At 42.0% G+C, this 288,358-nt stretch overlaps 1 protein-coding gene and 1 long non-coding RNA gene across 2 annotated transcripts; both read left to right on the top strand.

Annotated features, from left to right (window-relative positions):
• Positions 1 to 65,107: 65,107 nt before the first annotated feature.
• Positions 65,108 to 169,729, top strand: LOC126212787 (uncharacterized). Its single transcript, XM_049940190.1, has 12 exons — positions 65,108 to 65,307; positions 67,961 to 68,130; positions 74,503 to 74,809; positions 83,085 to 83,399; positions 90,762 to 90,931; positions 102,926 to 103,244; positions 117,632 to 117,928; positions 118,980 to 119,149; positions 122,213 to 122,432; positions 140,663 to 140,995; positions 148,073 to 148,251; positions 169,425 to 169,729. The coding sequence occupies exons 1-12, from the start codon at positions 65,108 to 65,110 to the stop codon at positions 169,727 to 169,729; spliced, it is 2,985 nt and encodes a 994-aa protein (XP_049796147.1).
• Positions 169,730 to 172,814: 3,085 nt separating this feature from the next.
• LOC126212917 (uncharacterized) lies at positions 172,815 to 210,432 on the top strand. Its single transcript, XR_007540998.1, has 3 exons — positions 172,815 to 172,940; positions 204,108 to 204,167; positions 210,363 to 210,432. It is a non-coding gene; the product is annotated as an uncharacterized LOC126212917 (long non-coding RNA).
• Positions 210,433 to 288,358: the final 77,926 nt, after the last annotated feature.

Raw genomic sequence — 288,358 nt, forward strand, 5'->3', positions numbered from 1 at the left:
AAAGACACCACTGCAAAATATATAGTTGCCAATGCACTAAATAACGAAACCAAATTCATATGTAACATCCCACAGTCTATTGACTTTCACACAGTCAAGTCCTTAAAACAGAAATTACGACACCAAGGTATCGTTGCCACAAAATCTGATAAAGGCAACGGTATTGTGCTTTTGAACAAATGTGATTATGTGGATAAAGTTAATGATTTCCTGAATACCACAGGCTTCCAAATCCTTCCTAAAGACCCTACTAAATTGTTCAAAGAGGATGTTAGATATGCAGTCACTTCAAGCAAAAGCATAGTCTCTGAATTTGAAGCAAAACTGTTAACTAATATGAACCCAGTGCCTCCTAGAATGTATGGGCTTCCTAAACTGCATAAGCAAGATGTTCCTATTCGTCCAGTTGTATCATCATTCACTCCTCCATCTTACAAACTAGCCAGTAAACTGGATGTCCTAATTAAGAGCAAGACTAAATTCAAACCAAAGCGTGGTATTTCAAACTCTGTGGACCTAGTAAGCAAGTTGAAAGGTATATCTGTCTCGCACAGTGATAAATTAGTATCCTTTGATGTCAGCAGTTTGTTTTCTAACATACCAGTAGTAGAATGCACTGATATTCCGACAGAGCTGATGCGCAAGTCTAATGTCGATCCTGTGGAATTGAATGACTTGAGACTGGCCACACAGACATGCCTCGCACAGAACTATTTCCAGTTCCGAGGGACTCTTTATAAACAACTAGATGGCCTAGCTGTGGGTTCCCCTCTTAGTCCACTGTTGGCTGAAATACTTATGGACCATTTTGAACAAAATTTTCTAAAAACAGAACCTTGGTTTAGATATGTAGATGATGATGTCCTGTGTATGTGGACTGGTAGTACAAGACAACTCAACACATTCTTGAAAAACCTAAACAGTCAACATAAAAATATCCAGTTCACTATGGAGATTGGCAACAAATCCGTAAACTTCTTAGATCTCACTGTTGACATCGGTACACACACACACACACACACACACACACATTGTTTCAAAATTTACAGAAAAACAACTACTACAGACACAGTAATACCTTCTTGCTCACAACACCCCTTAGCTCACAAACATGCAGTTTTCCACTCAGTGGTACACCATCTCATATCCATCCCCATGTACAGAGATGGTTTTTGAAAGCAGAGTTAGATACACTAAAATTTATTGCCACAGCCAATGGCTACAATCCAGTTCTTATTGACCGCATCTTGCACAGGAAACAAAAGCGGAAAATTATACTCCTTCTCTATGCCCCACCTGCTTCCCCATCCACTGTCTGCAAGAAATGGTGTACACTACCATTTCTAGGTCAGGTATCACAGATTGTAGCCAAAGCACTGAAATCCTGCTAGTATAGGCTTATCAACTAGGCTGACTGAACATAACACAGCTGGACGTTGCAGAATTCAGACTCTGCATTTGCTGAGCATGTGCTGAGTGAGGGTCTCAACTACCAGCCAGTGTCCCGTGTACGTCACTTAGCAAACAAAGGCCATAAACTCAACCTGCTGGAAGTCCTGGGAATTAACAAACATCTTGCTCACAGTCCAGACCTCATCCTAAATGACCAGACACAGCTCAACACTTCCCCTCTCCTAAACTTCATATAATCATCTTTGTTGTTCATTACTTCCCACACTCTCTCTTCCTACGTATTCCCATTTTCCTGTATTCATTAAGTTGTTTTGTTTGTTGAAGTTGTCTTTGTATTCCACATAGACAGTAGTTTCAATAGTTAAGGCTTTCTTTTAACTGGTACTTGTATTACTGTACATGTTTAACACCCCTTGTAGTTGTCTCATCAAATACTGTTCATATTTTACTTTGTTCATTTATTTAATGAAAACTGGTACACAGCCACTGCTTTGATTATAATGTTAATGTTAAAATGCATACCACCACACTCTCAAACTGTGGGTTCCCTCAAACACCTCCATTTTCCTACATTTATTTATTTCTATTTATCTTATTGATATTGCTTAAGTTCCTTATGTATTCTGTATTTACATTGGTAACTGTCTCGTCTTTTAATTGATTGTGTATCACTCTCCATGTTTCATACCTCCTGATGCAGCTTTGTCTAGTACTAATTCTATTTTGTTTTATTAGTTTTGTTTATTAGTAGAAACTGTTATGTAGGCATGCTATTCCTATTTTGTCCTAAAGGTTTTCCTGTCTACTCCATTGTTATTTATGTACTGTTCAGTTTTTACTTTTTCATTGCAGAGATGTTACTTACTGTATGTTTCTACTTAAGTCTAGATGTGTTACTTCTCTTCCAATGTTGTCTGCTAACATTTAACTTCTTTGGTGATAATGCTCAGTAAATGTCTGAAGATGGCCTTGTAAGCCGAAAACCGGTTAACAATAAAAGTAATATTGTACAACAAAAACAAACTGGTGCTTTTCATTTATTTCCTGGGATAGTTTATGTCTATCTTCAAGAATTTTTCAGTTCAGTTCAGTTCCTTCAGTATCTCTGTGAGACACTCCCACGGATTAAACAAACTTGTGACCATTTGTGCTGCTCTTCTCTTTATACGTTCAATATCCCCCGTTAGTCGTGTCTGGTATGGGTCCCACACACTTCAGCAATATTCTAGAACTGGTCTCACGAGTGATTTGTAAGCAATCTCCTGTGTAGACTGATTGCACTTCCCCAGTATTTTACCAATAAACCAACGAGTACCACTTGTTTTACCCACAACTGAGCTAATGTGATCATTCCATTTCATATCCCTATAAAGTGCTACACCCAGGTATTTATATTAGTCAGCTGATTCCAACAGTGACTCATCGATATTATAGGATACAATGTTTTTTCATGTTGGGAAGTGCAGAATTGCACATTTTTTGAACATTTATAGCCAGTCGCCAGTCTTTGCACCACTTTTAAATCTTACGAAGATCTCGTCAATTGGAACTGCCGGGCTGAGAGGCCGTGGTCGACGTATAAAATTTCCATCTAACGTTTCGTCTCCATCTTCAGGAGACATCTTATGAGGTCGTCCGGCTACTGCCACTGAGGCTCCAGGTACTCTCGCATTTATAGAGTGCGCAGAGGGCACCACCATTCGTCATGTGGCAGTAGCTGGACGACCTCAGAAGATGTCTCCTGAAGATGGAGACGAAACGTTAGATGGAAATTTTATACGTCGACCACGGCCTCTCAGACCAGAAGTTTCAACTGAAGACAACACCGGCCGTGAAAGCCTACATTGTATGACTTATCAAGATCTGTCTGAATATTTATGCAGCTTCTTTCAGACATTACTTCATCATAGATAACTACACTATCTGCAAAAAGGCTTCTGTCTGCAAGGTCATGATCAGCAAGGGTCCCAACACATTTCCCTGGGGCACACGTGAAGTTATATCTACATCAAACCTCGACTCTCCAACCGAGATAACATGCTGCATCCTTCCTACCAAAAAGTCTTCAATCCAATCACAAATTTCACTTGATACTCCATACGATAGTAAGTGTGACAATAAGCATATGTATGGTACTGAGTCATATGCTTTTTGTAAATCAAGAAATACTGCATCTACCTGACTGCCTCAATCCAAAGCTTTCAGTATGCCGTGTGAGAAAAGAGTGAGTTGGGTTTCAGAGATGGTTCTGAAATGCATGCTGGTTGGTACCGAGGAGTTCATTCCATTCGAGGTACCTCACATGAGCTCAGAATACGTTCTAAGGTTCTACAACAAATTGATGTCAAGGAGACTGGACAGTAGTTTTGTGGATCCCTTCTACTACGCTTCGTGAAGACAGGTGTAACCAGTGCTTTTTTTCCAAGAACTGGGCATGGTTTTTTACCCGAGGAATCTACAATAGGTTATACTTAAAAGAGGGACTAACTCAATAACAAATTCAGTATGGAATCTATAGGGCTTCCATCGGGCCCTGGAGTTGTCTTCAGTTTTAACGATTTCAATTGTTTCTCAACACCACTGACACTAATACTTATTTCATTCATATTTTCGGTGGTACGAGGGCGAAATTGTGGTAATTCTCCGTAGGCTTTTCTTTGAAAACAGAGTTAAGCATTTCATTTTTGCTTTGCTACCCTCAATTTCAGTTCTTCCCTCATTCGCTAGCGACTGGACACTAATTTTGGTGCCACTAACAGCGTTTACATAAGATCAGTATGATAATATTCTGCTATAGTAGTCATTAAAAGTATCGTGCATTGCTGTCTTGACAGCCAAATGCATTTCATTCAGTGTCTCCCTGTTTGTAGCTCTACTCTGTGGTTTATAGCTACTGTCCAGTAATCTCTGTTTCCTTAGAAGTTTTTTGCTGTGACTGTATACCGTGGAGGTTCCGTCCCATTATCTGTCCATTGAATGGTCGGTTCTTTTAAACTTGAGCCATAGTTCCTGACTGAGATATTACACTGCAGAATTTTTAACTAGTTCACTGAACATGTACTCACCATATGTATTTTAAATTCGTTCTCACAAACATGATCGCCTTAATTACTACTCAAAATAGTCTAAACCTCTGAGATATATATATATATATATATATATATATATATATATATATATATATATGTGTGTGTGTGTGTGTGTGTGTGTGTGTGTGTGTGTGTGTGTGTGTGTGTGTGTGTGTGTGTGTGTGTGTGTAACTCACAAGCCGTATATCAAAGCTTCATCATTTTACATCAGAAAGTGATTAATTTTTTTTTTGTTCCCATTGATATTGTCAGTGACCCTCCTACTCCAAGCTCGGACTGTCAAAGCATATCTATTTCCTTGTGCAGCGAGTGAGTGGTGCTCAACACTGACAGACACATTATTCATTAAAGTATCATCACGAGTCAACACCCCCCCCCCTCCCCCCACCATCCCGCCCCCACCCGCCCCCCCTAATGAACCATGGCCTTGCCGTTGGTGGGGAGGCTTGCGTGCCTCAGCGATAGAGATAGCCGTACTGTAGGTGCGACTACAACGGAGGGGTATCTGTTGAGAGGCCAGACAAACGTGTGGTTCCTGAAGAGGGGCAGCACCCTTTTCAGTAGTTGCAGGGGCAACAGTCTGGAAAATTTACTGATCTGGCCTTGTAACACTAACCAAAATGGCCTTGCTGTTCTGGTACTGCAAACGTCTGAAAGCAAGGGGAAACTACAGCCGTAATTTTTCCCGAGGGCATGCAGCTTTACTGTACGATTAAATGATGATGGCATCCTCTTGGGTAAAATATTCTGGAGGTAAAATAGTCCCCCATTCGGATCTCCGGGCGGGGACTACTCAGGACGACGTTGTTATCAGGAGAAAGAAAACTGGCATTCTACGGATCGGAGCGTGGAATGTCAGATCCCTTAATCGGCCTGGTAGGTTAGAAAATTTAAAAAGGGAAATGGATAGGTTAAAGTTAGATATAGTGGGAATTAGTCAAGTTCAGTGGCAGGAGGAAGAAGACTTTTGGTCAGGTGAATACAGGGTTATAAATACAAAATCAAATAGGGGTAATGCAGGAGCAGGTTTAATAATGAATAAAAAAATAGGAACGCGGGTTAGCTACTACAAACAGCATAGTGAACGCATTATTGTGGCCAAGATAGACACGAAGCCCACGCCTACCACAGTAGTACAAGTTTATATGCCAACTAGCTCTGCAGATGACGAAGAAATTGATGAAATGTATGATGAGATAAAAGAAGTTATTCAGGTAGTGAAGGGAGACGAAAATTTACTAGTCATGGGTGACTGGAATTTGAGAGTAGGAAAAGGGAGAGAAGGAAACATAGTAGGTGAATATGGATTGGGGCTAAGAAATGAAAGAGGAAGCCGTCTGGTAGAATTTTGCCCAGAGCATAACTTAATCATAGCTAACACTTGGTTCAAGAATCATAAAAGAAGGTTGTATACATGGAAGAATCCTGGAGATACTAAAAGGTATCAGATTATATAATGGTAAGGCAGAGATTTAGGAACCAGGTTTTAAATTGTAAGACATTTCCAGGGGCAGATGTGGACTCTGACCACAACCTATTGGTTATGACCTGTAGATTAAAACTGAAGAAACTGCAAAAAGGTGGAAATTTAAGGAGATGGTACCTGGATAAACTGACTAAACCAGAGTTTGTACAGAGTTTCAGGGAGAGCATAAGGGAACAATTGTCAGGAATGGGGGAAAGAAACACAGTAGAAGAAGAATGGGTAGCTTTGAGGGATGAAATAGTGAAGGCAGCAGAGGATCAAGTAGGTAAAAAGACAAGGGCTAGTAGAAACCCTTGGGTAACAGAAGAAATATTGAATTTAATTGATGAAAGGAGAAAATATAAAAATGCAGTAAATTAAGCAGGCAAAAAGGAATACAAATGTCTCAAAAATGATATCGACAGGAAGTGCAAAATGGCTAAGCAGGGATGGCTACAGGACAAATGTAAGGATGTAGATGCTTATCTCACTAGTGGTATGGTAGATACTGCCTACAGGAAAATTAGAGAGACCTTTGGAGAGAAGAGAACCACTTGTATGAATATCAAGAGCTCCGATGGAAACCCAGTTCTAAGCAAAGAAGGGAAAGCAGAAAGGTTGAAGGAGTATATAGAGGGTCTATACAAGGGCGAAGTACTTGAGGACAATATTATGGAAATGGAAGAGGATGTAGATGAAGATGAAATGGGAGATACGATACTGCGTGAAGAGTTTGACAGAGCACTGAAAGACCTGAGTCGAAACAAGGCCCCGGGAGTAGACAACATTCAATTAGAACTACTGACAGCCTTGGGAGAGCCAGTCCTGACAAAACTCTACCATCTGGTGAGCAAGGTGTATGAGACAGGCGAAATACCCTCAGACTTCAAGAAGAATATAATAATCCCAATCCCAAAGAAAGCAGGTGTTGACAGATGTGAAAATTACCGAACTATCAGTTTAATAAGCCACAGCTGCATAATACTAATGTGAATTCTTTACAGACGAATGAAAAACTGGTAGTAGCCGACCTTGGGGAAGATGAGTTTGGATTCCGTAGAAATGTTGGAACACGTGAGGCAATACTGACAGCGTTGTAGCCTCTCCCCGATGTTTTTCAATCTGTATATTGAGCAAGCAGTGAAGGAAACAAAAGAAAAATTCGGAGTAGGTATTAAAATCCACGGAGAAGAAATAAAAACTTTGAGGTTTGCCGATGATATTGTAATTCTGTCAGAGACAGCAAAGGACTTGGAAGAGCAGTTGACTGGAATGGACAGTGTCTTGAAAGGAGGATATAAGATGAACATCAACAAAAGCAAAACGAGGATAATGGAATGTAGTCGAATTAAGTCGGGTGATGCTGAGGGAATTAGATTAGGAAATAAGACAGTTAAAGTAGTAAAGGAGTTTTGCTATTTGGGGAGCAAAATAATTGATGATGGTCGAAGTAGAGAGGATATAAAATGTAGACTGGCAATGGCAAGGAAAGCGTTTCTGAAGAAGAGAAATTTGTTAACATCGAGTATAGATTTAAATGTCAGGAAGTCATTTCTGAAATTATTTGTATGGAGTGTAGCCATGTATGGAAGTGAAACGTGGACGATAAATAGCTTAGTCAAGAAGAGAATAGAAGCTTTCGAAATGTGGTGCTACAGAAGAATGCTGAAGATTAGATGGGTAGATCACATAACTAATGAAGAGAATTGGGGAGAAGAGGAGTTTGTGGCACAACTTGACTAGAAGAAGGGATCGGTTGGTAGGACATGTTCTGAGGCATCAAGGGATCACCAATTTAGTATTAGAGGACAGCGTGGAGGGTAAAAATTGTAGAGAGAGACCAAGAGATGAATACACTAAGCAGATTCGGAAGGATGTAGGCTGCAGTAAGTACTGGGAGATGAAGAAGCTTCTCTTGGTAGATAGGTAGGTATAATTTGTTTTCATTTAAGAGATCGACTTTCTTTAACTTAAGCAATTCTTACATCTTTGCATATATATTCTCTTATCCATACTTTCATTACAATTGCCAGTGTCAGAGGAATCATAGGTCCCCACACACTGTTAATTAGCAAAATTATCTATCTTAACTAGCAAGATCAATTGTTACTACAATCTGTTAAATCATTTCATTGCATAACTGCTGATACCCTCCCATGGGTAGATACTATATATACCTTTGATCATCTGGAAGTGCCTCATATAAATTACCTACTAGTATATGATTCAGGGCATTTCTTTCTCAAATGTACCTGGCCAACGGCATAGATCAGTCTCTCTCATGATTCTGTTAATATGACCTTTTATTTCTATCTTCTCCTAACATGACGACACTTCCCTTTTTGTTTTAAACCAAGCATCTCCCCAGTTCTTCTCCTATTTTCCTCCTTACATTGGTTTGAATAGATTCCTCCACTTGACTGTGTCCTGTATTGTTCATTCTTTTATTCCAAGCAAATCAATGTACTTTTAATATTTTATTCAGTTGTTCTCCATCTTACCGATTTAATTAAAGCTCAGAGCTTTATACCTATGTTCATATTACCTGCCGTGGCTCATGCTTTTCATTATTTAACTTAATTAATGACATTATTTGTTAGTAAGTGTGAGACATTGTTACTTTGTGTTCATAACTAGCATATGTTCTTTGTCAGCACATCTGCTGTTCAAAGAAATGGTGCTTCAGTGACCATGTGTTTAACGCATCACCTTCTGTTCAGATTCTGTTTTGCGCCTGCAAATTCCCCCCAAAATTTTTATGTGCGCAAACCTAATGGTGTTTAAATTACTTGTCATAGTTGTCAATGTCTTGTGTCACACAGAAGGAGATCAATTTCGACAATCCTCTGAAAACAGGTTGAAGGTAAAGAGAAATGAGGAGGATTCCACAGTTGAGACTATTGCTTATGGAAAGAGAGAAAATAAAATTGGACCTCCTAAAGAAGAAGAAAGAAAGGAAAAAGAATAATGGATGAATTCCAAGAAGAAAAGAACACAGACCCAAAAGACAGATTCCCATCCCACTCCTACTCCAAGAAGGACCCCACCAGAATAAGTTCTTTACCAAAACACGTGAAGACAAAGAGTGTTAATGTGCCCTACAGAATGACTTGTTTCTTCTTCACTGTACAGGCCCTGAAAATTTACTTTAACAAACATGTATTATATGACTGGAGAGAGTGATCTAACACCGTCCATGTTTTTCTACCATATGCATACATTTTTTCTTCCAAAATAACCTCTTCCACGTAATTCGTCTGCAATGTATTGATTCATGTGACAGTTGTTATCTACATCTACATCTATACTCTGCAAACCACTGTGAGGTGCATGGCAGGGGGTATGTCCCATTGTACAAGTTATTAGGGTTTCTTTCCATTCTATTAAAGTATGGAGTGTGGGAAGAATGATTGTTCGGATACTTCTGTACACACAGTAATTATTCTGATCTAAGCGTCATGATCCCTTTGGGAGTGATATGTTGGGGGTTGTAGTACATAACTATAGTCTTTAAAGCCTGTTCTTGAATCTTTGTTAATAGACTTTCTCGGTAGTTTACGTCTGTCTTCAAGAGAGTTCCCTGTCACACTCTCCCACGGATTAAACAAACCCGTGACGATTTGTGCTGCCCTTCTCTGTAAACGTTCATACCCCGCTGTTAGTCCTATCTGGTATGGATCCCACACTCTTGAGCAGTATTCCAGAACCAGTCTCACGAATGATTTGTAAGCAATCTCCTTTGTAGACAGACTGCACTTCCCTAGTATTCTACTAATAAACTGAGTCTACCACGTACTTTACCCACAACTGAACGTAAGTGATCATTCTATTTCACATCCCTATAAATGTGTTACACCCAGGTATTTGTATGAGATGGCCAATTCCAAGAGTGACTCATTGAAATTATAGTCATAGGATACTAAGTTTTTGTTGCGAAGTGCAAAATTTTACATTCCTGAACATTTAGAGCAAGCTGCCAATCTCTGCACCACTATGAAAGCTTATCAAGATCTGACTGAATATTTATGCAGCTTCTTCATCTGCATCATCTGCAAAAAACCTGATTTTACTGTTTATATTGTTAGCAAGGTCACTAATATACAACATGAACAGCAAGGGTCCAAACACACTTCACTGGGGCACACCCAAAGTTACTTCTATATCTGAAAATGACTCTCCATCCGAGATAAGGTGCTATGTCCTTCCTATCAAAAAGTTCTCTGTCCAGTCACAAATTTCACTATATATCCCATATGATCATACCTTTAACAAGTACTGGTGTGGTACTGAGTCAAATGCTTTTTGGAAGTCAAGAAACAGTGTGCGTGTGAGAAAAGTGAGAGTTGGGTTTCACACGATCGATGTTTTCGAAATCCGTGCTGGTTGACATCGAGGAGGTCAGTGTGTTTGAGATCCCTCATTATGTTTGAGCTCATGTTATGTTGTCTAATGGAATGAAAACTGTTCATTAGATTAACTGTATCTTTGTGATTGCTTAAAGCTGAAGTAGCTCAATGTCAGCAGTATTCTACCTTACGTGCTTTCAAAAGCTGACCAATAACAATTAATACTTTTTTATGGGTTGTTTATTATATTTCATTACAGAAATAATTTTTGAGTGTGTTGTCTGTTTATTTTACTTTTAGTACAGTAATGGTTTATAAATCTTAAGCATATCTACATTCTCTAGTACTTTTTATTGACCATTATTGGTGTTGACTAATAAAACACTTTGGTTTGGTATACTTGATATTTCATGTGGTCAGCTGTAATGAGGAAAAATTTGTGTGTGTTCTACTTTTTTTCTGTTGTACTTCAATGCAGTTATATGGTACGTGCCTTCCCAAGCTAAGAATTCATTAAAATTATGACTTATAAATTTCGTACCATTATTAGTTAGGACTCATTTCAGTTTCCCAGCACCTGCGAAGTAATTGCACATACAGTCAATCACTGCATCCGTGTTCACATGCTTAATAGGACATAGTGTAACATATTTTGACCAACATTCTAAAACTACGTAAATGTATGTTACACCTCCCCTGTTGTTGTTGTCTCCAGTTCAAAGACTGGTTTACTGCAGCTCTCCATGCTACTCTGTTCTCCGAGTAACTGCTGCAACCCGCATTCTCCTAAATTTGCTTACTGTGTTAATCTCTTTGTCTCCCTCTATGTCCCCCCCCCCCCCCCCCCTCATGCCATGCTTCCCTCCATTACTAAATTGGTGATTCCATGATGCCTCAGATGTTTCCTACCAACCGATCCTTTCTTTTAGTCAGGTTGTACCACAAATTTCTCTTCTCCCCATTTCTGTTCAGTACGTTCTCATTAGTTACATGATCTACCCATCTAATATTCAGCATTCTGCTGTAGCACCACATTTCAAAAGTTTCTATTCTCTTTTTGTCTCAGTTGTTTATTGTCCATGTTTCGCTTCCATACGTGGCTACACTCTTGTGTCCTGACCATATGTATAATATAGGGTGCCTAGGAAACCTGCTTGCTCGGATCGCTAGACAACAATTGAAGCAAATCGTATTAATGAATTTTTATTGCAGTAAGATAAATGACAATACTTAACTTTGAGAATTTACAACGGTGTGTCGCAAGCAATGGGCGAGAGACAAAATAAGCAATCTCATCATTATAGACAATGCCTAATGCAAGTGAAATGCTGTTGTACAGCTCATAGAACGGCAGCCAGGTGGCACAGTGCTTGTGTTCTCTTCACCTAGGGGCCACTGCTGTCTCGGTGTCGTCCTAGAGAGGGGTCGGTTATCGTACTATCAGCTGACGTCTTCTTCACAGCTCTATCTACTCTACTTTTCCTGACCTTCGTGCTGGTGCTTGACTTTTATGCCGGAACACACTCCATAAAATACTTTCGGAAAGGACTTCCTGACACTTAAATCTGTTCTCAATGTTAACAAATTCCTCTTCTTCAGAAATGCTTTTCTTGCCATTGCCAATCTACATCCTCCCTACTGCCCAGTCTCCAGTAATCAGTCTTTCCTTTTCATCCCGTTCTGTAAGTCTTCACTCACCTGCGGTTCTGGGTGACTTTACTGAATTGTACCCCTTTCTCTAAACCTCTCCAGTTCTCTTCCTTCACCCCTCTTCCTTCACCCCTCTTCCTTCACCCCTCTTCCTTCACCCCTCTTCCTTCACCCCTCTTCCTTCACCCCTCTTCCTTCACCCCTCTTCCTTCACCCCTCTTCCTTCACCCCTCTTCCTTCACCCCTCTTCCTTCACCCCTCTTCCTTCACCCCTCTTCCTTCACCCCTCTTCCTTCACCCCTCTTCCTTCACCCCTCTTCCTTCACCCCTCTTCCTTCACCCCTCTTCCTTCACCCCTCTTCCTTCACCCCTCTTCCTTCACCCCTCTTCCTTCACCCCTCTTCCTTCACCCCTCTTCCTTCACCCCTCTTCCTTCACCCCTCTTCCTTCACCCCTCTTCCTTCACCCCTCTTCCTTCACCCCTCTTCCTTCCCCTTCAACTACTCTGCCAGAAGAAGGAGCCACTAGCTCCGAAAGCTTGTAAAAGTTAAATCCTTTTGTGTGTGTTTTCCCCTGCTGCTGCTTGGTGAACAGATTTTTTATCTATCCATTTATATATGACTTACCAAACAAGAAAGCACTGGTGCATAGACACAACAAAAAACACACAAACACTCGCACAAATTTCAAGCTTTCGCAACCCAAGGTTGCTTTATCAGGAAAGAGGGAAGGAGAGGGAAAGACTAAAGGATGTGGGTTTTAAGGGAGAGGGCAAGGAGTCATTCCAATCCTTCGACCATAGATACTAGTAGACTGGCCTTGCTGTGCAGAAGCTGTAGGGCTGGCGTGGCTCCAACATAAACCACGTGACTGTTGGCAAAACGTGGCGGGATTTCAAATCAGCGGTCTGCCATCCTATGTTTGTATCGTATTTTACCCACATTTCTCAATTGACTGCCAAACGCTTCCAACAAAAATTAGTTTTTTATTTGTGAAAATTACGCCAGAACTACATTTCACCTGGATTTGTTCACAGTACCATTTATAAAATCTAACAAATACATCGGACGCCACTCTGGTGGGCAGCGGGACGAAATTACTGTAAACTATCAATTAAAGTAAAATGTCGTTAAAATTCGTGTAAACAGCAAGCTTGGGCTCGTGTCAAAACTTTAAATACTGGATTCGCCGCGTTTTGAGCTCTAGTCACTTAAAAAAGAAAATGGGATATGGGAATTATGTCAACTATAGGTGTCAAAATTGTTGACTTTAGGAGCAGGTCCATTTTAGAGTGTCAATTTTAGGTGCACTTCAAAGGTTCAGTTCCCACTATTTTTACAAAAGTTTAAACTATCAGTTTAAAAAAAAAAATGATATTTTAGATGAAAGGTGAGACTTTGAAGTTTCAGAAAAATTTTGGAGCCTAGGTTTAAAAATGACAGACACTGTAAATACAAATTATAGATATACATTGTAAATAATAACTAACCTATCAAAACACTTCTCCGCGAAGTGCTTCGAGCAAAGGCGTGTATGTGCAGATGGCTTAAAGTTTTTCCGTTTCAGGGCCTGTATCCAAAGCTGCCTTCGGTTTCCATCCTTAGGGAGCCTATAAGTAGGAACGAGAAGCGATTATACTTACTTCTGTAACCGAATTACCACAGATACTTTCCAAAATGTAATATAAGTCTGACTGTACAGGCATCACGTTCAATACTTTAATTTACGTGATACTCTATTTCAATTGTAAAAAACATATAAAAGTCACTTCATCAGATTTCAATAAACGCATCTGCACTATCATAGAAACACACGTGAAATGTAATGCCATTTCCCCCGACAAAATGCTGAGTTCAGCCATAAGCGCAACACGAAACAACCATGTTTTGCCAACATTCACGTGAGATGTTGGAGCCACGAAAATGACGGGGAAAAAAGGACAGTTATACACTACGGCGCCCGCCAGCGCACACGCACGCACGCACGCATACCCATCCGCACGTATACAGACACAAGCAGACATTTGTAAATGCAAAGAGGTTGGGCAGAGATGTCAGTCGAGGTGGAAGTACAGATTCAAAGATGTTGTCGAATGACAGGTGATGTACGAGGGGCGGCAACTTGAAATTAGCGGAGGTTGAGGCCTGGCGGGTAACGGGAAGAGAGGATATATTGAAGAGCAAGTTCCCATCTCCGGAGTTCTGACAGGTCGGTGTCAGTGGGAAGTATCCAGATAACCCGGACGGTGTAACACTGTGCCGAGATGTGCTGGCCTTGCACTGAGGCACATTTAGCCACAGGGTGATCCTCATTACCGACAAACACTGTCTGCCTGTGTCCGTTCGTGCGAATGGACAGTTTGTTGCTGGTCATTCCCACATAGAAGGCTTCACAGTGTAGGCATGTCAGTTGGTAAATCTCTCCACCAGCATGTGTGACTGACTGCAGATTGATTGTACTGCGAGTGATATACATAGCACTTAAGGATGATGAAGACAAGACGAGAGAAATTGTGGTCCATATGGAGACACAGAGGCAGTTGTTTTAAGTAGCAGTGGCGCAAGTTCAGTCTGCCGTCTTCAGACTGTGTTCGCAGGTGTAAATGTAGACATGAAAGCTGACATAAACGTGGTCCCGGCATCCAGAATGTTTTGCAATTGCTTAGAAACACTCGGACTGGATGTGATTGCCTGTGGTAGCTGTGACCACAATGCTCTTCAAAGGCAGATGGTAACTATATTTGATGCATTAACCACATAGATTTTTCTTCCAAACGTGGGCATGTATGAAATAGCTATGTTCATCAACAATTCTTAAAGATTCACAGAGAATGTCTTGAAGATTTTGGAGACATCAATTGATACAGAAGTGGTTAATGTGTCAAATAGAAACATACAAAAATATTTAATTTCCTGTCGTACAAAATTATATTGTCGACTTAATATCTTCAGACTACACGGGTTGCAAAAGGCATTGATGTTTGTATTTGATCTTGTTTTCCTCCACATCATTTAATCTCGAATAGTTTTCATTTCCGGATGACTGATGGACAAGCACACGGACATTTGTCGAGTGAAATATTTTTGGATGTTTAAAATTCCTGTGCTGTACTTTTACGATTAAGGGTATGGTGGCGTGTCTAACCACAGGTATCCGTACCTATAATTTTGTCTTGTCAAATTGTGCCAAAGGAATGTGTTTGCCTTCCAAATTTTTTACGGACTGTCCCACGAAACAACATATTTGCATTGTTTGTTGCCGTTTCGAAGACTGACAAATTTCACTTTCTACTTTGATTAAACTTTGTTCCAATGTGGCATCAATTTTTTCCTGTCTTTTTATGTTTGTGACATAGAGAATATTATTGCATAATTTTTGTTCACATTTTGTCATAATTTCCAGAATCTGACAGGACTTAATGTGTTTCTTCTTCGTGTCATGATATTTCTGTAGTGAGATAACAGAATATTCCACTCCGTGTGCACATTCTTTCATGTTTCATGTGACAATGTCTTAAGAGAATTACAAAGATTTTAGTCAAAGGAACTGGCTGCTCCCCAATGAAGATGCAGAATTTTCCTATGTAATGATATTTTAGTAATACAGGAAATACACTTTTATTTTCCGCTCCCACTTCTGATAAAATGAGAGCAACTTTTTCTCTCCTGTCTGTTAAAATGAGAGCCTAATACTATATGGGACTTGGACTTATAGCTTCAGTTAACAGTAATTATTTACCTTGTTCCAGGTTCATGAAGATCTGTTACCAGCGTCAGAGTGCAATGGATTCATTAAAGAGGAGCCAGACTTATATGTAGGAGTGGATTCAAGTGAGAATGAGGTAAGTTTTCACATCTGTGTCAGAATTCCAGTATAATCCCAGTTGCGGGAGGTGTTTATTATGTGCATAGCTTTTGCTTATATGTAATGTAACTGGATAGATAAAAAATCTACTCACAAAGTAGTGGCACGAGAAAACACGTATAACAAAATGTTTTACATATGCCGGCTTTCAGAGCCAGTCGCTCCTTCATCTGGCAGAAGAGTTGAAGGGGAAGGAACAGGAGTGAAGGAAAAGGGCTGGAGAGGTTCAGAAAGAGGGGTAGAGTTTGGAACAGTCTCCGAAAACCCCAGGTCAGGGGAGACTTACCGGATGGGGTGAGACGTCATCCTGTCCATTAAGTCTCCGCTGACACGGGTTTCTGGGTGACTTTTTCGAGCTTTACCCCTTTCCGTAAACCTCTCCAGTCGTTTTCTTCCACCCCTCTTCCTTCCCTTTCAACACTTCTGCCAGATGAAGGAGCCACTGGCTCTGAAAGCTTGCAAACTATAATACCTTTTAAATGTATGTTCCCCTGTCACTGCTTGGTGAGTAGATTTTTTATCTATGTGATTACATTATATTGTCAAAAATTGATTATTTTCATTGTTACAGTATTTGATAAGCTACACATGTCTCCTGGGTAGTTTCAAATGGCAAGCATGTCATGTTCCGAAGCTGTGGACCGATGAGAGTCTCTAGTCCTCCATAACCGTAAGCTTTGGGCATGCTTTGGCATCAACTGTGCGAAGCTGTGGAACACTGTGTAACTGAAAAGTGGGAATTTTTTTATTATTCTGCAAAATGGTTCATACTGGGACCTGCAACCTCAACATGATGATAGGCTCAGTGGCTGTCAAGACAAAAAAGTGGTTTTTGGGCAACCTCTGTGGCACCTGCCACACGAAGCTCGCACAGGTATTAGGGCAGAGCCTGAGTTAATTTGTGCTTCCATAGCAGGTCATTAGTAGATGATGATGATCATCATCTGTAAATCCCTAACATTCCTGATTGGATAGGTGTGTTGTCAGAGAGCACCGAGCAAAAAAAAAAAACCCTTTTGATAGCCAACCAAAACCGTCTGCCCAAAAGAAACCAGTTCATAACTGCAAAACTTATTACTAGTCCTTGGAATATCTTTTTCATTATTACAAGAGAAGAGGGAACACTTGAGAAAGTGTCATTGTTTTACATAAAGCCCTGCCCTGAATTGCAGGAATTCCTGTTAAAACAATTGATGAATGTGGTGCTTTTTGTGGAGATAGATACTTTCCATCAGAACCTGTAATGCTGAACTACTTGGAGAATCATCAATAAAATAGAAATAAACACCACCCTCGGTGGTTTCTTGCAATTATTTAATGACCATTGCCCTAAAAGTCAATAAGAAACGTAAGTGGAAGGAGTAACAGATATGAAGAATGTTGTGAAAAGAATAGATAGTGGTCTTGATGAGACTGCAAGGTTCATGTTATTGACTTCATTCATTTTGTCATTGTTTCAACATAGTAAGGTTTGTTAACTTTAGATTAAAGCCATACATAGTTAACCTGATGCATTCTTTCAAATGTTGACACTAAAGGGATATATAACAGCTTGCAAGATGCACACAGTGTGCTCAGAATGGACCAACTGGCACCCGGATCTTGAACAAATAATGTTAAACATAACAATTTGGCATGAACAGTGTGGGCTCTCGCATATTAACCCTGTACTGAGCCACATTTATAATTTTTCCATTAAGAATGGTCACTTTCCTGAACGATTAAAGTACTCAATAGTACTCAGTAGCCACTTTATAAAGAGGGTAAAGTTATTGAATAGGCTGTGTATCTAAGGTTAATTGACCATTTTCTTTCACATATATTGCTATCAAATTTACAATTTGGTTTTAGAAGTGGTTTAACAACTAAAAATGCTATATTCTCTCTTCTCTGTGAGGTACTTGAGGAGTTAAACAAAAGGTTTTGAATGCTAGGCATAACATTGGGACTGTTTCAAATACTGCAGTTCATGATGTAGGTTCATGGCTTCTGGAAAATAAACTAATGCTAAATCACAGTAAGACTCAGTTTTTACAGTTTGTAGTGCACAATTCAACAAAACCCGACATTTTAATTTCACAGAATGGGCATGTGATAGAGAAACTGAACAGTTCAAATTTCTAGATGTTCAGACAGATAATAAACTGTTGTGCAAAGTCCACATTCACGATCTTGTTGAAAGACTTAATGCTGCCATTTTTACTATTCAAACAATATCTGAAGTAAATTATAGTTCGACTGGAGAAGAAGTCTACTTTTCTTATTTTCATTCACTTATGACATGTGGTATCATACTTCGGGGTAACTCTTCCTGTTCTCAAAGGATATTTTTGGCTCAGAAACAGGCAGTTCGAGCAATAAGTGGTGTAAGTTCGCAGACCTCTTGTCGACTCCTGTTCACTAGTCTAGGTATTCTGACATTGGCGTCTCAATACATGTATTTCTTACTGTCATTTCTTGTTAACAGTATCAGCTTATTCCCAGGAATTAGCAGCTTTCAATCAGTCAATACTAGGCAGAAATCCAATCTGCATTTGAATCGCACTTCCTTGACTTTTGTGCAGAAAGGTGTGCAGTATACTGCTGCATCCATTTTCAATAAGCTACCGCAAGAATTCAAAAATCTTAGCAGTAATCCGCGCGCTTTAAAATTGAAACAGGAGTTTCCTAATGGGTCACACCTTCTATTCTGTCGAGGGGTTCCTTGAAAAATTCCTGTGGTATATTGTTGATTGCATTTACGTAAGATTATGGCTGGTCTTTTTTTGGGTTCATAAACATTTTATTTTGTTTGTTATTAGTTTTACGTTGTAATTTCATGTACTGACACGTTCTGTGACCTTGGAGATTTTCTCCTCAATTTGGTCCTATAGAACTAGACATGTAAAATAAAATAAATAAAATATTTGGCAGTTGAGAAAATGTAATTTTCTTAGAAGAAAAGAAGATCCCGGGTCCAGTACTACTACACGATTATGGCACTGTGGCACAAAGTAGTTGTCTGTTGCCCAGAAACAACCTGTGTTGGTCTCATTGTTTGCGTCAGTGGCTGTATCGGTATCCCTGAAAATGGTCTCCTCTAAGCAAACCTGAGATGCTGAAGCCATCTGCACCTGGTGATGCTGAAGGCACATAGTGCACTAAGGACCATATGTAATTGGAGCAGTGACTGATGGAGAATCATTCTGGTGACAATATGGGCCACAGATGTGGACATTAACATTCGTAAGCAACTTTAGTAAACTTGGAATGTGCATGTCAGAAATCAAGAAGTCATTCAGTTGTTAAAGTGCCACAGTGGTCCGCATCGATGGGAATTAGTTGAAAGAATGGTGAAACCGTGAGAATGAGTAGGCGACAAGTTGTTGGATGTCCACACTTCATCACAGAATGTGGATGTCGGAGACTTACCCTCTTTGTTAAGCAGAATAGGTGGTGATGTGTGGCAGATGTGAAGATAGAATGCAGTCCTGATATAGATGCATGTGTTTCAGAGCACATTGTTTAGCTCACATAGTTGAAAGTGAGGGTCCAGCTGACAATCACTATGTGTTCCCATTTTAGTCCAATGGCGCCACCCATTACATTTTCAGTGGGCACAGGATCATCATGATCCTGGATCAGTGGAAATTTGTTACCATGTTACACGACTCACATTTCATTTTACTTCAGGTCGTATCCAGATATGCCATTGTCCAAGTGAGTGGCTGCTCGAAACGAGCACCTTTCCTGTCAATAGGGAAGCTTTTTACAGGTTACGGTGACCACCTACTGTGTTTCTATGCTGCAGCTGTGGAAAAGATTGTGGCATTGGTGGGACATACACAATACAAAAATCACAAGGGGTATGTCTGGTGATCATGGTAGCCGTCTGCAACACATTGTCATCAGCACTTGCATGGCCAAGCCATGGTCCGGGCAGTGTGTGTGTTTACTTGTTTCCATACAGCCAAGTGGAATTGAGGAGGTGCACCATATTGTTGTAAGATGAGGATGTCAGATTCTTCTTGCAGTTGAGGCAGGAGCTGCAAACTTAATTTTTCAAAGTACGAGAGTAATCCCAAAAGTAAGGTCTCCAATTTTTTTATAAGTATGTAGACATGTTTATTTCTACAGTGGTTTACATCAGTTTACAGCTTGAACATTAAGCTGTTTTTCAACATAATCACCATTTCTGTCAATGCATTTCTGTAGACGCTGTGGAAGTTTTTGTATGCCCATGTCATACCAAGTTGCCGCCATGCTGTTCAGAAAGTTATAAACCTCTTCTTTCACCTCGTGGTCGGAGCTGAATCGCTTTCCAACCAAATGTTCTTTTAACCTAGGGAACTGGGTGCCAAGTCAGTACTATAAGGTGTGTGTGTGATTATGTTCAACTGAAACTGTTGCAGGAGAGCAACAGTTTGCCCAGCCATGTGTGGGCGAGCGTTGTCACGGAGAATGTGTATGCCCTTGCTCAACACTCCTCTTCTCCAGTTCTGAATTGTCCGTTTGAGTTTTTTCAGTCTCACAGTACCTGTCTGCATTTATTGTGGTCCCAGCGATTCAGCTCTGATTATGTCGAAAAAAACTAAATTTCAAGCTGTAAACTGATGTAAACCATTTAGAAATAAACAGGTCTGTGTACTTATAAAAAAATAGGAGACCTTACTTTCGGGATTACCTTCGTAGCAAATGCCTGTGATGGTTTCCTCCACAAAAAAGAAAGGATTGTAAATCTTCTCCCTCAGCATTGCACAGAACACAGTGACCTGTGGCAAATCTCATTCATGTTTAGTGGAGAAATGCGGGTTTTCTGTTCCCCAGAAATGAACGTATGCCAGATTTCATCATTAGAGTGAAAGTTGCTTCGTCACTAAACATTAACCTCTGACATTTCATTATTATCCATCCTTGCCAACATTTCGGTGTAGAAGTCAGATTCTGGTGCTTAATCTCCTGGAGTGAGTGCTTCGACTAGCTGCAGCCTTTAGAGTTTCATCCGTATTCGTTTATGCTGGATTCAGGAAATGTATGTTTGTGGGACCTGAAGTTAACGATTCACTCGATGTGTCAATTTCTGTGGGCTTAGCTAGAATACTACTCGAATGCGTTCAACATTCGTCTCTGACACTGGAGGCTGACCAGGACTTTTGCCTGTTCAAATGCTGTCCTTCTCTTCAGACTGTATGCACCAGTCGTAAATGGAAACTCTGCTGGACAGCTCTCGGTGAGAAATTGTGCGAAATGCTTGCGAACAACAGTTACTGATTCACTTTCTGGTAACAGAAGGATACAAAAGCTCTTCTGTTGTAGTGTAGTTGCCGTTTTTTACACCAGCACTCTGTGGCAGCAGCCTGCAACAAGAGAATGGCAGCCGTATGTTAAGAAATCTTCCAGAAGTATGGTATAACATTTTAAGATTTGAAGCAAACAATATGTACTGTTTCATTTGTATGAGTTTTTCAAAGTGTAAAGATTTTTTTCTGCTCACCCTGTATATTGCACAGAAGGTTATCCCATCAGGCAGGTTGAGAATAATCTGTGTGTCTATCTCAACTAGTGGAGTCACCACAGTTTTCTTTGAAAAAGAAGCTGGTGATAAGACAAAACTGTAGAAGGAAAGGTTGCAAATTTCTGTTACCGTGCTGCTTTGGTCCCAAGAGGCAAATCAGTAACAGCATATGGACAGATGTCACAATTATTGAAGTCTGTCCAAGGAAATCAGAAAGCCTCATTATGACTTCCAAAACATTGCAGCAGTGACTCTTTGTTGCAAGAAATAGACGAGAAATTGAACAAAAACTCTCCGCTAAGAAGGTATCTATTTTTAAAGAGAACAAAAATGGGTTCAGACTGTGTGTGGAACATCACCTTTGTGCTTTTGTTTACAAAAACCCACAGAGAGAGAGAGAGAGAGAGAGAGAGAGAGAGAGAGAGAGAGAGTGTGTGTGTGTGTGTGTGTGTGTGTGTGTGTGCGTGCGTGCACGTGTGTGTGTGTGCGTGTGTGTGTGTGTGTGGGCGCGCGTGCGCGCACAAGTGTGAAGGCGCGTGTGCGTGCAAGTTGTGAGGGATAGGGGAAGAAACATGCTCTTACTTTCCATGTGTGTTGGAATTCTACCATGAGTGAAACTACCAATAGATGGGGTGGTTTGATCGCCACAAAATGAATTGAAAACACCGAATGAATTTATAATGAAATGAAATAATATGTTTCTAACAGGAAGTTTTTACCAGCGGCCAAATAGCTGTTGTTACTGTTAGTAGTAGTAGTAGTAGTAGTAGTAGTAGTAGTCAAACGCTTTGGACGACTTAAAGTGGTGAAGTATGTTTGTAAACTCCCACTTGTTTAACGATATGACTTACTTCAGCTTGCTGCTGCAACCTCCTTTTCTCTCCTTGTCCAAAGTATATTTGCTGGGAACATGAATTTCTCAATACTCCTTCTACTTATAAAAATAAGCAGATGTACGCAGTTTCTTTTTCTTCACTTAACGATGTATATTTAAACATCAAACTCTTACAAATCTCGTTCTCAACATAAACAAACACTGTCAAGTAAGTCTCCTCACGTATCCAATGGTTAGAAACAAAGTTCGTTTACACGTAAGACAAAGTTGACTTAAAACCCAAGTCCATTCTCATCCTGAATCTGAATACATGTCTTATCCCCTCCAAGTCCAAGATGAGTATTAATTAACAATATTTCAACTGTTCTTCTTTTTGTTCATTACAATAGTCAGAGTTATAAAACAGCACAGAATAACACAGAAGTTCCTCGAGTCTGCCGTATTCTTTCATTAAACTTCCACGGCACGACCGGCAAACACTTGTCGGTGCCGTTCGACCACCGTGTCTACTGTCTTCTTACTACACACTTCGGATCTGCACACACAGACGGGCGACGCACAATAGATAGGCTCTCTCACACTTGCATTTAAAATATCGTGTGTTCGAGACGGTAGAAGGCCGAGTGGTTTTAGAATTTACGCGGAAATTCTTGAAACACTACAGTATTCATACATTAAGTAAAATTGAGAGAGAGAGAGAGAGAGAGAGAGAGAGAGAGAGAGTAAAAAGATCCATGAAATCAATTAATATAAATTACAAGTGATGTGTTACATTCTGTGTGGTTTACGTAATTTCCACACTGTATGATATACAGGGTGGCAGTTATTGAACTATATGAAATAAAATCGTCATAACTTCTAAACGATTTGCGTTAGGATGTTCAAAATACACGGTTGGCTGCAGGGCACAATGGGAATTAGTATGCACAGGCACGGTTTGGTTTAGACGAAGTCCACATTTATTTGGATGGGTTCATCAATAAGCAAAATTGGCACATTTTGCAATCGAGAAATCTCTTCACCCTCAACAGGTGACTGTGTGGTGAGCAATGCCCAGTCGGGGAATAATTGGTGCGATATTCCTCGATGGCACGTGACTACCGAATGATACGTGAAGGTTTTGGAAGATGATTTCATCCCCATTATTCAAAGTGACCCTAATTTCGACGAGATGTGGTTCGTGCAAGACGGAGCTCGATCCCATCGAAGCAGGAGTGTGTTTGATGTCCTGAAGGAGCTCTTTGGGGACGCCATTCTGGCTCTGGGGTATCTAGAGGCCACTGGCACGGGCCTCGATTGGCTGCCATATTCTCGGATCTGAACACATGTGACTCTTCTGTGGGACGACATTAAAGACGAGGTGTACAGCAATAATCCCGAAACCATTGCTGAGCTGGAAACAGCCATTGAGGAAAACATAGACAGCATCGATGTTCCGACACTTTAGTGGGTCGTGCAGAATTTCGCCACATCGTTGCCAATGATGCCAGGCGTATCGAACATGTTATAACTTAAATCTGAATAACTGTAGTGATGTTTACATGTTGAATAAAGTGGTTGCCCTCCATAGTTTGCAACTAATTGACCTTTTTTTCATCTAGTTCAATAGTTGTCACTCTGTGCCTGCGTTGCTACTTTTGATGCATACTGTCAGAAATAATGAGACATAATCAATTATCTGCAACTGTTAGTGTATTTTCCTGTATTTACTGTAAAGTCTCACTGAATTTGTGATCTGAAACCGTCTTTATCTGTTCCAGGAGGCATCCACGAGAGAAGACGCCTCAGATATTACACGGTAAAAGCTTAATCATTTTATTGACACATAAGTTTTACTAGGCGAGGTTGGTGCCTCTGTGCTTTCCTTCACACCCATCCAGATTGTACATAAGAAATCCACACCCTGTGGTGGCACTGTTCACTCTTCAAACTTGTCCTTCTTCGCTAATGACGTTATTGACAGGTTGTAGAGTGCTAATCTTCCCTCTGTTGATTACTGTATTTACTATTTATTACTTGCTTCACAAATAACTTTCATTGTGCATGGAAAATAAATAGTAATGTTAAAGTTCTGGACATGACCATTAATTTTCTGTTAGGAGAGCGTAACTTTGCCATCTCTCTCTCTTCTGATCTATTGCTTTCTTCTCCAGTTCACGGTGTTTGTGAGCTTTCTACCAATTTACAACTGCATCTATACTCTGCAAACCACCGTGAGGTTTGCAGAGTCTGCCACTTGCTTTACCAGTCATCTACGACCCGAAACTTTGCCTACCTCCTTTTCCCTTCTCTGTCACATGCCCATAAATAATGGTGTTTATGGTCTCATTTCCATTTCAGGTATGTCCAATCCAATTTTTCTCTCTAATTTTAATCACTGCTAGTAATTAGATCAATTCTTAGGGCCTCTTTAAAATGTCACCATGTGCAACATTCAGCATTTTTCATTGAATCAGTTCCTTATTTAGACTACTTCTGGTTTATTTCATTCTTGAAGGCACCTGTTTAATATTAAACCATGCACACAGCATCAGATTTCTGACTGGAAATCATAGTTTGTACCCACACCCCTCCATAAAAGTTCTTAAATATTCAACTTGAAGATTGCTTGGACAAAAAGAAACACTCTTGATTTTGTTGTAATAACAAACAACTGCATTTATTCACGAAGAGTGTGAGACACACAGATGTTATCCTCATGACAACATGTGAGCAGCTGCAAAATTAAATTCAATTGAAAGATACGAACCCAGTTAATCACTATTACCGTATTTACTCGAATATAAGCAGCACTCGAATCTAAGCCGCAACTGAAAAATGAGACTCGAAATCAAGGGGGGGAAAAAAATTTCCTTAATCTAAGCTGCACCTGAAATTTGAGACTCAAAATTCAAGGGGAGGGTCTATTGTAATAAGAGACACAATTTAGGTTGAATGAATGACGATACAGCTACAGTAGTTAGGTTTGAGTCGTAAGCTTAGCAGTTAAGCTTTACCAGGTAGCCATTGCTATGCATCAGGCACTCCGTCCGTATTTATACGGATACCCTTCCTTTTTCACGTGCTTCGTCTGGTTTGAATCAGTTGCTTATTTTGCTTTGATCTGGTAAGTGCCGTTCTCTTTGTTATAGGTGTTTACATCACTCTAAGCTGAATATGAATTATTGTACTGTGTCGTGCATTGTTTGTTGCATTCTGATAGTGAGTGTTTACGGCCTGTCGCCGTTCACGGCATGGCTTGCTTTTGTACCGTCGCGTACAATAAAAAAAAAAGAGAGAGGAATTGTGTCATTAGAAAAACAATGGCAAGAGACTGCTATTTGTTGTTACTTACACTGCTGCTTTCTTTGATAATGATCAACAAGAACCAAATAATAGACTGCGTATGATAGATGTTCTGAACGAGAGTTTAGCAAAAATTTTTCTCCGTTTGAAAATCTTTGCAGACGCCTCTTTTGTACATTACATTCTGCACAGAAATTAGAGTCATCTTAGATATAAAAGTGTCGTCAACTGGCGTGCTTCATTTCTGATTGTATCACTATTAGGCATAAGAATAATACGAATATAAACATGACACGATATGTATATTCTTCCGCGTTTGCTGTTGTCTCACTCAAGTTTTGTGGTTTATTAGGCGGACAGGATTTAAATGAGATAGCAGCAAACACGAAAGAATACACGGCAAAATGTTTATATTCGTATTTCCTTATGGTGAAGAGAATACTGCATGTGATTCACAATTCATAAAAGTTTCTATTACCAACAATCTCTTCTCACAGGTAGGAAAAAATTCAGAACGTAGAGTTGGCCACATTGACAAACATCCCAAACAGTCTTGCCAGTCGGATTTTGTAGTACATTGAAATGCTGCTACATTCGAAGATGAACAATACGGAATTTGTATTTACTTCGTTGGATAATGTATGAAAATGAAAATGCAGTGGTCGAAACTCGGGGCGGAGAAAAAAAGCTCGTCTTCCAACTTTTTTTACTGACGCAGAGGTTTTGGCGCCAGTATTTGTCTTTGTGCCTGCAAAACATGCCTGTGTAGCGCTACATATATTCGACGGCAGATGTTAGTTGTGGCGGCACCTACAAACATTTTTCAGAACTTCTGCTTACTTTGCACTCGATTCTGGATTACAAAAACCAGAAAAATAGTGCGGCTTAGATTCGAGTAAATACGGTAGATTTGTAGCATAGACTACATCTATGATGTTTCTGAGATATTATTTGTAGTGCCCCCCCTGCTCAAGCACAGTGATGGGCAGTCCTGTTCCAGTGGCTTGTCAACTTCTTTCACCACAGGAAGCCTCTCCCAAATGAAAGTTTGACAGGAGCAACTTTCTACACTGACAAATCATGAAATGGTTTATATCATTAATGAAGGTATTATTAGAGGGTCTGCATTCTCACTTTGCATCGTATTTCATCTTTCCCATCTTCCCTGTAACATACAACAACATACTTCATTGATAGTTCCTTGATGCTGAAATCGGTATTGCTGCCAAATATCATATTATTATATGTAAATGCAGGTTTGCTGTTGATATTGTGTTTCTATTTCTGCTGCGTGTTTCCATTCTAATTACTGTATTTTTGTGTTGTTGAATTTATACTAGTTTACATCACTTTCATAAAAACATTGAAACCGTGCCCTGAGGACTGTGATGTTTACAATTTTATTAAAGTTGTTTGCTAAGATGATGATATTGTGTGCAGATATCTAAGCCTCATTCTTGCTGATTATGAAACTTTCTGTTGAATCCTCTGCTGACAGACTCGTCATATTCCTTTACCTGATTACATCTACATTGTTACTCTAAAATTTACAGGCAGTTCATAGAACCACTTTCAAAATATTTTTTAATTGTTCAACTCTCATATAGCATGCATCTTTCTGTGTGTTCTCTGATTTTTCTTATGTTCTTACGAGGGTAGTTTGGTGAGAGTCAACAAAATATTGTGACAATCAGAGGAAAAAGTTTAAGACTGAAATTTTGCGTAAAAGTCTCGTGGTATCAGAAAGTGCATTTATTTTAATAATATTTGGAAAAGAATAGTTGCTAGTCACCATATAGCAGAGGTGCTGGGTCGCAGATATAGTTTGTCGGCAAACTGAAGAGCGAGCGAGCCAGTCGCCACTCTGCCTACCCGGCTACGCCACAGTGGGCTACTGCACACTGTTTCACATTGTAGTACCGGCCCTGCCACAGCGTGCAGTGGCGAGCCGTGTACAGATACGTTCCAGATGTGTATTTTTTTAGACAACTGCATTAAGACCGTAAAGAATACAAAAAAACGATAGCTTCTTTCCAAACACAACATTATAAAATAAGTAATATTAATATAAGAACGGATATCAGGATTCTATGTACTAACAAGGAACTGAATGAATCGCTGTTCATGTGAATGTATGTTCCTCTAGTGCTATTCGTAAAACGAACCCCATATAATGGAATCTATCTGTACAATTTAAGGCTTGTTCTTACTTTGTGTTTCTACCAAAAGGTATAAGTTTTCTTGGAACTTAACAATTCTTGCAACACAAAGAGTGTTTAAAAAATAATTAGAAATATATAATTTTGTGTGTTGTATTAGTCCGATTTCCAGGTTACGTGTGTTTTGGTAGCATCAATGATTATTTGTTTTGTACAAAAATAGATTAGATAATCTGTACTAAATTTTGTTATAAGAATTGAATACCGTATTTACTCGAATCTAAGCCGCACTTTTTTCCGGTTTTTGTAATCCAAAAAACCGCCTGCGGTTTAGAATCGTAGAATCGAGCGCAAAGCAAGCGGGAGTTCTGAAAAATGTTGGTGGGTGCCACCACAACTAACTTCTGCCGTCGAATATATGTAGCGCTACACAGGCATGCTTTGTAGGCACAAAGATAAATACTGGCACCAAAATCTCTGCGTCAGTAAATAAATTAAAAAAAAAAAAAAAACGTGGAAGACGAGCCTTTTTCCTCCGCCCAGAGTTTCGACCACTGAATTTTGGTACATTATCCAACGAAGTAAATACAAATTCTGTATTGTTGATCTTCGAATGTAGCAGCATTTCAATGTACTACGAAAATCCGACTTGCAAGACTGTTTGGGATGTATGTCAATATGGCCAACTCTATGTTATGAATTTTTTTTCCTACCTGTGAGAAGAGATGGTTGCTAATAGGAGCTTTTATGTATTGTGAATCACATGTAGTATTCTCTTCGCCATAAGATTAATACGAATATAAACGTTTTGCCATGTATTGCTTCGTGTTTGCTACTATCTCATTTAAATCCTGTTTGCCTAATAAACTACGAAACTAGAGTGAGACAACAGCAACCGCAGAAGAATATACATATCATGTCATGTTTATATTCGTATTATTCTTATGCCTGATAGTGATACAGTCAGAAATGAAGCACGGCAACTGACTAGATTTTTAAATCTAAGATGACTCTAATTTCTGTGCAGAATGTAATGAACTAAAGAGGTGCCTGCAAAGATTTTCAAACGGAGAAAAATTTTCGCTAAACTCTCGTTCAGAACATCATCTATCATACGCAGTCTATTATTAGGTTCTTGTTGATCATTATCAAAGAAAGCAGTAGTGTAAGTAACAACAAATGTTTCGCTAATGAAACGATTCCTCTCTATTTTTTATTTGTAAGCGGCGGTAGCGCGCACAAAAGCAAGCCACGCCGCGAGCGGCGACAGGCCGTAAACACGCACCTATCAGAATGCGACAAACAATGCATGACAGTACAGTAATGCATTTTCAGCTTAGAGTGACGTAAACACCTATAACAAAGAGAACGGCACATCAGATCAAAGAAAAATAAGCCATCAATTCAAACCAGACGAAGCACGTGAAAAAGGAAGGATATCCGTATAAATACGGACGGAGCGCGTGACGCGTAGCAATGGCTACCTGGTAAAGCTTAACTGCTAAGCTTAAGACTCGAACCAAACTACTGCAGCTGTATCGTCATTCATTCGACCTAAATTGTGTCTCATATTACAATTAGACAAACTTTGTTTCGATTTGGAGGTGCGACCTAAAACTTTTCTCTCCCCTTGAATTTCGAGTCTCAAATTTCAGGTGCGGCTTAGATTCGGGAAAATTTTTTTTCCTTGATTTCGAGTCTCATTTTTCAGGTGCGGCTTAGATTCGAGTGCGGCTTAGATTCGAGTAAATACGGTAAAGTGTGTCAAATTTTTAGAGATGTTAACTAATGCTTTTGGTGAGTCCATTATGAGTAAATCAAGGGCATAAAAGAGGTATAAACGTTTCAAAGCAGGCCTTATAAGACAGCGGTTTTGTAAGTATGGATGAGATTAAAAATGCACAGTTAAGAGACCTATAAACTATCCTGAGGAAACAGTTCCTAAAGTGTTTTGGGAATTGGAAAAAAGCACTGGTATAAGTGTATAGTATGTAATCGAGAATATTTTGAAGAGGATAACATTGCTGTAGATTAACGAATAAAGTTCTTACCAAAAAATAAAAATTAATATGTGAATGCACCTTGTATGTCAAGCTCTTCACAAACAAATCCAGAATCGGTGTACATGTTTCAAAGGAAATTTCAGCAGTGTTTAGAATAGCTATTGTGCACATGTTTTAAGCAGTACGTCTTAGAACCAGATGAATAGTAACCACGATAGATATTTAGTGACAGAATACATGCAAATGCTGCTGTCCCATAAGCATCAAAGGTTTTATGTGATTGAATCACATTCTACTAGTGACAAGTTAATTAATTTTATCTGAAGTTCTTAAATTAGTACTGATTTTGTACAACTAGTGATAAAGGTATTTATTGGTTTGGACCACATTTGACTGTCAAATCTTGGAAAACTGTTCAACACTTTTACTGCCATGTAGCACATTCCTACCAAAAGAAACGTTATAGTGTATGAGCAGAGTCAGGCTTGAAAGGACACACAGCATATTTTTTAAGAGATTATTCATTGCCTGTTTACATGCATCGTATTTTAGAGGTCATCATCAACAGTGTCACTGTCATTGTTGTAGTTATTGTCACTTTCTAAATTAATAACTGTGATGTCTAGTATGTCTTCAATAACCTATCCTTAACCCAGTATTCTCTTTCAAGTTTCTCCACGTGGAGGCAGTATGCACTCCAGTCATCTTGAGTTATCGTTTCAAAACCTGTAACAAATGGGACATGTGTTTGTATATGCTTTTTTTCGGTTACTGCAAAATTTAGTTTGGAATAAAAAATGTAAACTTAGAAAATGGGTACATACATTCGTGAAATCTTCTCGGGTGATCAGCCGAGTAAAGGCGTCGTCTTCTCGCAACGTTTCGAAGGGTTTCGTACCCATCATCTTCAAGCGAAGTGTCGAGATGCTGTGTTGCGCGGTCCTATAAAGGCTCCTGGACCAGTGACTGATTCCGGGCGCCGACCGATCAGGTACCTGCGGAATCGGCCGCCGCGCCAGTGGTGGGGGGTTCGCGGCGCGGACCGGGCGTCAAGTCCCTGCCGGTTCCTAATACGTCTGTGGCCGCTACCGTCTTCGTGCCGGAGCGTTCTCTTCTAATTTTAGTTATTGCGGGATTCCAAGCTGTACTGAGTTGGAAACCAGTGTCTCGATTGATCAGGTTGCTGTTCAACCGAATTTCTACAGCCTCTTTGAAAACTGAATTCCAAAATCCTTTAGCGTCACACAGCTTCTTCGTACCCTCAAAGAGGAAGGTGTGTCCTTCGTTAAGGCTATGTTCCGCTACCGCCGATTTTTCTGTCTGGCCAAGGCGTACATTTCTAATGTGTTCCGAGCGCCTCTGCGTGATGCAGCGCTGCGTTTGTCCGATGTATTTCGTACCACATTCACATTCAATACTGTATACGCCCGGAGTCTGCAGTCCTAGGTGGTCTTTGACTGAGCCAAGTATGTCCTTAATTTTACTTGGGGCACGAAAAATTGTCTCGATGTTGTGTTTCTCCAGAATGCGGGCAATCTTGGCTGTTGGCGGTCCCGCGTATGGTAGAAATGCCAAGCATCTGGTCTCATCTTCTTCTTCTGGTGTGTCTACCTTCCTGCTCTTGTGTAGGGCGCGCGAGATTTGCGTCTCATTATAACCGTTGCTGCGGAAGGTCTTCCTTAGGTGTTGTAACTCTGCAGGTAGGCTGTCATCATCACAGATAGACTTGGCCCTGTGCACAAGTGTGTTAAGCACTGAGTTGCGTTGTGCTGGGTGGTGGCAACTCTGTGCATGAAGGTATAAATCCGTATGTGTCTTCTTCCTATACACAGCGTGACCCAAGGTGCCATCAGGGTGCCTCTTGATTAGAATGTCAAGGAAGGGCAAGCTTCTGTTTTCTTCCACCTCCATGGTGAATTGTATGTTGCTGTGTATGCTGTTGAGATGTCGCAGGAAGTCTTGTAGGTTCTCTCTTCCATGTGGCCACACGACAAAAGTGTCATCCACATATCTGTAAAAGGCTTTAGGTTTCAATGGGGCGGTGTCCAGGGCTATGTCTTCAAAGTGCTCCATGTAAAGATTAGCGATGCCTGGAGCTAAGGGGGACCCCATGGCTACACCATCCACTTGTTCATAAAATTTGCCTCCACACTTGAAGTAGGTGTTTGTTAACACATGCCGGAACAGCTTTATTGTGTCCTCACTAAAGCGTGTTCCGAGCAGCGCTAGGGAGTCTTCCAGCGGTACTCGTGTGAAGAGTGAGGTGATGTCAAAGCTGACAAGAAGATCTTCTTTATCCAGGCGAAAGCCTTGTAGTACCTTCACAAACTCCGCCGAGTTCTTGACATGGTGCTCACAGTGACCCACGATCGGTTTGAGCAGTTGTGCTAGGTACTTGGCTAAACCATATGTCGGTGAGTTGATGGTGCTCACTATGGGTCGCAATGGAACTCCGTCTTTGTGGATCTTAGGGAGCCCATATAGCCGTGGTGGTGCCGGTGCTCTGGGGTACAGCTTCCTGATGACGTCCTTTTCCAGTCCAGAGTCATTGAGCAAGGCGATGGTCTTGCGAGTCACGGAAGCTGTCGTGTCCTTGTCCAGTTGCTTGTAGGCAGTATCTTGTAGCAGTGAGTTTATCTTCTGCCAATAATCTTCTTTCCTCAGTATCACCGTGGCATTGCCTTTGTCAGCAGCTAGAACGACAGTGTCCTCATCCTCACGTAGGGCCTTAAGAGCCTTCCATTCAGCAGACGTTATGTTGTTCTTGGGCATTTTTGCCTTCTCCAGGACCCTGCACGTCTCTCTCCTCACTTCCTCAGCTGCCTCCGTAGGGAGGCCGCGCGCGGCTTGCTCGATGCTGCTGATAATGTCTCGCTTAGGTAGTGTCCTGGGTACTGGAGCAAAGTTAAGTCCTCTCGACAGCACTGATATTGTGGTCTCGTCCAGTTCTTTGCCTGCCAGATTGATGACAGTCTTGGCATTGGTTGTGTGCTCTTTCACCAACTGCAGCAACTTTGTCATGCAAATATCTCCAAGAATATTTCATCTTGTGACAAAATTTTTGAGTTTTGCCCATGCCATTTCAGTTAGATTTAAGTCATAGCTGTATGGTGGAAGTCACAGCACTGTGTGTCCGAGAGCTTCAAGTATTTTATTAATTTCACATACTTTGTCTTCCGGCTGCTTCATTAAATCAAATAATTTTGTTTTTCTCATTGGCAAATTAGCTTCCACCTTATTTTTTAATAACCATTCAATCATTTCCCTTTTATTCAAGGACCTAGCAGAAGCTTTGTTATGCTCTTTGTTGTGATATGAAGCTTGTCCATAACAATAACATAGTTCGGTGGCAGGTTCGGAATTACTTTAGTCGATATCCAATTTGAAAAATTTTCGTAGTTCATTTGCCGATGGTGGTCTCATGTTGCACATCGCACTTTATAAATCAACTGTGCATTGGGTAAGAACCCATCTTTTGATCCAATATTGACCACTATAATTCCATTACTTCCGCTAACGTTGTCCATAATGCCATCAATGCCAGAGTTCTGCCAACATTTTCTGTAAACAAGTTTCAGCAATGTAAAAGAATTTTCTGCCTTGCTCCCTTAATTTCCTCTCTTGAATCAGGTACTTACATCACCAGTCAATTATATCCGTTCTCTCAACCAGAATCTTTCGTTTACTTACAGATCTTTTCCAGGTAAACCCCATTTCACGCAGTGTCTTGTGTAAAACATTCTTCAGCCAAGGAATTTTTTGTTTCAAGGCTGTAAGTAATTTCCGTAATGTTGGCGCCATTTTTTGGTTTATGTAAAAATCTTCCATCATTTGTCAAATGACCGGTTTTGTGAAACTGTCTATAATGATGACTTTCCTCCCAAAATTATTAGTTTTACTTTGTGGCAATTCTAGTAAACCGTGCGGCTCATTTTGGTGTTCATTCCTGACACGTCCTATTTTGGCGAGGCTGATGTTTGCATAAATTGTAGCCCTTTAATTGGGCCTGGTAATTTTAGCCGACAATTCTTTTTGCGTTGCCTCCTTAACACACGCTGTAATAACATTAGAGACGATCGAATGCCCGTTACTCTGCAAATACCTCCTCTTCTTCGTATTCTGCACATTTTCTTGCAATGCAGGGTGATTATCCATCACTTCCGGATACCGAAATATGTCAGTGAGTATACAAAGTTAACTGACTGACACTGGCAGCTAAGATCCCACAAACAGAAATGGCGTACATCACTTCACACCGATCCACACCGCTAGACAGGTAGTGGGCAACTGATTTTGGGCGCCCCTGTAGGCCAGTGGCAGCGTTCTTCTGGGAAAAGGCCAATTCCCCAACCAAAAGTGCTGCTCGCTCTCGAGTTTACAGACAGACTATAGCATAACGAAAAGACTGTCAGAAAGTGAGCTTTCGGCCAACAAGGCCTTCGTCGAAAATATACACACACACACACACACACACACACACACACACACACACACACACACACACACACTTTTATTATGAAAACATTTTAAAGCTAAATCTATGAAAATTTAAATTGGGCTCCTCGGTTGGGGGGGGGGGGGGGTGTTGTTTCGCTGTTTTGGGGAATTCGACCCCTACGTGGGTGAAACGGAGATGAAAGTTTTTATGCTGCTAAGGGGTGAAATAGTGTCACTCATTCACTGATGCATCATCGCCCAGCCCAAACTGCTAAGGATAGAAAACTTGAAGTTTGGAGAGGGTGTGGAACTTATACTGAGGGCATGCTGTAAGAAAGGATTGTCCGAAATTCATCTCCTAAAGGGAATGAAGGCTTTTTGAAACGATGTCACTACTAAGAGAATTTTGAAGTTAGAACTATGGAAATTTGTGTTCGATTTCTCTGTCAGAAAATAAAAAATATGTTTTCAGCATTTTTGGAAATTCAACCACTAACGGGGTAAAATAGTGCGTGAAAGTATTTTTGAAAAAATTAATTACTAAAGAACCACTAAAGCATTTTTAGGGCTACATTCATGACAATTGGTATTTGACTTCTCGGTTAAAAATAATAAAAAAAAGAAGTGTTTCAGTGTTTCTGGAAATTTAACCACTAAGGGAGTGCAACAGGGGCTGAAAACTTTTAAGACAGTATTTCATTATGTTAAAAAAATTTTAAAGCTAAATTAATGAAAATTGGTATTTCACTTTTTGGTTAGATATAAAGAAATATTTGTTAGGGGATGAAAGTTGTTACGGAAATATCTCAAGAAAAAGAAAGAAAGGCATGATTAACAAAAACTTTGGACTCCGGCTACCAGAATTACTTTTTGATCAGAAGTACATTTGGAAAAGAGCATGCTTATGTGGCCTTAATTACTGTGTAGAGCTTAGTAGGTGTTGCAATTTGTGAACAACATAAAAATTTGACTAAATAAAAACAAAACAAAAATCTCTGCAGGCTATACAATCTACGCGAGCGAAGCAGTGGGCACTAAGCTAGTCCTGAATAAAGTTTCACTTTATTCACAGACTTTTTTTCGGGCTTTTTCAAGACAAATTTCTTCCATGTTACTTTTTTATTAAAATTTGTGACTAAAACACCCATTTTTCAAACCTTTGTATTGAGGCTTCACTCAACATATGGACACCCCCCCCTCGCCCCAATTCTTTGATTTCAGTTTGCTTTTGTTTGTTCGATAATCATTCGTCCTGTTCTTTTGCACCTTCCTTGGCCTTATGCTTGATATTGTCTTTTAACAAAGAATGTGCAATGAGAAAACAGTGTATTAGACTTTTGTCAATGTTGAAATTGATTCCATTTGCATCCTGGACTGTCACAGGTTTCTTTGAGCAACAAGGCTTTTTTCCTGTTTGATTTTTAATATAATTTCAGAGTTTACAGAAAAGCCTCGCTCAAATGAAGCATTTCCATGTGAGATTATTAAATTTATTTGCACAAAATCTGGAAATTTGGGCATGACTTTGAAGATAATTTGGTTATTACTCCAGAATTTATCAAGACGGTTTTCACTTCTCTTGTAACATTTCATCTCGTCTTCAATAGTTTTTTCTCTGCAGATCTCAACGAATTCAAGTTTTACATGATCTGCCTTTGAACCCGACATTCCTCTGTTGGATACAAAAATTTCGAGACATACTGTCAGTCTTCTTTGAACTACTTAGACATACCGTCAACCTTCTTTGAGCTGCTTTCTGGTTTAATGCAATTTCTGGGTTCAAGCAGGAAATAGCTCACCTTAAGTTACATTTGAGTGGTGACCTTTCCCAGAATTTAATTACTATGCCAATAATGCATGTTCACATGTTTTCCTTTAGCAACAGTGTTTCATCTGTGGATTCATACGTAAATTTTATCAGCGGAATTTGTGCAGCAAAATCCAGATTGTACTGTCTTGCTGTAATAAGGTTCTTTATGTCAATTTTCACTGAAGATGAGTTTTTGCTGTTTAAGACATCTAGTTTCAGAACTCAGCTGCATCAAAATGTTCGTAAAATTGTGTAGAACATCATACAGAAAATGGAGCCATTGGGTCATCACTCTGAAAATAAAGTAAAAATGGTTCCAACAAGCATGCTCTTGAACTGATGAATGGCAGTTTTGGAGGTAGCAATTCGTCATTTACAGCTTCAGAAACAACTCTGAAAGTTGATCACTGAGGAACACTTTTCAATTTATTTATCTCAGTAAAGTAAGTTCAAATATGTTCAGGAATTTCCACAGCTTGTTCAGCTGCATTGGCATTTTCAACAGATCTTGTTCCACAAAATGACTTTTTGGGGGGGGGGGGGGGGGATGAAGATCCGGGTATCTCAATGTATTGTGAACTTTGTGCAGGTGAATCATGAAATAAATAATAAAGCACTCTCAGAAATGACAAGATTTCCCAATTGGTTTTGGATATACCTATTTTGAAAGTGCCATGTAATACGTGCAAACTACAGGTACCAATTTGTAGCAGTTATAAGACAATCAAAGGATTCTTTTAGTTCCTTGTTAAAGTCATTCAAAAAGTTTTAAGTTCAATTTGGTCCATCCATTGATAACTGCAATTCTTTGTTTTAGGTTTCCCAAATCCAATGATCTTTTTACACATGCCAGCAAATCATTTGCCATTGTACATTTCAGAACAACAGAATCGGAGTAACATGTTGTTATTAATGATTTATCATGGTCCCAGAATTGTATATATAAATCCACCTTGGTGTTTCACGAAACCGTGTTCGTACTTTTATCAAATATGAGTAGGACCGTTTCACATTTGTCGTTGAGGTCAACAAGTTTGTCTCACATATGGTGCCAATCTGTATACAGTGGTGCAACAAAGTGATCCGAGCAACGTGATCCAAGAGTGTGTGGTATTGCAGTAAGCAGCCATTATGCTGTGAACAGTCACTTGTTTCAGCTCGATCTGTGCGGGTGTGTGAGCGAACAAATGAATGACGAAGCTACTCCTGGCCCATCTACATCTGTGATGCCAGTGAAACTGGGTGTAACAGGAAAAAATTTTATAAACATTGTGCAGTGTTGTGAATGGAAGAAAATGCAAACAGGGGAGTACATTTAAGCGAAAAAAGTGTTAATGATTAGTAAATACTGATAATTGTATAAATACTGCAAAATGAGACATAGTTATAAATGTCTAAAATGTCTCCAGAATGAGATTTTCACTCTGCAGCGGAGTGTGCGCGGATATGAAACTTCCTGGCAGATTAAAACTGTGTGCCCGACCGAGACTCGAACTCGGGACCTTTGCCTTTCGCGGGCAAGTGCTCTACCACTGAGCTACCGAAGCACGACTCACGACCGGTACTCACAGCTTTACTTCTGCCAGTACCTCGTCTCCTACCTTCCAAACTTTACAGAAGCTCTCCTGCGAACCTTGCAGAACTAGCACTCCTGAAAGAAAGGATATTGCGGAGACATGGCTTAGCCACAGCCTGGGGGATGTTTCCAGAATGAGATTTTCACTCTGCAGCGGAGTGTGCGCTGATATGAAACTTCCTGGCAGATTAAAACTGTGTGCCCGACCGAGACTCGAACTCGGGACCTTTGCCTTTCGCGGGCAAGTGCTCTACCACTGAGCTACCGAAGCACGACTCACGACCGGTACTCACAGCTTTACTTCTGCCAGTACCTCGTCTCCTACCTTCCAAACTTTACAGAAGCTCTCCTGCGAACCTTGCAGAACTAGCACTCCTGAAAGAAAGGATATTGCGGAGACATGGCTTAGCCACAGCCTGGGGGATGTTTCCAGAATGAGATTTTCACTCTGCAGCGGAGTGTGCGCTGATATGAAACTTCCTGGCAGATTAAAACTGTGTGCCCGACCGAGACTCGAACTCGGGACCTTTGCCTTTCGCGGGCATGTCTCGCTGCAGGAGAGCTTCTGTAAAGTTTGGAAGGTAGGAGACGAGGTACTGGCAGAAGTAAAGCTGTGAGTACCGGTCGTGAGTCGTGCTTCGGTAGCTCAGTGGTAGAGCACTTGCCCGCGAAAGGCAAAGGTCCCGAGTTCGAGTCTCGGTCGGGCACACAGTTTTAATCTGCCAGGAAGTTTCATATCAGCGCACACTCCGCTGCAGAGTGAAAATCTCATTCTGGAAACATCCCCCAGGCTGTGGCTAAGTCATGTCTCCGCAATATCCTTTCTTTCAGGAGTGCTAGTTCTGCAAGATTCGCAGGAGAGCTTCTGTAAAGTTTGGAAGGTAGGAGACGAGGTACTGGCAGAAGTAAAGCTGTGAGTACCGGTCGTGAGTCGTGCTTCGGTAGCTCAGTGGTAGAGCACTTGCCCGCGAAAGGCAAAGGTCCCGAGTTCGAGTCTCGGTCGGGCACACAGTTTTAATCTGCCAGGAAGTTTCATGTCTAAAATGTCATTCATCTCCTCCTGTTTGAACAACTGTGTTAAAACAGTCTCGATTTAACTTTATGACTACTTAAGGTTTTTGCCTCTCTGCTCGATGAAATGTCCAAACAAGTATTCACAGACTACAGATATATCGACACAATATTGCAGGTTACCCTACGGTAAAACCGATGGTTTCTTCAGTCATAATACAGGGTGATTCAAAAAGAATACCACAACTTTAAAAATGTGTATTTAATGAAAGAAACATAATATAACCTTCTGTTAAAATCATTACAAAGAGTATTTAAAAAGGTTTTTTTTCACTCAAAAACAAGTTCAGAGATGTTCAATATGGCCCCCTCCAGACACTCGAGCAATATCAACCCGATACTCCAACTCGTTCCACACTCACTGTAGCATATCAGGCGTAACAGTTTGGATAGCTGCTGTTATTTCTCGTTTCAAATCATCAATGGTGGCTGGGAGAGGTGGCCGAAACACCATATCCTTAACATACCCCCATAAGAAAAATTTGCAGGGGGTAAGATCAGGGCTTCTTGGAGGCCAGTGATGAAGTGCTCTGTCACGGGCTGCCTGGCGGCCGATCCATCGCCTCGGGTAGACGATAAGGTTTCATAACTAACCTTTTTCGTAGGACTCTCCATACAGTCGATTGTGGAATTTGCAGCTCTCTGCTATCTCTGCGAGTCGATTTTCCTGGGCTGTGAACAAATGCTTGCTGGATGCGTGCTACATTTTCATCACTCGTTCTCGGCCGTCCAGAACTTTTCCCTTTGCACAAACACCCATTCTCTGTAAACTGTTTATACCAACGTTTAATACACCACCTATCAGGAGGTTTAACACCATACTTCGTTCGAAATGCACGCTGAACAACTGTCGTCGATTCACTTCTGCCGTACTCAATAACACAAAAAGCTTTCTGTTGAGCGGTCGCCATCTTAGCATCAACTGACGCTGACGCCTAGTCAACAGCGCCTCAAGCAAACAAATGTACAACTAAATGAAACTTTATAGCTCCCTTAATTCGCCGACAGATAGTGCTTAGCTCTGCCTTTTGTCGTTGCAGAGTTTTAAATTCCTAAAGTTGTGGTATTCTTTTTGAATCACCCTGTATTATATCAGTCTGTCTCCATCAAGCAGTTGTTCAGGCCAATAGATCGGTTCAATACATACTGGTACAAGTAACTACTCTTTGTGACTATGATATCCTGTCTTTGACTGCTGCCATCTACAATGATCTAACACTTGATGCAGTAAATGTTACAACAAGCTTAATGTTATTTCAGACATTATACTAAGCTTAATATAAATGTGTCTATAAAATGCTTTTACAAAACTTATTAATTCTGTGTATTTCTACCATAGTAGCTGATCTGTACTTTATGCCAGGCTTCGAAGCAGTGAATTCTTCCATCCCTTCCCATCTCTCACATTGTAGCACCAATCATATTCCTCCAATCCCTGCCTCATGTGACAGCTGGACTAGTATAAAACAGTTATGAATCATCGTGCAAACGTTGGATCACCAACGGGTATCATGTGTGCAACATGTAGATTTCTCTTTCAACATTTGAATGCTGTTTGAAATATCACATACAGTTTAAACTGATAATATATTAGTGTGGGTGTGGTACAGAAAAAGGGGAAAAAATCAATGTTTTTTAAATAAAATCTAAACAAATAAAATACTGATTTTGGTTCAGCTTACCAACATTTTCTGTGTGAGCATTCAAATTTAAGTTGTTTGTAATTGTAATGTATAGGTATTTAGTAGAATATATAGCTTTGCATTTGTGTTACGTATCATGTAACCAAAAGTTAATGAGATTTTAATATTTCTGTGAAAGATGTCACAGTTTCTGTTGTTTAGGGTCCATTCCCACTTTTCACACAATGTGAATATTTGATCCGAGTCATTTTGCAATTTCTTTCGATATCCTAATGACTTAACTACTGTTTAAATGACATCATCTCCTGCAAATAATTCTAAGAGTGATGATCAGATTGTCTTATAAATCAGTTATAGAGATTGAGAATAGCAGAGGCCCTATAACACTTCCTTGAGGAACCCTAGATATCATTTCAGTGTTTTTAAATTAATTCCCACAATTACTATGAACTAAACCTTTCTAACAGGAAATTGCAAATCCAGTTGCACAACTAAGATGATGCTCCGTAGACTCAAAATTGATTAGAATCCACTTCTGAGAAAGGAATTGAAGTATTCTGGGAATCTAGAAATCAACGTGACGGTCTCTGTTGATAGCGCTGATTATTTTCTGTATATGTGCTGCCATGTCACAAGCCAGCAGGCGTGGCACGACTGACTGCCGTGAGGCTCAACCGCATATTCCCGTCAGGCAGCTAGCTTATGTGAGGTCCATTCTGCCGCTAGCATGCCCAGAGGCATGCTTTTTACTGTTTGCATTTGCACATCTGCTGCACAAACTGTGGTAGATACAGAGGAGTATGATGTACCAAATTAAAGAGGAGAGGAATATGCTTTTGATAGTATGTAGATACACTTTGTAATTACTCGTAATACCTGTGGGAAGCTAAAGCACCGAGAAGATTTGTCTGGTAGAAATACAGTAAATAATTAATAACTTTTGCAATTTTTACAGTATAAAAAAGATCAAGGCACCAAATTGTAGTGCTCATTATTGTGTATTAGCAGAACTCAAATGCTTTGTAACAATATTAGTTAACCTGTGAGATGCTTTTTAATTGAGCTTCTCGATTTAAAAGTCAGTGTATCATTTAATGCAAGACACCTACACAATTAGCAAGGCAGTGTGCATTGTCGTGTGTAATTACACACGCTATCCAACATGTATTTCATAAGATTCATATGTTTTATTGTGTTTTTAAATGAATTGTTTATTAATTTGCATAGTCTCACCAGTAACTCAAAAACTATATCAATTATGGGTACAGCAATAGAATGAGCAAAAAAATACCTGTAAGAAAGTGGTGCCATATTAATATTTGTTGTAATAATTTACAGCACAGAGAACATGAACTGAATTTTAGCACTACAACAAGAATCTGTATTTGTTTAACACTTTGAGTCCGGAGCCCTTTGCAGCATGCATATGGCAGAATCCCAGACATTTTTGGCATTTTCAAGTACCTACCATTTCATTCTTATGATCTCATATTTACAAATATGAATACATTTTTTTGAAAGTAAGAAGGTTCTTTAATCTAGATACAAAGTAAGGCACATGTACTACAAAGTTAGTGTATAAATATTATTTAAATTTAAGTACAGATTTAAGTGAAATAAATTCTGCATAGATTCTTAATACTGCAATTAACAGCAATGTTTACATTTATCATACAATTCAAAATACTTTGTCATGCACAGTGGAACCAAGGCACCAACATATTATTTCCTTCCTTCAAGACTATCCAGTGGTCAGTTTTGGTTTTTCTCTGCTAAATTTGTGCACTCTTGTGGGATGCACCTTTGTTTCTGTGGAAGGAATTCTATCAGCAAAATGCTTTTGCAGAAATTTGTTGCTGTGCAGTTTTTGGGGAATAGTTGTTTGTTTATGTATACCCCATTTTTGTTGCAAACTTCTCACGTAGCTGAAGGAGAAAATTTTCCAAATAATAGCTTTTGTCCTAATTATTCCTTGGTTTTCCACACAATACGGCTTCTTGTTAGTTTCTGCCTATATGTGTGCTTTCTTATTTATTTACCAGTGTAGTGGAACTGCAACACTGGGGATAAAAGAATGTAGTTCCAAAGAGAAAATAAACTGAAAGTTAATTTTCATTTCATAACATTAGTGGTAGCTGTAAATAAAGTTATTATTATTTGATGGGTGTAATGCAGTATCTTCAGAATAATAATTAATGTCATTAACTTATCTTACTCTTTATGCTTTGCTGCAGATAATGTTTCCTGGAAGTTTGTTAAGTGAAAACAGGCTGGAGAACTGTGTGGTTCACAGAAATTGTATAAAGACAGTTGTTCAGGTGTGCAATTTATTATGCCACTGAGTACTTGTCGAAATCTTACATCATACTGGCCCTCCATCCGCAGCTCGTGGTCTAGTGGCTAGGGTTGTTACCTCTGTATCACAGGGTCCCAGGTTCGGTTCCCAGCCAGAGTGGGGATTTTCTCTGCCCAGGGACTAGGTGTCTGTGTTGCCCTCCTCATTTCATCACCATTCAGGAAAAGTGGTGAGTCTGGACTGTGTAAAGATTGGGAATTTGTATGGGCGGTGATAACCACAAAGTTGAGAGCCCCACAAACCAAATATCATAATTATCATGGCCCTCGTGCTACCCTCTTACACTCTTTATATACCTTTTATGACAATCAATACCTTGTTACATACAGCAGACTTGCCAATTACAATTACGGAAGTTGTTATCAATTACAAAAAGACTTCATCCGTTAGTTACAGATGAAATGCATAGAATGTCATTTAAAATCGACCACATGATTAAACAATGTTGATTACAGTTTTGTTAATTACACAGAAAGTACTCTGTCCCAAATCTCCCTTAGGCCGGTATTACACTGTCACATTTCTTTGTCGAAGTTGATATGTCAAATATTTATGTCAAAGAAATTTGATGGTATAATAGGACACTTTGACAAATCTTGCCTTGCATCAAAGAAATATTATCAAATTTGGGGCTTGCCATAGATTTGATCATAAAAGTTGTTCGTCTTCTGTTCACTGTTATGTGAAATGTAACTGCGTTGAGCTCTGGCATTGTTACAGCTATTTAAGATCTTTAATGTGTTCGGAAACATGGCTGCAAAGTTTAATTGGTATGTTCCTTCCATTGTTTTTAATAACCTTGCTTTGAATGTAGTGGGGGGATGAGCAGGGGCACAATGGACGCTATTAATCGTGTGCGGATGGGCAGGTGGGATATGCTGCAGGTGACTTAACATCCGCAGTCACTCCTATAGCCATTCACCTCTACATCTGGAAACAGCCAGGCAGCTTTTCAGCAAGCCAGAATAGAAGAGGAAACCCTCTAAAATAAAAATTTTTATTAGCTCTCCATTCTACTTTACCTGCCTGTGAGGTCTGGATTCCACAAGTTAAAAAGTGCTTATTCTTTTTCATACTTTTTATTAATTTCGTATTGTTGGAACACTAATTACAATAATTAAATTATTAAAAAAATAAATAGTTGTTATTGCCCATATAGTGTACTAAACATTAATTTACCATCAGATATTCCCCCTCCCGTGCTTCATAAATCGCTTCACACGTTCCTGGAATTATTTTGGTTAATGTGCACCGTGGCATTAGAGTACTGTATTGTAACATAGAGTGGCTCTCTCCTTTAGCAAAAAAGCACAGTGTTATCCTTTTGTAAGTATAATTTATATAAGACTTGATGGCCTCCACATGCAACTCTCATAACAAATTTTGCTGAATGTTTTTATCATCTCGATGAAAGACCCGTGTCTTCATCCAAGTGTGTTTCCTTTTTTTTCTGCCTCTTCTCTTCCAAATGCACACACAGTACAATTGTGGTACAAACAACTGCAGTGCATAATAACAAGTTGTTGTTGTCCACCATCTTGAACTTTGACGGGGGGGGGGGGGGGGGGGATAAACTTAAGTTCCAAAGGAAATGCGTCGTATAGAATAACAAAACAGTGCTCATACAAGCGTCTGCCAACAGCAAAGTGTGTCAAAGGCTTTAGGAAGATTATGCAATGCTTTATAACAACAAATTGCTTCCGATGAGCGTGACGTGACAACTGTTTAAATTAGATTCATTTGAGCAGTTGCGGGCGGGTTCTTGCGCATGCGCAGTTGAGTCGCGTATGAGTAGTACCTTCTCCCGCTTCTGGTTACAGAAGTGTGGCTGGGCGCCACTACTTAGTTTTGCCCCGGTTCGGAAATAAAGTAAATCGGGGGCTGATGCACAGAGCAGTCTGAGTTGTGCTGGGGAGGTGGGTCGTCTCCACGTGACCTGTGTTTACGTTCAGTGATATTGTTGTTTCCTCTTCGTTTATTGCTCTCACGTTAAATGATAACAAAACGGATTTTTGTGGCCAGGAGGTATCAAATGAATTAAAATATGTTTGCATAATTACGGCAGGTTAAAGTATGTTAATAGTTTCAGATTTTATTTCCACCTCCGACAGTCAAGCATTTAATCGCCTTACAGAACAATTAAGTTATTTTTGCCGGTTTGCTAAAGAGATTTGGCTTTTATTAATCTTTTCTACTGAGGCAGTCAATTATTTGAAACGAAGTGTTTAATTTCACACTATTGGCTAGTTTCAACTGTTCGCTGCATTTGAAGTGGCATTATGCTATGTTAAAGAACCAAACATGAGTACTGTTACTCCAAGAAAATTTATATGCGGATGTTCGTTTTAAGCCGAATTAGGCATTTTAGTATGGTTCGCGAAATCTCAACGCTCTTGAAGTATCCTTTGATGTCTTTTTTCTTTCATGACATAATGTAAGATCTTTTAATGTTTTACACGTACGAGCGTATGGGCTTCCTGTGTCATCGTAGCTGCGCAGGCGCTGTGACGCCAGTTATCTGGCGCTTTTCTTGCAACTGCTGGAACGAACCTCTTTCTAACAGGTCGCGGGAAAATATTACGAATGGTGGTTTGAAAAGAGTTACATTCAAAGCAGATTTCCTTTTACGCAATATGAACTATGTGCGAGAACGTACGATGATTTTCTTAAATCACAAAGCGTTTGACTCTCATTTAAAAATCAGCTATTTGAGGACGGCCATTTAGAAGAATTTCGAACCCAGAAGATGAGACATTTGCGTCGTTATTAAAAATTCTACTGGCAAATTTGTGTGATGTATCTTAAAGTGTAACACGCACAAAAAATATCAACATTATATGTGGAAACTTAGCTTCTCTTCCAACTTATTAATCTTAGAGACCAATATTATATGTTAATGCTATGTATATTAATTTAAGCCATTAACTTTTCTTATTTGTGTATTTGTGCTGCTTAAGAGTGATCTTGCTATTGGCTGACTACATCATGTGTCCTATCGCTGTCATCAGCTTGCGAGATCACGTGAATGAGCTATGACGCTTACAAAAGTGCATCGCAATCTCGATTTCAATGCTTCGGAAAGTGACATGCATTGTTTGGTGGAATTCAAAATTATACCTTCGTAATATGAAAATATGCAGCGTACATGTTGCTGCACATCAGAGGTCTTACCAAAACGTGTTTTTCCCCTTGAGTTTCATTTTCTAAAGTGCCGAGGAAGAGTATACTGTCGCTTAACACGGAAAAAGTGTATTTTCACCCAGGAGAAAGTGTATTTTTAACCGGGAAATCCGGGATTTTTTTTCCTTGTCCATGTATACACCCTGGCACAGTGGATCATAAAAGTTGAGGCTATCCTCGGTGACCGTGTCCGTCTCTACGTCGAGTTTGTTTTTCCTCGACACAATGGCTCTACCGGCGGGACAGTGCGTGTGTCGCACAGCCCCCAGTGTACTTGTGTGATTTGAAGAGTGCCAGGGTGGGTTTACAGGACTCCCTGGCCACCAAACCCCTGTGTATTTAAACCCAATTGGCAACCATCTTCTATTGGGCTGTTCATGCCTTGGATCCTGAGCTGTGAAACACAGTGCAGCTGGCCATGGTACTGGAATTGGTATTGCTCCACATCCCTGTTGGTGCCTTCCAGAACATCACTGACACACTTCCAGTCTTATTGCACTGCGGGAGGTTGTTATATGGGCTTCGACTGTTGGTCATGTTAATGTGATTGGATAGTATAGATTCAGATCATAGTTTAGCAATGAGAAAAAGTGGACAGAAGCTTAATATTGAGGCATGTCAACTTCACAGGGTTAACTGTCAATTTGTATTCATTTGTAGAAACTTAGAAACATTTCAAGATTTACATATTTTCAGCACAAGATCCAACTGCAAGGGAAAGCAAATTCACCATGCTGCACCTGCGCGTTCTATGAGGAAATTGTAAATAAATGTTGTAATGGTACTTTGACTTCCGCGCCTCCGCCAATACAAAGTTATATTTTATGATTGCGCACGCAGAAGAGCGCTGCGCCAGCGACCGATTTTGTAAATAATTTTGTTCTTTTTTTTTTACTTTTGCGTAGCTTTTTTTGTTTTTTAAGAACGAATGGATGTCTCTCTCTCTTGTCTTGATACGAAAGACGTGTATTTTCCCGCTGTGTTGAATGTGCTTTTGGTGAAAAATTAAAATTACATTACAAGGCGATGTTGTTTCAATAGATAATGAGAAGATAATAAAAAAAAAGGTAACACCACAATGTGCAGCAATTCAGAGTTTGAAGATACATGCACATATCTTATGGGGAGCATTACAGACTGCAGATACTGTCATACTGAATACCCTAATAAGCAGTTCAGTTGAAGAGGAAGGAGCACTGCTAAAACTGGCCGTTAGTTAGAGAAATTGGACAGACAAATATATGTACAATGAAGTTAACTACGAATAAAACCTTGGGTAATAAAGAAATGCTTCAAATGATTGAAGGAAGAGAGAAGTACAAAAATGCTGAGGAAAAGACTGGAATAAGATAGTGCCACAAAGATATGAAGTAAATATGAAATACATGGAAGCCTAGTTGTGGTATCTCAAAAAAAAAAAAAAACATGATGAAATTGAAAAAGAATGGTCAATAAAAGGACTGATTCAACATATAGAAAAATCAAGTGAAATTGAAAGCAAAGATGACAACATTAAGAGTGGAAAAGGAATTCCACTGTTAAAAGCAAGGAAAAAAAGTGGATAAGCGGAAAGAGAATATCGGATGCATCTCAGAGGGAGGGAGGGGGGGGGGGGTCGGTAAGACAGAGATTGGAGATCTAATATTAAAGTTAAAAAGAGCTTTAAAACAGTTGAAATCAAATCAAATCAAGCAGAAGGGATGGATAACATTCATTTGGAGTGAATGAAATGATTGAAGGAAGTCACAATCAAGCATCTGTTCAGGTTGGTTTGTAGACTCGGAGTCTGGAGGCATACTATCGGACTTAAACTCTGCACAGTCAGCATGACACCCCATTGCTGACAAGAACAGTACGCACAAGGATGGAAAAGAAAATTAAGGAGCTGCTAGATGACATTCGGTTTGGCTTTCAGGGCTTTCAAGGCACCAGAGTTTGATAATAGAAATAGGACTTGAAACAAATCAAAACATATTTGTAGGATTTGTCAACTTAGAAAAAATGTTCGACAATGTAATTCTGTGGTAAGCTTCAGTCAGTTTAGTTATGAGCTCTTTATTCAAAATGTGCAGTTAGTGGACAATAAAAAGTAATCGGAAATATTTTTTTCATTTTCTGTTGTTGGAGGTAGAGATCAGACCAATCCTCACTATACCCATAGCTACATCTACACCTCCACTTTGCAGGCCATGTTATGGTGTTAGGGGGAAGATACTTTCTGCATCACGATTACTTCTCATTTAATTTAGGGTCATTCATGGTACAACGGAAAAACAGTATGCTGGTAAGCCTCCTTGGGAGTTCGAATCTCACTGATTTTAGCTTCATGGTCTTTTCATGAAATGTACCAGGGGTAGAAGTATGAAACTGGAATTTCCCTATAGATGGTGCTAGCTGTCAGTGTAGGGGCCGTGAAACCATGTTTGCAGCGCCATCTGCTCCCTGTTTAATGGCTGATGACGAATGTCAGCACAAAGCAACCCAAGTTCCATCATTGGTATCTGTTTCAAACCCGTAAGCATGTTGAGTTTTGTGCCTACGAACTAAGATTTGCGGACAGCATTGGTTTTCTGTTATCATTTGAAGAAAACTGATGCAGAATCGTGTCCAATGCTTGTCAAAGCTTTCAGCGAACATCATCGTGGGAAAACAGTGTTTAGAGTGTTTTAAGAGAGAGTTGTGATTTTGACGGGAGAAACAATGAGTGTGGGGAAAGTACCGAAAAAGTTTGAAGACAATGAATTGCAGGCCTTATTGGATGAAGATGATAACTCAAACTCAACAGGAAGTTGCTGAACAGTTGAATGTACTGCAGAAAGCTGTTGGTCTTTGGTTTAAAGCTGTGGGAAAGGTGCAGAAAGTGGGAAAATGGGTTCTGCATGAACTGATGAAAGACAGCAAGAAAATCGAAAGACCAGTTGTGAAATGCTGCTCACCAAATACAAAAGAAAGACGTTTCTCCATCGAATAGTGACAGGTGATCAAAAATGGATGTATTTTTAGAATCATAAGTGTTGTAAATTATTGTTGGATCGAGGCAAACCTTCGACATCCATTGAAAGACCAAATTTCTTTGGAAAGAAGACAATCCTCTGTATTTGATGGTATCAGAAGGGTGTCATCTATTATGAGCTGCTAAGACCTGGTGAAACCATCAGCTGATCGCCACCAACAGCAAATGATCAATTTAAATCAAGCATGACATGAAACACGACCAGAATATGGAAAAACACAAAACAAAGTCGTATTGCTCCATGGTAGTGCCCCATCACACACGGCACGGCAAAATGGGTCAGGTAAACGATAGAGGCTTTCATTTGGGAAATACTAAGTCATGCAGCATATTCTCCATACTTGGCTCCGTCCGATTGTCATCTATTTGCATCACTGGGACACAGTCTCACTGACTAGTTGACTTCAAAAAAGAACTGTCTTTTGGCGTGGCATTCATAGCCTGCCGGAGAGGTGGGAGAAATGTATAAACAGCAGTGGAGATTATTTTGAATAAAATATTGTTTATCAGTTTCAAACAACAGACATGTAATTATTGCAACCAAATTCTGGTTTCATACTTCTACACCTGGTACTCAGATCTGCAGCAGTATTTTGGTTGACCTAGTAACACTCGAGCCCAGAACTTACAGTAAACTACACCACGGTGCACCTTTATATATATATAAGGTGCACCGTGGTGTAGTTTACTGTTTAAGTGTGTGTGCGCAACCAACAGTTGCTTCATCAGGATAGGGGGAAGCAGAGGGAAAGACAAAAGAATGTCGGTTTTAAGGGAGAGGGTAAGGAGTCATTCCAATCCCAGGAGCGGAAAGACTTACCTTAGGGGGAAAAAAGGACGGGTACACACACACACACACACACACACACACACACACACACACACACACACACATATCCATCCACACATATACAGACACAAGCAGACATATTGTCTTTAAATATGTCTGCTTGTGTCTGTATATGTGTGGATGGATATGTGTGTGTGTGTGTGTGTGTGTGTGTGTACCCGTCCTTTTTTCCCCCTAAGGTAAGTCTTTCCGCTCCTGGGATTGGAATGACTCCTTACCCTCTCCCTTAAAACCCACATCCTTTCGTCTTTCCCTCTCCTTCCCTCTTTCCTGATGAGGCAACAGTTTGTTGCGAAAGCTTGAATTTTGTGTGTATGTTTGTGTTCGTTTGTGTGTCTGTCGACCTGCCAGCACTTTCATTTGGTAAGTCACATCATCTTTGTTTTTAGATATATTTTTCCTACGTTGAATGTTTCCCTCTATTATAACCATATCATTAATTTGAACCCAACAATTACGTTTGTAATTGTCGCTGTTGCATTTCAAAATCTTTCCTGTCGTCTTATTTTCTCTTTCTGTTTTTACCAGTAGTCTCACTTTGTATTCACCTTCCCCTTTTTACCGTAATACAATTTTATCCCGCTTATATATACCCAATAATACGTAATCCACTTCCAAACCATAACCAAAAAAATTTTTATTTTCCACTTTCAACACTACCGCTGCTATAATATCCACCGTTTCTAGTTCAATAACAGCTGCTTTCACGTATTAAACAACCATTTCGGCTAGTTCTAATAACTTTCACTGTATTTCCACTTCCGTTTTTCGCACACCACTGATCATTTTTAGCCGCTCCCCACAGGTTTTAACGTCATTATTTCTTCGTCAGACAATTGTTAGCCCCATTTTCGTAATCTTTCACCACAACACCACTCCTTTTAATACATTTACACGTTTTTTCGAAATTTTCCCGAATTTCTCCGTCCTTTAACGTGTTTTAGCGGCAACACAACCACCTAACCTTTATGCACATTGCTGTCTACCAACCCAAGTTCACCACAGGATCAACTTAACCAACACTTTTTCGGCTTTTCTCATACCAGATCTCCAGTTGCTTTCTAGTTCACCTTTATCTCTCCCCATATATTTTTATCTTTCATTTTCATTTCAACCTCATCTTAAACTTTCCACCTTCAATACCATGTCACCCTCACAACACCCCCACAACGACCCCATTAAGTTTTATTTACATTCCCTCCGCAAACATGCCTTCACCCTAGCCAGATTACGCTCGCATATTTTATTTTCCCAGGCTTGTCTGACATTTGGCATAACCCCCAAAGGCCTCACACTTAAAGTTCCCATCTCTGGCTGCAACCCTTCTTACCATCAGTCCCTATACCAGTTCCAAACTGAACAATCCATTGCCCTCAGCCACCTAATCCTTCACCTAAAAAAGGTTTCTGTATATGTGTGGATGGATATGTGTGTGTGTGTGCGCGAGTGTATACCCGTCCTTTTTTCCCCCTAAGGTAAATCTTTCCGCTCCCGGGATTGGAATGACTCCTTACCCTCTCCCTTAAAACCCACATCCTTTCGTCTTTCCCTCTCCTTCCCTCTTTCCTGATGAGGCAACAGTTTGTTGCGAAAGCTTGAATTTTGTGTGTATGTTTGTGTGTCTATCGACCTGTCAGCACTTTCATTTGGTAAGTCACATCATCTTTGTTTTTAGATATATTTTTCCTACGTGGAATGTTTCCCTCTATTATAACTATATATATATGAATGTGTGTCGAAATGTGGTGCTCTTCTGTATCCTTTATCAATCCTAATGGATCCCAGACTGACAAGCAGTATTAAAGTACTTACATGAGGTCATTAATATATATTATGGAAAGTAATGGTCCAATAACATTCTGTTGGCATATGCTCCAAGTTAGTCTTACATTTGAAGATTTCTCTCCATTACAAATGACGTGCTTTGTTCTCTTTGCTGGAAAATCTTTGGCCTAATCACAAAGCTGGTATCATATTCCATAGACTATTACTTTTTCCATTAGATGGCAGTGCAGAATTGTATTGAATTCCTTCCACAGGTCGAGGAACATGCCTTCAACCTCGGCACTAGTATAGAACTACTTTCTGCATCTTGTGGACGAACAGAGCAAATTGGAACTTCCTGGCAGATTAAAACTGTGTGCCGGACCGAGACTCGAACTCAGGACGTTTGCCTTTCGCGGGCGAGTGCTCTACCAACTGAGCTACCCAAGCACGACTCACGCCCCATCCTCACAGCTTTACTTATGCCAGTAACTCGTCTCCTACCTTCCAAACGTAACAGAAGTTCTCTTGCGAACCTTGCAGAACTAGCACTCCTGAAAGAAAGGATATTGCGGAGAGATGGCTTAACCACAGCCTGGAGGATGTTTCCAGAATGAGATTTTCGCTCTGCAGCGTAGTGTGCACTGATACGAAACTTCTTGGCAGATTTCATATAATATTTCCAGGGCGCCACAGCTCGCCCATTACTTCACAGCTTCCACCGAGACTGTCTTTGAGTTTGGCTTGGGATTACGTCTGGGCTTTACTGCGGGCTTAGATTATGGTTCGCAGTCATTGGAAAACAGAAGGGTTATTGAAAAGATGCCCATATTGGGGCGACCACACAAGACGCTCGTCAAAGCCGGGCCCGGCAGCTAACACGTGGTGGCAAACGTTAGCCTGATGAGAGACAGGTGTCTAAAGCTAGCAAAATGGTGGATGCTCAGCTACCGGACCTACCGATAGATGGCTCTAGCGCGTGCCGGCCAAAGATCGTATCATTGAGTGTCCCTCATATCTGAATTTGTCAAAAAACGAAGTGTCAAAACACGGATGAAAATGTTTTTCGTTCTGCGCCCTCATAAGTCTTTTATATTGGATGTTCTAGATATCCTCACATCAACATAATGAAGTGTTTCTAATCTAGCGAGAAAAAACAGTGACAGTTCTGCTATGAAATTCCTAAATTCGAGTGTGTTTTGGAAGTTTGACAAGCTGACCTATAAATTGTATACTATTAATTTTATGAGTGCTTTACTTATTTGCCCATTTTAAAACACTATTTAAGATTCAGTGGAGATAAAAAAATTACATTACTTGCCAAAGCTTTTAACAACGGGTATAATTCGGAAAATCAAGTGTGGAAAACAGTGAAGACGTCTGTTGAAAAAAAGTTGACATCGTTTGTTTATGGGTATCTTTACTGACAACAGAAATTACAACTGAACCATTAAAGTATTACTTACGTATAAACGAAACAAATTGTTATTTTTCTTTATCTGAAGTGACGCATTACCGATCTGCATATATGTTGACACTGTAATTGCAACATGCACTTACGAATTTGGCTCTCTCTTTCATCAGAACTTTAAATGCCAAGACTTTATTAACGCCTGTACATGGCATGGTGTATTTTAACTGAGTGATAAGGTAGAAGCACCTGTTTTTTACAGTGCTTCAGTCTTTGATACGAGACAAGAAATACATTTAAATGAGGCCAACATTACGGCTCCTCTTAAAAGCATGACTTGTATCATTTGAAAGTTAAGTCTAGTAATAACATTATATTGGACTGATCCATGATGATCTAGGAAGTGAAGGAACTTGTTGAAAATTACATTGATCACAGCTGTTAATTTTAAGGTTTAGGTATCTTAAAACTGTAATTTTCCTGTCTGACACCCAAACAGTGACTGGTACCATGATTTTATTTTAAAATTGAATTCAAAACATGTCAGTGGGCAAAATTAATTACACTATGAATTACAACATGGAATTTTATTTCTGTGAATCTTGGTTCCAGTCTTTGACATGGTGTCAATCACTGGAATTACTGGTTGTCAGTATAGGGCCGAAGCAAAAAACAAACCTGAAAGCGAAAGCTGCAGAAGCTGGCCAGACAGGCACCCCAATGGCTGCTACAATCTGTGTGAGACAAGGGTGACGTTATATTGCAAATTTAGTGTAAAAAGTTCCATATTGTCTGAATTTGTCCTTTACTGACAGGACATTCTAGTCCAGTCGATTTTCTTATCTGAAAAAGTACACTAGCCAATACCAGTGGCACAAATGTAGTAGGGGGGATTCCATTGTCACGGGTGGCACAGTTGCACTACGTTTTCCAACAGTCCTGATATAACATAAAGCATAAATAGAAATAAAGTAAATATTGACTGGTTGCCATACAAATAATTGTTTTACCTTCCCTTTAAATCTGAATGTCAGAAGTTTACAAATTGAGCTGTTAGTCATCTTTAAAACTTAGTCACGGGTGGGACAGCAAATAGGCATAGCATTGAATAACCACTAACATTTTATAACAAATCTGTGATTTATGCACTTATTTTCTTTTGAAAAGATTGAATTCACATTAATAAAACAATTCTCTACATGACATAATATCAATAAATATTAGATTAGTAATACTTTCTTGCAATTAGACTGTCACGGGTGGGACAAGGAATGGTCACGGGTGGGAGTCATGTGAAGTACAATCTGTTTTTTTTTTAATTTAAACTGATTTTATTATGTCAGTTAGCTATGAATCAGTAGGTAACATATATTTAGAGGGCACTTCAAGTTTTAATAACTTTGTAGAACATTTTTGTTGCCTATAAATAATATAAATTTTGGTATAGTATTAGTTTACAGTTCTGAGTACTTAATTATTTCACTTGAAGAATGTACCACTTCGGAAAATTATACACTTGACCTCTCACCCACATTCGAAAATGTCTAAATTGCCGGGAAACTCATAATATAAGGTGTCCCTAACATGTTTGACATTTGGATTCGGGAGAATAGCAAGAACTTGTTTAAACTCTACGTAGGATACATCCTGCTCGTCAGCTTTGAATACCTTTGCTGAGTCCCCAACAGATCGCATACACATAATCTGTATTTCCCCATTTTCTTTTACACTTCTCTATGCAACTGCAGGATATCTATATGTAGTGGATTGCTTACTTCCTTGGTCCCAAACTACTTGCTTCCTAATTGCCATACTGTCTACAATTAGACATGAATCGCTGAACCGGTCCCTTAAAATTGGGTTCAAATCAATGTACTTAAAAAACATCTTTTAAGAAGCCAGGTTCACAGTCTACACTTTCCACCCATTTGGAAATCAATGATTTATGGGGCAGAGGCATTAATTTTTGCAGGTATTCATATGCTGCTGGTGAATAAAAGTACACACTCATCGCAAACATTTTCACATTTGTTGTTCATCTATTATCCTTTGACGAGAGAGAATTGTTCACGAAATTGTTCACGAAATTGCACACTTATTCCACTTGTGTTCCTTTCTGATGATTGAGGAAGTTATGTAACTTCTCAGGAAGATGCCCCTTTTCCTTCAATAAACTTATTATGTCATCCATGGAAAACACTTTCTTCTTTCGTCTTCGAAGATTTTCACGGACGCACTTCAGTTTACGTTTTAATTCGTGCACAATATCTGAGAAAAAATTGCAAGTTTCGGTCGACTTGTCTTCCATTTCTACTTTCGACTGTATACCACAATCAATTACTGAAGAACCAACTGCACTCTGAAATAAAGAAATAATTTCGTTATATATGATTTAAATAACTCAAGGCTTGATGAAAAAATATTATAAGAAAACTTTGGGGGTGTGAAAACATCCTTATACTAACGTTTTCGACACAATTCGCAGCTTCTGCATTGGATAAATGGGACATGCTTTCCACGGAAGAGTTCTCATTGACAACATTCTCCACGCAATCAGTAGCTTCTGCAGTGGGCAAATCGAGCACGGATTCCATGACAGAACGCTAATAACAAAAATATGGACCTGTATTACATCATTGCTTAGACCTATGTAGCCCATTTTTGTCCGTACGAAATAAATTCATAAAGTAAAAAGCACACACGTAGCAAGGAAATTAATTAGCTACCTCAAATGGAGAAGCATCGTTGTCACTCAAAATCCTAACAACATGTCGTCGTGGCTGTTTATTTGGTGGCATCAAATGTGTCGGAAAGTCAAAAACTGATGGCACTGCTTCGGGTTTGAGACGTTTCTTCCACGTTTCAGGGCTCACTAAGTAATCATCTGGTCGGAAATGGTTTCCGCAAAGGAAACTGCAAGACGTAGGATTAAAACCTTTCCGCTTCACGGAAGTAATCCACTTCTTTAGCAGCTCTGGGTGCTTTAGAGGAAACCTGTTCAAAAACATCGAATTAGCAAACGCACTGTCTGTATTTTTATCGTATTGTATCGATAGTCCTATTACCTGTGAAATGGTAAGTCACTTTCCTTACTCCATCGCTTCGTACAATTGAAAGCGGAACAAGAAATCACCATTTCGATAATCCTTAATTCCTCATACACCGTACAGACCGAGTGAAAATTCTTGCCAAATTCGAGTATGGCGGACAATACAGACGAGCGACAGTAATCAGCTGGTAGAGCCATCTATCGGTATGTCCGGTAGTGGAGCATCCCTCATTTCGCCAGCTTTAGACGGCTGTTGATGAGAAGGGGGTAGCCCCAGCGCATGGTCCAGCCGCGTGGCTGGGAATTCCGCTGTGACGAGGCCGGTGCTTTGTGTCGATGAAGGAGGCACGCCGGGAGTGCCAAAGATGGCGGACTTTGTGAAGTCTTAGTGGCAGACATTTCACAGTTCGTGTAGAAATTAATAGTGGCCAGATGAATCACGATACCTCAAAAAGAAACATGTACGTTACCATTATTTGCACGACGATTCTGACGGCGTAATCAGATTTTCAATATCTATATTAGTTTAAAGTTTAGTATCTGACGGTAAATTATACAAGTAACACCCAACAACGAATTTCCAAAATATAAACGCTTCGTCCGATTTTATCGATCGCCGTGTCTTTAGAAAGCTGTTAGTGTAAACCTAAATTGGTATAAATTACAGGCATGTAACTTGAACAGTACATGAGTTATTGGAGGTGAAAGTGGCCGATTACTATCGATCGCGTCAGGCCATAAGTACTCCACAGTTGCACGAAAAAACCGTAGCAGCATGCTTATAAATATATTGATTCATCCTTGTCTTTGTTAATATCCGATATATGCTATTCATGAAGAAACTGGTCAATTATTTACTGTGTTTTAGAAAGCACAGACATTACGCTCCTGGCCTACCTTTTGCTTCTTTTCTTTTGATACATATTTATTTAATTGTTTAGGTCTTTAATTACGTGTGTTAGAGTATGTTTATGGTCCAGCCGTAGGAATATTTATTTAATTTCAAGTATTTAAATATAAATCCAGTATTTCGAATATGTTTCATAAGGTTCGTATGAGCAGTTGCCATGCGCATGCGCAGAGCTGAATTCGCATATGAGCAGTGCATTCCTCCCGCCTCTCGCTACTTGAAGAGTGGCTGTTTGCTGTATGAGCAGTAGCAGCAAGTAATCAGAAGCTACCCGGAAAAATTTTTCTGGCGCGCCCAAGCTGCCAGATTCGCGAAGAGCATGCTGAGGGGGGGGGGGGTTCCTTCCCCACGTGACCCGTGTATTGTTCAAATGGTTCTGAGCACTATGGGACAACATCTATGGTCATCAGCCCCCTAGAACTTAGAACTACTTAAACCTAACTAACCTAAGGACATCACACACATCCATGCTCGAGGCAGGATTAGAACCTGCGACCGTAGCAGGCGCGCGGCTCCGGACTGAGCACCTAGAACCGCAAGACCACCGCGGCCTGCCGTGTATTGTCTTCGTAATATTGCTGGTCTCTTCGTTTACGGCTCCCACGTCAAATGAAATAAAAACAGATTTCTGTGGTCGGGAGCCACCAAGTGAATAAATATACATTCTCATAACTATGAAAGACCAAAATAAGTTAGTAGTTTCAATTTTCTGATTTTATATTATTTCCATGTTATTAGCAATCATCCATTAATGTCTTAATGAAGCTATTTCTGTTTGTTATATAGAGAAATTTGCTTCTATTAATTTTTTGTCCGCTGAGGCAGTTAGTTTATTTGAAACGAAGTGTTTCATTCCGCACTATTGGCTACTTTCAACCTCGTTCAATTTCAAGTGCAAATTTTCATTTTCTGGGACGAATGACATTATACCATAATAAAGAACCAAACATGAGAATACAGTACTGGACCACCAAGAAAATTGGTATCACGAGAACCACATGAAAAGCTGAATATCAGGTACTTCAGAGTACTGCTGAAGATTAGATGGGTAGATCACATAACTAATGAGGAGGTACTGAATAGAATTGGGGAGAAAATGAGTTTGTGGCACAAATTGACCAGAAGAAGGGATCGGCTGGTAGGACATGTTCTGAGCCATCAAGGGATCACCAATTTAGTATTGGAGGGCAGCGTGGAGGGTAAAAATCGTAGAGGGAGACCAAGAGATGAATACACTAAGCAGATTCAGAAGGATGTAGGTTGCAGTAGGTACTGGGAGATGAAGAAGCTTGCACATGATAGAGTAGCATGGAGAGCTGCATCAAACCAGTCTCAGGACTGAAGACCACAACAACAACAACAGAGTGCATCTGGGCATAGAAATCTGCAATTAGAGCGGAATGAAGCATTTTAGTATGGTTTATGAAATTCCGATGCTGCTGGAGTAGTCTCTGATGTCCTGTTCCTTCTATGACACTATAAGATCTATTAATGATATATACGTACGAACATATGTAAACATTGACTTGAAGCTGACTAAGCAGGCAAATTTGGTCAGTAGTTTTGAACTAAATATTTTGTATCAAATATAATGACAGCTGTAGCAGAAATTTACAAAGCTGTCTTCTGTGAAAGTGTTTTCGGATCACAAGGCACTTGTCTAGTACTTCTTCTAGGCCCGAAGTTATTTCTTAATTTGTGTTTACATCTTAAATTTATAGAATGCCATTCTATGCTAAATTGTAGACTCGCAGCATGCCGTGTTTTATCGTTTTGACTCTCCACATGGCTTCTTATTTATTCCTTTGCTTCACAGACAACCATGTCAATTTTTTACACATTTTGAAATAGCCATGAAATTTATTGTCCTTCATTCCGGTGTAAGAGCTACACAAGAGACTGTCTTTTTTTTTCTTTTGCAAGAAATGTGTATTCCATCCTACTAGCTTTTTGCAGTGCTGTGCAGATGTAAACCTGTTGGAAATGCTACATAACAATATTGCAGAGTACGAAGTAAAAAAATAAAATAAAAAGAACTGTCAGTCACCCCTTAGCAAAATTTTATGGTACTTTGAGCTGTGGAGTCTAATTTTGAAATGATATTTTGCCAAGAACTCCTTCCTTATTTGCATCCTTTATCTGTGTGGGATATGATAAAAGAATTGCTCTAAGTATAACTCTGTTTGTCCCCTCAGGAGGATGCAAGTTCACCCAACCTGGATGTGATGTGACATCATTATGAGGTATATACACTTTAGTCGATTAACACACCTATCGACTTTTACGAACGTTCGAGATTCTAAACTGTCATCAGCTAGTGGTTTGTTTTGACACGTGCGATTCTGAAAACAGCTCAGTGTGGCAGCGTATATGTATTTCGCCAAAATAAAAGAGCTGGATATTAATAGAAATATTCCTGACCGTGGCCTTGAAAACACCACGTAAAAAAGTGAAGTCTTCTTATGTCCCGACCAGATTAGATTGTGTGATTGTTGTATTGAATGCTTACGCCGAAAATCAACATTTTAGTATGGTTTCATACAATTGGTCTTGTCAGTACGTATTAGATTGTAGCAGCATACTCTTGCTGACTTTTTTTCTTAATTTATATAGCTGAAAGAGAACTCGTGCAAGTTTGTTAGCTAAGTAATTTATATGTCCATCCCAAGATAGTCTTTTATCAACCATAATTCCAAGTAATTTTACACTCGGACCGCAGAGAGGTACCTTAGTGTCCAGTAATGGCTGGTGTGTAGAATGATTGAATTTCGAACTTAAAAAGGAAAATATGAGGCATTGTTGAAGAAAAATCGTCCACCGGAGATGAAATACGAGGGGAAGTGGATTTCTCAATGTAATCTTAACCAAAGGTTAGTGTCTAGTATTGAGTGACGTATGAAATGACTGAATGCAGTGTCAAAGCATTCCACGGTGGTAAGCCTTCCTCTCATTAGTCTCTCGAGTGCTGAACACATAATTAGAGACGAGCAAACGAATAACAACGCACGGGGCACAAACACAGTACAATACACGATTTAAACGCAAGGAACGCAAAACACATTTAAACGAATGGCGCAGAGCACAGCGCTAGCCTGTCACAATCTCTCGAAAGTTCACAAAAGTCGAATAGTCGATATACGGTTTCTATCGTTTTCGATGTAGCGTGTATACGTCATAATGACGTCACATCGTACCCAAGTCCGGTGAACTTTAGCATCCTCCGTCCCCTCAACATGCCGCAGGGCTGCACATGGTCACGTGATGCCCCACCACGCTCTAGCCAATCACAGTTCTCGCGAATGGGGAGACTCGGTGGAAGCGAGTTTCCAGAGAGGACACGGGGAGTTGCGGCAGTGCTTGGAGAGTACGGTACTGGATAGCGAGTGCTGGGCGCCAGTACAGCGCGACGTACGCACAGTCGCGGGAAAGACCTGGACTGTGGAGCAGTTCGCGCCTGATCTCGAGAGGTAGAGATACAACGGAGTGCCGACTTGTGTGCTTGTGAGATTTCCGTGGCTTCTGCAGTGAAGACGAAGTACGCGTTTGGAAGTGAATATCTCGCGAGCTATGTTGTTGTTCGTAGCTAAATACGTGAATAGGAATCTATTGTTTCCCTGTTATTCAACTCATATTTTATTTAATTGCTGGACCATCGACACCAAAAAGTGTTTTGCAGAAATTACCACATTCTCAAAAGTACTTCTACTATCGTACTCATCATTTAAAGTCGTTAAGATAGTACCTGCAGATTGTATGTAATTGCAATATTTCATTTATAAATTTATATGTTACATTCATAATTCGCAGTTGCCGAGTGATAGGAACCTTCGACCATTCGATTCGTGTGTGTATTCATATTGTATACTGTAGACTCCGCACTATTTGGCCTTTATTGCGGCAGCTACGTAGCCCAGCCCCTAGGTAACGCAACCAGCCAAATTTTTTGATATTTCGCCACGGAGTCGGAGGGTGCGTAGTTATTTACGAAAGCGCGCAAAGCCCACGAGAAGTTGCAGGTGGCGACATCCTGTCAGCATTCCAGACCATAGGGCTAGTCAAGTTGATGTATCTGGGCACCTTACCTCATCTACTTAACGTTTTTTCACATTCCTGTGCGCTGTTGGAATCACTTCTAGAAAGGGTCAAGAAACCCCTGACAGACTTTTCTCAAACACTAATGATTCTTTAACTTCTATTTTTATTTTGTAAAATAAGTACTTCAACACGTACACTTCCTGGTTTGCATTTTCTTTTAATTACAAGGAGACTTCAAAAAATTTAAACATTGTTATGCAGGGCCAAGTCATCTGTGGGCGAAGTTGATGGCCTTATTCTTGATCAGCACCACCCGTGTCTGTCCATCTGTGGTCATATTGTTGGCACCATTTCACTGTGGTTATACGTGACATCGCATTTAGTCCACATTCGGCCAGAATTTCACTGTGAATCGATGTGCAATTTAGATATTTTACCATCAAGAATCTTGCTGTACTGTGTACTTGAACTTTGGAGGACGTTTCTGTTTGCTGTGCCATTTCACTCACACAAAGTGCTGCATCTGTTATCCATACCCCAGAAGAACTGTGTGTGCAGGAAACACAGAACACGTGCTCTGTATTGATGCTTGTCGCACATTGATCTTGACGTGGGATGACGTGTAACTTACTTTCTGAAAGCCTTTCATTAGTGAATGCTCCCTTTTATTACTTCTTCTGTTTCTTCTTCTTTACTAGTTTCAGTGTCACTAGCAGATACCTTGAAGCTAATCACAAAAAGTAAAAATTAATATATTGTGGACAGAAAATCCTCGAATATCTAGGTTGGACAGAAAAACTGGGGCAGAAAATATTTACCGTAAGACTGACACGGGATTGACCGTTGCTAATGAACGTCACAGCAGATATTGGAAATAGTTGCCATTGATGTCGATGCAGCACTGTTATTGGTTTATCAAATTGTACCGCAGCAGTAGCGATTTCAGTGTTATGCCTTACCTCTTCCAATGTGTGCACCTGACCCTTCCATTTCCCCACAGTTGCTACCCAAATAAATGTATATGAGAAAGCGTGCCTATGAACCTCAACATCTGAAACAGAACAACTGACAAACACATATTGAGAAAATTAACAAAGTTCAAAAATTTATTATCCCAGAGAAATCAATCCAATCAAACAACTGACCACTGAAGCAAACAGTGCCAGATCCTAGATGATGGTACGTAACCAATTGCTGATTCCAGGATCACCTGTTAGTTAAATCAAGTTGGTGCAAGTAATAACGTGTAGTTAGAAAATTTGTACACAATACGCAGAAAAATTACAGGCCAATATCATTTGGAAGATAGGAGACGAGGTACTGGCAGAAGTAAAGCTGTGAGTACTGGGCGTGAGTCGTGCTTCGGTAGCTCAGATGTTAGAGAACTTGACCGCGAAAGGCAAAGGTCCCGAGTTCGAGTCTTGGTCGGGCACACAGTTTTAATCTGCCAGGAAGTTTCATATCAGCGCACGCTCCGCTGCAGAGTGAAAATGTCATTCTGGAATCATTAATGTTGATATGCAAGAGGATTTTGGAACATGTATTTTGTCTCAACATTATGAATTAGCTCGAAGAGAAGGGTATCTTGACATGGATTTAGAAAACTGTGTCCTTGCAAAACACAAGTAGCTCTTCACTCACTCGAAGTGTTGAGTGCTATCAGCAAGGGATTTCAGATTGATTTCGTATTTATAGATTTCCAGAAGGCTTTCGGCACTGTACCTCGGAAGCAGCTTGTAATCAAATTGCGGGCTTTGCAATATCATCTCAGTTATGCGACTAGATTCTTGATTTCCTGTCAGAGTAACTGATGGAAAATCGTCGAGTAAAGCGGAAGTGATTTCTGGCATTCCCCAATATAGTGTTAAAGGCTGTAGCTGCTGTTGCTTATCTATAGAAATGTCATAGGGGATAATCTCAGCAGCAGTCTTAGGTTGCTTCCAGTTAATGCTGTCATTTACTGCCCAGTAAAGGTATCAGAAGGTCAAAACAAATTGCTAAATGATTCAGAAAAGATATCTGTATGGTGTGAAAATTGGCAATTGAACCTAATTAATGAAACGTGAGGTCATCCACATTAGCACTAAAAGGAATCCATTAACCTTTAATTAAATAATAAATCAGTGAGATCTAAAGGCCAGAAATTCAACTAAATACGTATCGATTACAATAACAAATAACTGAAATCAAAGAATGCATAGGAAATTTTATTGTGAAGGCAAACCAAAGACTGCTGTTTGTTAGCAGAACACTTAGAAGATGCAACAGATCTACTAAAGAGATTGCATACGCTACACTTTTGGAGTAAGAGCAGCATTGTTTGTGTTATTGAGAAATAGGGGGGAGAGTGTCACAGGCATGATACAGGATTTGGGGTGGACACAATTAAAACAAAAGTGTTTTTCTTTGCTGCGGCAAGATCTTTTCACAAAATTTCAATCATCGACTTTCTCCTCTGAATGCAGAAATACTTTGTTAACACCGACCTATGTAGGGACAAATGACATCGTGATAAAATAAGGGAAATTGTAGCTTAAATGGAAACATATAGATGTTTATTTTTTTCTGTGTGTTGTTTGAGAGTAGAATAAAGAGAATTATTGTGCCGGTGGTTCGATGAATCTTCTGCCAGGCAAGTAAGTGCGATTTGCAGAGTATCCGTGTAGATGCAGATGCGATGTAGAAGTCCACGGATGACAGATTCAGACACAGATATGAAGGGTTACGATGTACTTGTACAAAATATGGTGATTTTCCCACACGGTGGTTACGTGTGTTCAGGCTGAACCTCGACGGTGAGTACTCTTGCCCTCGAGTCCCCACACAGACCGACATCGGGATTTTGCCACATCCTAATAGTCGACAAATCTGGATAGTGTGTGATTCAAGCGGCTGGCCAAGTTGAGAACCACACGATGCCCCTTTCAAATTCTGTCAGGTGTCTCGGACGAATCTGCAGCATTCCCTCGATCACTCAGTATGTGACACACTAACGCCCCTTTGTATCCTACGAGGCACGGTAACAATTCTGAATACATAAAAAAAGGTAGTGCAGTCTGATGGCTGTTCTACCTGTCTCAGACAATTAAAACTAATCATTTATAAACCAGACGATGGCGTGTACTGTTCAGGGTTGACATTGACTGACCGACCGTGGCTTCTGGGTGCTTAAGGTTTGTTTTTTTGTCAGTCAGTGTGCTAATATAACTGTGGGTACTACAGGTTTTATGTGGAAAATCGTTACAGTTCTGTTCATTTATTAGGTTACACCTAAACTTTAGAAGGTTGCCTTCAGTTCTGGATGTTTCCTCAAAACTATCCCGGTCAGCACCCATTGACTGCTGGAATCCTCAGATCTAGGGTAGCAGGTTTCATCTGATTCCTTGACTCACTGTAACTCATTATAATACATATTTCTGTAATTGGACACACCAGCCTAGTGGACAATCTTGAAAACCATTTTATTTGGTGTTCGCCGGTCGTGGGTACCTTTTAGTCCATCTGTTATGATATGTTGTCTTGCTAGGATGTCAGTGTGCTCAAATGTAGTGAAGTCCACCATAACCTTCCTGTGTTCTGTGCTGCAGGGCTGTTGTAGAGGTAGAGGTGCCTGTTTGGCTGATTTCTTAGTGCAGGGTCTGCAGTGTTTGGAGAATGTTACCGTTGTGGAGAGTACAGTCTCTCAGTGTGTGCTCTGGAGTGCCTACATTGCCACAGGCGCAACTGTCATTCGTCTGTCTTCTGATTTTGGATAGATACGTAGCGTATCGGTGATCTCGAACAGCTACCGTGTACGTCAAAAAATTCAGTTTTAAGGAGACTGGAAAACATTATTATTGTGTCGATATCAAACAAATGTGAAATTATCTACATTATAATATGTTCATTAATAAAATATCGGATAAAAAAGATTGGAAAATGAATTTCAGGTCATACATTAAATAAAAATTGACATATGGTGTTGCTGTACGAACAAATTTGAATACGTGGTTGCTGTTCGGCACCATCGGTGTGGTCTCTTTCTGGTCAGGTAATGTAATCACTGTGCTTGGTGGGTGAAAAGTCTCATTTTTAATCTCTCCCTTATGGTAAGAACAACTCCAATGTTCCATTGCATGTGTTGAAGTTTCCCAGTCATTTTGCTGTTCTGTTTTTCTGTTTCATTCTTGCTTCAGTTCTAAGTGTCCTTTGTACTTCTGTTTGAATGTCTTTAACCATCGTAGAGCTCCTACATTGTTTAATCTTTGAACAGTGTCTTATGTTCTACTGAAACAGCTCTATCACCCGGACCTCGAGCAGCTCGTGATTCTCCTCTGTTGACAGCACTGGCCAGGCCGACCCCGGCTTGCCCCACCCCGGCGACAGCCGCAGTGTGGTCGACGTCCCGGCGTCGGACACGATGACGTCGACAGGTGACGCCGCTACTCTGGTGTCTGAATCCGGAGGCACCAATACCGGCAGAGGCAGCACCACAGATGCCACCTTCGGCATTGTTGCCGGCGGGGTTGACGAAGAGCAGCGCTCTGGCGGTGCCGGCACGAGGCCACCGTTCTCGTACGCGGAACTCATCGCTATGGCCATAGTGCAGTCGCCGCACAGGTTGGTAGCACTGCTGCAGAATGCTAAATCCTTTTATGAAAATACATTGCACACTCCTTAACACGTGCCACAATTGTCAGCACTTCTCTTGGTGTCTTATTCATACGGTAGATATAATGTGGTGTTGTTTTGGCCAGCAACTGTGAGTTTAGTTTGATGTATTTTCCCATTTGTTTCACTTGTCAACTGTCCATATCGTATCAGAATAACTGCTGTATCTGACATATACAGCACTAGATTCGTTTCTTGTTAACGATTTTGTGGTTGGTTTGGTGTCACCTTCACGACTTTGTCTCCTTTACCTACCTCTTCATCTCTGAGGAGCACTGTCACCCAGTGTCCTCGACTATTTGCTGGATGTATTCCAATCTCTCTTCCCCCACAGTTTTTATCCTCAACAGCTCCCTCCAGTACCATTCAAGTTATTCCGTGATGTCATAATACATGTCCTACATAATGTCATGGTTTCTTACTGTGTAACAGTATGTAAAATTCTTCTGGGTTTGGGACTGCATTGTCAACTATAAAATTCCGACGTTTTGGCGACTGTTGCGAGACGCCTTCCTCAGGGTGTATTGAGCTGTTAGTAATATTGTGTAGTGTATTGAGCTGTTAGCAATACACCCTGAGGAAGGCGTCTTGCAATAGTCGCCGAAATGTCGGAATTTTATAGTTGACAGTGCAGTCCCAAACCCAGAAGAATTTTACAGACATTGACAACGGCCGCAGAAGCCTACGTTTCCATTTCTTGTAACACTCTATTGTTCATCTTTCACTTCAGTATGGAGCAGTTCCGCAAAATCGTTCATTGCTATATGTTAGCAGCTTTATCCTTCTATGGAAAATTGACTTGCTTTACGTAATTGTTACTAGGAACTATCATGTCGGCTCAGATCATGTTAATAATTTCCATGTATATGTATTGACTTAATACTGATTCTGGAGTACCGTTCCAATTAGCAGCAAATGTCTCTGTTACCATTGATTTCCACAGTTTTTGAGACACAGTATATCAGAGAGCAATGGATACAAATTATCAGACTCACAGTTGGGCTTCAGGGAGGGAGTATGAACAAAAAATGCCATCAGAGTTAAATGGTAGGCTGGAGGGAATACAAGGCACTCCCAGAAAGTAAGAGTACTGACCCTCTGAGGCTCAAAGTTTTTTTTTTATGAAGTTGGCAACACTACAAGTAATAATAGAATGGCCGAGTTTCTGACATTCCTAAAATGGTGGGAAGGTCATTTTGAGCCTGGGGGGAGGGGGGGATCATATTTTACTTAAACAAGTGGTTTATTTTAGTTTATGTTAAACCCTTTCTATTTATGAATTATAACAATATTTATTTAACACTAAATTAACACCTTACTTTTTTATTCGAACAAAAAATCGTACCAATTTATTGTTGCCGATGCTAACATGTTTGCTAAACTGTATACTTTCAAATGCTGACCAAGTTTAGGACCTACTAATGCATTTGTTACATATGATCCATATTGTACTCATGTGTTAAACATTCAACTTTTTTGTCCTTTCTCCTAAGTTATTGAAATATGCTACACACACTTAGCACAGGTGATTTTTGTTATATGCACACAGATTTGTTACACTTAACATAGTTGGCACTGGTCTTTTTGCCTTTTCTGAGGCTGATTTGGCACTTGTTCCACTTTCTGCATCATTTTGGTTTCTTATCTTCTTCTTCTTCTTCCTCCTCCTCCTCCTCCTCCTCCTCCTCCTCCTCCTCTTTCATTTCCTTGAGTTCATTTACCACCTGGAGTATGAACTTCTTGCTTTCCATTTTCTTCTTCATTACTATTTTGTTGGCGACCCTTGTATTTTTTACTGCCAAGACCAAAGTGTAATGGGAGACATGCAGCAGCCATCTCTTACATGCAACTTTTGTAGAATGTTTGTGGGTCATGTGATGAACCACGTCCACCCCATACTTTGTAGGGGGTGGGGGTGGGGGGGGGTGGGCGGCGCCGAGTGCCTGTGCCTGTGTGTGTGTGTGTGTGTGTGTGTGTGTGTGTGTGTGTGTGTGTGTGTGTGTGTGTGTGTGTGTGTGTGTGTGTACGTGATGCATGTTTTTCCTCTTGTTCCTTGCTTTGCCAAGTGTGTGTGTGTGTGTGTGTGTGTGTGTGTGTGTGTGTGTGTGTGTGTGTGTGTGTACATGATGCATGTTTTTCCTCTTGTTCCTTGCTTTGCCAATACTATGGAGAACATCTTCATTTCTTACCTTATCAGTCCACCTTATTTTCAACATTCTTCTATTGCACCGCATCTCAGATTTCCAGTTCTCTTCTTTTCTGATTTTCTCGTAGTCCATGGTTCACAAAAGTCATGCAATTTTGTGCTCCAGATGTAAATTCTCAGAAATTTTTTTTCTCAGGTTAGTGCCAATATTTGATACTAATAGATTTCTTTTGTCCAGGAAACCCCTTTTTGACTATGCTAATCTGCTTTTTTTTTTTTTGTCTTCCTTTCTGTGTCCATCATTTATTTCTCTGCCTGTACAAAATCAGTACTGGTATGGGGCTCACTGGACGTCTGTAGTAAAGGTGTCAAAAAGTGCTCTTTTCCCCGTACGTTCAGATCGGGGTCTCCTTCGGACGATCAGTACTGTGCTGTGTGCTTCTGTCTGTGTGGTAGGAGGGCGATGCTGTCGGAGATCTACTCCTACGTCGCGAGCCGCTTCCCCTACTACGCTGCCAGGAAGAAGTTTTTGCAGAAGATGATCAGCAACAACGTGGCACGCTACAGTTGCTTCGTCAAGTTGCCACAGGAAGGCGGCAAGCTCAAACGCCACTACTGGATGCTCGGTGAGTCACACAGCCGGTGAATAGCTGGGTAGCTTGTGAAGGCATTGCTAATTATGCAAATAATTTTTTTTCGTGGTTTTCTTTCGATTTCTATTCTTTTTCTTTTGTTCATATGGGCATTTCTATTTGTGATTATATAACATTCTACTGTCCGCCCCTCGTGGTCTCGCGTTAGCGCTCTCGCTTCCCGAGCATGGGGTCCCGGGTTCGATTCCCGGCGGGGTCAGGGATTTTTCCTGCCTCGAGATGACTGGGTGTTGTTGTGTCGTCTTCATCATCATCATTCATCCCCATTACGGTGGGAGGAAGGCAACGGCAAACCACCGCCATTAGGACCTTGCCTAGTAAGGCGGTGCGGGTCTCCCGCATCGTTCCCCTACGCTCTGTAAAGAAGCATGGGACTTCATTTCCATTTTTCATTTTCAACATTCTACTGTGGTTTTTAAATGTAAAGATGTAATTGTGATTATTTCGTTTGCCAATGGATAAATATGTTTCTTGCTTTGTACCTCTGATAAAGTTTGTAAAGTTCTCTTTTGGAATATTATTAATTGTGAAAAATGCAGTCAGTAACATTTATAAAGATTATGTAATTTATGATAACGATATAACATCTCTAGACAGGGGACAGCGATAGTGATATCGAGAGTCGAAAGGTTGTTGTGTAGTAGAGGGGATGGTGGATGGTGTGTCTGTGAAGCGTGCGCGGAAAAATAGTACTGTTTTTTATGAAAAGCATATGTAACTGTATGGTCAGTGATACTGAACTATCAGATTGTTAATTATCTTTACCACTGCGGTATGTAATGCCATCACCAGCGAACTTTAAGAGCAAATAAACTGGACTGTGAAAGTGCTGCTAACATTACTTTGTTGTGGCCGACACGAACAGTGCTTTTATGCGGATGAACTTTGCTGGTATTGGTTTTGGGTGGTGGAACTGTTGTCTATCACATTCTGTCAAGCCGTGAAAGTGAAGACTTTAATTAACTGTGCAATATAAATGACTTTCAGTGATGTTGTCGAAGTTTGAAATGCGAGAACAGAGTGGACATTGTTTACGGTGTGCTTCACACACAAGAACAATTCTACAAACTGTGTAGTTGTGGCTAAGTCTATGGGAATGTGACGAACTGTGTAATTATGGACGATAGCATCACGGATAGTGCATAAAGTGTAAAAACAAGCAATGTCTACGTAATGTACTTTGAAAGAGAAGACATGTCAACAACGGTCGTATACTGGCGTCTTGTGGTTTGTTTATCACCACGGGGTTGATGATACAGCTGTGCCGGAACTTTATTTACGTTTTGCCGGAGGAGATTAACCAGCGGAACTGCCTGTATCCTGCTCTCATCATCGTAACCCGCCGACATCGTGCTGGCCAACGCAACGCTTTGTATGCAACAAAAAGTTGCCGTAGATGTGAGAGCGGCACCAAGCAGTTTCCAGCTTGTGATTTTTGTTAATTTTGTGTTCTGGCAATAAATTCTATTGGGTTATGAGTGAGGTATACTGCCAAATGCTAATCAAACACTTAAGACCTCTCTGTCTGTTTTGGAGTGTTGTAGTTGGTGCAGAGACAGCATGTGACCCCTCCACTGCTAAAGTACGTTACGGCAGTGCTTCTAACTTGTACAGAATCAGTGCAGTAAGACGAGTCGACGTGGAAACATGACATCATGACAGAAAGTAACTTTCGTGTTTGGATGTGCCATTGAACACACCCAGCTGCTACTTGCTCATAACAGTAGTTCAACTCGCACTCTGTACTCCGAACAACAAAAAATTTTCTGACTCGGCACAGTTGACACTCAATAATCAATCTGTACTTGTCTCACATACGTGGATTCGTGATGAATATTGGTGAGTAAGGGATTGTGGATCCCTTACATCTCGGAACACGAGGAGAACTGCAATTGAGGAATAGGTACCGATAATGCGTGAGTGCTAGTGAAGGGGAGCAAGATATATAGAAGGAAAGTATTACAAAGTGGTTGAAATCTCTTAAGAATGAAAGTAATTTCAGTAGCGATGATAGCTACAGGCTTCCAGCTTTGTGGCATTGCTGTCAAGAAAGTAAGTATGCAGCCACAAATACAAACAATACAGGGAAGCAATCTGCAATTTACCGAGCAAGGTGGCACAGTGGTTAGCACACTGGACTTGCATTCGGGAGGACGACGGTTCAAATCCTTGTCCGGCCATCCTGATTTAGGTTTTCCGTGATTTCCCAAAATCGCTTCACGCAAATGCTGGGATGGTTCCTTTGAAAGGGCATGGCTGAGTTCCTTCTCTATCCTTTCCTAATCTGTTGGGACCAATGACTTGTTGTTTGGTCCTCTCCCCTCAAACCAACCGACCAACCATGTGTCATATGTCAATAAAGGACAAAGATTTCCAGTGAAAGACGAGATAAAAGAAAATACACACTTTGCATGATCCAGCAAGAGGTGTACCAAGACTGCTTCCGAGCGTGGAAACAGACTATGCACAATAAGTAAAATGTAAGTGTAGAAAAATTTTGTGGACGAAGTTTCAGAATTTTTTGAACAGACCTCATATGTATAGTTTAGATTTCATTAATTGTATTTTGTTGGCAGCATCTTCCTAATACTTACTTTAATAAAATTGTTGAAGTCATTGCAGACTTATGAAACTATCTGTTATACTGCAGCTATCTAAATGTGAAGCAATCACTAACATAAATGTCTCCAGTTGCTAATAACGAGAGAGTGAATGCTAGCCTTTTTTCAGGTCACATTGATCGTCAGTAATTATTTTTCTAATTATTGCACCAGAGTTGCAGTTTAGCACACTATCTGCACACATTTCTCAGATCCATTTTGCTCACTTTGTCAAAAACCATCCATTCGTCATGCATTACTTTGTCAAAATCCGTGCAAAATAATCCTTGCTGAAAATCAAAGTTTCACATCATGGTTCTAACCGTATGGTGTTTTATCCTGTTCGCTGATTATTATTGCCAAAAAAGAGTAATGATGCAGTGTTCATAGACTATGGTTGTTATCTTGTTTTCTCTTTTGTTCCCTCTAGTGTAAAGCCTTGTTCACATGTGCCAGTAAATGGTAGTGAACACAGGCAAACTGCCTGCGACTGCTCGTTTGCTTCTGTTCTCTTTCTTTCACTTCAGTGTAATCAGGCTTGACATGGAACTGAAGAGGAATACAACATGACCTAACAATCTACACGGTGGAAATGCAGGTTTTGTCAGCAGATTTAATTGACGAATTCTTTCGTGTTTACCATCCGAGTGTTGGCATTGTGTTGTTGCAATCTCTCGGTGAATTTCCAACTTCTCATCTTCCTTCAAAGTGTCGAGTTCGTCTCCGGTGTGTTTCTTTATAGCTGAGAGACTGCAGATTCCTCTGCCAAGGCCCTAATGGATGGGCCAGTTGTGTATCGGTATTGTTTATCTGTTTTGCCTGCTGCTTCAGCCGCTAACATATCAGAGCATTCCTGACATATTTTTGCAAATGCCACATCCCGTGTGGAACTCGGTCGGATACAACTGTCCCAGTTGACAAGGCCCTTATATACTTGTAATTATACGTCCTATTCACTACCAGAGTCCCAGAATTCGCTGATGCAGCACAGTACATTTACGTGTTCATGTTTGAAGTAACAAAGCAAAGCATCTGTGAAAAATGCATATTTGTTTTGAACAGGAAAACAGTGCTGTGCTTACGGATTCCTAGATGTGGGCAGTAAAGGTGCAGTGAAAAAACAAGTATATGACAACCTCGTCAACTGGCACAGCAGTCACCAGCTGAGCTCCGCACAGCAAAAATACACCAGGAATGCTCCGACATGAAAGTGGTGGAGGCAGCGTGTGGAATAGACAGGCAGCACCAGTGCTCAAACTTCCAGACCCTCTGACCCCGCTGGGGACCTCCCATCCAACAAGTACAACATATGAATTGTAGAATTTTAGAACATAATTTTTGCTCGAGTATCATGTCGTTTTTGGAAACCCAGAATCTACTCTGTAGGAATCAACACGGATTCCGGAAACAGCGATCGTGTGAGACCCAACTCGCTTTATTTGTTCATGAGATGCAGAAAATATTAGATACAGGCTCCCAGGTAGATGCTATTTTCCTCGGCTTCCGGAAGGCGTTCGATACAGTTCCGCACTGTCGCCTGATAAACAAAGTAAGAACCTACGGAATATCAGACCGGCTGTGTGGCTGGATTGAAGAGTTTTTAGCAAACGGAACACATCATGTTGTTATCAATGGAGAGACGTTAAAGTAACCTCTGGCATGCCACAGGGGAGTGTTATGGGACCACTGCTTTTCACAGTATATATAAATCACCTAGTAGATAGTGTCGGAAGTTCCGTGCGGCTTTTCACAGATGATGCTGTAGTATACAGAGAAGTTTCAGCATTAGAAAATTGTAGCGAAATGCAGGAAGATCTGCAGCGGATAGGCACTTCGTGCAGGGAGTGGCAACTGACCCTTAACACAGACAAATGTAATGTATTGCGAATACATAGAAAGAAGGATCCTTTATTGTAGGATTATACGATAGCTTAACAAACACTGGTAGCAGTTACTTCTGTAAAATATCTGGGAGTACGCGTGTGGAACGATTTGAAGTGGAATGATCATATAAAATTAATTGTTGGTAAGGCGGGTACCAGGTTGAGATTCATTGGGAGAGTCCTCAGAAAATGTAGTCCATCAACAAAGGAGGTGGCTTACAAAACACTCGTTCGACCTATACTTGAGTACTGCTCATCAGTGTGGGATCCGTACCAGGTCGAGTTGACGGAGGAGATAGAGAAGATCCAAAGAAGAGCAGCGTGTTTCGTCACAGGGTTATTTGGTAAGCGTGATAGCGTTACGGAGATGTTTGGCAAACTCGAGTGGCGGAGTCTACAAGAGAGGCGCTCTGCATCGCGGTGTAGCTTGCTGTCCAGGTATTGAGAGGGTGCGTTTCTGGATGAGGTATCGAATATATTGCTTCCCGCTTCTTATACCTCCCGAGGAGATCACGAAAGTAAAATTAGAGAGATTCGAGCGTGCACGGAGGCTTTCAGACAGTCATTCTTCCCGCGAACCGTACGCGACTGGAACAGAAAAGGGAGGTAATGACAGGGGCATGTAAAGTGCGCTCCGCCACACACCGTTGGCTGGCTTGCGGAGTATAAATGTAGATGTAGATGTAGATGAGGTGCGACAGTAAAGTAATGAGACTGATGTGAAAAAAATGTTGCTTACCGCTTTAGTCAAGTATGGTGTTGTCTCCTTCAAAGCAGTTCCATTCTGATTGCACACACTTTTTCCAGCACTTCTGCCATTGATGGTTTCATTTCTGGAACTCATCTTCTGTAATATCCTCCAAGACCCTCTTCACAGCTTTTTGGACATCTTGTGTTGTTTGAAAACGGTGTCCCTTGACCGCCGTTTTGACTCTCGGAAATAGAAAAAAGTCGCACGGAGCGATATCTGGTGAACGAGGTGGCTGTGGTCGTACTGGAATTTGTTTTGAGGTTAAAAATTGCTGTACTGACACAGCAGTATGGGATGGTGCATTATTGTGATGCAGAATCCAATTTTGCACAAATCTTTCTCATACCGAGATCTTCAGTTATTATTAGACGAACTGAACTGTTTCTCGATTGAAGTTCAGTTCTTCTGCAGTCATTTTCACAGATAATCTTCAATGAAGTCGTACGAGTTCACGCACCCTGGTCGAATTGACATCCGTCTGTCAGGTTGACGGTCGTCCACTGCGGTCTTCATCTTCAACATTCGTTCTGCCTTCACTAAACATTTCATGCCTTGACATAACCTCCCCTCCAAAATCCTTCTGAAGCTTACCGTAAGTTGTCATTACATTTCCACCCAGTTCAACACAAAAAAAGGCATACGATTATGCAATATTACGCGGTTCCGTTTTCATGACAAGAGACACAAACACGTATTAACTTATTACAGCACAACACACGACTGAGCAGTTGCATCAATGTGCCGCTTGGACTAGAAGCAGACTACAAATCGAGGTGCCTACGAACGCGTGCAGGGTTGCCACATCTTGCAAAGAAAATCTGTCTCATTACTTTGTCGCACCTCGCATTGTCCGGAGGCGTGCATTGACAACCTGCAGAGCAGTCTGTTGTTCAGCAGCTACAGAGGAACAAGCTGGACACGAATCTGCCATTTCACTCGAACGTAACAAGTAGGAAACCTATCCGAGCACCGAGACAACACGCCGCCACGACTTTGTCGATAATCCTAGACGATTCGGTCGACGTACATTGTTTTACATACAGTGATGGCGAATTCTCGGTGTGTGTTTTGGTGAACTGCTCACCAAACAATTACTGTGTTACTGTTTCAGACCCACAATACGAACACACGTTCGAGAGTGGAAAATTTCGCCCCCGCCGGCGTGTGAAGCGGCCGTTGCACTCTGGCCCAGTTTCGGAGGGGCACGCGAACGGAGTGCATTCTCACAACGGCGAGCACCGACTCCGCGGGCACGACCCCCGTCGCCGGCAGCACCGCACTGGCATGTCGGAACACCTGCAGCTGCTGGAGAACGCCACCGAGTCGCTGCTCGGACACTCGGCGCTCCGGGCTGCCGCTGGGAGTGGACGTGTCCGAGGCGACACTCTGTCACCTCCCGCCTACCCGCACTATCCCAGGTACGAGAACGTCTCAGTAGTTTGTAAGGTACATCACGTGTCGCCTCACATTTTTGTTGCACACTCTTGAGTGCAACAGAGAACAATCGTACGACCGTGTGAAGCTGTCAGAAAAATTCTTCTTTGAGGTGCCGTTCAGTTCTCGTGTTGCATTGGCTTTTAATGTCAGTCGTGTTGTCGAAACATTTACCCCTCGTGTGAATTTCTGCACTTTGTCGCTTTACGGTAGGTTCATATTGATAACACCAGTTTTGTCACCGCGATGAAGTTCACCGGAAAAAAATTATCCACGTCTTCCATTTCATCCGAGTCGTGGAAGGCGTCCACACGTCATTGGTTCTGCTCGGGAGTGAAAGTGTGCTGTACAAACTTTGCATACACTTTGCTTGTCCTCAGAATATTCTCGAGAATGTCTAGAACACTCGATTTAGAGATGTTGCTCCATTGCGATTAGTGACACGATGTTAACACGCTGTAGTTGGATGTCTGCTATGTAACGCTGCATACTCCCAGCAGAATGCACATCTTTTGTTTACAGTTGTTAGTTCAACCTGCCACTGTAATTACTACATTGACTTTCGTTATACGTCAGGAATAAAATCAATTTCGGAATTTTTTGATGGGTGGTGTTTACCCCCGGCGTCTCATGGTGTAGCTGGAGAGTTTGAAGCTTTGTCAACCCCAACATGCAACCAAAGAAATTTCCATTAGTGATCATCATCATCATCATCATCATCATCATCATCATTTAAGACTGATTATGCCTTTCAGCATTCAGTCTGGAGCATAGCCCCCTTATAAAATTCCTCCATGATCCCCTATTCCGTGCTAAAATTGGTGCCTCTTCTGATGTTAAGCCTATTACTTCAAAATCATTCTTAACCGAATCCAGGTACCTGCTCCTTGGTCTATCCCCAGCTTCTCCTATCCTCTACTGCTGAAAGCACGAGTCTCTTGGGTAACCTTGCTTCTCCCATGCGTGTAACATGACCCCACCATCTAAGCCTGTTCGCCCTGACTGCTACATCTGTAGAGTTCATTCCCAGTTTTTCTGGGATCCTGAGTACAACATTTGTGTGAAAATTAAGTTATCGTCCAACAATGCAGTATTTTTGCACTAAAAAGAGATGTGTTTGTAGAAGTGTGTACCTTCCGAACCTAAACAGTTCTGAAGAGAATTTTTAAATTACTTATATTGGTAAATGTATCTGGACCTGGCTGGAATCGTCAACGACAGAGGATGCTGTGGTTGTTGTAATATTTCAAGTATTTTTATAAATGTAGACAGAGTTATAGAATGACTAGTAGAAGCCTGGAGTATTTTAGCTGAGACCTGGTGAAACACATAATTGTTAAATAAGAAGAAATATAAGCTTTCATGAAGGTGCCCATTAAAATTGTAATTGTCTTACGTTAACATATGTGCACACATCTGACCCTCCCATGTGCGACTCTTGATTAGCACCAAAAGAAGGCAATAATGGAGAGAAATGTTCCTACACCGATGAATCAAATGTGTTCAGTTTGTTGATGTAGCGGATGATACTCTTAAAGATACAGCAAATAAAGCTGACTACTGTGAGATATCAGTATTTTATTTACTCCTTTTTTAAAACTTATACGTAGTAGTACAAAATTCTCTTTTGCTTACAGATAAAAATCCTAGAATTTAATGAAGCTGTGGGTGCACATAAATATTTGATAAAGCATGGCAAAATTTGACGTGATGTACTGGTTTGTAGTTGTGACAGATTTTTGTAATACTGTGTATTCAAAAACTATTGGGAATCTTGATGTCAGTATAAAGCAAATTGCACGTAAGATAAATAGCACAACGGCAAGTTGAACCAGTTCCTCTGATGTATAAGTAGGGATAGGAAATAAATTGGCAGTTTTAGTAATTTTATTAAATCACCATTCTGTATGAAATGTCACAAAGTGAGTCATTTCCCCAAGACAGCAATTCTGAGTCAGTCTTATAAATATTTTCGGTGCCTGGTTTATTTTGTCTGCTTGGTATGAATAAAATAAAAATTAAATGCCTGGCCACTGCAGATGACAGTGGAGTCTTTGGCAAAGCTCTAGAATTAACTTTCACCATATAAATATTTCAGAAAATCTTCACACCTAAAACAGAATATATGACAAATATTGGGGGTACTCGCAAATCGTTGAACACAAGTTGTGGGTAAATTAAAGAAGTGGAAAAAATTAAATGTTCTGACCCAGAAGATGAAGATGGAATATCATCTCTTCGAGTAGACATAAAACAATAAATCAGTTTTCATTGTTACGAAAATTGGAGACTATGAAAAAGATATAAAAGTGCATGTATTCTATGCAACACAGTAAATTGCCATGCTTGAGTATAAGAAATAGAAAAAGGTGAAAAAAAGAAACAGGAGAATTTTTGAAAAATTCTGCAATACACTGAAGAGGAAAATGCGATTGTGATTTTTTTTTTGGGGGGGGGGGGACCTATAAAAAAAATTCCTAATTGAGAGGGCAGGTCAGTATCTTCGGACATATAAAATCGACGATAGTAGATTACTTAAAGAAATCTTAGAATGTTTCATTAACAATAAAATTCCAAAATCAACAGACCAGAGAAACTCGGGACTAGAGAGAACGTAACTGAAGAATACATTTTAAACATAAAAATTCATAAAAGAAGAACTTAATAGATCTTCAAAAAAATTTAGCCAACATGGAAGAAAATTCGCTCAACACCAAAATTAACAGCAGAATGAAATAATGAAAAACTGATGGGGAGATAGAGGAAGAAGAACCTCATTTGAAAAAGCAATTCCTCTGCGATATTGTTTTACATGGCCCACACATAGCTGGAGCCAACGCATCAAAGAAAGTTAACCTAGTTGTGGACTTTTCATTTCCAAAATGAATACTTTAACAGCTACAAACCTGCAAATAGACTTTGATGGACAATATTTATTTATTCATTTATACATTCTTCACATTCGCAACCTGTTATGTGAAAAACTTAACATAGGTCATCCGATTCACATTTTTGTGTATTATAAGAAGTGTACATAATAATCATTTAAACCTGCTACTAACAAACATTTTTAAAATATCTAGGTACTATGCGATACTGTGAAAAAACATAATACTACAACAAACAGGCAAAGAAGGTAAAAGAAAGGAAACTTCTTCCTACCACTACAAAACTACACTTAACCCTACATCTACATCTACTATTTCTTCCTTTGTTACCATTTTCTAATGCATTACTATACTCAATGTCCATCCTTCTTTCTCTTCTTTCTTCTTTCCTGTGTTCCTCTTGTCGCCTTACAAACTGCGCTATCTTCAAAATGATCACTCACACACAATCTTGTATCTCATCCTACCAACCCCCCCCCCTCCCCCCCCCACTCCTTCTCCATTCAATCCCAGTTCGCATTTATTACACCGCGTCACATTTGCCATCCCCCTGCTTCACACATCCCTCATACCTGCAACCCACAGTAAAAATATTTTTCTATTTATATATTTACTTTGATCTGATTGTGACTGTGTGAATTTTCGTCTTTGACTGTCCTTGTACTCCCTCAGATTTCATCTTGCTTCTCATTTCATCCTTTTCTTGATTTTTTTTTTCCCATGTTCTTGGGTGTATTTTTACGATTTTTTCAGACATAATTCTACATTATTTACGTATTTTTTCGCATTTTTTTCCCACCACCATGGATCCATGCTCCTTCCATCTGCACCAGTACAGAAATGTTTCCTTATCCGTAGCCAGAACCCAGCCCCACTTACTCTTCCTGCACTGTTGCTTCACTCATGGAATCCCCCCAAAATAGCCTTACCATCAGATTACACATCTCCATCTGCCACACTATCTTCCACAATGGCCTCCCTATGTTAAGATTCCGCCAATCCATAGTTCTCATCAACGTAGTCAAGCCCAAACCTCCTTCCAACACCTTCTCTCCATCCGTAAAATTCTTCTCCTATGCAATCCTAAATTCCTATAACCCATAACACATTGAAACTCTTGCCCTCCAGGAAGTAGAGCAGTGTGCACAACACCACCTCAAAAAACTCTCCACCCTGCTCACTTCCTACTTCCTACTTACCACTATCTACCACCTCTACAACAACCTCTAAACCTCCCTCACGGCCCCCCATAGTTGACAAACCCTGTCTCGCAGACCTACTTACTACATTTACCCCACAAACTCCCTCCGAAACTCCCTCCCACCACCACACAGAATCTACAACCTCAACAGGCCTGAAACACTGTCATGAAGCTCTCCTCCAAAAGCCTTAGCCCTGCAGAAATATCAGTCATTTCCAAAGGCTTCACCTTTTACCCCACTTCCAAATTCAATCATGCAAGACTTGTTAAAGACGTTCTCTCTTTCTCCTGGTCCCTAAAGTGGAAATACTTTCTCATTATAACCCTACCAATCAGGCTCTACCAAAGACCAATGTTGAATCCTACTTGACTCAGTTCACTTCTCCATCCAACTGTGATTCACCCCCACTGCCCCCAAATCGCCCCCTTTTAACTTCCCAGAATTTCTCAATTTGAATCTTGCCTCATCACCATTCCTCAAATTGCGCAGCATACAAACTAACCTTGCATCTGCAGAAAGAACTGCAGTCTGCCACCTAAAAACTGATCCTGACATTATAATCCTACTGCAGACAAAGGCTCCACCACTGTTGTTTTGAACTGCAAGGATTACCTGGCAAAAGGTCTCCGCCGACTGTCATATACGTTGACCTACAAACCTTGCCACAATGACTCCGTTCCAGAAATCCAGGAGGACCTCCAGTCACTCCTCAAATCCTTAGGCCCATCCCAGAATCTCTCCCCAGAGTCAATCTCTCTCCTCACGCCTACCACTCCTTGCACTCCTACCTTCTACGTGCTTCTGAAGTTCATAAGCCCAGCTGCCCAGGACGCCCCATTGTGGCCAGTTACCGTGCCACCGTTGAGAGGATCTCTGTTCTCTTAGACCGACATCTTCAGCCTATTACCCGGAACCTACCCTCCTATACAAAAGATACCAACCATTCCCTCTGCCAACTCTCCACAGTTCCTCTCCCTTTACCACTCGGTGCCCTGCTCGTCACTGTTGACGTCACCTCCCTTTAAATTAACTTCCCTAATGCCCGTAGCCTTACTGCTATTGAACACTGCCTTTCCCAATGCCTGACAGATCCCGAACCGACAACCTCGTTCAGAGTCACCGTGACCAACTATTTCTTCACCCACAATTCCTTTTCCTTTGAAGTCATTACCTACAAACAAATCTGAGGTATAGCTGTGGGCAGTCGCGTGGCACCGTTCTCTGCCAACCTATTCGTGGGCTATCTAGAGGAATCCTTCCTAAAAACCCAGAATCCTAAACCCCTCACCTGGTTAAGACTCATTGATGACATCTTTGCTATCTGGTTTCAGGTTGAGGGCACCTTGTGCACATTCCTCCAGAACCTCAACAATTTCTCCCCCATTTACATCATCTGGTCCTACTCAACCCAACAGGCCACCTTCCTAGATGTTTGCCTCCACCTCAGAGATGGCTACATCAGTAACTCCGTCCACATTAAACCTACTAACCACCAGCAATACCTCCACTTCGACAGCTGCCACCCGTTTCGTACCGAGAAGTCCCTTCTGTGCAGCCTAGCCATCCACGGTCATCGCATCTGCAGTGATGAACAGTCCCTCTCAAAATATACTGATGATCTCACTGAGGCTTTTACAGACTGTAATAATCCTCCCAACATTGTACAAAAACAAATCTCCAGTGCCTTATCTTCCCAGTCGCTCACCACCTCCCAAAGTCCCACCGTCTGGCCACAGAGGAGCATTCCCCTCTTAACTCGAGGCCACCCAGGACTGGAGCAACTGAACTACAAGAGTGGTTTGAGAAGTTCTCGGAACGGAATAGAAGAAAAGTACTTACATCACTGAAACGTTTTTTGTTTTTCAATGTAGTCTCCTTGTAGATTAATGCACTTGGTCCAATGATATTCCAGTGCCTTGATCCCATCTCAAAAATGAGTTTCCTGCAGGCCTGCAAAATAGTTTTAAACTCCGACTAACTCCGACTACTATTGAAGTGAATCTTTGTCCACGAAGAAAAATTTTTAGTTTTGGGAAGATATGGAAGTCTGACGGAGCCATATCAGGTGAATAAGGTGAATGTGGCAACAATTCATACCTTAGTTCGTGTAATTTTGCCATGGCGACAGCACATATGTGCTGGCGCGCATTGTCTTGATGGAAAATGACTTTCATCCTTGTTAAACCTGGCGTTTTTTCGCATATCTTTTGTTGCAATTTGTCCACGAGGATAGCATAGTATTCTCCAGTAATTGTTTGCCCAGTGGGGAGATAATCTACTAACAGAATCCCCGCCGCATCCTAGAATACTGATGCCGTGACCTTTCTCGCCGAAGGAATTGTCTTTGCTTTCTTTGGTGGCAGAGAATCAGCATGTTTCCACTGCTTTGACTGTTGTTTTGTTTCTGGGATGTAGTAGTGCACCCATTTTTGTCTGTGGTCGCAAACCGGCACAAAAAATCTTGTTCGTTTCTCCTAAAACAGGCCAAACTTTGTTCCAATGTGTCCATTCTCGTGTGTTTGTTATCCAGCGTTAAGGAGTCGCGGCACCCATCTTGCGGATAATTTTTTCACATCTAATTCTTCAGATAAAATGTGATGTACACTTTCAGATGACATCTGGCAAGGGTGAACAGTTTCACACACTTTCAAGTGGCGATCCTCTGTGACAATTTTGTGCACTTTTGCAATGATTTCTGGAGCAGTGACACATCTCGGCCAACCACTGCGCGGATCATCGTCTCAGCTCTCCCAACCAAATTTAAATTCGTTTGTCCACTTGGCAACAATTGTATCTGAAGGAGCAGTGTCCCCCACTGTATTCTGTAAATTGCACGAATGTCCTTTTGCTTTCATACCTTTCTTTACAAAGTACTTAATCAATGCTCGAATCTCGATTCCCCCCCCCCCCCTCCCGTCTTCACAAATCACTTCATGGGAACGACAACAGAACCACGTCACCCACCACCACAGCTCTCTTTCGAGAGCGCTGACGTGGCACATGTTTACAGGCAACGGTCCAACGAATATCACGTGAACGACTTGTTGCGCTAGCGCTGACCTCTTGTGGTGATTCCGAGAACTTTTCAAACTACCCTCGTACATTCTCAACTACCTCTCATCGTGCCTTGAAATGAGAAATATCCTGCCCACTCCGTCAGATACTGATAACGCTGTCTTACGTGTGTCGGCATCATCACTGTAATCACACAACGTCTGATGTGTACCCCTTACTATATATTGTACTAGACCTGGTAACACGAACAAGGCTAATGCACTCTGGTGGCCATTCTGCCTGTGCACAGGATTACAACTCTAAATCATTTACATAACCACCGATGGTGTGTACGTGTAAAAAGTTAACAATGACGTCTGTCAATGCTTAAACATTTTTGTCAGTCAGTGTTCTAGCGCCATTGAGGTTGCTACAGATTCTACGTATGAAATCGGTACAATCCATTTAGACACGAGTGTCATCCAGGTTCTAGTCGATGGTGCCTGACCACCGTGTGGGAGGGTGCACTTCAACTTTAGAAGATTCCCTTTGCTTGGGAAATTGACTACACGATTCACTGTAACTCCTTACTAGCTACATTTCTGTTAGCACTAACACGGTGGACAGTCTCGAAAGCAATTTCGTTCAGTTGTCGCAGACCTCGGTTGCCTCAGTTCGACTGTACAGCGTATGCTAGCATACAGTTGAATTCCTCATAAAGCCCTCCTCGGCCTTCCTGGATACTGTGACTGTTGTATTGTCAGATACATCGGGTCGACTCTTCCTCGGTGGTGCTTCGAGACCCGGTGCTCGCTGTACCCGGGGCTACGACCCGCTTCATATCTTTGTAGTGCACAGTCCCAGAGCATGCTCCATAGTGCCTACAGTGCCACAGGTGTGATTGTCATTCATCAGACCTCTGATTTTTTACACATACATAGTACGTGTCCCACGATCTGTCAGGTAATGTACCACTTTGCTCGATGACTGAAAAAAAATCTAGTTTGTAGTCTCTCTCGGATACTAAGTAGTTCATTTTACATCCTGTAGCAAATTATTCATTTTGGTCTCAGTTCTAGGTATGCTTCGTAGTTCTAATTGGATGTCTTTCTGTAACCAATATAGAGTTCCTCGGGTCTTTAATGACTGAATCTTGTGTTTGTCCATTTAAATAGTACCGCCACCCCGCCTGAGGTTGGCAACGGTGACCGGGCAGCCCCCAACTCGTCCCACCCTGGCAGCGGCCACACCCCGGCGTCGGACAAAACGGTGTCGACAGGCGACACGACTGTTCCGGCATCCACATCCGGTGTCACCGTCAACGGAAGCGGCAGTGGCACTGGTATCGACAGTGTGGGAACCACCGCGGGCAGTGCTGGCAGAGAGGTGGGCGAGGAGCAGCGCCTCAGCGACGCTGGTTCTGCCAGCACGAAGCCACCGTTCAGCTACACAGAGCTCATTGCTATGGCAATAGAGCATTCTCCACACAGGTTGGTAGCACTGCTATGAAGTCCCTTCATGAATATAGACTATAGTATCCTTAATACGTGTGACCATAATTTGGCACTTCCTGTGATATGTCATACGTGTCATGTATATGTGTCGGTGTTGTTTCTTGGTCATCAGCAACAAGATGATTTTACGCATTTCTTCACCTGTTCTCCTTGTCGGCTATCATCGTATCAAATAATTGCTCTATCCGACATCGAGGATAAGAACCTCCTTTTCTGTCACCAGTTTTCTGACTGGCTTGACATAACTGCAGCCACTTCATTTCCTGTTCAGCCTCTTCTCCTAAGATCCTCATGTATTAGTTTGAAATATTCTAATCTCAGTCTTCCCCTTCAGTTTTTACCTTCTACAACTGCCTCTACTACCAAGTAACTTTCTCCCTGATGTCTTAATACACGTTCCATCAGCCTGCCCATTCTTCTTGTCATTGTTTTCCACATGTTTCTCTGCTCACCAATTCTGCAGAGAAACATCTCATTTCTAGGCTCATCAGTTGGTGTAATTTCATTTTTGCTTCTGTAGAACCATCTCTCAAATACTTGTTTTCTCTTCTCCCAGAGTCCATGATTGACATCTGTGCATGCTGTACTCCAAATGTAAGTTTTCAGAAGTTTCTACCTCTAATGAAGCCCCAATTGACCAGGAGTGACCTCTTTCGCTATGATAGTTTACTTTTTATACCCTCTTTCATATCTCTCGTGTCATATTTTGTTTCCAGTGTAGCAGAATTACTTCACTTTGCCTATTTTCTGGTCCCCAACATTGATGTTAAATTTATTGATGTTTTCACATCTTCTGCTCCACATGACTTTGTTTGTCTTTCATTCAAGTATCTAGGCCTTCCCATGTACCACCAACCACGCAGGTTGCAAAAATGAGCTATGTCATAATGTGTGGTCAGCACCTTCACTTCTTTCTTTATTAGGCATTTTTTCTTGACTTTTTAGAGGACGACATAACTCCTTCCTTGATCAGAGCATCTGATCTTTAACATTCCCTGTAACAGCCTACCATTCATGTTTCACACCCATATGGAACAATTCCCTAAATTTAGCAATTTATTAGTACATTTCTGCTATGCTTAGCAGCTGTTCCTTTTGTAGAGAATCCTCTTGCTTTATATAATTCCTGCTATAAAATATCATGTTGGAACTGATTTTTAATATTTGTTTTCCCTTTGCAATTAGTGGCCACTGTCTTAGCAGTTAGTCACTTGTGGAGTTTTTGAGATTCAATATACAAGAGAGCAGTGGAACATCTCGGTGCACATAATTTGTCGTCAGAATCACAGTTTGATTTCAGTACACAAGTCAGCACAAAAAATTCAGTTTCATTGTTGTGTATTTGAGACAGTAGCACGCCATTAATGGCGCATTTAGGAGAATAGAAGGCATGACTGGAAAATGGCAGTGGCATTTCATTCTGAGCTGCCAGATATGGCAGTCGTGTGCGTGAGGTGTTCTTGCTTGCTTGTATGAAAGGGGGGGGGGGGGGGGAGTCGGCGGCGGCAGATTTGGCTGAACGCTATGTGTGTAACAATCTTTTTGTTGTGCCTGCCTGCAACTCAACTCATCTTTACAGTGAATAGGAATGTATCTTCTCCTTATATTGTTGATTTTCAAACCTGGAGTTTCCTTTGTTTGAAAAGTCAACAAAACATACAGCAAATTAGAGATCTCCAAACAACAATTTTCCATAAAAAAATTCACATTTTTATACCCACATCACCTATTGTACTCTCCTTAAGTGTCTGCAAGGGCGGTAGAGGTTTGAATCTGATTCGGATCATGTTATTGGGGGTTACTGCAGAGTTCTGTTCTGAGTACATTGCTTTTCGTGCTATAAATCAATGATCAGTCAATAAAATCTCAGGGGACTCAAAAAATTTTGTATCTGTGGATAGCATGAGCATTACTGTGCAAGACATTGGACCCGATGCAAATGATGTAGTTGATAAATCAGTCAGTCTGCATTTAATATGGCCAAGAAAGAAAGACAAACATTGAGGAAGGTGAAAAACAGTCTGGAAGACCTGCTAGAGGCCAAAGAAGGGCCATCATATGCAGCAGGACAGTTTTAATTAACTGTAAGTAACAAATTTCAAAAGTTTTTTCTTTAAAATCAATTTCCTACAAACTAAAATTTTCAGTACATATGCCCCATTATATCAGAAACTATCATAGATAAACGAACGAAATTTTTCAGATACTCTGCATAACATAAAAAGCCACCTCTGGTACTACATTCATTAATATTCCCCCATTAGGAAGTTCACAAAAAAATATTTTCTGCAGAAAAAACTTTGTTTTTTGTTAATAAATTTTAAAAAAGTATTTCTTAAAAACTATAAAATGGATAAAGTAGATTTTAGTACAGTTGACTCTATCAGCATCATGTAACATACAGTAAAAATATTAAGGTCCTGCATCAAATAGTTTTTTCAGAAATGGGTCAAATACTTGCCTAATTTAACATCGGTTAGATAGGCGGGGTGTGGTCCCCTTAAAGATTTCAGCCATTAAGGACTTCATCAACAGTACACACACACACACACACACACACACACACACACACACTTCCGCAAACACAACTCACACAAACGACTGCAGTCGTGTGGTGTTGTTGTTGATGAAGGCGTTAATGGCTGAAAGCTTTAATTGCAAGAGTCTTTCTGTTGTGCCTATCTGTGACTCAGCATTTCCGCTATATGGTGAGTAGCTACTTTCCTTCTCATAATATTGTTACATTCCATCCTGCTTTTTCCATTGTTTGATTTTTTTCCTCTGAAAACTACGTAGAACAGATAGTTAGGTACCCCACCGTGATGGAAACAATGCATCTGATGGCAACACATAGATCCGCCTCTCTGAGGTGTGACCACGACATGGTTGTGGCAGAATGATTACCAAAGTACAAAGGACAACTAAACCAAGTAGAAAGATACATATGTTCTGTAAACTAGATAAAAAATTACAAGTATCGTACCTCACTGAGGAACTTGAAACTTTCAGCACAGGGCAGGAGCTTGTAGACGACTCTTGTTCGAGTTTAAAAGAATAGTTGACCATCCACTGGATGGATATGTTCCCAGGAGAACAGTTCATAATGAGAGGGAACCTCCGTGGTATACAGTCGCTCTAAAGAAACTGCTAAAGAATAGAAATTACTGCATAATGGGCATAAAACAAAGCATACGGCAATAGGCAGATAGGTAGATGCTGAATGAAACAAGTTTGGCTGTCAGGAGAGGAATCCGTGATGCATTGAATGACTACCACATCAGAATGTTGTCGAGTGACCTTTCACAAAACCCAAAGAAATTCTGGTCACATGTAAAGTCTGTTAGTGGCTCCAAAGTTAGCGTACAGTCACTCGGTGACGAAGCAGGAACTGAAATTGAGGGTATCAAAGACAAGGCTGAAATGTTTAACTCCATTTTCAAATGTTCCATTACAAAGGAAAACCCAGGAGGACTGCCCCAGTCCAATCCTTGGACCACTGACAAACGATGAATGAAATAAGTGTTAGTGTCAGTGGCGTTCAGAAACAGCTGAATTGAATAAAATTGAACAAAGCTCCAGGGCCCAAAGGAACCCCTGTCAGATTCTATACTGAATTTGCAGCAGAGTTAGCCTCTCTTGTAACTATAATCTGTTGCATATCCCTCGAACAAAAATCAATGACCAGTTCTTGGGGAAAAGCGTGGGCCACACCTGTCTACAAGAAGGGTAGTAGAAGTGATCCACATAACTACTGTCCAATATCCTTTTCATTGATTTCTTTTAGAATCTTAGAACTTATTTCAAGCTTAAACATAATGAGGTGTTTTGAACAGAACAACCTCCTCAATGCCAACCAGCATAGATTTTGAAAACATCTATCATGTGAAACCCAACTTGCACTTTTCTCACATGACTTACTGAAAGCTTTGGGTCGTGGCAGTCAAATAGATGCAGCATTTCTTGTTTTCTGAAAATCATTTGACTCAGTACTGCACCTATGCTTATTGTCAAAAGTACAATCATATGGGGTATCAAGTGAAATTTGTGACTGGATTGAGGACTTTTTGGCAGGGAGGACACAGCATATTATCTTGGATGGAGAGTCATTGTGAGGTGTAGAAGTAACTTCAGGTGTGCCCCAGGGAAGTGTGTTGGGACCCTTGCTGTTCATGTTGTATATTAATGACTTGCACACAATATTAATAGTAAGATCAGGCTTTTTGCAGATGATGCAGTTATCTGTAATGAAGTACACACATCAAAAAAAGTTTTGCATCACCTCGGTTCCAAGAGTTCCGGAACCTGTACAGAAAATTGGAGTAGAGATCAACATAAACATCATTCCTGCCCTCTTTATTGCTCATGAAAACCACATATTGCATGTTATATCACCGTACAGCAAGACCGTCAGAGGCGGTGGTCCAGATTATTGTACACACCGGTACCTCTAATACCCAGTAGCACATCTTCTTGCATTGATGCATGCCTGTATTTGTCATGGCATACTATCCACAAGTTCATCAAGGCACTGTTGGTCCAGATTGTCCCACTCCTTAATGGCAATTTAGCGTAGATCCCTCAGAGTGGTTGGTGGGTCATGTCATCCATAAAAAGCCCTTTTCAATCTATCCCAGGCATGTTCGATAGGGTTCATGTCTGGAGAACATGTCGGCCACTCTAGTCAAGCGATGCCATTATCCTGAAGGAAGTCCTTCACAAGATGTGCACGATAGGGGGACAAATGTTGTCTGTGGAGATCAATGCCTCGCCGATATGCTTGCACTATTGGTCGGAGGATGGCATTCACGTATTGTACAGCCCTTACGGCGCCTTCCGTGACCAACAGCGGCGTACGTCGGCCCCACGTAATGCCACCCCAAAACAGCAGGGAACCTCCACCTTGCTGCACTCGCTGGACAGTGTGTCTAAGGCGGTCAGCCTGACCGGGTTGCCTCCAAACACGTCTCCGACGATTGTCTGGTTGAAGGCATATGCGACAGTCATCAGTCAAGAGAACGTGATGCCAATCCAGAGTTATCCATTGGGCATTTTGTTGGGCCCATCTGTACCGCATTGCACAGTGTCGTGGTTGCAAAGATGGGCCTCGCCGTGGACGTAGGGAATGAAATTGCACATCGTGCAGCCTATTGCGCACAGTTTGAGTCATAACACGACGTCCTGTCGCTGCACGAAATGCATTATTTGACTCAGTGGCTTTGCTGTCAGGGTTCTTCCCAGACATAATCCGTAGGTAGCGGTCATCCAATGCAGTAGTAGCTGTCGGGCTGCCTGAGCGAGGCACGTCATTGACAGTTCCCGTCTGTCTGTATCTCCTCCGTCTCCGAACAACATCGCTTTGGTTCACTCCGAGACGCCTGGACACTTCCCTTGTTGAGAGCCCTTCCTGGCACAAAGTAACAATGCGGGTGCGATCGAACTGCGGTATTGACCGTCTAGGCACGGTTGAACTACAGACAACACGAGCATGTACCTCCTTCCTGGTGGAATGACTTGAACTGATCGGCTGTCGGACCCCCCTCCATCTGATAGGCGCTGCTTGTGCATGGTTGTTTACATGTTTGTTGTGACATCTCTGAACAGTCAAAGGGACTGTGTCTGTGATACAATATCCACAGTCAATGTCGATTTCCTGTTCTGGGGAATGGGGTGACGCAAAACTTCTTTTGATGTGTGTTTTATCTGAGAGAAGCTGCATAAATATTGCAACATGGTGCAGAGATTGGCAGCTTACTGTAAATGTTCAGAAATGTAAAATAGTGCACATTGCAGAACGCAAAGTGTAGTACCATATGACTATAATATCAGTGAGTCACTGTCGGGATTGACCGATCGGTGTTACACTTGGCAGGGATATGAAATGGAGTGATCACATAGGTTCAGTTGTGGGTAAAGCATCTGGTAGACTTCCATTTATTGGCAGAATACTGGGAAAGTGCAGTCAATCAACAAAGGAGATTGCTTGCAAATCATCTACATGTACATCCATACTCTGCAAGCCACGTGACGGTGTGTGGCTGGGGGTACCTTGAGTACCTCTATCGGTTCTCCCTTCTATTCCAGTCTCGTATTGTTCGTGGAAAGAAAGATTGTCGGTATGCCTCTGTGTGGGCTCTAATCTCTCTGTGTGACCGGTTCTAGAATATTTCTCGAGTGTGTGGGACCCGTACCAGATAGGACTGAGGGATAATGAACATATACAGAGAGGGGCAGCATGAATGGTCACTGGTTTGCCTAATGACGGAGAGTGTCACAGAGACACTGAAGGAACTGAAATGGGAGACTCTTGAAGATAGACGTAAACTATCCTGAGAATGTCTAGTAACAGAGTTTCAAGAACGGGTTAAGTGATTACTCTAGGAATGTGCTACAACCCGTCACGTAGGGATTGTTAGGATAAGATTAGAATAATTAGTGCATACACAGAGGCATTCAAACAAGTCATTCTTCCTGTGCTCCATACATGAATGGCACTGGAAGAAACCCTAATAACTAGCACAGTGGGACATTCCCCCTACAACATGCCTCACAGTGGTTCGCAGAGTATAGATGTAGATGTAGAGGACGTTGCTATTGATTGACTACATCGTGTGTCCTATACTCTGAATACTTGCTGTCATTCACTGGCGAGCTTTTGTGATGTGAGCTGTGATTGGCTGACAAAAGTGCTTGTGAACCTCTATTTCAGTGCTTTGGAAACTACTTTGCGTATTTGGTTGAATTCATGTTTATACTTCTGTAATAAGAAAAAGTGCATTGTACATGTTACTGTGCATCAAAGATATTTCCAAAACACTTTTTTTTCCTGGGTTTCATTTCCTAAAGTGCCAGGAAGCTCTATGATGGTGCATAAAGCCATCACCATTCTAAGGATTGATAAGTTTTACAGCTCCGAGGTATATTATCACCTAACTCGGAAAAAAAAAGTACTTACACCAGGTGTATAGTATATTTTCACCCAAGAGGGAAAAGTGTTTAACTGAGAAATCAAGGAAAAGTGATGTGGTTTACACACACACACACACACACACACACACACACACACACACACACACCCTATAGCAGAATGTCACATATTCATGGTCCACAAAGTTATAATCAAATAAAATCAGACAGAGCACAATATTGACAACAGTGCTTCTCATCAAATCTTCAAAACAACCATTTATTTTTCCAACCGTACAAAGTGAAGAGAGGTATGTGAGCACTTGACAGACACGCTTAGTGAAGATAAGAAAGTGTGCTGTCTGCCTCTAGTTTTGACTCGGGGTATGCTGTAGGTGGTTTGAATTGTGATGTTTGCTTTCGTCTGTCTGGCAGGAGGGCATTACTGCCACAGATCCACGCCTACATCGCGAGCCACTTTCCGTACTACGGGCCCGACCAGAAGGGCTGGCAGATGGCGATCAAGAACAGACTGTCGAGCAGCAAGTGCTTCGTCAAAGTGCCGCAGGAAGTCGACAAGCGCAAGGGGAACTACTGGACGGTCGGTAAGTCTTACGGCCGGTGGCAGAGTGGCTGGCTGGACGTCGCCTCACCTCCTCCTCTTTTTTTTTTATGCCTCCGGGTACATCAGGTGGTTGAGAAGACACGAGCTTTTGACTGAGCACTCCGTGGCCATTGTCGAGTGGAATGACTGCCGACGGCCTGCAGCTGTTGTGCCCTTACGTACTCAGGCTGCCGGCCAGGTTATCACTCGTGTCCACACTAGTGCCGTATACCGACACACATCGATTCCACATTTGATGCACCCACTTCAGCCTCGCTGACTGGCTGTTGCTTTATGGCTGTAGGTTCACAGTGAAGTGCTTTTGATCTACAGTTATCAGGAAATTTTTGCTTGAATCAACATCTCAAAAGTTGCTCTGGCCTTATTATATACACTGACACAAATTGTTACACCATGAAAATCTGCAACAGATGCTATCAGGGTGACACTCCAGTATTTCTTGGCATGTGCTATATGTTGCTTAAATTTTCATCTGTATCCTTCCTTATTTCCAGTACTGAAAAGGTCAGTTGTTACAGATGAAGAATAGCATAAGCAGCTGGTGGTCATTGGACATGTGTAGTGTTACTGGAACTTTTCTGGTGAAGCTGACAACACAGCACGTCCAGAGGTGGTACACGTACAGCGTATCACCGTCTTTCAGAATTGGAGAAAAAGTGAATCACTGGCACGACGGACACGGGAGCATCGTACCGATAGTTTTCACAGACAGCTGGTTGTAGTGAAATGACTGCAGAGTGAGTGGTGTCGAGATGGACTCAGTGGTGATGTCGAGTTGGACTCAGATTGACACTGTAACAGGAAGAGCAGGCACAGATTTTTCCAGAACGACTACACCGCAAGAAGTCTTAGGATTGTCTAATTGCCTCTGATGAACAAATGGAAGACAGCATCTGAAATCTGGGTAGAGGGTCCAGGCAGAGGGTCACCATGAATGCTGAGGAACAGTTTACTGCAAGCTGGGTTGAGATCACAATTTGCCACACGTCGTGAACAACTAATGCCAGATCGTGGGCAACAGAGAGTTGCACAGTGTAGAGCCAGACTGAACTGGCATACTGAGTGTTACTTTGTTGTGGTGTTGAGCGATGAGTGTTTTTTTTTTTTTTTTTTTTTTTGTGTGTGGTGGTCAGATTGACACCAGTGTAGTGATAGACTGCCTGGTGAAAGGTCACAGGATGCATTGCTTCTCTAGACCCACACCTCTCCAACTGTTGGAATCGTGGTGTGGGGACTTACTGTATAGAACAGGGTCATTTGTTGTAGAAGGGAAGCTGATGGTTGCAGTATGTGGCAAGAATGGTAAACTCTGTTGTAATATCCTTCCTGACCTACATAACAAATGACATTGTCTAGCAAAATAATGCAAGATCTCTCACTGCAGTTCTTACACCGGATGCCTTGAAGAATGTACAGATCACTGAGGATAGCCCCCCAGGGGGCTCGCCGCTCTTCGCCAGGTTTGTGGGGCCCCAGCCTTTGCAGCATCTTTTCCCTCGTGTGCTGCACGTCTATCCTCTTGCTGTTCTTTTTCCCCCTCTTGGGGAACATTCTGAGATGTTTTTGGAAATGTGTTCCGCATATTCGGTAGCTGATGTCAGAACAGTCTCTCCACTCTTTTTTGTTCCTTTTTTTCTTTTTCTTTCTTTGTTCCCCTTCTCCTGTCCGTCCTCCACTCTGGCATTTGGGGTTTCTGTTTGTCTTCTTCCTCCCTGTGCGTTCCTGAAGGCGAGCCTGTGCTTCTGATGTGTAAGAGGTGACTGGGTAACGTGTAGTACCCAGCCCCAGGTAGGGTTCGCACATACGGATGGTACAGGACGGGCCCATTGAGGAGTGATAGCCGGAGCTGCTGCCTTCCCAAATTGGTGATTGGTCCCTGTGTTTGGTAGTTGTGACCCGAGGTGTGAACAATCACCTAAGGCAGGTGCACCACATTCTGAGGGCTCCCCCCCCCCCCCCCCCCCCCACATCCTTCTGAATCTGCATACTGTGTTCTTCTCTTGGTCTCCGTCTACGATTTTTACCCTCCACACTTCACTCCAATGCTAAATTTGTGATCCCTTAATGCCTCAGAACGTGTCCTGCCAACCAATTCCTTCTTCTAGTCATGTTGCCCTTCAAATTCCTCTTCTCCCCAATTCTACTCAGTACCTCTTCATTCATCATCCATCTTTCACTTCCATGCATGGCTACACTCCATTCAAATACTTTCAAAAAAGACTTCCTTACACTTAACTCTATACTCGATGTTAACAAATTTCTCTTCTTCAGAAATGCTTTTCTTGCCATTGCTAGTCTACATTTTATATCTTCTCTAATTTGACGACCATCAGTTATTTTGCTCCCCAAATAGACAAACTTGTCTACTACTATAAGTGTCTCAATTCCTAATCTAATTCCCTCAGCGTCACCTCATTTAAATTGACTACATTCCATTACCCTAATTTTGCTTTTGTTGATGTTCATTGTATATCCTCCTTTCAAGACACTGTCCATTCTTTTCAACTGCTCCTCCAGCTCCTTTGCTGTCTCTGCCAGAATTAGAATGTCATTGGCAAACCTCAAAGTTTTTATTTCTTCTCCATGGATTTTAATTCCTACTCCAAATTTTTCTTTTGTTTCCTTTGCTGCTTCCTCAATATACAGATTGAATAACATCGAGGATACGCCAAAACTCTGTCTCACTCCCTTCCCAACCACTGCTTCCCTTTCATGCACCTCCACTCTTAAAACTGCCATCTTGCTTCTGCATAAATTGCAAATAGCATTTTGCTCCCTGTATTTTACTCCTGATTCAGAATTTTAAAGAGAATGTTCCAGTCAACAGTGCCAAAATCTTTCTGTAAGTCCGCAAATGGTACAAACGTAGGTTTGCCTTTCCTTAGTCTATCTTCTACGAGAAGTTGTAGGGTCAGTATTCCCTTGCGTGTTCCTACATTTCTCCGGAATCCAAACTGATCTTCCTTGGGATCAGCTTCTGCCAGTTCTTCCTTCTGTGAGGAATTCATGTTAGTATTTTGCAGGCTTGACTTATTAAATTAATGGTCCAGTAATATTCACACCTTCCAGCACCAGCTTTCTTTGGAATGGGATTACATTCTTCAAGTCTGAGGGTATTTCACGTGTCTCGTACATCTAGCACACAAGATGGAAGAGTTTTATCATGGCTGGCTCTCCCAAGCCTGTCAGTAGTTCTGTCACCTATGCCTGAAGCCTTGTTTTGACTCAGGTTTCTCAGTGTTCTGTTAAATTCTTCTCACAATATATCTCCCATCTCATCTTCATCTGTGTCCTCTTCCCATTATGTAATATTGATTTCAAGTTCATCCCTCGATGTAGTCCTTCCAGCTTTCTGCTCTCCATACTTTGCATAGGATTGGCTTTCCATTTGAGCTCTTGATATTCATACAGACGGTTCTCTTTCCTCCAAAGGCCTCTCTAATTTTCCTGTAGGCAGCATCTATCTTACCTCCAGTGATATAAGCTTCCGTATCTTACATTTGTCCTCTAGCCGTTCTTGCTTAGCCCTCATTCCCTTTCCTCGTTATGACTCTCCTCCGATGGAACGTTCGCAGCCTTCGATACCACAAAGAGGACTTATGGCCGATCATGGAATCGTAGTGTCTTCTTGTTCTCTGCCTCGAGGAAAGAAAATTGCGTCCTAACAACCACTTTGAGCTCTCACATTTCTTCCTGGTCCACTTTGACTGTACCCTCTCCTCCCCCTCCTCTGAGGACAGCATCCCATCTCGTGGGGGAGTCATGATGCACATACCTTACGGTGTTCACAGTCAACCCATCTCCCTGACTGCCCAGCTTCAAACTGTTGCAGTCCGCATTTTCCTTCCCCACTTGACCATTTCTCTTTGTACCATTTACATCCCCCTGTCATTCCATGTCACCAGGGCAGACTTTCTCCAGCTTATTGGGCAACTACCTCACCCATTTCTGCTGCTCGGTGACTTTAAAGCTCACCATCTCCTTTCGGGTATGGCAAAAACCTGTCAGAGAGGGGCACTCTCTTGGCTGACCTTCTGAATCACTTAACCTCATCTGCCTTAACTCGTAAGCACCCACGTTCCTTTCCAACTCCACTCACACCTGTTCCCATTTGGACCTGTCTATTTGCACTGCCCACCTTGCCCTCGATCTCGAGTGGTCCGTTCTCTCTGACACGTACTCGAGAACCATTTCCTGTGTGTGCTTTGTGATTGCTGAATCCTACCCCCAACTACATGCACACCCAAATGACAGTTTTATAAGGCCGACTGGGGGCTTTGCTCCTCCTTGGCGAGCTTTGACGAATAACATTCCCCAGTTGCAATAACTAGTTAGAATATTTTACAAACATTATCCTTACCACCGCAGAACGTTCCATTCCTGGCACTTCCTCTTTATTGCACCGGGTCCTGCTCCCTCGGTGGACTGAGGCGATCTGCGACGTAATTGATGCGTGGGTACGTGCTCTCTGCATTTTCACCATCGTCCTACGATGGTCTACTGTATTTGTTACAAACAGTTGCGTGCACAGTGTCGTTGCGTTGTTTGGTATAGTAGAAAAGCTAGTCTGATTTCCTTTACTGTTCCATACCACCTTCTGTCACGTGGACCAGCCTCCGACTGGTATCCATTCCCCAGTTTCTGGCCTGGCAGTAGCAGATGATATCATAGTGGAGCCTACTGCTTGGGCTGCTATTTTGCAGAGATTTTGAGCTCCACCCACTACCACTCTGCCTTCCTCCATCAGAAACCAGTGGAGGAGTCTCAGGCGATACCCTTGTCTTCTCAGAATTGCGAGCGCTACAGTGCCACCTTCTCTATGACGGAGCTAGATCGTGCTCTCACTTCAGTTCGATATTCCCCCTCGAGGCCAGACGTTGTTCGTGTTCAGATGTTACAAACCTTTCTCTAGTGGGCAAGCACTTTTTCCTTCGTACGTACTATCACGTTTGGGGATAGGGCACGTTTCCCAGTCACTGGCGTGAAACTACTGTCGTACCCAAACCTGAGCCCGGCAAGGGCAAACACCTTTGCCTCGTACCGTTTGTATTAATTTTTGGTGCCACAGTTGGTTTCATCCACTGTGTTTACATCTCGGGCCTTCTGCACTTCCATTTGTTGAAACTACGAAATTCCTGGGGCCCATGCTCGATAGGAAACTTTTTTGGCCCTCCCACATTTCTTACCTGGCCACCCGCTGTAAGTGATCCCTGTGTACCTGTGTATCCTACGTTTCCTTAGCGGTATTTCCTGGGGAGCAGATTGGGCCACTGTCCTCCATTTGCAGTGGCACCTTTTACACTAGCTCGGTTGAGAGTCTGTATGCCGAAGCAGCCGAACTACTGAAGTGGTAGCTCCGTGACTTTCTTCTCGGTAGATAAGCATCCTGCAAGTATGCCGTGCCTGGCCATCTGTCCTGTAGCCTCCTTCGTCGATGACTCCTTTGATCGCAGTAGGAGGCGCGTCCCTCTTCTCTGTTACGGCCCGGAGTTTGCTTTTGGCCCTCGCTTCAGCAGCTTAACTTCGTGCTATCTGCCACTTTTCCAACGGGTGTGAACTCGTCACCACCTCGGGTTCGTGCAGCGGCCTGTGTTCACCTTACCCTTCATTTGCTTCCTAAAGACACTACTCCAGCCTCGCTCTGTCGCCGTAAGTTTCACGACCTTCACACGGAACTTCCCGATAGTACCTTTGCGTACACTGATGGCTCTCAGACTGACAGTGGTGCAGATGTGCGTTCGTCATCGGCACCGACGTTTTTCGGTATCGGCTTCCGGAACACTGCTCGGCATTTACAGCGGAGCTCATTGCGCTGTACCGGGCTGCACGGTACGTGCGGTGACACGGGCTTTTCAGTTGCGTCTTCTGCTCACACTCTTTGTGCCCTTTGGTGCCTACGTGTGCTGTACACCGTCCGTCCCTTAGTGCAACAGGTACAGGAAAGCTGTCACTTGCTGACTATTGATGGAACCACTGTGATGTTTATCTGGGTTCGCGGTCGTGTCGGTCGGACGGGAACGAGTCTGCTGACGTTACTGCCAAAGCAAGAGTCCTCGTACCTCGGCCCACTAGTTGTTACATTCCCTCAGACGATCTCTGTATTGCCGTCTGTCAGCAGGTGGTGTCACCTTGGCATCGTGACTGGTTCTCCCTTCGTGGAAAGAAGCTCTGGGGAATTGGGTCTCTCCCATCAGCTTGGAAGATCTCCTTTCAGCCTGAGGAAATCATAAGGTGCGTATTAGGCGCTGTCTTTTTAGTCATCGCCATTGGTTAAGTGGTGCTCCCCCACCACTATGTGCTCACTGCCCCCAACCTATGACGGTTCGCCATTTCGTGATGTTCTCATTAATGTTTGCCATCCGAATTATTGTCCGTTTTAGCAAACAATGCCCAGGATATTGACCGCATTTTACTTTTTATCTGTCATAGCAGTAATGTAATGGACATTTAATATTTAGTTCAGGACCTCCATTTCTCTGTGGCATATTTAATGGTCCCTTCTCCAAGTCCCTGTTTTTAGCTGTCTTCCCTTCCATCGGTTGGGCTTAATGAGTAGTTGTTTTTAGTTCCTTTTTTTTCTTAATGTTCTATGGTTCTGACTGGGGCTTGTATGACCCTGGTTGTTTGTGTGCCCTAAAACAAAACAATGGCTACGTGAATACATTATAGATTTGATGATCATTGATGCACCTTGTCATACCTCGACTGGCCAACCAAATCAGCCAAATCGTCTTTCTGACAGCTTGGGTGAAATCTTGTAACCAACATCCCTGCAGCTTGATGAGTGGCTTCAGCTGGATAAGGCATACCGGAAGAAACTTGTGGATATTCTTCCTCACTGAAATGAGGCCATTATCACGGCTGGAGCTGATAGTACTCGGTAATGGTGTGATGTCTCTGGGGTGACTTAATTTTTTTTCTATTTGGGTATTGTGTTACGATTTGCCAGTGAATATGTAATTCTGCAGGCTTTTTGGGTTGTTGATGTCGAGGGTAAGATATTGTTAATTTTATCGCTGTGTCAGCTTCCTCTTCAGTTTTTTCTTACACAATTGTTGTTTTGACACCTCTGATTGTATCATCTTCAGAATTTTCTCATTTTCGCAGTTACTAGGACACTGTCAAATCCGTGTCATATTCGCTTGTAAAAGGGAATTTTACTGATGTTGCTCTGAATGTCAAGAGTTATGGTGGTATGCTGACCACAGTTTTCATTCAGTGCAAAATAAAGAATTTTTCCGGCAGTAAATGGAAGCACCTGATAATCTCAAACCGTGGGAGTGATTGTGGCTAAGTGTGTATAAACAAAACTGAGATGATGGTAAGAGAATGGATTAATGAGGACAAACATTTCATGCAGTTAAAACAAAATGAAAATATGTGGTAGAAATACGTGTGGTAATGATGTAGATACCAACAACATGGGGGTGCTAGCCAAGGAGTGCAACATTAATAGAACAGAAGCCCAAGAAATGGCTGAGATCTCTTTAGAACACAAGTAATTTCAGTAGACATGACAGCTATAGGCTCCCAGTTTTGTGGCTTCACCACCATCAAATAAGTAAACACTTACGGTGCATGAAGAATACAAACAACTAGAGGAAGCCACTCCGGCAGAAAGAGAATAATATTTTGCTAAATGTTCTCCCACTCTTTCTCATTTTGTTATCACTAGTTATCCAATGACAATGCCTCACCTACAGTAACCAGAAAAATTTCTCCCAGTAACTCCATTTCTTCAGAATAAGCTCTGGAAAACTTCCTTTCAGAAGTGAATGTGACAGTAGTCTCCGTCAATGTTCAGCCAACGGGGGACGCAAGAAGACCGTGAAGAAGATTGCTGTAGAGAGGTAGAAACATAAATCGTGTAAACCGTGGTTTACCAGAGTGAGCAGAAGCAAATGCAGATCAGTGAAAGAGAATTCTCTCTGGCATAAATGGTAGGAAAGTGTGAGTAAACCATATTCAGCTGTACTTTGTTCACATTTGCTATTGCTTGTTCCAATTTTGCTGGTTGTCAATTTTTAGTGAACATCAAAGAAGTTCACATCCTCTCTGCTTTGGTACTAGCAAGACAGAAAGTTTTTGTCTATTATCTTGTCCATTTCTGTTGTTGACACGAGTTGCGTGAGTACTGAAATGATCAGAAGAGAGCGCAATGTTACTGATAAAAGAATATAGATTCATAGGTGTTTCTGGGTTCTAAGAGATCCACATGTCAGACGTCGAAGGAAAATAAATATGGTTGCCGAAGCACTCAGTTGTTCAGCTGGGGACGTGAGGAGATAATAAATTCATTACAGGCTTGCATTAGCATGAAGTAGAGTGAATAAGCTTTATATATCATTATATTAATAAGGAAAATCGCAATAAATTTCCTTGGAAGTAAACAAGTGAATATGGAGGTATTATGCTAGTTAAAATTAAAAAATTCAATTCCTGATTGTTCTCATTGCTTATGCTCGTGGTATCTGTAATTCTGTGGTTGATGTGTTATTGTTACATTATCGATTTTTAACGATAAATGAGACTGAGTTACCCAGCACCACACTGTGTGTGTGTGAACAAACTGTGTAGCTGATTTATCAAGTAGCTTGTGCAGCAGGTTATATGTATAACTCTATAACTCAGATTACATTCTGATATTTCATCGGCATTTTCTTTCTTATGTGTACTTAAAAAAATTCTTTAAGTTCTTCACACATGGCATAGCAGACATCAGGAACTATCTTATGGATAGCAGCTATTGGAATGAGAAACAACCACTATCGTAAATGTCTCTAGTTGCTAATAAGGAGTGTGCAAATGCTAACCTTTTTCAGGTTTTATTGGATGCTGGTAATCAATATTCTGCTTTTAAATTTCCTTGTAAATTGTAATGTGCAACCTATGCAGTGCTGGATGTCATGTATGGAAAGTTTTGGAATTACGCTAAGAAAAGCTGAAGCTGTAATTCACAGTTAAGTACATTACTTCCATGTGCATCATGCTTATGAACAAATTAAGACATTAAATTCGTCTCGTCCTAAGCCTTTTTGCTTACACTCTGAAAAACGGTGCATTTACCATGCAAAATAAAAGTTGTCCTTTGTGTCTGTAATTGTATATTGCTGTGTCCTGGGTGGCATTAACACAGTTTTCTTAGCCTATGCTGCTTATCTTGTGTTCTCTTCCTTTCCCTCCTGCATAAACACATGCTCACAGATAGAAGCAAATAGTAGTGATCACCGGCAAATTACCTGAAATTCTTATTTGTTTGTGTTTGCTTTCATTAACTCTGGTGTAAACCAAACTTAAGAGAAAACTGAAGACGTAGATAATGTGGCCTAGCAAACTACAAGATGAGGATGCAAGCTTTGACAAACTGCCGCGGCAGAGCACGCACTGAGTGAGACCGACCACGTAATAAAATTTGCCGACACGGAAGTTCTGGCTGTAGAGAAGCACTATCACATGCGCTTGTTCAGAGAAGCTGTAGAAATAAAAAACACGCTAATAGCTTCAACAAGAAAGAGGAAAGCCTTAAGGTAAACGGATCCTGACTTCTCGTACTGCAGCGTACGACTGTCACAGGTAGCGAGAGGAGAAGCCCTCGGACATTGGTGCGCCAGGTACGTATAGTCTGTGGCTGCGAGCTCGGCTCCAGTTCACCACCGGCAAGGAGGGTGAAGCTTTGACAATGCCAGCCACTCGTGCCGACGAAGCGTCAGTATAATCGTCAGACGAACGTCAGCCGAAGAACCCGAGACAGAAGCCAGGCAGTTTGTCAGCAAGTGGCCACAAAAGCCTTAACAATTTTGTAATGCAAGCTTTGCCAGCAAATTTCTTTTGACAGAATTATCCCTTGTTATCGGCAAAGTCATGGCGTCGTGTACTGGCAGCCTTTTGACTAGTTCCCTACTCGTCACCTTCAGGTGAACCATCTGGTTTAAGTCCAGTTTGTTCCTCTATAGCCGCTACACCACGATTTCGAGTACCCAGTGGGTGGGCCATTCGTGTGCCTGAGGAAGAGATGCCGCAGTCATTGGGGAGAGGGGGGTAGGAGGGAATGGAGATGGTGGTTGGAGGGAAGGGGGAGTTTGTGGTGGAGGGGTCGAGGTGCCAAACACTGCTTCTGCCTAGCTGTACCTCAACCCCGCCCCCCGTCCCCTGTCTCCGCAGCTTTGTCATCAGTGTGTTCCTGACTCATTTTTGCTAACTCCACATCCCATGCTGATCTCAGTTGCACACAACTGTCCTTGTTGACAAGTTCATCATGTAATTGTATTTCCACGATCTCTTTGATGACTGAAAGTCACTCTTTGATGACTGAAAGTCAAAACCCTTTCACTGTTCACATCTACAGTGGCAGAACACAGCCTCATTGCAGGCTTTTTGAACAGAAAAAAAAAATGCTGTGCTTACTGGTATGTGGCCATCAAAGATCCAGTGGAAATACAGACTGACATGCTGAAGGTGGAAAGTTTTGAACTGCATAGCATTGACAGTCTGATGGTGGGAGAGGTTTGTGATGAGGGTAGTTCTTCTCCACAGCAGAGGTGATTTCTGTCAGTGGAGTGGTGGAACTTGCAACATCGTTTGATTGTCAACGACAGTTTCATTAGAAGTGGTGAGTCTGTTACAACTACACAACGAATACTTTTGCGAACAATTCAATCTCGGACGACTTGGAGTTTAAGCACTGAAGCTCATTTTCATTTAAATGGAACCATTAGTAAATAAAACCAGCATAACAAGGCTCATGAGCATTCCCACATTATTAGTGAACATCCATTAGACTCTGAAAAAGTCACAGTCTAGAGTGCTCTTAGCTCTTTCAATATTATTGGACCTTTTTGTTTTTTAAGGGAAATGCTGCCAGTAATTTGGCTCAATACATACGTTCATATGTTTAAAACGTTCTTGAAATCGAAACTGAGAAGACGAAAAATCCCTGTAAGAAATATTTGCTTCCACACAACAGCACTACATCGTGTATCGCAAATGTTTCAATAGCAGTTCTTTGACAAATTTCCTGGACAGATCATCTCATGTTTTGAGAATGTTCCTTGGCCTCCCAGATTTTCAGACTTACCAGTTTGTGGATTCTCTCTCTCTCTCTCTCTCTCTCTCTCTCTCTCTCTCTCTCTCTCTCTCTCTCTCCCCCTCCCTCTCTCCCTCCCCTTCTTCTTTCTTTCTATTTTTTTAAGGATACATCAAGTGTGTCTATAACCACAAACTTTCCACCAGTAGAAGAATTCAGTCATTCAAGAAATTGCTGCCATCCCTGCAGAGACAGTGGTCTGGGTGATGGGGGATTTGGAAAATAGACTGGAATCGTATATTTGAAATTATGGACATCACCTCAACGACATTATTTTCACAGATTAGTGTATCCCTCACTAAACAGCAAGTAATGAGCCTCGATTCAACGTAAATAAACATACATTAATTTGAAAATTGACTGCGTATTCTTTACTTAAAAACTGCCCATCTCCCACATTTCACCTCGTACGAGTCCACGGCGATCGTGTCAGTTGGGTCGTCAGTTTCTAACTGAGGTCTGCACGGGATGTGTCGTTAGCAAACATATGTCGAGAGTATCAAAACGGAGGATGCAGCAGGTCGGATACACAGGCAGCAGCAGGGCTCGGATGTCCGAAGCCCCCTCCACCCCGCCGGGGGCCTACTCGCCACCGGCCACAAATTCTCTTCCACAGTTATGCGATTGTTGTATCCACTGTGCCTTCTGCAGGGATCCTATGGTCCAGTGATTGTAAAGGAACGACTTGGCTACGAACCTGACACATTGCCTGAAGACAACCTGTAGGAAGCCTCTTTGAAACATAGTGAACAATTTGTGACACAATGACTTAGCTGATAACCTGAGAACATTTCATAAGCCTACACGACTTTACGTTAAATGACAGGGAATGTCCTGGCGTGTCTTTGGATGACCAGCCCACCAAATAATTGTTGTGTTTACCGGTTGCAGACCCACAATATGAGGACTTGTTGAAAAAGGGCGCCTTCCGCCTGCACCGGTCCGTGGGACTGGTGACCACCCCCGACGTGGCGCACGGACCTGACTCCACGTACCAGTCGTACCTTGCACGCTGCCCGCAACACCACAATGCCGGCCCGTCAGTACGACCTCAGCCGGTCGATGTTGCTGACGGGTCACCGTCTGAGCCTTCGGCCCTCCGAGCTGCTGTCGACGCTGGGGACGGGAGCATCGGGGACGAAGACGAAGGTGTCGGAGGTGGCTCTTTGCTACCTTCGACCTACACTACCTTTCCCGGCTGTGACTACGGGTCAGTATATTGCAGAGACATCGTATCCTCGGAAGCTTCAGCTGTCGTGTCGCATTTATATTAATATAAGACTCATTAAAATTCCGTATACGTTGTCAGTCCAAAAAAGTTTTGAGACTAGATTAATAACAATAAGGATAATAGTTAAGATGGTGATTTTAATGATGTAAATGTATCAAATGGTGTCCTCCACTTCAGTACCATGGACGGATTGTTCGTACGCCCGTGTGAAACCGTTAGAAAAGTCCTCCTGTGGTATGTTGTGGAATTAATTCGTCACGTTGGTTATGTCACCAAAACATTGACCCTTCGTCTGAATTTCTGCACTTCGTTGTTTATTATAGATTTGTGATGGTAACACAGCCTCGTCACATGCGATCATCTTTTCTGGAAAAGAAATGTCCTCCTTTTTGCTTTGCAGTCAAGCAATGGCTGGCTTCCACTCGCCATTATTTTTGTTTTGTGACTCGAGGTGCACAGGATAAACATTACACACACTTTTGTCTTCATCATCTTGTGGTGCAGTTCTTCTTGCTGCCTCCGTGCTTGCTAAGAAAATGGGATGAGAAGTTCCGCCTTATGCAAGACACCTTTTTTCTTTTTGTTTCACCCATACATGTTTCAGCACTTTTGTGCTATCGTCAGTGCATTCTATTTTTATTTTTAACTGTAAATTTGTTGTTAACATATTAAGATTTGCGTCGTTTACAAAATTATGTAAAAGTTGCATTTATAACTTAATTGGCGAAAAGTAACATACCTTACATGATGTTATTGTCCTCTTGTTTTGGTAGCTGTTTTGCTACACAATATACAACTTGTCATCTGCAAACAGCAAAACGTAATTTATTTTCTGTTTGTTATGCATTTACGAACGGAAATAAGACTGTATCACGTTTCCTTTCTGTAAGTTACAGTTTTGAAGTTGTGGTACGTTTTCCTGTGTTGTTGGCGAAGTAAATAGGCTTACTTCTTTGCCTGTGTTCGCGTGGCAATGCAGTTTTTCGATTACTCAAAACATAGGCGGAGTTTTCGCTGCCATTACGTGTTGTTGTGTCTGTGTGGCGTTCATTTGTTTCGTAGCGTGTTCTGCTGGGTGAGGCGCACGAGTTTGAATTGTATTTGGTGTTAGTGGTGTGTGGTTTATGTGGGTTTGCGTGTGCGTGATGAGTGCTGGGGCAGAAAGAGAGAGACTGAAAGAAAGAAAGAAAACTTTTGTCTTCTTCAAAATATTCTGGAGAATGTCTTGAACATTGCTCCGTTGTTATGTGTGACACTACTACATTGACACACTGTGGTCACAAGTACACTACTTATACTGTCCATGAACAACTGACTGCAACAAGGAAGATTGTATGACTAATTAGGTTGGTAAATAAATTTTCTCCTTGCCACGCAAACTTTAAAAAATGGGAAATTTAACAAAACACTTACTGCTGCAATTGCAGTAGGTTAGTGGAATGCTCGCTCATTGATAATAGTTCAGTTTCATCAGTAAAAATCCTCTTCTGTTCTAAAATGCTTCATTGGGCCTGACTTAAATTGTCTGATGTAATGCAGCTTCTGCAGAGGGTGTAGATCTTCTTCTTCTTCTTCTTCTTCTTCTTTTTTTTTTTTCAAAACAAATTTAAAATTCCACTAATTTTGTCTGGGGGCTCAAATCGACAAGCGTATAGGATAATAGGTGGCATTTTTACGTACAGAAATAACACTGTCGACACATCATCGGTTTAGAAGGTTTCAGAATCTTCATGAAATAAATTTATGCGCAATGTATGTCACAAAACATGGACAAGAGCTGTCCACCAACTGTAGTAAACTCAGCTAGCATGGTCTCGCACTCCTCACATTTGTGGTATCACAATATTGACATACATAATGTTTTATTGTTAACAAAGTATTGTTGCTTATATTATAATTAAAATTTCATTAATTTGTTGAAATTATTTGTGTCATAAATTACAGGGCTACCTAATAAAAGTTTTTAGCTAATAATCTCATGAATTGTACAAATAAATTGTGTGACATTATATGGAGATATCCCAGACAATAAAACTTTTAACTAATTTTCAGATTGCTGCTAATTAATAGTTTACAATGAAATACTAAAATTAATTTGGAATGTTGATGGAAGATATATGTCACAGGATAAGTGACTTTTACATACTACTGAAATAACCGAAAGAAATTGTTGTTGTTGTTGTTGTTGTAGTCTTCAGTCCTGAGACTGGTTTGATGCAGCTCTCCATGCTACTCTATCCTGTGCAAGCTTCTTCATCTCCCAGTACCTACTGCAACCTACATCCTTCTGAATCTGCTTAGTGTATTCATCTCTTGGTCTCCCTCTACTATTTTTACCCTCCACGCTGCCCTCCAGTACTAAATTTGTGATCCCTTGAGGTCTCAGAACATGTCCTACCAACCGATCCCTTCTTCTAGTAAAGTTGTGCCACAAACTCCTCTTCTCCCCAATTCTAATCAATACCTCATCATTAGTTATGTGATTTACCCATCTAATCTTCAGCATTCTTCTGTAACACCACATTTCGAAAGCTTCTATTCTGTTCTTGTCTAAACTATTTATCGTCCATGTTTCACTTCCATACATGGTTACACTCCATACAAATACTTTCAGAAACGACTTCCTGACACTTAGATCTATACTCGATGTTAACAAATTTCTCTCCTTCAGAAACGCTTTCCTTGCCATTGCCAGTCTACATTTTATATCCTCTCTACTTCGACCATCATCAGTTATTTTAATCCCCATATAGCAAAACTCCTTTACTACTTTAAGTGTCTCATTTCCTAATCTAATTCCCTCAGCATCACCAGACTTAATTCGACTACATTCCATTATCCTCGTTTTGCTTTTGTTGATGTTCATCTTATATCCTGCCTTCAAGACACCATCCATTCCGTTCAACTGCTCTTCCAAGTCCTTTGCTGTCTCTGACAGAATTACAATGTCATCGGCGAACCTCAAAGTTTTTATTTCTTCTCCATGGATTTTAATGACTACTCCGAATTTTTCTTTTGTTTCCTTTACTGCTTGCTCAATATACAGATTGAATAACATCGGGGATAGGCTTACAACCCTGTCTCACTCTCTTCCTAACCACTGCTTCCCTCTCGTGCCCCTCGACTCTTATAACTGCCATCTGGTTTCTGTACAAATAGTAAATAGCCTTTCGCTCTCTGAATTTTACCCCTGACACCTTCAGAATTTGAAAGAGAGTATTCCAGTCAACATTGCCAAAAGCTTTCTCTAAGTCTACAAATGCTGGAAACGTAGGTTTGCCTTTCCTTAATCTTTCTTCCAAGATAAGTCGTAAGGTCAGTATTGCTTCACGTGTTCCAATATTTCTACAGAATCGAAACTGATCTTCCCCAAGGATGGCGTCTACTAGTTTTTCCATTTGTCTGTAAAGAATTCACATGTTCCAACATTTCTAGGGAATCCAAACCAATCTTCCCCGAGGTCAGCTTCTAGCAGTTTTTCCATTCACCTGTAAAGAATTCATGTTAGTATTTTGCCACCATGACTTATTAAACTGGTACTTCGGTAATTTTCACATCTGTCAACACCTGCTTTCTTTGGTATTGGAATTATTATATTCTTCTTGAAGTCTGAGGGTATTTCGCCTGTCTCATACATCTTGCTCAGCAGATGGTAGAGTTTTGTCAGGACTAGCTCTCCCAAGGTTTGTCAGTAGTTCTAATGGAATGTTGTCTACTCCCGGGGCTTTGTTTCGACTCAGGTCTTTCAGTGCTCTGTCAAACTCTTCACGCAGTATCGTATCTCCCATTTCGTCTTCACCTACATTCTCTTCCATTTCCACAATATTGTCCTCAAGTACGTCACCCTTGTTTAGACCCTCTATATACTCCTTCCACCTTTCTGCTTTCCCTTCTTTGCTTAGAACTGGGTTTCTATCTGAGCTCTTGATATTCATACAAGTGGCTCTCTTTTCTCCAAAGGTCTCTCCAATTTTCCTGTAGGCAGTATCTATCTTACCCCTAGTGAGGTAAGCCTCTACATCCTTACATTTGTCCTCTAGCCATCCCTGCTTAGCCATTTTGCACTTCCTGTCGATCTCATTTTTGAGACGTTTGTATTCCTTTTTGCCTGCTTCATTTACTTCATTTTTATATTTTCTCCTTTCATCAATTAAATTCAATATTTCTTCTGTTACCCAAGGATTTCTAGCAGCCCTCATCTTTTTACCTACATGATCCTCTGCTGCCTTCACTACTTCATCCCTCAAAGCTACCTATTCTTCTTCTACTGTATTTCTTTCCCCCATTCCTGTCAATTGTTCCCTTATGCTCTCCCTGAAACTCTGTACAACCTCTGGTTCTTTCAGTTTATCCAGGTCCCATCTCCTTAAATTCCCAGCTTTTTGCAGAAATTATAACAATAATTAATGTTGCGACATTTTAACTATGTACGTCGAAAATACTCCCAACACCACATTGCATACAATGTATTTTCCAAAAATTGCACTTCAGAAACCATCTTTATTACACGTGGATTAATGTACTATGAAAGTTTGTTTAACAAAAGTTTTCAAGTTGCAAAATTAATGAATATTGGGGGGTATTTCGCAGATTTTAAATTTTTACAAAATCTGATGTAATTGTATAGATAAAAATTTTCTGACCAAGCGACAACAGGGGAACACACACATGAGGTATTGAAATTTCCAAACTTTCAAAGTCTGTGGCTCCTCCTTGTGGCGGAAGGGTTGAAAGGGAAGAAATGGGGGTGAAGGAAAAGGACTCTTCCTTCCCCTTCAACCCTTCTGCCAAAAGGAGGCACTGGCTCTGAAAGTTTGCAAGTTTCAGTACTTAGGTGTTTTCTCCTGCCATTGTTTGGTGAGTAGATTCCCCCCCCCCCTACCGAATTACATTTTATTTTCAAAAATTGATTACTTTGTTGATAGTTGTAAAAAAAACATTATTTGTGTAATTTTCAAGGTTGTTAATTGCATTTCAAGTTTTGTATGAAACACGTCATTTATATTTCATGGTTTCTAAGCTATCTCGTGTAAACCTAAATGTGCCAAATTACCTTTCAGGGTGTGATTTGTACCTTAAAAATGAAATTGGGCTGAAGTATCAAATATGTATTGCATTATTTTGACCCCTCAACATACCTGCCACGTTTCATCGAGATCATTTATTTACACCTGGAAATGTATGTTTGTAAGTGTTAGAGAAAAGAACAATGATAGAAATTTGTGTGTATGAACTACTATAGTTGCCATAATAAGACGATCAGTAACAGTTACAGCAGGCCAGGCACGGCAGCTTCACAGGCTTATGTCAACCGGTAACGTAACGCGATTTTGTAAACGTCCTTAGCAACATATCAGTGTTGTCACAGCTGTGTAGACGGCTACCGTTTTCACCAATAGCCGCAGTTGAAAGCTGGCAACGCTGTTGCGAGCTGTTGCCATGAATCTTCTTATTCCGTCTGGACTTTAGGGGAGACATGTCATATATTACTCATGATGCCCTGGAAGCAATTCAAGAACATACCAATTGTATTGCTGTTCGTAGCATTAAGACCTCCATACTTTCTGTAGCTCTTTCACGATTCACTCCAGTGGGTTCTGTTTTAACTCTGAATACAGTAAGAAATGTGGTTACGGAAAACAGACAATCTTTATTTGAGTCACAGTGTGATGTGCATAACATAATCGGAACATTACGGTGTGGTAGCACATTTGAGAACGGCCAGCTGGAGCAGGTGCGAGACAGTATAAAAGGTATTCGCCTGCTAGGGGCCGCCGCCTTGCTGCCGCAGGTGACCGAGGCGCCGTCCACAGCCTGCGGCCTCAGGCGGAAGTACCCGGAGGTGCCGAACGATAACGCTGATCGAATGTACTGCAGCTGTAGTGTAGAGGTGTAGTAACTTGTGGGTTACTATTGATTGGATGCTTGGTGATACTGAGCGTAAATACAGGTTTTGTCCACTGACATTGGAGGAGAGTTCGCCACAGCTGTGACTACTGTTGCTATGTGTCAAATCCTCAGTCCGTCCTACTTCCCTTACAAAATGACCCGTGAACCCGACAAAGACACTTTTCGCTGCCTCACAATGCAACAGGGTGAAATAAACATGGAGGTGAGCTCCACACCTGCAGAGAAATGATGGGAACTGTTGTGTGGTTTGGTGGTGCTGCAAACAGATCCAGTTCTGTCCCCACACTATTAATTGGGAACGAGAGTACCTTATGTGAGATAACAGATGGCTTCTCCTTCTGACACACCCTGCAGATACAGTACAGTCTCGATAGTTCGAGGTGAATGGGACCGGAACCGTGTAACATTAAGAGTCAAGATAGCTGTAATGGAACTTGAATAGCGTAAAGTTATCGTTAAAAATGCACGCCGCATGATTTGTTACGATTTGGTCGGTCATAATAATAGTAGTAACATGCTTTTGAATACAATTAAAATATAACGGCGATACCTGTTTAGTGTTATTGGAAATACTATGTAGTAAATTAATGAGTAAGGTAGCCGATCCTATAAGAAGAGAGAAAATTGGGCATATTGAGGTGTTTTGCTTTATATCGACGAAGCCGACGATACGGCGTCATTTTTTCCGTTTACTCTTAGAAGGTAAAAAAAAAAAGTAACGAAGTGCTAATTGTGCATTGTGAAAAATATAGGGGCGAATTTTAAATAGCTACAGTGTATAATCATACTAACAAATGGACATTCAGTTATGAGAAATAGCGGATAGCGAAGTGTGGTCATTAAATTGAGTACACCTACAGGGCGGTCAATTCCGGGATAAGTCTATTCGCATCCCACAAGGGACGCGGTATTGAGACCCTTTTTTTTTTAATTAATTATATCGTGGAGAGCGGGCTTCAATTTATAAAAAGGAGAAAAACTGTATCATTATCATTGACTGTTGGTGTCAAGCAACCAAAACTGTTCATCAAAGGGTTTCGGTGAATGAGTGGTGAATGCGAAATGAAACTGTGAACGAAGTTATGTTAAATAAAGCAGAAGAGACAAGACAGTTTGGTCGTATCTGTTATTATTCCATAAACTGTAACATTTCTTATCGTTTTACGAAGCCTTTATAGACGATCGTTATGACAATTTGCTTCGAAGGGATCTCGTTACGAGTTAAGTTTTGGGGACCTGGTCAAGAGGGGGTAGTTCGTAGATCCTAACTACTGCAGCTATTCTGGAATCAGGTGCTACCGTGACCGTTGTGTGTTGTCAAGGGCTTAAGGTCATCATATCTCATGCTCTAAGATAGACGCGCCTTTCCTCTCGGTATAACGGTGCCTCACGGTAACAACGACAATGCCAACGGCGAAGGAAGATACGGTAGAACCACCTCGAACTTTCGAAAACTCGGACTGTCGAAATTTAAATGGGAAAAAGAAATATTGTGATATTTTAAGTAATACAGGTCAAAATATGAACTTTATTAAAATAAAAGTATTTACACATGCATTTGCATTGGCAGAATAACAATAATTATTTATTTAGACAAGTAATAGTAAAGTGTCTTTTGTTCGGTGAAGCTGCAACGTTTCCTCGCAGCAATCTCACCCCGCCGTCTTAGGAGCAGTATGTCAGTTGGTGTCGCCTCAGGCTGTTGTTCCACGTAGCATATGGCGGACTCGAGAGTAGCGTAGCCGTCGGCGTGACTCGTCACCGGAGCAGCCTCTGCCTCGTCATCCTCGTCACTCTCACACTGTGATGGAATGTTAACGGTGTCAATTATAGAAGAGTCTGTCACTTCCAACTGTCCGTCCGAATTTAACCACTCACCTACTTCCACCTCTTCTGCCTCTTCACACCCTGGCAATCTTCTGATTAAATTACACAATGGTGGATCGTCTTCATCTGCTAAATCTTCAGTTTCTGTGTCTGGCATACTTTCCTATAGAATTTTCCTCGATGACCTAGAAATTGTGTCGGACTTTATTTCGCTCCGAGATTCGCTAATCTAGTACACGACGTCCTTCAAAGTCACTTTCTTCAGAGCTCCTACAATGTTTTCTTTGTCTTTGGAATGCAGTATTGTCTGTAGCAATCGTTGTTGATACTTTTTTTTAGACATTCCAGAACGCCCTGATCCGTGGGCTGAATGAGACGGGTAATGTTTGGTGGGAAAAACGAGGTGCGGATACCGTCGCATTGCAGTTCTCCTGCACTTGGATGTGAGGACGCATTATCCGTGAGCAAAGTTGCTTTGCATGGCAGTCCCTTTTCTTTTAAAAAATTCTTGCAGTCAAGCACAAATGAGTTAAAAAACCAGTTCTTCAAGATTTCCTGATTAATCCAGGCATTATTCTGATGTGTGTAGACAACCGGAAGAGTTGAGATGGATACATTCTTGAATGCTCTTGGCTTGACACACTTCCGAATCACAACTAGTTGTAGTTTGTGGTTTCCAGTTGCATTTGAAGCTACAATAAGTGTGAGCCGCTCTTTGCTTTTTTTTTCCCCAGGAGAACTTTTTTCTTCACAAGAAGCAAGTGTTCTTGCTGGTAACATTTTAAAATTTAGCCCAGTTTCGTCACAGTTATATATTTGTTCATTAGACAAATTTTCGTCAGTTATGATGTTTTTGAACTTGACGATAAATTTTGAAACGACCTGAGCGTCACCAGAGAGTTTATCTCCACATACGTCTAGTTGACGCACTCCATACCTCTTCTTCCACTTGTCGAGCCAGCCCACGCTAGCGGCGAAATTGTCATCTCCTTCCTGCAGCTGGTTTCTGAAAAACAATGCTTTCTCTTGCAAAATTGGGCTAGAAATCGGAGCACCCTTCTGTCTCTGTTCGGTAAACCACATGAACAATGCCTCACTCGTTTCTTCGAAGTCTGACTTCTTTATACTTCTTCGACTGAGAGATTCTTGTGAGCATTTCTGTGAAGAAAACTGTTCCAATTTAAGTCGGTTTCTTCGCCAGTCACCAACAGTAACTTCACCGACACCATATTAGAGAGCAAGTTTTTTTACTGTTTCTCCTTTGTCATGTCGTCTTAGTGCTTCTAATTTTAGATGCAAACGCACAAATTTCCTCTGTTTTGTTACAGTACTCATCTTTGTAAGGCCTACAATGGAACACACAGTCAACAAACAAAATGACACACAACACTGTACAGTCCAGGTTCTGGGAACTACAGCAGCGTATGAACTCCCCAGTTTTGATCGGTAGCAGCCGGCAGCAGTCGGGGTATTTCGTGCCGTACTGACAACAGATGTTCGTGCAGCAGGGCAGCGAGCTAATCGTCGGTGTTGATTGCATTGTTGTCTGCTTTGTCACTGTGCTGTACTCTCCCTATCTATCTTTTGTAATGATGTTTTCATTATTTATCCTGTCAGTAAAAAAAAGTAGTAGATCGTTGCAACGTCTCCCCGTGTTATTACACTGAAGAGCCAGAGAAACTGGTACATCCGCCTAATATTGTGTAGGTCCCCCGCAAGAACGCAGAAGTGCCGCAGCACGACATGGCGTAGACTAGACTAATGTCTGAAGTAGTGCTGGTTGGAATTGACAACCGTGAATCGTGCAGGGTGTCCCTAAATCTGCAAGAGTACGAGGGCGTGGAGATCTCTTCTGAACGGCAAGTTGCGAGGCACCCCAGCTGTGCTCAATAATGTTCATGTCTGGGGAGTTTGGTGACAAGCAAAAGTGTTTAAACTCAGAAGAGTGTTCCTGGAGTCACTCTGTTGCAATTCTGGATGTGTGGGGTGTCGCATTGTCCCGCTGGAATTGTCCAAGTCCACTGGAGTGCACAATGGACGTGAATGGGTGCAGGAGATAAGACTGGATGCTTACATACATGTCAGCTGTCAGGATCGTATCTAGACGTATCGGGGGTCCCGTATTACTCCAACTGCACACGCCCCACACCATTACAGGGCCTTCGACAGCTTGAACAGTCCCCTGCTGACACGCAGAGTCCACGGATTCGTGAGGTTGTCTCCATACCCGTACACGTCCATCCGCTCGATACAATTTGAAGCGAGACTCGTCCGACCGGGCAACATGTTTCCAATCGTCAACACGTTTCCAGTCCAGTTGATGGGTTAAGGCGAGGCGTAAAGATTTGTGTGATGCAGTGGGCCTTCCATTCCGAAAGCCCATATCGATGATGTTTCATTGAATGGTTCACACAGTGACACTTGTTGATGGCCCAGCATTAAAATCTGCAGCAATTTGTAGAAGGGCTGCACTTCTGTCCGTTGAACAATTCCTTTCAGTCGTTATTGGTCCCATTCTTGCAGGATCTTTTTCCGGCCGCAGCAATGCAGAGATTTGATGTTTCACCAGATTCCTGATATTCTTGATACTCTCGTGAAATGGCCGTACGCTAAAATCATCACTACCTCGGAGATGCTGTGTCCCGTTGCTCGTACACTGACTGTAACACCGTGTTCGACCTCCGTTAAGTCTTCATAATGTGCCATTGTAGCAGCAGTAACGGATCTAACAACTGTGCCAGACACTGGTCTTATGTAGGCATTGCCGACTGCAGTGCCGCGTTCTGTGTTTACGTATCTCTGCACTTGAATACGCATGCCTGTACCGCTTTCTTTGGTGCTTCAGTGTAATTCAAACAGACCATCTCTCTCAGTTATGCAGAACATATTCACGGCTCGAAATGAGCATAATGTAACTTTTTGTCATCAGAAATTGTAAAGCTTTGTGATCAAAATACACTTTACTTGCGTGACAGAAAAGAAAATGTCTAAATTTGGGGAAGCCCCAGACAATGATTAGCACTTCCAAATCTGTGACAAAGTAATTTTCTATACTTGTATGTATGTATGTATGTATGTATGTATTAAACCAGGGACCTAGAAACAATGGAGGGGCTTCATCCCGTTGTAGCCCTCAGTGGTTCCCAAACCCACAACAGACCACAGCAGTCCACTCACCCCACCGCTGCCCCACACCGAACCCACGGTTATTGTACGGTTCGGCCCCCAATGGATCCCCCAAGGAACGTCTCACACCGGACGAGTGTAACCCCAAATGTTTGTGTGGTAGAGTCATTATGGTGTATGCGCACGTGGAAACGGTGTTTGCACAACAGTCGCCTACACGGGCTGAGACGGAATAAGGGCAACCAGTCCACGTTTACCGAGGTAGATGGAAGACTGCCTTAAAAACCGTCCACCAGCTGGCTGGCACACAGGACCTCGACATAAATCCGCTGGGTGGATACGTGCCGGGGACTGGAACGCCTTTCTGCTCGGGGAGCAGTGCATTAGACCACACGGCTAGCCAGGCAGGCACGTAATTTTTCTCCATTTTGTTGAGGATTCTAGTTCTTATGTGATTTTTTCTCATCTTGATCAGATTCTTGAAAAAGCTCAAATTTTTGAAAAAGACACAAACACTAACATGATTGGGACACTCCAGTGAGAAACAGAATACTCTTTCAGATCAAGGTCAGTTAGTATTGGAGCTAGCACATCATAAAAATATAGTACAACTTGTTTATGAATTTACTTTGTGAATGAACACCGACGAAGTTACATTCAATGCAAATGAGAACTTTCTATACCGAAAAACAGAAAAGTTTCCACAGCACAGAAAGACAGCATTATGCCAGTATAAAACTAAACTAAACTCTGCCGATCAGGCTACGAAGGCCCAACGGTACTGACTGGTCGCCGTGTCATCCTCAGAATACGTGCACCACTGGATGTGGGTACGGAGGAGTATTTGGTCAGCACACCCTCTCCTGGCCATGTGTCAGCTTACGAGACCGGAGCCGCTACTTCTCAGTAAAGTAGAGTCAAGTAGCTCCTCAGTTTGCCTCACGAGGGCTGAGTGAACCCCGCTCGCCGACAGCGCTCGGCAGACCGGACGGTCACCCATCCGAGTGCTAGCCCAACTCGACAGTGCTTAACTTTGGTGATCCTATGGGAACTGATGTTACCACTGCAGCAAGGCCATAGGTTATGCCAGTATGAGGGGTGCAATTCTATTTGTCAGTAGCTTTCATTCACAAGGGAACTATCAATCTGACATGTCAAAACCTGTCCCAAAATTTTTGTACAGGAAAAATACACCAAAGGAAACATAATGTCAGAATTTTAGCTGATAAAGAATAATGAAAGTATTTTAAAAATATTTTGAAATTTGCCAAATTCACAGCTCGCCAGATGGTTGACGAGATGTAAAACTGTGATGCAGCTGTAGCAGACAGTGCGTGTGCGACACGGATGGCACGTCCTCGGTCGACGACAGATCAGGAAACAAATAACGCAGTACAACGCGATCGTAATTTAGGCCAAATTTCAGTTTCCGTTGATAGTTTCTCTGACACAGTTGTGCACAGTTACTATTCGCACGGACTTGCAACACCTTCAATATCCTTAATAATTATCAGTTGGCTTTGTAGTATCACTAAGTGTTAACAAAGGACACAAAACTGAATTAATTTTAAGTGTGATATCTTGGTATATGCATGCTGATAGCATTTGTGTTTGCGCATGTTCCAGAGTAGCAGTAATGTGGAATCCAGTTAATATTTCCAACCTTGCAAATGTGAAACACAAAGAACGTGGTATGAAATCAGAATCACCTACTTCTCCTGAGGGCTTACGCATGTGTTATTTATTAGTTAATTTTTTTGACATTCATTTGAATGATGTCGGCATTTCATTAGAAATTGCGAAAGAAGAAAAAACGGGAAATAACTCTTGACGATTCTCTGAATTGTGCTTCGAATGATGACTTTTCTGCTAATTAAAGTCCATAATGTAAATACAGTATCTTGCTAGCCTAAAGGAAACATATGCTTTAACAGTTTTCAGATGCAAAGAAAAGGTTGTAAATTTGTTGGTTAATCAGGAGAGAGAAAATGCTTAAACTTAAGCAATGTACAACTCTGAACATGGATTCTATAAATGGAAGAAGAGTTTACAGAAAGCATGAGATACATGTCAAAATGAAAAAAATGTGATAGGAAAGCTGTTTGAAAGATATAGAACTGCTTAGGAGTGTGTTACCTAGGAACATCTAAGAGACTCACTACTTTGAATTGCAAGGCAGATGAACATTGCTGATTTACGGGCTGCTTTGACCTGGTTAGATTCAGGAAATTGTGCTGAGAAGGAAGTTGCAAAACTATGAAGTTTACCTCAAGTAAATGTGTAGAGGAGAGGTCATTAATGGGTAATACTGCAGAGGAAGTCGTAGTTGATGTGAAGATGAAGCTTCTTTATATCCCATAAAAGCTGCGAATAAAGCCAGTCAATCACGTTGCTTGCAAACTGCACTTTATCATTTCGAGTGAAAAAAATTAGACAAGACAGTCAGTTGTGCTGTTGATGAATGCTGTGAATACGACAATGCCAGTGATTCTTATCAGTAGATTACTGTTTCTGCATCTTTATCTCTATCTTCAGGAACATCAAGGCAAACTATGAGGGGGAAAAAAAAACTGTTTTCTTGCAAAAGTCTTGTAATCATTGCAGCAAAATCTGAAAAATTGGGAGAGACTAGTTTTCAGTGGTTATTCTACCTGTCGCAGAGAACAGAAGCTCAAATAATTTAAATACTCGCTGTTGGCGTGTAAGCCTACAACGTTACATTGACATCCAAACATGTCTCTTGGGTCCTCATTATTATTATTATTATTATTAATTTTTTTTAAGACTGTGTACTAACACTACTATGGGTCTACAGATTCTGTGAGTAAAATCAGTACACTTCCGTTGATGTTAGTTTACTAGGGTTCTCCTGCCAGCCACTGCAGTGGCTAGATTCCTTGGGCATCAGCCTAATTTCCACTGTGGAAGTTGAGTAGTGACTCTACGGTTCACCGTAACTTCTTCGGATCGACATTTCCGTCGTCACTAACACCAGCAGCGTGGACAGTCTTGAAAACTCTTTCATTCAGTGGTCTCTGATCTCCGTTTTCTCTCGATGTTTGCATGCCGAAATGCGGTCAAATTCCGTGTGAAATCCTGCTCGGCGCTTCCGGATACTGTGACTGGAATACTGTCGGATGTGGCGGGTCTACACACGCCTCAGCAGTGCTTCGGGTCACAGCATCTGCTGTGCATGGGGACCACTATTACCTGCTGCATCTCTGTGGAGTGCGCTGTCCTGTGACAAGTGTCCCGGAGGGCCCGCTTTGTTGCAGCCGCAGCTGTGGTTAATCTGCCGTTTGATTTTGTGGAGATAGACAGCAAGAACTCTTAACGTTCTTCTACCTTTATTGAAGTTTCCCATTCATTTTTGCATCTCGGATTTCCATTTTGGCTCAAGTTCTAAATATCTCGTGTTCTTCCGTTCGAATCACTTTCTTTAACCAATATAGAGCTCCTCGAACCCTGTACCACTGAATGCCGTTTTTGTCTCACCGAAACAGGACTGCTACCCCGACCTCGACAAGCCTGTCGTGCTCCAAAATTGGCAGCACCGGTCGTGCCGCCCCCGACTCGTCCCACCCTGGCGACGGCCGCCGCGAGGACCACATTCCGGTGTCGGACGGGACGACGTCTCCGGATGACGCGGCTGTTCTGACCTCCGCCTCTCGTGGCACTGACGACGGAGCAGGCGAGGAGCGGCGCTCGAGCGTGGCTGGCTCTGCCCTTACTGCCAAAAAGAGGCCGCTGTTCTCCTACACGGAGCTCAGTGCTATGGCCATAGCGCAGTCACCAAACAGGTTGGTAGCACTGCTGCGAAGTAATAAATACCTTCATGAAAATAGACTACACCACCCTTAATATGTCCCACCTTAGTTTGGCAGTTCCCACGGTATCTTACACTCGTGGTCGACATAAGGTAGTGGTGTTGTGGTCATCAACTTTAAAGATGGTTTAATGTATTTCTCCACGTTTCACTTTGTCAGCTCATCGTATTAGTATAACTGCTCCATATAACATCAATAACCATTATTTTCGTTTTTTGTTTCTTTGTGAGTAATCAGTCTTCGGACTGGCTTGATGCGGCATGCCTTACTTTCTGTCTTCCACCGACCTCCCCATCTCGAAGGAGCACTTTTCCACATATCCTCAGTTATTTATTAGAAATATCACAATCTCTGTCTTCCCCTTCAGATTTTACACTCGACAGTTCCATCCGGTACCGTGCACCTGATGTCTTAATGTGTGTCCCATCTCCTTGTCAGTTTTTTCCATATATTTCTCAAATTCAGTGATTCTGTGCAGTACCTTCTCATTCCTCATCAGCCCACCTAATTTTCAATATCTTTGTATTAGACCACATTTTTAGATGCACCGAATGTCTTCTTGTTCAGTTTTCCCACAGGCCGTAATCACTTCCGTACATTGCTATTCTCTAAAAATACATTCTCAGAAATTTCTTCCTCACACTAATGCCCATGTTTGATACTTGTAGCCTTCTTTGAGAATCCACTATTTGCCTACGCTAATGTACTTTTTATGTCCTTACTTTGTCAGCCCAGTGTTATTTTGCCTCCGTGGTAGCAGAATGTCATAAATTCACAGTCCCCAATCTTGTCAACAAATAAAATGAGGCAATACAATGTCGAAAACAGTGTTTCTCGTCAGCCTAAAAGGAGGAAACCTATAAAACGAGTACTTATTTCTCCGACCGTACAAACTCGAGGGGGTTCGGTGACTTCTCAGACACCCCTAGTAAATGTACCAAAAAGTGCCTTTCATTGCTAGTCCCAACTCACAGCCGTCTTTGAATGATCTGGAGTGAACTTCGTGCATTTGTCTGTCTGACAGGAGGGCGAGGGTGTCCGAGATCTACGCCTACATCGTGAAGCGTTTCCCCTACTTCAAACGCAAGAAGAAGATGCGGCAGAAAGCGTTGAGCAACAACCTGTCTCGTAACAGGTGCTTCATCAATGTGCCTCAGAAGGACAGCGCAGGGAAGGGCAACTACTGGATGCTCGGTGAGTTCCGCGGCCAGTAGCAACCTGGCTGTCACCTACTTCTCTTTTCCTACATTCGTCACTGATAGAAAAGATTGAAAGGTTTAGAGTCTCGAGTGATGTCTAGTAGCTAAAACACCACGACAATTTGACCTAGCTGTAATCGGCCATTGTCTAGTGGAATGACTGCCGATGGCCTGCCGTGTTATGGCTGTACGTACTCTAGATGCTGACTGTGACGTCACTTCTGCCTGCTTTAGGGCCGTGTATGGGAATACATTGACTCCACATTTGATGCACCCACTTTAGCTTCAATGATCGGCTGTTGCTTTATGGCTGTAGCTCATCAGTCTTACGTTTGATGACTTACGGTCATGAGGGAAATTTTTGTTTGAATGGACATCCCAGGCTACACCCTGACCTCGTTATATACACATCTACAGAAATGGAAGCTGTTACATCTTGAACATAGTCACTTACTGTTATCGAACTAATATTCCAGTATTTCTACACGTCCACTATATGTTTCATGCTGTTGCACATTTATGTTCGGTGCAGAAAAAAGCTGTTCCCGTTAATGAAAAATGGTGTAAGTAGTCGGTGGCTGTTCGTTGTGTGTAATGTCGCTGCAACTTTTTGCCGTGTTTTTGATGTCGGGGGAAGGGCAAATCTTTGGTGTTAGAGACATCGGAACCACATACCGACAGATTGCGCACACAGTTGTCTGTAGTGTAATGACTGCAGAATAATTGGTGATGAGGTGAAGTCGGGAAAACAGTGTGGCAACAAGAGTTGGCACAGGTCCTTCCAGGAGGGCTACATCGTGAGAAGAGCATAATGTTAGCCTATTGGCTCTGACAAACAGGCGGATAACAACTGAAATCTGGGCAGAGGCGACAGGCATAGTGTCAGCCTGATGGTTGGGAACAATTTACTGGAGCCTGGGTGGTGACCTCGAGTTGCCATTTGCTGTTCATTGCTGGCGCCATACCACAGATAACAGACTTTAACAGTATAGAAACTGTAAAATGTGTGGCACTAGCAAGGGAAACTCCTCACTGTAACCCCGCCCCCTCAGATTTAGTGGCAGACGTGCCAACTCTCCCGATTTAAGCGGGAGACTCCAGAAGGCAAGATCTCCCGATTTTCAGAGCAGTTTCAATACTTTCCTTACTATTTGAAAATCCTGCGCCTTCGATACATTGGTGGATGACAAGGTACGGCTGCTACTTGTCTGTGTTAACTTGGTAGATTGGTGCGGTGGTTGCCGGGAGTGGCAGTAGGTGTAGCTCGCGCTTCGTATCTACAAGGAAGTAAGGAACTTATTGTTGGCAGCGTTCGGAGACAAATGAATATCTTTCAACTAGTGCCACTTTCCTCTGCTTCTGGTAGCACCAGCTAAGCCTAACATCTACATACTGTATAAAATTGATTTAAATTTGGGAAAGATGTCTTACGGATATAAGATGCCATGCAAATATGGGTTGCATTATGAAATGAAAGCGTGTGATCATTTAACAGTGATTTATTCATGCAAAAACTGTGCTAATGTCAAAACGGAAATCTAATATACGTTAATTTGTTTCCACGGATCGTAATTTCGAACTGTAGTTCTCTCGAGAGTGCCTCATTTGAATGTGTGTGAATCCAAAGAAACCTGCAGAGCTCATCATTCATATTGTTCAGCATGTTGAGTGAACAGTCCAAAGGCTCAGGTATGTCCATTATTTAGTAGTTACATGTAAATGATAAAGCAAATGTAATTGAATTGTTACTGTTATTGAATTATTGCAACTTTAATCGTCAGGGATGTGTTGTAATTCACAATAGTACACCGCTAAAATTCTCCTGATTTTTCACTTTTGAAAGTTGGCATGTCTGTAGTGGTAGGACGGCCCTGTGGATAGTCTATCAGAAACTGAACACAGATCAAGCATGAAAACAGGAAGAAGGTATACTGAACTGTGGGGGAAAAAAAGCAAAATAGAAACAGTGAATAAGAAGTGCAATAAAGAACAGCCTGAAACAGGAACAGCGTAGTGGGTAAGTGGTCGTGGTGTTGAACTGCCAAGTGGGCAATCCATGTTTGAAACGCTCTTCTGCCATTCCTTATTTTTATTTATTTTTGCAACATAATGAACTGTCCGTCCAGTCATTGAAATGTTTGTTCTCCTTCTGTAATCTTGGCAGTTGTCATACTATACATTAGTTATAGAATATGAGTCATTTGGTAAGAATTCGTTACTGTCGCAAGTGAAGGTGATGAATAATGAGAGCGGGCAAGATAGCACACACGTCTCACATAAAAGGGGGGGGGGGGGGACGGGACAAAGAAACGGATGTGAACTATGTCACAAAAATTGAATTCAAGAGTCCAGACTTCCAAAATGGAACGAAACTTCAAAAATGTTAAAAACATATGTTTTGACACAGCACAGAGAAACTGTGTTATTGGGAAACTTTTGCATTCATTTGTTGCAGCTTTTGTGACAAACTATTATGTTTTCATCACTTCCGTGGCAGTGATCACATTCACATTCATACAAACACCTATCTCGGGCAAGAAGGCATATCTCACTCACTTAACAGTCATACAAATTAGGTATGTCCTCTCTCTCTTTCTTTTTTGTTTTTTTCTTTTTTATGGTGTTTCTTCATGGCTAGTTTGCAGAAGACGTGCTGAAAAAAAAAAAAAAAAAAAAAAGACGACGAAAACGAGCACTAAAATCAATGTATAATAATACAGTTCAGTTAGCGATGTAAATATAATGTGTGTGTGTAAAGCAAACAAAGCAAATTGCAAATATTGTACTTATTAGGCCTACAGCACTTAAATTATTACAAATATGATATTGTACTTTACAGAAATAAAAATTTGACCCACAGAAGATAACACATTGGTGTGAAAACATGTCTGGGTAAATATAAAAATAAACTATTTGTGTTTGCATAACACTGATTTGAAAAGCAACCCAGACAAGTTGGAAATTCATTAATATGTTATGGCAACAAAATGCTACAATGCAGTTGATGCACGCGTGCAGGATGTAGCCATCAAACGATTACTGTGTTTGTCGGTTGCAGATCCGAAATACGAGGAAAAATTGGAGAACGGTGAATTCCGTCCCCGGGACATGAAGCAGCTGTTGCACAGGGGCCTGGGAGTGTCCGTGCCCGGTCGCCGAGTGCACTCGGACCGTGGCCCCCGGCAGCGACGCCACACCGGCTCGTCGGAAGACGCCCGGCTGCCAGAGACCGGCGGAGGTGCCGCCGTACCACTTCCCTCGGGCCCGCCTTACACCAGGTATAAGAATAGCTCAGTTCCTTGTAATGTGACCGTAGCCCCAGAAACCTGAGATGTCACCTCGCATTTTACTAATCTGAATTCTTCATACAATATCAGTCCATCGAATTTAAAGGCTGGATTAACAAAAAGTGGAGAAAAATTAAGACTGAGCTTTTAATGCTTCAGCTGTTCTACATTTTCGTACACTCCTCAGAAACTGTCAGTGCGTCCCCCTCGGACTCTCGAACAACTTGTGTGTCACGTTGGCATTTTCGTTATGTCGCCAGAGTGTAGGCCTCTCTTGTGAATTTCTACACTTTGTCATTTTGTGATGGGTTTGTGTTGATTTCTTTTTGGTGATATCCTTGTGTCGTCTGCTTCACCTCTTTTGAAATTTCTACTGAGTAATACAAAATTCCTTTTTGCTTGCAGATAAAAACTCTAAAATTTAATGAAGCTGTATTTAGGTCAAAATCGACAGTCAGTGTCACAATAATATTCGTTTATTTAAGCCATCTTCAGAATTTGTGGCCATCGAAGGGTAGGAACAGCAATGTTACAAACAGAACTACTATGTATGGCATTAAAATAAGCTAGAGAAAAGATGTAGCAAAAATTACCAATAGTGCTGTTGCATACGGCATTAAAGGAAAATAGAGAAAGGTTGTAGCGTTTACGCCTACGGCTGGTGCTGGCGGCACTTCAGTTTTCTAGGAATACCGCGATCGTACACTGTGACCGATGGCTGTGGAGCCGCGAGTTAGTGTGCAATTCACGCGTAGACTGTGGATTACGTCATCACAGGCCAAACACTTCACAAGAACTGAAATGTTGTTGCCGCATGAAATCTGCACAGCAAGTGCTCGTAGATCGTGTACAAGTACATAAGAAGTTAAAACATTATAAAGCATAAATGCAAGTAGTCAGTTGTCTTAAAATAAAATAGACAAACTTACAAAACAACAGAAAAAGCAGTGTAACCTCTGATACTGGTGTCAGAGACAAACATATCATTCTTATTAATGTTTTGTCAATAAACAAATAAACCAGAAAATTAATTATTATACCGTTATTTATTCAAGTCTTACATGTATCTTAGTGCCATTTTGTTACGAACAAGTTGTTTTTATCTCGCATAGTTTTCATTTTATAGTGTACTTTGGGACGAGCTAAGTTAATATGTACTGGTGCATATGTATCATTTTAATGTATTATATTCCCATTCCTGTAAACTTACAGAACAACATTAATGTATCCTAATGGTATTAAGACCTGTATAGCCTTTTTTTCGCCAGATTACTAACAACACGAAGTTGTATATGTATTCAAGTTTCTTGAAGCCCGTGCCGTGAAAACTTCCACACTCTGTCACTGTGACAGCAGCTGCTCTAGTGGTTGATGTGGCACCATGTTTGGTCTCACCAGTAGCACTGGAGGATACTGAGTAACGTTCCTGCAGCGTTTATTTATGAGTCGTCGGCACAAACATCTTTGATGATATTGACCTGGCGTGCTTCTTTTGTTTCTGAACTGTCGCTTCGGCTGTTACGTTACTATGACAGTGGCATCCTTTCCAGCCTGCCCAGCACTGTAGTCTCGAATTCTTACCACAGAGCACTGCCCAGTAAATATACAATGACATATATTTTAATAGTTCTATCTTTAGTATAATTTTACCTGCTATTATGTCTGTGTAATATCTGCATGCACATATAATTCCCACTTTCTAGTTTGTTCGTTTAGCGACAAAACATTAAGAAGAACAGTGTGTCTGTCTCTTACACCAGTGTTATAGATTACATTGCTTCTTCTGTTTTGTTGGTTTGTCTATTTTATTTTAACATAAATGACTGTGTTGATGCTGTATAATGTTTTAACTTCTTGTGGTGTAAGAGAACTTGCTGTGCAAATTTCATACAGCAACGATATTTCAGTTCTTAATCCATAGTCGGCACCCGAATGGTTCCACAACTGTCAGTCACAGTGTACAATCGTGATATTGAGAAAACTGAGGAGCCACCAGCATCAACCGTCTGGGTAAATGCTACACCCATTCTCTTTTTTCGTTTAACTCCTTGTGTAATAGTACTGTTTGTGATTTTCACTACAGCTTTCCTCTATCTTATTTTAACGCCATGTGTAATAGAACTGTTTGTAACTTTGCTATTTCCACCCTTGCACAGCCAAAAATTCTGAAGTTGACTTTTAACGTTAGGCAAAACTGGTAAATAAACAAATATTATTGTGGTCTCGACTGTTGATTTTAACATAAATATAGCTCCAGCTCGCTGTACGGCATGGTGACGATGTCTAAATTTATAAGGAAGCTGTGCCTACATGTAAATAAATCATAAAGCATGATCATGTGTGACAGGATGTAAATTTACTATTAGTGGCTGATTTTTGCAAATATTCAAAAACTATTTGAAGTTGTGATGTTGGTATAAAGTAAATTGCCCATGTTGCTAACAGCACAAGGATTAGTTGACTCAGTGTATGTGGGTAATAAATAGGGACAGGAGAACTGTGCATTAACAATAATGTGAAATTGAGGGTTGTAGCGACATATTGTGAAATTGGCAATTTTCATGTGATGTTCCAAGTTCAACGTATTCCCTGTTACCACATAAAAGTGTCATACATATGAGGGCAGCAGATTGATGATGTTAGTAGTTATTCAATATTGAAATTAGTTTATTACTTAATTTTTAGTTTTTTACTTTATTTTAGAGTTTGTAGGCAGCTCTCTCCAGATGGACTGCAGAGAGCTGCCTACGAACTATACCAAACATGCCAGATATTTAATATGTCAATATCAATACAAAAAACAAAAGCCATGGCTTTCCGTGGGAAAAAATCCAGTAAGAACAAAAATAATTATAGGCAACAAGACTATAGAGCAAGTAGATAGATTGAAATTTCTAGGAACCATGCTGTCGTACAGTGTAGACCTAGATCAGAAAGACACAATTGAGAAATTTAACTACTAAAGTGGCACTAGCAGAAGAGTCCTCCAACGTAAAGTAAGAACAGAAACATATCTAAAATTTTATAAAGTTATGTCAGTACCAACATTACTATATGGAAGTGAATCTTGGGTAATGAAAAAGAAAGATAAAATAAAGATTACAAGCCAATGAAATGAAATTCCTCAAGTACATAGCAGGATACACCAAGCTAGACTCCAAAAGAAATACAGATATCAGGAAGTAATTAAATGTTTTCTATATAAACAGTAAGGTTGATGAATACCAACGAAAATGGATATTCCATCTGTTATGAATGGACAAATCGAGATTACCACTACATTTTTGGTGATATACTCTGCAAGGTAGAAGATGCATTGGAAGACCTGCAAAACGATGGAAGGACTAGGTGTAGCTGCAACAGGCTGAAAGAGAGGCTAGTGCATGACGGAAGAAGACGAAGAAGAAGAAGAAGAAAGAACTTTATCTGAAGGCTGAGATTCACATATAATCTTTAAAAAAATCATACTTCAATTCCTGCATAAAGTCCTCTGGCTCTAGGTGTGATGTTAATTAAAAATAGCTTACTTTCAGTACAATCCATTAACAATTTTAGTCATTTCTATCATATTTCCTGACACTTTTGTCTAACAAATCATACCAGAGATGATGTAAAACAACAAATACTGTGACACAAACTCATAGATCTTGATGACATTCTGGGTATAATTCTGTGAGCGAACCGTAGGATGTGATATGTGATGTCATGTGAACACCACAGTCGTCTCACGGATGTAAGAATTAAATTGTGCTGCCAATTGGTAAATATATGGATTTGGGTCTGCAGCGGGATCAACTTTTATCGAAAATATTTCCTTGTGGCAACCAAGGGACATTGTGAGTAGGTGGCTCATTGTTACAGCTGGGAAACAGCAACTGCCATTTGTCAACGTTACGATGGCCCGTTACGGAGGCCCCATCTACAATTCCGTGACGCACGATCGAGTTGCTCGCAGATGGATGGCAGTGGCACGCCCCGAACCTCCTACCGCGATCTGGGTCGTGACCTTTGACACGTATTCCAGATGTCTGGTGCTGCTACTGAGTGTCGCTGTGAGTGGAAGCCTAACCAAAATCGTCGACTAGCTGCATCCTCGACTTTCTTACAGTATAACTGTTAGAATTCTTGTTTTCGTCTATACGTAATGGCAGGAGGTGCAGGATTCCGGGCTATACTTAATTGGAAATGATAGTCTCCATTTATTAGCTGTGTGAATGTTTGTTTTTCTCTTCTGACACAGAAGTGCATAAAGACGAAGCTGAGGATATGATCTTTGAGTTCTCATACATTGGCATTATTGTGTACTGTGGTAATTCTGTACTATTGCAAATTTATACGATTGACTCTGACATGTATGATGATAGTGTTCATCACATTTGTCTGAGTTACACTGTACGACACATGTGGCCAATGTGTCCAAGTCCGTGCACACGAGGAGCCACATTCGCACCTCGTTTCTTGAGGTCGAGATCATCCTGGAGAGGATCTACCAAATTTTTCAATTTTGCCGGATGAAAAAATTTAAGTCTGATATCGTGTGTGTTGACGACTCTTCCGGTTCTCGGGAAAAAAATACGGCAAGAAACCTGTGATAGTGGATACCTCCACTTCATTACGTTGTTCCCTCAGATGGACTTGTTTTCGCTGGAAAGTATGACAAATTTGTCTTTCAGAATAGCCGTTTGGTAAGACATCTGTCCTGAGATTTTGAAGCTCACAAAGATGGGCTATTCGGGATCGGATGTGACGTGTGGTCACCGAATTGTGGTGCTCGGTACACTGTCACGTAGTGCAGGGTGGTGACTTCTGGTAGCCTGCAAGTGTAATTCAGTGTGAGTAGGTATATGCCCCAGCGTTCTGTCCAGGGTGATGTTCCCTCTCTTCTTTGTAAACAGAATATTTGCATTGAGGAAATTTAGGATGAGGAAAAAATATGGGAAATTGGGGTCATTCGAGCTAGAAAGGCCTCAGCAGAGTAGCGGAGGGGTCCGATGAAGAGTGCCCGACAACTTCTGGAAAGAACAGTCTCTAGCAGGCGACCTCCGAGGCATCTGCTGCATCTTTATCATTTTCCCTCTCTCCGTTATCTCTCGTACCGGGCACCTGCTGCCGTATGTCGGCTGCAGCACCCACAGTTTGTGCGCCCCACTCTCACAGACTTCCAGATCTCGCTGTAGCCTGCTATCTCTCTGGGCCCTGCCCTTCTCGACCTACAAAAGAGAGGAAGAAGGAACGACAACTTGCACTTTGGTCCGAACGGCTGTTGTTAGTTTATAGATCTCCACGTGTACCACATAGGAACCAGTTGCTGCCCGTTGTTAACACGGGCTCTGTGGTCTCGGTTTGCAATTGCTCCCTCCCTCCTGACAGGCTACCTATGCCCACTGACCTAACAGGCCTCCTTCAGCTACTGGTTACTCAGAGTTCGGGAAGGCACCATTCTCAGCTCTCCACTGCCCCAGGAGAATGGCATTTCACATGAATCTGTATTAAGTGCCCTTTTCCTAATCACTATCAATGGACTCGTGACCTCTGTCAAACTGCTCAACACACCTGCTCTGTATGTGAGCTAGTGCCCACTTCGTGGTCTCAGTGGAATGGCAGCTCCAGGGTGACATCCGGGCATGCTTTTGCACATGCTCTCTTCCCTTAAATCTGTCACTGTACTACACGGTCCATCCCGATCCAGAGCTCTACCTGATGCCCGACGCCTGACTGTGGCCCTAGAGTTCCATTTCTAGGGTCTTTTTGACGAAGAGCTTACTTTGTCGCTCTGTATCCGTCTTCTGTAGATCGGAAATTTCTGTGTCCTTTGCTTTCTTGCCCACACCTTTTGAGGCACGGATTATTACACTCTCCACCTTGATTGGGCCATAGTTCTGGCACTTCTGGACTTTGTTTGTCAACTTTATGGCTCTGCTGTCCCTTCTACACTCCTCCTCCTGGACCTGGTCGCCCATAGTGGTATCTGTTTAGCTACCCTTTCGCACTGACCCTGTGTCGATAGTCTCCTTATAGACTCTGGTATATCTTCATCGTCATCCCCCCCCCCCCCCCCCCCATTCCTCCATTTGGTTCGGTGTTCCCAGCTCCTGATTTCCTATTCCGTCACTGTCTGTTCGCTTCCTGCTCCTCCTTTCTATTCTGTTATTTTTGCGGCTGCAGGACATTGCCCACCACTTGCACACCCTCAGGCGGGTTTCTGGAAGGGCTCCTCCTCGTGTCTCTTCATCGTAATTTCTGCCTTCCCTATGTGTCCTGTTCCCTACCAAACCCCCTATTCTACAAAGTAATGGTCCCATAAAACTCCATTGGGGTACGTCCAAAGTTACTGGAATGTCTGAATATTTCTCTCAGTTAATAATGACATGCTGTGTGCCATTTACTGGGACGTCTCTATTTGAATCACAAAGCTAGCCTGATACTCCAACCCAACCTTTTATTTATTAGAAGGTAATGGAGAAATGTATCGAGTGCTTTCTGTAAATCGAGAAACACTCCATCAACCTAGGTGATACCGCATCAACTCGAGCGGTTGGTGCTTGTGCACCCCCGTGCAGCAACGAGTGACACTGGCGCCTTTCCCCTCCCCCACCTCTTTCCTCTCATGTAACGGTATAATGGCTGTAGCAGCACGTGGTGACAGAGACAGTGCTAGCTCTCACATCGTCTTCTGTACGCTGCAGTATCCGTCGAATCAAATGGTACTCTGTTGATCTGTCTTGCGAGCATTCGGCATGAGCAGAAAAGGCTCGTGTTTAGATGTGCCATGTTTTAATGCTCAATGGGAAGATTCGTATTTGTTTGTAAAGTCTGATTGGAAAGCACTGTGCTTAATATGCTACTTTACTGTAAATATCAAAGCATTCCTCAACATGTGCGAGGATTGTTGGACTGGACAGAAGGAAACTGATTGCTAAATTAAAATCAGAAAATTGCAAACAGTGGAAGACTTTTACGGATGGCCAGTTTCTAAAACAGTGTTTTGTAGAGTGTTCGGGGGTAATATGCTTGTGTGTAGTGGCCCAGTTGTGAGGCATTAAGCTTGTCTGAACATACAGTTTCTTGAAGAGTGCCAGAAATTGGTGTGGAATTAAAGGAGCAGTTGCACAGTGAATTACTTAACTTCGTAGAGTATTCGATTGTTCTTCATGAGAGCTCTGACACTTGCAGCATAGCTCAATCTGCAGGTTTTGTAATGGGTGTCATAAAAGATTTCACTGTTACCGAGGAACTATTCGATGTTATTTCTTTGAAAAGTACCGTAATCCGGCAAGCTATTTTCCTGGCTGTAGAGGAGGTTGTGATCGATATGCAGTTGTTACTTGAGTGTCTCTACAGCATTGCAACTGATTGGGCCCCTGCAATGTTATTCGAAGGGGTAGGTTTTTTTAGCGTATGGAGAGAAAAAAAAAGTGCATGAAGGTGGACTTCCCCCAATTTTGACAATAAACTGCTTTTACATCGAGAACTGCAACGTGCAAAAGTTTTCCACCAGTTTATATCCATCCTTAAAATGTTGCAAAGATTGTGAATTTTTGTAGAATGCAAGGCTTCAGTCGTCAGGAATTTAAAGCATTTTTGGAAGACCTTGAGTCAATTCACAAACACATTCCTTTTCATTGTGCCACACAATGGTTAAGTTGCTCAAAAGAACTCTCAATCTTTTTCGATATGAGACATGAAGTAGTTCTGTTTGCTGATATGAAAGGTTCTCCTTAGTCAGACTTGGATGATGAGCAATGCATTGCTGACCTTCTCTTTCATGCAAGGTATTGCAGAGTATTTAAATGATTGAAATATCTCATTGCAAGGTAAAAATAATTAATTGGCACTTAAAAATGAACTTTTAGGAAGAAATTTGGACAATTTTCGCTCTCTAAAATCTTTCAATTCAGATACTTATGAACACATCAGTGATCAAAAAGGCATTACAGTCATTGCATAAGGAATTTGAAGGTAGGTTTGAAGAAATAGACATGTAAAATCAGCACTTTAAGTTTTTATGATGCCTTTTTTGGTGCACCCAGAGAATGCTCCTTCAAGTCTCCAAGTTGAGCTGATAAAATTACAGTGCGATTCAATTTTGACAGACTGTTACCATTACAGTGGTGATTTGATTTCATTTTATAAAGGCGTCAGTTGACAAGAATTTCCGAGGATTCGTGTGCTTGCCCTGAAATGTGTTGCTGTGTTCGGAACAACATTCATCTGTAACAAATATTTTCAGTTACAAATATTAACAAAATGAAAAGACGGTCAAGTATGTCTGATGATTCATTGGAGGCTATACTTTGAACTGCAACTGCCAAAATTATTGTTCCAAATATCGGAAAATTATTGGCAACAAGGGATCACAAATTTAGCATTGGAGGGCAGCGTGGAGGGTAAAAATCGTAGAGGGAGACCAAGAGATGAATACACTAAGCAGATTCAGAAGGATGTAGGCTGCAGTAGGAACTGGGAGATGAAGAAGCTTGCACAGGATAGAGTAGCATGGAGAGCTGCATCAAACCAGTCTCAGGACTGAAGACCACAACAACAACAACTTTGGCATCAAAGTGATGAAAAAAAAGGTTATAAATTAGTGCAAAATAAGGAGCACAATAAAATTATTCTTTATGCCTGTACACAAAACTGGCATTATTATTATTATTATTTGTTTCTTTTCTCAGACATTATGTCTGGTCAAAAATGGAAAGTGACGCGGACCTTGATCAAGCGTGACTTCCTTTTAACTGTACGGTATATGTTACATTGCATTTAGGAACTTTCGGGTAATCGAACATGTATCAATAATTACGGATTTCTGTAGTTGTGTATATAAGTTTGGATATAGCTGTGAATTGATGTACTGGTGGATATTGTGTGGTATGACTCCTGTAGTTGATAGTATAATTGGAATAATGTCAACTTTATCCTGATGCCACATGTCGTTGACTTCATCAGACAGTTGAATGTATTTTTCAATTTTTTCTCCTGTTTTCTTTTGTATATTTGTTGTATTGGGTATGGATATTTCGATTAGTTGTGTTAATTTCTTCTTTTTATTGGTGAGTATGATGTCAGGTTTGCTATGTGGTGTTTTTATCTGTTATAATGGTTCTGTTTCAGTATAATTTGTATTCATCATTCTCCAGTACATTTTGGGGTGCATACTTGTATGTGGGAACGTGTTGTTTTATAAGTTTATGTTGTAAGGCAAGCTGTTGATGTATTATTTTTGCTACATTGTCATGTCTTCTGGGGTATTCTGTATTTGCTATTATTGTACATCCGCTTGTGATGTGATCTATTGTTTCTATTAGTTGTTTGCAAAGTCTGCATTTATCTGTTGTGGTATTGGGATCTTTAATAATATGCTTGCTGTAATATCTGGTGTTTATTGTTTGATCCTGTATTGCAATCACGAATCCTTCCGTCTCACTGTATATATTGCCTTTTCTTAGCCACGTGTCGGATGCGTCTTGATCGATGTGTGGCTGTGTTAGATGATACGGGTGATTGCCGTGTAGTGTTCTCTTTTTCCAATTTACTTTCTTCGTATCTGTTGATGTTATGTTATCTAAAGGGTTGTAGAGGTGGTTATGAAATTGTAGTGGTGTAGCCGATGTATTTATATGAGTGATTGCTTTGTGTATTTTGCTAGTTTCTGCTCGTTCTAGAAAGAATTTTCTTAAATTGTCTACCTGTCCATAATGTAGGTTTTTTATGTCGATAAATCCCCTTCCTCCTTCCTTTCTGCTTAATGTGAATCTTACTGTTGCTGAATGTATGTGATGTATTCTATACCCGGGCCGCTGAAACATTGCACTTGACGTTTGCGTATGAAGTTGGCAGCGTAACAAAGTAACAGTGAAGAACGAGAGGCGCTAGGCGTTCAGCGTGGGGCGCCAGCCAATCACAGCGCAGTGAGCACTGCTGTTACTCACGTGCTGTGACGTCAAAGTTCCCGCGTTGCCGGCTTTGTTTAGTGAATGTGTATACAACGTGAATTGTATGTTGTTTATTGCGTGTTTTCGTTGTACTGTGTGCTATATCATTGTGACTTTTGTTATGTTGTGAGTTTACATACTTGGAAAATGCCACCGAAAAGACTTCGTTGACCTAGGGACAATCCTTTGCGTAGAGGGGTGCCGCTAAAGAGCCATGCACCGGAGTTGCTACGCAGAACTCGTGAGTTTTACGAGCAGGAGAAAAACTACGTAAGCATTCATGGACAGCCATCAATTCCTGCCGACAAAGTGGTGGAACGTACGTCAAAAACTCTTGCTATTAGTGCAAGAACTGTAGTAAGTGAGGGAGTATTACTACAAAACTTGGAAGATACTGAAGTGAGCCGTAATGATTCCGAGCTGTCTGGATCAAATAATACATTTTTATCAACCCCGGGAAAGAAGAAAAAGCGGCCTAGTCCTATCACAGATTTAGATTCTTTCCAGACTGATGCAGTTCGTAGGCATGTTTATGCTTACTACAGCAGAAAAGAGTATCCGACTGTAGCTAAGTTATTAATCTCTTTAAAAGAAAGTGAACTCTTCAGGGGTGGTAAAACATCACTAAAAATTGTGCTAAAAATATGGGTTTCCTTTACAAAACGCTAGACGGACGCAAAGTACTGTTAGAGAGGGCACATATTGTTACCGCTCGTAGCATTTTCTTGCACAAAATTGTGGGCAGAGACATTCATTCCATAATTTGGCTAGACGAAACGTGGGTTAATGCCGGGGAAGCTGTCAGTAAATGTTGGACGGATGACACACCCAGCAGTAGCGGCCATCAGCCGACTGGAAGAGGAGCTAGATTAATTGTGGTCCGTGCAGGCTCCTCCAGTGGTTTTGTCCCTGACGCACTTTTAGTTTTTAGATAAAAAAAAGACTGGTGATTACCATGAAGATATGGATCACACACGATTTGTTGAGTCGTTCAGGAACATTTTAAAACAATTTCCTGTGCCTACAACAATTGTAATGGACAATGCTCCGTATCATTCGGTGATACAGAACAAAGCCCCAACCACAAATGATCGGAAAGAAGTTATGGTGCAGTGGTTACAGGCTCGAAGTATTGCAGTGGATATGAGTATGACAAAGGTCCTGTTATATTCTCTTGTTAAAGAAAATAAGCCTACGACACCTACATATGTAGTAGACGAAATTGCCAAGGAGCAGCGTCATACTGTAATAAGGCTGCTACCATGTCACTGCCATTTCAACCCTGTTGAGTTAATGTGATGTAAAAATGTATGAAAGGAACAACAACAAGTCCTTTACAATAACAGAGGTGGAAAAGCTGTTGCATGGAGCTCTTGTGACTGTGGATGCAGCCTCATGGAGAAAAAAAGTAGAGCACGCCGAGAAGCTTATACGACCAGCACAGACAATAGAAGGCATTATCAGTGGCCATGAACAGAACAATTAATGATTTGTCTTGCTGATGACGACGATGAAGACTGTTTTAGCGATGAATCGGACAACAGTGACAATGGCGAGCTGGTTGGAATTGCTCCGTTATCTAAAGGGTGCGCATCGTTATGCTTTTACATGCATTATTATACGGTTGTTTACTTCCTGTCATTGTAGTACAACTAAAAACGAGTTTTTATATACACTGTAATTGCTCAATCGCTTGTATTTACGAGACGGGACAGAAAACTGTATCGTCTACTGTGTGTATAGAGGCTGCTGTTGCAACATCGCTATTACAGTATAGCCAACCTCACTAGACAAAAAGCGAACTGTCAAGTGCAATGTTTCGCCGGCGGGGGTATATATTTGTTGCATTGTGATCGTGTAAGTGTGTTGAGTGCTTCTAGGTCTGTATTACTCCATTTCACTACACCAAATGAGTAGGTCAATATTGGTATAGCATAAGTATTTATAGCTTTTGTCTTGTTTCTTGCTGTCAATTCTGTTTTCAGTATTTTTGTTAGTCTTTGTCTATATTTTTCTTTTAGTTCTTCTTTAATATTTGTATTACCTATTCCTATTTTTTGTCTTTAAATATGTCTGCTTGTGAGATGTCTGCTTGTGTCTGTGTATGTGTGGATGGATGTGTGTGTGTGTGTGCGCGCGCGCGCGCGAGTGTGTACCCCTTTTTTCCCCCTAGGGTGGGTCTTTCCGCTCCTGGGATTGGGGTGACTCCTTGCCCTCTCCCCTAGAACCCACATCCTTTCGTCTTTCCCTCTCCTTCCCTCTTTCCTGATGAGGCAACAGTTTGTTGCGAAAGCTTGAATTTTGTGTGTGTGTGTGTGTGTGTGTGTGTGTTTGTGTTTGTGTTTGTTTGTGTGTCTATCGACCTGCCAGCGCTTTCGTTCGGTAAGTCACAACATCTTTGTTTTTAGATATATTTTTCCTACGTGGAATGTTTCCCTCTATTATATTGTTAAATAATTTAGTTAGATGTGAATGTGTTGAGATGAACTTCTTTAGCCAGAAATTTGCTATTTTATCTTTTCCAGGGGCTTTCCAATTGTGAGTAGAATTAATAGCTCGGGTGACTTCATGTTGCAAAATTATCACTTCAGGCATTTGTGGTATCATCTTGTATGAGTCTGTTTCTGCTTGTATCCACCGTGCATGCCTGTTATGTTGTACCGGGTTTGACCATATGTTGCTCCAGAAGTGTTCCATGTCTGTTATGCTTGGTGGATTGTCTATATTAATGTGTGTGTTATCTATTGTCTGGTAAAATTTCTTTTGGTTTGTGTTGAATGTTTGGTTTTGTTTCCTTCTATTTTCACTTTTTTTGTATCTTCTAAGTCGTTTGGCCAGTGCTTGTAGTTTCTGCTTCTTTTCATCTAATTGCTCTATCGCTTCTTGTTGTGCGATTTTACCTAACCTTTTTCGTTTTTTTTCCGAGATTTCATTTCTTATAAATTGTGTTAGCTGTCCGATGTCTTCTCTCAGTTTTTCTATTCTGATCTGTAGCCTGTGTTGCCATGCTGGTTTTGTGGGTTTCTTCTGTGTGTTGGTTGGTTCTGATTTCTGCCTAGTGTGTATATTTAGTGTAGTGAGTGCTCCTATATAAACCAGTAGTTGTAACTCTTCCATAGTTGGGTTTTCATTTATTTTGTTGTGTTTGATTGTGTTGATAGTTTATATTGTTGTTTCGACTTGTGGGTTATTTGGCGGTCTATGCAAGAATGGTCTAATGTCTGCATTTGTGTGTTTATATTCTATATATGTCAGCTGAAATTTTTCTTCTATATGTAACATGTGTGTCACTTCGTGTTCTATTTGTGCTTGTTCTGGTGGCTGTCTTAAGATTTCGTTTTCTTCTGATTGTTTAATTGATGCCTGGTGTTCTGTGTTTGTTTGCTCTGGGATGTTTGAGTCCATTACTGTATTTTCTTCTTCTTCTGATTGCACATTATTTTGTTCCAGAGTTTGTTGTACTTGTTGTTTGATGTTATCTAATTCTGACTGGGGTATCCTGTTATTATTATTATTATAATTATTATTATTATCATTTTCTTTAATACCGGTACACTGCCTGACACATGCTGATTTGCCCAGCCCCATTCACCAAACAACACGACTCTTGCCTCACTAAGTGCTGCCACAACCCTGCCTCGGCAGTGCTATGCCTTCCTCCGTCACCTTACCCCACCACACCGGCACTGTAGCAGAGGACTGGTGCCCGCCAGTGCTCGCAAAGCACCTGAGCGGGCGTGCTCTGACCTAGGTGACGGTATCGATTGTTTTTTGTGTCTCGTGGTCAGAGGGAGTTGAGTTTTAAACAGTGATTGTTTGCAGAGCCCGTGTCACTTCCTACACTGTAGATTTCCTGTCTCCAGGAATATCGCAGTACGCAAGCATAAGGATTGTTCCATAATTGTACACCAGATTGATGTCAGCAATATAGGACTATAATCGTGGGTGTCTGTCTGACGACCCTTCTTGAATCATTGAATGACCTTTGCTTTTTTCCACTGACTGGAACGATGAGCTACATCTGCAGTAGAGCCCAGTCCAGTCCAAGTAATCCCAAGGCAAATTCAAAAAGTCAGTGGGAGCCTCTGAGACTTCACAAGTGTCGTCACCGTGTCAGTGGTCCAGACCACGTAGTTAGTCCAGTGGTTGTGTCTGGACCCCTTACCTCATCTAAATATTGTCCTTACTTTCCTGTGCGCTGTTGGAATCACTACCGGATAGGGACAAATAACCCTGATGGGCTAATGAATCATTCTGTTCTCATCATAATCTGCTATAGTTCAATTCTTTTATCTTGGCGGTTCGCGCATGCCCGCCCAGACGCGGGAGATCGCTGCGTTGCCAGTTGCACGCGCCAAGAGAAGCAGCGCCATAGTATAGTATAGTTCCTAAACTTAAGTTTAGGGGAGAGCGCACAGTTTACGAAGTAAAGCCACTACAGCCGCATTAACCCTTTCGCTGCTACAGAGACGTGCTCCACGCATTCCGCGATGTGCGCGATTTTGTCATCATTGCACTGCTCGCCTGTGCAGACACACGGTGTTTCGACTGCTTTGACACACTTATCATTCGATTTCACAAAAACTATTTGGCCCAAAAATTTGATTTTTATACATCTTCTTGACTGATACCTTCCCCCCATAAATGACTTAATTTTGTTTCGATGTTCAACGCAGTTATTGTGCAGCATTAGATGTAGTAAACCATTGCACGAAATTCTGAAGAGTTTGCAGGGGTAAAAGTCCATAGCGTATACTTTCCGTTTGGTCGATTTTAGTTGCCACTAGAAATTTCAGAAAATTACATTCAAACGAATAAAATTCATGAAGTAAGACACTTTGATATTGTTTTTAAAATAAAGAAAATACTAAGCACCGATCAAGGTTTGCACTCAGAACCTCTCGCTTAGCAGCCATACACTTTAAAAATTACGCTAACGTAGCTCGTCATTCAGTATTTCTTCCGGAGGGCTTTAAAATTTCACGCAAAATACCGACAAACACTGTTGGTATGATTATGAATTACTCACGTTCCGTAGAAGTACAATTGGAAATAAACAATTACCGCTGTTCTTTATTGCGAAAAAGGGGTTAGTGAGAATGACACACCACCTTTCCTTGTTATCGCCTGAATTAGGAGGCTTATTGCTTGTTTGGTTTAATTAATTAACGGAATATGAAGCAATTGGTATAAAGAATGCTTTTTCCAAACTTTCTATAAAAGAAAGTCTGCTATCAAGACATTGCTTGTGTTCAATTACTTTATTTATGACTGAACGCTTCTAAAACTGAAGACACTCGTCCGTGCTCTGCACTGCAGTCGAGCTCTGGCAACGTCATTTTCTCTTCATTGGCTGACTGTTTTGTGACGTCAGATGCGCAGAACGAACCTAAACTCGGCCGCCGTCATAAATGACGCGCACTTTAGAATCTGTAAATAATGATTGGAATATTGTACTAGTTATTCATATCCTCAACGATAGAAATGTGCTCCTTGACCACAGAACCATTGGAGAAATGGCATGTGTATGTTCTCATTGTTGGGAAAAGTCTCTTACCCCGCCCCCAAGATGTTTTTCCTTGCTCACCTGCACATTGTTCAGGTGGTTGATGTTGATGGCCTGCTTCCCCAGTCATCACCACCTGTGCCTGTGCAGCTTGGTCACATTGTTAGCACCATTTCACTACGACTGGATGTAACATTACACCTTGTCCGTGGACTGTCAGAATATCACTGAGAATGCATGTGGAATTTACATGTTTTACCCACAAAAATCTTACCGTCCCACATTCTGCTGCTTTGGAGTATGTTTCTGGGTGTGGCACCATTTTGCTGACACACTGTGGTACAATTGTCTGTATTGCATCAGAAATGTGTTTGCAGGAAACTCGGAATGTATACTCTATTCTGAGAACAGACATCTGCAAGGCTGTGGTTAAGCCATATCTCCACAATATCCTTTCTTCCAGGAAGGTAGGAGATGAGGTACTGGCTGAAGTAAAGCTGTGAGAATGGGTGGTGAGCTGTGCTTGTGTAGCTCAGTTGGTGGAGCATGTGCCCACATGGCAAAGGTTCTGGGTTCGTCTCAGTCTAGCACACAGTTTAAATCTTCCAGGAAGGTTCATATCAGCGCACACCCCACTGCAGAGTGAAAATTTTGTTCTGGAAACACTAATGCCGTCGGGCGGGCATTCGACCTGTCGGAGCGAATTACGACTTTGATTGTTTATATTGCCAATCGTGTGTTTGCGTACAAAGTTACATTGACAACCGACTGTCTCTTTTGAGTAGAATTGGTACGTTTCTGTGTATGTTAATTTATTGGGATGCATCTGAAATGTAGTAGGTTGCCTCCGAGCACTGTATCTATCCTCAAAACTTCAACAGTCTGCTGAATTCTCTGGGCATTAGCAGTGTTGACCTTTGGAAACTGAGTCCACAATTCACTTTCATTTCGAATCCACATTTTCATAATTACTAACACCAACTTGATGGGCAGTGTTGAAAAGTATTACATTCATTGGTCACTGATCTCAGTTGTCTCTTGTGCAAGTGTAAAACCTGTTGTCTTGTTAGGATGTCAGCTTGCTGACATGTGGTCGCATTCCTTGTGAAGTGCTCTTTCACCTTTCCGGATTCTGTGGCTGCTGCGCCGTCAGGTGCGGCCCGTTGACTTTCTCAGCGCTGCTTCGCGACCCGGTGCCTGCTACGCTGCTGCAGCCTCTCCTATGCCTCCTTCTTTGATGATTCCTTTGATCGTCAGTATGGGGCTCGTACCTCTTCTCTGTTACCTCCTGGAGTCCACTTTCGCCACTTACTACGGCTGCTTAACTTCACACTACCTGCAACGTTCCTAGTGGGTGTGAACCCTCCACCACCTCGGCATTGTGAAGTGGCCCACGTTAACCTTGACGTTCATTCGCTTCCTGAGGACACTACTCCAATCTCGGTCTGTCACCTTCAGTTTCACGACCTTCGCGTGGAACTTCGCGATAGTACCTTTTTATACAGTGGTGGCTCTCCGACTGACCCTGGGGTCGAGTGTGCCTCCGTCATTGCCACCTGTGTCTTTCGACATCGGCTCCCGGCACATTCCTCAGTATTTACAGTCGAGCTTTGCGCCTTGTATCAGGCCACGGAGCACACCCGGCGACACAGCCTTCGTAATTGTGTCCTCTGCTCACTCACTCTGTCTCTGTGTGCTGTACACTGCAGAGGGTCCAGGAAAACTGTCTCTTGCTCACCCTTCGTGGAGCCAATGTCATGTTTCTGTGGGTCCCTGGCCATGTCGGTCTGGCAGAAAGCGAGGCTGCTGCCAAGGCTGCAGTCCTCTTACCTCAGCCGGCGAGTACCTGTATTCCCTCCAATGATCTCTGTGTTGCCGTCTGTCAGGAGGTGGTGTCCCTTTGGCATCACCAATGGCCCTCCCTTCACGAGAATAATCTTCGGCTTATTAAGCCGCCCCCGGCATCTCGGACGACCTCCTCTCGTCCCTCCTGCCGGGAGGAGATTATTTTAACTCTGGTACGCATCGGGCACTACCTTTTTAGCCATCGTCATTTGCCAAGTGGTGCTACCCCGCCACTTCGGAACGCATTGCACCCAAATTTGAACTGTCTGCCACTTCCTGCTGGAATGCTCGTTTTTTAACAATTTATATTCCAGCTCTGGTTCACCGTCTGATTTATCAGCCGTTTTAGCGAATGACGCGCGGGCTGTCGACCGCGTTTTACTTTTTGCCCACCGAAGCAATATGGCGAAGGCTATTTAATTTTTAGTTTTGCACCTCCTTTTCTATACGGTGTCTCTTTTAGCCCTTTTTCCACTTGCCAGTTTTTAGCTTTCTCCTATTCTGTCCATTGGGACTGACGTATAGTCGTTTCCCTCCTCTATGTTTGTGTTGTATAGTTTTGACTCGGTTGCGTATGACCCCAGTTGTTTTTTTGCGCTCCGAAACTAAACTAAACTGCTGCAGCCGCAGCTGTCATCTTCTGCTTTCTGATTTTCTAGAGATACATAGCAATGGTCCGTGACCTGTCAGGTAAGGTATCACACAGCTTAATGGGTGCAAAAAAATCTCATTTTTAGTCCCTGTCCGATTTTAGGATGAACTCCACATGTTTTTCTGCCTGTATTGGAGTTTCCCATTCATTTTGCATCTCATGTTAACATATTTGTTGTGGCCTTAGATCCAAATATAGTTTGTAGTTCCATTTGAATGTTTCTCTGTAAGCAGCGTAGAATGCCTCGACACTCTAACTGTTGAACACTGTTTTTGTTCCACAGGAACATTGATGCCAGCACAACCTCGACCGGTGTGTCGGCCTGTGAGGTTGGCAGCACTGGCCATTCTGCCCCCGGCTCATCCCACCCAGGCGCAGACCATCACGCGAATGACATTCCGGCAGTGGACACGACACCATCGATCATAGACGTCGGTACTCCGACCTCCGCATCCGATGTCACCGCCGACAGTAACGGTGGTGGCACTGGTGGTGCCCGTGGGGCGGGCGAGGGGCATCTCCTCGGTGACACTGACACCACCCGTACTGCCGACGATAGGCCGCCGTACTCCTACAAGGTGCTCATTGCAATGGCAATAGCACAGTCACCGCACAGGTTGGTAGCTCTGCTGCAGTGTGTTAAATTTCGTGATTAAAATACGCCACACCATCACGTGGTAGATATCGTTATATATGTAGATGTTGTTTCGGTTGTGAGTCATTAAGTTTGGTTTGATGTATTACTGCATTTGTTTCACTCTCAGCTAACCTCATCATTCGTATCGGCACGATTGCTGTACCTAACATTATCGGCTACAGTCAAGCTTTTTTCAGTCTTCTGACCACACAATGCAATTGCTACGAGCTCATCTCGTGTACCAAATTCTTCATCTCAGAGGAGCACGTTCACCCGACATCTTCAGTTATTTGCTTGGGATGTCCCATTCTCAGTCTTCCCTTCCAGTTTTATCATCTACGGGTCCTTGCAGTACCGAGCAGCTTTCTCCGTGCTATTGTGTAATGCGTGTCCTATCATCCTTCCCTTCTTTTTGTCCGTTTTGTTCACACATTTCTTTCTGATGTGTTGGCAGAAGAGCCAACACCGTGTTGCTAGAGGAGGCCGAAATGCACGTGTTTAAGCTCACGCAAACTGGCGTGAGGTCTGGAACAGGAGAATGTAATTAATATAGCCAATAAGGTACGTTGTTGCTGGAATACTTAACTTTAATCCATAATTGGTGTACATCGCTCTTGACGGTACATTAATTACAATCTCAAAATAAACTGGTAATGGCGCCCTGCTATGACGTAGCTGAAGGCTATGCTAACTATCGTCTCGGCAAATGAGAGCGTAATTTGTCTGTGAACCATCGCTAGCAAAGTCGGTTGTACAACTGGGGCGAGTGCTAGGACGTCTCTCTAGACCTGCCATGTGGTGGCTTTCGGTCTGCAATCACTGACAGTGGCGACACGCGAGTCCGACGTATACTAATGGACCGTGGCCGATTTAAAGGCTACCACCTAGCAAGTGTGGTGTCTGGCGGTGACACCACACTTTCCTCACCAGTTCTGCGGAGAAACTCTTCATTTCTCATCCTGTCGGTCTACATAATTTTCAGCACCCTTCTATACCTCCGTATCTCAGATGCACTCATTCTCTTCTTCTGTTCCAGTTTCTCACCAGTCAGTGATTCACATCCATTCGTGCTGTGCTCCAAACATATATTCTCAGAAATTTTTATCTCGAGTTGAAGTGTCTGTTAGATACTATCGACCTCTGTCTGGCCGGGAATGACCTCTTTGGCCGTGCTAGACTGCTTTTCGTGTCCTCTTGCCTGTATCTCTCGTGTCTTACTTTGTTTCCAGTGTAGCAGAATTGCTTCACTTCATCTACTTTGTGGTCCCCAACTTTGATGTTAAATTTATTGTTGTTTTTATATCTGCTACCCCCCATTACTTTCTGTCTGTCTTATGTTCTCAAATCTAGATCTACACATGATACTTTTCATCCATTATCTTGGCAAATGAAGTTTTCACCAATAAGCTCTGTCAGAACATGTGATCAACCATTCCACTACTTTCTGTTTTTTTGTTTGGTTCTCTCTCTTCTTGACTTGCTGCAAGACGTCATAATTCTTTACTTGATCAGTCATTTGATCTTCAACATCACATGTAACGACCTATCATTCATGTTTCACATCTGTGTAGATCATTTCTACAACCTTAGCAAGCCTTTTATGCTATATATTAACTGCTGTTTCCTTTATGTGACTCTTGCTAGAAAGTGCCAGACTGGCACTGATTTATATATTGAAATAATACCTCTTGGGGATTTCCATTGTAATTATTGGCAAATGTCTTTGCTACCAGTGATTTCCAAGGTTTGATGAAAGGAATTCACAAGAGAGCAGTGGAATATCTCAGTGCACCCCCCGCCCCTTCAGAATTGCAATAACATATCATTCATCCTTTTGAATATGAGGCACTATTAGGGCTTCATGGTAAGTTGCAGAGAGTATGAGGCATGTTCAGCAAGTGACCACAGCATCTGATGTTCATAGGGCTTTACTTCATCACAAAGTTGGCAGCACTTGTTCAATCTGGTTGAAAACTTTTTGGTGAAACAGACTATTTAAATTTTTAAGACTTAAGGTAGACGCAAGGCTTTCTTGGAAGTATCACATTCCAGATCTTGTGCAGAAACTGAATACTGCTTTCTTCACTATAGGAATGATCTCCACTTTTTCCAGCATTTAAACACAAGTGCGTGTTTACTTTGCTTCATTCGCTTTTATTATGTGGTGTTACATTTTGAGGCTGCTGTATGCCTTCATCAATCGAACAATTTTACCCCGGGAAGGAGTGGTCATAGAGGGAAACATTCCACGTGGGAAAAATATATCTAAAAACAAAGATGATGTGACTTACCGAACGAAAGCTTGTGTCTGTGTATGTGCGGATGGATATGTGTGTGTATGCGAGTGTGTACCTGTCCTTTTGTCCCCCTAAGGTAAGACTTTCCGCTCCCGGGATTGGAATGACTCCTTACCCTCTCCCTTAAAACCCAAATCCTTCCCTCTTTCCCTCTCCTTCCCTCTTTCCTGACGAGGCAACCGTTGGTTGCGAAAGCTGCAATTTTGTGTGTATGTTTGTGTTTGTTTGTGTGTCTATCGACCTGCCAGCACTTTCATTTGGTAAGTCACGTCATCTTTGTTTTTAGATATATTTTTCCTACATGGAATGTTTCCCTCTATTATAAATATATAAACAAAGATGATGTGACTTACCATATGAAAGTGCTGGCAGGTTGATGGACACACAAACATACACACAAAATTCAAGCTTTCGCAACCAAACGGTTGCTTCGTCAGGAAAGAGGGAAGGAGAGGGAAAGACGAAAGGATGTGGGTTTTAAGGGAGAGGGTAAGGAGTCATTCCAATTCCGGGAGCGGAAAGACTTTCCTTAAAGGGAAAAAAGGACTGGTATACACTCGCGCGCGCGCGCGCGCGCGCGCACACACACACGTATCCATCCGCACGTAGACAGACACAAGCAGACATTTGCAAATGTTCTTTTTTCCCATGAATAATATATGCTTGTTTTGAAGTCGCCCAACCCAAATTCATCTCTTGTCCTGACTTGTTTGTCTCAGAGTAGCACCTCCATTCACTGTACCTAATTATTTTTTGGATGCATTTCAATGTGTGTCTTCTCCTACAGATTTTATTCTCTTCAGCTGCCTGTTGTACCCAGTGCCTTATTATGACGACGTTTCTTGTTGATAGTCTTCTGTTCCTTTTTTCACAGTTTCTGAAGATACCCACTGATCCATGACAGTCTCCAAATTTTTCAACATCCGCATCTCAAATGCTTTGATTCTCTTCTCTTCTGAGTTTATCACACTCCATGACTCACTACAATACAATGCTGTGTTCCAAACATACATTGTCAGAATTTTCTAGTTAAGAGCACTTCGGGTGCTAACAGACTTTTCTTTGCCAGCAATCTCCTATTTACCTGCCCTAATCAATTTTTAGAGCCCTGTACTTCAATTGGTAAAAATGGAACCGTTGTAGGGTCACTTTGCTGTCCATCTGTTTGTCCGTTTGTTAAAAAACCCTTTTTGTCAGGAATGAGAAGATGCATGAAGTTGAAATTTGTGTCACATACTAAGACGTATGGTCCCTTGGCAGCATAAAAAACATAAGCATCTAAGTCAGAGCAGCCAAAACATTTAGCCATTTATGTGACACATTTTGATACTTGCAAACTCACTTATCAAAACCTGTAGGGTACTTAACTGGCCTAGGACGTTTCACAGTATAATCAAAGGCAAAAAATCTACAACCGGTAAAGTAGTGATTATCAAACAATGGAAAATCCAGGATGGAATGTAACAATATAATGAGCCGCTGAGTCATAGAAAGGCACAACAAAAAGACTGTCACACAATTAGCTTTTGGCCAACGAGGCCTTTGTCAAAATTAGACATCATACACACACGCGTGAAAATGCAACTCACACACACGATCACAGTCTCTGGCAGCTGGAGCGAGATTGCGAGCAGCAGGACATTGTGGGAGAAACAACTGGGTGGGGGCGAGGGGGAGGCTGGGGCACGGAGGGGGAGGAATAGCAGGGAAGGAGTGGGGGACAATAAAGTGTTGCTGGGAGCGTACAGGAATGAGATGGTGACTGGGGCAGCTGGGTGCAGTCAGGAGGATAGAGGGTGCGCTGGGGAGAGGGGGGGGGGAGGAGGGGGCAGAGTTTGTGGAAAAGGAGAGAAGTAAAAGGACTGGGTGCGTTAGTAGAATGAAGGCTGTGTAGTGCTGGAATGGGAACAGGGAAGGGGCTGGACGGGTGAGGACAATGACTAACGAAGGTTCAAGCCAGGAGGGTTACGGCAGTATATAGTATATTTCAGGGAGAGATCCCACCAGTGTAATCCAGAAAAGCTGGTGTTGGTGGGAGGGATCCAGGCGGCATAGGCTGTGAAGCAGTCTTTGAAATTAAGGACGTCATGTTGGCCAGCATGCTCAGCAACAGGATGGTCCAGTTGTTTGTGGGTGGCCATTAAGGGGGACAGGACATCAAACGGGCAGACTTGGAGTAGGCACCACAGGACAGTTTTTATTTCCGTTGTCTGTACTTTTACAAATAAATTCATAGAACTTGGTCAGCATGACCAGGAAAGATTCAGGATTCGTGCATATAGCAGTGGAAGTTCAAAAACATAACAAAATAATTTTTTTACATGTGAAATTTCATCATTTTTTTACTCACTATTGGCCGCATTTGTTGCTGTAGGTACATACAAGTGCAGCCAATAGTAAGAAAAAATGATGAAGCTTCCCGTGTAAAAAAAAATAATAAAAAAAAAATTGTTATGTTTTTGAACTTCCACTGCCATGGGTGTGAATCCTGAATCCTTCCTGGCCATGCTGACAAAGTTTTATGAATTTATTTGTGAAAGTATAGACAGTGGAAATTAAAATATCCTATGGTGCCTTCCATGCTCCAAGTCTGCCCGTTTGACGTCCTACCACCGTTAATGTGGGCAGGCAGCTTGTTGGTTCTCATGTTCATGTTGAATGCTGCACAGTTGTTGTAGCTTTGCTTGTAGATCACATGACTGGTTTCACACCTAGCCCTGCCTTTGATTTGATAGGTGATGTTAGTGACCGGACTGGAGTAGGTGGTGGTAGGAGGATGTATGGGACAGGTCTAGCATCTAGGTCTATGAGTCTAGGGGTATGAGCCATGAGGTAAGGGATTGGGATCAGGGGTTGTGTAGGGACGGATGAGGATATTTTGTGGGTTCGGTGGGCGGCGGAATACCACTGCGAGGTTAAGAGGAAGGATAGTGGGCAGTATATATCTCATTTCAGGGCACGGCGAGAGGTAGTGGGAACTCTTCCGGGAATGTATCCTATGTTCCGATAACCCTCCCGGTCTCAACCTTCGTTAGTCATTCTCCTTACCCATCTAGCCTCTTCCCTGTTCCCATTCTAGCACTACGCAACCCTCATTCCACCAACACACCCAGTATTTTTACTTATCTCCCTTTGCACTATCTCTCAGCTCCCTCCCTCTGTCTGCCCTCCCTTCAACCTCCCGATGCACCTAGCTGCCCACTCTCCACCTTGTCCCTGCACGCTCCCAGCACCACCTTACCGTCCCCCACCCCAACCCCTACCCCTCTATCCCTTCTCCTCATTCCCACCCCAGCCTCCTCCTCATCTCCATCCGGTTGCCTCTCCCATAAGCCCCGCTGCTCGGAGTCTGGCTCCAGCTGCCAGAGACTGTGCCCGTGTGTGTACGAGTTGCATTTGTGTGAGTGTGTTCGTGTGTGTATGGTGTCTAATTTTGACAAAGGCCTTATTTGTCGAAACCAATTGTGTGACAGTCTTTTGTCGTGCCTTCCTGTGACTCGGCATCACCGCTGTATGGTAAGCGTCAACTATACTTTTCATTATGAAGTCCTAATTATGTCAGTTGAGAAACAAATTTTTTTATCATTTGTTGTCAGACTAATTGACCGTCTGTCCGTACATCTGTCGAGACCCCTTTTTCTCGGGAACGAGTAGCTGTATCGAGTTGAAGTTTATATCGGATTCTAAAGTCTATGATCGGTTGATGATGTAATAAATTTTAGCTTACCTTCTAAGTCAGTGCAATTAAAAGATACGGCCATTTCGTCACATATTTTGATAGTCTCAAATTAACTCGTCAACCTGCAGGCTACTTTCTGTTGACGTAGAACGATGAAATTTGGCAAGAAGCAAGGTTTCACAGTGCAAATAAAGGGGGGAAAAAAACCAGAAAATTGTTAATTTGTAATTATATCATACAAAAAATATTTTTTGTCCTTTGTTATTGGGTGTCAAACTTGAAACTAAAACATTCTTGAAAGTCTTAGAAACCCTGGGACTGGTGTATAGCCAGTATCACTGTCAATGCCAGGCAAAAAATGTCAGTATTGTCCCCAGAATGAGATTTTCACTCTGCAGCGGAGTGTGCACTGATATGAAACTTCCTGGCAGATTAAAACTGTGTGCCGGACCGAGACTCGAACTCGGGACCTTTGCCTTTTGCGGGCAAGTGCTGTACCATCTGAGCTACCCAGAGGAGAGCTTCTTTAAAGTTTGGAAGTTAGGAGATGAGGTACTGGGAGAAGTAAAGCTGTGAGGACGGGGCGTGAGTCGTGCTTGGGTAGCTCAGTTAGTAGAACACTTGCCCACGAAAGGCAAAGGTCCCGAGTTCGAGTCTCGGACCGGCACACAGTTTTAGTCGATATTGTCGATTCCCAGAGGATGAATACTCTACATACAAAATTTAAGTTTCTACAGAACCCCCAGAGCACGAGTTCTCCTCGCACCTTGCTAATTTTTTATGTCCCCCTTGTGTTGTCCACAATGTAATATTTTGCTCCCAAGGTAGCAGAATGTATAGTGTCATGTTCCCCAGTATTGTAAATAAATAAAAATATAAGAATATACAATTTTGGCAACAGCGTTTCTCGTCAACTTTAAAGCAGGAAAATGTACACAACTATTTATGCCTCTAGTTGTACAAGAGAGGTAGAGGGACTTTTAGTAAAGGTGCCAAAATGTACACTCGGCCTGTAGTTCAGACTCTGGGATATCCTTGGAATTGTCTGGATTGTGACGTGTGCTTCTGTTTGTCTGGCAGGAGATCGACAATGTCGGAGATCTACGGCTACATCTCGAACCACTTCCCGTACTTCAGACGCAAGAAGAAGATCTGCCAGAACTCGATACGCTGCATCCTGTCGTCCTACAAGTGCTTCGTCAAAGTGCCGCCAGAAAGCGGGGATTGTAATAGCGCGTACCGCAACTACTGGATGCTCGGTGAGTCCCGTGACCGATAACAAAGTGGCTGATTGTGCCGCCAGTTCCTTCTCTTATTCCACATGTATTGGTGGTAAAACAGTAGAATGTTAACTGAGCTTTCAACGTTAAAATTACCAAGTGCTTTTGACACAAGATTTCCTGGCTGTTGTTTAGTGGAATTACTGCTGGTGACCTACTGCTATGGCATTACGTACTGTGGCTGCCGTTCACGACGTCACTTCCGCCCACTTTAGTGCTATACAGTTACGAGAAAATTTTGCTCGCATCGACATCTTTGATCGTTCTGACGTCTTTGAATACACTGACATGTAATGCGTGTATTGATGAGTTTGGTGTTGTACTTTCAATAAGGGAATGCTTTACCTATGCTAAGAGATACACTGATGGGAAAAATATTGCAACACCGAAAAATAATTGTTGTAGAGTAATGAAATTTTGGGAATACATTTGTCTAGGTAACATATGTAAGTGATTGGCATTGCAAGATCACAGTTCTGCTACGGTCATTAGCACCCGGTCTGTGACTTAGGAAAAGGTAATAAAACGAAACTGGAAACCAGCAGCAATGGGAGCGAAACTCAAAAAAGTGGGGAAACCAAACACAGAAGGAAAACTTAAAAAACCAGTATAGCAGGGGGGTTGTTTGTCCCCAAAAAGAGCTTCAAATGATTGACGTCATCTCACTGGCACTAATAAACTCGAGAATGCGATCGGCTGAGTGCGTGTCATCTGCTAAAATGGAAGGTATATCAGGCGACAGCTGTAGACGGGCGCGTAACGGAGTAAAATATGGGCACTCGAGTAAAAGGTGTCTCACCGTCCACAGCTGAGAGCAGTGGGGACAGAGTGGGGGATGATCCCCACTTAAGAGACAGTGCCCTCCCGACAACGCGTTCGGGAGGAAGAGGTCCGAGCACAGGGAAGAGCTTTCACGTCCCGCAATTTATTACTGGGAAGTGTCGACCAATGTGCTTGCCACAAAAGAGCAACACGACGACATAAAACACTCCGTAGATCGGCGAAGGGAATCGTGCGAATAGCTGGCCGAAGAAGAGAGACTGCAGCCTTGGCCGCTATATCGGCTGCCTCACAGGTCAATGTAAATGCGAGATAAGCAATTGCAAATGTGAAATGCTGATAAATTAATAACCGGTGTAAAAACTGCCGAAATGACGAATGGATGCGTGCGAACGTGCAGTTCTGTGTTTTACAAGTGCCAGATGTCTGTCTGTGGGACGGAGTTTTCTGCCTGTTGCAGCTGATATATCAATATAGCAACGGTAGAGTCGTCGTCCGATATGTGCTCGATTAGAGGCCGATCCGGTGATCGAGCAGGCCGAGGCAGCACGTCGACACCCTGTAGAGAGTCTCTCTGTACGACAGTGGTCGTCGGCGAGTGTTATCGTGTCGGGAAACACCCCCTCAAATGCTGTTCGTGAATGGCAGCTCGACAGGTCAAATCACGACACTGATTTACAAATTTGCAGTCGGGATGCACGGGATAACCACGAGAGTGCTCCTGCCGTTATACGAAATCGCACCCTAGACCGTAACTCCGGGGGGAGGTCCAGTGTGTTTAGTGTGCAGACAGGTCGGTTGCAGGCCCTCTATTGGTCTCCTCCTAAACGACACAGAGCCATCACTGCCACTGAGACAGAACTATCTATCATCAGAAAACACAACCAGACTTCCTTCCACCTCACCCTCCGACGAGCTCTCGTTCGACATCGCCGAAGTCACAAATGGCGGGGATTTGGGATCAGTGGAATATGTGCTACAGGGCGTGTGGTTTGGAGCTGTCCTCGAAGTAACAGATTTGTAACAGTTTGTCGTGTTACTGTAGTGCCATCTGCTGCTCAGATTGCCGCTGCAGATTGTAATGTAATTAACTGTCGGAGATGAAGTTTATCTTGTACGAAAACTACGATGCCCACAGTAAAGAGTTAAGGTAATTTCAACATGTTGCCAGAAAATGTGTTTAATTTATTTAATTATGAATATTTCCTTTTATGATAAATAATGGATTCGTTTGAGTTGGTAAATGTTGTGTATTTATATGTATTTATTTATTTGTATCTTCGGAGTTTATTAAGGTCAGTAGACCAAAGAATCTGGAATGCAGGAATGTCTGCAACTTCCGGGCACACGTTGGCTTGCCCGCCACTTCTTTGTCGGTATTAAAGGGAGATGGACATGTTTGTGGGACAAGTGCAGTATAATGCATTTAGAGTATCAATGTTCATAGTGAAAATGGTGTAGTTACTAACAAAAAGTACGAATAAATATTATTTTTAGCTGAAAGTATTTCGGATCCGGTAGTGTTTATTTCAAACGAGAAGGAAACCCAGGCCGTGCTTGTTGGAATGATTAATTTTGCAGACAACTTCGAGAACCCCTAGACAAACGAGATCTGCAGTGTGTAATCTTTCAGCAGCTACTAATAAATAAGTGTTGCTGAAATTGTGCTGCAACTAGTCGCATTATTCTCAATTACAAACACGTGGTGAGGGTGTGGTCCTACCACAATATACCGCGTAAGATTCCACGATTTTTCAGTTACCTAAGAAACGAGATAGGTAACAACCAGTACAAGATGCAGAACGGTGCGGCGGAATGAAACACCGACACGGGAGTCTTTCCCCTGAGTAGTGGCCGTGCAGATCCCGCTCTTGTCGTGACTCTACATTCTCGTGATCACTGCTGCCGGCAGTCGCGTCAGGCGAGATCGCGTTTTTAGAGCAACCCTGTCGAGTGACTTGGTGCGAGCACAAAATGCAGTAAATGATCGAACAGTGCTAGGCCACCAGATTGTCTTTCGGACCTGGCAAATAGGGGCAGGAACATCGAGCACGACTTCAGAGTGTTAGAGGATGTAAGTGTGTCACGAGGAGTGAGTGTGGAGGACGAGCCTCGTGCTGGACAGCCATTGATGTAAGAATTGACAATAATGTTCAGTGTGTGGATGAAGTGCCAAATTCAGACCATCGGTTGAGTACGCACCTGGTCACGGATGCAGTTGACATCGATAAGACGACAGTACGTACGATTATCACTGAGGATGTGGCGACGCGAAAGATCTACACTGAATTAATCCCGAAGGTCTCGATAGACGACCGAAAGTAGGGGAAAGAGTGTGCTTGTGAAGACCTTCTGCAACACACTAGCGTGTCACTGTTCTGTTGGGGATTTTTGACGATAGAGCCATTCCGTGCCGAGCGGCCTAAGTGCAAAAAAAGTTCCCACATGACCATTATCAGGTGTCTTCGACCCGGGACATCCGGGAAGAACCCGGGAATTTTTTCATGTGGGAGAAAACCGGGAAAAACCCGGGAATCTTTTTGAGTTCCGGGAATTTTTCATTATTTTAGTTTTCAGTTAAAATTTTTGTGATTTTGACTGGTAAGAACCAATACTCTAACAAAAAAATTTACTGTATCCAGCTTCTGCAGAAGAATACTGCAGCCACAAAACATGAACGAGAGAAAAAACGAAATTAAAACTTAAGTCACAAAGAAAATGCGCCGTATACAACAACAAAACACAGTGCTCATACAACCGTCTGCCAACAGCAAAGTGTGTCAAAGGCTTTAGGAGGACTGTGCAGTGCTTCTTAACTACAAATTGACTCCAATGAGTGTGACGTGACAGTTTTTTACATTACATTCGTTTTAATGCAAGATCTATTAATGTTTCACACGTACGAACATGCGGGCTTCCTGCGTCATCGTAGCTGCGCAAATGCAGTGACACCTGTTATCTGGCGCTATCTGGCAACTGCTGAAACGTACCTTTCTAATAGGTCATGGAAAAATATTGCTTTGAAAAGCATTACTTTCAAAATAAATTTCCTTTTATGTAAGATAAACTATGTGAGAGAGTGTACGACGAATTTCTTAAATCACAGAGCGTTTGACTCTCATTTAAAAATCAACTCTTCGGCGATGACCATATGAAGAATTTCGAGCCCAGAAGATCAGACATTTACGTCATTATTAAAAAATTTTACTGGCACATTTATGTGATGTATGACATGCAAAAAAGATCAACAATATATGTGGAAGCTTAGCTTCTCTTGCAGCTTATTAATCTTAGAGACCAATATTATATGTGATAGCTTTGCTTTTCTTGTAGCAACAATTGTACATTAATTTAAGCCATTAATTTTTCTTATTTGTGTGTGTGCGCAACTTAAAAGAGATCTTGCTATTGGCCGACTACGTCACGTGTCAAATGCTGTCATCAGCTGGTGAGATCAGGTGACATGAGCTTTGACCGGCTTACAAAATGTGTCGCAATCTCGATTTTAATGCTTCGGAAAGTAACATGCGGTGTTTGGTGGAATTCGAATTTATACCTTTGTAACACGGAAATATGCAGTATATATGTTGCTGCACATCAAAGATCTTTCCAAAACGTGTTTTTTTCCCCTGAGTTTACTTTTCTAAAGTGCCAGGAAATTCTATGCCGGTGTATAAAACAATAAACCATAAAAGGATTGATAAGTGCCGAGAAAAAATATACTGTCACTTAATACGGAAAAAGTGTATTTTCATCTGGGAGAAAGTGTATTTTCAACCGGGAAATCCAGGAAAAATCCGGGAATTATTTTTCCTTGTCCATGTAGACACCCTGATTATGGATTTTGTTGAGACTTTGTGTGAACAATTGTACATGTTCCCAACCAACATTTATAAAGTTTTACTTTCACCAATGTAATACTGGCACAGATATAGTCATTCGTTGGCCTCATAGGACAGCTATCGACAGGGCTCCCTTGAGTTTGCAGCAAGTTGGAGACATAATATCTCCAGCAGCATTTTCTTGAAGTAAACAAAACTAGTGCACCTTGTACGACTTTTTGCACTCCCTTAAGCGAACGCCGGCCGTTGTGGTCGAGCAATTCTAGGCGCTTCAGTCTAGAACCACGCGACCTCTACGGTCGCAGGTTCGAATCCTGCCTCGGGCATGGATGTGTGTGACGTCCTTAGGTTAGTTAGGTTTAAGTAGTTCTAAGTTCTAGGGGACTGATGACCTCAGATGTTAAGTCCCATAGTGCTCAGAGCCATTTTCTTAAGTGAAATAATAGAAAAACATTTGATGAACAGTTTTCATATGGATAATTTGAAGCAAAATTGACTGAAAAAATAAGTACTCTAAAAAGATGTGGATTTGAGATTATTATATCTCTGAAAGTAACTGCTGGATAAACCTAACACTGTATTTGGTTTTAAAATGTGAGGATACAAGGCACTAAAAAGAAAAACGATGTCGAAGTACATTGAAAATTTGATCCATATTCAACTGATTCTCAAATTAAATCTTTTGATATGGACACACACACACACACACACACACACACACACACACACACACACTCTCTCTCTCTCTCTCTCTCTCTCTCTCTCTCTTCAGCTCGACATAATTCTTTTTATAAAAATTGGAATTGCAATGGAATAAGTATTCCAATAAAAATAATTATTTTCACTGTTTTTGTGGGTCTAATAATTTGAGGCAAACACACCTGAAAAGCGTAATTTTTTGGGTTCTATCTTATCAAAATTTCTTCCCAATCAATCCCATGAGTGACATCATCTGGCCAGCAGTGTAGTTCTCCTGACATTCTACAGCAAGTTAATGACACCTGTAAAACACTCAAGTAGCTTGAATTAAACATAAGCTTAGGGTTCTGAAAGAGACCTCTTCTACTTTGGCCCTCTGACACTTACAGAAGTGTAGTGTCAGCTTATGATCCTGTGCAAAGAAACCCTTATCAGGTTTGGGCACCTCTAGTAAAGAAACTGTCCCATGGTTGCTGTTAAACTACTATCATGTGAGTTCCCTATGGCAATGGGGAACCAGAAATAGTAAAGCCACCATGGACCATACCTCACATTTACACTATTCTCATGTGTACACCAACGATCCACATGAACCGCAAACTACACTAACACAGAGTAAACTATACCTTAAACCAGAATTAAAGTAGCACATCAATAGCATTACATAGTAAAAAGATATATTAATAATTCTTTGTACCATGTATCCATTCCAAAAAAGCCAGGAAGACTGTTGTGACCTTCATCAAAATATACACAATGCGACAGTGGTGGAAAAACCTGCAAGCTGTTTATAAGATGTGTGCTGCAACTGTTACACAACAATTTTATTACCATCATGTCCACTGCCTCGGTAATGCACAGTTAGATTGTGAAGTTTAAAACCAGTTTGATTGTTTGAAGTTTTTTGTGTTATTTGGACTTTATCACACATCCTGATCATAAAGACTTTTGGGATTGCCATCCCCAGAGAGTACTAAACAATTGTAGAACATAATAAAAAGATGTCAGATTTAATTTGAGTACCATTAGAACATGGGCTCATTTTCAGTGCACCTCCATTTTGTCATTCTTTTTTATGGTCTTGTATGCTCTCATTCCAAAACCAAATATAGGCTTTTACATGGTGTAGAACACAATCTTTCTAATGAAAATTGTTTAAAAGAGTTTGCACGTGATTTTGTAAAAGTGGGCCAAATAAAGCAGTTTTTGGAATTTTCTTTGGATAAACCATCAACTTTGCCCTCAATTTGTAAATTATTGGTAAGTTTATCGCACAATTACTTCCAGAGATGTAGGAAGCTAAACCTCAATTTTTTTCTCACTCCTTTTTCTTTTTTCTCCTGGGTGTCTGTTTTCTTGCCCGATTTGAGTTCTAATTATCCATATGCAAATTTGCCGGGAAATCTTTATTTTATTTTTTCGTTTTTGCTTAACAGAGCACAGAAGTTGTACAAGATGACACAGTTTTGTTTCTTGTAAGAAAATATTAACGGAATTATTATATTATGTTTCAAAGTTGGCGAAAACTCAAGAGTACACTATTAATAGCTGTGCTGTAGGTTCAAACAAATGACTACCTGTATGTCACCGCAAGTATTGAAGTAAAGACAATGAAACTTTAGCAATGTTCATTGGGAACATGTGCTATTTGTTCTCACAAAATTTCACCAAAAATGTGTGATGGTCATGGGAGGGGGGGGGGGGGGGGGGCTGTAGACCACTTGGCATGTAATGACCAGATAAATAAAAATGATTTACCCGGCATCACGCTGTCTGTCTTCTTACAAACTGTACACTAGATTTATGAAGTAACCTATGTGACAGACAAAATCTGTATTTCATTTAATTTGGCGTTATCTTCTTTATACGTACTTTGATAAGATTCTTAATGTGCTTTACAAATAGTGTGTTTAATATAGAGTTTATGTCCTTGTAATTTACAAAGTAAAAGATAACAAAAATATTTGTTTAATTAGTTCCACATCAGAAACATTACACTTTCTGTGGTGTTGTGAAGATAAGTTGTTGAGTTATTCTCCAGAAAGTTGGAGCAAGGTACAGTTTTTAAATTTTCTATGACATAGCTCATGTATTTCAGTCAACTGTGTACAAATCAGTTAAAATCCCATTTCTATCACATTTAGTTTGCGAACTAGAAACTTTCAAAGTGTTAGTGGGTGGATGAAATGTGTTGTACATAGTACTTGGCTGTAAGCAGACAAATGTTCTGGTGGCAGAATGTCGATATAGGTGAGGTGTTCAAATGTGTGCCCATGTTCGTGACTGCACGATGCAGTGTGCCAAACAGCCTGCGAGTGAAGTGTAATGTCACCGGTGTAATAGAGCGACAAGCTTCCTCAATGCGCCGTTCGAGGTCATCTCAGAGTGCGAGTTTAGTGACATAAACAGGATTCTTTAGAGTTTCCCACAGAATGAGATGCCCTGGTGTTAAATTGGACCTTGTGGGACATTCCTGAGGAGACCCCCCCGCTCCCTACCGTCTTCCAGGGAGTCTGTTGTTTAGTGCTTGCACAACAGGCTGGGTTACCATCATGCTCATCCAAATGTTTAGACGGGCATTTTCAAGAAGAGCACCTAAACTGTCGACGCTATGCCTCACTTGTCAGTGTACCTGCGAAGTAGTGTGGACTGATGATTTCATCCCCAGGGATTCCACACCACACATTAATAGATTAATGCAACATCTCCATTGATGGTCAACAGGGCGTACCCACCTAGGATTTTATGTGGCCTAGTAATGTTATTGTGACAGTTCACTGCACCATAATTTAGTGAACGTGGATTCACTGGAGAACATAACGCTTTGTGAGGTGTCGAGAATGAAAGTATACAGACCATTTGCGGAAAGTAGCTCTCCGATTGAAATTGTTTCTACACAGCTCCTGTGTCAGTGATTGATGGTGTGGGTGAAACCTGTGACCCAGTACTGTGCACCACACAGATGTAATGCTGATGCTAGTGACTGCACCACCGTCTCACAAGCTGACGTGTGGATGGTGGTGTGTTGCAGCCAAAACAAACTGTGGTGTCACCGCCAGACACCACACTTGCTAGGTGGTAGCCTTTAAATCGGCCGCGGTCCGTTAGTATACGTCGGACCCGCGTGTCGCCACTATCAGTGATTGCAGACCGAGCGCCGCCACACGGCAGGTCTAGAGAGACTTCCTAGCACTCGCCCCAGTTGTACAGCCGACTTCGCTAGCGATGGTTCACTGGCAAAATACGCTCTCATTTGCCGAGACGATAGTTAGCATGGCCTTCAGCTACGTCATTTGCTACGACCTAGCAAGGCGCCATTACTGGTTACTAGTGATATTGTGAATCATGTACAGTCAAGAGCGATGTTCACCATTTATGGATTAAAGTTAAGTATTCCAACAGCTACTTCCTTTTTTGCGACAGTCTAATTTCCTTGTCCTGTTCCAGACCTCACGCCAGCCTGCGTGAGCTTAAACGCGTGCCTTTCGGCTTCCTCTCATACCAGGTTGGCTCTCTTGCCAATCCACAACACAAACACCTCCATCTTCTCACTTCTTGCTGATCTTTGTCTTTTACTCTCGCACCTTCTTAAACTACTCATTCCCTGAAGTTGTCGTGTAGCACGTAAGAACGTAATGGCCGGTGGAGCTCTCCGGCCGGGATATCTCGGGGTATAAGCCCCAGCTGCTTCATTGGCATTTTGTCGCTATTCGCCGAGCATCGGCAGTGTGCCAGTGTACTCTTTGGATGTGTAAACAGTTCCCTCAACCCCACTTGTTTGTGTGGTCCAATTTGCCACGAATACGGTGGGGTAAAGTGACTGTGGCCATTCTAAGCAAACGAGGCAACTAAGAGCGCGTTGAGGAGGCTTGCCGCTCTTTGACAACAGTGATGTTACAGCTGATGCACAGGTTGTTTAGAAGGTGCACTGTGTTGTGCATTCAGGAACGTGGATACACATTTGAACATCTCACTTACATCAACATTCGACCTCCAGAACACCCATCTGTACACAGCTAATTATTATGTACAGTATGTTACATCTACCCTAAACACTTTGAAGGCCTCTATCTCTCAAACTAATTGTGATGGAAAATCCAGGATGGAATGTAACAAAATTATGAGAAGGAAAGTTGCTACTCACCATATAGTGGGGATGCTGATTTGTAGATAGCCACAACACAAAGAGTTTCACACTGAAAGCTTTCAGCCAATGGCCTTTTTCAACAATAAACAGACATACACATGCCCCCCCCTCTCTCTCCCCCCCACCCCCCCTACCCCCTCCCCCTCTCACGCAAACGCAACTCACACACATGACTGCAGTCTCAGGCAATTAAAACACACCCTGCAAGCAGCAGCACCAGTGCACGATGGGAGTGGTGACTGGGTGGGGGAAAGGAGGAGGCTGGGGTGGGAAGGGGGAGGGGGAGGGATGGTATGGTGGGGATGGTGGACAGTGAAATGCTGCAGGTTGGGCAGAGGGCAGATATATAAAAAAAGACTGGGTGTGATGGTGGAATGACGGCTGTGTGCAGTGCTGGAATGGGAACAGGGAAGAGGCTGGATGGGTGAGGACAGTGACTCAACGAAGGTCGAGGCCAGGAGGGTTACGGGAGCATAGGAGGTATTGCAGGGAAAGTTCCCACCTGCGCAATTCAGAAAATCTGGTGTCGGTGGGAAGGATTCGTATGGCACAGGCTGTGAAACAGTCACTGAGATGAGGGGTATCGTGTTTGACAGCATGTTCAGCAACAGGGTGGTCCGCTTGTTTCTCGGCCACAGTTTGCCGGTGGCCATCGTGCGGACTGACAGCTTGTCAGTTGTCCTGCCCACATAGAATGCAGCACAGTGGTTGCAGCTTAGCTTGTAGACCACACGACTGGTTTCACAGGTAGCCCTGCCTTTGAAGGGACAGGTGATGGTTGTGACAGGACTGGAGTAGGTGGTGGTAGGAGGATGTATGGGACAGGTCTTGCATCTAGGTCTAGGTCATGTGTGTGAGTTGCATTTGCATGTGCATGCGTGTGCGCGCGTGTGTCTATTGTTGACAAACGCCATTGACCAAAATTTTTAAGTGTGGAACACTTTTTGTTGTGCCTATCTGTGACTCGGCTTCTCTGCTATATGGTGAGCAGCAACTTTCCTTCTCATAATATTCTTAAATGTGATGAAAAAGTGTTTTTGTACACAGTTGGTGTAAGTATATCAGCCACATTATAGAAAAGACTAACATTCTTTATAAAGAAATTGTATCTTGTTGCTGTAACTCTCTGGAAAGTATCTCAATAAACTAGCTTAATAACTCCGCAGAAATTGTAGTGTTACTTACATGGACCTGTTGTTGTTGTGGTCTTCAGTCCAGAGACTGGTTTGATGCAGCTCTTCATGCTACTCTATCCTGTGCAAGCTTCATCTCCCAGTACCTACTGCAACCTACATCCTTCTGAATCTGCTTAGTGTATTCATCTCTTGGTCTCCCCCCCTGCGGGTCCGGGGATTAGAATAGGCCCGAGGTATTCCTGCCTGTCGTAAGAGGCGACTAAAAGGAGTCCATCCCCCTCACGGGGGTAGTTAGCGCCTGCGTCCGGAGACGGACGGTTTCACGACCTATAATCGTGGTCTTTTTGGTTTTTCACTTCTCGTTTCTTCCTTCCTTTTGTTGGTTCCTTTCTTTGCTCTTCTCCACTTCACTGTCTTCCTTACTCTTTCCCTTGACTCCTCCTTGCCTTCTCATTGCCTTTTTCTCCTTGCCTTCTCATTGCCTTTTTCTCCTTGCCTTCTCATTGCCTTCTTCTCCTTGCCTCCTTCTCCTTGCTTTCTCATTGCCTTCTTCTCCTTGCCTTCTCTGGTCTCCGCCTCGGCGTTTGAGACAGTCTGTCCTCTTTCTCCCTCTCTCTTCTTTTTCCTCTTCTTCCTTCCTCCCTGTGCGTGTCTGAAGGCCGACCCACGCGTTCGCACGCGTAGCCGGTGACGGGGTAACGCGTAAGTCCCCGCCCTGGGTAGACATGTAAGGCACGCGCGTACCCCCTGGTAAAGGCCAGGCCCGGGGAGGGGTGATTGCCTGAGCTGATACCTTCTGACCATGCCGATTGGTCCCTCCGTCTGTTTCTCGGGAGGTGTGACCTGAGGTGTAAACATTCACCTAAGGCGGGAGTGCCCTCTGAGAGGGTCCCCACAAGGAAGGAGCGCGCCATCGGAGACGCTGGCAATCATGGGGGATTCCTCCGCAATGGATTCTACTCCATCGCTTTCGACTTCGACCCACAAACGGAAACGTGACCAGCCAACAGTGACAAAAATACTACCGCCTGCCCCACAGTTCCTCGTAGTTTCTCGATCTGAGGACGGAAAGGATTTTTCCTCTGTCAACCCTTTCGTTATCCAGAAGGGCGTAGATGCCATAGCCGGATCTGTCAAATCTTGTACCAGGTTGCGTAACGGTACCTTATTACTAGAAACTGAGAGCGCCTTTCAGGCACAAAAACTGCTTCGGGCCACACTCCTGTACACATTCCCTGTCCGGGTGGAGGCTCACCGAACTTTGAATTCGTCTCGTGGTGTGGTCTACACTAGATCCCTCGACGGTTTGACTGACGAGGAGATTCAATCTTTCCTCGCTGAGCAGGGCGTGACGGCTGTCCATCGGGTCATGAAAAAGGTCAACAATGACCTTGTACCGACCCGGACACTTTTCTTAACCTTCGATAGCGTTAAGCTGCCATCGCGCATCAAGGCGGGCTACGAGGTTATTTCTGTTCGCCCCTATGTCCCGACACCTACGCGCTGCTACCAGTGTCAGCGTTTCAATCACACTCGACAGTCTTGTTCCGATGCGGCTAAATGTGTCACTTGTGGCAGGGATGCCCATGAGGGTGACTGTCCACCTCCGTCTCCTCGTTGTGTGAACTGTCAGGGTGACCGTGCCGCATCCTCCCGCGACTGTCCTGTCTATAAGGGAGAACGCTGTATCCAGGAAATTCGAGTCAAAGAGAAAGTGTCCACCTCGGCTGCTCGCAAGCTATTGGCTAGTAGGAAGCCCACGCTGCTCCCAGCGGGGAAATACAGCACCGTCCTCGCCTCTCCTCGGACTACCCGGGAGGTAGCAACCCAGACATGCGATCTGACCTTCAGCACCACGGTCGTCCGTTCGGCCAGTGCTAAGATCGCGCGGTCGACGTCTCCTCTTCGTCCCATCACCCCACAGACACCAGCCCCTTCATCAGCTTCTGCTAAGACGAAGACCCAGAAGTCAGATGCACGGGCCTTCAAGAAGGAACCGTCCCGTGCAGACTTCCTACGTCCCTCGACCTCCCAGCCTTCGACCGGTACTTCCACCAAACGAGCTTCCAAGAAGGCTAATAGGAAGCACAGTTCTCCTTCTCCGCCACGGCGCATTTCTTCTCCTGCGCCACCCAACGGTTGCCGCCCCAGGCCGTCATCCCTTTCGCCTGGCCGCACCGCTGGTAGCCGAACATCTGGCCGTTCACCGGCGGAGGAAGCTCCCCCTCCCGGCCATCTTCCCAAGATGGCCGATGAACCTATAGAACCAATGGACGATGACTGTCCGCCTACTGATAGCGGCGGCAGTGCTCGCTCGAAGCCAGGCCCTCAGCGGCCTTCGAGGTGACCCCTTCTCTCATCTTCCTTTTCTTCCGATGGCACTTATTAACTGGAATATTCGCAGCGTTCGCTCCAACCGAGAGGACTTGAAGTTGCTGCTCCGCTCGCATCGTCCGCTCGTCGTAGCCCTCCAGGAAACGAAGCTACGCCCATGCGATCAAATTGCCTTGGCACACTACACCTCTGTGCGTTTTGACCTACCCCCTGTGGTAGGTATCCCAGCTCATGGAGGGGTTATGTTGCTGGTCCGGGACGATATTTACTACGATCCCATCACGTTGCACACCGGCCTGCAGGCAGTTGCCATCCGCATTACTCTCCCCTCTTTTACGTTTTCCTTTTGTACCGTTTACGCTCCATCGTCATCTGCCGTTACCAGGGCAGACATGACGCAACTTGTTGCTCAGCTACCTGCACCATTTTTGTTAACTGGTGACTTCAATGCCCACCATCCTCTTTGGGGCTCTCCAGCATCCTGCCCGAGGGGCTCCTTGTTAGCAGACCTTTTCAACCAGCTCAATCTTGTCTGCCTCAATACTGGCGCCCCTACTTTTCTTTCGGACACATCTCATACCTATTCCCATTTAGACCTCTCTATATGTACTCCCCAACTTGCACGCCGGTTTGAGTGGTATGCCCTTGCTGATACATATTCGAGCGACCACTTCCCGTGTATTATCCATCTCCTGCAGCATACTCCCTCTCCGTGCTCCTCTCGTTGGACCATCTCCAAGGCAGACTGGGGGCTCTTCTCTTCCAGGGCGACCTTTCAGGATCAAACCTTCACAAGCTGCGATCGTCAGGTCGCACACCTCACGGAAGTCATTCTCGCTGCTGCTGAATATTCCATCCCTCACCCTACCTCTTCTCCACGTCGCGTACCGGTCCCCTGGTGGACCGCAGCATGTAGGGACGCTATACGTGCTCGTCGACGTGCTTTACGCACCTTTCAACGCCACCCTACAGTGGCGAATTGTATTAATTATAAACGATTACGTGCTCAGTGTCGTCGTATTATTAAAGAAAGCAAGAAAGCCAGCTGGGCTGCTTTCACCAGCACCTTCAACAGTTCTACTCCTTCTTCTGTTGTCTGGGGTAGCCTGCGCCGGCTATCTGGCACTAAGGTCCACTCCCCAATTTCTGGCTTGAAGGTCGCGAATGAAGTCCTTGTGGCCCCTGAGGCTGTCTCCAATGCCTTCGGCCGCTTTTTCGCCGAGGTTTCGAGCTCCGCTCATTACCACCCTGCCTTCCTCCCCCGCAAACAGGCCGAGGAGGCTAGGCCACGTGACTTCCGCTCCTCGAATTGTGAAAGTTATAATGCCCCATTCACCATGCGGGAACTCGAAACCGCACTTGGCCGATCACGGTCCTCCGCTCCAGGGCCTGATTCTATTCATATTCAGATGCTGAAGAACCTTTCTCCTGCGGGTAAAGGTTTTCTTCTTCGTACATACAATCGCATCTGGATTGAGGGACATGTTCCCGCATGCTGGCGCGAGTCTATTGTAGTCCCGATTCCTAAGCCGGGGAAGGACAAGTACTTGCCTTCCAGTTATCGACCTATCTCGCTTACCAGCTGTGTCTGTAAAGTGATGGAGCGAATGGTTAACTCTCGATTGGTTTGGCTGCTCGAGTCTCGCCGCCTACTTACCAATGTACAATGTGGATTTCGAAGGCGCCGCTCTGCTGTCGACCATCTGGTTACCTTGTCGACCTTCATCATGAATAACTTCTTGCGGAAGCGCCCGACCGCGGCTGTGTTCTTTGATTTGGAGAAGGCTTACGACACCTGTTGGAGGGCGGGCATTCTCCGCACCATGCATACGTGGGGCTTTCGCGGTCGCCTCCCTCTTTTTATTCGTTCCTTTTTAATGGATCGACAGTTTCGGGTACGTGTGGGTTCTGTCCTGTCCGACACCTTTCGCCAGGAGAATGGGGTGCCACAGGGCTCAGTTTTGAGCGTCGCTCTCTTCGCCATCGCGATCAATCCAATAATGGATTGCCTCCCAGCTGATGTATCAGGCTCCCTTTTCGTGGACGATTTTACCATCTATTGCAGCGCGCAGTGTCCACGTGTCTTGGAGCGCTGTCTTCAGCGTTCTCTTGACCGTCTTTACTCCTGGAGTGTCGCCAATGGCTTCCGTTTTTCTGCCGAGAAGACGGTCTGTATTAACTTCTGGCGCTACAAAGAGTTTCTCCCACCGTCATTACGACTCGGTCCCGTTGCTCTCCCACTCGTGGAGACAATCAAATTTTTAGGCCTTACCTTTGACAGGAAACTTAGCTGGTCTCCACATGTGTCATATTTGGCCGCCCGTTGTACCCGTTCTTTAAATGTCCTCCGTGTTCTCAGTGGTATGTCGTGGGGAGCGGATCGAACCGTCCTACTTCGTCTATATCGGTCGATCGTCCGCTCCAAGCTGGATTATGGGAGCTTCGTATACTCCTCTGCACGGCCATCCATCTTACGCCGCCTCAACTCCATACAACATCGGGGTTTACGACTTGCGATCGGAGCATTTTATACCAGTCCCGTAGAGAGTCTTCATGCTGACGCTGGCGAATTGCCACTCACCTACCGGCGCGATATACTGCTTTGTCGGTATGCCTGTCGGCTACTGTCAATGCCCGACCATCCTTCTTATCGTTCCTTTTTTGACGACTCTCTTGACTTTCAATACGGGTTGTATGTCTCTGCCTTGCTACCCCCTGGAGTTCGCTTTCGTCGCCTCCTTCAACACCTTCATTTTTCACTCCCTGCAACCTTTCGAGTGGGCGAGAGCCGCACGCCACCTTGGCTCCAGACTCAGGTCCGCGTTCACCTCGACCTCAGCTCGCTCCCAAAAGAGGTCACCCCCGGTTCGGTCTACCACTCCCGTTTTTTGGAACTTCGTTCGAAGTTCCACAACATGACTTTCATTTATACAGATGGCTCTAAGACCAATGACGGGGTCGGGTGTTCCTTTATTGTCGGGGCACAAAGTTTCCAATACCGGCTCCATGGCCATTGTTCGGTCTTCACAGCTGAGCTCTTTGCCCTCTACCAGGCTGTTCTGTACATCTGCCGCCACCGACATTCTGCTTATGTCATTTGCTCAGATTCCCTGAGCGCCATCCAGAGCCTCCGTGATCCGTACCCGGTTCACCCTTTCGTACACCGGATCCAACGCTCTCTTCAGCAGCTGGTGGACGTCGGTACGCCGGTTAGCTTTATTTGGGTTCCTGGCCATGTCGGTATCCCTGGGAACGAAGCTGCAGATGCCGCGGCCAAGGCTGCGGTCCTCCAGCCTCGGACAGCTTCTTGTTGTGTCCCTTCGTCCGATTTTAGCAGGGTCATTTGTCGGCGCGTTGTGTCGCTGTGGCATGCCGATTGGGCTGCACTTACCGACAACAAGCTTCGGGCCTTAAAACCTCTTCCCGTGGCTTGGACGTCCTCCTCACGCCTTTCTCGGCGGGAGGAGGTCGTTTTAGCAAGGTTAAGAATTGGACACTGCCGGTTCAGCCATCGCCATCTGCTGACGGCTGCGCCGGCGCCGTTCTGCCCATGTGGGCACTTGCTGACGGTTCGTCACATTTTAATGTCCTGTCCCGATCTTAAAACACTGCGCCTCGATCTTAACCTGCCTACTACTTTAGATGCCATTTTAGCGGATGACCCACGAGCAGCTGCTCGTGTTCTTTGTTTTATCAATTTGACAAACCTCGCTAAGGACATTTGATGATGTTTTTTAATCCTATGCCTGTCAGTCTGTCTTTTATTGTGTTTTCCCTTTTAGTTGTTGTTGTCAACTTGTGCCTCGCGGTGCATTCTTAGAGTAGTCAGGGCGCTAATGACCATTGAAGTTGTGCGCCCGAAAACCACAAAAAAAAAAAAAAAAAAAAAAAAAAAAAAAAAAAAAAAAAAAAAAAAATCTCTTGGTCTCCCTCTACGATTTTTACCCTCCACGCTGCCCTCCAATGCTAAATTTGTGATCCCTTGATGCCTCAGAATATGCCCTACCAACCGATCCCTTCTTCTTGTCAAGCTGTGCCACAAACTCCTTTTCTCCCCAATTCTGTTCAATACCTCCTCATTAGTTATGTGATCTACCCATCTAATCTTCAGCATTCTTCTGTAGCACCACATTTCGAAAGCTTCTATTCTCTTCTTGTCTAAACTATTTATCGTCCATGTTTCACATCCATACAAGGCTACACTCCATACAAATACTTTCAGAAATGAGTCCTGACACTTAAATCTATACTCGATGTTAACAAATTTCTCTTCTTCAGAAACGCTTTCCTTGCCATTGCCATTCTACATTTTATATCCCCTCTACTTCGACCATCATCAGTTATTTTGCTCCACAAATAGCTAAACTCCTTTACTACTTAAAGTATCTCATTTCCTAATCTAATTCCCGCAGCATCACCCTAATTAATTCGACTACAGTCCATTATTCTCGTTTTGCTTTTGTTGATGTTCATCTTTATACCCTCCTTTCAAGACACTGTCCATTCCGTTCAGCTGCTCTTCCAAGTCCTTTGCTGTCTCTGACAGAATTACAATGTCATCGGCGAACCTCAAAGTTTTTATTTCTTCTCCATGGATTTTAATGCTTATTCCATATTTTTCTTTTGTTTCCTATACTGCTTGCTCAATATACAGTTTGAATAACATCGGGGAGAGGCTAAAATCCTGTCTCACTCCCTTCCCAACCACTGCTTCCCTTTCATACCCCTTGACTCTTATAACTGCCATCTGGTTTCTGTACAAATTGTAAATAGTCTTTCGCTCCCTGTATTTTACCCCTGCGACCTTCAGAATTTGAAAGAGACTATTCCAGTCAACATTGTCAAAAGCTTTCTATAAATCTACAAATGCTAGAAGCGTAGGTTTGCCTTTCTTTAATCTATTTTCTAATATAAGTCGTAGGGTCAGTATTGCCTCACATGTTCCAACATTTCTAGGGAATCCAAACCGATCTTCCCCAAGGTCAGCTTCTAGCAGTTTTTCCATTCACCTGTAAAGAATTCATGTTAGTATTTTGCCGCCGGTAATTTTCACGTCTGTCAACACCTGCTTTCTTTGGAATTGGAATTATTATATTCTTCTTGAAGTCTGGGGGTATTTCGCCTGTCTCATTCATCTTGCTCACCAGACGGTATAGTTTTGTCAGGACTGGCTCTCCCAAGGCTGTCAGTAGTTCCAATGGAATGTTGTCTACTCCCAGGGCCTTGTTTCGACTTAGGTCTTTCAATGCTCTGTCAAACTCTTCACGCAGTATCGTATCTCCCATTTCATCTTCATCTACACCCTCTTCCATTTCCAGAATATTATCCTCAAGTACATCGCTCTTGTATAGACCCTCTATATACTCCTTCCACATTTCTGCTTTCCCTTCTTTGCTTAGAACTGGGTTTCCATCTGAGCTCTTGATATTCATGTAAGTGGTTCTCTTTTCTCCAAAGGTCTCTTTTAATTTTTCTGTAGGCAAAATCTATCTTACCCCTAGTGATATGCGCCTCTACATCCTTACATTTCTCCTCCATACATCCCTGCTTAGGCATTTTGCAGTTCATGTCAATCTCATTTTTGAGACGTTGGTATTCCTTTTTGCCCGCTTCATTTACTGCATTTTTATATTTTCTCCTTTCATGAATTAAGTTCAATATTTCTTCTGTTACCCAAGGATTTCTACTAGCCCTCGTCTTTTTACCTACTTGATCCTCTGCTGCCTTCACTACTTCATCCCTCAGAGTTTCCCATTCTTCTTCTACCGTATTTCTTTCCCCCATTCCTGTAAGTTGTTCTCTTATGCTCTCCCTGAAACTCTGTACAACCTCTGGTCTAGTCAGTTTATTCAGGTCCCATCCCCTCAAATTCCCACCTTTTTGCAGTTTCTTCAGTTTTAATCTACAGTTCATAACCAATAGATTGTGGTCAGAGTCCACATCTGCCCCTGGAAATGTCTTACAATTTAAAACCTGGTTCCTGAATCTCTGTCTTACCATTATATAATCTATCTGATACCTATTAGTATCTCCAGGATTCTTCCATGTATACAACCTTCTTTTATGATTCTTGAACCAAGTGTTAGCTATGATTAAGTTATGCTCTGTGCAAAATTCTACCAGGTGGCTTCCTCTTTCATTCCTTCCCCCCAATCCATATTCACCTACTATGTTTCCTTCTCTCCCTTTTCCTACTGACGAATTCCAGTCACCCATGACTATTAAATTTTCGTCTCCCTTCACTACCTGAATAATTTCTGTTATCTCATCATACATTTCATCTATTTCTTCATCATCTGCAGAGCTAGTTGGCATATAAACTTGTACTACTGTAGTAGGCATGGGCTTTGTGTATATCTTGGCCACAATAATGCGTTCACTATGCTGTTTGTAGTAGCTAACCCGCAGTCCTATTTTTTTGTTCATTATTAAACCTACTCCTGCATTACCCCTATTTGATTTTGTATTTATAACCCTGTAATCACCTGACCAAAAGACTTGTTCCTCCTGCCACCGAACTTCACTAATTCCCACTATATCTAACTTTAACCTATCCATTTCCCATTTTAAATTTTCTGACCTACCTGCCCGATTAAGGGATCTGACATTTCACGCTTCGATCCGTAGAACGCCATGACCTATCTCAATAAATATTCCTGTCACTTATTATTCTGCAGAGGCATACACTTTGTCTGAAACACCCTGTATGTCACTGCAGACTTCACAAGCTATCTGCTACATGACAGCTGCTGGAATCATAGTCAGTAACGTAAATGTTTTCAGTTGCTAATAATGAGAGTGTAAATGCTAGCCTTTCTTTAATTTTTGTTTGTCATTGGTAATAAGTGTTCTGCTTTTAAATTTTTTCCTCTGTTGTAATGTGGAGCCCATGAAAATCGTCAGCCAAGATACGTGGATAGCGTTGGAATAACGCTAAGGAAAGCTGAAGTTGTGATTCAGTGTTATGCGCACTATCTCCGTGCATTTCACCCTTATGTACAAATTCAGACACCTAAATTTTTCTTTTTCTAATCCGCCATCTAAAATAATCGTATCTGGATATCAAAGTTTTGGTCTGTGTGTCTCTTTGTCTAGTGGTATATTCTGTGTGACAATTATAACCACCAAAACAATAATGCAAGTTTCATAGGCTGTACTGGTTTATCAACTTTATCTTCCATTTCGTCTGGTGTAAATGCTTCTTCACAGATGAACGTAAATTGTTGCTGATGCTCATATCCTTACACTCACTCCCATTCAATGCAGAGTAAACAAGGCTTAAGAAGAATCTGAAGAGGAATTTAATGCAGACTAACAACCTGTAAAGAAGTGAAGGCAGACTTTCTCAGGGAATTTCATTGACGAAATCTCTGGCCATCAGCCGAGTCTGGTATTGTATCGTCACAAGCGTTCGACGAGTTTCCTACTCATCATCTTTAGGTGAAGTGCCAATTTCGTGTCCAGTTCCTTTGTAGCTGCAAGACTGCAGACTCCTGTGCTGAGGCCCCAATGGGTGCACCAGTTGCTTGCCTCTAGAGGAGTTGACATGTGGTGGTGGTGGTGGTGGTGGTGGTGGTGGCCCAGATGTTGATTACTGGTCTTCTGCCCACTTCATCTGTTGCTTTCTCAGGAGAGTGTGCTCGACTTATTTTTCCCAACGCCATATCCCGTGCAGATCTCAGTTCGTTAAAACTGTCGCAGTTGACAAAATCGTGATGTACTCAATGTTCCACTGCCTCGGTGATGACTGAATCCCAGAATGACGTTAGTGTGGAACAGCTCCGTGGTTTGTCCAGGTCTGCATAGGATCTGGAGTTTGTAAAAATACACTAGGAAAGCTCTGGTGAGAAAATGGCTGAGGCATCAAGTAGAATAAAGAGGCAGCACTGGACGAACGTCAGGATTCCCTCCTCCCCACCATTGGCCGTGAAAAATTTTCCAGACACTGCAGTTGGCCCTCCGACGGGCTCTACGCAGAGGAATCTCTGATCCATTGACTGTAAAGAAATGAGCAGGACATCAAACTTGAACACTTTTTCTGGTAATGGCGAGTAGGAAATTTGTGTATGTTTTGGCAACATGAGTTGGCTGATAATTGTAGAAGATACCATAAACCTACATTATTTTGTGTGTCAGGGATGGTGAATGCCCCGCTGGTGTGTGTTTGACGAATTTCCCACCAGACGGTTACGTTACTGTGTTTGTCTGTTGCAGATCCACAACACGGGGACATGTTGGAGAACAGAAAATGCCGCTCCCGGGGCGTGAAGCGGCCATTCCGCAGGGGCTCGGCAGCGTCGGTGCCTCTGCGCCACGGCCAACTCCGACACCACAGCCACCGACCCCACCAGCCGCAACACCACACTGGCGTGTCGGAGCGGCCCCAGCTGCTGGAGACTGGAGGGAGCACCGTTCCACACCCCACCTACCCGCACTACACCAGGTACGAGAACAGCTCACTAGACTGTAGTGTGACCGTATCCTCAGAAACTTCAGATTTCACATCACGTTTTTGTTAATCTCCAATTCATTAAAATTCTTGATACCCAATCAGACTACAAAGTTTCAAGACTGCATTAATGAAAGGAGGACAATAGTTAAGGTGGTGGTGTACAGAGCATTCATACAACTACACTATGTGATCAGAAGTATCCAGACACCTGGCTGAAAATGACTTACAAGTTCTTGGTGCCCTCCATTGGTAATGCTGTAATTCAGTATGGTGTTGGCCCACCCTTAGCCTTGATGACAGCTTCCACTCTTGCAGGCATATGTTCAGTCACGTGCTGGAAGGTTTCTTGGGGAATGGCAGCCCATTCTTCACCGAGTGCTGCACTGAGGAGAGGTATCGATGTCGGTCGGTGAGGCCTGGCACGAAGTCGGCGTTCCAAAACATCCCAAAGGTGTTCTGTAGGATTCAGGTCAGGACTCTGTGCAGGCCAGTCCATTACAGGGATGTTTTTGTCGTGTAACCATTCCAAAACAGGTCGTGCATTATGAACAGGTGTTCGATCATGTTGAAAGGTGCAGTCACCATCCCCGAATTGGTCTTCAACAGTGGGAAACGAGAGGGTGCTTAAAACATCACTGTTGGCTTGTGCTGTGAAAGTGCCATGCAAAACAAGAAGGGGGTGCAAGCCCCCTCCGTGAAAAACACGACCACACCGTAACACCACCGCCTCCGAATTTTACTGTAGGCACTACACACGCTGGCAGATGACGTTCACCGGGCATTCGCCATACCCAAACCCTGCAAGTGGATTGCCACATTTTGTACCGTGATTCATTACACCACACAACGTTTTCCCACTTTACAATCGTCCATTGTTTACGCTTCTTAGCCGAGTGAGGCTTTGTTGGCATTTACCAGTGTGATATGTGGCTTATGAGCAGCCGCTCGACCGTGAAATCAAAGTTTTCTCACCCCCCGCCTAACTGTCACAGTACTTGCACTGGATCCTGATGCAGATTGGAATTCCTGTGTGACGGTCTGGGTAGGTGTCTGCCTATTACACATTACGACCCTCTTCAACTGTCGGCAGTCTCTGTCAGTCAACAGACGAGGTCGGCCTGTACGCTGTACGTGTCCCTTCACGTTTCCACTTCACTATCACATTGGAAACAGTGGACCTAAGGATGTTTAGGAGTGTGGAAATCTCACGTACAGACGTATGACACGAGTGACACCCAAACACCTGACCACGTTCTAAGTGCGTGAGCTCCGTGGAGCGCCCCATTCTGCTCTCTCACAATGTCTAATTATTATTGAGTCCTGTGCTATGGAGTACCTGGCAGTAGGTGGCAGATCAATGCACCTAATATGAAAAATGTATGTTTTTGTGGATGTCCGGATACTTTTGATCACATAGTGTATATTTTAAAAAGGTGTTGTTTGGGCAAGATCAAGACAAGAGGGTTTGTTACACAAGCCAATGTGTCCATTGTTGCCATGACCTTTCCTATTTTTCTCCTTGTTTCCTAAACACCTTCAAACCATAACGTCGCGCAATAAGTGGCAGTTGCTGATGATGACAAGCAGTTGATTCGGTAAAGTATTGTGATGTACACAAAAGTCAATTTGACAGCACATTCTAGAGCTATATATTGGTCGTACCTGCTGGGAAAGCCCGAAGAGTCGCTGATGACTGATAGTTATTTATGGATTTAGATTCAGTGGCAACAGCAATGCACAACCGAATTGACACCTTTCAGCTTAGATCTTGGCTGTGCAATGGATCGGCAATCACCACAAACATCAGTCACAAAACAGAAAAAAAATGAAAAAATATATAAGCAAACATTGTTGTTCTTCAGTTTTACTGCCAGAAACACATTTACAGGATGTCACATGTCCACAGATGTTTACTCTCGTTTATTGGCAATTCGTCAGTGTTTGAAAGAGGACCCAGTCAGCTACTTTCCCACTACACTGAAGTTCGGGCAGATTGGCAGTATGATTTCTGCAGAGAGAACTTTAATATTACGGCAGTGCTTTATTTTGAAAAACTTTCCATAATATGTGGTTACAGAATTACTATTTCTTTAATCAATCTTTCCATCCCAGTAGCAAACACTTGTGATCTGTGACATGAGTAAATATAATGTAATTGACAGGTATATTTTCGTTTTGTACATAACACTGGAAAACAGTGAAATAATACATAAAAAAGGAACAAATGGCACTTAAAAAATTAGCAATCAAACTCTTAGTATCACACTTGTCAGAAAATAACACCATAATCGGCAATAAAATAACACCAAAAATGAGAAGAAAATAACAGTTATTTCTTATTCCTGGCTATAAATTCTTGAGTATCGAAATGATACTTGAAATATAAGTCTTGTTGGCCCAGCAGAATAGAAAAGAAATACAATAACAGCACGCATACATAGCGTGAGACTCGGACATTTATCAGCGAAACACAGTAGTGAAACACAGTAGGGAATCACTTACTAAAAGGAGACAGATAGTATGTTACATAGGTCCGTGAAACATTTTGCGAGAGTTGTTTAGAGTACACTGCAATACAGTCCCGATCTCTCCTCGCACGATTTTCATATTTTTGGAAATGTGAAAGATGACGTTGGTGGCTATTGATTTGCTTTGCTCAAAGTGGTGCATGTGTTGGTACAATGCTGGTTCCGTAGACAACCGCAAACATTTTACTATGACGGCATTTGACCGTCTTGTCACACAGTGGGATAAATGCAAGAAGAATTGTGGTGATTGATTACCTTTGAAATAATAAACAGGTTACATACTTTTTTTCCATCTGCCTCATTTTCATTTGACTGTCCCTTATACTATTCTGTGGTAAACTCACATCTAGTTTCTTCAGAAATCTGTCTCACAATAAAGGTTCTTTTCTGTGTGTAAATATGTTTGTAGTTTGGTGAAGTAACGAAATCATTATTTTTTACGGTCACACGAAGCTATTTCTTCCACATTAATTCAATAAGTTTTCACTAATTATTAATATACCCTTAATAGAATAGTTTTGTTGATCTGTATTTTTTTTAATTTTTTTCTTTTTATTATCTTGATGTTTCAGGTCTACTCAGATTTCTGATGAGAATGACAGTGCTTCATTTGAAGAGAGTAATCTTCAGAATGTGACCCACGATGAATTGGTGATGCCGCAAGAGGTGTCGACACACTTCGGGAGTTACAGTGTTCCAGCACAAGGAATTACCACACAAGAGGATAATTTCCTCTGCGGTACAGATAATGTGAGCACGATGGACCATAGCTTTTCTGTATTCACCTGCAGTTCATGCCCACGGAGTGTTTCATCAAAATACTGCCTCGTAATGCATGTCTTTATTCACGTTGCTAGTGTAGAACCACTGTCACATGTTTGCAGATACTGTGATGGTGCAGATACTCCACCACACACCATCTGGTGTGTTGTGGAGAATTGATTTAGTTGTAAGTGAACTGTTTCTCACTGATTTTGACCCGAATAAGCATTTGAGGATGAAAGGGTATGACAGGACTCTGACAGCACACACATTTGCTGACACTAGGAATGTAAGGTAGCTCAAGTGATTTGTGCAAACGTGTTTTCAGCTCAAGAGACGACATGCCTGTTCCTTCTAATGCAGCACTGGTAACAGTTCACATGTACAAGTCCGTTACATTGATCATACGTACTTTGTTGTCGACCCAATAACTGCTCTCTCTGCTAAAAGAAATCTAAATTACTTTCTACATTGCATCCACATACAAAACCATACAAATGTAATCTATGCTGTATATCCTTTGCTTTTGCTTACCTCAAGAATCATGTATCATGCACTCTGGAGTAAAGCCACATAAATGTTAAGTTCGTGGAAAATCATTTGCTAGAGTTTATGACCTCAAGGTCTCTTTGTTAATTGATTTGGGGTTGAAGTCACTCAAAGTAGATTCCATATCTCTGTATTTCCTGGAAGCACTTGACACGGTGCCCCGTTGCAGGTTGTTAAGGAATATACGAGCATACGGAATAATTTCACATATATGTGAGTGGCTCGAAGACTTCTCAAGTAACAGAACCCAGTTTGTTGTCCTCGAGGGCGAGTGTTCGTCGGAGATGAGGGTGTCGTCGGGAGTGCCCCAGGGAAGTGGATAGGACCGCTTTTGTTCTCTGTGTACGTAAATGATTTGGCAGACAAGGTGGCTGGCAATCTGCAGTTGTTTGCTGATGATGCTGTGGTGTACGGTAGGTTGTCGAAGTTGGGTGACTGTAGGAAGGTACGAGATGACTTAGACAAAATTTCCAGATGGTGTGATGAATGGCAGCTAGTCAAGTCCTTTACATATCTGTGTGTAACGTTGCCAAGCGATATGAGGTGGAATGAGCGTATGAGAATTGTGGCAGGGGAGGTGAATGGTTGACTTTGGTTTATTAGGAGAATTTTAGGAGAGGAGTGGTTCACCTGTAAAGGTGACCGCAGTAGGAGGCTGGAGCGTCCTTGTCCTGAATATTGCTCAAATGTTTGGGATCTTTACCAGGTCAGATCGGAGGAGGACATCGAAACAATTCAGTCGTGGGCTGTGCAGTGTTATGTGGCTTTATGCTTCATTACATACTTACTCAGTTGATTTGTTTTCACCACGTAACGCCTGCTGTTAACGTCCTCCTTCGTTGCTGAGCGATGTATCACTTTTCGTTCTGACGCCGCAACTCTTCCTTTCCTATATCTTTACCGCTTTTTATCTATATAAATGGTGAACTATTGGTTTTGCCGTTTAACAACTTTTTAATAACTGTGGAAGTATTACAGGCATCGGGTCCCACCTAATGTGTCACCCGCCTATACGTTTTTACGTGAACCTTTCGAGACTCGATCGATCTGTTTACAAAGAGAAAGCAGAGTATCTCTTCCTTTGACGTCATCCTACAACGACCTAGGAAGCTTGACGCCCTCGCAGCCCGGGCTCTTATGTGGCTTGTGGTAGTTTGCAGCATTTGTTTTATTCCTCGCCCACTTGACGCTACGCTGAACTTTCGTGGTGATTGTTGTGCAACGTCTTCCACGTTATCTGCAACATAAATAAACTTTCTTCCCACAGTATTCCTGAAAATCCCAAAACAAACTTAAAGAACATAATAATAATAATAATAATAATAACTGTTCTTACCATTATTTGTGTAAGTCTTGGTCGATTTAATGAGGGGTGGGACAGGCCTAATCCTTGTGACACCACAGCTGCTAGATTTGTTACTGGCAGGTTCGAACAATACGTAAGTATTACAAGTGGGAATCCCTGGAGGGAAGGCAATGTTCTCTTCGAGAAACGCTCTGGTGAAAATTTAGAGAACTAGCATTTGAAGCCACTTGCCGAACGATTCTATCGTCGCCAACATACATTGTGCTTAAGGACCACGGAGATAAGGTACGGGAAACTAGGGCTCATATGGAGGCGTATAGACAGTAGTTTTCCCCTTGCTGTGTTTGCAAGTGGAGCAAGAAAGGAAACGACAAGTACTGGTATAGGGTACCCTTCGTCATACACTGTACGGTGGCTGGTGGAGCATTTATGTAGGTGTAGAAACCATTCATCCGTTGGCAAAGTGCAACTGCAACAAAATGTGACACGAGGGTCGGACAGCAGTCACTCGTGAGCCTGACACATTATGCTGTATTGTACCTCGTCCGTTGGCGCAACTGCAATGCGTGTGCAACACGGGTTGCATGCAACCACATGTGATACAAGTGCTCTGGGAGTTGCCTTGTAACTGGTGCGACATTCCGTGCATTGCGTGATTAGTTACGTCGGACTGGGGCCAAGTAACTTGTGCCGAGCTGGCTGAAGCAGTGGTGACGCGTCCGTGTCAGTACAGTTAGGGCTTAACAGAGTATTCGAACAAAATTGCTGTGGAAAAGGCGTGGGAAGCTGTAGGAAAAGAAATTGATGTAAGTGATAAGTATGGTGTTTGTTATTTCTGTAATATGATTATATGTTTGAAATTTGTGGAAAATATACAGCAGTTATCACCATCTCTAGATGCTGTATTTGTTCACTATCATCCGATTTTCAAATTTCCTGCTCTTATTTGAGCAACAAGAAATTTATCGAGTGCTTTCACATCTAATAATTGTTTTTATTTTGATTTAATTATTGTTAATATAGTACTTCCATTGCCAAGATAAAGCAACGGTCTGCTTCGGGAAATATTGCATTAAATGATCTCATAATTGTTAGGCATTCGTGGTGATATCGATGGGAGTGGTGTCAGCTGCTTGCACTGGCTGTCCAATTTGATCCTGTTCAAAGCCATATTCACTTACTGAATACACTCTTCTCTTCTCTGTTTCTGGTAAAGTTGTGCAGTGTGCACACAGCTTTTACAATGATGCTCACTTCCGAGACTTTTTTGCATGTTATAGCATTCTGCAAAATTTTGAACTATTAGCTCATCATGCCGAATGCTCACTCTACACGTCTCCTCCACTTTGTGTCCTTTTTTGTGATGATTTTCATCCAGCTCCACAAACAGCTTCTTTGGTACCCCATAAATTCTTCTGAATTTTACTTAATCTTTTCCAAGTTGTCATGCTAATAGGGAAGCTGGTTATCACAAATGAATGAATCTATAATTGCTGCTTTTGTTGAAGCTTTCACAAGTAACAATACTCAGTGAGAAAATTACGAGCTGCATAGCTTGGCATCCTGCAGTAGACTGACAAAAATTGGCGCTTTTGAAACTGTCGCCCATCGCAAAAGATTTTCATCGGTGGATGGGGAATGTGCGATGGAACTCTTGTCTAACCGTAGCCAAAATGTCATGCTGCAGAGCAGTTCTGTTGCACCAGTGGACAAACAGCCAAAGTGCAAGGTTTGTGGTAAATTGCTCTCCTTCCTTGATTCACAGGATATAACTGTGACAAACTGTTTGCTAAACTTTGTAATTTTGAACTCCACTCATCAGTGCATTTTGGGGTTAAGTCACTTGCTTGCAGTGGTCGTAGGAAACTTATGAAAAGCACTGTTAATCTCGAGAGGCACACGCTTGTGCAGTTTTGAATGGACATGTAACTGAGAGATGGTGTGCTACTTATGTACAACAATTTTTTCTCTTTGTTTTGTGTTGGAGTGTCATTGCAATATTTGTAAAGTTGGAGCTTGTTGTGCGTCGTGAATCTACCCTTTATTGAAACAGTAAATATACAAATTTGTGCTGTGAAACTTAAGTTTTGTAACAAGTCTTGAATGACATCAGCTTTGTTTTGTACACAATAATATGGTGATACAGTGAAACCTCTCTCTAATGTTTTTCAGGCGACCACAAATGCTGAACACTGTATAGAGGAAAACACTGTAAACAGGAAGGTTTCCAAATAATAATAATACTGAAGATCGGGATACCACTAATCAGCTTTGACAAATGGTGCCATAGATGACATTTTAAATTTTCACAACACTGTAATATGATACTCATTGCAAATGATCAATGCAGCAAATGATTAGTTTTTGTAATTAAAACATGGGGCCCGGTAGGTGGATGGGTGAAAGTAAATGGATGAGTTTGTTCTGTAAAAAATTATAACAGATTCTTAAGATATGACATCATTGTCCAAAGCTGACAGGTGGTATCCCATTCTTCAGTTGACCCAATTATAGAATATGAGCCAAATTTTGTTTACGATATACTGAACATATTACATAAAACAGTAAATGGTACAGATTAAAAAAGAACTAGTTACAAAAAATTGCTTTAATAATTAAATTATGAAACGGAACTTAAATTTGTTACAAAACTCCAGGAACTTATGCAATCTGAAAATCACATACCTATTTTTTAAATATTCAAGCAAGCATGTTTGTTTTCTATTTCTCCTAGACTCTGTGGCAATCATTTCTTGCTCCAAATGAGCAAGTTGAACTACTGTTCTGTCCTCAAGTCTGTGGGCCATCATGTACCTCCTGAATGTTTCAAAGGCTGCAGCTGCCTTAGTATGTGAGGGCACAGGGTCATCTTCCTTGTCACTGTCGCTTTCACTGCCACTATTATTCTCCAAGCTTCTCGCTGCAGTCAGCTCCTCAATACTTTGTACTCCTGTGGTTACCACGTTGTCATCCACAGCCACAAAGTCCTCAAAAGTGACAGAATCACTGCCTATTAATTCCTGAAACTCTTGCAGATCGCTTGCAACATCTTCCACAGGAGCTGCCATCTCATTCTCACAGAATCCCGCTTTTGTGAAATAGTTTTTAACAGTTTCAGCACTCGCTTCCCTCCACGAGTACATAATTAAATTCATTGCCCGTAAAATATTCAGCTTCAGTTGTGAGTAAGGCTGGCTGGCTTCCCGGTTTTCTTTCGTCCATCAAATTCAAAGTGTTTTTTTACAAGGGCTGTCCTATATTAACCTTAAGGGTGTGTATTATTCCCAAGCCCAAAGGTTGCAGATGGCTGGTGCAGTTGGGTGGCGGGAAAATTACTTCCACATTTCTCAGAAAGGATATGTCTGGTGGATGTGCCTCACATCTATCCACAAACAGCAGCACTTTTCTTGCAGCACTCCCCATTTTGGCGTCAAATTCTCTGAGAAAACGTAAAAATATATCACTTGTCATCCATGCCTTGGCATTGTTTGTATATTTGCACAGAAACGTGGAAATGTTTTTGAAGCACCTCGGATTTTTTGGCTTCCCGATAACGAAAGGTTTCAGTTTTTCACTGCCATCGGCGTTTGTACACATCAAAACGGTAAGACGTTCCTTGCTCTTCTTACCCCCGTGGCAGTTTTCCTCACCAAAAGTAAATGTCTTATCCAGCATTAAATTGAAAAACATGCCGGTTTCATCAGTGTTACAAATGTCACGATGTTTGCAGCCATGTATCACATTAGGGAGAGTCTGCATCCACTGAGCTACAGTTTGTTCGTCCACACTTTTACTTTCTCCACATTCCGCTTTGTATACAACACCGTGACGCTGTCGAAATTTATCAATCCATCCACTGGATGCCTTAAATTTTCCATTCCTAATTGCAGTGATATTTGAAACGCCTTCTCCTTCAAAATAGTTCTGTTTATATGAATGTTTGCAGCACGTGCTTGCTGAAACCAAGTTAATAAAACTTCCTCCGTTTCGTTGTAAGTTGATGGTTTCAAAAGCATATGTTTCGAATTTCCACAGTTCTCAAACCCTTCCATTATCGACGATCTGCTTTTCATAATAGTGTTGAGGGGGGGCCAGTTCAAATTGCTTCGCTAGCTCCACGTTACTCACACCAGGAGATACCTCCACTTTTTTAATAACAGAAACCTTCACTAACTTAAACATTGTAAAGAGGTAAATAATTGACCAGGGTTCCAAAAATATGAGTGTTACATGGAGGAAATTGTAACATAGAGGAAACACACAAAAGAGGAAAATTTAACATTGTTTATATGGGCTTTTAGTTGGGACCGAAAAAAACACATGTAACATAGAGGAAAACATTATATAGACGAATGTATTACAGAGATACTTCATGAACTCGACAGGGAACCCCTAGAAGGAAGATGATGATGTTTTAGTGAAAGACTATTGGGAATGTTTAGAGAAGAAGCAGGTTATTCTGCCCATCTATTATGTTATTTCTACTCCCATAAATAACCATATTTTTTGTTGATAATTTCTTATTTTCAATGCATTTATCATGTAAAACGTAGATCGTGTGACAACTATATGAAATTCTCACTTATTTAGACTTAATTTCACTTATATTTGTTATTCAGATTCTTATTTTAGTTGTTCTGATTATTTTGGCACCATTAGTTTGGCTATAGAGCATGTTAATCAAAGGTTACAATCAATTAAAAATCAGTGCTACAGTGGGCAACACGGAAAAGCATATGAGCTCTTTGAAATATAACCACCGACTGCAAATCCGTTGACATTATCTGCTTTCGGTATAGACTTACTACACAGTAGTGACGTGTGGAAATGTTTCCTGGACCAGGATCCGATCCCCCTTATTTTCACTTACTGCGGACACTTCCTGTAACCCACTCGGCTATCTGTGCACACTGCCGGGACTGACCCAAAACTCCGTACACAATTTACATCCTTACATCATGGTCCACTGTATTCATCAGCTGTTGTTTGCAACATTACAAGAATTCTCACAAAAATGAGAATGAGGGGAGGAGGAATCGAGACCAGTGTTACCATTGCGTGGCCGCCTAGGCACGTTTTACTTAAATGCATGTCTGAAAGAACACTCACCAATAACTATCCACAGCTGTAGGAATTCCTTGACTGAGAATTCCTTGACGTTAGCTTCATTACATCTAGGTCTACTGCCCAGCAGTGACACATGAAAATTTGTGCTGGACCAGGACTCGAAGCCAGATTTCCCACTTCTCGTGACTGGTCACCTCGACCAGTTCTGCTGTCCGTGCACACTCCCCAGACTGACGGTAACCTACATATGTCACACCATCTGTATCCTTATATCGTAGTCCACTAAATCCATCACCTCGATCCCTCGTCGTCCCGTTCTCCCGGTTGCGAGAATCCGAGTAAAGTTGTGAGCATTAGGTGATGAATATAGTGGTCTACAATATAAGGATGTAGACAGGTACATTTGGAGGTTTTAATTGGTACAGGGAGCTTGCATGGATAGCTGAAGTGGTTGAGCTGACCGATCACAATAAGAGGGAAATCTGGCTTAGAGTCCTGGTCCAGCACAAATTTTCATCTGTCACTGTTTGGTAGTTGAGATGTCCCTAATGCAGCTGATTTCAAAGAATTCAATCAGTGAAAAAACTTCAAAATATTTCGTTCAGCTGTGGGTTGTCAGTAGTGTCTGTTATTTCAGACGTGAATGTAAATATTTGAAAAAAGTGACCAACAACATATGAAGATGAAGCAATCTGACTTTCCTTAAAGTGTTTTAAATTACTAAGAACTTTTTGTCTCCTGAAATAATTCAACTTGAAGTTCATATGCAGTGCCATTTTACATTGCAAATTCTGTCAGGACCAGTGTTAGATTCCAAACTTAGACTACATATATTTGTTACTTTAATTTTTGTGTCAGGATGAGATGAAACACTAACAAATTAGATCATTAATTAATAACTTCATGTAATTTGCAATATGCTGCTCCTACATGTAAACAAGGGAATTCACATTGGGAAGGATAATGCTGTCCATGTATTTTTTTTTTTTTTTTTTACCAACAATATTTTCTATCAATCAAAATCACTTTAGTTCTTGTAGTTTATGAAATAATGCTTTATTCTTTTGCGTGTCTATAAGTTGTGCAACGTCACCCAAAATTGCCAATTTGCAGTTTGTAAGTTCACGAAAAAGACCTATGTTTGGGTGCGCGCTCATTGTTGACTTCGCACAACAAATATGTTCAATCTGTATGCAAAAATATGTTCACTGTTTACTGTGAGTCTCAAGAACTCTTTAATGTTTAATAACGTTTGAGTGAACTGTGTAAACTCTTTTAATGGACATTTTCACTGGACTGTATTGTGATTAATGAAGTGTGGAATGGCAATCATTGGAGTGAGGTATTGTTGGACAGGGTAATGCTCATTAGGTTCTGAATTAATTGAATTGCTAGAGTGCATGGTACTCCAATGAATTACTGCAAGACAGTGCTTAATACAAACTTTGTCGATCCTATGTAAATGTGATCTGTGTTTTCGGTGCCCCAAAAAGAAGAGTAAACTTCACCACTCAGCTGCAAGTGTGACAGGCTATTGTAGGTTCTAATCTGAATATTTACACTTATATAATTTGTTCATACTATATAAGCAGGCCACCGCACGTAATAACTGAACTTTGACGGGAATAAAATGTGTGTATCATCTAAATGGTATTGTTTAAATCATTGAGCAAACACCATCCCACGTCATTTAAACTTTCAGCTCTGGGCTGATGAAGAACGGTGCTACCAACTACGAGACATCAAAATCCAGGTCAGTTCCGATGGATTTCAAGCTGTGTGATTTCAGAGCACTTAACGCTTTTACTGCAGTGGGCATGATACACATCCTGCTCACCATTCCCCATGTTTTGTGGATATGTATACATGTGCTGAGTGGATTTTCGTATAGGAGTTGCTGTTCTCTCACCACTGCGAACATGTTACTTCCATATCTTTTTGAATAAAAAAGTTTCAAGTATTTATTATACAACATGCATGCCTTCATTACTTGCTGTCCTTTCCAAAAATAACCTCATTTCCATATTTGGAATTGTTTATGAGATACGAGGATTGTTGACCGTGTGATTCGCGATACACAAGGACACCCGTCGACAAGAAGGGTAGTAGAAGTGATCCGCAAAACTGCCATCCAATATCCTTGATATCGATTTGTTGCAGAACATGCTCCGAGCTCAAATGTAATGGTGCATCTCGAATTGAATGACCTCAGTGCCAGCCAGCATGGAGTCTGAAAACATTGGTCATGTGAAACCCAACTCTCACTTTTCTCACATGACATACTGAAAGCTTTAGATCGAGGCAGTCAAGTAGAGGCAGTATTTTTTGATTTCTGAAAAGCATTTGACTCAGTACACCACCGCACTTATTGTCAGTAATTTTGGATGTACCCCAGGGAAATGTGTTTGGACCCTTGCTGTTCATGTTGTACCCTAATGACTTTGTTGACAATATTAATAGTAATCTCAGACTCTTTGTGGGTGATGAAGTTACCTATAATGAAGTACTAGCTGAGAGAAGCATAAATATGCAGTCACATCTTGACAAGATTTCAAAGTGGTGCAAAGATTGGCAACTTGCATTAAATGTTCAGAAATATAAAATTGTGCACTTCACAAAATAAAAAAGTAGTATCCTGTGACTATAATATCAGTGAGCCACTGTTGGAATTGGCCAACTCGTACAAATACCTAAGTTTAACACCTTGTATGGAAATGAATGATCAGATAGGCTTAGTTGTGGGTAAAGCAGGTGGTAGGCTTCGGTCTGTTGGTAGAATGCTGGAGAAGTGAAACCACTTTACGAAAGAGATTACTCACAAATCACTCGTGCGACCAGTTCTAGAATATTGCTCAAGCGTGTGGGACCTGTACCAAATAGGGCTAACAAGGGATATTGAACATATACAGAGCAGTGCAGCATGGATGTTCACAGGTTTGTTTGATCTATGGGAGAGTGTCACAGAGAATGAAGTGGAAAGCTCTTGAAAGTAGACGTAAACTGTGCTCAGAAAGTCTATTAACAAAATTTCAAGAACCAGCTTTAAATGAAGACTCAATGAATACATTACAACCCCCTTCATATCTGTCACATACTGATAGTGAGGATAAAATTAGAATAATTGCTACATGCACAGAGACATTCAAACAATCTTACTCTCCGTGCTCCATACGTAAATGGAACGGGAAGAAACCCTAATGGCACGTACCCTCAGCCATGGACCTTATGGTGGTGTGCATAATATTGACCGTCCTTTGGATATAAACTACAATAATTTGAGAATGAAATGAGAACCCTCTGCTCTCAGTTTTAAATAAAATTTTGATTTCTCATTTACATTTCATGCACTGCAATGTATCAGGAAATTGTACTATGTGAAAGACGACAAGAAAGTGGTCGCCATTACACGGACGGGGTTTAGACGAGTCGGAAGACACGGCTGATTACAGTGCCATTTTGGATGGCAGCAAATGGGGAGCTTGCAGAATGGAGTTGCAGAATGCAAATATTGAAGACTGGCACAAAGGCATCAGTTGAGTTGATGTGGGAGCTATGAAGAGAGACAGTGAGCTGAAAACATATTTTGAGGCAACAAGTTTTTGTTATTTGAGTGTGATTAACTGTTTGCCAAAACAAGGGAAGAGGAGGCCACGTGTTTGATAATCGCCAAAATAACTGATGATGGAAGAGGAGACCATGTGTTTGATGATAATGAGCAATGGTAAACATCTGGGAAGAGCCTTGTGCTGTCTGTGTGTAAGAAGATAGGGAGGAGAAATTAAAAATAATTGTATGTTATTATTGAAACGAAAGTGGAGACAGATGGTTATAGTGAAGATTCTAGGGTTGTGGAAATTGAGAGGAAAGTCAGTAACGTTCAAAATGTGAAACATAGTGTTTGTGCTGTATCTGGTGAAGTGTATTTTGTTACTTGTATGAAATTGAATAATTTTGAAACATATGGTGATGTACTGGTTCATCTTCCCTCTATTTTTTTTACAGAAATTATTTGGAGTAATAAAGAGAAAAGTCTTTTGTGAGGGGTTTCTTGAAGGCAGATTCTTATGGGTGGGGTGCTGAAGTTGCAGAATCATGTAATTCATGGGAAGAGTTAAAAAAAATATTTCTCAGTGAGTATTGGTCTGGAGATGAACAGCAAATGACTCAAATGAATTTGTGGAGGTGACAGGTATGATTCAAGAAAGGGTATTGTCAAAGGTTTTTGTTTGTATTGGATTAACAAAGTTAAGAATTTGGATAAGAAATTGGGAAATGAACCTACAGTGTTGGGACTGGAGAATAAACTTCCATGGAGAATTAGTTTTGCCTGCTTTTGGGAGTAATATTAATGCATATTTGATTTATGTGGGAATGGCAGAGAGAATAAGACCAATATTTGAGGATGGAGGAAGGAATTTGGCCATAGGCACCAACCAAGAAGGGACTATCGAGTTAACAAAGTTAGAATAGATCCTGTGTAGAATAGTAGCAATCCAAGGAATAATTGGGTGGCCAATGGTCCAAATAAAAATAAAAGGGTCAAGAGGAATTCCAGTGAGAGAGCATGGGGAAAAGTACTGGTCGGCTGAGTCAGTTAAACAAAGGGTTACTCCAGTTAGTGCTCAGATTTGGGCAAGACACAGAGCAGAGCCATCTGGGAATAGAGAGAAACCAACAAGGGCCTAATGTTCAAGTAAATAAAAGTAGTAGTGTAAATGGAGGGCCTAAACCGTGTCATATGCTAAAGAAGTGTGTTTCCAATGGAGAAAGTCCTGTAACACTGAAAGAAGTAGGTCTAGTGAAAGTACAAAGTGATGAGGTGGAAAGTATTTCAACTGTACATTGTAAAGAATATTATTAAAGGGGGTATCAGAATGCCATGGAAAAAGTGTAAAGAGCTGTGGAAAGCAAAACAATTTAATTGTCTTCGTTTATGGCCAAATAGCGAGGATAGAAGACAACTGATTAACCAAATTTTTGAAAGTAGTGACTGTGACTGTTGGAATGGTTCAAGTAACAGTTGAAGTGATGATGCAGTTGGTGAAGAATTTTTTAGCAATGTAGACGAGGAGAAAGAAGAGATATTGGATTTTGCCTATGAGGAAATAAATGTTGTTAGTGAGCAGAGCAGTGACGAGGAAGAGTTGAAGACAAGTGAAGGTTTGAGTAGGGAAGAGAGTCATACTACTTACCTGAAAATAGTTTTGTTGATCAGTGTGATAGTTTTTCTAGGGAAAAAATTAATGAGCACGTGTCACATAAGAAATTTGGAAACTTGTGGACTATGGAACCAAACTGCTGAGGTCTTTGGTCCCTAGATTTACACACTACTTAATCTAACTTACGCTAGGGATAACACACACACACACACACACATACACACACGCTCGAGGGAGGGCTTGAACCTCTGACGTGGAGAGCAGAGCGAACCGTGACAAGGTACCTCAGACTGCACGGCTACCGCTTGTAGCTGTTACATAAGAGGACAGTATGGTAGGTGGTAATTAAGTATGGCATCATCGTTTGATTTTAGCTAATATTTGAGGAGTACCTGTTATATGTTTACAAGACCATACAAATGAATTAAATGGAAATTCTCAGGTTTTCTGTGAGTCAATTAAAAACAGAGAAGGAATAGTAATTGTGCATGTTTCAGGAATCAGAATTATAGGTTCTACTGGAAAGCTGTTAAGCAAGAAGTGTTATACTGTTATAAACTGTTGAATTTGATGTGACAGCAGTTAGATTGTAAATTTTTAGTGGTACATGCATGACCTGGCAGGGTGGCAATTCTGCTGGAAAACCTGACATTCTCAGGGTATTACATTTTATCTGGAAAAATTAAGGAAATGTCAAGGAATTTAGGAAATTTTGTAAAATCTCGGGAAATTCTGTGTTTTTAACCTATCATTGATAATCTTTTATTGAGCTTTATAAATCAAAAATTTTAAAATATGTCTCATTTAAAAATGCGTTACGTAAATATGATTTCATATAAATTATCAGTGTTTAAAATCTACAGTGACGTCTATAGTCAAGAGGAAAGAAAAGTCATTGTTTTGAGATCCTAATTTTTTTTTTTTTTTTCTTCAAATATGGATAGCCACAGTGCCTGAGCATAGAAGACGAAAGTGATACTGGAGATGAAAAAGAAAACAGAATATAGAAGGTATAAAAGCTAATAAGAATGATCTGGAGAGTGTGTTAACTCAAGATAGTAAAGTGTTTCCAGACATACCAGGTCTAGTGAAGTGTTTTGAGTACAAATTGAAATTTAAAGAACAAGAGCTTTTTTCCAGGAAATCTTATGTTGTCCCATTTTCTAAGAAGAAAGATGTGAAAAATAAGGCTTACCTCAGGAATTGTTGAGCAATCGAACAGTAGGAAGATGTCAAAATGAAAGATGGAGATTTTAGAGTAGTTCTGAGGGAAAATGACATACCAGCTAATATAGATAAAATTTTACAAAAATTCTGTGGATCTGAATCTGTGGGGGGCCACAAGGAACAGGAGTGTGAACATGCTCTGTGTGAGACTAATTTTAAAATAAATGCATGCGCCTCCCTCCCGCGCATGCACACACACACACACACACACACACACACACACACAGGTTTATTTTATTGCAGTTATTATCACATATGGTATTAAAAACATAATATGATTACAGCCATAATTTTATTACAGTGATTATCACATATGATGCAACAAGCAGCGATGTTTCCTCTTCTGTTTCCTACAGGAGATATCCTGCACTTCCTCAGCGTTCATCGTTGATGCAATATCTTGATGGGCAAGCATCAGTGCCAGTCAGTTTAAATGATGTTCTTGTCATCTTGCTGCAAACATGTGTCTTCAGATGGCATATGGTAGAGAAAGACCTCTTTGCGTGTTTGATTGTTACAGGAAATGAACGCAACAACTGATACACAACTCTTAATATTTGGCAACGCCATTGCTCTTGGGCTGTTTTTGTACATTGGTCGCCAAATTTGCAGTTCTCCCCACAAAGCTACAAAATGAGGGGGAGATCATCTCTTTATGCTTCAGCAGAACATGCCCTATATCTTTATCACCAAAGTTTAGCAATAAAACATGAGCTAAAGTCTAAAATGTCTCAAGCACAGCCTTCCGAATTTGCACAGAAAATCTCTGCAGCCGAAGTTGTTTCAGCCCTAGATACTCTGAAATCTGGTAAAGCGGCTGGTTGTGATGGTGTATACCCGGAGATCCTTAAACATGCTGGCCAAGGTGCAGTGCAGTGGCTAACTGCACTGTTTAATGAAATTCTTGCAACAGGAAGACTGCCAAATCTTTTTAAGAAAACTAAAATAATTGCCATCCTGAAACTCTCAAAATCTGGTAACAATCCTGAAGACTATAGACCCATTGCACTTCTAAGTGTCCGCTATAAACTGCTGGAGAGAGTACTCTATAATGGAATTGCACCAACTATCCTGAAACACATTCCTGTAGAACAGGCTGGCTTCAGACAAGACTGCAGTTGTAGCGATCAAGGCGTTGGCAACATACATAGAGAAGGGCTTCGAAGACCTGAAGAAAACAATGGCCGTCTTTACTGACCTAACATCAGCATATGATACAGTGTGGCGGAAAGGCATGCTTCTTAAGTTCTTAAGAATAATTCCATGTAAAAGAATTGCACAACTACTCAATAACATGCTGTCCAACAGGAAATTCCAAGTTCACCTAAAAGGTCAAGTAAGCAAGGTATACAATTTAAATGACGGACTACCACAGGGATCAGTATTGGCCCCCCTACTTTTCAATTTATATGTCGCTGACTTGCCAGAAACGAAAGCAAGAACATTTATCTATGCTGATGACATAGCCTTGGTGACGCAGGCTAACGATTTTACAACTTCAGAAATGACTCTCACTCAGGATCTGCGAATTCTAGATGAATTTTTTAATGGATGGTGACTCAAAGTAAACAGAAATAAAACTGAATCCTCCACCTTCAATCTGAGTAATAGGCATGCTCGCTATAAACCGCAAATTTCCTTTAGAAATCAGTTGCTGTTATATAACCCATTCCCAAAATATCTCGGTGTGACCTTGGATCGTTCGCTAACATATAGAAAACACCTAACTGAAACAGCTTTAAAAATGAGAACCAGAAACAATATATTACACAAACTCTCCGGAACAAGCTGGGGAGCTAAGGCACCAGTACTCAAAACAACTGCCCTCTCACTTGTATACTCTGTTGGGGAATACTGCAGCCCAGTATGGCTGAACAGCGCTCATACAGCCATGGTAGACACGCAGCTGAATGTAGCCATGAGAAGCGTATCCGGGACAATAAAATCCACACCCACAGAATGGCTACCTGTTCTGTCTAATATTGCACCACCGAAGTTACAACGTCAAGCAGCGTTGAAAAGGGAATGGGAGAAATGCTCCAAGAATCCCAAGTTACCACTACACCAGGACTGTGATGCCACTCAAAGACAACGTCTCAAGTCCAGGAAACCCTCCTGGAGACTTGGAAAAAGGCTTACTTCCGAAGGATTCCAACCAGAAACAGCATGGCGGGAAGAATGGTTCGCAGCCAATCCCGATTCTGCAGGTCTCATTGCTGATCCTACACGAGTCCCTCCTGGATTCCACCTACCTAGGAGGTTGTGGACCACTCTAAATCGCATACGCACCAAGCACGGAAGATGCCAGGACTCGAAGCGTAAGTGGGGAATCGCTGAAAGTGCCAAGTGTGGCTGCGGACACCAACGGCAAACAATACACCACATAGTCACAGAGTGTCCCCTACGGAAATATGCTGGAACTCTGACCAGCATACATGAGGTCTCTGAGGAAGCAATCTCCTGGCTGGATACTTTAGATATTAGCCTATAGTTTTTATTACAACTTGAAGCTCTGTTTGTCAATATTACTGTTTATAAAACCACATTTTCTCTTTTACATGTAACTCAGCCTAGTGTTTTTATCCATATGTATATTATTGATTTATCGATCTAATCTAAGACTTTTATTACCATAAATGAATGTAATCTATTTTATTTGTAGTATATGCATATTCTGTTACCAGTAACATAATTGCTGTTCAATTCAAGTAATGTATCCTTGATGCCAAACGAAATAATAAAAAGCAACAGCAGTTTTTGTAGATGTCAGATTTTGTGTAGTGGAGTTGTAGGGTAATCGTAATGGCATTTCATTTGACAAATGATGGAGAAAAGATATGAACTCTGATGGATAGTAATATTCTTCTACAGACTCTGAAAATTAGGCCTGTTGGTCTGTTCAAAGCAACGTAAACAGACTGTCACAGTTAAGCATCTCTCTCTATCGATCAGTAATAGTGTCTGTTTATTTACATATGTAACTAGCTTCCACCCACAGCTTTGTTCGCGTGCCAGTAGGATTGTTATGATGAATAAATATCGAAGAAGCACAGCTTGCAATGTGTGCAGCCCCTCCACTGCCCCATCACGCAAAGTCAGGCGTTACGTGATAATGTCTGTCTGTGTTCGTGACATGACATCTCCAACACAGATACATCGGTTTCAATGCAGTTTTTATATCTGTCGGAAGGCCAGTCTAATCAGGATTGTCATGATGTACGTTTGACGAAAGTTGGTCCAGTGATTTAAAGATAATCTGTTATATAAACTAAAGAGTGTGCTGGCAGCAACATGCTGCCCAATCAAGTGGTACATAATTCGATGTCATACTAAAATATAGATCTCAGAAAATCTACAAAAGTGACTGCGAGAATAATTATGTTTATCTGTTGTGGTTCACTCACAATCACCATTTTTTGTCTTTCGGATTCACCGTGGCAGACACAATAAAAAATGGTGATTATGGGTGAAATGTAAAGGATAAGCACTTTTGTCGAGACCCCCTGTGCTAAATACTGCAAAAGAGCATATTTACAACAAACTTGCCGCACGGTCTGTGAGGGGTCTTGTCACGGTCCGCACGGCCTCCTCCGTCGGAGGTTCGATTCCTCCCTCGGGCTTGGGTGTGTGTGTTGTCCATAGTGTAAGCTAGTTTAAGTTAGATTAAGTCGTGTGTAAGCTTAGGTACCGATGACCTAAGCAGTTTGGTACCATAATATCCTACCACAAATTTACAAATTCCAACAAACCCTTTGCTGCCTTGATACACTGTTATCTCCTCTGCCTACTGATTTAATTTTTTAATTAGCCTATGTCAGTCCTCAGAGTTCAGACTTCATTAAATTCAAATTAGTGGTTCCAGGGTCAAAAGGTGACAGTCAGAGTTATTTTCACGATTATAACATTGATGCCTAATGGATTACTCGCTGTGGCTTTCAACAAGAAGTAAAGTGCTATATAATGACTGAAATATGCTGGTTCGTGATAGTAATGCCAAACAGGACACAAGGTACTATTTGCCAAGAAGAGGTTTCGGGTGAAATGTTGACATGTAGAACAGTGAAGGTACTGGCTGTAAGAAGTCAGACGATGATGGAAAATCAAGATGTGAAGCTTCAAATAAAGCTGGTGCAGTACTATTTCTTACTAACTAGGAAAGAATCTGGAATTTACCAAAAATATCGGAAAGCCTGAGTTGAATGCAGCCGTAATAATTTACAAATTTTTCACAAAGTAAAGAATTTAACTTTTCTTACATATATCTCATTTACCTGTTAGGCAATCACAAAATGATAAAATGCATCAGTTTTGTTGCTAATTTCAGGCTTCCTGAATTTTTTAAACTCAGTTACATACTGCCAGTGAGTAAACATTGTGACTATGTCGAGATTCTCTCTCTCTCTCTCTCTCTCTCTCTCTCTCTCTCTCTCTCTCTCTCTGAGACTGTTTTGGGGAAGGGGCAGGCACGTGTTCAGTGCATCTAAATATTGAAAGCACACAGCTGCTTTCATTTCTGTAAAAAATAAAAAGTGAAAATTTGCTAGTAGTAGAATGAGTGTTTATATTGAAGCATAAGTAAAACATGAATTCAATTACATGAACTGATTCTTATGCAAAGAGTAAAGTTCTAACATCTCCTGGCATAGTCTTCTCGGCCATGTTCCATATCCTTACCCATACTGTGGTGTTTTCTCAAACCAAGACATAAACTGTGTACAAGAAATATCATATAACAGAAGTTGAGCACTTAATGTTTTGAGTCCCGTGAAATGGAGATTGTTATACCTATTTGAAGTACCTGCTTTGTTGTTCAGTAGATGCCGATCTCAGATTGTTCCTGACATCTATATTGCCAAATGCAAGGCAATCAAGGATTTTTTATTCACCAAAGGGAGATTTTCAATAATGTGCAGTTAAAGTAATAAAAAAGTATGAACATGATCTGTGGTATTGTAGGGTAGTTAACATGACCAATGAAAATTTATTTGGCTGTAGAATGAAATTTCCACTTCCTCGCAGATAAAAGTGTGTGGCGGACTGAACTCGAACTTGGGACCCTTCACGAGCAAGTGCTCTACCGACTGAGCTACCGCAGCACGGTTCGTGAGCCGCCGTTACAGCATTACTTCTGCCAGAACCTCCTCTCCTACTTTTCGAGCTCCACGGAAGTTCTTCTGCAGAACTTGAAAGTGTAGCACTTCTGGAAGCAAGAATGTCACGGAGATACGGCTTAGCCCCAACCTGGGGGCTATTCCCAGTATGTGAAGTTTGGAAGATAGGAGATGAGGGACTGGCAGATGTTGTGCTGTGAGGGTGGGTCATAAGTCGTGCTTAGGTGGCTCAGTCGGTAGAGTGCTTACCCACAAAAGGCAAAGTTTCAGAGATTGAGTTTTGGTCCGGAACACAGTTTTAATGTGCCAGGAAATTTCTTATTTGGTCGTATTAGACTCTCCTAGAATGATGGTGATAATTTGAGGTGATTGCACTTACTTTCAACAAATGCCATGAGAATATTCTGATGGTCTGTATATTTGCAGATTCACATTATTTACTTGTTGTTGTTGTTGTTGTTGTTGTTGTTGTTGTCTTCAGTCCTGAGACTGGTTTGATGCAGCTCTCCATGCTACTCTATCCTGTGCAATCTTCTTCATCTCCCAGTACCTACTGCAACCTACATCCTTCTGAATCTGCTGAGTGTATTCATCTCTTGGTCTCCCTCTACGATTTTTACCCTCCACGCTGCCCTCCAATACCAAATTGGTGATCCCTTGATGCGTCACAACATGTCCTACCAACCAATCCCTTCTTCTGGTCAAGTTGTGCCACAAACTCCTCTTCTCCCCAATTCTATTCAATACCTCCTCATTAGTTATGTGATCTACCCATCTAATCTTCAGCATTCTTCTGTAGCACCACATTTTCAAAGCTTCTATTCTCTTCTTGTCCAAACTATTTATCGTCCACGTTTCACTTCCATACATGGCTACACTCCATACAAATACTTTCAGAAATGACTTCCTGACACTTAAATCTATACTCAATGTTAACAAATTTCTCTTCTTCACAAACGCTTTTCTTGCCATTGCCAGTCTACATTTTATATCCTCTCTACTTCGACCATCATCAGTTATTTTAATCCCCAAATAGCAAAACTCCTTTACTACTTTAAGTGTCTCATTTCCTAATCTAATTCCCTCTGCATTACCCGACTTCATTCGACTACATTCCATTATCCTCGTTTTGCTTTTGTTGATGTTCATCTTATATCCTCCTTTCAAGACACTGTCCATTCCGTTCAACTGCTCTTTCAAGTCCTTTGCTGTCTCTGACAGAATTACAATGTTATCGGCAAACCTCAAAGTTTTTATTTCTTCTCCATGGATTTTAATACCTACTACGAATTTTTCTTTTGTTTCCTTTACTGCTTGCGCAATATACAGATTGTATAGCATCGGGGAGAGGCTACAACCCTGTCTCACTCCCTTCCCAACCACTGCTTCCCTTTCATGCCCCTCGACTGTTATAACTGCCATCTGGTTTCTGTACAAATTGTAAATAGCCTTTCGCTCCCTGTATTTTACCCCTGCCACCTTTAGAATTTGAAAGAGAGTATTCCAGTCAACATTGTCAAAAGCTTTCTCTAAGTCTATAAATGCTAGAAACGTAGGTTTGCCTTTCCTTAATCTTTCTTCTAAGATAAGTCTTAAGGTTAGTATTGCCTCACGTGTTCCAACATTTCTACGGAATCCAAACTGACCTTCCCCGAGGTCGGCTTCTACCAGTTTTTCCATTCGTCTGTAAAGAATTCGCGTTAGTATTTTGCAGCTGTGACTTATTAAACTGACAGTTCGGTAATTTTCACATCTGTCAGCACCTGCTTTCTTTGGGATTGGAATTATGATATTCTTTTTGAAGTCTGAGGGTATTTCGCCTGTCTCATACATCTTGTTCACCAGATGGTAGAGTTTTGTCATGACTGGCTCTCCCAAGGCCATCAGTAGTTCTAATGGAATGTTGTCTACTCCCGGGGCCTTGTTTCGACTCAGGTCTTTCAGTGCTCTGTCAAACTCTTCACGCAGTATCGTATCTCCCATTTCATCTTCATCTACATCCTCTTCGTTTCCATAGTATTGCCCTGAAGTACATCGCTCTTGTATAGACCCTCTATATACTCCTTCCACCTTTCTGCTTTCCCTTCTTTGCTTAGAACTGGGTTTCCATCTGACTTCTTGATATTCATACAGGTGGCTCTCTTTTCTCCAAAGGTCTCTTTAATTTTCCTGTAGGCAGTATCTATCTTGCCCCTAGTGAGATAAGCCTCTACATCCTTACATTTGTCCTCTAGCCATCGCTGCTTAGCCATTTTGCACTTCCTGTTGATATCATTTTTGAGACGTTTGTATTCCTTTTTGCCCACTTCATTTACTGCATTTTTATATTTTCTCCTTTTATCAATTAAATTCAATATTTATTCTGTTACCCAAGGGTTTCTACTAGCCCTCGTCTTTTTACCTACTTGATCCTCTGCTGCCTTCATTACTTCATCCCTCAGAGCTACCCATTCTTCTTCTACTGTATTTCTTTCCCCCATTCCTGTCAATTGTTCCCTTATGCTCTCCCTGAAACTCTCTACAACCTCTGGTTTAGTCAGTTTATCCAGCTCCCATCTCCTTAAATTCCCACCTTTCTGCAGTTTCTTCAGTTTTAATCTACAGTTATAACCAATAGATTGTGGTCAGAGTCCACATCTGCCCCTGGAAATATATATAAGTATTAATAAGTGATCCTTTCGTCTTTCCCTCTCCTTCCCTCTTTCCTGATGAGGCAACAGTTTGTTGCGAAAGCTTGAATTTTGTGTGTATGTTTGTGTTCGTTTGTGTGTCTGTTGACCTGCCAGCACTTTCATTTGGTAAGTCACATCATCTTTGTTTTTAGATATAAGTATTAATAAGTATATAATTACATTGTCATATCCATTTACTTTCAATGAAATTATTTCTGCTGCTGCTGCTACAGTAAAAAATGAATATAAAGAAAATAAGCGAAACAATTATATAAAAGCTAAGGTTCAAAACTACACTGATTCTACATAACTGGATGCTACAACATGAATTGCTGTGACTGCTGAGTATAGGCAGGTGAGCAGTTGACATTGTGCACATCTGTTTGATGTGGCACCTGCTGCATTTTAATCTGCACTGTTGTTTCACATTACTTTTGTATCCATTTGTTGTTCATGTCACATATTCTCCAAGTGTGCAATGCGGCGAGTCAACTGTTACAGCATATAGTAACACTGACGCAGACTTTTCAATAATACTTAAACAGCATTAAATTAACTTTTTCCTTCCTTTTAATGTCTCTCCTCCTAACTGAGTACCTGGATAAATGTTTCTTCATTTTCTTTCTGCACCGGATTTGTTCATGTACTGACGCTTTGTGACATGATGTGATATCAGTGTCAGGAATTAACTGCCATACTAATAGCTTGTGTGGTTCTTTTGTATGAAGTTGGCAGCATTACACAGTATGTATCAAAAAGAATCATCCGATTTGACATGTCTATATTTTGAAAACTTATAAACATATATAATGAATTTTGTTTTTTGGTGACCGGGAAACTCAAAAAGTTTTTTTACATATCTTTTCATAGGTGTCAATATGCACCCCCTTGACATAAACGGCTTGTGTCAGCGAAGGGTGTTTTTTACTGCCCAGAGCCTTTGCTTTTGCTTCATTTTTCTCCAAGTGATAGGCATTTGTCAGTCCAGAGCCATTATTGTCTGGATAGTTTCTGTTTGATCTCTACATCTGTTTCTTGGTTTATCTGTTGATCCTTTCCCTGGTGGCCAAAAAGAAATTATTTTGGACAGTCTCTTCATAAGTTACTTGCTGTAAAAAGTTAGCAATGAATGGTGCAACTGTAAATCGTTAATCTGATCCTGATGCTCAAATCTACTTCTACATCCATACTCTGCAAACCACCTGACGGTGTGTGGCGGAGGGTACCTTGAGTACCTCTATCGGTTCTCCCTTCTATTCCAGTCTCGAATTGTTCATGGAAAAAGATTGTCGTTATGCCTCTGTGTTGGCTCTAATCTCTCTGATTTTGTCCTCACGGTCTCTTCGCGAGATACACGTAGCAGGGAGCAATATACTGCTCGACTCTTCGGTGAAGGTAGCCCATACCGAGCTACTGAGCGTCTCTCCTGCAGAGTCTTCCACTGGAGTTTATCCATCATCTCCGCAAAGCTTTCACGATTACTAAATGATCCTGTAACGAAGCGCGCTGCTCTCCGTTGGATCTTCTCTATCTCTTCTGTCAACCCTACCTGGTACGGATCCCCACACTGCTGAGCAGTATTCGAGCAGTGGGCAAACAAGCATACTGTAACCTACTTCCTTTGTTTTCGGATTGAATTTCCTTAGGATTCTTCCACTGAATCTCCATCTGGCATCTGCTTTACTGACGATCACCTTTATATGATCATTCCATTTTAAATCACTCCTAATGCATACTCCCAGATAATTTATCGAATTAACTGCTTCCAGTTGCTGACCTGCTATATTGTAGTAAAATGATTAGGGATCTTTCTTTCTATGTATTTGCAGCACATTACACCTGTCTACATTGAGATTCAGTTGCCATTCCCTGCACGATGCGTCAATTCGCTGCTGATCCTCCTGCATTTCAGTACAATTTTCCATTGTTACAACCTCTCGATATACCACAGCATCATCCGCAAAAAGCCTCAGTGAACTTCCGATGTCATTCACAAGGTCATTTATGTATATTGTGAATAGCAACGGTCCTACGACACTCCCCTGCGGCACACCTGAAATCACTCTTACTTCGGAAGACTTCTCTCCATTGAGAATGACATGCTGTGTTCTGTTATCTAGGAACTCTTCAGTCCAATCACACAATTGGTCTGATAGTCCGTATGCTCTTACTTTGTTCATTAAACGACTGTGGGGAACTGTATCGAACGCCTTGTGGAAGTCGAGAAACACGGCATCTACCTGGGAACCCGTGTCTATGGCCCTAAGAGTCTCGTGGATGAATAGTGCGAGCTGGGTTTCACACGATCGTCTTTTTCGAAACCCGTGCTGATTCCTACAGATTAGATTTCTAGATCTCCAGAAAAGTCATTATACTCGAACACAATACGTGTTCCAAAATTCTACGTCTGATCGACGTTAGAGATATAGATCGATAGTTCTGCACATCTGTTCGACGTCCCTTCTTGAAAACGGGGATGACCTGTGCCCTTTTGCAATGCTATGGAACGCTACGCTCTCTTAGAGACCTACGGTACACCGCTGCAAGAAGGGGGGCTAATACCTTCGTGTACTCTGTGTAAAATCGAACTGTTGAAATGTTGAAAGTAAAAATGCTGAGCACTCAAGTTCAGACCATCAGAGGAAAACAGTTTATAACACCAAGCATATGCAATGAATGAATCGACTTGCAGTAACTTCAGAACAGAACACAGGGCCACAGCAACGTATATATGAAAAATGTAACTCCATTTTTGTTTCTTTTCTTCCGTTCAGCAATTTCAAACACTGCATAACTACTACACTCTACATCCATTTGAAATTGCTTCTGTAGCCAAGCCTTGATTTCCCTCTACAAGTTCCCACCCCCCACTCCCTCCCTCACTCTCTCTCTAGCGCGCGCGCGCGCGCGCGCGCGCGCGCGCACACACACACACACACACACACACACACACACACACACACACACACACACACACACTGTTGATGTCTCAAGACGTGTTCTATCAACCAATCCCTCATTTGTGACAAGTTGTGCCTTGAATTTATTTTCTCCCCTTTTCCATTCTTCATTTATTGTCCAGTCTACCCATCTAATCTTAACCATCCTCCTGTAGCACACACTTCAAAAGTCTCTATTCTCTTTGTACCCAAATTGTTTAATGTCCACATTTCACATCTACACAAGGATAGTCTCCAGGCAGGTTCTTAGAGAAAGGCTTCCTAATACATAGAAATTCATCATATTTCTCAAGACTATATCTTTAGGGTGAATGAATGTAGAAACTTGCGGTGTGTTTTAATGTATGTGCTGAAACAGGAAGTTTACCTTGGTGCCAGGTGTAAGTTGCTGGTAGGTGCGTCACAGGTGGAGCTTGCTCACTTGCCTGCTCTTTCATTACGGTGTATGTGTTGAGTCGAGATGGTAATAACTGGTGAGGTCGGAAGAGTGTGCGCTGCCTGACGGAGCATGCTGGGGCAACATGGTGACAGGACAAGACTGCCAGATGCATTGTTGGGAGGTTATGGTGCTGGCCGGAGGGGGGGGTATAGAAGAGCAGAAAAGGGAAAAGGCAAGTGGGTGCTTTGGCAGTGAGCAGCATATTATGCCTCTATACTCGCTATCAAATATGTGGAGTCTAGGAATCCTACGTACTTGGTTTGCTAGGCAAACAATCCAAACAAATCATATTAATGAGTTTTATTGCAAAAAAGTAAATGACAATAGTTAACTTTTGACAACTACTCAAATGTGTCGCAAGCAAAGGGCAACATACAACATAAGCAACCTCTTCAGTATAACAAGAGCATAGAGTGTACAAGTGAAGTAACGAGCATTGACGCTTCTATCCGAGTCGCTAATCTTAAAGTTACTATTCAAATGGGGCGTCATCAGTCGGTTGCGGTGCTTATGTCCTCTTCACATAGCGGTCGCTGCTGTCGCGTTGTCCTGGAGAGGAGTCGATCGGCATGCGATTGGCTGATGTGTTCGCACAGCTGTCTCTTCTCTATCATTCCCGACTGGTGTGCCGGAGCTTGACTTTATGCCGTAACACAGTGCACATTGACGGTGAGGGGACGTGAATTTGGGGGAGGGAGTGACAGGACAGAGGAGGCAGAATCTTAGTTGGAGGATGTGGGGGTAGTAGGTCGTCATAGATTGAGGCTGGGATATCGGGAACAGAGAATATGTTGTAAGGATAACTCCCATGTGCACAGTTCAGAAGTTCAGAAAAGCTCTGGTGGAGGAGAGGATCCAGATGGTCCAGATTCTGAAGCAGCTAAGGAATTCAAGCATGTTACACTCAGCCACATATTTGGCAACTGTTACGTGGTGGGTGTTCATCCTGGTGGGCAGCTGATTGATATAGTCATATCTGTATAAAGAGCTGTGCAATTATTGCAGCAGAGCTGGTAAATGGGATGGCTGCTTTCACAGGTGGCCTGGCCCCTGATGAATTGGGGTAAGCCTGTAACAGGACTGTGCTGGAATAGGAAGTGCTGGATGGATGGACTGGGTAGGTCTTGCACCTGGATCTTCCACAGAGATATGATTCCTGTGGCAAGGGGTTGGGATTAGCAGTGGCCTAAGGATGGACTAGATGTGGAGGTTGGGTGGGCAACTGAATACCACTTTAGGAGATGTAGGAAGTACATTGTGTAGGATGTCTGATTTCAGTGCATGATGATAGGTAAATAAAGCCCAGCAGTCTTTTGTGAGGTTTGCTCGCTTATATTAAAGGCCTGAAAGCTCATGTGTAATAGCCTTTTCATCGTGCCTGTCTGCAATTCAGTATATCATCTTTATGGTGAGTAGCAATCTGTCCTTTTCATAATGTTGTTGATATTCCAACCTGGGCCCTCCAATGGTTAAAACACTCTCAAAAGCTTTTTCTGAACCTACATAAGTTTAATATGTGAGTTAACCTTTTTTTACTCTATCTTGTAAGATAAGTCATTGTCAGCATTGCCTCTCATGTTCTACATTTACCCAGAACCGAAACTGAATCTCCCCTTATTAGTTTTTACCAGTTGTTCCATTTTGCTGGATTTGTGCTAGTATTTTGCAATCCTGACTTGCCAAACTTGCGGTCCAGTTGTTCTCACATTTTTCAGCAGCAGGCCTCTGTTGGTGGCCTTTCCTCAGTTTATGTTAGTCAGCATGTAATGTAATGGTCACCAAATGCAACTCAATATGACACTGTGAATTTTCTTAGTTCTGTCATAGGAATCAGCAAAAGTAACAATAATTCACATATTTAATGTAAAGGGCTCAAGCTTGTGCTTCAACTGATGGGCTTAACCTCATTGAACTGTTATCGTTACATGTTGTGCTAAAATTTTTAATCAACAAAGCTTTAGCTGAAAAAAGGTACTTAGTTGCCTTATAAACAGGAAAAGACTGTTATGAATTGAGGCATTTGTATCAGAAGTAGTGTCACATTTGTACACCAGACTTCATTGATAGATACACTCATCAAATGGAATTATGAGGGGAAGTCGAAAAGCGAAGGGACTTCTGCAATTTCTCGTCATTTGGCTTGGCAACACTGCTAGTATCCAGGACTGAAGTACTGTCATTGGCAACAATTCTTTGCAACATGACACTCTTATTCCCACGTTAGTTGTTGTATTGTAGCAGACCGAGAAACATAGCGGCTCCATTGTCGAACTGCACAAAGGAGGAAATGAGAGCAGTGATTTGCTTTTTGTTTGCAAAAGGTGTTAAACCTGCAGAAATTATTCATTGAATGCGAGCACAGTTTGGTGACAGCTGTTTATCGTGAAGCGAGATCTACAAGTGAACAGAGCGCTTCAAGCAGGGAAGATCTTCTCTATGTAATGAGGGAAAATTGGGCAGGCCGTCAGTGTCAACAACTGAGGACAATTTGGAAGTTGTTGACCATATGGTGATGGAAAACAGATGAATCACAGTGTACAAAATGGCTAATACTTTACATATTAGTCACAGTGCTGTGTGCTCCATCTTATACGACAGGCTATATTTTTGGAAAGTGTGTGCAAGGTGGGTACCAAAAGAATTGCCAGCAAAGCATAAGACATGCAAAGGATGGACATCCCACGGAAACATTTGGTGCATTATCATTGTGAGGGAGATGGATTTTTATAACAAATCGTTACTGTAGACGAAATGGGGAAGCATCATCACGAACCGGAATGTAAGACTGCAAGCATGATTTGGAAACGGCCATTACCACCAGAAGCTAAGAAATTTGAACACCAACCATCAGCTGATAAGATTATGTTAATACAATTTTGGGACACGGAAGGTGTGGTAGCCATTCATTTCACCGCAGAAGGCGAAACTGTGAACAGTGAGAACTATTGTGATGTGTTGTGAACTAAACTAAAACCTGCAATCAGATCCAAATGTCACGGAAAACTGTGAAAAGGTGTAATCCTGCAGCAAGATAATGCTGGACCATATTTTGCCAAACGGACAACCAAAACAATAAAGCAGTTGGGATTCGAATTGCTTAAACACCTGCCATACTGTCCAGACCTGGGTCACAGCAGTTTCTATGTGTGACCCATGGAAGGAAGCACTCAGGGGAAGAAGATTTGAAGCCGTTGCAGAAGTCATTGATGCATTCCAAAATTGTTTACAGGTGCAACCAAAAAACTTTTTTCCCGGTGGAACCAAAAACTTGTGTATGATTTTTTGAAGAACTGTGTCAATTTTCTTCTGAGGATTCCTATTTCACTCCCTTGGGCATTTCTGTTCCACTTTTATAAGGGCTGTATCAGCCCATTACAATTCTTGCAGCTCGTTTATGAATTTATCTGGTAAGTACTCCAAACACTTCCGCAGTGCCCTAGAATAATATGAAACATTTCCCCTTTTTTGTGGAAGGAATTGCATTATTTCCCCTGTCCCCCCTTTTTTATTTATTTATTTTATTTATTTATTTATTTATTTTTAAGTCTTCATCCTTCCCCTGTATCTGCTTTTGGTTTCTCCCGCTCTCCTGTTCTATTCTTGTCACATTTTTTAATTAAACTGGTTTTACTACTTCACATTTCTGTCTTTAATTTATCTTTGCTTCCCACTCTTACACTGGCACAGTGCTTATCAGTGTTCTGTCTGTGACATCCTACTCGTTTACACCTTTTCCTTCATCTTTGTCTTCTGTCGTACTTGGTACAGATTTGCCTCTCTCTCTGTCTTGGCTCTGAGTGACATGTCCTAAATTTTCAAACCATCCCAACCTATCCTGTTTCTGTCAACAGGTGCTTGGATTGCAATTATTCCTGACAAATCTTCCAGTGTCTACTGTTTTGCACATCTTGAATGTTGTTATTAAGTGTTTTATTATAGCAACAGTATCATGTTCCAATGAGTAAACATTCTTCATAAGTCATATTGTGATATAAATGACAGCACAAAATAATACTCTTACCTGGCCATCCTTTCTTTCTCTTTACCTGAAATGAAGGAAAAGCAATCACTCGTTTCCAGATGTGTGGCGCTTAGAAACACAAAATAGAAAACTGTTTATACTAGTTGACGAACTTTCGCTCTTTCTTTAGTGGATGTATGCACATTCACATACACAGACAACAGAAAACAAGCCCACGACCATGGTGACAGTGACTTTCTATTATTGATAACAGTTGCCTGGCCAGATAGTTAGTGGCAGGTTGGGGAAGGGAGCAAGTGGCGAGTAGGAGGTAGGGCGATAGTGATGTAGATCTTAAAACAGGTGACTCAGCAGCTGCACAATAAGATGAAAGGAGTTCAGATTGTGGAACATATAAGATAGAGGGGAGGAAAGGAAGACGGAGATGAAGAGGGAGACAAGTAAGGAAAGTGAGAAAGGTAGAGGGTGGAAAAGACAGGGGGGGGGGGGGGGGGAGCACCCACAAGTGAGGAAGGGAGGGGTGGTAAGAGAAAGCAGCGAGTTATCTCAATGGGGAAGGAGTGGTGTGGGCATGAGGTAGAAGGGAGAAGGCAATGTAAGGCAGTGGGAACAGTGGAGGTTTAGGCCAGGGACGTTGTGAGAGCAATGATATATGGGGTAGACAATTCTCATCTGCCTTGTCCAAAGAAATTTCTCCTGGAAGGGAGTGTCCAAATAGGCCATGTAGTAAATCAGCTGTTGGAAGTCATTTGTGTTGTGGTTTGCACCACGTTCGGCAACTGTACGGTATACTGTATAGCGGCCATTCGAGCACGTAACCAGTTGATTACTTGTCGTGCCAACATCGAATGCTGTACAGTAATTGTAACATGGCTGACACACACCAATAACCCAAAACATTATAACCACTGCCCACCACAATGTTAGATAGTGCTCGGTGGTGCTGCGGGCAAGTGATGTGGTAACAAAAGTATGTAAGTGGAGTAGACACGAATGGGGGATCACCCTAGTGAAGATAAGGGCTGCAAATAGGGAAATCCACTGAGATAAGCAACTTTGACAAAGGGCAGATTATTATTACGCAGAGCCTGTGAACGGGTATCTCGAAAATGACAAAGCCGGTCGAATGTTCGTGTGTTACTATCGTGAGCATCTACAGAAAGAAGTAGGACAGTGAAACTACCACTAGGCGCTAAACGGTCGCACGTCCACGAATTTTCACGGAACGTGGAGCTCGGAGGCCGGTCTGCTCTGTAAAGTAGAATAGGTGGCGATCTGTGGCATATAGGCCTAAAGAGCACAGTGCCGGTGAATGCACACGTATTGTTGAGCACAGTGTTCACCGTACATTGTCGAACGTGGAGCTCCACGGCACATTCGTATCTTGACCCGATGACATTGTCAGTTAAGATTAAAGTGGGTGTGGACCGTCGGGTTTCTACCGTCGATTAATGGAAACGTGTCAGCACTTAGGATGAACTAAATTTTTCCTACACCAGGTGACCGGTCGTCTCCACGAGCACTGTCGTCGAGGTGAACGGTTGCTCGAAACGTGCAGTGCTCCGTGGGCAAGGTCTGGTGGGAGCAGTGTTATGATGTGGGAGACATTCTTCTCCGCTTTCACGGGGCTGTGTTAGTAATCAAATACACGCTGACATTTGCGAACCACCTGCATCCATTCACGCTCGGTGTTTTCCCCCGATAGCGATGTCGTCTTTTAGCAGTGTAATTGTCCGTGTCTCGGTACTAGAACCGTGCTACAGTGGTTTGAGGAGCATTATAGTGAACTCACTTTGATGTCTCGGCAGCCGAATTCACCTGATGTAAATGCTGTGGAACGCATCTGGGTCGCTGTTGGCCACCGTCATCACTGTACAAATCAGCAGCCCATTATTTGCACGAAATGCACGAGTTGTGCGTAGACATCTAATGGCACAAACCTACCGACAAGCTATTGGATCCCTGATATGCCGAATTAGTGATGTATTTCATTCAAAGGACAGACAAACAAACTATTAAGCAGGTGGTCATAATGTTTGGCTCATTAGTGTATAATGCGGTTGGTTTCACGTGTGGCCCTGCCTTTTGTCGGGTAGTCGGAGCCTGTGACTGGACTGTGGTTGCAGGTGATGTCGGGTGTAAGGGGAACGGTCCTGTACGTGGACCGACTACAAGAGAATGACACGTGGTGTGAAGGGTTGGGAGCAGGATTGGAACTAAGATGGGTAAAGGTATTCTGTAAGTTGGGTGGCTGGTGGAACACTACTTTGGGTGATGTGAGTAGGAATTTTGTTAGGATATCCTTCCTGCCGGGGATGAGGAGGAGATGTAGTTGAAGCCTCAGTGAAGGATGCGGTTGAGTGATTTCAAGGCCAGAATGATGCCGGGGGATGCAGGTTGGTGGCTGGTGAACAGGTTTACTGGTACCAGAGGAGAAGATTGCATAGATTAGTTTATAGCTGGATGGAATGCTGTCTGCCACAAAAAGGGTCTTGTACAGATACAGAAGAATTAGCAATGTTCTAAAAAAAAATCTTTGTATAGTTGTACAGGTTCCCCTCAGGAAACATTTCTGTACAAGGTATATGTGCAAATCTTTGTAATCCCAAAATTAACAGGTAATTACACACTTCGGAATCACAATGATTAAAATTGTTTTATTTTTCTCATTGTCTTGTTACAGATTGATCCACTTGCTGATAATCAGCTTATCATTTGTGACCCACGGAGCATTAAGAAAGAGGTATGTAGCTGCTGCATGTCAAATTCATTCTTTGTTTGTCTCATTAATATTCTTAGCAGTTATTTTGTTCTAAGCTACCTATATTTCTGTGAGCGAATGGATAGAGGTGCAGTATACTCTACATACATGTGCTGTTTCCTCTAGTGTATAAATAGACTGTAATATTGTGGAAATTATCAGATCATTCATGTTGAAATAATGAATATTATGGGATGTCAATATTAAACAGAAATGCAGGAAGTGAGTCTGTCACATATAGTGATGGGTACATGGCCCTGAAAAGTGTGTAATATATCAAGAGAACCATTTTTAGCTTTGATGTTAGTGCACTTTTAGTGTAATCACACACTCCCCGGCACATAACCACACAGACACCTAAATGAAGCAATCTGTGACCCCAGTGGCACTGCCCATCTTGTACACAGTATTGGTGCCAATTGGATGAGGATGCTAGTGTGCCGTGGTTACTATGAATTTGAATTGGTGGCATTATAGGTGTTTTGATGAAAAGAATATTAACAGTGTTGTAAACTGTGAGTTTATGAAACGTGGCAGAACCACTTAATTTCTTTTTTCTGAGGGCATTGCTGGATATCACTTCCACCAAAATGCCATTTCGAAAATGTTAACATTTGTGTTTCACAAAAGGGCAATTGGTTACTTCCCTTCTACCAATTCTGTTGCCCTCCTGTTGCTAGCTCATTAAATCTTGACAGTGCGGAGGGAGAAAAGAGCTATTTCTGTGTATTCAGTAAGTCTTTATGTTCAGTAAATAGCACAGAGAAATACCTTTCCCTTCCTGGAGGTATGTTAAAAGGTGCTGCAGACAAGTAGATTGCTTGCTGTCATTGCCAGAAGTGTACAGTAGTACAGATACTATGTCAGCAGTTTGCAAACTCAGAACAAAATAGTAGAAAAGTGGATGGTCAGTGGTGTTATATATAAAAAGTGAAACAATTTATCTAGCTACTACTATGTATAAAATTGTTGGTGATATTACATCTTTTCTGCCAGTAAGTCACCTTTCAACATTAATGAACATTTTTGTTCATAGTGACAGGGTAGCATAATTTGCCTAAAGTATTCAATGCCATTACAGCAATACGATTTTTATTAGTAGGTCTGCTTCGTGATGCAGTCACGTCGATTAAATATATGAGTGTAATGTTGTGGAGCAATATGAAATGGGATGAGCATATACTGTTGATAATAGGGAAGGCAAATGGTCGACTGTTTGGAATCCCCAATAGATCACATTAAAGGTAGAAATCAAGGCAATTCAGAAGCATGCTGTTCGTTTTTTTACTGGTAGATGCAACTATGTAGATACTGAACAAAAATTGGAATCCCTGGAGGCGAGATAACGTTTATGTCATAAAACACTAGTTACAAAGCATTTGTGGCTGACAGTAGAATATTTCTGGCGGCGCCAATGTACATGTCACCTAAGGACAGCAGAGACAATATAAGAGAAATTGGGGCTCATTTACAAGTACGTTTTTTCATCTCTCTATTTGTCAGTGGTATATGAAAGGAAATTCCCTCTGACATCACTGTATGGTGGCTTGTGAGTAGCGTACGTATGTGGATGTAGGTGTAGACATGAGAACTGATGTAAATGTGATTCTGGCTTCCAGCATGTTTTGGTCCAGTGCTCACAAATACTGACAAGGGTTGTGTTTGCCTGTGTTATCTTTGACTGCAGCACTTGTCAAAGGCAGTTGGCAGCTAGGTCAGATGCACTAACCATACAACTTGTTAACTAAACAAACACTGTTTTTTGCCTTGATTCACAATTTTATTATTAATGTTATTGCACAACCTAGATTTCAGGCTACACACCCATTTTCAAGTACATTACTGATTTCCAAAGATGATAATGCACAGCTAACATGATGACAAAGCAGAGATAATCATCTCAACTTCTTAAGGTATCAGTCCATAGCTTAATGTAAAATTACATCAATGACCATTTTTTTAATAAATTACGTACGTAATTACATAGTTCAACAATCACACTAACATGACAGGACTAAAGTTACAAATCAGTCAAGAACTTTTTAAATGCAATGGACTGGGACCGAAAGTTTCGCCTCTATCCTGGGGTTGTGATCTCGTCTAAAAGAGGTCAATAATTGAATTGGGTTTGCTTGTTTACTAATGGGTGTGGGGATGCACACATCTGTCTTCTAATGTCTAAAATTTCTAATTGGTTGAGTGAGTTTAGCCCCCTTTTCCTCCTCGTGTGTAAGGCTTGTACATCTATTATGTGTTTGTGATTATTGTTCAGGCAATGTTCTGCAAAGGCTGAAGCAGACTTCTTCAATCTCCAGCTTCTGTGATGATCTTTAAGCCTGGTGCAGATTGAACTCCCCGTCTGTCCAATGTCGCAAGACTGACACTCAGGGCATGAGGTTTTACAAACCCCACCTTTTGTGATGGCTGGTTGTTTGTCTTTAGCACTGAACAAACAACTAGATATTGTCTGATGCGCATAGAAAAACACAGAGAAGCCCTTTGCCCTCAAAATGTTACTTACCCTATTTGATGTTATCCCTATAAAAGGTGATCTAACTCATTTCTTTATGAGTTGGTCTGTGTTTTTCACTTGGGACAGTAGGGACCTGGCTTGCTTCCTCATCTTTTTACTTAAAATTTTATCAGCGCTGTTGGTGTTAAATGCATTATTTGTGGCTATTGTTTTTATTGTGTTAAGTTCGTTGTCAAAGTATTCATGGGACATAGAGATAGAAAGGAGATGGTGGATCATGTGGTGGAATGCTGCATGTTTATAGGCTGTACGTTGTTGGGATGAAGCCGGGATGAATGTGTCAGTGAAGGAGTCTTTTCGGCAAATTTTAAATTTACGGTTACTGTTTTCTACCTTTCAGCTAATGTCCAGTAAATTTATGCTGCCTCCCCACCCCATGAATGTGCAGTGTGCAGAAGAAATCAAGCAGGCACAGGAACAACAACAACAACAACAACAACAACAACAACAAGCACTGTATCAGAAGAACATTGAGTACGTAGTCATGAAGGAGTTTAAAACTATGATTGAAAACAGTATTGTGACAAGGGCAGATAAGAGAGACTGTAGTGCTGTTAAACAAAGCAGATTACACAACAAAGCAGAAGAGTGTTTCCAGTCAGTGCAGCTACAAAAACTACAGAGAGACCCACCAACTAGTTACAATGATCAGCCTAAGCACATAGTAAACAAGTGATCCAACATCTTCCCTGAATACGCCTGTAAGTGCATTCTGCAAATGAACCCCAGGGCACCACAGCTGTACGGTTTACCGAAGCTCCACAAACCAGAAGTGCCAATCAGTTCTGTGGTATCTGCAATACAAGCTCCAGTATACAAGGATGCCAGGCGGATCAACACCATCTTTAAGAAGAAACTGAACGTCAAAGGGAAATACAGCATTAAGAACAGTTTAGATTTTAGTTAACAAGTTAACAGATGTTAAGGTTCCAACAAATGCAAAATTAGTCTCTTAAATGTCCACATGTATTCCAGTGAATGACTGTGTATATATTGTGTCACTATCATTGTGTTCACACAACATTAATCCAGGAGAGCAGCTGAGCATTGTTAGTACAGTGGAATGTTGTTTAAATCAAAATTATTTCTGTTTTCAAGGGAGCTACTATCAGCAAGCAGATGGTCTGGCAACAGCTGCACCTTTATCCCCCTCACTAGCAGAAATGTTCATGGAGGGGTGGGGGGCTGATATTCTTAAGAGGGAACCACTGGAAAAACATGTTGTGTATTGGTAGAGATATGCAGACGATATTCTTTGTATGTGGAAAAGTTCCAGTACACAACTCCACAAATTTGTGGAAAACATGAACCAATGGCACACTAACACGAAGGTCGACATGGAGTTGTGGAGGTGGGAGGAACATAAATTTACTAGACATTAGCTTAAAGGTAGAAAACAGTAACCGTAAATTTAAAATTTACCGAAAAGACTCCTTCACTGACACATTCATCCCGGCTTCCTCCAGACATCATACAGCCTATAAAGATGCAGCATTCCACCACATGATCCACCATCTCCTTTCTATCTCTATGTCCCATGAATACTTTGACGACGAACTTAGCACAACAAAAACAATAGCCACAAATATTAATAACACCAACATCACTGACAAAATTTTAAGTAAAAAGATGAGGAAGCAAGCCAGGTCCCTATTGTCCCCAGTGAAAAACACAGACCAACTCGTAAAGAAATGGTGTAGATCAACTTTTATAGGGATAACATCAAATAGGGTAAGTAACATTTTGAAGGCAAAGGGTTTCTCTGTGTTTTTCTGTGCCCCTCAGACAATATGTAGTTGTTTGTTCAACGCTAAAGACAAACAACCAGCCATCACAAAAGGTGGGGTTTATAAAATCTCATGCCCTGAGTGTCAGTCTTGTTCCATTGGACAGACGGGGAGCTCAATCTGCACCAGGCTTAAAGTACATCACAGAAGCAGGAGATAGAAGAAGTCTGCTTCGGCCTTTGCGGAACATTACCTGAACGATAACCACAAACACATAATAGGTGTACAAGTCTTACACACGTAGGAAAAGGGGGCTAAACTCGCTCAACCAATTAGAAATTTTATACATTAGAAGACAGATGTGTGCAGCCCCACACCTATTAGTATACAAGCAAACCCAATTCAGTTATTCACCTCTTTTAGATGAGATCACAACCCCAGGATAAAGCAAAACTTTCGGCCCCAGTGCATTGCATTTAAAAAATTCTTGGCTGATGTGTAACTTTAGTGCTGTCATGTTAGTGTAGTTGTTGAATTGTGTAATTCTGTTTGTAATTTGTTAAAAAAATGCTCATTGATGTAATTTTAAATTAAGCTATGGACTGATACCTTAAGAAATTGAGATGATTATCTTTGCTTTGTCATCATGTTTATCTGTGCATTATCTATCATCTTTGGAAATCAGTATGTGCTTGAAAATGGGCTTATAACAGGAAACCTGGGTTGTGCAGTAACATTAATAATAAAACTGCGAAACAAGGCAAAAAAACAGTGTTTGTTTAGTTAATTTACAATGTTTCACCAACAACCCACAGTTGATTCAATCAAAATCATACAGATTGTGATTCCAAAGATGTACACTCATGAAATACAGTAGCTGTGTTTGCTTCATTAATAATTCTTAAAGATGCATTGAGGAAATGTTCAAGAAAGTGTTTGGATACATCAACAGGTTCAGTATTTCGCAACATGTTAAAGGGAGAGCTACAAAAGTATTCAGTTTCCTGCCGAACAAATATCATTTGACAAGGTGTTTTTAACCAACGAACAAAGTTTTGAATATTTGTGAAAAGTTAAATTTTTATGTCGATGTGGGTACTGAATAAAGATCAACAGGTTTTGAAAGCAGAATGCTATGAAATATCCTGTGCCAACTAAAAGCAGAAAACACATCAAATTTTTATTTGTAACTTGTTTTCCTCTACATTTTCCAGGTTAATCTCAAATGGTTTTCGTTTCTGAGTGACCAACAGACAATCACACAGACATTTGTTGTGTAAAACACAAGTGGATGTTTATGTTGCTCTCCTTTACCTTTGCTTTTTACGATATTGTGGCGCTTTTAAACACAGGCATCTGTTTCTAAATCTTTATTTTTTAAAACTGTACCAAAAGAATATGTTCTTTCTTTTAATTTGTATGTGGTTCCAAAGCAACATATTTCCATAGTTTTTTAAGTTTTCACAGGATGACTACCAATTGTGGCTCTTTGACTTAAATAAACTTTGTTTCAATGTTGCATCGGTTTCTTTCTGCCTATGACATAGAAAGTGACTTTACATAATTTTTGTTCCTATTTGATTGCACGTTTTCAAAATTCGACAGTACTTAATATGTTTCTTATGTTTGTGAATGATTCATGTAATTATAAGTTTCACGTAGCAAGGTAACAAAATATTTCCTGTTTCATGTCACCAGTACTCTTCACATTCCGTGTGAGAGTGGCATAAGGGTTCAGAGATGAACTTGCTGCTCACCAATGAAAATACAGAATTTTCCTTTTAAAAAAGTTTTCATAATGCACGAATTAGGCTTTGTGTTTTTTCTTACCTTTCCTTTAAAATAAGAGCCTAATACTAGAAGGGAAATGTGCTTATAGCTTCAATTAACATGAATTATGTTATGTTATGTTTCCAGGTTTTTGAAGAATGTGTCCCAGAGTTCAGTGACTGCAATGAAGAGGATCAAGATGTATATTTAGGGGTGGATTCAACTGAGATTGAGGTAAGTTCCCACATATGTAAGAATTCCTGTAAAGTTTTAGTTGTGGTAGGTTATGTTTACTGTGTGCATAGTATTTGGTAAGCTACACTGCCTTCCTGGATTGTTTCAAGTGGTAAGCTTGTTAGGTAGCTCGGGCAGTCTGAGCACGGTACAGATTTGACGAACTTGGTTTTCTGCAGCTGTGGACTGATTGGAATCAGTCATCATCAAGCATGCACCTTCAAGCCTTTACATTGAGAGATTTTGTCATCTGATTGTTCTAAGTTGTACCATGTATGATCCTGTCAGTAGGTAGGGTGTTATGGAATGTCAGAAATATTGCAGATGGAATGAAAAACACCAAACGAAGTGGTAATGAAATTAAATATGTATGTGCTTAACAGGAGTTTTTACCACTTGTCAAATAATTAATAGTTGTTAGTAGTAGTAGTAGTAGTAGTAGTATGTAAAAGATGTTGAGAAAGTGTAAAAAGAAGGTAAAATCAGGTAACATGAAGTGCAAGTGATGTAATACATTGTGAGTAGTTTACGCAATTTTCACATTGTACAATGTACATGCTTTATTACTTTTGATACATATTACCAGTAAGAAATATTGATGAATAATCAGTTATCTGCAACTACTAGTATAGTTTCCTTTATCTACTGTAAAAGTCTCACTGAATTTGTGAACTGAAACCCATCTCCAATTGTTCCAGGAGGCAGACACAAGAGGACACACTTCAGATATGACACGGTAAAAGCTTCATTGTTTTATTGGCACATTAGTTTTACCTGGTGGTGTTGTGTCCCTCATGGTTTCTTCTGCATCTACCGAGACTATCCCTTAGAAATTCTCACCAATTGAAGTGGCACCGTGAGGTAACTGCTGGGATGGTTCCTATGAAAAGAACATGACCAGTTTCTTCCCCAGTCCTTCCCAATCCAAACTTATGCTGCTTCTCTAGTGACATTGATGATGTTCACAGGTTGGAGAATGTTAATCTTCCTTCCTTTAGATATTCACGTTTCATATAACTGTACATTATGCGTAGAAAATAAATGTAGGAAAGTATAAAATACAGGAAAGAAGAGGACATACAACAAGCAAAAATGAATAAATTACTCTTACTGTCATTCTGTGTAGATTGTTCAAAACGTGAAATTAAAACAACTTAAATTTTGCCTATTTAAAAAAGATCCGAAATAACTAATTGTTTTAGTTTCTTTCTAACAGCAATTAGATTTGCTCTTTTTGTGAAACCATGTTAAAAAGATATCAGTGTTCTAATGTGATGGTTGTTGTTGAACATCATTATAGAAACAGTAAATAAAGCTTATAACAATGAAAACAATCAATATTTGACAAAATAATGTAATTGTATTTGGGGGGGGGGGGGGATCTACGCACCAAGTGGTCTCAGAATAAACATGTAAAAGGAAGTTATAATTAGGCAAGTTTTTGGAGCCAGTGGCTCCTCCTTCAGGCAAATGGGTTGAACGGAAAGAAAGAGGGGTGAAGGAAAAGGACTGGTGAGGTTTAGAGAAAGGGGCAGAGTTTGGAAAAGTCACCAGAATTGCTGGTCAGCGAAGACTTACCAGAGGCTGCTCCTCTTAGAACTTTTTCAATGTTCTCCTCCAATTCTTGGTAGTAAGGATTCCATGCAGTGCAGTAATACTCCTGAAGAGGATGGACAAGTTAACGCAGAACAGGGAATCAGCGATCATAAAGCGGTTACTGCATTGATGATTTCAGCCATAAATAGAAATATTAAAAAAGGTAGGAAGATTTTTATGTTTAGCAAAAGTGACAAAAAGCAGATTTCAGAGTACCTGATGGCTCAACACAAAAGTTTTGTCTCAAGTACAGATAGTGTTGAGGATCAGTCGACAAAGTTCAAAACCATTGTACAGTATGCGTTAGATGAGTATGTGCCAAGCAAGATCGTAAGAGATGGAAAAGAGCAACCGTGGTACAACAACCGAGTTAGAAAACTGCTGCGGAAGCAAAGTGAACTTCACAGCAAACATAAACATGGCCAAAGCCTTGCATACAAACAAAAATTACGCGAAGCGAAATGTAGTGTGAGGAGGGCTATGCGAGAGGCGTTCAATGAATTCGAAAGTAAAGTTCTATGTACTGACTTGGCAGAAAATCCTAAGAAATTTTGGTCTTATGTCAAAGCGGTAGGTGGATCAAAACAAAATGTCCAGACACTCTTTGACCAAAATGGTACTGAAACAGAGGATGACAGACTAAAGGCCGAAATACTAAATGTCTTTTTCCAAAGCTGTTTTACAGAGGAAGACTGCACTGTAGTTCCCTCTCTGGATTGTCGCACAGATGAAAAAATGGTAGATATCGAAATAGACGACAGAGGGATAGAGAAACAATTAAAATCACTCAAAAGAGAAAAGGTCGCAGGACCTGATGGGATACCAGTTCGATTTTACACAGAGTATGCAAAGGAACTTGCCCCCCCTTCTTGCAGCGGTGTACCGTAGGTCTCTAGAAGAGCGTAGCGTTCCAAAGGATTGGAAAAGGGCACAGGTCATCCCCGTTTTCAAGAAGGGACGTCGAACAGATGTGCAGAACTATAGACCTATATCTCTAACGTCGATCAGTTGTAGAATTTTGGAACACGTATTGTGTTGGAGTATAATGACTTTTCTGGAGACTAGAAATCTACTCTGTAGGAATCAGCACGGGTTTAGAAAAAGACGATCGTATGAAACCCAGCTCGCGCTATTCGTCCACGAGACTCAGAGGGCCATAGACACGGGTTTCCAGGTAGATGCCGTGTTTCTTGACTTCCGCAAGGCGTTCGATACAGTTCCCCACAGTCGTTTAATGAACAAAGTAAGAGCATATGGACTATCAGACCAATTGTGTGATTGGATTGAAGAGTTCCTAGATAACAGAACGCAGCATGTCATTCTCAATGGAGAGAAGTCTTCCGAAGTAAGAGTGATTTCAGGTGTGCCGCAGGGGAGTGTCGTAGGACCGTTGCTATTCACAATATACATAAATGACCTTGTGGTTGACATCGGAAATCCACTGAGCCATTTTGCCGATGATGCTGTAGTATATCGAGAGGTTGTAACAATGGAAAATTGTACTGAAATGCAGGATGATCTGCAGCGAATTGACGCATGGTGCAGGGAATGGCAATTGAATCTCGATGTAGACAAGTGTATGTGCTGCGAATACATAGAAAGAAAGATCTCTTATCATTTAGCTACAATATAGCAGGTCAGCAACTGGAAGCAGTTAATTCCATAAATTATCTGGGAGTACGCATTAGGAGTGATTTAAAATGGAATGATCATATAAAGTTGATCATCGGTAAAGCAGATTCATTGGAAGAATTCTAAGGAAATGCAATCCAAAAACAAAGGAAGTAGGTTACAGTACGCTTGTTCGCCCACTGCTTGAATACTGCTCAGCAGTGTGGGATCTGTACCAGATAGGGTTGATAGAAGAGATAGAGAAGATCCAACGGAGAGCAGTGCGCTTCATTACAGGATCATACAGTAATCACGAAAGTGTTACGGAGATGATAGATAAACTCTAGTGGAAGACTCTGCAGGAGAGACGCTCAGTAGCTCGGTACGGGCTTTTGTTAAAGTTTCGAGAACATACCTTCACCGAAGAGTCAAGCAGTATATTGCTCCCTCCTACGTATATCTCGCGAAGAGACCGTGAGGATAAAATGAGAGAGATTAGAGCCCACACAGAGGCATACCGACAATCCTTCTTTCCACAAACAATACGAGACTGGAATGAGATTTTCACTCTGCAGCGGAGTGTGCGCTGATATGAAACTTCCTGGCAGATTAAAACTGTGTGCCCGACCGAGACTCGAACTCGGGACCTTTGCCTTTCACAGGCAAGTGCTCTACCACTGAGCTACCGAAGCACGACTCACGACCGGTACTCACAGCTTTACTTCTGCCAGTACCTCGTCTCCTACCTTCCAAACTTTACAGAAGCTCTCCTCTCGCAGGAGAGCTTCTGTAAAGTTTGGAAGGTAGGAGACGAGGTACTGGCAGAAGTAAAGCTGTGAGTACCGGTCGTGAGTCGTGCTTCGGTAGCTCAGTGGTAGAGCACTTGCCCGCGAAAGGCAAAGGTCCCGAGTTCGAGTCTCGGTCGGGCACACAGTTTTAATCTGCCAGGAAGTTTCAATACGAGACTGGAATAGAAGGGAGAACTGATAAAGGTACTCAAGGTACCCTCCGTTACACACCGTCAGGTGGCTTGCGGAGTATGGATGTAGATGTAGACAAGCATAGGGTAGGCAGTGTGTTTAGTAGATTTGTTACACCTTCTAAATGTTTAATTCGAAAACGATACAGTCTTTGGTTCGCCTGCCTAACAACATTTTCTGTGTGATTATTCCAGTTTTAAGTTGTTTGAAATTGTAATTTCTAGATATTTATTTGAACTGACAGCCTCTGCACTGTAGTCATTTATCATATAACCAAAATTTAATGGTATTTTAGTGCTCATGTATAAGGTCTCTCACTTTTTGTTGTTTAGAGCCTATTCCCACTTTTCACACAATGGAGATATTTTGTCTACACCTTTTTAAAATTTCTTTTGATATTCTTGATGATTTTACTACATGGTACATGACAAAATTATCTGCAAAGAATCTAAGTGGGCTGCTTAGATTGTCTTCTCAATCATTTATCTAGATTTAGAATGGGAAGTCCAGTTGTCACTTACGAATTCCCTTTGGTAACTATGAACTGTGACCTTTCTAACACGATGAATCGATTTGCACAACTGAAACTGTTCTCCATAAGCACACAATTGGATTAGAAGCAGCACTGAGAGGAAAAGTTTTAAAAGTCTTTTGGAAATCCAGAAATTCAGAATCAACTTGAGAGTTCCTATTGATAGCTCTAATTACTTTACAGTTCAGTGTCCATGATATGTGTGTATAATTCAGCAGATTACTTTTATTTCCTTTCTTGTATATTGGTGTGACCTTTGCAACTTTCCATCTTCTGATATAGATCTTTAATCGAGAGAGTGGTTGTGTAGGATTGCTAAAAATTGAGCTATTTCATCAATGTAGCAGAATTCAGCGTTTATAAAGTGATTTAAGTTGGTGAAAGTGTGAAATGTCAAATTACACTTGTTGGCAGCTATTCTCGCTTCAAATTGTGAAATATTTACAGTATTCCTGAAGGAATTTTAGAAAACCGTGTTTAGTAACTCCACTTTAGTTGTGCTGTCATTGATAACATTTGCATTGCTATTGTGCAGTGAAGGTATTGATTGTTTTGCCACTGGTCTACCTCACATACAACCAGAATCTATTAGAATTTTCTGTGCCCAAATTTAAGAAAAGGTTTTATTGTGGAAACTGTAAGAGCATCTCACGTTGAAGTTCTTGCTAGGTTTAAAGCACCTGAAAGCTGTTACCATTCTTGGAGATTTTGGGTTCTTTTAAAGCTGGCATGGTTCATTTTGTTGCTTCTGCAACAGTTCCCTAAAGTGGTTTGTGTACTACATGGGGTGTGTTCTGTCTCTTGTTAATTTATTTCTCAGTTACAGTCCACACTGTTTCTTTGAATTTAAGTCACGTGAGGTTGACACTTGCATTGTTAGTGTGGAAGGACTGGAGACTCTCTCTTAGGAAGGTGTCAAGTGTATTTTTATCCGCTTCCTTAAGCAATATGCCAGCGGCCTAGCCACAGTGGAAACACCGGTTCCCATCAGATCACTGAAGTTAAGCACAGTCCGGCTGGGCTAGCACTCGGACGGGTGACCATCCGGGTGGTAAGCAGTGTGCATTCAGACCTTTTGATACAAACTGAGGAGCTACTCCATCGCGAAGTGGCGGCTCCAGTCTCGGAAACTGACATACGGTCGGGAGAGCGGTGTGCTTACCACGCGCCCCTCCATATCCGCATCTAGTGACGCCTATGGGATGAGGATGACACGGCGGCCGGTCAGCACAGTTGGGACTTCATGGCCTGTTCGGGTACAGTAGTCTAGAGTTAAGGTTTTTTTTAGTTTATCAGTATGTAGTTTGTACTTACTTTTGGTGGATGTCATCATATTCAATGTTGCTACAATGACCTTGAGATGAGTAATTCCTGTATGTTTTGTGATGCTATCTATTTGCACAGGAAATTTGTTGTTAAGTGACTGGTATGTTCTCATAACCATTTACACTTTGTTTGAGCTTCTGACGTAGTTGCGTGATGTAATTTTCAGAGACACCATTTAATTTAATTTTGGTTGATGTTTTACGCCTATAAGCATTTTTCTCATTTTCTCGATGTATCTGTTTTTGTTAAAACGTCAGTGCTGCTGTCCCCAAAATCTAAACTGGGTCTGAAAACCAGCAGGCCGAAACATTTGGGTCCAATTCCATCAGATCGTGTGACCTCGGTCGTGTCTGATGGATCATTCGCCTTTTGGAGGGGGGGGGGGGGAGTGTTGGCAAGTCCATCAAGTAACTCCCCTTCCCTAGAGTTTTCCCACCATGGACAAGCAACAGGAGTGTAGACAGAGGAAAATTTCAACATTAAGATGGTTTTTGTACTTCTGTGGAATGTGAATAGGTTCAGAACATGTGGTGGAACTTTTAGCCCTAGGTAGGCCAATGCCTACCTGCCTTCCAGATATACATTGTAAGTTCTCTGATTCCCCTGAGCTCCATAAAAAAGAACAGCTTTAGCGGAGAAAGAGTTAAAGGAGGTGTAGCTGTTGTCGTAAACAACACTTTTGTCACTCCATAGAATTTTGGGTGTGGAGCCGCATAAATTTCACTGCTTCTTCTACTATTTCAGCTGCATATCATCCAGAGTGAGCCGAGGTGACGTAAGCTGCAGCACTTACTGTGTCCTTTTAAACTCACGGACCACACTACTGCGCATGCGGCCACGGATACACAAGCCGTCAGAGACGTTGATCGCTGGCAGAGGTATAACAATTACATGGAACTAGATCTATGGCTGCGCAGTTGATCCACACAGTGATATCGATGTATCACTGTGAGCTGCACTGTCGTGACATCTGTGTGAGTTTGTCATAGAAAGTGCCGGATTCTCTGAAGCCACTATCTCTATCTATTAAATTGATCACCAACTGAACTTCAGTTGCTTCTTTCACAACTGAGTCCCTGAAAGGTGAAGTTGAGGCTAAAATTTTGATGTCGTCATACACCGTAGAGTGCGCAGTGTCAATACAGTGCTCTGCCGCTGCCGATTTATTACATTGTAAGAACCGGGTGTACCTACAGTTCTCTGTGCGTCTCTCACGGACTGTGCATGTCGTCTCGTCTGATGTACGGACAGCCACACTCACAGGGAATCTTGTAGGCCCCGAGCTTCCGAAGCACCAAATAATCTTTAACAGAACCCAGGTGTTCTGTTGTTTTGATGGAGGGTGAAACATCACTTTCACTTTGTGTTTTCTGAGGATCTGTCCTATTTTTGATGATAGGCTTCTGACGTTGAAATTTTAGTGTCTACTTCATCTTTCTGGGGCTGAGTAGTGAAAGAAGCAGTTGAAATTTGGTTGGCGATGAATTGAATTAATAGAGATAGCAGCTTCAGCCTGGACAAATCACGGAATCTCGCACTTTCTGTGATAAACTCACAGAGATGTCGTGACGGTGCAGCACACGATGATACATCACAGTCACTGCGTGGATCAACCGTGCAGCTATAGATCTAATTTAATCCCTATGTTATACATCTTTGCCGCCAGTCAGTGTCTCCGGCGGCTCGTGTATCTGTGGGCTTGAAAGGACGGAGCAAGTGCCGGAGCGTCAGTCATCTCTGCTCACTCTGAAGATGGCTGGATGACATATAGCTGAAATTTAATTATTGTGAAAATTAGATACGATGAAACTGCAAACACTCTGTGCAGCACAGTGCATTGCCACACCTAAAGTAGGAGAAAGAAAAAAGAGGAGATTAATTTTAAAAATACTTGGAACCTTGATAGATGAAAATGGCAACTGTAAATAACAGAATCTACAAAAAAGTCTATAAAAATTCCCAGCTGGCCACGGTGGTCTAGCGGTTCTAGGCGCTTCAGTCCGGATCTGTGCTGCTGCTACGGTTGCAGTTTCGAATCCTGCCTCGGGAATGGATGTGTGTGATGTCCTTAGGTTGGTTAGGTTTAAGTAATTCTAAGTTCTAGGGGAATGATGACCTCAGATGTTAAGTCCCACAGTGCTCAGAGCCATTTGCCATAAAAATTCCCAAACTGTCAGATTCAACGTGGAGAAGTGAGGTAAGTTTCTTTGGGGGTCTGAAAAGAACAGAGGATCATCGATTAATTAAAAGAACCATCTAATATTTAAATAACAATAAGAACGGAAATCAATGGATCAGATATTCTCAAAGATTCGTGGACAACGACTAGGGAGACGTATGCGAAGAGAACATTAAAAATGTGAAAAATTCAAGTGGGGGGAGAACCTCACAGCTTGCTTGCACTGATTTGGTTGTGGTTGGGGTCATAAAACTGTCATGTCCTCTCCTGAGGCAAGTTTGCTAACAACTATTGTAATTGGTCCACGTAATTGTGGATGCGGGCACGAAGATAGAGCGGATGTCCGACGGGGTTGCACACGTTCCTTCAGGGACAGATCTGGGGTTCTCGCTGGCTCCAGGAGTACCTCAGCATCACACAAATGGGTCGTAGAGACAGGTGCCACGGGTGGACAGTCGAGGACGACGCAGTACTGTCGCGCAAAATGTAACACGTGGGGATCCGATATATCTGCGGTGTACTGTTTTGCCACCAGAGTTCCACTCGGCTACTAAGTGCCTCGACCTGAAATCGTATCTGGCGATTCCTCACCCAGTGGTGCCAGGGGTGACATTGCTGTGCCTCTCCTGGACAGTGGAAAAAGGGGACCTATCCCCAGGTTGCTACCAAATGGTCATCTAGAGTAGTTCTGAGCCACAGTTCATCACGGTATTCGAGGCAGAGTCATTCGTCTGCAATTTGTGCTTACCAGTCACGGAAACACTTCTAAGACAGTCATTGTGTTGAGGTCTCGCCTGTAGAGTATGCATGAAGCAATTATTCCCTAGTCCAGCTGCTATAAGGCTCCTACCAGTGATGCAGCTCGGCACAGTGGCAGGGAGTCCTTCACCTGTTCACAGACGTGAGGGGAGACGACGTGCTTCGTGCACAGTACGGTCCTCCTCCTGTGTGTCAGTCAGTGAGGCCCGGTCTACCAGAACCTAGGTGCCACTCGTGCCTACCCTCCCATTCCCGTACAGCTCGACATCGGGCCACTGTCACGTCTGAATGCTCCACAAATCTGACCGGTGCACGATCCGATTGCTGGCAGACTCGAGACCCAAAGTGAGGCTCCTTTCAGAATGCGTCGGGTGCCGACATCGCTGTCGTACACGAGTCTGCGGGATCCTCGTGATCACTCGGCGTCTGACACTGTCGGTGTCCCTTACTTGCCCCATCTGGCTTGGTAACGACACAAAACACGAACGACACTAGTGCGGCCTGGTGACTGTTCTACCTGTCGTAGTGAAGTGCGACCCTAATCATTTACGTACCCACCAATGGTGTGTTCATTACATTGATATCCAACCTCTTTTTTTATGGGTACAGCTGGTATGCTTCTATTTATGTTATCTAAAGTGTAAAAGATTGACTCTGCTACTGGATCACTCATCAAAATTACCCCGTTTAGCAGCCGTTGCCTGCTGGATTCCTCAAGCATCAGCAGCATTTCCTCCTTGGAAACCAATTATCCACCATTCACTATAACTGTTAATACACATTTCCATAATCACTAATACTGACAGGGTGGACAGTCTTTAAAACTGTTTTGTTCAATGGCAACTGATCTGAGTTGTCTTGTCCACATTCGAGGCATACTGTCTTTCTGGGATGTCAACACGCTGGCACGTGATCGAATTCTGTCTGAAGTCCTCTTTGGCCTTCCTCAATACTGCGGCTGCCGTACCGTCGGGCACGCCACGTCGACTCGTTCCTCGGCGCTAACTCGGGACCCGGTGTCTGCAGTGTGTGGGGACCGTTATCCGGTGCGTCTCTGTCGAGTCCACGGTCCTACAGAAAGTGTTCCGAGAGGAGCTACACTGTTGCAGGCACAACTGTCACCGTCCACTTTCTGATTTTGTAATGTATCGCACTGTTTGACGGGTGAAAGATCTCATTTCTGGTCTCTCTCTGGTCGTAGGAAGAACTCCGCATGTTCTATGTGTACTGGAGTGTCCCATTCATTTTGCGTCTCCTATTAATTTAAATGTTTTGGCCCCTGTACGAAGTATTATTTGTAGTTAAGTTTTAATGTCTTTCTGTAACCAGAGTAAAGCGCCTCGAATGTTTAACCTACGAACATTCTCTTTGTCCCACAGAAACAGTAAAGCCACCACTGCCTCGACCAGTCTGTCGGTGTCCGATGTCGGCTGCTCTGGCCGGGCTACACCTGGCAGCAGCCACTGGGAGAGCACCACTCCGGCGTCAGACGTAACAGTATTGCCGCGTGACGCCAGTATGCCGACCTCTGCATCCGATGTCACAGCCGACAGTAGCAGCAGCGGTGCTAATACCGGCAGCGGTGGAGCGACCGCGGGCAGTGCATCCGTTGGCGCAGGCGAGCGGCAACTCCTCAGTGACGGTGGCTCCGCCAGTTCTGCCAGTACGAAGCCCCCGCCATTCTTTTACACGAGGCTCATCGCTATGGCCATTCGGCAGTCACCGCACAGGTTGGTATCCCTGCTGTGAAGTGTTAAAATTTCTTCAGTAAAGTACGCTACACCATCCTTAATACATGCCAACAAAGTTTGACACCACCAATGACATGTTACAAATCGGTAGATAGAGACTAGTGTCGATTTGGTTGCGAGCCGTAAGATGATTAGATGTATTTCTACACGAGTTTCTCTTGCAGCCAACCTCTACCTAACATTACTGACAATGACCTGTACTTGTATGATGTGGCCACTGTGGCTTCTTCTTCTGTACCAACCTCTTCATCTCAGATTAATTATTTATTTGAAATGTTCCACTCTCTGTCATCCCTTTGAGTTTTCCCCTGATGTCTAAACACGTGTCCTGTCATCCTGTCCCTTGTTCTTATCACTGTTGTTCCCACATTTGTCTCATCACCAATTCTTTACAGAACTCCTCATTTCTCATCCTATCAATCACCCTAATTTTTAGCATCCTTCTATCACTCAACATTTCAATGCGTCCAGTCACTTCATTTCTGTCAGTTTCACAACAGTTTGTGATTATCTTCCGTGCCCGCTACGCTTCAAACACTGCACTGTCACTGAAACACAAAGGCTTCTTCACTTTGCTTCACTTTGTTTTCTCATATCTTGTTATATTTTGTTGTAGCTGTGTGTACTCAAAATAAAATTATCAGCTCAGAACAGGACAGTCACGCGATCTGCGGTGTCAGTTCACGATCTTCGGACAGGCTGTGGTCGAGGGATTTCAGAACATTAACCGTGCTATCCCTGTATGTATATACTCCGTCACGGGGTTCGTTGTCGATAATATCATCTCGTACAGAAGAATCTGCAACATTCTGCAGGTTTTGTTCTCAGTGGACTTCCAGCAAAACTGAAAATATTGGGTAATAAACCCCAAGCTTATAAATCCAAGTTGAGATACTTTCTTGTGGTGCAAGCCTTACATTTTGTACAGAAGTTCTTGACAGTATGTGGGATCCCCCCCCCCCCCCCCCCTCTCTCTCTCTCTCTCTCTCTCTCTCTCTCTCTCTCTGTGTGTGTGTGTGTGTGTGTGTGTGTGTGTGTGTGTGTGTGTGTGTGTGTGTGTCCATCATTCTTCTGACTGGTTTGGATTGACCCACCAAGAATTTCTATCCTGTGCCAATCTCTGTATGTCAGTGTAGCACTCGCACACAAAATCCTTAGTTCTTCGTTAGATGTATTCGACTTTCATCTTCCCCCACCGGTTTTTACCTTCTACAGCTTTCTCTTGCACCGTGATGTCGTGTAATCCTGTCCCTTTTTCTTGTCAGTCCTTTCCATATTTTCCTTTCTGCACCTGCCCAGCAGAGAACTCCTCTCTTTATGTTGAGGGTGGCCTACTTTTCAAACCTTTCTGTTGCACAACACCTCAAATTCTTTGATTCTCTTCTTTCCTGGTTTTTCCCCACAGTCTGTGATTCATCACTGCATGGTGCTGTGCTGCAAACATACATTTTTAGGAATTTCTTCCTCCTGTTAAGACTAATTTAGATACTAGCAGACTTTTTGCTGGGAAAATCCATGTTGCCTGTGCTAATCTGCTTTTTATGTCATCCTTACTTTATCCATCGTGTGTTATTTCCTTCTGAGGTAACAGAATGTTCCCAATATTATAAATAAATACAATAAGGGAATGCAATACTGACAGTGGTGCTTCTTATCAATTTCAAGGGAAAGAAATCTCTAAAAAAAACTACTTATTTCTCCAGTTGTACAAAGTCAAGTAGGGTACGGTGATTTGTGAAACACCCCGAGTAAAGGTACTGCCCGTAGTACCGACTCACGGTATTCTTCGAATGACCCGTGTCCTTTTGTTTTTGTGGCAGGAAGGTGACGCTGTCAGAGATTTATGCCTACATCTCGAGTCACTTCCCCTACTTGGAACAGGAAAAGGAGTCCTGGCAGAAATCGATTCGTGTCAGCCTATCGTTCAGCAAGTACTTCGTCAAAGTGCCACAGGAGGACGGTGACCGGCAGGGCGGAAGCTGCAACTACTGGACGCTCGGTGAGTCTCGTGGCTAGTGACGGAGAAGCTGTTGTCTTACACTCGTTGCTGATTAAAAAACAGGATGTACTCGAGCTTTCAGCTGCCTCGAGTGGTGAAAACACCACCATTCTGACTGAAAAGAAAGTGTAATCAAATAATACCTGTTATGTGATAAACATCTTCAGAAAGTTGGAAAAATACTGGACTAGTGCTTCATAGTGTAACATTTCATGTATGTGAGAGTAGTTTTTCCTATTAAATTTCCATTTACATGCAGTATTTTCATTCAGCTACTTTTTTATGTTATCAGTTTGGATAGTTTCAGGAAACAGAACACTGTGTGGCATTGTTAACAGAGATAAATTTCAGACGCAAAGAACTTTGGGGGTTCCCTGTGGGAGTGTTAGAGGATCATCACTTTTCACCTTATGTATAAACGGCATAATGCTTAACATTGGAAGTTTTGTGAGGTTTTTCACCAGTGCCCTATTTTGTAAAAAGATGTCGGAATGCTAGAAAACTGAAAAACGCAGGAACACCTGTAGAGGGTTAACGCTTGGTGCAGGGATTGGTAATTAACCCTCTACATAAACAAATGTAATGTATTGTTCGTAGCTAGACAGGGAGACTCATTACCGAATATTGCACAGTCACCTAACAATTACTAGAACAGATACTGTCATTAAGCAACTGTTAGTACACATGCAGAGTGATTTAAAGTGGAAGAACCACATATAACTAATTGCAGGTAAGGGAGGTGCCACACTGAGATTCATCGGAAGAATCCTCAGGAAGTGCAGTCCACTCGAAATGGTGGTAACTTACATAACCCTCTTTTAACTGATACTGGAATATTGCTCATATGTCTGGGAAACTGTCACATTCAGAAGTGAAACAGTCACAAATCGTTGGAAAGCCAATGTCAAAATAAGAATCTTATGCTTAAAATAAGAATCGTATGCTACAGAATCAGTAACATGGAATCGTGTCACTAAAACTATATGATATGTGTGCAATGAGTAGCAAACAATTAACTGTCAAATCACACATTGTACATAATATGTGTGACAAAAGGGAACGGACACTGATATGGTGACTAACAATATATCCTTTTCATAGTATTGTCTATAATTAATTCTGTGTTATGTGAATAAATTCTATTGGGTTGACAGTCCATTGGGCAAATTATTACTCACTGTCGTAAAAGAGATAGCTCACTGTTACGGAGTGCTGTAGATGATGTAGAACTAGTACCGTGTGCTGATATGAACCTCGGGGTTTTGCATGGCATCATCCCAGTATGGTGGCTCAACGTGGATACGTGACAGAATGACAATGCATTTGGGAATTAAGTTGCCAGATTATTCGCTGCACAGGTGGACCATTTACAGTGTCTGCAAGAAATGATGTACCACTTGCAGCCGTATAATGCTGAATGAGAACAAGTGGCCGTGTAAAACATCCTAACCGGCAGGGTTGTGTAGAGGTGTATTGTGCCTCATCAGTGACAGTCGGTTTGTAAATCCAATAGGAATTCTTGTCAGTGAACGCAACACAACACCCAACTGGATAGCCATGCACATTGATGCACCACGTATGAGATGGGGAGATGCACCAGTGCTGGATTGAATCCGCCTGGCAGATTAACGATGAGTGTCGGTGTTTCGGCCAGTCTTCGTGTGGTTCTCCACATCTTGATAGATGAATACCAGGCTAGCACCCAGAGACTCATCCCCCTCCTCCCGTTACATTATTCGTAAACGTACTAATATGTTTACCCCACCTTCACACGAATAATGGTATTCCCACAGAGTTGGGGTATACATATTCCATACGGAGTGGGGTGTGGCGACAGGAAGGGTATCTGGCCCACATTAAACAAACCATCCCAAATCCATTAATAAAGTTGTCAACCCTGCACTAATCGACTAATCGTAATGGAAGCAGGGAATTGGACCCAAAATAATTAGTTGTGGGGTTGACTGATTGAGTATACTGTCAAATTTCTTGATCAAATTACACAATGCACAAATGTCAGTCAGCTTTGAAGGTCTTTCTTGAGCAGGTTTGCTGTACATAAATAGTGGAAATGTAGTTACACGACACACTACCTCATCAGTCAACATTAGGGAAAACAGCGATCAACAGATTCAGTACCTCTCTAACAAGGAGAGGTCCCCAGCAGTGGGACTGACTTTATGGAACCACCGTTATGGCGGTGTAGTTTAAGATCCCATATATTTCAGCCTGCAGCCATTCAGCCTGCTGGGGCCCCATTGGCAAGTAATCAACAGAGGAAAAATCTTGGAATTTTGTGGGACTCTCAGTGGCGTTGAAAGGGAAGAATTGTGTAGACTGGTTGTGCGGTGTAATTTCTTGGGCATGGCCTTTGCTTTCTAAAGGTCATGGGTTTGAATCTCATTAAGTGCTTTAAATTTTTTTAAATTTGTAGACCTTTATCAAAATGACTTTGAACATTATTTTTATTCAATTAATTAGTTTAAACATAACATTTATTTCTATTCGTTTGTCACATTGTAATCAGTATAAGATTTTTTCCATTTTTTCTCATTTTTTTCTTTACATATTTTTTTTCCCCACGTGGAATTTCTGTGAATGTGAATTTAATTGTATTTATCTATTATAATATTTAAATAATTGAAATTGTCTATCTGTCGATTGAACAACAAAAGACGAAATAATCTATTTACATTGACTGCACAGTAGTGTCATAAATGTATTTTTCATTTTAAAATGTACATTTTTTATGGTAATTGTCATGCAAACATTTATAAAATAACCTATATTTTCCATATTTACTTCAGATCTTTGATAGATTCTTCTTCTTCTTCTTCTTCTTCAGTAGCGCTACAGCCCTTGGTGAGCCTTGGCTTCTTCAACAATCTTCCTCCACACTTCTCGGTTATTTGCTGCTCTTTCCACTCCCGGACTCCCATACTGGTGATATCCACTATTACCTCGTCGATCCATCTTCTTCTAGGTCTCCCTTTTTGCCTAACTGAATGGGTCATACCTTTCATCATTTTCTTTGGGATTCTATCCTCTGCCATTTTCTCCAAGTGTCTTAGCCATCATATTCGCTGTGATTTCACAAATTTTACTATTTTCCTGCCTTGCATTAACTCTTCTAATTCGGCACTGTGGACAAAATATTAGAGACAAAGACTTAAACGAACGAAGGGATTATAATTAAAATGATATTCGAGGAAAACGAGTAATAGAGATAATGACTGCAATGATATGGATGGAAAACTAGGAAGATAATACAAAAGAAATTAATAGAATTAATACATAAAATTAATTAAAATCATGTGAGCAAAGGTTTCAGGTGGAAAAAGAATGAGAGGAAGAGAAACGAGACGAAATAATGAAGCTGACATGATGATTAAAATGATGTGACAAAGGAATAGAAATAAAAAATTAAGTTTAAACCAGTTAGTTTAATAAAACTAGTGATCAAAGTATTTTGATAAAAATTAAAAAAAAAATTAAAGTACCTGTAAGATTCTAACCCTCAGCCTTCTGCATGTCAAGGCCTTACCCTATCCAATACACTAACACAACCAGTCAATACAATGCTACTATTTTAATACTATTGAGAGTCACACAACATGCCAAAATTTGTTCCGTCATGAACTCACAAATGAGGACCTACCAGGGTGAATGGTTGCATGGTGTGATAGCTGGGATGTTTACCTGAATCGCAGTATAGACGGTTTCAAAAAGTCAGTCCCACGGTTGGGGACATCCTCCCCCCCCCCCCCCCCCCCCCCCCACACACACACTGGTAGATCCCTTTGCCAGGAAATCACATCAGACTTCACTAATTCACATTACAATGCAACAGAATGCAGGGCATGGATATATCTTTGGTATAGGTCCTACCCAAGAGTCTTGCCCTTAAATGTCCATACAGAATTTAATTACTGCTTACGCAAATCTGTGTACCACCCGATATGTATCAACTTAAAAATGTCATAAATTACCTCATTGTTATAGTTCTTCCAAACATGACATATTGAAATGCATGGTGAAGGATACACATACATCTTACATTTAGATCAAACTTGCATTGTAAATGGATAACCTCAACTAACAATTCATTTCGTGACTGAAAAGGGTTAACACAAATCATTTACATATCCATCAAATTTCTCTGTATATCACATCGTTAAAATTATACAAGTAGTTTTTCACATAGACTAATTAGTTATAATTGGGATAAATGAAAATTAACAAGCTTGAAATGTGAGCAGATTGTGGTCTGCATGGTTCTAGGTCTTCTTGACCTTAGTACTGGTGACCATGCAGTTATTTACTATTATTCTCATATACTACACAATGAAGATTAAAATATGGCATCACTGAGCGAGAGCTGGAAACTTTCTTTATATTAGCTTAAGACAGAACTAAACATTTATCTAGAATCTGATGATTTATGTTTGTTCACTTCCAGTGTAGACCAGACTTAAGAAGAAACTAAGGGGAACATAGTGCGCCCTAACAGTCCAGATACGAAGGCTGGCTTTCTCATCGAATTTCGATGATGAAATCGTCTCGATCACCAACCGAGTCCTGGTATTGCACTGTCACAAACTTTTGATGAGTTTTCTGACCATCATCTTCAGGCAGGGTGTTGGGTTTCTGTCCAGTTTGTTCCTTTATAGCTCCGAGACTGTAGATCCATTGGGTGGGCTAGTAATTTGTCTCCAGAATCCAGAAGAGAAGTTGGGCTTGGGGGGGGGGGGGGGTGTCTAATGGAGGAGGAGATGTGTGAGGTCAAATACTTGTGGTGCCTGCCTATTCTTTCTGCTGCTTTCACATCACAATGTCTGTGTCCATGTGGAGTTCAGTTGGTAATACTTGTCTCAGTTGATGAGATTGTCATGTGCTCGTGTTTCTACTGCCTCTTTGATGCTCAAATCCCAAAACAATGTTGATGCAGCACAGCAACTTCGTCTGTTCAAGTTTGTAGTGGCAGAGCACAGCGTCAATGGAAGCCACATGTTTGTTTTTGAACAGACAGAGGTGCTGGGTCATACCTACTACGGGTTCAGAAGTGCGACTGTCTAAGAGGCAGTGGAAATAAGTGTACAGTACAGTACTGTCTTGTCAACTGCAATACCGGTCTTCAACTGAGGTCTGCGTGGGATGTGGCTTTAGCAAAAATACTTCCGGAATGCTCTGATGAGAAAGTGGTGAAGTCAGTAGGCAGAACAGAATAGGTGGGCAGCTCCCGACTGCCACCCAGATCCCTTCTGCCCACCGGCAGTCTCACCATCGTTGGCAGTGAAAACACTTCCAGAGGCGCGCACGCAACTGGGCCACCTGCCGGGCCCTCGACAGAGGAGTCTGTGGTCCAGAGGTTATAAAAGAATGAAGTGGACGTGCCGTTTTTATTTGAATCTAAGCTGCACCCAAAAAATGAGACTTGAAATCGAGGAAAAAAAATTTTCCCGTATCTAAGCCGCACCTAAAATTTCAGACTCGAAATTCAAGGGGAGAGAAAAGTTTTGGGCTGCACTTCCAAATCGAAACAAAGTTGGTCCATTGTAATACGAGACACAATTTAGGTCGAATGAATGACGATACAGCTACAGTAGTTTGGTTCGAGTCGTAAGGTTAGCAGTTAAGCTTTACCAGGTAGCCACTGCTATGCGTCAGGCGCTCTGTCCGTATTTATAGGGATACCCTTCCTTTTTCACGTGCTTCATCTGGTTTGAATTGATTGCTTATTTTTCTTTGATCTGATAAGTGCCGTTCTCTTTGTTATAGATGTTTACGTCACTCTAAGCTGAAATTGCATTACTGTACTGTGTCGTGCATTGTTTGTCGCATTCTGATAATGTGTGTTTACGACCTGTCGCCGCTCGCGGCATGGCTTGCTTTTGTGCACGCTACCGCTGCTTACAATTAAAAAGAGAGAGAGAACTTACACTGCTGCTTTCTTTGATAATGATCAACAAGAACCAAATAATAGACTGTGTATGATAGAAGATGTTCTGAACGAGAGTCTAGCGAAAATTTTTCTCCGTTTGAAAATCTTTGCAGATGCCTCTTTAGTACATTACATTCTGCACAGAAATTAGAGTCATCTTAGATTTAAAAATATAGTCAATTGCTGTGCTTCATTTCTGACTGTATCACTATTAGGCATAAGAATAATACGAATATAAACATGACACGGTATGTATATTCTTCCGCATTTGCTGTTGGCTCACTCTACTTTCGTAGTTTATTAGGCAGACAGGATTTAAATGAGATAGCAGCACACACGAAAGAATACATGGCAAAATGTTTATATTCGTATTAGTATTATGGTGAAGAGAATACTGCATGTGATTCACAATTCATAAAAGTTCCTATTACCAACAATCTCTTCTCACAGGTAGGAAAAAATCAGAACGTAGAGTTGGCCATATTTACAAACATCCCAAACAGTCTTGCCAGTCGGATTTTCGTAGTACACTGAAATGCTGCTAGATTCGATGATGAACAATACGGAATTTGTATTTACTTCGTTGGATAATGTATGAAAATGTAGTGGTCGAAACTCGGGGCAGAGAAAAAAAAGCTCGTCTTCCACCTTTTTTTAAAATTTATTTACTGATGCAGAAGTTTTGGCGCCAGTATTTATCTTTGTGCCTGCAAAGCATGCCTGTGTAGCGCTACATATATTCGACGGCAGAAGTTAGTTGTGGCGGCACCTACCAACATTTTTCAGAACTTCCACTTACTTCGCACTCGATTCTAAGCTGCAGGCGGTTTTTTGGATTACAAAAAAGCGGAAAAAAAGTGCGGCTTAGATCCGAGTAAATACGGTAATCCTGATACTTTGCTTGAACGACACAATGCCACGATTTGGCTGATAACCCGAGAAGATTTCATCGGCCTCCAAGAATTTACATTCAGTGAAGGTGAATCTCATTGTGTGAGGTTCGACTACCTGCCCATCTAACAATTAACGTGGTTGCCTGTTGCAGACCCACAGTATGAGGACCTTTTGGAGAATGACAAATTCCATTACTGTCACGAGATGTGGCCATTCTGCAGAGGCCCGACAGCAGTAGAGACCGAAGGTGGGGGCGGCACCCCGCTGCTCTCCGCCCACCCGCAGCACACCAGGTACGACAGCAGCTCGGTTCCTTCTGATGTGACCCCAGTTGTCACCTCATATTTTTATTAATCTTAGATTCATTAAAATTCTTCTGACACGAATAGTCCAGTTTGGGCTAGTTACATATGAAAATTGTTTTAATGTTATCACTTAAATTTACAGTGACAGAAATCTAGAAATGCCATAAATATCATTTGCTGTACGCTTTACAATTTGAAATGAATGTAGTCGCTGGGCACAACAAACTCGATATAACTATTTCGTGCTCGGTTTTCCTCATCCTGTAAAAGATTTCACACAGTTATAACAAACTAGTGCATGTCCTTACAGTTCAACAACTTAATCATTAGTTGGAAAGATAATGCTGGTTAGCGCATTACATACATATATAAAAAATGCTGGAGCCTGTTGCTATTGAGGTTCGCATAATAAATTCACTACTGGTCTTTCTCGAGTTTAATAACAGGTCATAAACAACACAAATGATTCATATATAATATGCAGTATCTGTGTCCATCGATCAGGTGTGCAAGAGAGTATGTTTGTGCCACAACTGTTAGTTTAGTAACTACTTAAAAAACATGTTCTACGGTCTTCCATTCTACTGAAACTTGTCAGAAATCATACATTTGTTATCACAAAAATGTTAACCTAAATAACCCAGACAGTTCTTGTCCCTTGTTTTGCAAACTCCTTTCCCAAGTTTCTCAATCCAGAACTGTAAAATAATTTGATCTGTAGTACGACTTGGTGTACATTAATTCAGAGATCATCCTTAGTGTTTATGTATCATTAAGATTGAAGCTTTCTTGCAGATTAAAACTGTAACCAAACCATTAAAACTGTAACTAAGCCATGTCTCTGCAAAATCCTTTTTTCCAGGAATGCTAGTCTTGCAGTTTTCACGAAATGTGTGAGGACGGGTCGTGAGGCGTGCTCGGAGAGCTCAGTCGGTAGATCACTTGCTCGCGAACGGCAAAGATTGCGAGTTTGAGTGTTGAGTTTGAGTGTCGGTCTGTCACACGGTTTAAGTCTGCTAGGAAGTTTCACATCAGTGCACTCTCTGCTGCTTAGTGAAAATTTCATTCTGGAGTAAGAATTAAGTTTGATACTTGTGACTACCTTGTTCTGATAAAATAGTGGCAAATAGAGCTCTGAAAAATAAGACTATGAAACATTTGTTTGCCTCGGATGCTTCTTTTAATATATACAGATGGTTAGGTCAGATTAAATTCTCAGCAACTCAGTTTTCACGAAATACATCACTAACACAGTGCTTATTCTCAACTGTCGTCAGAAAAATCCTATTCACTCAGCTGGCACTTAAAAATATTGTACATCAGACCATTTCCTGTATCCTCAGTAAATCTCGAATGTTTCTTGTGTGGCTACATTATGTAACCACTCAACAGCCATAGTAAGTCCTCTGGAAATCTCACCTTGCTGTCCAATCATCCTCACACTCTTCAGAGCATAAATCTCAATAATTGTAGACAACATCACGCAATCACCACATTAATTCAAATGGTTCACATGGCTCTGAGCAATGTGGGACTTAACTTCTGAGGTCATCAGTCCCCTAGAACTTAGAACTACTTAAACCTAACTAACCTGAGAGGACATCACACACATCTGTGCCCGAGGCAGGATTCGAACCTGAGAACATAGCGGCCGCGCGGTTCCAGACTGCAGCGCCTAGAACTGCACGGCCACACCGGCCGGCACCAAATTAATTAAAATTACAGCTGTGCCACTTGATTTCTCTCCCTGGGACGGGGTGTTTGTGTTGTCCTCATCATTTTGTCACCATTATCATCATTCATGACATTAGCTAGACTGGACTGGGTAAAGATTGGGACTTTGTACGGGTGCTGATGACCGCGCAGTTGAGCGCCCCACTAACCGATCGTCGTCGTCATCGTCATCCTCATCATCTGCCACTTGATGACAAAACGTAAATAAATGACTATAACCATTCTTACAATAAGGAAGTTAAGTACTAATTTGATGGACAGTCATAGAAGTTTATTTTTTAAAAATACAATGAGAGGAACCCCTGTCGAGTCATGCGGCATATCATCCATCGTGCCCTTCAGAACATGTCCCAACCAGGGGCGGTGGCAAGGATGTAGCAATATAGGTTGCAATGTATTGCAAACACATTTTAACAAAAGAATAAGAGCGGCAAATAGCTTACTACCTAAACCAGTAAATATCATTAAACTTGAAATAGGTGTCTTATTATTTATTAATACACATTTTTTACTCTGAACTCCAAAACAGTTACCAAAAACTACTTTAAGCAACACAAAATTTTACCAGTTTGTTGGTGGAGAACCCCAACTCTGCTGTTGTTAAGACATATTCCGTTCCCCCAAACCCCCCTCCCCTCTTGACCGACTTTAGAATCGCCCCCGGTTCCAGCTACAGTGTCGTTTGTGGTAATACGACGTACACAGTTTCCCTAGCTCCTTCGCTATTTGTTCTGATTGACTCACTGGTGTGGGACGTCTAAAAATAAGTAAGTACTGGTGTTATTCGCTGATGCTGGAAGAGAGTTTGTCCCCAGTGAGACCAGAATTCTGATGCGTTATCAGATGTCACCTCGCAATTTGTCCTATTTTCCTTAGAAAATGATCACAGAATGCTGTGACACACTTTTGCTGTCGTACAGCATTGTGGAAGTAATGAATTTGGAGGGAAGCTTAACAGCTACAAAGACGTAATGGACACAACGTGTGATTTTCAATTCAATAAAATTTACCAGCAGCTGTATACTTTAGGTTATTTTATTTTATTGTGAACACGACCAGTTTCGGCAGTTCATTTTGCCGTCTTCGGGCCCCGTATGCTTTTTTCGAGTCAGTGAGTTATCGTATAGTGCCATAAAACTGGATACTGTGAATCCCAATCGTCGTGCAACTGATTCGTACGTCAACGTGACACTTAAAGTATACAGATGTTGGTAAAGTTTATTGAATTGAGAAGCATGTACCGGCCAATGTCCCCTGGCCATAATGGACCGACAGGGACCACGTGTGATTTGTGGAACTGGCCCAAACAGATCCATTGCCACAAAGTCAGTAAGGAATAGTTAGGGAGGTGGTTGCCTTACGTAGGAATGGTAGATCGTCCCACTTTCTGGCGTACACTGCAGGTGTCGAGTACCTTTCTGTTGTGTTATTAAAATGCACTGTCTCCCTCAGTTATGCAAAACACCTTTGTGTCGTGAAATGAACACGACTTGGATGCTCGTACCAGATTATTTTACTCGCCAGGTTATCCACTATACACAGTATCTCTTTTTTGTCCCCAGGACCCTTACACGAAGCAGTAGATTGTTTTTAATCGTGTAGAATTTATGGAGCCCAGCTTTGCTTCTGTCTTCTAATTCTGACCTTGGCAACTCCACGCTGGATCTTTATTGTGGTATATACGAGATCTAGAAGTGATGTTCTCATATAATTTTGAACAGTATGCAATGCGTGTACATTACACCATATTTTTTTTTTTTTAAATCTGTGCTGCTTCTTCAGGTAGTCTAATTCGAGCACAATATAGCACCTCGGGCACCGTATAAATTACATAAAATTGTATCTCCTGTAAGTATCAAACAATGGAAAAACAGTGGGAAAATGTTAACTCCTGTAAGTAGACAGACTAGTGCACTAATCTTGCAAGATGCCATCTGGTCGTGACTGAATAAGAACAGTGACTCCGATCTGTGTCAAATGAACCCTTTCAGTATGAAAAATATGTAAAAATCTGCATCGATTTTCTATATACCTTGACCAGGTTTCGTCACCTCTAAGGGTGACTTCATCAGAAAGTAAGGTAATTACGCGAAGAACGTATCGTCAAAGATGTACAGTGATTTAAGAGCTGAGTTGCTCAAGTCATGCATTAAAATATAAGACATAATGTTCTTCAAACAGTCAAATATTAAAACATCTGTAACACCGGTGTTACTTATGTTTTAATGTTTGACTTTTTTATGAACGTTATGTCTTATATTTTAATGTATGACTTGAGCAACTCAGCTCTTAAATCACTGTACATCTTTGACAATATGTTCTTCGCGTAATTACCTTACTTTCTGATGAAGTCACCCTTAGAGGTGACGAAACCTGGTCAAGGTATATAGAAAATCGATGCAACCGGTTGGCAGATTTTTACATATTTTTCAAATTTTTGTATGCGGTTGCTGCAAACATCAGCCATGTTCAAAGTTGTACCTTTCAGTATGCAAATTGCCACCTTCTGACTCAGATGTGACGTGACAAACAGTTACCTGCCGCATCTCTGTAGGGGGCTCACAGTCCCACGCCGTGTGTTCTGGAGCACCCACACTCATAGTGATGCAACTGTGACTCATCTCGTCTGTCATCTGATCTTGTACTGACACATTGCGTTTGGTCTTTAAGCGATCATGTACTGTATCACACTGCTCAGTGGATGAAAAAAATGTCAGTTTTAGTGTCTCCCTGATCTTAGGGAGCATCTCAAATGTTCCTTCCCGGATTGAAGTTTCCCGTTGATTTTGCCATCTTGTATTATCTTGTTTGTTTCGACTTCAGTTTCAGGTACCCCTCATACTTCCATTTCAGTGTCTTTCTGGGGAGAGGAAAAAAAAATACAGCTGCTTGAATGTTTAATGACTGAACATTTTGTCGTGTCGAAACAGCACGGCTGCCGCAACCTCACCGGGTGGCGGCCACTGCGAGGACGACATTGTTGTGTCGGACACGATGACACTGTCAGGTGACGCTGCTACTCTGACCTCCACCTCCGGTGACAGCGGCAACAGCTGCATCGACGGCACCAGTAATGGCACGGGAGGAGCCACTGTGGGCAGCTCTGGAAATGGAACAGAGGAGGTGCAGCTGTCCGGCGATACCGGCTCGGCCACCACTTCCGACAGAAAGCCGCCGTTCAGCTACGAGGAGCTGACTGCTATGGCCATCGTGAAGTCGCCACACAGGTTGGTACCGGTGCTGCAAAGTTTAGAAAATACACTACACCACCTTCAACACACACCACCGTAGTGAGGCACTACCTGTGCATTATTGTACATACGGTTGATATAAATTGTTGTTGTCTTGGTTATCAAACATAAGTTTGGCTTGAGGTATTTCATCATTTGTTTCGCTTGTTATGTCAGCATAACTGCTCTGTCTAACATATTTAGCAGCATCAGGGGTTTTTATTAGTCAGCAGTCTTCTGACCTGTTTAATGAGGTGCCACAACGTCCTCTCCTGTACTGACGTCTTCATTTCAGAACAGCACTTCCACCCCATGTCCTCGATTATTTGTTGGATGTATTCCGGCCTCTGTCTTCCCTTACCATTCCTACACTCAACAACTCCCCCCAGTACCATGCAGCTTACTCCCACATGTCTTAACACATCTTATCATCCTGTTTCACTTCTTGTCAGTTGTTTCCATGTAGCAATTTATTAATCTTTTGCTGCTCTGCAGTAGCCCCTGTGGAAAGTCCTCATTCTTCTTTCTTCCTTTCTTTCTTTCTTGGGGCCTTTGTCCTGCGCACACAAGGTCAGCCGTCTTACTATTGATTTGGCAGTGTTAGTTGCAGATGGAGGCCGGATGTCCTTCCTGCGCAACACCAAACCCCCTGGGACAGAATGAGTGTAACCCCCCCTGCCCCCCCCCCCCCCCCAAGTCTGCGTCTAGTGCTACGGAATAGTGCGAACCTTTTCAAATGTCTGCGTGTCGTGTAACCGAGGCGGAACGTGGGGACCAGCCCAGTATTCACCTAATGGGATGTGGAAAACCACCTAAAAACTACATCCAGTCTGGCCGGCATACCGGCCTTGGCCGGTAATGCGCTGGACTGATTTGATCCTTGGCTGGTGCGCCTACCCGAGTCCAGGAAGCAGTGCGTTAGCACTCTCGGATATCCTGGCGGGTTGGAAAGTCCTCTTGATTTATGTAATTCGTGCTAGAAAGGTTAAAATTTGCTTTCTTTCTATTTTTACATATTGAATTAATACCACTTCTGAAGCTCGATTATAATTAGTTGGAAATGTCTTTGTGAGCATTGATTCCTGAACTGTTTTTGAAGATAGTTGGCAGCACTTCATTTAAGGGAAATGTGTTACCAAATTAACAACACACTCAAGTTTATGTGTTGTTGTAATTCCATGTTGAAATGAGTGAGAGTATTTCGAATCCTACTAGCTGCAATGTGGGAACTGTAATCTGGTTTCTTCTTGGAAAGACACACTAACCATTGCAGATGTAAGGGAAGTCAGAACAGTTCATGGGGATGATGTGATGAACTTGCGAGTTTAAAGTTGGCGGATTGAATGTTCAAGATGAACAAAAAAACTGAGCTTACCTCAGTCGCAAGTGATGAAGTGTTGAACGAGATCAAAGAAACAGTTTGTGGTGGCTGTCAATTGCCTTTGGACGTGATGAACACTATGTCCCGAGAAGTCTGCACCCCTATTCTGCATGTTATCATTACTGCCACACTTAGTTTTTGATAATTGTGAGAGATATGGATACTAGAACAGATCAGAGATCAACACAAAGTCAACATAATCACATCTTCATGGGAATTTCTCAGATTCTTCGAACTGGAAGGTGATGAATTTCTACTGTGCCACTTCTTTCTATATATGCAGTGGTGTGGCGAGATGTTATGCTTACGTGTCCAAATGACACAGCCGTGCCTTTACAACTTGCCACACGTCATCCCCAGTACTAACAGAACATTAAATTTTTATCTAGAATTTTTAATTACATATTCATTCTAGTGGCTGTGCCCAAATAGTGCATCTGCTGTTGTATTTCTGAAGAACTCTGGCATATGTCACTAGTACGTGTATATAATGTCAACTACTCTAAATCCAATGTGCTGGTACTCTTCAATATTACCACACGTGGGGAGTGGTGAAAAGCTATTGCTCATCAGCACTTCTATTATTCCTGGTAGCAAATGTGAATTGAAGAAATTTTCTGCCTTCGGCACTTTAAAATGACACCTAAACACTATCTCCAATTCTGTCGTACAGTACATCCGCAGCTCGTGGTCGTGCGGTAGCGTTGTCACTTCCAACGCCCGGGTTCGATTCCCGGCGGAGTCAGGGATTTTCTCTGCCTCGTGATGACTGGGTGTTGTGTGATGTCCTTAGGTTAGTTAGGTTTAAGTAGTTCTAAGTTCTAGGGGACTGATGACCACAGATGTTAAGTCCCATAGCACTCAGAGCCATTTTGTCGTACAGTACGTTGATAAGTAAATCAATAATCCAATACATCTAAGGGAATTATATACACGCCATGTTACATTTACTGTGATGTGATAGTTACAACATTTACTATTTCCACCTCTTTAAGACATTTAATAACTTCACAACGCAAGATAACTACAGCCACAGTTGGTTATTTATCTCAAATCAATGCTATAGTTTTTTTTAAATAAATAAGTCTTCTGCTACCAGTCACGGTTTTCTTAATTTACTTTTCGCACGACGTGTTTCAGAAAATGATCTCCATTTTCAAGTGCGTCTTTTGTGTGTAGACATCATTTCCCAAAATGCGTCGTGTGAAAAGTGAAATATAGAAAATCGTGATTAGTAGCAGCAGAGTTATTTTTAAACAAACTTATTGTTTTCACAGTTGCAGGCTTTCAAAAACCATTTATAATGGATCAAATCAGATCAAAACAATGCTGCCGGTCAGTTAGGTGCTCTACAGCAGAGCACATCAAATTAATATGAAAAACGCAATACACCTCAACCCACATATTAAATATTTACCTTAGCTACTACTAATCTTTCTTACGGTAAGTACCAATTTAATAAAATCTCTCAATTATTAAATGCCAACTCATCTCTTTCAATGATAATTCCAATTGCAACAATCAAACTTACAATTTTACTATAAACCAGTGACATAATGGTGGCTATTTCTGTGATAATGTTAACTTCAATTATATCTGATCTCTCTCTTTCTTATTATACCTTTTATTATCTTTATCTCTTTAAAACCTTGAAGAACTCTTTTAATTGTGGACGTTATTATTTCCTAGGTGTATCTCAAATGAAATTGTCATTAAAATCTTTCCCAATACTTATTGAACTTTAATCGTAGTTGAATTGTAAGTATGACAAACTGCTTTCTTTGTTTCTTTATCTTTGACGCTACTGAAATTGACTAACCTTTGAGATAGTTACTTTTGAATGCTTTGAGACCTAAAGTAACATCTTTTCCTTGTTTACAGTACTTGTGTAAATATACTTCTGTGGGAATTCTACTCTTCCCACCAAATTGAAACACGTAGCACAGATTTAAGTTTGACTTTTTTTTTTTTTTTAATTCAATTAATTGATTTCCATACCACTTTCAAACTTCAGTGTGAACGAGTGAACAAAAAACCTACTTTTGTACTAAATTTAAAATTATAAGCAAGGCTCAGCCTCTTCAGATACTGGCTTTCGCATTCCCGCTAACACACTCTAATTTGTCACTTGTCACCCCATGAAGCATTGGAATATTGTCATTTTACTTCAGTTGGTTTTACCAGGGTACAAACTTGCCATCTCTGTTTAAGGTCACTAATTTACAGCCAACAATAGCCGTGTTCTCTCCATGTAACCCGGGCAGATTGTGGTTCCCGGCTCATGTTAAGCACCAATTGAGACTTCAACTCAATGGTACATAAATCGCATACAATGTGCCGCAATCCCAGCAGTGCATACTGAAACCTGAACAAACACAACCGCTCAACACTCGATTTCCTTAGAGAGGGCATCATATACCAACCACAAAATCATCTTAAACGCTCAGTTACCTTGGAGTGTGCTGTACTCTAAAGACCACAAAATGTAACCACGATGACTCTCAAAATATTGTGCACACCAGGAAAACCACGAATCACACAAGTAGTCTAGTTCTGTGACTATCACTCTTATGAACACCAAGCTTCTCCAGATATGGAACACAGCTTCCCCAAATCGAGTTTAAATTTTCCTCAACATGCTAGCCTGCCATCTTTCACCTCTGTGGCCACGAACAATCTACGCCGTACCGGTGAGAACCGACACATTCACCAAATACGATGTCATAGCTAAACCGTTCCAAAGCTTACCACCAGAAGTATCTCAAATTAATTGACCTCAGCGTACCCTAAATTTCTCTTACAGAACAGCGTAAACTCAAAGCGGGCAATCTGTAGAACTCGTCCACAAGAAAAGGCCACACTTACTTAGTGATCCGAGATCTGATCAAACTCTAAATCTGTATCTCCATTCAAACTGATCGACGATATTTGTGATCCCAATTAGATCCACGATCAGTCGTCTTTCCGTAGGTGACTGTTATGTGCAATGTCTGACTAGAGCTTTCACAGAGCAACTGTTGCATAGGACTCTCATGTAGGACTGAACTTCTAACACACAATAACCGTAGGGGAACCAATTTTTGACAAATCATTTCACGATACCATTGCTTTTAACAGTTAACTGTGTATTCTTCTACAGCCTTTACTGCATCAAATAGTGGCCGAGTGGATGGGAATAGTATCTCTGACGCAGACAGCTGTCGGCTTCTGCTGCCGGCGCACATAGACTCTTTGCCGTAATTTGCTTGACCTGTCAAGTGCAGGCGCCTGTTCATTTTTCTACAACAGTTTGATGCACAAAGACTTTGGTTACAGAATTTTATTACATTTACAACAATTATTCAAATGTTAATAACTCTCTGACCTCTAAATTAAGCGATTAAGAGTCTGTGACGGCAATCGGAAACTTTTGTTCCGTCACAAACTTCTTTACTGTATTCTGAGTTGTGACGGAATGTGGGTGGCACGCTACATCCCCAAGATGTAAAGACAGACAGTGCCGTGGTGCGATCCCTCCCCACCGTCAACAAAAAAATTGAAAACTGTTGTTTAAGCCCAAAAAAAGCAGTGCCTCTGCCCTTTGGGACCACGAAGGTATTATCCTCGTTGAACTTTTGCCCAGTGCAAAACTGTGGTGTGTGGTACTGGGAAGCTGTCAGAAAGCTACAGTGGGTGATGCCGAACAAAAGAAGAGGAATGTTCACGAAGGGAATGTGCTTGTCACTAGAGGGTGCACACCCCACACATCTAGCACTGCAAAGCAACTCTCTGATCCATTTCGTTGGAACACCATCAAGCATTCCACTCACAGCTCTTCATCTGGTACCTTTACATTTTCAGCTTTTAATCTCTCTGAAGTTGCTTACGGGTGGAAAAGGGTTCCTGCCAACAATGAGGTACCGAGTTCTGTCAGTCGTTGGCCCAAAGTGAGGCTGGGAGGGTATTCTGACAGAGATACGAGAAGGCTTATCCCTCGGCTCACGAAGTGTGTTGAGAGCAAATGCATCTGTGTCAGAAAACAGTGTTTGATGTACGTTTGTGAATTTGTAAATCTTTATAGATAAAATCTCCTCTGAATTTTTATAGAACTGAGTAGTCTTATTTTCTAGATATGCTTCACATTTTCCTTGATTTAACAAAAGCAGGTGATTCTATGGCCCATGTGATAGTTACAAAAATTGAAACATTACGTGATTAGAGAAAAAAACCACAACAATGGTTCACTTCATGTTTTGAATGTAGGTAGCAAAAAGTAGTCCTTCAGTGCAGTGTCGACAAACAGGGAAGAGGTTTGAATTTGACTGGCGTCATTAAAGTGGAGGTGATGGTTTTGGGGGGGGGCACAACTTTTTAGGTTTAAGTTTTCAATCCATTTCTTTTCTTGGTGTATGTCAGTGATATGCTACGAAACATTTCAGGTGACTCACTAATAATTGTCATTGATCTAAAGTTTTATTGTGCAAGATGTGGGATGTTATTTAAATGATGCAGTTGATAGGTCAGTGGCATGTGGCTTTCGGAGAACAGATCAATGCCTACCCATAATGAAACACATTGTGTACAATTTCTGCCATGAGCTCTTGTAAATGTGAAATTTACTGTCCCATATTGATGAAACAGATACTGAAAATTGTCCATTAAACATTTTTTGGACTGGGGGTGGACGCAAGGCTTTCTTGGAAGTATCACTTTGCTGTTGTGTGCAGAAACTGAATGCTGCTACCTTCACTGTAAGAATAACCTCCACTGTCAGGGACAATGAAACACAAAGGCTTCCTTACTGCACTTCACTGTTTTTTCCCCGCATTGTTTTGTACTTTGGGACAATTCTGCACACTCGTCAAGAATGTTCTCAGCCCGGAAAAGGATGATCACAGCTACATGTTGTGTGAGTTTGCAAACCTTGTGTAGGTTCTTGGTGGGATATCTTGGGATTCTAGATGTACTGTCCCTGTACGTACACAGTGATTCTGTGATGATGATATAAATGTTCAAGGATGATGGACAAGTGCAAACTATCTATTTGATGCAGAACAGAACCAGCCAAGGTGATAGATATCATTTTCAGTAGGCTTTCCGCAAATCTGAGAATATTGGGTGATAATCCCAAATTGCAAAGTTTCATGGTGGCACACTATTTATCTCCTGTAGAGCAATTCTTCACAGAAATAGTAGAACTTTTCTCTCTAATGTGTTGTTTATTCCTAAATTCTGTCACAAATTTTCTTCATGTTTTGCTAATTTTTAATTCTTTTGTTTATACATTTTCTAATCAGCATTCTGTAAAATAGGTACTGACTTATTCCACGACCAAGTAGCTCTGGCTCGAATATCGATTCCAATATTGTTGTTGTTGTTGTTGTTGTTGTTCTTACCCACTAGAGCTCCCTCTTGTACCTGATGCTGTCATCCTATCCCTTCTTCTTTCAATCCTTCCGTATGTTCCTGCTTCGGCCAATTCTACGGAGAACTTCCCTCATTTTTTACCTTACCTTCTTTACTAGTTTTCCTGCACTCCATGGTCCACTACCATACAGTTCTGTGCTCTAAAAGTTGACTCTCAAAATTTGTTTCTCAGATTATGTCTAATGTTAGATGCTAGCAGAGTTTTCTTGGCTGACATGCCATTTCTGCCTGTTCTGATTTTTGTCATCTCCTCGCTTTGTCGATTTTGATTTCAGTGTAGCAGACTGTGATAACTGTGTGCTTCCTAATCCTCCGCCGCTAGTTCCGACACGAGGTCTCCTCGGGACGATTGAGACTAGCTGTTTTTCTTTGTTTTTTTTTGTTTGTCTGACAGGAGGGCAACGGTGGCTGAGATCGTCACCTACATCGCGAGCCGCTTCCCTTTCTTCAAGCGCAGTGAGAAGAGCTGGCAGAGCTCGATACAGTGCAAACTGTACTTCAGCAAGTACTTCCTCAAAGTGCCGCTGGAGAGCAGGAACTGCAAGGGCAAGCGCTTCAACTACTGGATGCTGGGTGAGTCCAATGGCCAGTGGCGGAGCGGCTGTGTGTGATGTCACCACCTTCTGTTTTCCTGTACTTGACGCCGATAAAAAATAAGACATTTGTAGGCTTGAAGCTACATCGAGTGTTAAAATGCTACGAGCTTTCAGCTGAGCTCCGTTGGCCATTTTTGAGTTCGGCGACTGCTGATGGGTTGCTGGTATGCCCTCACATACTCTCTCTACTAACTGTGACATCATTTGTGCCTACTTTAGTGCCTTACTTCTATATGGACTTATGTTGACTCCGTTTTTTGATGTGGGCTATCATTTTATAGCAATTGCTCCACAGTGGTTTATTTTTGACCTACGGTTCCTAACCTCTCCTCAGTAACCGCAATTCATTATTATTGCAAGCATTGTAATTTTTACCATTACTTGTGTTTGCCTAATTAACCGTTTTGCTAACACCTGGTTTTGTGGACATATCAAATCTAAAATGAGTTTTACGACAATGACGAACTAGTCCAATTACTGAACTTATAAATTTCGAAGTCTTCTTTGTTATCGTACAGCATCTATTACGGTTGAGTCTGTGGAGGCATGAAAAAACATAAACACACGAGAGAACAAATGATACGAGGCATCGAGTACACCAGTAGCTCCGTGAGGCATTCAAACTACATTGTGGTGAGGGGTATAGTTTAAAGACTTGGTGGTTCTGTAATGTTTTGTTGGTGGTTTTCATAACACGGCTTCAGCCCCCGGATTTAGATTATTGTGGACACGAACAACATATTGAATTGATTACTTGCTACTTGGATATTTAATATAGAAGTACTGATAAAAATAAATCTGCAAAGGGTAGGTCTTAAGGCATACCCGGACGGCTTCAAGCATTCTGCATGTTCGTGATGAGAATGTTGTGTACACTCCTGCCTTTGACTTGTTCACAGGGCCAGATTTGTACTTTCTTGTTTTGACAAAACCCTATCTCACTTGACTTAGCCATTTGGTGAAATGTTGCAGCCAATATCCCTGCGGTTTGATGAATGATTTCAGTTGGCTGTGGCACACGTGAAGAAACGGGAGGGATACTCCCTCACTGAGCTGACGTCATTATAAAAGCTGGAGTTGGTTTCGCGCAGTACTAGTACGATGTCTCCTGGTAGTGACTAGTTGTTTGCCTGGTTTGTGTATTTTATTTTGTTGAATTGTGGCAGTAAATATGTAGGTTTGCAAGCTTTTGTGGTGGTTGAAGCTGAATGTAAAATTTTGTAAGTTTTAAGGCCGCATCGTGGTCCTCTTCAGTTTCTTCTTACACTACTGATGTTTCAGTCCCTCTGGTGGTATCTAATGTCATGTTCACTTGTAAAAGGGAGTTTCCCTGGATTTAAGGGCAACTGTTGTGACGGTCTACAGACCACAATTTTCAGTTAGTGCAAAATAAGAGTGTTTTTGCAACTGGAAATGGAAGCACCTGATTACCTTCATCTGTGTGTGTCCATGAAGTGGTCTGTATAGATAGTCATACTGAGAGGACTGTATGAGAACAGATTAATGAGGACAAACAAAACACACACACACACACGCACACAGATGAAACAAAGTGTGAAGATAAGGAGAACTGTAACGATTTAATAGATACCTACAATGTACAGGTGCTGGGTAAGGAATGCACTTCTTCTTCTTTCGATTTCGGCCATCTTTGGACCACGTTCAACAATTCACTTGCCCGGCTTTTTGATCTTTTTTCTCTCTTCCCAATATTTCCTCATCATTTTCGAATGGTTCCTCCTCCGCTCTTCCGACCATTTCCTGTTATTATTCTTTAGTTTCGTTTCTTCTGGAAAACACTTAATTTCGTTCACTATTTGTCTAAACTTTTTCCTGTCCCTGATTGACTCACGGGTGACATTAAAATAGGCCAAATCCTTTTTCACCATCTGTATCCATTTATTGTTGTTTTTTTTGTTCCTGTTACTATGTTCAAACACTTTTCTTGTTAGTCTGTTTCCATCCATCCTCGACAGGTGACCATAAAACGTTAGTCTGCGTTTACGCATTGCATCACTCACTTTCTCAATAGTTTTGTATATTTCCTTATTACTCTTTAGCTTGTACTCTTCTCCAATCTTTCTCGGTCCTAATATTTTTCTCAAAATTTTCCTTTCTTTCCTTTCCATGTTTTCTATTTCCCCCTGTTTGTTAAGAGTTAGGCACTCCGATGCATACAGGCATTCTGGTCTAATGACAGTTTTATAATGTCTTAATTTAGCTTGAATCGAAATGTTTTTTTTGTTATATATGTCTTTGGTTTTTTGAAAAGCAAATTCCATTTTCCTTGCTCTCGCCTGGTTTGCACTCTTGTCTAAACCATTCACTTGAATTATTTCACCTAAATACTTAAATTTTTCTACTCTCTTAATATTGCCGTATTTAGTAATAAGATTTTTCTTGTTATTTCTATGATTAGACATATACACGGTTTTTTCAAATGAAATCTGCAGTCCAGCTCTGGCCGAAACTTCTTGTAGTTTCTCCAAGTAATTCTGAGCTATTTCTTCGTTTTCTGTAATTATTGCCAGATCGTCTGCAAAAGCTAAACAGTCCACTTCTATTTTTTCTTTTTTTGTTCCAATTCTGATGTCATTCTTGGTGCCTTTGAGTTCTTCTTTCCATATTCTCAATATCTTTTCCAGTACGCAGTTGAAGAGGATTGGGGATAAACCATCACCTTGTCTAACACCTGTTTTAATTTCGAACTTCCTTGAAATTTCACCCATAAATTTAACTTTGGCCTTACTGTTTGTTAGCGTCTGTTTGATAATTTGAATTGTTTTCTTATCGACCCCAAATTCTTCCAATACTTTCAGTAATGTTTCTCTATCTACCGAGTCGTATGCTTTTTTGAAATCTACAAATACTATTGCAAATCTCTGGCCTCTTGAGATTCTGTAACGAATTAGTGTTTTCAGGTTAAATATTTGTTCAACACAGGATCTACCTTGTCTAAAACCTGCTTGATATTCACCTATTTATATTTATGCACTATTTATATAAGAAAAGTCCAAGAATCGGTGGAGGTCTCTAAGAATCAAAGTAATATTTTTTAGAGATGAGAACTTAGGCCTCCAGCTTTGTGGCTTTAACACCATCATGAAAGTAAATACTCATTCACGGTGCACAAGGAATACAATGAATGACGACTTTTGTGCTACAAGAAGAATATTTTGGTAACATTCTCCCACTCTTTCTCTTCCTATTATCAATACCTGTCCAGTGATGGTGGCACACCGATAGGAGCTGGAAAAGTTTTCCCAACAACTGCGTATCTTCAGAATAAGCTCAGGGAAACACTTGTTCACAAGTAAACATTACACTGACCTCTGACAGTGTTTGCCCAACTGGGGACACCGGAAAGTCACAGCAGAAAGATGGAAACATCACTTGTGTAGACCCTGGTTAACACTGAAGGTGGCACAAGCTGATGAATATCATCAAACAGGATTTATCTTCAGGGTAAATGGCATGTAAGAGAGAGCAAACTACACTGTCACTCTCAGTTCATATTTGCTAGTGATTGTTCCTTTTGTACTGTTTGTCAGTTTTTAGTGAATCATCAAAAAGAAGTTCATGTCCTCTCCATTTTGGCACTAGCAGTACATAAAGCTTTCATGTGCTATCATGTTCACTTTTGTTATTTACATGATTTGTGTGAATGATGATAGAAGACTATAGATATCATAGTGTTTTCTGGAATCCAAGCGATTCACAGGACATATGTTGCAGGAAAAGAACTTGTTAAAAAAATTTATGAAACACTCAGTTGTCCAACTGGCTACATGAAAAGACGATAAATTAAAGATGTAGGAAATAGAATGAATAAATTTTACATTTCATTTTATAAGAAGGAAAAGCACAATAAATTTCCTTGCTTATGTGGCTGATGTGTCACCGTTAAATTAGTAATTTTTGCTGATAACTAAACACGGCTTTCTCTGCACCGTGCTGTGTTATTTATTTATTTATTTATTTCTTGTTCCGTAGATCCAGTTAGTGAGTCAGTCACAAGGATATGGAACGTGTCAAATTGTACAGGTTTCAATTTAAGGGCAATTCAATGGCAAATTGTACATAGTTTAAGTAAGACATACTATAAATACAGTAACAGATACAATGTCAGCTAGATAACATAACAACCATTTGACAGAAAAAGGAGTTTAAAATAAAAAAGATAAGAGCACAAAGTTAAATCAGATATTAGGCCTACAAGAGTAAATATATGTACAGCCAATCTGTTGTTACAAAAAGTGTGCTAATGCCCAAATGCACAATAAAATCAATTGAACTACTTCTAGACACAATAAGTTTAGTGATGGTATACATTTTCTTTCAGGTATTCATCCACAGTATAATAAGATTTCTCTGTCAGGTAATCTTTGAGAACTTGTTTAAATTTTGGCAGTTCTGTATGAACACATTTGATATGTAGTGGTAAAGCATTGAACAGCTTAATGCTGGAGTAGTAAACTCCTTTTTGTACCAGAGTGAGACGTTTCATTTCTAAATGTAGATTGTTTTTGTTTCTGGTGTTATAACCATGGAATTTACTGTTGTCTTGGTAGATGGAATAATTTTTGCACACAAAGGTCAGCAAGGAAAAAATATACTGTGAGGCAGTTGTTAGGATACTATCTTCCGAAAAAAGTGCCTGCAAGAGTGTCTTTGATGGACCCCACACATTATTCTGATTGCTTTTTTTTGGATGGTGAAAACTTTTTTTGCAAGTGGTTGGTTCCCCCAGAATATGATAGCATATGAGATCAATGAGTGGAAGTAGCCAAAGTAGGCAACCTTAATAGTGTCAACTTCAGCCACTGAAGAAATTACCCGTAATGCAAATGTTGCCGAGCTAAGTTTTTTACATAGATGAAGAATGTGAACTGACCAATTACATTTACTGTCTATGTGAGCACCCAGGAATTTAGTGTCTTCAACTTTCTGAATTGGTCGATCTCTACATTTTATGTCAATTTCATCGGGATTACTTTGTGATGTGTGGAACCTCATATAATGAGTTTTATCTGCATTGAGTGAGAGACCATTTGAGGAGAACCAATTTAAGATGTCATTAAAAACAGTATTTGTAGTTTTTTCAAGATCATGATCAATCAAATCGTCAATTAGAATTGTGGTATCATCGGCAAAAAGGGTAAATTTGCTGTTTGTCTCAGAACAAAGAGGAAGATCATTAATAAAGATGAGGAAAAGCAGTGGGCCCAAAACGGAGCCTTGAGGCACACCACACGTTATCGTGCCCCATTTAGACGAGGCAGGTTCTCCAGAAGAGCCATTTAGCATTACAGTCTGCTTCCGATCCTGTAGATATGATTGTAGCCACAAGCCAACAGTACCACCTAAACCATAGTGTTCAGCCTTTTTCCAAAGAATTTGGTGGTTTACACAGTCAAAGGCTTTCGTAAGATCACAAAAAATACCCACTGGAGACATTTTTTTGTTAATGGCTTCCAAAACTTGGTTGCTGAAAGAGAATATTGCCTGTTCAGTACAAAGACCGGCACGAAAACCAAACTGATTTTTGCTTAAGATACTGTGGAAGTTGAGATGGTCTACAATCCTCCCGTGCATGAGTTTTTCTAGAATTTTCGAGAAGGTAGTTAATAGGGATATTGGGCGATAGTTTGTAACAATGCTTTTATCCCCTTTTTTAAAGAGAGGAATCACTACAGCCAACTTAAGTCTGTCAGGGACAATCCCATCTTGTAGGGATGCATTGTATATGTTGCATAAGACGGGACTAACAAATTTATAACTGTGTTTCAGTATTTTACTAGAAATATTGTCCACACCAGCAGAATTTTTATTTTTTAATGATCTAATTACTCTTATGACTTCGCTTACAGTAACTGGAGATAAGGATAACTGTGGGATTCTGTTGCTAATAGCTTTCTGTAGGAGGGACAATGATTCTTCCATAGAACCATTACAGCCTGTCTTCTCTGCTGCTCTCAAAAAGTGGTTATTAAATATTTCTGCAACAAACTCAGGTTTCTTTATGATACTGTCCCCTGTTTTAATCTCTACCTGAGACATGTTCCCTGTTGTCCTGCCAGTTTCCCTCTTTATTACATTCCATATAGTTTTAATTTTATTTTCTGAGCTTTCAATTTCTGATTTTATGCACATACTTTTAGATTTATTTATAACCTTCTTGAGAATGCTACAGTAAAGTTTGTAGTGTTGTCGTTTCTTTGGATCATTACAAGTCCTGAGAGAACTGTATAACATCCTCTTTGTTCTACAAGATGTTATTATCCCTGTAGTGATCCAAGACTTCTTGGCATTGCCTATATGACTATTTCTAACTACTTTTTTGGGAAAGATGGACTGAAATACAGACACGAATTCATTGAAAAATGAATTGTACTTTTTGTTTACATCTGTTTCCATATAAACTCGGCTCCAGTCTATCTCTTTTAGGCTATCATTGAATTTTTTAAGGCCCTGTTCATTTATTATCCTAAAAGATTTCCAAGAATGCTTGGAACTGTTGCACACACTGATGTAATTGAGCCTAAGCAATTGACCACTATGATCAGAAAGGCCAAGGATTGGATGTACAGTGATCTCATTGCATTTAGACTTATCTATAAATATATTATCTATCAGACTTTTACTGTTAACAGTAACCCTAGTTGGGAAATCTACTATTGCCATCAGATTATAAGACTCCATTAAATGTACTAAATCAGCTTTACTATTGCTCTCATTTAGGAAATCAACATTAAAGTCACCAGTAATTATCAAGTTCTTGGACTTTGAGTACAGTATGGATAATAAAGAATCTAAGTGCTTAAGAAATACATTCAAATTCCCTGAGGGAGATCTATACAGTGCTAACACTACAGCCGTGAAGTCATTTACAGTAATCTCAACACCACATACTTCAATTTGTTGCTCTATACAATGGCTCTTTAGATCGAATGCATTGTAAGATATGTTGTTTTTTTACATAAATTACCACTCCACCTTTTTCCATGATGGTTCTAGAGTAATGCGCTGCCTGACAGTAACCACTTAGCTGTAACCTTTCAATATCTTTCACATGATGTTCACTAAAACATAATACATCAGTATCTTTTATTCCTTGTGGTTCCTCTAACAGAACAGTAATGTCATTTGCTTTATTACCAAGTCCTCCCACATTTTGGTGAAAAATCGTCATTTCTTTGGAATTGAGACAGATCTAAACTTTTGGCTAGAAAATTATCTGTAGCTACAGACACAGTACATTCATTACTAACAATTTCCTGAAACATTTGAGTTTGAAACCGAGTCTGACTGGATGGTTGGAGCCATTCAAGTGCGATTGGTTCCAACTTTGGGGTACATTTGTGGACTTCTTCCAATATTTTTGTTTTTAAGAGGGTACCTAATGCTTTTTTCCCTGATCTGTTCAGGTGCATACCGTGTCTTGTAAATAATTCTCGTCCAAAACTGCTTACATCTACAACACAAGTATTTTTAAAATTCTTACACAACTTTGCTAACTTAGAGTTCGTTTGTGAGATAGCCTCATTTACACAGGACTGTGGAATTAAGTCATGTCTCTGTGGAATGTTCACAACAAATACCTTAGACTGATGAAGCGCCGATATTTTGTTCCTGAGCGACTGTATGGCATCATTCCCTTCGTTGCAGGCAACGTTGTTTGAGCCACCTATTAAGATCACGTGCCTTCTAACAAGCTACACAGCAGATTTATCAAGGAGCATATGTGGCAGGTCATACGTATACCTCAGCTTACTTTAGTCATATTTTATTACCATTATATTCCTTATATGTAATGTAATAAAATTCTTTAAGTGCTTCAAATATGTCGCTGGAGTCATTATAAGCATTGTGATGTATAGCAGGTACTGAAAGGATGTACAGTCACTGATGTAATGTCTCCACTTGCCAGTAACAAGAGAGTAAATGGTAGCCTTTCTTCAAGTTATGCTGGATTTTGCTAATTAAGGTTCTGCTTTTGAATTTCCTTCTCAGATTTAGTGTGCAGCCCTTGAAAAGTGTCTGCTGGCTTTGAAATAAAGCTAAGGAAAGCTGAAGCTGTAATTCAGTGGTAACTGCAGTACCTCCATTTGTTTCACACATACAAATTCACAAACCTAAATTCTCCTTTTCATAAACCACTTTGCTTACTTCATCAAAAATAGCGTATTCAGCGAGAAGAATAATCCTTTCTGTGTAACAAAGTACTGGTCCATGGGTGTAGTTATGTAGTGCTGTATCCTGAGCGCCAGTTACACTTGCCATTAAAAATTAATGCAGAGTTCATACCCTGTGCTGGTAACGTATTCTCTGTAGTTACTCCTAGTGTAAATGCTTGTTCACACATGCAAGCAAATGGTAGTGAACACTGATGATACGAGATGTCTCGGTGAATTTAATTGGTGAAGTCTTCTCTGGTTAGCAGTGAAGTCCTTCGAATGAATTTCCTACTCATCGATTACAGGGGAAGTGTCTGGTTTGCGTCCAGTTTGTTCTTTTATCGTCGCTAGACGACAGACTTCAGTGCCGAGAACCCGACGGGTCCGATGGGTGGACTGCTCGTATGCCTCCGGAGGAGGTGTCGCAGCCAGTGGTGGGGGTGTCGAGAACTGGCACTGCCTATCTGTTTCACCCGTCAGTTCTGGATCTTTTGTATCGCTGTGTTCCTGACATATTTTATCTGACGCCACATCCCAGACAGGGTTCAGTCGACGAGCTTGCTATGTACTCGTATTTTTGCTGCCTCTTTGATGACTGAAACCCAGAACCCGTTGGCACAGCCAACAGTTTTATTTGCTTGAGAACACAGCATCGGTTTGTTTTTGAACACAAAATGGTACAGTGGTAATATAAGTGTCTTGTCAAGTGGAACACTGGTTTCCGACTGAGGTCTGCATTCGACGATGTGGTGTCTGCAAAAATATATCAGTAACACTGGGATGTGAAGGTGGCAGAAAAAGCAGGTGTAATAGACAGGCAGCAGTAATACTTCAGCCCTAGACCCCCTCGGACCCCTCCACCCTAACGTGGGCCTGCGAACCACTGGCAGCGAAATGTGGAGGTACGTAAATAGCACACAACTTCCGCCTAGCAGTTATAAAGGAACGGATTGGACACAAACCTAACACTTCGCACGAAGGTGATGACTAAGAAACTTTTCTAAATGTTGCACAAACCTGACATCTAGACTTATCTAGCCTGAGAATATTTTATTGACCTTTGAGATTTTACTGTCAGTGATGGCGAATGTCCCGGTACGTGCTCGGGCGACCTGTCCACCGAATGATTACTGTTTTTGTCGGTTGCAGACCCACAATACGGGAACACGTTTGGTGACGGCAACTTCTTTCGGCAACAAAGTGTGAAGCAGCCCTTCTCCGAGGCCGGAGACGTCACTGTCGGTAGTGGTGCCACGTCGTCACCTGCCTACCCACAACTTACCTGGTACGAGCACAGGTCAGTACGTGGTGAGGTGACCCTGTCCTCAGTGACTTGAGCTGTCACCTCATATTTTTATTAATCTATGCAGAAAAGGAGAAAAGTTAAGATGGTGGTTTTAATACTTCAGGTTTTCTGAATCTGCCCTCCACTTGAGTATCATACACAGAACATTTGTGTGAGGTGTGTGAGAAAAGCAGTGAGACTGACAACACTGCTTTGTTCTGTTTGTGAGACTGGTGGATTCATCCCTTCCAGGTGCTCAGTCCAAGTTTCGGCTCCGTATGGCCGTCGCGTGATCTTTGAGAGTGTCATCGATGAAGTTGCAGTTTTGTCGAGTGTTACAAAATTGGAACAGAGGCATTTAGGGGAACATTATGCCATCAAGTTTTGTGTTAAACTTTAGGAATCCACGAGTGTGACATTTGAAAAATTGAAACAGACCTATGGAGAACATTACTTATTAATGAGCTCAAATTTTTCGTCGGCACAAATCATTTTTGAAAGGCTGAGACGTGTCGAAAATGGAGCTCGCTCGAGGAGACCTTCGACTTCAAATTCGTATCCTGTCGGTAAATGAAGTTGGTCGAATCAATCTTCAACTGGGGGAAAAGAAAGTTCTAAAGCATATCGAGATATTTGCTTCTTGTAACAGTGTTATTGGCAAAGAAAAATGTACCGTACACTTTTTCCTGTGAAACTGTACGAAACACATTAAATTTTTGAGAGTCCCACTCGTGTTGTACAACTTCGTGCGGTTGTTCCGTACCCCGTATTCTCACATCGTGACGGTTGACTTTTCCATTTAAATGGAATGTTGCCTCGTCACTAAACACTAAGTGTGGAACAAAACTGTCATCCTCCACTTTGCCAAGAATGAAATTACTGCAGTAGCTATATTTTGTATGGTTTCATGCATGAACAGTGATGCAACACACACCAGACAGACATAGAGAGGACGTCGAGCTGTCGAGCTGGACGGCAAACAAATTTCTGCAGACTCCTCGTGGAACTATGGCGGATGCGTTCGACGTCTGTGTCAGACACTCGGGGACAGCCCGGCAGGTTGCCTTTAGACAGACAGCCTGTTTCAAAGAATTGTTCGTGCCATTGTCTTTAACTCTGTGCTGTAGGAGGATCCACACTGTAGCCAGTACGAAAGTCATACTGACCCGCACTGCAGGTAATGGCTAGTGTGGAATAAAATGTGAAAGTAACTCTGTCGGTTACATTTTTGTGACTGAATCCCTGAACCAGTTGTGATCAAATTTGGTATGCAGGTAGCTTGAACCCTCAGAAAGAACGTAGACTACTTTAGAGCATAAAAAAAAGAGAGTGTCTCATAAAAGGGTGAAGTAAGGAATGGATCAGCTTTACATCAGTGAATGTAAACCATTTTTAACAGTAATTAAATTTGCTGCATAATGAAGACATTTATACTGTACAGATAATTGTATCACTCCATACGTGCTGCTCAGCATTGATACTGCACATACTGCTTCCTCGTGTATTGCTGCAGTTGAAAGAGGGGGGCAGGGTGTACGCATTATGAGATATGCTTACCAGAACAGGTAGAGATGTGTGGGCAGCTGACATGATTGCATGTACAATACGTTACATACTCACCATTACCCGTGATAACAAACTACTGATTTGCTAGTGAAGCCAAATGTAACAGCTAGTATAGAATTAAAAAGGGATAATATATTCGTGCAAATAGCATAAGATTCCCGTAATTTAAGTTCCGTGACTTCAGCGGGCAACATTACTCTCTGCTTCATGGTCGTAATTGTGGTAATTGTCTTTCAGTGCAATGTATGCATATATTTTGTAGGTATAGTTCTTTGTTGATTCAGCAGAGTGTATTTTAGTTTCAAGTTCTGACCATAATTTTGTAAAGTATCTGATTAGTTAGCATTTGGCACCAATGAATTAGTCATTATAAAATATTTAGTAGCAAATTAAGAAAAAGAAGGATGTTCACTTTGTTGCAATTCAAGCACACTATACTCTTGTACTGTAAAATTTATGTTAGCACATCGTGGACCTTATTCTAAATTGGGTACATTACATCTTGCGTAATCTTTCCCTCATCAATGTGACATTGCTTTCATCTGTAAGACCACACTGCTCTAAGTGCCTGTCAAAGCAAATCTAGTTAGCCCTGACCTCTGGAGAGAAAAAATTTAAAATAACATGTCCATCTGACATTATCGTGAAACGTTTGTCTTCATCACTGACACATTGTAATATATGTATTATTTTATGTTCTGTAATATTTCTTGTCACTATTTGCATGTATACTGCACAACTGCATGAGAACAGTGGGGTATCTGCTGTTCTCCCCAGTCATGAGTCACTGGACTGATGTGGTCCAATGCCACAAAAAGTCGAAGTGCCCCTGCCATTATTATATATAAAGTACGATTTGCACCTTGAATAACTACTTCCACTTTTTGCTGCGTACTGTGTGTTCTCACTGTTGTCTTTATGGTATTAATCGTAATCCTTTAATAATATGTGATGAAAGAAATTTCTGACATTTAGCTGCAATGGGACGTTCACTGAACCCAACGAGGACAGATCAAAATTTGTGCCTTCCGCATCTGAGCGAAATCTCCATATGCTGCACACTGCAGAGTAGCAGCCCCTATCCATTAATCCACTTGCTCATAGCCTGTTTTTCTGCAAGTGTTGGGATGCTGTGGTGCGTGGCGCTGAAATATCATTACGCTGTCTGGTGTATAATATATTATATCTGGATGGTATCTGTTCTTTAGACAGTCGCAAAAATGCAGTTTCGATGTTACGATAGATTTGCTCATGTTCTGTAATCAAAGAATTTTACTCAGCTCACTTTTTTATTTCTTCACAAACATTAACATAGAAAAGATCTGAACTGCTTCGACGCATTCTCCAGCAGGTGCTGGAAGTAGTGTGCCCACCACCAAGTATAATTTCATAAACAAATATGATAATCTCCAGTTAATGTGATGCATATTTTGCTCTCATATTCAATAGTTCTGCAATTAACATTTGTTCAGAAGTGACCGTTTTTTGAAACTACAGTTTATCATGGAAAAAAAAAAAAAATCCTCATCTGTAAGTGTTTTGCTGCCAGAGCCATAAGTAAAATTTAAATTACGAAGTTATTCTCTGAAGTGTGCACATACAGCATTGAGGAGAAATTGTGTACACTTATCATAACTACTTAGAAAGAAAAAGCATATTTTAAAGGTATGAATACAAGAAATACAAAAGAGCCTATATAATTTTTTGACGGTCCTAAAACCTATGACACATACAAATAATTTTATATTGTGTTTAACAAGAATTTGATAGTATACGAAAGCTTAACTAAACGATAGTCCAGGTTCTCAAGAGTAAAAGTGAATAAATATGCAACCAAAACTTTGATAGAAATATACAAGTAATTGATTGTATTTAATAAACAATTGAGAAGACACAAAACTTAATTGAATGCTGTTTAGTAAAGGATAATCAGTACTACCAAATGAATGATAAATAAGTACAAAATTGACAGACAGGAATAGCCATCATTTTTCAGTGTTCCTGCATGAAAGAAACACAATTATGACTGTCACTTCTGTTAATTGCAAATTCATTTGAAACATTTCACACCGGTTAGTAATGACTGTAAAAGGGGGGGATGTTCATTGGCCATAGTGGAGGAGGACATTCTTGCTGAAAGTACTGGATGGGACAGAGGATGCAGATGTAGGATGGAAACAACACTGAGAGTTTCATCCGACAGCACAACAGAGTCCTCTGTTAGCTCTGCATGTCTCCTTTCTCTGCCCAAGTCTCCCCAGGATGTCACTGACATTTCATCTTAACTCCTTTTCTGAACGCTGCATTTTGCAGTCAGTAGGGTGGAAGGTAACACATGTAGTTTGTGGACTCTCTGGAATGTACCCAGGCATCACATTTTCTTCGGCGAGGGTCACAAGATGCGATTCCTGTTTGGTGAACTCACTGCAATAAGCGATAATAATTATTTGTGGTTGTTTGCTTATGTGAGAAGTTGCACCCAGTTGCATTAATCTTATTTACACGAAATAGTGTCAACAGTAGTAATATGCATACGTTTTGGTATGCGATAGGGTGATGTACGAGACATTTCACCTCACCACCTTCAATCGGGAGTGTCGGTCCACTGCGACTGTCAATTACGTGGTCGGTTGACATTGTACAAGGTTATTATTAAAGTTGTGATTCAGACCGACCCCTGTTTTCTTCCTTGGGAGAATTCCACCCAATCACACACTCTGCCTACCTTTTACAGCCACAGTCTATGTCGCACCCTGTAGTTCAGAAGTTGGATCGACAAACTCTGTGCGAGACAGAAAGTCGTGCCGGCTGTATTAAAAAACGGGCCGAACGATCTGCAAGTTTTAGACTCCCATATATCTGGGAATTGTTATCTGTTATCCCACCTGTATGCATGTTGTCTTTCTGGGATGTCGCATGCTGGAATTCTTGTCCTTCTCGGATACTGTGGCTGCAGTACCGTCCAAAATATTCCGAGACGACTCGTTCATCAGTGCCCAGCACTCCTTCAAGATCCGGCATCTGCATTATCTGTTGACCACCACCTCCTGCAGCACCGTGGAGCACACTGTCCCGCAGTATGCGCTTCAGAGTATGCACCAGAGGCAGCTGCTGTTCATCTGTCTTCCAGTTTTGTTCTCATATGCAGCATGTCGTCCTTGACCAGTCATGTGCCATATAACTCTGGTCGGTGTGTGTGTGTGTGTGTGTGTGTGTGTGTGTGTGTGTGTGTGTGTGTGTGTGTGCGCGCTTGTGGGGGAGCCAGTTTCAGTCTCAGGCTCTCCCTGGACTGAAGGTTCCTACTTCTTTGTGGTTAGCACACTGGACTCGCATTCGGGAGGACGACGGTTCAATCCCGCGTCCGGCCATCCTGATTTAGGTTTTCTGTGATTTCCCTAAATCACTCCAGGCAAATGCTGGGATGGTTCCTTTGAAAGGACACAGCAGACATCCTTCCCCGTCCTTCCCTGATCTGATGAGACCGATGACCTCGCTGTCTGGTCTCCTTCCACAAAAACAACCCAACTCAGTTTCTAGTATCCTTCATACTTTCATTTGAATGTCTTTCCTTAAACAGTACAGAGCTCCTGGAATCTTTAATGATTGAACACTGTCTTTGTAATGTTATTACAGCACTGCCACTGCAACCTCAGCCAGCTTCTCGGCCTCTGAGATTGACAGCACTGATCGGGCAGCTCCAGACTCGTCCCACCCCGGTTGCACCTTCCGTGAGGACGGCATCCCGGTGTCGGACGTGAAGACTTCGACAGACGGTGCCGCTGCTCTTATCTCCCCGTGTGGTGGCACCGGTAACGATCAGAGGGGAGGCACTGTGGGCAGTTCTGCCAATGGAGCGGGTGACACTGGCTCGGCCAGTACTGCCGTCGGAAAGCCACCGTTCCAGTACGAGGAGCTAATTGCTATGGCCATAATGAAGTCACCGCACAGGTTGGTAGCACTGCTGCAGTCACGAATGCCACCATCCTTTACACACGCCTCTTTAGTTTGGCACCACCTGTGGTATTTTACTTTTATATTAGATATAATTTAGTGTGTTTTGGTCATCAACAGTAAGTTTGTTTGGAAGTATTCCTTTATTATTTTATTTGTCTGCTATCTTCATCCTATCAGTATAACTTCTCTGTCTTAACACCATCAGCAGCAACCCAGCTTTCAAAACACTTTCTACCTGTGCAGTTCCTACTGTCTACAAATCCCCCCAGTACCGTGGAAGTTACTACTTGGTGCCTTAACGCGTCTTATCTTTCTGTTCTTCTTCTTCTTCTTCTTCTTCTTGTCAATGTTTTCCACGTTTCTCTGCTCACTTGTTCTGCAGAGAAGCTCCTCATTCCTCATGTTACCAATCCACTTAATTTTCATCCATTTATAGCTCCACATCTCAAATACATCCACTCCCCTCTTCTATTCCACTTTCCCCACAGTCCATAATTCACTTCCTTCCATGCTGTGCTCTACACGCACATCACCAGAAATTTTTGTCTCGAACCACAGCAGACTTCTTTTGTCAAAGAATTCCCTCTTTTTCTGTGCTAGTTTGCTTTTTGTGTCCTCTTTTCTGTGTGTCTTCTGCATTATTTTGTTTCCAAGATAGTAGAACTGCTTCACTTCATCTACTTCGCAGTCCCCAAAATTGACGTTAAATTCGTCACTGTTTTTACATCCTGCATTCCTCATTACTTATATCTGCCTTACAGTCTCATAAGGCGTATCCATCTGATTCTTTTGTCACCATCCTGTCAACTACAGTTTTCACCCGTGACTAATGACATAATGTTTCCAATCGTTCTATCCTGACTTTGTGTTCTTTACTGGGCATTCTGCGTTGATAGGGGATGTCATAATTCTATACTGGATCAGTGCATCTGATCATCAACACTTCCTGTAAAATCTTGTTATTCTTGTTTCACACCCATATAGAGCAGTTCTCTATACTTAGCAATTTATTAATCTTTTGCTGCTGTACGTTAGCAGCTGTTTCCTCTTGTAGAAAGTCCACTTGTTTTACACAGTTCGTGCAAGTAAGTGTTGTATTGACACTGATTATGTTAATGTTTGTTTTCCTTACATGTGTATGTATTGAATTTATGCCACTTCTGAAGCTCTTCCACAATTATTGGCAAAATGTGACACTTGTTTTGCTGGGAAAACAATATACAAGAGAGCTGTGGAACATCTTGATGTACATAATTTCTTGTCAGAATTGCAGTTTGGCTTCAGGAAAGCAGTGTGCACAGAAAATGGCATTTTTTTCTCCTTCTGTATGTGAGGCACTATCAGGGCTTTCATGGTAGGTTGAGGAGAGTATGAGGTATGTCCGGAAATTGAGAACTGCGCCTCTGATGCTCAAAGTGATTCTCTCTCTCTCTCTTTCTCTCTGGCAATTTTGGCAGCACTTCGTGTAAGGGCGAGGTGTTGCCACTGTAAGACACTGTAGCATGCCTCTTGATGTAATGCCATGTTGAAATGGGTGTGTGTTTTCTGAATCCCACAAGCTGTGAGGTGACAAGTCTAATCTGATTTCTTCTTACAAAGGTAACATGTTGTACCATATATTTTACGAAATCTGAACAGTTTATGGGGATGAAATGATGAATCACAGTAACACGTGAAAGCTGTGCTGTGAGTTTAAAGCTCGCAGAAGGAATGTTTGTAATGAACAGAGCCGTGAGCATACCTCACTGTTGATTGCCTTTGGTCAAAATGAGCACAATGTTTCTAGAAATCTCCACACCTGTTCTGCACGTAATCATTACTGACACACTTAGTTTTCGAAAATTGTGTGGGAGGTGGATACCGAAACTGTTCAGAGATCGACACAAAAGTCAACGCAAGCACATCTTCGTGGGAATTTCTCGGGTGCATCGAACTGGAAGGTGGTGAATTTCTTGACTGCATTGTGACTGGTGATTAAACGTGGTTGGCCATCTACATTCCTCAGGTGAGATACCTCCTCACCATTGGGAGAAAACTCTTGGTTCAGCCCATGAAAGCATTACCTCTGGCATTTGGAACTGTATAGAGATTCTCCTCATTGAACTTTAGCCTCAGGCGAAACTGTTCTGTGTGGCAGTGGTGAACTGTAAAAAAACTGCAGAGTTTGATGTAGAACGAAAGGAGAGGAATGTTAACGAAGGGCACGTGTCGCACGACAGTGCACTCGGCCGACGCTACAGAGTAACTCTTCGGCTCATTTCGTTGGAACGTCATCGGCCGTTCCTTTCTCAGCTCTGGTCTGGCACCTTCGGATTTTCTTCTTTTCATTTCTCTGAAATTGTTTGTGGGTGGAAACGATTTCTATTGACAGTGAGGTACAGAGTTTTGTCAGTCGGCGTGCCAAAGAGAGGGCGGGAGGGGTTTCTGACAGAGACGATGGCAGGCTCATCCCCGTGGCTCGCAAAGTGCATCGAGAGCAAATGTGACTCTGTCAGAAAACAGTGTTTATGTACGTCTGTGAATTTGTGAATCTTCATTTTCTAAGCAATCGATTACTCTTAATTGCTGCACGTGTCTCTCATTTTCCTCAGTTTAACAAAAGCAGTTGATTGTGTGGCCCATGTGACACTTGTCTAAGTTATAACATTAAGGCATTAGAGAAAAAAGCACAAGAAGGTTCACTTCACAGGCGGACTGTAGGAAGCATATAGTTGTCTTTCAGTGTGACAAATGGGGAAGAAGTTTGAAACTGACTGTGGTCATGTAAAGTGGTGTGTACCACAGGTTTGGTTCTAGACTCGTTGCTTTTCTTGCCACGTATCTATGATCTACTAGCATACATGTTAGAGGATCCAGAAAAATTCATCTTTGCCGTTTCACAAGTGGTATTGAGCAAGATGTGATGTAAATAATGCTGGTGATACATCAGTTGGATGCGGCTTTTAGAGAGCAGATAAATGCTTAACTGTATTAAAACACAATGCGTACAGTCTCAGACGTGGAACTTGTGTAAATATGAAATCTACTGTCTCTTGATGATGAAACAGACACTGAAAATTGACTATTTAAAATTTTTTTTAGGACTTAGGGTAAATGGAAGGTCAACTTGGAAGTTTATCAATCCAGGTATTGAGCAGAAACTGAAAGCTGCAGTCTTCACAGTAAGCAAACTCTCCACTGTCTCCCACAATGAAACACAATGGCTTCTTTACTTTCAGGGTTGCCACAGATCCTGGAAATCAGGGAATTTCAAACATATCAGGGAAATATAAGGGAAATTTTGAGAAAACAACTGGAAAAATCTAATTTTTGTCTCAGTAGATGAAATGGTTTGTTCACTGAGGTGTCACACATCGTCGCTGGCTGGGTGCAGCTGAGTACGTGCACCACTTCCCTACTCTCTCTTTCCTGCTGCTTCTCCCCTTCCACTGCTCCCCTCACCTCGCAGTCACTGCTGCCACCACTTCCTACAGCTAGCCTGGTAGCTGCCTGGGAGAGGCAGGGAGGTGTGAGGAGCGGCTTGTTTGGAAATGATTCTCAGAGCTTGTCGATGCAGCAACCGGAGACAGTGACCGTGTTAGTATGAGTTAGGTCTGAGTGTTTGTATGGATGTGTGTGTGTTTTCTTGTTTTCTGAAAAAGCTATGGCTGAACATTTAGTTGTGAGAATTTGATTGTCTTTTCTACGTGCCTGTCTGTTGCTCAGCAATCATCTTTACACTGAGTTGCTACCTCTCCTCATTATCATTGATTCTCGTAGTATTTGAACTAGTTATCTGTTGCACGGATTGATCCCCGTGGTCTCATTTCGTCGACACGCTGTCTGCGGCTCGTGAGTAGCTGGCCACTCGAGTGGATTTCCACAGTGGGCAAAAACTGCAGGCCATTTCTTGCAGGTATCTGTAATGGATCGGGCCTACCAATCTCGAGCCATTTAGTTCCCACTAATGTGCGGGCCCCGCCCGTCGGATCTAGTCTCTCCGATCTGCCCACAGAACGGGTCTTTGGGTGTGGTGTACTGCAGTGGATTTTCACGGTTTATCCGAGGATCCAGGGCTGCGGTGCTCCTCAGCAACCCAGAGACGATGGGCGATGGATTTCAGGAATTGTGTCTGTTTCACGACAAGTACATTGTACAGTGTGGCGTTTTATGCATATTTTATTTGTTCAAGTACATTGTGGCACTTCAGAAATAGTTTATATGTTAGAAAGTATGGACACTACAAGAAGAAAATTGTGGCTGTTTGTACGCTATGTACCCATATATTTCTCGAAACAAAAATCACACAATACCTGTAAAAATATCTAAAAATAAAGAAGCTGTAACTTACCAAACGAAAGCGTTGGTGTGTTGATAGGAGACAAAAAACACACAAACACACACACACAAATTTCAAGCTTTCGCAACCCACAGTTGCTTCATCAGGAAAGAGGGAAGGAGAGGGAAAGACGAAAGGATGCGGGTTTTAAGGGAGAGGGTAAAGAGTCATTCCAATCCCGGGAGCGGAAAGACTTGCCTTAGGCGGAAAAAGAGACAGGTATACACTCGCACACACACATATATCCATCCACACATATACAGACATAATGAAGTATTCTTATCCTCTTGACAGAAAGCAGTGTGCCAAACTGTACTACAAAATTGAAGGGTTACCAGTTAAACACGTCATACAAAATCCTCAGATATGTCTCCTTGTATCTGTATATGTGCGGATGAATGTGTGTGTGTGTGTGTGTGTGTGTGTGTGTGTGTGTGTGTGGGCGCGCGCGAGTGTATACCTGTCCCTTTTTCCCCCTAAGGTAAGTCTTTCCGCTCCCGGGATTGGAATGACTCCTTAACCTCTCCCTTAAAACCCACATCCTTTAGTCTTTCCCTCTCCTTCCATCTTTCCTGATGAAGCAACCGTGGGTTGCGAAAGCTTGAAATTTGTGTGTGTGTGTGTGTGTGTGTGTTTGTGTGTTTTTTGTCTCCTATCAACATACCAGCGCTTTCGTTTGGTAAGTTACAGCTTCTTTATTTTTAGATATATTTTTCCCACGTGGAATGTTTCCCTCTATTATATTAATACCTGTACAATAATAGATATAACACACTGCATAATTACCGACAATAATGAACATAGTAGAGCCAACATTTTATTGGTGGTCACCTGCAGTGTTGGTTTACACAACTCTTTCCCGCCTTAAACACTCCTTTCAAGAGTCCTGCTTTTTTCTGAGGTTATTTCTGAAATCAGTGAAGGTATTTTAAATCCGTCTTGCGCCTCCAAGGAAATACGTATTTTTGTTGCCAAATGTGTTTTTTTGAAATAAAATAACATTATTGGTCTTAATGAAACACACACACCATTTGGCTTGCTTTCTCCATCTAAAAACAGTTCATTACAGAAGATGTTGATGTTAGTACTTAAGATTTTTGTTCACATCAGGAAACCCTATCTGCTTCCAAGTTTGTTTGTTTGTTTGTTTGTTTTTAGATGTTTCCCCCTTTGCACTATTGTTTCTTGTACTTTAGCTGCAAAGACTGATTGTCAACTTAAGTCTTAATTTAACCTTTAGATCTCAAAATTCATCAGTGAAAAATGCTGAAACTTGTCTGGAAATCAGAGAAATATCAGGGAATTTCACATGGGGAAACTCGTGGCAACTCTGACTTTGCTTCACACTCTTTTCTCGTTTTGTGTTGTATTTTGGGGCAACTCTGTGCACTCACCAAGAATATTCTCAGCCCAGAAAAGGGTGTTCACAGAGAAATGTAGTGTCAGTTTGCAAAGCTCATGTAGGTTGTTGTTGAGGTATCTCGGGATTCTAGCTGTACTATCCCTGTACGTACAGAGTGGTTGTGTCATATTACAAATTTTCAGGGATGATGGAGAAGAATAATCTATCAATTTGAGGTAGGAGACCTGGGTCTCGACCGAGCGAGGTGGCGCAGTGGTTAGCACACTGGACTCGCATTCGGGAGGACGACGGTTCAATCCCGTCTCCGGCCATCCAGATTTAGGTTTTCCATGATTTCCCTAAATCGTTTCAGGCAAATGCCGGGATGGTTCCTTTGAAAGGGCACGGCCGATTTCCTTCCCAATCCTTCCCTAACCCGAGCTTGCGCTCCGTCTCTAATGACCTCGTTGTCGACGGGACGTTAAACACTAACCACCACCACCACCACCACTGGATCTCGAATCAGCCAAGGTAAAAGTGGGCATCATTTCAAAGGGTTTTCAGCAAATCTGAAAATACTGGATGATAAACTCAAACTGCACAAATCAAGGTTGCAAAGTTTTCTCGTGGCACACATCCTATGGCTCTGTCCTGTCTTCTTGTCAGTCCTTTTCATCACCGATTCTCCTTTCTTGTCTTAAAAGAGTACACCATATTTTCACCACCTTCTATTGCATCAGAGTGCAACCAATTTGATCCCCCACCCCCAGTCCATGATCCAGTCCTTTACAGTTATCTGGTCTAAATGTTCATTCTCAAAAATTTCTTACTCAGATTAAGACCAATGTGTGATGCTTCTTTTGACCGTGAATGCCCTCTTTGCATGTGCTAGTCTGCTTTTCACATCATCTTTGCCTTATTGGTCATATGTTATTTTGCTTCCAAGGTTGCAAAATGACATAATTTTGTGATTTGTAATCTTATAAATAAATGGAATAATATAATACAATGTTAACAACAGTGGTTCTCAACAGCTTCAAGGTAGGCAAACCCGTAAAACAGCTATTTACTTCTCCATTTATGCAAGTTCAAGATGGATAGGGGACTCTGCAGACATACATAATAAAGATACCAAAAAATCACCTCTGCCTCTTGTGACGATCTGGACTGAGGTGTTTCCTTTTGTTTGTCTGGCAGGAGGGCAACACTGTCGGAGATTAATACCTACATTGCGAGCTGCTTCCCATATTTCGACCGCAACAAGAAGAGCTGGAAAAGCTCGATACACTGCAAACTGTGCTTCAGCAAGTACTTCATCAAAGTGCCGCTGGAGGGCAGGAACTACAAGGGCAAGCGCTTCAACTACTGGATGCTCGGTGAGTCCAATGGCCAGTGGTGGGGCAGCCGCATGTGATGTTACCAGCTTCCCTTTTCCTGTACTCAGCACTGATAAAAAACCCAGCTTCCTTGGCCATTTTCAAGTGGAATTGCTACAGATCGCCTGCTGGAATGCCCTTAAATAGTCTAGCTGCCAGCTGCGATATCATCTATACCTAATTTAGCACCGTAATTGTATCTGGGCATATGTTGACTCTGTTTGATGTCCTACTTCGACTTCACTGATTGGCCGTCATTTTATGGCTGTAGCTTTGATATGGTGCATTTCTGACCTACAGTTTTTAACCTCCCCTCGATAACTACAATTTGTTGTTATTACCAGAATTGTAATTTTTATCATTACTTGTGTTTGCTTAATTACTTTGTTTCAAGGACAGGTTGAATCTAAAATGAATAAATTATGTTTCTAGATTTATGATTTTGATTCCGTTGGACAGTGTCATGAATTTAATTTGAGTATTGTGTCCGCAAAATATGTATATGACAGAGATAGAACCACTGCCCACTTTAGGAAATTTTTGCTTCAATCACTCATTATATACACTGACAGAAATGGAAGCTGTTAAATCATGAATATTTACCAGACTGAACCTTCATTATTTCTGTGGTTGAGCTAAATGTTGATTAAATTTTCATCTTTATGCACAGTTATTTTCAGAACAGAAAAAAGACTTTCTACAATGAACGATGGTGTAAGTACATCATGGCAGTTGGGTGTGTATAACGTTATTGGAACTTTGTAGGTGTAGATCAGAATACAGTATGCACAGTGGATGTGAACGTACACCTTATTGCCATTTTTGCTCACTGAGGAAGAACAAACCATTGGTGCGAGGGACGTGGGAGCCTCGTACTGGCGGATCACACAGACAGTTGGCTGCAGTGCAGTGACTGCAGAATGAGTGGTGGTGAGGTGGAGTCAAGACAGCAGTGCGGCAACGAGAGGGGGCACAGTTATTTCCAAAAGAGCTGCACCACCAGAAGATAGTAGGATTATGCGACTGGTTCTGAGGGATAAACAGATGATTACAGCTGAAATCTAGGTAGAGGTTGCAAGCAGAGTGTCACCACCAACCTTTGGTAACAGATTGCTGGAATCTGGTTTGAAATCTCACGTTGCCTTGCGTCGTTTATTGATGACATTGTACCACGGGCAACAGAGATCTTCACGGTGCAGAGACAGAGAAAACTGGGACACTGTATCGTATTCTGTGGTGTTCAGCAACTGGTCTCACGTCTGCCTGTGGCAGTGAGATGGATTCTAATGCATCCATAGAAGAAGTGGTAAAAGGTCACAGGAAGCAATGATTCTTAAACCCATACCTCTCCTACTTTGGGAATCGTGTTGTGTATATGATAACAGGAGTGATTTGGTAATTGTTGAAGAGAGGCTGATGCTTGCAGTATGTGACAAAAATGGTAAACACTGTTGTTATATCCCTTATGGCTGGAACAATAAATGGCGTTTCCTAGCAGGATTACTCCCATCTCCAGCTCATATGACAAATGCCTTGAGGAATGTATGAATTCTTGACTGGTTTGCCTCTGATTTGTCACCCATAGAGGATACCTGGGTGCAGGTTGCACGTCATATTGATGTCGATATCTGACATCAGTCCTGAACGGAATGAAAGTGCAATCATACAATATCTGTTATGTGATGCACGTCTTCCAAAAGTTTGATAAGTATTCAACTGGTGCTACATGGTGTAACACGTTCCATTGCTGTGAGTGTATTTGTTCCTATTAGACATCACTTCTGTATATTATTTTCAGTCAGCTAGTGTTTTATGTTATTTGCCATTAGATTGAAGACTTCCAGCAAACAGAACACTGCATGTCATTGTTAATTGAATAGTGGCATGTGTGTGTGGAGATATGGTGGATATTGATTAATAATTGCTGCTTGAATAATTGGAAAAAATTGATTTGAAGGAAATTGAAAGATAATTTCTGAATCTGTTCACAGTCCTAGGTGACTTTAACTGATACCAATATCAACAGACCTTCAGTATTAAATACACTCACGGTCAGTATTCATAATTTGCATTATGTGCTGCTCCACATTAATTCTACTGTGCGTAGACTCGACTATAACAATGCCGGTGCAGGATTGCTCCTCCGCTGATCGCGCAGACTCCTCTCGTCTGCTCTGAGCCTCCCGATGCAGGATCTCGGCGGTGAGTGAAATCTTGAGGTACGTACATCAGGTGGTGCGTTAACTGAAATTGCTCCATTCAAATGTAGCAGGATATTCATTTCACACTGGACTCGCATTCGGGAGGACGACGGTGCAATCCCGTCTCCGGCCATCCTGATTTAGGTTTTCCGTGATTTCCCTAAATCCTTTCAGGCAAATGCCGGGATGGATCCTTTCAAAGGGCACAGCCGATTTCCTTCCCCGTCCTTCCCTAACCCGAGCTTGCGCTCCGTCTCTAATGACCTCGTTGTCGATGGGACGTTAAACACTAATCTCCTCCTCCGATATTCATTTTGTGGACAGACAGACACAATTTTTATGTACGGCTGCGTGAATGGTAACGAACACACGGCTGCGCGGCTATGTCAGATGGTGTTTGCAGACTGAAGACAGCTCAGACATCCAACCGTTGGTGTTTTGTATTGTTATGGAGCTGAGACCATATCTGTAGCACAACAGAATATTGATTGAGGTAGACCACTTGTTTTCTTTATGCCTGACTATGAAGAGCACATCCTATGGTCTGTCAAAAAAGAGCCAGGTATTACCACAAGACAACTGGTGTGAAACCCATCTCCAAGGTCAACATCAATGACATTTCACGAAAAGTTCACGTGTCCATTTCATCTTGAGTATGTGCGAGGCCTTACACCTGCCAATCACCCACTACGAGAGAAGTTTTGCTGACTGTTTGTTGCGCAACCGATCTATCTGTTGTTTGTTTCTTAAGTTTTGTGTACAGATGAGGCAATGCTTGAAAGAAGCGGAATAACAAATTTCCACAACCAACACATACGAGATGATCGCAAACCTTGTGCTAGAGTACAGGCTAAATATCAGCATTGGTTTATGATTAAAGATTAATGTGTGGGCTGGAATTGCAGGGGACTGTCTGGTAGGGCCATATGTTATTAGTGTGTCTTACAAGTGTTGTTTACATGGACTTGATTCAGAACATCCTCAAATATCTACTACAAGATACACCTCTGCAAACAAGAAGGAACCTGTAGTTTGTGCTTTTGGACATCCATTACATTCCAGTCCCAGAGTTTGAGATGCACTGGCTGGTATCTACCATGACAGTTGGATACGTAGAGGAAGACCAATTCCATGACCTACACATTCCCCAAGTCACAGTCTTTCGGCTTTTTATCTCTGGTGCACCTTCAACAGTTGGTCTATGCAACAGACCAGCCATATGCAGAAAGTCTTCATAGATGTTCGTGGAAGCCTGCGAAACCTTTAGAAACCGTGTGTGAATATTTGAAAGGGTGCAGCAGCACAGGAGTCCACGATTGCATGTGTGTTCAGAAGTAAGGGGAGAATATTTTGAGCACATGTTAAGAGTTTTGTGGTGTCGCAGTAGCTCGATTGATGCTCGTACGTACGTATTTCGTACCTGCTAGGGCGTACGTCGTCTCGTCTGGTTTTCCAAATACTCAGGATTTCCTTAAATAATTTGGCTGCCGTTTGCAGTAGTGTACCAGACCCACTAATTTCTACCAGTCTGCCATGCTAATTGTTTTTCATCATCTGGCTGTTGTATGTGGAGCTATAAGAGAGGCTGTTCTCCAACTAACGTCAACAAGTAAACAAATACTCGGACATCAGTTTAACTGATGCATTCTTCAATGTCATAAACATGTTTTACATTAACATCTTGCGGAACACCAGGCAGTGTTCCATACGTGACAGATCATCACCCAGGATCCAAATCGACAAATTTGATGTCTCCGGACAGAGAAGAAGCCGACTGCGTGTTGTCGGCTGTGGCACTGTTCCGTGTGCCGAGCTCGTCCCTGGCGCGGCACCGGCACAGAGTGAGCGGCCCGACATCACAGCGGGTGGCAATGTTTTAACACCTGTACCACTTGCCAGATATACGGCTTCCGTGGATTACACTTGTCTCTGCACAGAATTTCCCATACACTGGGCTTTCCAGTGCATTTGGCAAACTTACACATTAAGAAATCTTCCGACATATTTTGTCAGCCGAGATAAACCTCGAGTGAGACGTGCTTTTTTTCTAAAAAATTGCCTGTGGCACTTCAGTTCATTTATTGATATGCTCTAATCATCTGAATTGTGGACTTCTGTTAATTTGGAACAAAGAATTTCCAGTCTTATTTTTATATGAACATTTTTTCTTGCTTTGGTGTAAGGAACCTAACCCCAAAGTTTGCAAAAGTATTTTTGAAACATGTCGTATATGTTACAAAAAAACCATGAAGGTAAAATGAAACGGATCCAGTCTTACGCAAAGGCTTACCAGGAATCGTTGTTCCTGCAAACCATTCACTATTGGAACCAGGAAAGGGAAAGTTGTCAGTGCTGTGCAAAGTGCAAAGTAATGTCAGCCACACACCATAATATCACTTGCAGAGTAATTATGTAGATGTAGATTTCAATAAACATACTCGCTGTATAGTTGTTGGCACCAAGCAATTTACTAGCTGATAATTTTATTAATTTGTGTTGTGTTGATTGATTCTATTGGTTGACAATGGGATAAGCTCACTAGCCGAAATATTAATCACTTGCTTAAAAGAGTTCTTTGGCTGCTCTGTAGCTCTAGCTCTCTAGATGGTGTAGGACTGCTACCCTCTACTGCTGATATAATTCACACTTGTGTGTGTGTGTGTGTGTGTGTGTGTGTGTGTGTGTGTGTGTGTGTTGGGGGAAGTAGTCAGTGTGTTGTATAGAAAAAACACAGTAAGATGGAGCTACATGAAGATGACCCAGAATGGCAGTGGGTGTGAGAATACGATGAATTAAGTTGCAGATTTGTTGGTGTACAATGTACTGTTTGAAGTGTCTACAAGGAATGATGTACCACTCGTAAGCATGTTATGTGGTGTAGGAGCAGGGGTCAAAAAAACATTGTTAGCCCTTGTTAATGACATAATTACACTTGGTTGCAAACCTGTCAGAATTGGCGGTGTTAGTGAATGGAGTTCCTCCTCGACCAGTGTCTGACTGAACATCACAAAGGTAACTTCGTGCGATGGGCGTGTGGGGTCGGATACTTCACAGCACGCCGTTTCTCTGAGGCACATCGAGCTACACATTTTGAGTGGGCAATGGCAATGGCAGTGACACTGGCAACATAGAACAGTATCAGACAGAGGTGTGTAGTGTGGTCTGACAAGTTGCCATTTTTCCTGTTTTCAAAAGATCTGAGGTGCTGCTAAACCAATGGTACAATGTGGCATTCAAATCACAGTGTGGTGGAGGGTGTAGTTCCAAATACTGGTTGTACTGTGATATATTGTAGGTGGTTTCAATAACGTGACTTTACCACACACATTTAGATTATTGTGGATATGAGCAAAATATTGGATTGATTGCTTGCCACCTGGGTGGTATCAGTGATTTGCTCTGTCAGTTTAGGAGTGCTGGGAATTTAGACAGTAGGACAGAAGTACTGGTAAAATAAATTTCAAAGGGAGGGTCTTCAGTCATATGTGGAAGTTTCTCACAAGGGAACCTCCCCATCACACCCCCCTCAGATTTAGTTATAAGTTGGCACAGTAGATTGGCCTTGATAAACTGAACACAGATCAGTTGAGAAAACAGGAAGAAGTTGTGTGGAACTGTGAAAAAATAAGCAAAATATACAAACTGAGTAGTCCATGGGCCACATAGGCGACATCATGGACAACTTCAGTTCAGGAGAGCTGTGGTCCCGTGGTAGCGTGAGCAGCTGCAGAACGAGAGGTCCTTGGTTCAAGTCTTCCCTAGAGTGAAAATTTTACTTCCTTTATTTTTGCATAGTTATTATCTGTCCGTTCGTTCATTGACGTCTCTGTTCACTGTAATAAGTTTAGTGTCTGTGTTCTGCGACCGCACCGCAAAACCGTGCGATTAGTAGACGAAAGGACGTGCCTCTCCAATGGGAACCGAAAACATTTGATCGCAAGGTCATAGGTCAACCGATTCCTCCACAGGAAAACACGTCTGATATATTCTATACGACACTGGTGACGGCATGTGTGACACATGACAGGAATATGTTGTCGACCCACCTAACTTGTACACTTGGCGAATGGGTAAAAAGATTCTTCTACCTTGCCCGATTTAGGTTTTCTTGTGGATGTGATAATCACTCCCAAAAAAGTGATGAAAACATAAGAGTGTGTCACATAAACTGAAAATAAAAAATTAAACTTTTCACTCGATGGAAGACTTGAACCAAGGACCTTTCATTCCGCAGCTGCTCACATTACCACGAGACCACGGCGCTCCTGCCTTCCCAATGTACTTGATGTTGCCTGTATTCCCATGAACTACTCAGTTTGTATATTTTGCTTATTTTTTCACAGTTCCACACAACTTCTTCCTGTTTTCTCAATTGATCTGTGTTCAGTTTTTCAAGGCCTATCCACTGTGCCAACTTATAACTAAATCTGAGGGGGGTGCGATGGGGAGGTTCCCTTGTCAGTGAAAAAGTGTTGTGTGTGTTTACATGGCTACATATGTGCATTCTCGGTTTGATAAACATTGGTGCATCTTATCACACTCTACTGCCCCATTAATCACCCTGTCTTAATCCCTTAGGAAAAGTTGGGACTCTTTGGGACATTGGGTGAAATGTTGCAGTCAGCATCCCTTCAATTTGACGAATGGCTTCAGTTCGATATGGCATATCTGAACAAATTTGTGACTTTCTCCCTCACCAAATTGAGGCCGTTAAGAAAGCCGGAGGTGGAGTTACAGTGTATTAGCGTGACACCTCCTGGGAGGAAATGATTTGTTGTCCTGTTTGGGTATTTTATTTTGTTGAAATATGTCAGTGATAATGTAAGTCCGCAGGTTTTTGTGGTGGTTGATGTTGAAGGCAAAATCTTTTAGGTTGTAAGGTCTCATCGTGGTCGCCTTCAGTTTCTTCATACACAATGAGTGTGGTGGTATCTTCTTCAGGATATTCTAATTCCCCTAATTAGCTGGATACTGTCGTGTTCACTTGCAAAAAGCAGTTTCCCTGGACTGACTTATTCCAAAGGGCAATAGTTGTGATAGTATACAGACAACAATTTTCGATTAATGCACAATAAAAGTGTATTTACAACTGGAAATGGAAGCACCTGATTACCTCCATCTGTGAGAATCTGTGAAGTGACGTGTGGTTGTGGCAAAGTGTACGTAGGCAAACTGAGAGGACAATAAAAGAACAGATTAATGAGGACAAATGACACACACAATTTATATTGGGTTAAAACTGAACACAGACTATCACAACTGCATGAAACATCATTTTTAATGAGGTTACCAGTTTTGGTTTGTTTTAGACCATCTTCAGACCTCGGACTGTGACGGTAAACGGTGGCTGTGAACAGGGCACGCACTACAGCTCCACGAGTGCTAAGTGCTCGTGGAGTCGTAGAGCCTGCACCGTTCAGTCACCGTCTAAAATTGTGGTCTGAGGTCTGAAGATGATCTAAAACAGAACAAAACCATTAACCTCATAAAAAAATAAATGTGTTGCAGTTGTGACTGTTCATCATTGGGTTGGCGCTTAAGTTGGTAGCATTTTCCCATAAGTTTAATAAACACAACAGATACACATAACAGAGACTTTACTCATCAATAATGTATTCTCCTTCACTATTTACAACAGTCTGCCAATGTTGGAGTAACTTTTCAATTCCACGACTGTAGAAATCGAGTGATTTTGAGGGGAAGAACTTGTCCAGGCGTGTTCAGAGGTAATTTTCATTCGGAGACGAAATTCCTCGAGGTTGTTCGATAGACGGCAGAAAATGTGAAAATCTGATGGCACGAGATCGTATGAATAAGTTGGCTGCAGTACGATTACCCAACCCGACTGCTGTACAGTGCCTTTTGTCACTTTAACATAACGGAGTAGCATCGCTTCACGCAATCTTCCCGGTCACTGTTCATCGATTCTGTCTGCGAGATGTTTCAGTTGTTGACAGTAAATATCAGCAGTGATGGTTGATGGTTGCACCTCAGAGAAGCAATTAGTGGTACGCCACATAGTCACTGTTCCACCAGATGCACAATATTATCTTTTGTCAATGCACGCAGGTCTTTGTGCAGGGCACTGGTGCTTTGTTCTGGTTCAACCGTTCCTTTCTTTTCCTTACAGTAGCATAAAGACACTGTTTCTCGTCCTCGGTGATGGTACAAAATAGGAATGGTCGGTGTTAAGCCAGTTGCTCTTAAGCAAATAAGACGTGCGCATATGACCACCCACTAATTTTTGTGATTTTGGCTTATAGCGTGTGGTAGCTTACGCCCTAATTTTGAATCTTCCCCATTGCGTGCAAATGTTGTGCGATGGTGGAATGATCGCAGTTCGTAACATTTGGCAGCTCTCGGTTACACTGACTCAGATCGTAGTGGATTAATGTATTTCAACAGTCTTTAACCGACCCCGAGGGGTCTTCCTGAATGTGGAGAGTCACTAATGTCAAAACAATCGTCCCTAAAATGAGAAAATCCTTTTCTTCTTGTGCTCTGTCCAGCAGTATTATCCCTTTATGCGACACACAAATATTTCTGGATGCCTCCGATGCTGTCACCTCTCTATTGAACTGAAACTTAAGCCTGTGTTGGAAATGTTCCAATTTCTTCACTTGACACCCCATTTTGTAGCGTCCACAACTTCACTCGCTATCTCAAAATGACAATATGTAAACTTAAATAGCAACACTGAACTACAAATAAAAAATTACAATCTATAAATAAACTCAAAGCAATCATAACACCAACAAGGGAAATAAAAGTACTTCGAACTTATGTACTAATAAAATGGGTGCCAATAAAGTATGGATACTATCCAAGAAACGCACCATTTATAGAAGAAAAGTCCAAGAAGTAGTTGTCTCCAAGAATGAAAGTAGTTTGAGTAGAGACAATTGTAGGCTTCCAGCTTCGTGGCTTCACCACCATCGTGGGCGTAAAGGTTAACTCGCGGTGTATGAGGAATACAAACAACTACCACTTTTGTGGCATCAATAATATTTGGTTAAAAGTTTCCCACTCTTCCTCTTCCTGTTATTGCTATCCATCCAATGATGGTTCCACACCAGTAGGAGCCGTAAAAATCTCTCCCAAAATCCCATTTCTTCAAAATAAGCTCAGGAAACTATGTTTTACAAGTGAACGTGACACTGTCTCTGGGTCCTTGATAGTATGCGGCCAACCAGGGACACCAGAAGCTAACAGCAGAGGAATTGAAATGTCGCTCGAATAAAACCAGAGTAACAACATAGGCGGCACAATCGGAGGAACGTCCACAAATGGGAATGGTAAGCGAGGGTTAGCAAAAACTATATTTGGTTGCTTTTGGTTCACATTCGCTAGTGTTTGTTTTTTTTCTTTCGTTTGTCAGTTTTTAGTGAACTGTCACAGGAAGTTCATATCACCTCCACTTTGCCACTAGCTATACAGAAGGATTTACTCTGCTGTCATGTTCACTTTCGCTACTTACATGAGTTGTATGAGGGATGGAGTGGTTTGAAGAGAATGTAACGTTGCTTATAGAGGAATATAGATGATATAGGTTTTTTTGGGATCCGAGAGATCCACTGAACAAGTGTTGAAGGAAAAGAAGTACAACTGGTAAAAATATGCGGAAACACACAGTTGTCCAACGAGGGACTTGAAAAGGTGACAAATTCATTACGTGCTTGTATCACTAGAAGAAAGAGTGAATAAACTTTGTATTTCATTTTATTAAAAAGGAAAAGTAAAATAAATTTTCTTGGGGTAAAATATTTAAATAGTATTAATTATGCTGATTAAAATTAAAAATATTCGAAAGACATGATCATTTCTGTTGCATATTCCTAAGGTATCTTTATTATGTGGCTGGTGTGTCACTGTTATGTTGGTGATTTTTTATGATAAAGCAAAGCATATTGCACTCTCGGTTCAAAAGAGAATGAAGAAATTATGAGAGGCAAAGCTCAATAGAGATCCCTGCATCTGTGAAAAGTTCTATGCACAAAGCAAATAACCCCTACCAGTGGCTTACATTAGCAAAAGATCTGGCTGAGAACCCAAGAAAATTCTGGTCCTGTTTAAAATTGCTAAGCAAATGTAGGGCTTCCACTCTGTCACTTGTTGACCAATGTGGTGTGGCAGTTGAAGAGAGTAAAACGAAAGCTGAAGTTTTAAATTTCACATTTAAGAATTCATTCACTTTGGAGAATTGTAGACATGTACCATCATTTGACCTTTGCACAGACTCCTGTATGGAGCTCACAGTAGTAAGCACCCATGGCATTGGGAAACAGTGTATGAAGGGTAATGGGCAGATTCAATATTTCTAGATTTCCAAAAAGCATTTGATACCGTGTCCCATTCCAGACTGTTAACATATGGAGAAGCTTCCCAGATATTTGAGTGGCACGAAGACTTCTTAAGTAATAGAACCAAGTATGTTGTCCTTCATGCTGAATGTCCTTCAGAGACAAGGGTATTGTCAGAAATACTCCAGGGAAGTACGATAGGACTGCTATTATTCTGTGTACACGTACACGATCTGACAGTCTGTGATTGTTTGCCGATGATGCGGAGGTCAGCGGTAAGATGTCAAAGGTAAGTGACCGTGGGAGGATACGAGATGACTTGGACAAAATTTTTAGGTGGTGTAGATGTAAATGTAGACAAATATAATGTAATGCAGATGTGAGTGGGAAAAAATTAAAATGTAATGTTCAGATACATCATTAATAGTCGTGCTTCACACAGTCACATAATTTAAATATCTGGGCATAACATAGCAAAGCGATACGAAATGGGATGAGCATGTGAGGATTGTGGTCGGTAAGGCAAATGGTCATCACCTTTAGTGTATTGGGAGAATTATGGGAAAGTGTGGTTCATCTGTAAAGGCCGCCACATATTGGATGCTAGTGCGACTATTCTCGAGTACTGCCCGAGTGTTTGACATCCGCACCAGGTCCGATTAAAGGACTCCGAGGAAGGAGGTCGGAGGTGGGCTGCTAGATTTGTTACAGGTAGTTTCAAACAATACACAAGTCTTATAGAGATGCTTTGGGAACTGAAATGAGAATCTGTGGAGGGAAGGTGACATTCTTTCCAAAGAACACTATTGAGAAAATTTAGAGAACTGGCATTTGAAGCTGACTGCAGAATGATTGTACTGCTGCCAACATAAATTTCATGTAAGGACCACAAACACATGATATGAGAAATTAGGGCTTATATAGAGGCATACAGACAGTCATTATTTTCTTGCTGTATTTGTGAGGGGAACAGAAAAGCAAATGACTAGTTGTGGTACAGGGTACCCAAGCACCGTACGGTGGATTGGGGAATATTGATGTAGATGTAGATAAAATTAAAATATTTTTACCTGGCATCAAGGTATCATCTGTCTACAGAGCTACACAGCGGATTTGTGAAGCTGCCTATCTAACTGGTGTACACCCTTTTCAGATATCAATAATCATATTTTATTAGCATTATCTTGCTTATCTGTATTTGAATAAAATTCTTAAAGTGCTCCAAATACATTCATGTTCGGAAAAAACAGAACACCTCGAATGACTAGAGATAGGATGTTCATATTCACAGGACATGTACGTTAGTATGTTCTGCAGAAATGATTAGCATTTGAACCGTGTCAGCCTGCCAGTTTGAGGTCAACATTGATATCGTGGCACAACACCATCTGCCGGTAAAATGTTCCTGCAGCTCTCATTGTCGCTGTAAACTGAAGGTGATGGACAAGTGTGACGTGAGCAGACGTGCAGAATGCATCGCAAGCGTTTGCGGGGACCGTGAGTGTGAAAGAGGGCACAGTGTGAGACGAAGTGCTTCGGCAGTGCGGCGGGTGTTTGCAGAGTGGTTCACGAGAGACCGTAGAACACGACTAGATTGTCTCTCCACCCAGACCACTCCCTGAGAAGATTGACACCTGCAGCTCTCATTGTCGCTGTAAACTGAAGGTGATGGACAAGTGTGACGTGAGCAGACGTGCAGAATGCATCGCAGGCGTTTGCGGGGACCGTGAGTGTGAAAGAGGGCACAGTGTGAGACGAAGTGCTTCGGCAGTGCGGCGGGTGTTTGCAGAGTGGTTCACGAGAGACCGTAGAACACGACTAGATTGTCTCTCCACCCAGACCACTCCCTGAGAAGATTGACACCTGCAGCTCTCATTGTCGCTGTAAACTGAAGGTGATGGACAAGTGTGACGTGAGCAGACGTGCAGAATGCATCGCAGGCGTTTGCGGGGACCGTGAGTGTGAAAGAGGGCACAGTGTGAGACGAAGTGCTTCGGCAGTGCGGCGGGTGTTTGCAGAGTGGTTCACGAGAGACCGTAGAACACGACTAGATTGTCTCTCCACCCAGACCACTCCCTGAGAAGATTGACACCTGCAGCTCTCATTGTCGCTGTAAACTGAAGGTGATGGACAAGTGTGACGTGAGCAGACGTGCAGAATGCATCGCAGGCGTTTGCGGGGACCGTGAGTGTGAAAGAGGGCACAGTGTGAGACGAAGTGCTTCGGCAGTGCGGCGGGTGTTTGCAGAGTGGTTCACGAGAGACCGTAGAACACGACTAGATTGTCTCTCCACCCAGACCACTCCCTGAGAAGATTGACACCTGCAGCTCTCATTGTCGCTGTAAACTGAAGGTGATGGACAAGTGTGACGTGAGCAGACGTGCAGAATGCATCGCAGGCGTTTGCGGGGACCGTGAGTGTGAAAGAGGGCACAGTGTGAGACGAAGTGCTTCGGCAGTGCGGCGGGTGTTTGCAGAGTGGTTCACGAGAGACCGTAGAACACGACTAGATTGTCTCTCCACCCAGACCACTCCCTGAGAAGATTGACACCTGCAGCTCTCATTGTCGCTGTAAACTGAAGGTGATGGACAAGTGTGACGTGAGCAGACGTGCAGAATGCATCGCAAGCGTTTGCGGGGACCGTGAGTGTGAAAGAGGGCACAGTGTGAGACGAAGTGCTTCGGCAGTGCGGCGGGTGTTTGCAGAGTGGTTCACGAGAGACCGTAGAACACGACTAGATTGTCTCTCCACCCAGACCACTCCCTGAGAAGATTGACACCTGCAGCTCTCATTGTCGCTGTAAACTGAAGGTGATGGACAAGTGTGACGTGAGCAGACGTGCAGAATGCATCGCAGGCGTTTGCGGGGACCGTGAGTGTGAAAGAGGGCACAGTGTGAGACGAAGTGCTTCGGCAGTGCGGCGGGTGTTTGCAGAGTGGTTCACGAGAGACCGTAGAACACGACTAGATTGTCTCTCCACCCAGACCACTCCCTGAGAAGATTGACACCTGCAGCTCTCATTGTCGCTGTAAACTGAAGGTGATGGACAAGTGTGACGTGAGCAGACGTGCAGAATGCATCGCAGGCGTTTGCGGGGACCGTGAGTGTGAAAGAGGGCACAGTGTGAGACGAAGTGCTTCGGCAGTGCGGCGGGTGTTTGCAGAGTGGTTCACGAGAGACCGTAGAACACGACTAGATTGTCTCTCCACCCAGACCACTCCCTGAGAAGATTGACACCTGCAGCTCTCATTGTCGCTGTAAACTGAAGGTGATGGACAAGTGTGACGTGAGCAGACGTGCAGAATGCATCGCAGGCGTTTGCGGGGACCGTGAGTGTGAAAGAGGGCACAGTGTGAGACGAAGTGCTTCGGCAGTGCGGCGGGTGTTTGCAGAGTGGTTCACGAGAGACCGTAGAACACGACTAGATTGTCTCTCCACCCAGACCACTCCCTGAGAAGATTGACACCTGCAGCTCTCATTGTCGCTGTAAACTGAAGGTGATGGACAAGTGTGACGTGAGCAGACGTGCAGAATGCATCGCAAGCGTTTGCGGGGACCGTGAGTGTGAAAGAGGGCACAGTGTGAGACGAAGTGCTTCGGCAGTGCGGCGGGTGTTTGCAGAGTGGTTCACGAGAGACCGTAGAACACGACTAGATTGTCTCTCCACCCAGACCACTCCCTGAGAAGATTGACACCTGCAGCTCTCATTGTCGCTGTAAACTGAAGGTGATGGACAAGTGTGACGTGAGCAGACGTGCAGAATGCATCGCAGGCGTTTGCGGGGACCGTGAGTGTGAAAGAGGGCACAGTGTGAGACGAAGTGCTTCGGCAGTGCGGCGGGTGTTTGCAGAGTGGTTCACGAGAGACCGTAGAACACGACTAGATTGTCTCTCCACCCAGACCACTCCCTGAGAAGATTGACACCTGCAGCTCTCATTGTCGCTGTAAACTGAAGGTGATGGACAAGTGTGACGTGAGCAGACGTGCAGAATGCATCGCAGGCGTTTGCGGGGACCGTGAGTGTGAAAGAGGGCACAGTGTGAGACGAAGTGCTTCGGCAGTGCGGCGGGTGTTTGCAGAGTGGTTCACGAGAGACCGTAGAACACGACTAGATTGTCTCTCCACCCAGACCACTCCCTGAGAAGATTGACACCTGCAGCTCTCATTGTCGCTGTAAACTGAAGGTGATGGACAAGTGTGACGTGAGCAGACGTGCAGAATGCATCGCAGGCGTTTGCGGGGACCGTGAGTGTGAAAGAGGGCACAGTGTGAGACGAAGTGCTTCGGCAGTGCGGCGGGTGTTTGCAGAGTGGTTCACGAGAGACCGTAGAACACGACTAGATTGTCTCTCCACCCAGACCACTCCCTGAGAAGATTGACACCTGCAGCTCTCATTGTCGCTGTAAACTGAAGGTGATGGACAAGTGTGACGTGAGCAGACGTGCAGAATGCATCGCAGGCGTTTGCGGGGACCGTGAGTGTGAAAGAGGGCACAGTGTGAGACGAAGTGCTTCGGCAGTGCGGCGGGTGTTTGCAGAGTGGTTCACGAGAGACCGTAGAACACGACTAGATTGTCTCTCCACCCAGACCACTCCCTGAGAAGATTGACACCTGCAGCTCTCATTGTCGCTGTAAACTGAAGGTGATGGACAAGTGTGACGTGAGCAGACGTGCAGAATGCATCGCAGGCGTTTGCGGGGACCGTGAGTGTGAAAGAGGGCACAGTGTGAGACGAAGTGCTTCGGCAGTGCGGCGGGTGTTTGCAGAGTGGTTCACGAGAGACCGTAGAACACGACTAGATTGTCTCTCCACCCAGACCACTCCCTGAGAAGATTGACACCTGCAGCTCTCATTGTCGCTGTAAACTGAAGGTGATGGACAAGTGTGACGTGAGCAGACGTGCAGAATGCATCGCAAGCGTTTGCGGGGACCGTGAGTGTGAAAGAGGGCACAGTGTGAGACGAAGTGCTTCGGCAGTGCGGCGGGTGTTTGCAGAGTGGTTCACGAGAGACCGTAGAACACGACTAGATTGTCTCTCCACCCAGACCACTCCCTGAGAAGATTGACACCTGCAGCTCTCATTGTCGCTGTAAACTGAAGGTGATGGACAAGTGTGACGTGAGCAGACGTGCAGAATGCATCGCAGGCGTTTGCGGGGACCGTGAGTGTGAAAGAGGGCACAGTGTGAGACGAAGTGCTTCGGCAGTGCGGCGGGTGTTTGCAGAGTGGTTCACGAGAGACCGTAGAACACGACTAGATTGTCTCTCCACCCAGACCACTCCCTGAGAAGATTGACACCTGCAGCTCTCATTGTCGCTGTAAACTGAAGGTGATGGACAAGTGTGACGTGAGCAGACGTGCAGAATGCATCGCAGGCGTTTGCGGGGACCGTGAGTGTGAAAGAGGGCACAGTGTGAGACGAAGTGCTTCGGCAGTGCGGCGGGTGTTTGCAGAGTGGTTCACGAGAGACCGTAGAACACGACTAGATTGTCTCTCCACCCAGACCACTCCCTGAGAAGATTGACACCTGCAGCTCTCATTGTCGCTGTAAACTGAAGGTGATGGACAAGTGTGACGTGAGCAGACGTGCAGAATGCATCGCAGGCGTTTGCGGGGACCGTGAGTGTGAAAGAGGGCACAGTGTGAGACGAAGTGCTTCGGCAGTGCGGCGGGTGTTTGCAGAGTGGTTCACGAGAGACCGTAGAACACGACTAGATTGTCTCTCCACCCAGACCACTCCCTGAGAAGATTGACACCTGCAGCTCTCATTGTCGCTGTAAACTGAAGGTGATGGACAAGTGTGACGTGAGCAGACGTGCAGAATGCATCGCAAGCGTTTGCGGGGACCGTGAGTGTGAAAGAGGGCACAGTGTGAGACGAAGTGCTTCGGCAGTGCGGCGGGTGTTTGCAGAGTGGTTCACGAGAGACCGTAGAACACGACTAGATTGTCTCTCCACCCAGACCACTCCCTGAGAAGATTGACACCTGCAGCTCTCATTGTCGCTGTAAACTGAAGGTGATGGACAAGTGTGACGTGAGCAGACGTGCAGAATGCATCGCAGGCGTTTGCGGGGACCGTGAGTGTGAAAGAGGGCACAGTGTGAGACGAAGTGCTTCGGCAGTGCGGCGGGTGTTTGCAGAGTGGTTCACGAGAGACCGTAGAACACGACTAGATTGTCTCTCCACCCAGACCACTCCCTGAGAAGATTGACACCTGCAGCTCTCATTGTCGCTGTAAACTGAAGGTGATGGACAAGTGTGACGTGAGCAGACGTGCAGAATGCATCGCAGGCGTTTGCGGGGACCGTGAGTGTGAAAGAGGGCACAGTGTGAGACGAAGTGCTTCGGCAGTGCGGCGGGTGTTTGCAGAGTGGTTCACGAGAGACCGTAGAACACGACTAGATTGTCTCTCCACCCAGACCACTCCCTGAGAAGATTGACACCTGCAGCTCTCATTGTCGCTGTAAACTGAAGGTGATGGACAAGTGTGACGTGAGCAGACGTGCAGAATGCATCGCAAGCGTTTGCGGGGACCGTGAGTGTGAAAGAGGGCACAGTGTGAGACGAAGTGCTTCGGCAGTGCGGCGGGTGTTTGCAGAGTGGTTCACGAGAGACCGTAGAACACGACTAGATTGTCTCTCCACCCAGACCACTCCCTGAGAAGATTGACACCTGCAGCTCTCATTGTCGCTGTAAACTGAAGGTGATGGACAAGTGTGACGTGAGCAGACGTGCAGAATGCATCGCAGGCGTTTGCGGGGACCGTGAGTGTGAAAGAGGGCACAGTGTGAGACGAAGTGCTTCGGCAGTGCGGCGGGTGTTTGCAGAGTGGTTCACGAGAGACCGTAGAACACGACTAGATTGTCTCTCCACCCAGACCACTCCCTGAGAAGATTGACACCTGCAGCTCTCATTGTCGCTGTAAACTGAAGGTGATGGACAAGTGTGACGTGAGCAGACGTGCAGAATGCATCGCAAGCGTTTGCGGGGACCGTGAGTGTGAAAGAGGGCACAGTGTGAGACGAAGTGCTTCGGCAGTGCGGCGGGTGTTTGCAGAGTGGTTCACGAGAGACCGTAGAACACGACTAGATTGTCTCTCCACCCAGACCACTCCCTGAGAAGATTGACACCTGCAGCTCTCATTGTCGCTGTAAACTGAAGGTGATGGACAAGTGTGACGTGAGCAGACGTGCAGAATGCATCGCAGGCGTTTGCGGGGACCGTGAGTGTGAAAGAGGGCACAGTGTGAGACGAAGTGCTTCGGCAGTGCGGCGGGTGTTTGCAGAGTGGTTCACGAGAGACCGTAGAACACGACTAGATTGTCTCTCCACCCAGACCACTCCCTGAGAAGATTGACACCTGCAGCTCTCATTGTCGCTGTAAACTGAAGGTGATGGACAAGTGTGACGTGAGCAGACGTGCAGAATGCATCGCAGGCGTTTGCGGGGACCGTGAGTGTGAAAGAGGGCACAGTGTGAGACGAAGTGCTTCGGCAGTGCGGCGGGTGTTTGCAGAGTGGTTCACGAGAGACCGTAGAACACGACTAGATTGTCTCTCCACCCAGACCACTCCCTGAGAAGATTGACACCTGCAGCTCTCATTGTCGCTGTAAACTGAAGGTGATGGACAAGTGTGACGTGAGCAGACGTGCAGAATGCATCGCAAGCGTTTGCGGGGACCGTGAGTGTGAAAGAGGGCACAGTGTGAGACGAAGTGCTTCGGCAGTGCGGCGGGTGTTTGCAGAGTGGTTCACGAGAGACCGTAGAACACGACTAGATTGTCTCTCCACCCAGACCACTCCCTGAGAAGATTGACACCTGCAGCTCTCATTGTCGCTGTAAACTGAAGGTGATGGACAAGTGTGACGTGAGCAGACGTGCAGAATGCATCGCAGGCGTTTGCGGGGACCGTGAGTGTGAAAGAGGGCACAGTGTGAGACGAAGTGCTTCGGCAGTGCGGCGGGTGTTTGCAGAGTGGTTCACGAGAGACCGTAGAACACGACTAGATTGTCTCTCCACCCAGACCACTCCCTGAGAAGATTGACACCTGCAGCTCTCATTGTCGCTGTAAACTGAAGGTGATGGACAAGTGTGACGTGAGCAGACGTGCAGAATGCATCGCAAGCGTTTGCGGGGACCGTGAGTGTGAAAGAGGGCACAGTGTGAGACGAAGTGCTTCGGCAGTGCGGCGGGTGTTTGCAGAGTGGTTCACGAGAGACCGTAGAACACGACTAGATTGTCTCTCCACCCAGACCACTCCCTGAGAAGATTGACACCTCATCCAAATGGCACTGCAGGACAGATCTGCGTGCTCCTCGCATCTGGTGTGCCAGTGGTACAGTGTAACACACTGTACGCTATCAGGGGTGACAGTCCGTTGCCGTTTATTACGGCACGGGTTAGCTGTGCGTCGTCCACTTCTCCGCCTACCTTTGACAAATGTGCAGAAACGTGCTAGATGGCAACGGAGTGTGGAACTACATCAGCGCAGACCGGAATGTTGTCGGCTAGTTTATTTGGATAAATCCGGGTTCTGTTTGTTCGAAACTGATGTCTGCGTATTGGCTCACCACAGACAGTGGGAGCAGCATCACAGTGGCTGCATTCATACAAGACAACTCGAGGCCTTACGGGTGGGGTGCTATTTGGGTATCACCGCAAATCACAGTCGGTGCGTGTCCAGGGCACTGACCTATGTGAATCACATCCTGCGATCTGTAGCCTATACCCTTCCTGGACAATAACCCAGACACCATTTTTCAGCAAGACGACACACAATCACGTGTTGCTGTGTGAACGTGTGCTTCTCGGTGTCACATGATGTCAGCCTTTTGCTCTGGCCCACCAGATCGCCAGACTTGTCACCAATCAGAAATGTGTGGGATGTGGCGGAACGATTGTTGCAGCCCTGTGCCCCAATGCCGACCACCACAGATGAACTTCGGAACCGGGCGAATGCAGCACGGACGGCTACATCTCTGGACGCCATTCGTGCCTAATACGTGTCGGTGCCGTCACGCGTGTAACGAGTTATCGGGGACATGTCCTGTGAATATAAACATCCTATTTCTAGTCTTTAAAGATGTCGTGTTTTTTTCTGAACAGAAGTGTATGTCACTGCAGACGCTATCCATTGTATAGCAGCGTTTGAAACGAGAAGCAGTCGTTAATGTTAATGTGTTAGTGTCAGGTTATGTTGGTAATTAGTGATCTGCCTTTAAGTGTACACCTTAGTTTTAATGTGCAGCCCTTGAAATGGCTCAACAGATGTTGAAATAATACTAAGGAAAGCTGAAATTGCAAGGTAGTGTTACATGTGCTACCTCCGTGCATTTCAAACTTTCTTACAAACTGAGACAGTTAAATTGTCCTTTCCCTAAGCTACTTTGTGAACTGCATCAGAAACATTGCATTCACTTTGCAAAGCAATCCGCACTGTATATCGAGGTGGGAATACAGGTCATCTCAGCGAATTTCGGTGATATAATGTGTTCTGGAATCCTTTCAATCAATTTTATACTCATTGGATTCGGGTGAAGTGTCCAGTTTGTTTCTTTATTGTTGCCAGATGACAGAATGCAGTGGGTGGACTGTTTGTGTGCCTCTGGAGCAGATGCCACAGCCAGCAGTGGGGCTGGTGCTTCGTATCTTGTCCACCCACTGTCTCCAGATCTGTCACATCAGAGTGTTTCTGACACATTTTAGCTAAAGCCACATCCTACACAGAGTTGAGCTGGTTTGCTTCTTTGATGACTGAATCTTATAACACTTCGCATGACACAGCAGCTTTGTCTGCTCAAGAACACAGTATCATTGAATTCCAAGAGTTTGTTTTTGAACAGATAAAGATTCAGTGGGTTTACAAGTATATAACATCTTTGTCAACTGAAACAGTGTTTTCCAACTGAGGTCTGCAGGGGATGTGTTGTCTGCAACAGCAGCAACAACAACAACAACAAAAAGTGAATAACAATGTGATGTGAGGTGGCAGAGGAAGCAGGTGGAGTAACAGGCAGCACCAGGCCTCAACCCACGACCCCCCGCCCCCCTCCTCTGCCGTGCAGAGGGCTTACCGTATTTACTCGAATAAAAGCTGCACTTAAATCTAAGCCGCACCTGAAAAATGAGACTCGAAATCAAGGAAAAAAATTTTCCCGAATCATAGCTGCTCCTGAAATTTGAGACTCGAAATTCAAGGAGAGAGAAAAGTTTTAGGCCGCACATCCAAATCGAAACAAAGTTGGTCCATTGTAATATGAGACACAATTTAGGTCGAATGAATGACGATACAGCTACAGTAGTTTGGTTAGAGACATAAGCTTAGCAGTTAAGCTTTACCAGGTAGCCATTGCTATGTGTCCGTCCGTATTTATGCGGGTACCCTTCCTTTTTCACGTGCTTCGTCTGGTTTGAATTCACTGCTTATTTTTCTTTGATCTGATAATTGCCGTTTTCTTTGTTATAGGTGTTTATGTCACTCTAAGCTGAAACTGCATTACTGTACTGTGTCATGCGTTGTTTGTCGCATTCTGATAATGAGTGTTTACGACCTGTCGGCTTGCTTTTCTGCGTGCTACCACCGCTGTTCTGAACGAGAGTTTAGCGAAAATTTTTCTCCTTTTGAAAATCTTTGCATATGCCTCTTTAGTACATTACATTCTGCACACAAATTAGTCATCTTAGATTTAAAAATGTAGTCAGTTGCCATGCTTCATTTCTGACTGTATCACTATTCAGCATAAGAATAATACGAATATAAACATGACACGATATGTATATTCTTCCGCGTTTGCTGTTGTCTCAATCTAGTTTCGTAGTTTATTAGGCAGACAGGATTTAAACGAGATGGCGGCAAACGTGAAAGAAAATATGGCATAATGTTTACATTCTTCTACCTTTTCTTTTAATTTATTTACTGACGCAGAGGTTTTGGCACCAGTATTTATCTTTGTGATTGCATAGCATGCCTGTGTAGTGCTGCATATATTTGACGGCAGAAGTTAGTTGTGACGGCACCTGTCAACATTTTTCAAAACTTCCACTTACATTGCACTCGATTCTAAACCGCAGGCGGTTTTTTGGATTACAAAAACCGGGAAAAAGGTGCGGCTTAGATTCGAGTAAATACGGTACTGACCACCTCTTCCAAAGTTATGTGATTGGCACACTACTATGATCCAGCAGCTGTACGCGAATGTAACATTGAAGATGAGAAGGAAAGTTGTCTAAATGTTGCAATAATATGACATTATGACTCAGTTGATAACTCGAGACAGTTTTATTGAGTGAAAAGATTTTTGCTTTCAGCGGTGTTGAATCTCCTGGTGTTTGCTTTGATATCTGTCCACCAAACTATTACTGTGTTCACCGGTTGCAGACCCACAGTACGAGGACATGTTTGAGCGTGGCAACTTCTGTCAACGACAGCACGCGAAGCAGCCCTCCTCCAGGAGCCGCGGCAGTGAGGGTGCAGATGTCAGCATCGGAGGTGGTGGCGTGTCGTCGTCTGGCGACCCCCACTGTGCGAGGCACGAGCACAGGTCAGTACCTCGTAAGGTGACCGTATCGTCGGAAACCTGAACTGTCGACTCTGATTTGTATTAATCTAAGTATGATTAAAATTCTTTGTTATTCCGCTCCTAACAAGAAATAAAAATATAATAATAAATGAGTCATCGAGTAAATATTTTATTGTCCAAGACACTGTCAGTCCATAAAGTTTCAAGACTGTATAATAAAATATATGAGAGAAGCTGAGATGGTGATTTTTAATGCTTAAGGTTTTCTAAATAATGCTCTGCACTTGAGTACCCTGAAAACTGTTAAAAAAGTGTTGACGATTTATGTGGATTTCTGCAGTCTGCGATTTAGTGGTAGGTCAGTATTGATAACACAAAGTCTTGTCGCATGAGACGATTTTTAGCACAAAAGGATTGTCTGTGTTCCACTTTTCAGTAAAGTCATGACAAGGTTCCATAAATGTTGTTCTAGTTTGCAAGTTTAGGTGTGCAGGACAAGCTTTGGACACACTTCTCTAACCTTCTAAACATTTTGGAGAACATCTCAAACACTCAACTTCCCCTTTGTGTAACACGACGACGTTTACACACTACAGTGACATGTCTGGTACTTAACACCACCTGCTGTCAACTGCAGCTTAAGTAAGTTTAGTGTGGTAGTTCCCTTTCTGACACACAGATCTTAAAAATTGGAAGTGTGGACAAATATTCGCCACCAGTGTCCGCAATTGCTGTCGGTCGGTAGAATAATCTCCCATTGATAATTCTTCAATTTTATCGATACTAATACTTTTCCAGTGTAAAGCGCTTCCTTGCACCTTAGTTAATTTTTGTGGTGTAATCTTTTTCGAGAGAAATTTCAGTTTCCAATCATGTTGCCTTTGGCTTAAATTAGCACACATGTTTGACATTGGATGCATTTTTAAGTACTGAAATAACTTTGTCACTAAATATTTAGAAAATGGACTGATACTGATACTGATAATGTGTTCTTCTCCATGGATTTTAATTCCTACTCCTAATTTTTGTTTTGTTTCCTTTACTGCTTTCGCTCCCTGTATTTTACCCCTGCCACCTTTAGAATTTGAAAGAGAGTATTCCAGTCAACATTGCCAAAAGCTTTCTCTAAGTCTACAAATGCCAGAAACGTAGGTTTGCCTTTCCTTAATCTATCTTCTAAGATAAGTCGTAAGGTCAGTATTGCCTCACGTGTTTCAACATTTCTACGGAATCCAAACTGATCTTCCCCGAGGTCGGCTTCTACCAGTTTTTCCATTCGTCTGTAAAGAATTCGCGTTAGTTAGTTGCATGTTAGGTGCTCATTATTCATCGGTTCTATAAACATTGTGCAATATATTTGTTTGCTCAAGTGATACTTTACACTTCTTGGCGTATGCATGACTGATTAAGAGAGTTGATAGTCAGGGTAACCCAAGTTTTTATTTCTTAAGTTATTTTTCTTCTCTTCCTAATTTCATTACCAACTTCAGCTCCCTTCACTGTTCATACTCCCCTCAAAACTACATATTTGTCTTTACGTACAAAATAAAAATATAAAAGTGGAATTAAATAAAGTATGGGAAATATATTCAAACAAATAGCATAAGGCTCCACTAATTTCAGTTCATTACCCTTGGCAGGCAATACTACTC

The sequence above is a fragment of the Schistocerca nitens genome, chromosome 11, assembly GCF_023898315.1.
Source record: "Schistocerca nitens isolate TAMUIC-IGC-003100 chromosome 11, iqSchNite1.1, whole genome shotgun sequence".
NCBI lineage: Eukaryota > Metazoa > Arthropoda > Insecta > Orthoptera > Acrididae > Schistocerca > Schistocerca nitens.

Bases quoted from the DNA above. Each gene is read 5' to 3' on its own strand.
- LOC126212787 (XM_049940190.1), top strand. From the start codon at position 65,108: ATGACGTCGACAGGTGACGCCGCTACTCTGGTGTCTGAATCCGGAGGC. The intron at 90,932-102,925 runs GTAAGTCTTACG...TACCGGTTGCAG, and splicing joins GGGGAACTACTGGACGGTCG to ACCCACAATATGAGGACTTG. The intron at 119,150-122,212 runs GTGAGTTCCGCG...TGTCGGTTGCAG, and splicing joins GGGCAACTACTGGATGCTCG to ATCCGAAATACGAGGAAAAA.